This window comes from Peromyscus leucopus, chromosome 3 (assembly GCF_004664715.2).
Source record: "Peromyscus leucopus breed LL Stock chromosome 3, UCI_PerLeu_2.1, whole genome shotgun sequence".
NCBI classification, from domain to species: Eukaryota; Metazoa; Chordata; class Mammalia; order Rodentia; family Cricetidae; genus Peromyscus; species Peromyscus leucopus.
The window spans coordinates 18,097,574-18,383,001 of record NC_051065.1 but is presented as its reverse complement, the minus strand read 5'-3'; the positions used below and the strand labels follow the sequence as shown (position 1 = coordinate 18,383,001).

Below are 285,428 nucleotides of genomic sequence, written 5' to 3'. Positions count from 1 at the left end.
CTCGTGGGAGCTCTTGGACTATGGACCAACAGTTATGGAACCTCCATGGGACTGACCTAGGCCCTTTGCATGTATGTGACAGTTATGTAGCTTGGTCTCTTTGTAAGGCTCCTAGCAGTGAGATCAGGACCAGTCCCTGGCACTTAGCTGGCTTTGGGAACCTGTTCTCCATGCTGGTTTACCTTGCCCAGCCTTGCCGCAAGGGAGGAGCTCAGTCCTGTCTCAGCTTGATGTGCCATGCTTTGTTCAAGCCCATGCGAGGCAAAATGGAGAAGGAAGGGGAGTGGAAGGGAAGGCCACTGGGAGAAGAGGAGGGAGGGGAAACTGCAGTCTGTATGTAAAATAAATGAAAATAAAATAAATTTGTGATGCTAGTATTATCATTTTAAGTATTTATGTAAATACAGATTCACTCTTTTAAATTTTCCAGAAGTAGAACCTTTCAGTATTAAAAATAATACAAAACTCCTGAGTATATCTCTTTTCTAAAAGGAAGAGCCTTACCTTAAATATATATACTAATATATATTATATGTAATACATAGTTAAGAGACAGTGTAGACTATCCAATAGAAATTCTGTTAAGACCAAATGGATATTTAACAACTGAAGTTAAGTTCAGCAACTTTAGCATTCTCCAGATAAATCTGTACTAGTATCATGGAAGTATGTTTGCCAGCATTTTGAGTTATTTTTACTAATTAGTGAATTTTGTGCAAATGCTTAGAACTTTGGTCTTAAAACTATTTCTCTTGCCATTCTGTTACTGGTGGGGCTTGGGGGGTTTTATTGTCACATATTCTGCTTTTTTTCCATGACTGAAAATTTGTCTTTGGTACAACTGAACACATCTTCCACTGTAGTAAGAAAATTTCCCCCACCATTTTAAATGAAATTCAGCACTAGATGTTTAGTTGTGTTGAGTTTTCTAATGAATCCCTAGTTAAAGATTCACAGTACTTTGTCATTCATAAGTAAAGTGCCAGCAGTTTGGGCAAAATGCCCCAGTTTGGATTTTTGAAGGCTTCAACTGACTGTCACAGATACTATATTGCCTTTCCCCCTTGTAGTAACAGAATTAGACTTTGGATTGGGGTTCACTTTCCACCAATGTTGTTGTCCTTGTTACAATGTAAGAAGGTAGTGATAAAATCCAGAAGAAGGGATTTCAGCATTTCTACATTTCCTTTAGTTCTGTACAAAGTTGTCTTGTTTTTGTGTTGTTTAGTAAGATGTGTGTATGAGACAGTATTGTCTCAGTTACTTTTCTATTGCTGTGAAAAAAAAAAAAAAAAAAAAAAAAAAACCACGACCAAGGCAAAGTATAAAGAAAGCATGTCATTGGGCTTGTAGTTCCAGAAGGTTAGAGTCCGTGATGGTGGAACAAAGGCATGGTGGCAGGAACAGCTGAGCCCTCACATCTTAATCCAGAAGCAGGAAGCAGAGAGCACACTGGAAATGGTATACATTTTGTGAAACCTCAAAGCCCACCCCCAGTAGTACATCTCTTCCAACAAGACCACACCTCCTAGTCCTTCCCAGTTTCACTAACTAGGGACCAAATATTGAGACATGAACCATTGGGGGCCATTCTCATCAAATGACTACAGCTTGTTAGAGTCCATGGTGGCAAAGCAAAAGCATGGTGACAGGGACAGCTGGGAGCTCACATTTTAATCTCTGCGACAAGGCAGAGAGAGGGAGAGCTCTAGGAATCTTGCAGGAGTCTTGAAATCTCAGAATCACCCAATGACTCACCTCCTCCAACAAGGCCACACCTTCCTAATCCTTCCATAACAGTTCTACCAACTGGAGACCAAGTATTCAAACATGAGCTATGGGGACCATTATCATTCAAACCACTACAAGTATGGTTCTGGTTGTTTTAATAATTCCATTTCTCTTTAAAATATTAAAACTCTTGCCCCCTTTTCCCCTGAATTTAAACAGCTTTCTCAATGAGCTGAAATTATGCAGTTAGAATAATTGGCCAGAGATGACTTCTGGTTTATAAAGTAACTTTTAAAAACCTGCTTGCCCAGTTGAATTTCCCTGCCCTTTGCCTTTTGATTTCTGCTTCTTCAAACCTCACCCCCTATTCCCACCTCCACCAGCAACCCCCCATTGCCTTCTCATTGCTAACATTATAATTTGTTTCCATTTCTTATCAGCAGTAATATTTTGAAAAGTAGTTTGGAAATTATATCTTATTAGGTAGTTAAATGAGAAATACAATTAAGCAACTTTCCTATATGTCACTGAAAGATGACTGAGAATACATGCTAACATGAGCTACAGTTTTTTTCTTCCCTATGGAAATGTTTCTAAAACCTGCCTAGTGAACAAATGTGTACTTACATTCATACTACCCAGTGAGGTAAACTTAATTTAAAACTACAGTCGATACCATCTTCTTTGGCAAAATGGGCACTCGAGATTTTGACTGGCACTAATTAAAGGGAGCTCTCAGTAATGCAACCAGACATGCTTTCCCACTTGTTTGAAACAATGAGGCTGAATATTCTCTGGTTTGCCTGAGGTGACCTTCACACCACAGTGGAAAATAATGATTGGCATTCTGTAACAGCTGTGTCAGGAAGGTGACACTCCCTGTCACTGCCAGCAGTCTTTGGCATCCAAAACTTCTAGTCCTGTTAGTTTGAGAAGCAATTCTTTCCCAGCAGAAAGGAAGCATGGCTAGCTCCTTCAGACAGAGGGTGAGAAGGTAGCAAGAAGCCCAAGGTTGTCTCTTGGCTTTTACAAACGGCTTTGTACCTGATTTAATCCCAGGTGGGCTGAGGAATATAAAGGCGAGGCATGGGGAAGGGATGTGTACAATGACTGGAGAGAAGCAGATTTGAAATCTAATTCATCTTACAGTCTGTGGTCTCGAGGAGCTATGTATTACTGTCATTGGTTCAGATGCACATTGTCATCTTTCTGAAATGTCTGGACCTCTAACATCATGGAGCAAGTTAATCTTAAAGGTTTGAGGAAGTTGGCAAATAATAACCAGAAGAGGAGAGTATGTATTGCCCAGAGTGAACTATAAAGGACAAAAATATACATGCACTGTAATCTACCTCAGTTGGTAGAGCAACACCTTTGTAGACAAATGAGATTTCTGTCTTCAATATTAAAATAGTCCTCATTGCTGTATGACCTCTTTTTTTTTTTTTTTTTTTTTTGCCTAGACTACCTATAGTTCTGCTATTGAACTAGATCTCCAAACCATCTCTTCTTAAAATTTGAGGTGGGGGCTCTCTAAGTTGGCCAGGATATATATAAAATACTTGTGTCACCAGGCCCAGCTTCATCACCACCTCTTGAATCACAGTGTACTTTAAGATGCTGTGATTTCCCCCACGGCCTGATCCTATCATGTCATTTCCTTATTGTTTACTGATACTCGTTACTCAAATATTTAACTCTGCACACAAGTTCAGCTCCTAATCAAACATTTTAACTAATATTTGAGTGCCTACATCAAGTAAAGCACCAAACCGTATAATAGGCAAATGATTTGTTGTTGGTCTCAGAGAACTCACTTTCTATGAGGTATTAAAAAAAAATTAAAGCTAGTTAGATGCCCTAGGATTATACATCCAGGCAGTGAGTATGCTAGCCACTAAAGCTGTTTGTAGATGAAGTGATTTATCCAAGATTGTGTGGATGACAAGTAGCAGGACCAGCATTTCAACAAGTCAGTGAAATTGTTAATCACTACAGTATACTGTAAGGTTTAATAAAGGAACAAGAAAAAGATAACTCTTGGCCAGTTGAGTGTTTTGTTCTATTTTTTTTTTCCTGGTAAGTTCTATTCAATAACTCTGTCCACCTTTATTGTCTGGAATTTACTTAATGAACCTCATCTCTTCCATAAAGTCATCGTAGATCAACAGTCAGAAGTAATGTCTTCCTTCTGAGCCATATTTTATAGTACTGCTCTTCAGACAATCCAGTGGGGGACAAGAATATTTTTGTCCATTTTTATCTCATTGTACTATATGTATGTGCACATTTATGCTTACATATGTTTTGATATAATATTAGTACATTGGAAACTTAAGATATGCTGTGGATCTTATCTGATGGCCAGTGACCAGGCAGGAAGTATAGGTGGAACAAGGAGAGAGGAGAATTGGGGAAACAGGAAGGAGGGGGAGACACTGCCAGCCACCGCCAGGACAAGCAGCATGTAAAGATGCCGGTAAGCCACGAGCCACATGGCAAGGTATAGATTTATAGAAATGGGTTTATTTAAGATATAAGAACAGTTAGCAAGAAGCCTGCCATGGCCATACAGTTTATAAGTAATATAAGTGTCTGGGTGATTATTTTATACGTGGATTGTGGGACTGTGGGGCTTGGTGGAACCTGGAGAGAAGCTCTCCAGCAACAAAGATACATGATCAAAAACACTTTACTAATAAAATATCACATCAAAATTTCACTCTTGCCAAAACTAAAGTCATACCCTGGTACAGCATATGTTTGGTGAGTTATAGTTCTCAGAGAGGATCTGCTGGTCTTGATGCACTGACAGGGGCAGCCAATGCCTGTGTTAGTGTTCAGGGCAGACATGTGCCCTACTTTACACATTAGAGAATCAGTGCCTACTTAATTATATCCCAAATCCTTTAAAGATAAAAGAAATCCCATCTCAGTTCTGTGAAGTTTACTTGTGTTCTCAGTTTTGTCCCTCACAGATGATCTTACAGAGTAGTTTGTGACTCCTGCTGGGGTGACCTCTTTAACCTGGATTTCATATCCTGACATGCCCAAAATAAGGTCCTTTCTAGATGACCACCAAATGCAGAAGAGAAAGTTTGTACTAATAAATATTACAAACAACTGAGCAGAAGCCCACAAGCTTAAGCAACCCAAGAATGAGCAGGAAGGTGATTAGTCACAGAATATTTGGGTTCTTCATCCATTGAGAGTAGAACAGCTTGGAAATTCATTGAGAGACCAGAGCTTTTCAGTAGCAGGAGTTTTCTCTATTGGATGCCTCAGTTGGAAATGATGCTTAGTGAAGCATCTCAGGAACCAGAACTGAGTGTTTTCTTTACTAACCAGAAAGCACTTAAGAAGGGGGAACTGAAAGAATCAGATGCTGCACAGGAAAGACAAAACTAGTATAAGTAAGACTCTTTGAGCAGCATCCCCGAGTGCCCCTTTCCCACATCCAGACATAAAGTGAAGGCTCTGTGTGGAGGAGGACTCCAGGGGCCAGCCACCCAGCTACACAACAAGCCACACAGTAAGAGTAAGATTTATGGAAGTAAGAGAACGGGGAAAGCCCAGAGGCAAAAGATAGATGGGATAAGTTAGGATAAGGAAAGCTGGCAAGAAACTAAATCAAGCTAAGGCCAGGCATTCATAAGTAAGAATAAGCCCCCATGAGTCATTTATTAGGGAGCTGGGGCACAGGCTCCCCTAAAAAGGCAAAAAACCCCAAACACACTTCTCTACATAAACCCATCAGCCCATCCAAGCTGTCAAGACCAAGAAGTGATGTCTGTCTAAGAAATACTTCCTTTCAAAATATTTAAAATGCTTCCCTCCATTTTGTGTTAGTTTCCTCAAAACACAGACAAGTACAAATCAAGGAATTAGTCACCATCCAAAAGTAAATTGTGTTACCCTTTGCATATACCCTGGCAACTTTTTTTTTCAGGGGCCAGTAAATCCATTTAATAAGAAATGAGGTCAACTACTTAAAAAAAAAAAAAAAAAAAAAAAAAACTTAAGGTTCAAGGATTAAAATTCAAGCAACAGAACTCTAAATTCTACCATCTAAATCAGAATCTACTATGACTATATAATAATAGACCAGCAGCATATTGTATAGTTAACACTACTTTAATATTATACATATATTTAAAATGGATTTCTTGAGAATCTGTATATTGACCTAGATGAGGATGGCCCAGGATCCAAGCAGCAACAAAGTCGTCACTTCTGTGGAAGGAAGGGGTGGAAGGAGAAATAGCAGCCTGGCTTTAGCATTCTCCTTAACAACACTCAGTGCTAAGGCAAAAACCTACCACATTTTCATGGGGTCTGGGGAAAGCCAAACTACATCCTAAACTTACAGACAAGTGAGAAAAGTCAGGGAACATGGCTATGGAAAGTGGCTGGTGACATCCATTAAAACAAGAGGAGTAGACAGACCAGCAGGGTGTAGGCTGATTATCCATTATTTCAATACAAAATTAGGATAGGAGAACAAGGATAAACCTTGATCTCAAAAAATGACGAATGAGAAAACAGAAGGTGGAAAGAAAGGTCTTAATTCCTTTGAGCTTTCAAAAGTTAGAAATTTTCTGAAATGCATCCCTCAAGAAATAGGTACAGAATATGCCAAATGTGGTCATAAAATTGCCAAAATAACTAAAAATACAAGCCTGTTAACTATTAAAATGCAAATGTGAAGATAACACAGGCCATGAGCAAAAGAGAAAGAATTTAAAATGGAAAGAGGAACAGGATGAACGAACTGAGGCATGCAAATGTGCGTGTGTCCCCTCCCACATCCATAGGACGGCATTAGAATCGGAAGGGCATTCATTGTCACGTTAAGTTTTGAAATTTTTTCAAAAACTTTGTTTATGTCTTTGATAGCAGAGATGTCTAAGCGGGGAAAGGAGCCTGTATCCCTCAGTCCTGAGTGCTGTAGCTGCCCGAGGTGAAGAACAGCCACAGACACCCTTCAGCAGCATCTCAGGTACTCACTTGAAGAGCTGGCATAAATCCCTTGTTTGTTTTGCCATGGGGAATCTTCCCATAGAGAATGTAAGAATGACTGCTCGGTTAATGATAGTGGGTAGAGCAGAGAAGTGGCGCCATGGAGACAGCAATGGGCCATGGAGACAGCAATGGTCAAATCATTCAATGACCAGGAGCCTTCTCTTAGCAGTCTTGCTTCCATCCACTTTGAGGGCCAAGATACTTGGTAGCTACTGTTTATTCTCTATTGGAGTCATGAATTATTCTCATATCTTAAATCACATCTGTTCTGCCTTAGGTCTCCTTTGTCTTTCACTGAAATAGACAATGAGTGAGTCCTTCTCCATGTTACAAACAAACAAACAAACAAAAACCCTGCCATTATCTAGAGATTAAAGATATACAAGCTACTTCTTTTGAAAATGAAGAAACAGGCCCAGAGACACTAAACTTACCAAGATGGCATTAATTCCACATATGGCAACAGCTTATTCTGATGTCAGGTCTTTACACTGAATGGCATTTTCATTTTTCCTAAACAACTTGAGCTGTACATATAACTAATAGATAAAACCCAAATATATTTAGTCTGTATTTTCCTCCCATTTGCAAACATATTGCAGGTACCATAATAGTTTCCAAGCACTGTCATGGCTGAGTATTTAATTTTTTTTCCCTCTGTAATCATCAAAGTGTGTAGTGAAGTTGATTGTGGCCTTATTTGGGAATACTTTCACTGAGGTAATTAGGTAAGGATCTTGAGCTAATTCTGGTGTCCTTCAAGAGACAGGAGAAGGACAGTTGTCACACAGAGAGAAACAGAGAAGGTCATATGTGCAGAGAGTCAAGACTGAAGATAAGATCCCACAGGCTAAGGAATGCTAGGAGCCACCAGATGCCAAAAGAGACGGAGGTTCTCTCTAAAGCTTTTGGAGAGAATGTGGCCATGCCAACACATTAATTTCATGTCTTCAAATTCCAGAACTGTGAGCAAATAAGTTTCTGTTGTCTCAAGTCTCTAGAGTGTGCAGTAATTTTTTACAGCAGTCCAAAATAAACAGTGCTTATTGCAAAAGGTCTGGAAAGCAGCCCTTGAGGGTTCAGTTCGAGGTATCTGACTCCCAAGCCCTGGGGAATTACAGAGAATGTGCTGTGCGCTGGCTACCCTCCCTGCCTGACTCTGTTCGCCTAGAAACCCCACTTGCTGACTGTCAGACATGTGTCCTTTCAGAGCCAGTTCTCATCCAGAAGTTCTGTTCAACCGCCATGCGGCACACTGCACTGTGTCTACTGTGGACTTCCGTTGCCAGCACTTGGGGAAAAAAATGAAGTGACTGGTTTTTAAATTATATAGGGAGTTTGTTGTGCCCAGTGTGAGCAGGAGTTGGGTGTCTTATTTCCCATTTTGTATGATAGATAGTATGAATTATATATTTTTGAGCATAGAAATAAATGGTGAGAGACCCTGTCACTCTAAGGAAGTTTTGAGGCTGGTATATAGATAGCCTTACTTTATTCTCTCCCATATTTATGGAATTGTCTAGTCCAAACACTTTTCTTATGGATGCAATGACCCCTCAAACAGCTTTTCTGCTCCAGAAAATGTAGATTTGAACTTCCACATACCATACCACTAGGCAAAAAAGCCTTGCATTTATATTAAGAGAATGTAGTCCAGAGAAGGGAAAAAAGGTAAGACCCTGTATCTGAGGGTACCACACACTCTAGACACAAAGCTTGGAGGAATCAAGTTGGTACTGACCTGGAATTCTCCTTCCTGAGAAATAATTTCTACAGCACCAGAAGGTGCTATTCAAGCTGCCAAAGATAAAAAAACAAAACAAAACAAAACAATAGTCTTACCCAGCTTTTAAGCCTGTGATCCATAACAATGACCAGCCATATCCCCAATGGTGCTTATTTCTTGAGGGTAACCAACATCTGTCTAATGGGACTTAGAGCCATTCAATAAAAGGGAATTCATGCCTGATACTGTAAACTGAGCAAACTACCCATGGCTGGAGAACTCATGAACCCTAGAAGAGAAACTACCACCATTTTTCTAAATCAATATAACCTCTGACTGTATTATAAACACACCCATAGGTAAGTGTAGCCCACACCCCCTCATCAAAGAAGCTTCTTTTTGCAGCAAATGAAGGCTTCTACAGAGATCCACAGCTAATCAGAAAGCAAAGAATAAGTGGGCATAAGCTACCCATCCCCAGTTAGTAACCTGCTAAGTTACCCATCCCCAATTAGTACATCTATAATACATCCCCTACACCCAAGGCTCAGGGAAGATGGTGAAGGGGGTGGGGTGGGCAGAGAGATCGTAAGAACCAGAAGACCAGGAAGCCTACTGCAAGATAGTGTCTTCTAGACTCAACAGAGAAGTTGCACCCATGAATCTCAACAAGATGGCTGCCTAAATAAGACCTGAGCACTGATGATATCCATCAATGTACCAACAGGGATGGCAGAAGTTTCACAAGGCCTACCCCCAGATGAAGAACTATGGGCAGTCGGAGGATGCTAAGAAAGGAAGAATCAGTCTTCTCTAGAGAAGAATCCCTGATAGCTTTTTTTTTTTTTTTTTTGGTTTTTCGAGACAGGGTTTCTCTGTGTAGCTTTGTGCCTCTCCTGGAACTCACTTGGTAGCCCAGGCTGGCCTCGAACTCACAGAGATCCACCTGGCTCTGCCTCCCGAGTGCTGGGATTAAAGGTGTGTGCCACCACCGCCCGGCCCCTGATAGCTTTGCCAGTTTCAAGTGGTCAGCCCTAAACACGTATACATAGAAGCCACACAAAAAGGACTCAGTAGGTTGTATACATATGTAACAATAATCGTTAGAGGAAAAAGGGTCTCGAATCCTAGGGCAGTGGAAAAGGAAGGAGAGCAGGTGGAAATCATGTAACTTCAGTGTATTTATGCATGGAATTCCCCCAAAAATAATTCTCATCTTTTCCTCCATTACTCATAGGAATTTGATTTGTGTGTTTATGCTTCTCCCCCTCCTCTAAATTTATTTACTGACGTGGAGTAAAATAGGAAAAGGTTTTAGAAAATGGCTACTCAGCTCTCTCAAAAGACTTCACGACTCAGTTTTTCAAAATTTATTTTAAAACACTAATATGGTATATGACATTTATCTTTTAAGTATATATAGGAACTGCATTCTGTGGTTTCCCTGCCTATTCCATCAGTAGTACCACAGTGTTTTCAGACTCACAACCATTGTCAGAATAATTTTATAAGACAATATGCATGACTGTGCCACCCACCATGACATTCCCCTGAACTCTCTCTAGTATCAAAAGAAGCCATCCTTAAAGTGTTGATCTGAGAGAGTTCTGATGTCATTTGTACACAGACAGAGGTTGCCATCTCGCCTAGCTCCCAGGCTGTCCTTCCAGTACCAGCTCCACCGATGGCATGCCATCTTCTGCTGGTGACTCCGTCCTACAGCTTGCCTGGCTGTGGGGGAAGAAACCATCTTTGTCCCCTTCTACCTCAGCATGGTTACATTTTCCCAACAATGCCAGAGTGGAAGAAAGAGTCCCGAGACTCCCTTACGAGAGTCACCAAGCATCCTGCCCCAGGCTGGCTCCCAGCTTTCCTTAGCAGCTGTTTCTAGGGCACCAGAAGCAGCTTCACTGTCTCACTATGGAAATGGACCAGGTACTACATCTTCAGATCTTGGGCTAGTTGACCACCGAGAACACTGAAGATGTCCCCTCTCAGTCCAGCCTCAAGATAGCTACACCCTCATTCTCACTGAAGATCTAACCCCACCTCGGGCTGCCCACAGTGGAAACGTTTGCTATTTCAGAAAATTGGGGTCTGTAGTTTGGATTTCTGTTCCCCATGAGAAAAATCTCCAAATGAACCAACACTATTAAAATGCCATACAGCCCATGTTTCACTTAGGCAGCGGCAACAACCAAACCCAGGTGAGGCCATGCCAAGCTCTGCCCTGTTTCTGCTCTGCTTTCGCTGTGCTGAGAGTTAAACATCTTGGGATGAAAATTCTACTGTGTCACCCTCTTAGACCAGTTAGCCTTGATCTCACTTACATTCTGGTTTGGTTTGGTTTGGTTTTCAATAAGCTGCTTCTAAATTAGTCTCTGTCTTCTTTCAAATGTCAGACTTTTAGAGGCTAGCTTTTAGGAGATAACTCAGCCAGTCAAGATTTGTCTGACAAGTATAAGGAGTTGATTCTGACACTCGGAACTTACCTAAAAACACTGCATGTGCTGGTGAATGTAATTTTAGTGCTGACCAGGTAGCCAGGAGGATCCTAGCTTTGCTGGCCAGTCAGCCTACCTCTTGTTAGTGAGCTCCAAGCCAGCAAGAGACAGTGTTTCAAAGAGGCCGACAGTGTTCTTGAGAATGATACCTGGCTTCTTTATGTGCATGCTTCTATGTGGACATACACACACACACACACACACACACACACACACACACACACACACACACACTCACTAATTAAAAAGTGGAAGGGGAAAATCAGTTGCAAAGATGAGTGAAATAACCCTTTTAAAGTGAGCATAAGTAGACAGGAGAGCAGCAATTTCTGTGGTAAGTGGTGGTTATCTGTGTAGAAATCACCATCTTCACCAGATTAGCCCTTTAATCCATGTGTTTTACACTTAGACCCAGTCAGCCTGCTTGAACGAACCCTCCCACAGACCTGCCCCATAGAAAGATGGCATCCAGATGTTGATAGCATCCAGATGTTGAGTGCCTCAGTGAGAACAGTGATGCAGAACGAAGCAGAGACATTTAACCTGGGCTGAGAGTGAGCTTTTAAGACATCAAAATCCAGTCTTCTTAGTGTTAGAAAATATGTAAAGACAGGACAACACTAAAAACTACTTTGTGTTTTTAAATTTCAATGTACAATCACAAAAGACTTCACACATAGCCATTCAGCTCACAATAATGCAAACCAGTGGTTTAATATGTAAATTCTGCTCCCTGGTAAGCAGTAGAAATTGGTTTACTTGGATTCTCACCAATTCCATAGTCTACAACCCTCAGGCTTTCAGTGTTGTCTAAATTTGTTCTCTAGTTCCTCCAGGTCACTGCTTGGAATTGCTTGAAAATCACTTGCCAGTGATTTTACCCTTTTCTTTCTTTGCATTTAAAAGTTTTGTTGTGGCACTACTCAAATCCCCTGTTTCTACTGAAAGGAAGTGCAGGCAAGGAAAGAGGAGCCTGCAAAAAAACGTGAGCCATGACTTCCCAGCAGCACTGTTCTGGGTGTCCGTGAGGTCGACATTTTTAATGAGGTTTTTAAAAAAGTAGGCGCTTCCTCTGAAGTGATGCAGCTTTCCCCCAGACTCTGTATCCTGTGGCAGTATCATTTTCCTTTTAAAGAACTAAAGACTAACTTCCCCTGTGGTCTGGCATGTTCATGTCACAGGGCATTGTTGTTACTTTCTCTTTAGACTCTCAACAGGAATATGACCCAAGATTCACCCAAACTATCCAATACCACAGGTCAGCAACACATTTGCTTTATCTTGCCAGTTTTAATATAGGTCTAATGCACACCCATGAGGGTGGGGTGTGGAATATATGCATCAAACCCTCTAATACCTTAATAGCCAGTCTAGGTCGACACTATTTTTTTGTGGGAAGGACACGAGGATCAGCGTGATGAATTACAGTCACTTTAAGAGCTGACCGTGTGCATTGTTAACTCTTGTTTCCCCGATGTAATATTTTCATTAATTCTTTGGGAATTTCATACAGTGCACCTGATCACACTCATTTCCCATTCCTCCAAGGTCTTCCCTCCCACCCTTGTGGCCTCCCTCCTTCCCTCAAAAAGAAAAATACACCAAGGCTAATTTGTATTGTCCATATACTCATTGGATCATGGTCCAACTCCCAGGGGCCGGACCCTTAAAGAAAACTGAGTCTTCTCCACCCCCTCCCACTCCCACCCCACTGTCACCCCAGCTGCCAGATGCCATCAACTGTGAAGAGCTACACTTCAGCATCTTTATCACAATTTCAAGGACCCTCTTTGCTAGTTTCCTATCTAGACTGTTTGTTTGTGTGTATGTGGGGGGCCTGTTGTCACAGAAGTCTTCACTGTCTCATTCTCAGTCATGAGTTAAATCGGCAGTCATCAACATCACTGCAAAAGAAGCTTCCTTGTCAGTGGCAGCCACTGCAGCACAGGTCGTGGACTTCCACGTGGTTTTGGGTGGCAGCCCAAAACCCTTTCTCCTGCTGCATGCACCTCTCCATTCCACGATACCACTTTTTAAAAGTATCTTCCCATAAGACTTGCCTTTTTTAGGTTGTTCTGGAGCTATTGCATGCTCTGCAGGCTCATCCTCCTGTCTTCCCTGGAACCTCTGTGGGTCTCTCAGGCTCCAGATGGTTGTGCACTCTTAAAAACTTCGGACATTTCACAGCTGTCTTTCAGCCATGTGATTCTAAAGAAACAGGGTGAAAACCATTCCTCAAAGACCTCACTCTTCACTTAGGTCAACAGCTTGGATGAAGAATGGAGCTCTGTCACCAGGAAGCACCAGGTCAGTGCCCCATTTTCCACCTCATTCTGCTGCACATGGGGCTAGGCCAGCAACTTGACTCACTGTTCTCTTCTTTCCTTTGTTTCTGATTGTTACCCTGTTTTAGTATTCTAGCCTTGAATCAAGGTCAGGAAAGTGTAGCTTCTTTCAACTGTATGCGATGCCCAGTGTCCTCAGTAACATGAGGAGGGGCTCCCGGCGAGAAGGTAACTGACTACACAGATGATGATACTGAGAAGCAGACAGGAGAAACCTGTACCCTGGGGACAGGAAGGGACTTCTGAATGCTCCTCAGCTCACATATGCAAGGGTTGCTTCTTTGATGTCCTTGTCATCCATCAACTGTTTGCTCAGCTTTCCACTCTTCTTCATTTATAATTCTTACATTCATATAAATGACGGCTTCCCTTCCCTTGGGATTTTGCTCCTCCTGGGGTTGACTAGAGAAAGAGAGAAGGGTCTCAGGTACTCCTTGCCCAGTGATGCTTCCTCCAAGTCAAGGAGACAATTCAGATATGCCAAGCCAGCCTGAGCACTTAGAGCCAGGGTTTAGAAGTAAAGAGCAATTCAAAGATGAAAAATCCTTATTCCCCTAGGGGAGGCCATGCAGTGACTTGCCATGGCATTCTCCTGGCAAGGCTTGCCTACTGTTAAGACCTTTTTGAGTTACTGGTTTCGATTGTCAAATTTTGGAGCGTAGAAATACCATCTGGATACTTTCAAAAATATTTTCAGGTCTCTGCAGGTATTCCCCATCTTAATTTTTATTTCCTTAAAAAGGTTAAGCACAATCAGAGAATACATGTAAATGATATCACTATCTAGATCTTTTATTGTTCTGAGTCCATTGTCTGTTATTTCTTGATATTAATTTGTATTTTCCTATCTTATTTTGGGTTGAGTGCTATCTCTGGCAGGAACATCATACTTCTCAGAAGCCCTTTTACTAGAAAAAATAAACCAGTGACCTATCTTGGAGAGGCCATAATATGTACTTCCCAAAGTCTGTGGCCATGGTGCGATATGACTGATGGCCCGAGATTTGCACTGACTTCTGCTTACCAATTCTATAGTGAAATTACAGGAAATTCAGCAAAGAATTGCTCTCAGAGTAACAGATGAAGTGAAGCAAGGCCTTGCCTCTGATCCCTGCCACGTGGGGAACACTCACTTACCTTGGTTAGCATTCAACCCAGGAAAGTCTCTCTCACATTTTAGACAATTGAGGGTGAGCAGAACGCTATGGGAGGATAAGCTACCTAATCCCTTAGCAGCCATACTTCAGTGGACTCCAAAATTAACTTGAGAGCACCAGTGCTGAGGAAGGATAATGTCTTTCACGCTTCAGCATAGCTGTGTCCTACAGAGAGCTATAGCTACCCATTTACCTGACCCAAATTCATGGAAAACCACAGATGAGAGAAACAGCAACTCTGCACTTAGCTAGAAAGACAAAGAGTTGGACCCTGCATACTGCCTGATAGGTCCCAGTCAGTAAAGCCAGTCTCGACATGTGGACTAGACAGCAGACTCAGCTTGGATCTTAAGGTTGTGTAACAGAGAACCCCTTGAAACAGTTAATGTACCAGGACAACTTCATGTAAATAAATCAGCAGAGCATGGCATACTATGTGGAGCACAAGCACAAACATTGTAAATGTATTCGTTTCAATTTGTATATTAAAGGCACATGCCTGATGTGATTTCAGCTTTGATGTCAAAGTGGGCTATAACATTCCTGTTCACTGTCCAACATCCTGGTCTTAAGCTTAGAGCTTGGAAATGAATTTAAAACAAAAATAAAATTACTAGTTGAAATTTAATGAGCATTACACTAAATGACATCCAGAAGACAGTCTTCATGAAGAATAAAAACAGAGATCCAGCATGTCCCAGGACTAACACTCATCAAGACGGCCCTTTCAGGTCACAGTCCTATCCACCCTCACTGACCATATAGAGCATGTAGATGAATTTCAAACAACTAATTCCTGAATTATTGTTTTAAAGATGGTAGAACATTGCTAATTTTACTAATTTGAATTTTGAAATGGTTCCATTATTTTATAAATGCCATATCCTGTATCCCTACACATGACTGATAGCAAGACTCCCTCTCAACTTTACCTCAAACATGGTATGTCTAGTGCATCACTGAAAGAAATGGGTTGATATATTTACAGCCTCTGGGAAGTTTTTAACTTTACATCAATTCTTTTTAGATATCTCCTGGAAATGAAATTGAAGTACATAATGGGATTTTCAAATCTTCCCTCCTCAAATGTACGTTCTACATTTCAGATGGCTGGCTCATTCCTTCCCCCCTCCTTCTCAAGTTCAATAAAAAGCACACATGTGTCCTGAACACAGAAGCCCATCTACTGTGAAGGTATCTGTCATACAGTCTATCGTCAAGGTTGGTAAGGCTGTCAGGATCTGTTGCCAGCCAGAGAGGAATGACCAGGCTGGTTGTGGTTGGGACTCTGGGAATTAATGCCTCTAGAGAGATCAAGGGAGCAGGACTGGGCAGACAGACGGGTTGGATTGCGAAGAAGCCAAGGCCTGAGCTGCCACTCAAGGATGGGATGCAGAATGGACAGCTGTTTATTTTTGTTGTACTTGAGTCAAGGCTGTCTGTTCTTGCTCTAGCGTTTATCAGTCATTTGAAAGTGGTGGCCAGAAAGGCACCAAGATCTTGGGCAAAATGCCTCTTTTTGGCCAAGGCTAATTCCCTTATGAGTACTCAGCAAGAACCATCAGCTGCCAATACCTCCAACAGCTGACAAATAATGAGCATCTCAGGTTTGAGCAGAGACTGGGTTTTATACCATTGTAGAATCATAGTAAGAAAGTGGTTATGATGGCTGGAGATCCCAGGGAGAGAGTGCCTGCCTAGCATGTAGGAGGCCCTAGGTTCAGTTCCCAACACACACACACACACACACACACATACACACACACACACACACACACACACACACACACACACACACACACACACATCACATGCTATGAATGTTCACCTGTAACTTCTGCATCAATTTTTAAAAAATATTTATTTATTTATTCATTTATTTATTTATTTATTTATTTGGGTTGATGTGCATGGCATTTGTGGAAATCTGAGGACAACTTGCAGGACTCTGTTCTTCCCTTTTGTCACGAGGGTCCTAGAATCAAACTCATATGGTCAACAGGTTTGGCAAGAAGCACCTTTACTGTGCCATCTTGCTGACCCTGATTTGTTTTTGAATAGTATTACTCCAGATTCTCCTAGTACTACAAACATTCTTTGTGTTTTGATTCTAATACCTAAGCTGTTTTCCTGTGTGGTGATTAAAAATCAGACTAAAACAATGCCAGCCTGAAAAACTGCTCTGGACAACTCTAAGATATGTATGCTTTGCCATCATTCTTACCCGGGTATTTACTTACTATAGTACATAAATTGACATGGATCTGCAAAAAAAAAAAAAAAAAAAAAAGACATGGTGGGGGACTGGAGAGATGGCTCAGCATTTAAGAGCACTGACTGCTCTTCCAGAGGATCCAGGTTCTATTCCCATCACCCACATGGCAGCTCACAACTATCTGTAACTCCAGTTCCAGGGGACCCAACACCCATGGCAAAACAACAATGCACATTAAATAAAAATAAAAATAATTAAAAAAAAAAAAGCTGGGTGGTGCACCAAAACTACTCAGAGAAACCCTGTCTCAAAAAACAAAAACAAACAAACAACAACAACAACAATAAAAGACGTGGTAGGTATATGTGTCACTGAAGGACCATTGGGTCAATGAGAGCCACTGGGAATGGACACTCAACAGGAGAGAAGATGGGGAATTATAGCAGGCAGGAGATCTAAAATCATCTCACCAAATCTGGCCTCAGTACCTTGGATCAGGCGGTGGGGAACCAAGAAAGAATTCTCCATGTTCTTACTTTTTCTTTGCTTCAAAACCTGCTCGTTTCTGTCTGCTCTCCCTCTCTAAACTTCGGAAATGTCCTGTCTGTATGTTTGTTGTAACATGGGAGGGAGTCAGAGACGAGGAGGCCAGCTTCGTCTTGCTCAGCACACACTGGTTCTCCACTACAGTATCTGTTGATCTGTAAGATGTGTTCGAATCACTTGTCTGTGAGTGAATCTAATTCCAAATTTTAGAGTCTGATTCTGCCTGTGTTACTTTCCACGTGGACACATATGTGACCGTCTGGCTCCTGCAGCCTCCTGAACCCACGTGGACATCTCTCCTGCTTTCTCTCCTCTCCCAGCAGCCTAACCCACAGCTTAACCTAGCCTGCTGTATTCTCCACATGGCTCTGGCTCTTGTGGTCTGTTGAACCACGTGGATGCCTCCCTTCTCTTCTGCTCCTTCCTGGCTTTCGCTCACCTTGCAGCCAGCCTGCGGACCCACTGCGCTCTCTCTGTCTCCACCTGCAGTCTGCAGACCCACTGTGCTGTCTCTGTCTCCACCTGCAGTCTGCAGACCCACTGTGCTATCTCTGTCTCCACCTGCAGTCCTGCAGACCCACTGTGCTGTCTGTTTCCACCTGCAGTCTGCAGACCCACTGTGCTCTCTCTGTTTCCACCTGCAGTCTGCAGACCCACTGTGCTATCTCTGTCTCCACCTGCAGTCTGCAGACCCACTGTGCTGTCTCCACCTGCAGTCTGCAGAGCCCTGTGCTGTCTCTGTCTCCACCTGCAGTCTGCAGACCCACTGTGCTATCTCTGTCTCCACCTGCAGTCTGCAGACCCACTGTGCTGTCTCTGTCTCCACCTGCAGTCTGCAGAGCCCTGTGCTGTCTCTGTCTCCACCTGCAGCCTGCAGACCCACTGTGCTCTCTCTGTCTCCACCTGCAGTCTGCAGACCCACTGTGCTGTCTGTCTCCACCTGCAGCCTGCAGACCCACTGTGCTGTCTGTCTCCACCTGCAGTCTGCAGACCCACTGTGCTCTCTGTCTCCACCTGCAGTCTGCAGACCCACTGTGCTGTCTCTGTCTCCACCTGCAGTCCTGCAGACCCACTGTGCTATCTCTGTCTCCACCTGCAGTCTGCAGACCCACTGTGCTGTCTCCGTTTCCACCTGCAGTCTGCAGACCCACTGTGCTCTCTCTGTCTCCACCTGCAGTCTGCAGACCCACTGTGCTCTCTCTGTCTCCACCTGCAGTCTGCAAACCCACTGTGCTCTCTCTGTCTCCACCTGCAGTCTGCAGACCCACTGTGCTGTCTGTTTCCACCTGCAGTCTGCAGACCCACTGTGCTCTCTCTGTCTCCACCTGCAGTCTGCAGACCCACTGTGCTGTCTGTCTCCACCTGCAGTCTGCAGACCCACTGTGCTATCTCTGTCTCCACCTGCAGTCTGCAGACCCACTGTGCTCTCTCTGTTTCCACCTGCAGTCTGCAGACCCACTGTGCTATCTCTGTCTCCACCTGCAGTCTGCAGACCCACTGTGCTGTCTCCACCTGCAGTCTGCAGACCCACTGTGCTATCTCTGTCTCCACCTGCAGTCTGCAGACCCACTGTGCTGTCTCCACCTGCAGTCTGCAGAGCCCTGTGCTGTCTCTGTCTCCACCTGCAGTCTGCAGACCCACTGTGCTATCTCTGTCTCCACCTGCAGTCTGCAGACCCACTGTGCTGTCTCTGTCTCCACCTGCAGTCTGCAGAGCCCTGTGCTGTCTCTGTCTCCACCTGCAGTCTGCAGACCCACTGTGCTCTCTCTGTCTCCACCTGCAGTCTGCAGACCCACTGTGCTCTCTCTGTCTCCACCTGCAGTCCTGCAGACCCACTGTGCTCTCTCTGTCTCCACCTGCAGTCTGCAGACCGACTGTGCTGTCTGTCTCCACCTGCAGTCTGCAGACCCACTGTGCTGTCTGTCTCCACCTGCAGTCTGCAGACCCACTGTGCTCTCTCTGTCTCCACCTGCAGTCTGCAGACCCACTGTGCTATCTCTGTCTCCACCTGCAGTCTGCAGACCCACTGTGCTCTCTCTGTCTCCACCTGCAGTCTGCAGACCCACTGTGCTCTCTCTGTTTCCACCTGCAGTCTGCAGACCCACTGTGCTATCTCTGTCTCCACCTGCAGTCTGCAGACCCACTGTGCTGTCTCCACCTGCAGTCTGCAGAGCCCTGTGCTGTCTCTGTCTCCACCTGCAGTCTGCAGACCCACTGTGCTATCTCTGTCTCCACCTGCAGTCTGCAGACCCACTGTGCTGTCTCTGTCTCCACCTGCAGTCTGCAGAGCCCTGTGCTGTCTCTGTCTCCACCTGCAGCCTGCAGACCCACTGTGCTCTCTCTGTCTCCACCTGCAGTCTGCAGACCCACTGTGCTATCTCTGTCTCCACCTGCAGTCTGCAGACCCACTGTGCTGTCTCTGCCTGCAGTGTGCAGACCCACTGTGCTGTCTCCGTTTCCACCTGTAGTCCTGCAGCTCGCTTCCTCTCTCAACTTCCTGGAACGTACAAGAACACTCTCAGACAGTGCTCCACTTTGTGACCTTCTCTCTCTTCCTCCACAGACTTGGGTTTTATTACAACAGCCTGGCCTCAATACAAATCAATGGCCAAAATTCACAGACCTGATTTCCAAATTCTTACAAATCGCTAACAATTGCTACTGCCACAGACAAATGGTCTCCAAAGTCTTATACCTGAACTTGCTCTGCAACGTTTCCAAAGTCCCTTATCTCTAAGGCTCTGCTTCCTGGTAGCATGAATCTTAAAGAGTCTTATTAATAAAAACAAACCTGAAGCCAGGTAATGGGGTAAATGTTGGAAGATCAGAGAAGCAGAACAAGCCACAGCCACCTCACCTCGCCAGTTCCTCAGCTGATCCTGTTTCCTCACACTGGAAGCCTCTGAGTTCTTATCCAGAATGGATCTCAGCTGAACTGCTGCTAGAAGCCTAAAAGCTTAACCAGCTCTAGTTTCTCATCCACATGCCTTATATACCTTTCTGCCTCCTGCCATTACTTCCTGGGATTAAAGGCATGAGTCACCATGCTTGGCTGTTTCCAGTGTGGCCTTGAACTCACAGAGATCCAGGCGGATCTCTGCCTCTGGAATGCTAGAATTAAAGGCATGTGTTACCACTGCCTAAACCTATGTTTAATATTGTGGCTGTTCTGTTCTCTGACCCCAGATAAGTTTATTAAAATGCACAATATTTTGGGGAACACAATACCACCACACTTCCCCACTCCTAAAAATCTTTTATCTCAATGATTTCTTTGCATTCTGCTTTCACAAAAAATAAAACTATCTTAAGATTATACTGTAAACTCTTATCTCAGGATTTATAAATTGCTCATTAAGTATGGTTTAAAATCTGTATAATTTGTAACAAACTTTGACTTTAAATTTATAACTAAAGGTTTATAATTAAAATTCTATACATGAGTATATATGTGATTCAACTCCTGTTTAAGATGTATGTGTGTGTGTGTGTGCATGCACGTGCATATGTGACTTGGATTTAACTCTATATATGTGTGACTGTAACCTGTAACCTGGATTTAACTCTGCGTGTATATGTATATAACTTGGATTCAATTCTGCATACATGTGCATGTAACTTAGATTCAATTGTTGTTTAAGAAAATATGTTTTCAAGAGCAACCATGTATGTGGCTCTCTTCCATCTTGGCTGGTGACCTTATCAGGATATAGGCAGCCACATGCCTGGCAACCTCTTTACCAAGGCTAAAGAGTACATATCATGTGACATTTCTTAGTCCTAATGGGCTCACTGTTCATTGTATCTCCTTTTAGACTAAGGAAGCACCAAGTCTCAAATATTTTGGATTGGTATGGGCTTTTGTATGATGTCAGAAATGTAAGTCCTAGTCTTATGAAAGTTGATAACTTATTGTAGACTATTAAGGAACACAAGTTAACAGACAGTCATCTTATAAATGATCAAATTCTTTAATTGTAGTCATGCTAAGTACTAATATAATTAATTATAGGCATAAGCCTTACTTAGTCAGCTGTATATGTTTTCAAAATTAAGCCTAAAACAAGTAACTAGAAACAAGCAAAGTTTGTCAAATCAAATATATCTAATAGATAGATGGTCTCCAAATGCTTCAGAGATCTGCAGAATATGGCATTTAAAGTATTTAATTAAAAAAAAAAAGCCTTTCATGATAGAGAGATGTGCCAGTTCTTGGCAGCACCCCATCTCCTCCAAAGGAAATGGATGGATAAGGAAGAATTATTTCTACCTGGAGCTTCCTTTAAATGTAGCCAGACATCGAGCCAAAAAAAAAAAAAAAAAAAAAAAAAAAAAAAACCTGCCTTTCACCTCAACTGCTGCCAAGACTGTCCAGAATGTAGACAAGCAAGACCTGCTTTGCTTAGACAAGGTAGGTGCCGCCCCTCATGAGTTCCTACAGGAAAGTGTCAGATCTTCTGGGCCTGGCAGCTGAAGATCGATGCTGCTCTGAGACCTCTGTCTCCAACAACGGAGGAACCTGGGGTTGCTGTCTAGGGAGCCACTAAGTCTCTATCACTTTTAATAGATTCAGAAGCTGCTTGGTTTGCCCTTCAGCTTACTCAGGTGAAATTTATCCTTCGAAGACCTCTGATGGTGTTTGCCGACTAGGCTAATGATGGCTTTGTCAGTTTAACAGCAGCAACCAAGGCCTCAGCTGCCTCCTCAGTTCTCTTTGTGTGTAAAGTTCAGGCCCCGGGCCTCACTCTCCTAGAGCCACTGCCAGGTCTGGACACAGCTTACCTTGTTACCAGACTCAGAAAAAAGATAAACTCACAGAACAGATTTTAATGTAACTTTTTACTGCTCTACAATGACTGTCCTTAGTAATAAACCACCTGTGTCTCGTGGTGAATGATTAGATAAAAAAAGGTAAAGTTTAAAGTTTAAGATCTAAGGAAATGTTTTAGGGTCTAAGGTGTTTTAAAGTGTATAAATGTAAGTTATAAAGGTCTGAGAGTGTAAAAGCTTAAATAGTTTTAAGAAAATGACTTTAGGTATGTAAATGCAAGTTACAAAGGCCTGAGGATGAAAAGGTTTCAGTGATGATAAAAAAGAAAGTGATTTAAGGTATATAAAAATAATGAAAAATGTTTCAGATTTCTTTCTCTTGATATACTATTGTTGTAATCAGATTCCAAAAGTTGAGTCTTAACCTTAACCAATGGAGTTCTGATAAGCTATTAATCGAGCTCTGGCAGAATACCACTATTATTATCATAGCCACAAGCTCAAGATTTTAAATCCCTTTGGTTGTTTTCTTTTTTTTTTTTTTTGTTTTTGTTTTTGGAGACAGGGTTTCTCTGTGTAGCTTTGCGCCTTTCCTGGGACTCACTTGGTAGCCCAGGCTGGCCTCGAACTCACAGAGATCCGCCTGCCTCTGCCTCCCGAGTGCTGGGATTAAAGGCGTGCGCCACCACCGCCCGGCTGGTTGTTTTCTAAGTACAGACTTAAAAGTGTTTCTCACTGTGCTAAAAATATCTATCTAATCTATATACACTCTGTCTTCTGGATAGAGGAAAGAGTGTTCATGTTTTTAATCATTTTTGGGTCCCCTATGACACAAAGATGTAAGTCTACTGCCTTCTCTACAATGTGGATTTCAGTACAGATTACAAAAAGTGGGAATGCTAATGTGTCTAAAACTGATCTCTTTTTGTAAACTCAAAACATTCTTGTAAGCTCCAGGAAGTCGACTTGAATCTACCTCGCACAGGTCATCCAATAGACTCCAGGTAAGTACTGTCAACCAACAGCCTAAGTTTCCCCACCGACTGCCTCTTCCTGGGGGTAGGATCTCCCCCATCTTTCCCTGGTCTTGGACTCCCCTTCCTCAATTACCAGGACCTAAGAAAAAAATTCTCCCTAAACTTTTTAACTTTATCTTCTGCTCTGCCAGCATCCTGCCAGATCCCCTCAAAATCCGCATCGCAGACAGCATGAAAATACTACCCCCAAGTGGTCCCACCTCACAAACTGCTTCATCCAGGCCTGCACTCTCCTAGCACCTAATGGTCTCACAGAGCCCAGACAACAAGTCAAACAGCCAGCTCTCCTAGGACTTGGCTAGCATCCCAGCTTTCTCAGGTTCCCCAAAGATGCTGATGCCCCCAGGCAAAAGGAAGCAGTCTAGAGAACATGGTGCGCACATTCCGGCCTCACCTACTAACCCTTTCAATTTCTTCACCTTTTTCTAGTAAACAAAAGAGAATGATGTTAGTTTCCCCAGGGCAGCAGCCTGCCTCTGCCTCCAAAGCAGTTACGTCATCACCTGTCGCCAGGTGGCTTTCCACAGTCATCTGTGTGACACGTGCACCCCTTAGAAGTGCCCACCAGGCGCAGCTCGCTCTTTCTGCCTCTTCTTTCCTCCCTTGCCTCTTGCTCCCCTCTTCTTCCTCTTGTTTCTTCCCTGTCTCTCTGCCTGCCTTTCTCATGTCTCCACTCCCATACAGCCTTTCTCTCTCTCCCTCTCCCTCTTCCCCATCCCCAGCAAACCTCTTGCACTAACTCTGCTGCACATGGAGTGTTTGCTGGGGGGCATGAAAGGGAGTCAGAGAGAGTTATAGCTTCAACTGGACTTGGCACACTGTTGTGGCTTTGAAGGCAGAGGAGTCTGTGAGAGAAGCAATGGGAGAAGCTTATAGAACAGGGAAAGGATCCCAGGTTGTCTCCAACACAAGGAGCTGAAGCTGATCAAAAGCCTGAATCAACTCATGATTAGACTTTTTACTCAAGAGTCTAGCTAAAAGCCTAACTCAGCAGCCAACATTGATTCTAGCCCTGGGAGACTGAGCATAAAAATCAGCTTAGCTTGCCTAGACTGTAACCTAGAGAGCTGTGAGCTAATGTGTTTGTGCTTTAAGCTGCCAGATTTGTGGATGATTTGCTGCTACAGTAATAGAAAAGCAGTACTATCACCACTACAAACAAATACACTCACAGATTCAGTAGCAGCATAGCTTTGGAAGAACCAGAACTTCTTATGCCTGTAATCATCTGGCATACGAGAAAATGGATCAAGACTCAAAATGTTTTCACCTATTATGTGCTGTCTTGAGCTTCAACAATATATTCACACTTGTCCTTGGGAACAGTATTATAATCCTAATAACATCCCTGTGGGCTTCTAACAGGTGTTTGTAGCAGGAATCTTAAAAGTTCTTATTAATAAAATCAAACCCGAGGTTAGTTATTGGGGTCCATGCTGGTAGATCAGAGAGACAGAACAAGCCACAGCTATCTCACCTCGCCGGATCCTCAGCTGGTCTTGTTTCCTCAGACTGGAGGCTTGCCGAATGCTTAACCAGCCAAAAACTTCTAGTTTCTGGTCCTCACGCCTTATATATCTTTCTCCTTTCTACCACCACTCCCTGGGATTAAAGGCTGGCTTTCTGGGATTAAAGGTGTGTGTCACCACGCTTGGCTATTTCCAATGTGGCCTTGAACTCACAGAGATCCAGAGGGATTTCTATCTCTGGGATGCTAGGATTAAAGGTGTGAGTGCCACCATTTTCTAGCCTTTGTATCTAGTGGCTGTCTGTTCTCTGACCCCAGATAAATTTATTAGAGTACACAATATTTTGGGGAACACAATACCACCACAGGTGTTAAGATATATTGGTTGATTATAATTGTATAATGTGAGGACATGGCTGCTCCAAGGTATATGGTTGAGGAGAAGGTTCTTATTGTAGATATGAGGGAAAGTACAGCCAGCGGCATCTGGAAGAGTTCAGAGCAGGGAAAGAAAGTGATGCATGGAACCTGGCCAGTAGAATGAACTGGACCATGACAACAGTGGTGTTGGGTGAGGTAGGGAGGAAAACCAAGAGGAGGCAGGAGACCACATGGCCAAAATGGCATGGTTATATAGGAATGACAAGCTGGGGGAAAGGCAGCCCATGAGCTGGAGAAGTTTAGGGCAGGGGCCAGGGTGAAAAGAGCTGAGAGGAGCCGGGAGCCAGGATGCCAGCATGAATTCTGTAACAAGTGTGATAATAATAATTAATTAAAAATCCTTATGCTGAGCCTCAGCCTAAATCAATGATATCCTGGCATCTGGAACTTTTTAAAGACCCTTGGATGATTGTGTATAGCCAGATGATGTTCACGAGTATGGTCCATAAGCCTCTCCATCAGTGTCCCTCAGCACTGGCCCACGATCCATGTTATCGTCCTAGCCCTCCACCATCTGCTTCCTTACTCCTGCTGTGTAGTTATTTCCTTGGAACTGAAGAAGTATTCCCTCCTGGAGGGAAGGAAGGAAGCTCATGAAATTCACCAGAAAGTTACAGGTGCCATAAGGCCCCTCCCTGAGGTTACAGGAGCTTAATCTGTTTTTGAGTGGGGGAGGAGACTCTTCCGGGGAGCTGCCGGCAGCTACGGTGAGTCACCAACCATGACAGTTGGGCTTTTCAAGGACATAGCTGCCCAAGTCTCCCATGCTCAGAAGAAACTCACCGAATCATCATGCTTGACTTGAGTTATTGTCAGTGCCTGTCTAGGGTGAAAAACATTTGTGCATGGCTTCCCAGTTTAAAATGCAACAACTTAAAGAGGAGCCCCAGGTATGCTTGGGGAAGAATGTGCATTTGAATCAGCAACCTTAGTAAAGGAGATTGCCTTCCCTAACAAGGGTGCACTGCCTTCTAGGGCTGACTGAGTCGTAAAATCCGTGGAGAAAGCAAGAATTCCCCTGACTTCTTGCCTCCCATCTTCATCTCTTTTCATCTCTTCGGGCCCTTGGCCTTTGCTTCACACAGTTTGGCCCCTGGTTCTCAGGCCTTTGCATTAAATTACTGCAGCAGGTTTCTTGGGCCTCCAGCTCCTAGACTGCAGATTGCAGGACTTTGTAGCCTCTTCAAATGTATGATGAAATCCTCATCATAAATATTTGGGGGCTGAGGGCAGAGCTTGGTGGTAGTTTGCTTAGTCCTAGCGTCATGCACATATATATAAATCTCTCTCTCTCTCTCTAATATAAATATATGTGTGCATTTGTGTATATCTATGTGTATAAACATATATGTTGTAGAATATTGTTTTAAGATGTATTACATTTGTTTATGCTGTTGTTTAATGATGCAAAGAAGTGTTGCATTCTTTTATGTTGCATTTGTTTAACTCTCTGAATCTGTGTTACTTTGCCTGTCTAAAACATCTGGTTGGTCTAATAAAGAGCTGAGCAGTGAATAGCAAGGCAGGCGAAAGGATAGGTGGGGCTGGCATGCAGAGAGAATAAATAGAAGGAGAAAAAGAGAGATCAAGGAGCAGGATAAGGAGGAGGACCCCAGGGACCAGCCACCCAGCCACCCAGCCACCCAGCTACACAGCAGACACAGAATAAGGAGAGAAATGATATACAGAAATAGAGAAACGTAAAAGCCCAGAGGTAAAAAGGTAGATGGGATAATTTAAGTTAAGGAAAATTGGCTAGAAACAAGCCAAGCTAAGGCCGGGCATTCATAAGTAATAATAACATTCTGTGTGTGATTTATTTGGGAGCTGGGTGGCAGACCCCCCCAAAAGAACAAAGAGCAAAAAGCAAAAGAGTCAAAAGAGTAAAACATAACTAACAACACACACACACACACACACACACACACACACACACGTATACTTATTTATGCATATGTCCTCTGGTTTATAATGGGATTATACCTTGGTAAACTTCTGGAAACTGACATATCAAAAATGCACTGAAGAGCTGTCACAGTATCTTAGTGGGTAAAGCCCTTTCTGCCAAGCCTAGTGACCTAAGTTTGACTCCTCGAAAACATGTGAAGGAGAGAGCCATCACAAATGGTCTTCTGCTCGCCATACTAGCACTGTCACATATGTGTATGTGCATGCACACACACTAAGTTAATAATTTTATTAACTATCACTTAATTTTAATAGATGTGCAATAAAAAATTAACACACCCGACATAACAAATGTCACAGATAAGTCTAGTCTAATTTAAACATGATTTGGAATACTTATATTAGCTTATAGTTGACCAAAATTTTCTAACCCAAAGCCTATTTTATAGTGAAACACTGCATACCTCCTATCATTTTTATAATCTTGTACAGTTCATGAATAGCACATGACTTTGTGGTTACTCTCCATTAACACACACAGCTGCAGGTTCACTGGACCTAAAGAATGCTCAAAGCACTGAATTAGGTGTGAGTGCTAGATGAAGCTCAATGTGATGCAACATGCAGAATACTCACCTTCATGATCACATGACTGAGGCTGCAGCTCCTGGCTGCTGCTCAGCTTCACAAGAGAGCATCATACAGCATTCTCAACACTCCACTGGCTGAAAGATGAAGATTGGTTTCTACTGGGCCTGGCGAGATTGCTCAATGGGTTAAGATGCTTTCCACCAAGCCCGATGACCTGAGCTTAGGCTCAGAACCTACACATAGAACAGAACAGACTCCAACAAGGTATCTTTGCCTCAGCACACATGTGTGGGCACACAAACATAAATAAATAAATAGAATAATAATTAAAAATGATTTTACTGAATGCATACCATCTTTATGCTATCATTAAAGCCAAAGGAATTTTAAATTGGACATTATGAGCTGGACTGCTATGGATATTGCTCTATATAAATAAAACACTGATGGCCAGTGACCAGGCAGGAAGTAGGTTACCAGGCAGGAAGTAGGTGGGACAAGGAGAGAGGAGAATTCTGGGAAGTGGAAGGCTGAGGGGGGAGACACTGCAGCCACCGCCAGGACAAGCAGCATGTAAAGACTCTGGTAAGCCACCAGTCACGTGGCAAGGTATAGATTTATAGAAATGGGTTAATTTAAGATAAAAGAACAGTTAGCAAGAAGCTTGCCACAGCCATACAGTTTATAAGTGATATAAGCATCTGAGTGATTATTTTATACGTGGGATTGTGGGACTACGGGGTTTGGTGGAACCTGGAGAGAAGCTCTCCAGCAACACTGGACTGTTTCTATATAAACCTGTTTTACTTTCTCTGTCTCCCTGGAGAGTCCTTCCATTCTCCTTGAGGCTAGAGCCAACCACTAACACAGTTCTGGCCAAAACCATGTAAGGAGACTACCACAAGGAGGGAGTCTCTGGAAAAGATTCTCCATCATAGGAAGCAGGAAGTAGGACCAGAGAGGCTCAATGAGGGCTTGTTGCTTTTCCAACGTCCTGATTCAGTTCCTAGAACCCAAGTTAAAAAGCTCACAACCACCTGCAACTCTAGCTCTGTGGGATCTTATGTCCTCTTCTGGCCTCCATGCCCATGAGCACTCATATACCCATACCCACGCTTAGACACACACATATACACATAATTAAAAAATAAAATATATGCTTTTAAAAAGAAAATGTGGCCTCAAAGAAGGAGGTTGGTAATGTTTCCTCTGTGTCTAATGTGTGGAACAATTTAAAGAGTATTGGTATTAACTCTTCTTTGAAGATATGGTAGAATTCTGCGCTGAAACCATCTGGTCCTGGGCTTTTTTTTGGTTGGGAGACTTTTAATGACTGATTCTATTTCCTTAGGGGTTATTGGACTATTTAAATAGTTTATCTGGTCTTGATTTAACTTAAGTATGTGGTACCTATCTAGAAAATTATCCATTTCTTTTAGATTTTCCAGTTTTATGGAGTAGAGGTTTTTGAAGTATGACCTGATGATTTTCTGGATTTCCTCCGTTTTAGTTGCTATGTCTCCCTTTTCACTTCTGGTTTTGTTAATTTGGATGCCCTCTCTCTGCCTTTTGGTTAGTTTGGATAAGGGCTTGTCTATCTTGTTGATTTTCTCAAAGAACCAACTCTTTGTTTCATTAATTTTTTGTATTGTTCTCTTAGTTTCTATTTTATTGATTTCAGTCCTCAATTTGATTATTTCCTGGCATCTATTCCTCCTGAGTGAGTTTTCTTCTTCTTATTCTAGAACTTTCAGGTGTGCTGTTAAGTCACTAGTGTGTGATTTCTCCAACTTCTTTATGTGGGCATTTAGCACTGCTTTTATAGTGTCCCATAAGTTTGGGTATGTGATGTATTCATTTTCATTGATCTCTAGGAAGTCTTTAATTTCTTTATGTTCATAGCAGCATTATTTGTAATAGCCAGAACCTGGAAACAACCTAGATGCCCTTCAACTAAAGAATGGATAAATAAAATGTGGTACATATACACAATGGAGTACTATTCAGCAGAGAAAAACAATGACATCACGAGGTTTGCAGGCAAATGGATGGATCTAGAAAAAAATCATCCTGAGTGAGGTAACCCAGACTCAGAAAGACAAACATGGTATGTACTCACTCATAGGTGGATACTAGATGTAAAACAAAACATAACTAGACTGCTACTCACAACTCCAGGGAGGCTACCTAGTAAAGAGGACCATAAGAAAGACACAGGGATTGCCCAACGACAGAGAAATGGATGAGATCTACATGAGCAACATGGACGTGAGGGGGAGGGGGTAAATGAAGGGCAAGGGTTGAGGGAAAGAGAGAGCTTAGGGGAGTGGGAGATTCCAGCTGGATCAAGAACAGAGTGGGAGAACAAGGAAAGAGATACCATGATAAATGAAGACCCAAGGTAAATAGGAAAACGCAAAGTGCTAGAGAGGTCCCCAGAAATCCACAAAGATACCTCCACAATAGACTGTTGGCAATGGTCGAGAGAAAGCCCGAACTGACCTACTCTAGTGATCGAATGGCTGAACACCCTAACTGTCGTGGTAGAACTCTCATCCAATGACTGATGGAAGCGGGCGCAGAGATCCACGGCCAGGCCCCAGGTGGAGCTCCGCGAGTCCAGTCGGTGAGAAAGAGGAGGGTTTATATGAGCGAGAATTGTTGAGACCATGATTGGAAAAAGCACAGAGACAAATAGCCAAACTAGTGCAAACACATGAACTATGAACCAATAGCTGAGGAGCCACAACTGGATTAGGCCCTCTGGATAAGTGAAACAGTTGATTAGCTTGAACTGTTTGGGAGGCCCCCAGGCAGTGGGACCTGTCCTCAGCTGGCTGTTTGGAACCTGGGGCCTATGCAGGGACACTCCGCTCAGCCTGGGAGGAGGGGACTGGACCTGCCTGGACTGAATCTACCAGGCTGAGCTGAATCCCCAGGGGAGTCCTTGCCCTGGAGGAGATAGGAATGGGGGGTGGGCTGGGGGGAGTAGGAGGGAGGACGGGAATCCGTGGCTGATATGTAAAATTAAATTAAATTATAAAATAAAATTTAAAAATACAAAGGACATAGAAAAAAGCAGAAATCAAATTTAAATAAATAGTATGATATAGATGAAAAAAAAAAGAAAAGAAAATGAAAGATGCATAAGAGCACTGGCAGCTCCACTCCCAGGACGTGGCAGAGAGAGGATGTGCTGGGCAGCAGCCATCATCAGTGGTCATCGGGGAGACTTCTCTAGGGGAATATGCTAAAAAAGATAGGGCCACCTAGGGCTACCGTGCTATCATTGAGCTTCATTATCAGGAGATGTGTGACAAGTGATCGTGAAGTTCTTATTGGGTGTTTTGTTTCTTATGGCAGAAGAAATTTCTAATTGCGAAAGGGCTAAAATTCAAGTGAAAATAAGAATTTTTATTGGTGGAGCTAGGTTTCTTGACTTTCATCAACCACTCAGTTTTCTCTATGAAGTCTAAATACTGCTGTTATCAGCTCACCTAGTCCAGAAAATCAAGTCACTCCTACTCTATGGCACTGCAAACCAAATCAATGGAAAGACATCTGCAAGGGCAGTCCCTGTGGCAGTGATGGTATTAAATCTACCAGACTGTCATATGGAGAGAGTTTGGAGAAAACATGCCTATGAGCTTCTTGCTCAGAGAGGAAATTTTTTTTTCTCACATTTTTTACTCATATTTGTAAGGAAACTGAAGACTATGAGTACATGAGGAAGTATAAGAAAAGAAACAGACAAGACACCAATCATTCACTTTTCATATTAGTTGAAAAGGATTAGCTGATCATAGGAGAGAGGCTCTTGGGGTCTCATATTTATTCCACTTATCAGAACACGTTTTAGAAAGTTAGACATTCTAATAATAGCATCTCTTTGCCTAAAGTCCCCCAGATTTCCCACTTCAAGTAACTATTGTCACCCTAACCCCAGTGTCATCTCTGGTCATTCATTTGGAAGTGGCCCCATGTATAGAACGTCCTGTGAGCCTCATGAAGAGCACCGTGACACCTCCACTCACTGTCCTCCTCGTAGTCTTCAGCACTAGCTTTGGACACACAGTAGTCGATGACTGACATCATCTATAGGATCCCAGATCATCCATGCTGTCATCTACACCCTGGGAACCTGTTTTGTGGGAACCTGAATTATTTTTCTATCTCATTCCCTCACACTGAACCCAAACCACTGAATAGTCAAGTGCGTTTCTAAATGCCACATGGTTAAACAGTGATCCTTAAGCCTAACTCCATGCATGTTCTCATAGGTTCAGCTCCTAGGTGCCTGGTATATTCTTCTTCAAAATCTCCCTAAACACATCTACTCTGTGGAGTTTAAACAAGATGCACAATTATTTTACATCTGCTGCTATGTTTAAATACAGGACCTATGGGTTCTTTTATGGGTTCAGAATCCACGTTTCCAATGGCCAGTGTAAGACATCATTTACAGCACAGTCAGTATAGAGAGAGTAAGCCTGCATTTGCCATCATGAAAGCACATGTTTCATCAAAGCACACATTTTCTGACCGCTTTTTTGTCTTTTCTCCTCACCTTCAGATCCAAGTTTGATATTCTATAGCAAAAACTGGCAGCTCATTAAATATATAAAGAAATCAAACTCTATTTTTCTCTGACTCACCACAGTCGTGAATCTTACCTTTGGACAAGCCTTATCAACTGGAAACCAGCTAATAAACAGATCAGCTGACTGCACTTGCCTGGAACTGCTCCAATCTCACAAGGAGCTGACTTTTCACCTGGGAGGAAACGCATTGTCTTACAATGAACATAAATTTTCTTAAATCTGGGTTGTCCCCTACTCAACACTAAAAAGTGGCGCATTTCTCCTAATAGATCAAAACTGAAGTCGTATTTAGAAGAATGTGTGGGAACTTAATAACCCAATACTCCATTACTCCACTTCTGCACTTCTCTGTCTGGGTCTCAGGTCACTGAGGATGGTTGAAGTTGGGCCTTACTCATTATTCGATCTCTAACTTCCCAATAAGTCCTAGTTGCTAAAAGTGTAAGAGTAAAGCATTTGCTATGTGAATGAGCTTATTGATCATGGCCCGGTGCGCGTGGAGAACACATCATCAGAAAGTCTTCCTGGGAGTTGCTAAGGGTATAGTGAGTAAAGCACATATAAACAAAGAGTAATGTGAAATGAGATTCGGTAGCAGAATTAACAGGCTACCCTTCCTGTTTCTGTGTGTGGTCTGCAAGACATATTCTAACCAGGTCTAGATTAACATTGACAACAAGCTAGGAGGAAGGCCCCCAGGCACACACAGGACAGAATTATAGGGTAACTTGAGACTTTATAAGCCATGACTTGAGAAATACTATGAATAGAAAACTCATAGAATTCTAAGAGTTCTTGTAACAGTGGTGGTTGATTTTGATGGGCAGGTCTAAACATTTGTTTAAATATTAAGTAAAAATTTGTATTAGGGCAGGAACTATCTATTAAGCTTGACATTTTAACACTCAGCAAACCTTCCTCTTAGGTCTCTTCTATCAACTGGCACTTCTCAGATGGCTGTTGGTGTTTCTAGAGAAATTTATATGGTAACAATATTATTCTACACAAATACTTCACACACACACACATACACACACACACACACACACACACACACACACCCTCATTATGTGCCAAGTATATATTTTAAAACATAAATATAGGGGCTGGAGATTTAGCTCAGTGGTAGAGTGCTTGCCTAGCTCTCTACCTCAGCTTAAAAAAAAAAAACACCCATAAATATAACTGCAAAGGAACTTACCAACCCCATAATACCTATGCAAATATACTGTATTTTATAGCCTACCTTTTACTGAGCTTCATAGAGAGTATGTTTCTCACCAAACTAACCCTATGTCAAGCAAATCGACTATTGTCATTTCTCTAATAGCATGCACTATATTCACAGCACAGAATTTTTGTATCACATTTTGGTAATTCCCCAATATCTTTTAACTTTTAAGTCATGGGGGGAAATATCAGGCCCACTAATAGCCTCCAAGTGTACAAATGAAAGAAGAACCATACATCTCTCCCTTTAAACAAAAACCTATGCTTAACTAGGAAGGCATGAACCAAATAGCCAAGTTTTAAATATAAGGAAAGTATCTCAAGGAAATTAAAAGTGCTACTCCAGGGAACAGCCAAATGATAAAAAAACAAAACAGTTTTACTGCTGATATGAAAAATTTTAACAATCTGGATAGAAAAATTAAACCAGCTACAGCCTACTCCAGAGCAAAACGTTAACTCTTAGTTCTATGAAGACTGGGCAATGACAATGCTGCAGAGATACAATCTGAACCAAAAAGATTTCTTCATGAGGCAGAAGGGGGGAAAAGCTATTTGTGTTACATAATAATGCAGTTTGAAGCAGAAAATATGCTGGTGAGCAATCCAGGAGATGTAGCAGCTAAGGTCACAGATAAAGGTGGCTATGCAAACAACAGGTCTCCATTGTCCGTGAACAGCCTTGTGTTGGAAAAAGAAACCACGTTGGATTTTCATACCTAGAAAGATCCCAACCAAGCCTGGCACCAAAGCATCAAAAGAGCTAGACTCTCCCTAGAGGACAGTGCAACTGGTTCCCTTGGGCTGAAGCCAACGCTCATTTGTTATAGACAATACGAAGAATTACATTAGATCTGTTTCTTCTGTGCCTTCTAAAGCTCATCTGTTTAGAACATGGCTTGCTGAATATTTCAAGTGTGCTGTTGAAAACTTCGGCCCATAGAAAAATTGCCTTCAAAATATTATGTTCACTGATTACCCAAGAGCTTTGAAGGAGGGGTGTAGTAAGATCAGTGTGGTCTCCATATATACTACCACAAGATCCATTCTGCAGGTAAAGGAATGATTCCACATTTAAGAAACACTGTCTATAAGGCTGCCGTTACAACAGGGGGATCTTAGACAAGTGAAGTGAAAACCTAGAAAGGGTTTTCCATTCTAGAGACAATTAAAAATGTACAAATAGCTCAAAATATCAACATTAATAGAAATGTGGAAGGAGTAGATTCCAGTTGCCATGGATGACTTTGAGGAGATTGAGGTTTCAGTGGAAGAGATAGTAGAAATAACTTGAAAACTAGAATTACAAGCGGAGTCATGCCATGGCTGAATCCTGCAATCCTGTAGTAAACTTTAATAAAGAAGCGATTGCTTCATATAGATGAGTAGAAAGAATGGGTTCCGGGCATATAATCCAAGCCTGATGAAGACATGGTAAACGCCATTGAAATGACAGTGAGAGACTTAGATGGTCTACATACCTAGCCCGTAGGCAGCAGCTCAGGTTGAGAGATTTGGCTCCTGTTTTGAATGATGCTCCACTGTGGGAAAAATGCTTCCAGCAGCCTGTAAGTAACAAAGCAACTTGATGTGACATTCTGAAAACTCGTCTTATTTGTAGAGTAAGATGCCCCGGCCCACAGAAATCGCTGCTCTCATCCCTGAGCAGCCATCTACATGGACACAAGGTCTCCATCAGCTTCAAGAATTTGACTCACTGAAGTCTCAGATGATTATGAGCAGTTTTTAACAACACCATATTTGAAATGAAGATAAATATACATTGGGTTTAGACATGCATATTGTGTAGACTGTACACTTAACAAACAATAGTAAAGCATAAATAAACATAAATCTCACATGTGCGGGGAAACCCAAAAGAAATCCAAAAGTGACTCGCTTTACTCTGATAGTTGCTTCACAGATTGCAATGCTAAGTGTCTCCACAGGCTCATGTGTTTGAATGTCTGAGTTCAAACACAGGCGACGGTGTTTTGAGAGACTGTGGATCCTTTGAGACTATGGCTTAGCTAGCAAAAGTAGGTGGTTTGGGGTAGTTCTTAGAGGTGATATCTATTTTCCTGCTGCTCCCACTGCTCCCAACTGAGCTGTTGCACAGTGCCCTCCCACCATGATGAACCGACATCCCCCGAAACTGAAGCCAAAACAAGCGTTCCTCCCTGAACTTGATTCTCCTATACACTCTTTATTCAGTGAGGAGAAAAGTAGCTGGCACAATTGGAGTAGTCTGGAACAGAGCACTCGAAGTCTCAGGTCTACACTGATATTTCAGTTCAGAGATGGAATCTGGGTAATGAAATGTGACAGAGGTTTTATTGATAAGATGTGGTAGGCATTATATTCTAACATGCTCCTCTGAGATGAGTTTGCTAAATATATTTGTGGTGAGTTAATACGGATGTATGGTACAAAATAGGAAAGGAGGAGAGAACACGGTAAAGAAAACCTCATACCATGCTTACATGCTTTAAAACATGATACAGTATTGACAGATACAGGACAGTGCACACTGCTGCAGCTAAGCAGGAGAATAAAATACAACACAAGTACCAAACTATTACATGTGTTTCAACCCACAGCTGGGAAATCAATAAAATAGACAGAAACCATAACTCAGTCTTCAGAGAAAAGAAAAGTTTCTAACAGATTCTGCACACATCTCAGTGCTCAGGACTAGATAAATGCCAGGTATCAGACCTCAGTTTCTAGTGAATCCTCACAGTGCCTCTGTAGGGAAGGCCTCGCTATCCTACTTTACTCCTGAAAGGAAAACAGGGTGCTTTCTTCAGGGCGAATCGTAGCTCCAGGATTACCACCTGGGTAATCTTAAGTACATTTATTATGGTATTCATCTTCACTTCCCAAATCCACAAAACAGACACAAGTGATGCCTTGGTCATCATGTGTACCAGCCACTTCACACAGTGTCGGGGACATGCAGAGACTTAATTCTAAGGTGGTGGTGGTGGTTGTCCTTTTTCCCAGTCAGATTACCATATTAGGAAGGTGTCACACCCCGGGTTCTTATACTCTCATTGTGAAAGGTCTAAGTCTAGTAGTGAAGTCAATTCAGCTCTCATTCTGTGGCAAAGACTTAATTTCTCAGAAAGAAAAATGGGGCCCAAGAATCTCATTTTCTAATATAAGCCATTAACATTTTGCTTCATCTCAATGAACTCTGATCCAGTTACAAAGACATCTGTTTATATGAATTTTTAAAGGGGAGAAAAACTCAAGAGGCCACCTTTCCATTTCCTACCCGATGCTCTGTGTGGCTCAGTACTGCACAGCACCATGAAATATTACTGGTAAGAGTGTGCCCTGCTGTAGCGTGGTGCACAACATTTTCCATTCCATAAATGTCATTATTATGACAACGTAGATAGGTGGGGAAGAACTCTTTCTAGATGTTTTCAAAACTGAACTAAAGGAAGGTCAAGGAGGCAGGTGGCAAAGGCACCAGTCACAAGGACTGCCAAAGCATTTCTGAAAAGCACAAGATTAAGACAGATGTTCAGATCTCCCAGGGAGATCTATTATGTGTGTAAGGGATATTTGGACAGTGTCTGGGAGGTGAGAGTTAAGCCCTCCTGGGTAATAGTAAAGTTCACTGAGCTGTCAGGTGTTGGTTCAGTTTACTGAGCATTTGCCGTCTCGCTTTGGAGAGGATGGAGGCCCGAGAGGGCTTCTGCTATGCTTATAAAAGCAATGGAAAAAAATGAGGGTAAAATTTAATGAATGAGTACCCCGAGATGTAACTTCAGAAAATATTTCAGAATGTAACTTCAGATGGTACAACTAGGTTTCAGTTGCATCTATCTAGACTGTGGATATTACCTACAATCTTCTATATTATTTACTGAAGCTGATCCCTTCTCTGAGAGGGAGACATGCTGATTTCAGTATCAGTGAAAACAAATTTGAGGCTGAGGGTGTGATTACATGGTAGAGAACTTACCTGGCACATGCAAAATTTGAGTTCCCAGCATCATTAAAAAAATGGAAAAATGTACTGAGCACAGATCTAGTCATATGACAGGACTCTTAGGCCTCCTATCTTCCTAGCACCCAGTTCAGCAGGGTAAACTACTGAGTCAAGTGCTATTAATTTATATATGTGAATCAATGTGCAAACGCTAATTGCAGTGTGGCTGGTGGTGGTGGTGGCTGCCCTAGTGTGGCCGTGCTGGTCTTGCCATATGGGAAAGTAATTTTGTGATACATGTAGAGATGATAATATATTGATAGTCTGGATAGGTTTGCTTAATTATAGTTAGCCATTTACTGTTAATATGTTGATTTGTTCATTCTATAGTAAAATCCCATACCTTTGATTTTTTTGTTGTGCCATAAAGACACAAACCCAGAAATTTTGTTTAGATTCTTTTGTATACTAGGCAGAGATGGATCTTCCCAATAGCAAAGTAACCTGTGTGCCCTCTTATCTCAGATACTGAAACTTGAAGTTATTTTTTATATCCGAGTAGATATACTGGTTATGCACATAACAGGGAGTGACTTGATCATGACAAAACTCTGAAGGCATGCCTGGAGAGTCTCTGGATTTAAAAACAAAGTGACAAAATCATATGCCAAGGCAAAGAAGCCTCATTTGAAGGACAATGTGAAAGTATTGGAAACTCTTTTTAAAAGTTGTGTTGAAAAGTAAATGAACCAAAGAAGCTCCAGTGTGTCTCTTTATCTAATGATGAGATCTGTTTAAAGACTTATGTGAAAAGCCAGGATCTCTGGGAAGACATTAGCAAACATAACCCCATAGCCTCCTTAGAAGAGAACTCAGCCTGATGAGCCATGCCACATTAACGTCTGGAGTCAACTGTGGGAGGCAGTGCAGATGAATTCTTTGTGAACTGTTCCAGGTCGCTGTGAAAGGAACTGATGCATTCAGTCTTATCGTAGATTGCTTTGGAAATGCAAGGTAACACAGGCTATGTGTGGATCAGTTTGTACTAATGGTCCCCTGTTGTATTTGGTAAAGCATCAAGCTCCACTGCCTATATTCTTTTTAAAAAAAGGAGGAGCTATTTGTGTACTGCAGTCTACTGCAGATTCTACCAGGACTTTGTCTACACAAAATGCTTCTATGTTTTTAGAGAAAACAAAAATCCCAAGAAAATGAAATCTCTGCCTCCCTCTGTGATTTTTATAAAGGAATTGGCAACTACCTGAAATTCATCTTCACAAAGAGATGCAGGAACTTCCTGGAGCAATACATTTTGTAACAGTCATAAGCATTAGTAGAGTGCAACTCTTTTTTTTTTTTTTTTTGCCTATCTATTTCCCCTAGCTGTCCCTGATGCCTAACAGAAGGCAGAGGCTTACATTAGTATTTACAGTAAAAAAGCAAACCCAAACCGTATTATGTAACTCTAGCATATCAGACAGTGCTGTGCAGAAGGAAGAAAAGGACTTGAGCTCAAGCTATTTCACTGGGAGTGGAATTTCAGAATATTCTTCCCTGTCCTATTTACTGTATCACTCCCTCAGCTCACAGAGTCTCCCACAATCCAGAGAAGAAAGCTTTTGCTGCCTGATGCCAGCCAGGTTCCAAGGACTGCTGGAGTATGGTAGGAGGCACAATGTCCCCAAAAGAAAACTCATCTCCACTTCTACCAAGAGAAGGCAGGGTAAAGAAAGAGGACCAGAAAAGCCTGCTACCAAGCTACTGTCTGTCCACAGGCATTGCCCATCCTGCCGTCGACCCACCCCTAGGTTGGAATGCAGAAGCAGAGAGACATAAAGACTTTCTGTCCCTAAATATCCATTTGGAACTCTGGGAAGGCTCACCTGGAAGACTGTTCTGCACCAGCCTGAAAAGAAACCATGTCATAGGGTGGTGCAGAAGGCCAGCAGGAGGTTGTGTGTTCTTCAGTGGCCTCAGTTTCCCTGTGGTATGTACGGTGATCCTGTAGCCACTAGGCAGTGGTGGGAAGTGTCCCCATTGGGGTTGCTGACAGGGCAGGTCACCAGGCCACTGAATCAAGTGTCAAGAAACCACATGGAACCTGCTGCGCTAAATCAGTAAAGAAGAGACAAGATGACAGAATTTCCACAAAGTGCTTAGATGCTGTCACTACATGAACACTATAGAACAATGCTCAGTGCTTTAATTATTCCTATTACAGCAGAAAGGAAGGTCTAGAAAAACATGGAGGAAGTTAAACTTAGATACAGAACCAAGGAAGCCCCACGTACATGGGTTATACAATCCACAACAGCCATGGAATGGAGTCACAAGTACCAGCCACATAGACTGGGTCCTCTACTCCCAAAGGCCACTTGCCAAAGACCATCTCCCAAACCCAGCCACACAGTCTCTCCAACCCAGGAATCATGAAAACTACAGCAGTCTCCCATCACCAAAAAAGTCATCATAAGAAGAACCAAGGGGATGAATAGATGGCTCAGTGGCTAAGAGAATTTGCTGCTCTTACAGAGGACCCAGATTCTGTTCCCAGCACCCAGACAGAAGCTTACAACCATCTGTAACTCCAGTTCCAGGGGATCTGAAATTCTCTTCTGACCTCTGTGGGCACTGGGCACTCACATGGTACACAGACATACACGCAGACAAAACACTCATACACATAAAATAGAAATAAATTAATTAGAAAGAGTTTAAAGAAGAGTCTAGAAAAGGCCAAGACAGGAAATGCAGAAGGGGAGCTGGTGAGCTGGTCCAGCAGGTAAATGCACTCACCTCATAAGCCTCACAACTGAGTTAGACTCCCAGAGCCTAAGGCAGAAGGACAGGACCAGTTTCTGAAAGTTGTTCTCTGCCATACACACAAAGTGCATGTACGTACACACACACACACACACACACACACACACACACACACACACACCATGGCATGTACATGCCTGTGTATGCACACATATGTGTTCACACACCAATAATAAATTTTAAAAGAAATATGGAGCCAGGCATGGTGGCACATGCCTTTAATCATAGCACTCAGAAGGCAGAGGCAGGAGGATCTGTGTGAGTTTGAGGCCAGATTGATCAACCTAGTGAGTTCCAGAACAGCCAGGACTACATGGAGTGCGCCTCAAAGAAGGAGGAAGAGGAGAAGAAAAAGAAGGAATAGGAGGAGGGGGAGTAAGAGGAGGGAGAGGAGGAGGGGGAGGAGGAGGGGGGAGGAGGAGGAGGAGAAGGTGGAGGAGGATAACAAAAAAATATGAAAGATTTTTTTGTGTGCTGAACATTATCTGGAGGAATTGATTGTTTTATTATTTTAAATTAAGATTTTATCCAGACTGGGTGAAAAGTAAAGTGACTTTTTTTTTTTCTTTCCTACTACTAGACATCAGGGACAAAGCCAAAATGTTTATAGAATAGAATCTAAAGAAATATTTGCTGGTTATGATATGAGTATGGTTAACAACCCAGGTACAATGCTTTTAAAAGTCATGAGAAATACAAGTCTGCCTATTTATAATCAGAGTAATGTCAAGGTTGAGCTTGAAATGTAAAGTTTATTCTTTGCCTGTTCATGCTATGAAAATCAACATGGTTAATTGAAGGAATAATCTAAGAGATCATGGATGGCCAGAAAAAAGTTATTTGCTATTACAAGGACATTTTAGTTAGGATAGAACATACTGAAAGAATTTTCTTTCTCTTGGACACAACGGCTGGCTTCAGAACATGAAGCATACACTGAAACAACTCCCTTGTGGTCCTTGACCAGCCAGTCTAGACAATTAATGAGCTCTACATTTAGTAACAGACTCTGCTTGGAAAAACGAGGTCCAGAGTGATAGATGAAGATCCAAGATGTTGACCTTTACATATACATACATACACACAAACCTGCACACATGCATCTACACACACACACACACACACACACACACACACACACACACATTGATTAGTCAATTATAAGGACTGGATTAAAGTTATTTTTGCTTCCAAAGAAGTCTACTTCTCCAAAGAAGTGGGCTTCACAGTCACATTGCCAGCTCCGAAGGAGGACACTGGGCTGTGTGACCTGTTTCTTGAAAGCAGTGAAGCTGAGTTTCTTCTCCCAGACTGACCTAGCCACTGCAAGTGCCTCTGAAACTCTCCTCCAAGAATCTGATACAGTCACATTTCCAGGATGAACCTGGACAATCCTTGTGAAGCATATCAATGTCTCTGTCTTTAACCATCTATAGCAAGTGTTCAAAGCAGATTCAAAGGAATCTTAGTGAATACTGTCTTCAGACTTTCATCAGTAAATCAACAAAGCACAAAGCATGCTAATGGTGTAGAAACAATTTCCTTCTACAGTCCTTTTCAGATCTTTGTTCCACCTTGTCTTTTCCACAGTCTGAGAGACCCTGGATAGGCTCTGTTTTCAGCCACGACACTGCCACTTTGAGTGGTAATGTACCCTTGAGTCACCTGAGCTCATACACTTGAATCTATTACCAAAGACCTAATAAGCTAGACCAAAATTGAGAAAATAAATCTACAGATATGCAGTATTTGAGTAATGTCTATACTTAATGACATTTAGGAGAGGACAACATAAAATTTGTTCCGGGTATGTTTTTGCCTAATGAGAATGTAGGATTAGGAACACCTCCTGTCAATCATACTTAAAGAAAAAAAAATGAAGAAAGGAATGTGTGTGTGTGTGTGTGTGTGTGTGTGTGTGTGTGTGTGTGTTTAGGCAGAAGGAGACATAGCAAGTAAACACTAGATAATTGTCCAGTGAAATACAATTGTCCCTCTTTACCTTCAAGAGATTGATTCTAGGGCACCCAGGCAAGAATAGAAAATCTCCAGATGTTGGAATCCATGATGCAAAGAACCTGCATTTGGACTTTATATGCCTTCCTGCTACACTTTCTTCCATCATTTAGATTACTTATTTTGCCTAACACAGCATAAATATAAAAATAGGTAACTAATTGGTATACAGTATTATTTAGGGAGTAGTAACGAAAGGAAAGGCCTGCAATGTTCTGTATAGGTAGAATTATTTTCCTGAATGTTTTCCATCTGAAGGTGGTTGGATTCCATAGAAGCAAAAGAACTTGCAGAAGAAGATGGAGGCAACTTAGTGCCTAAGAACCAAAGCCTGTTGAGTATACAGATGGAGAAGGTACTGGAGTGCTGAGAAGCTGGAGGCCTACGAGGCAGAAGTCAGTGTCCTCAGTAACAATTCAAAAAGACATCTGGAGCAAATACAGCTAGCTGACTGTTGGATTCTGCTTTTCTATTGTTCTAAACTAACAAAATTCACATTTTTTCTCTAGGTTACACATATCAATAGTTCAAAAGTTGAACTTCCCAGACCAATTTCAGCTGGTGTGTGATATGCTATCACTGAGACATGGGCATGCATCTCAGAGGTGGTCCAGCCTTCCCACTGAGTGACAAAGTCTGAGAAGAGGAGGATGTTTTCCCCTGAGTATTCTCCTTCCTGCCTTGTGAGTGGTCCTGATGCTTATGATGCAACTGTCTTAGAACTGTGAAGAATAAAACAATGACTAAAAAGACTAGGATGGAAGGAACTGAAGGATGAAGATGTGGGAATCCTGATAGATGCTTGAGCCATGACATCTCTTGTTATTTGAAGCAGAGTACATTTCTAACAGATAGAATACAGTCCATCTTGATGACAAAAGATGCTACTGAAAATACATCCTAACAAGTCTTCCCCATTGCTTCTCAGCTTTTTGGCCAAGATAAGCAAAGCACACTTTCGTCAAAAAGTATTTCATTGGGTGATTTCAGGAATATTTCATTAGATGTTCTTGGGAAGGAAGTACTATGCTATAACCCTCTAGGACTGTGAACCTCATGTTACACGCATCCCAGCAAACATTCCTACAGGCACTGACTTCACTCTCCTTGAACTCTTAGGGTTCGGGTATGACCTTCTGGAAACCAAATTAACAGCTGGATGAAGGAGAAACTAATATCCCCAGTAATGTTGGCCACCATGCAGGCTCCTTAACAAACACTTTAATTCTAATGCTGCACCCAGGTTAAATGATAGAGACTTAATTACAGATTCCCAAGGAGGGGATGGCAGCTGAATGGTTCTGATCCCTGAATCATGCTGTTTCATAGATCTGAACTGCTTTACTTAAGTTCTGCCTTTATCATTGCCAATATGTTAAGTGTGAATACAAGACAGATTTCCAAATGATTCCTTTAGGAATCTTGGTGTACATTTGTTGACATCAATAGGTAATGAAGAGAATATTCTTTCTAAAATTCAAACAAGTAGAAAAAGGTAGTATTTCTATTTCTTAAATAAAAGGCAAATTCGTTTAAAGTACACAAACAATCCACATGTGAATAAGTAACAAAGACTTATCAGGAACAAGAACACCCAGTCCTGTTTCTAGTGTCTGTTTTAGCACTGAATCAGCTATTGTGTATAACATTATAAGATCAGGCTCTTTACTCAGGTAAACAATACAGGGGAGCTGTCAGTTCTTTTTTTCTTTTTTCTTTTTTTTTTCTTTCTTTCTTTCTTTTTTTTTTTTTGGTTTTTCCAGACAGGGTTTCTCTGTGTAGTTTTGGTGCCTGTCCTGGATCTCACTCAGTAGACCAGGCTGGCCTTGAACTCACAGAGACTCTGCCTCCTGACTGCTGGGATTAAAGGCTTGCGCCACCACTGCCCTGCGAGCTGTCAGTTCTTAAGGAAATTATTTCCATCCATTTTAATAGCTGAAATGTCAGGGGGAAAAATGGACCCAGTGGGGCTATGTCCACAAGCAGAGATGACCACGTTCCACATGGCAGTGTGGTTCCAAGGAGACTCGTGGGGGGGGGGCAGTCTTTACATTAAGGATTGGTTCAATACTTCATTACTGAGAAAACGTGTTTGACCAGGCAAGACCTTCCAATCCGAACTGCTTTGTGGTCACGGGAATGCTAATGACTGTCGACAGCTTGTCACAGACATTGGATTTGTCCTCAGAGTTTTTCTTCTTTTTGGAGGCTGTGACAATGAAGACTGCCAAGAGGCACCATTCTCATGATCTTGAGAGAAGTCTGATCCCAGCAAGCTTTCATCTCTGTATTATATCTCTATCTCTATTCCGGATATCTCTTAAAATTCACAGTCACACTAATAGAGTTTTAATTTGCATTCGTTTGTTATGTCACTGCATAAGATTGACTCCCTTTTCTACTTTATCAGTCTGTATCTGATCGCCCCAGGAGATGAAACTGCCTGAAGAATTTAAATCTCTCCAACATGGAGAAGTCCCCGAGAGACTGTCTGTGCCTTTGATTCGGTTCACAGCCCTTCAGGACACTGTCTCCACCCACACTCCCTTGCAGATGACCCCTGTGGTGATATTTTGAATATATTGAATCTACTCTGAAAAAAAAAAAGACATAGAAATGATAGAATAAAAGTAGATTATTGAATCGACTCTGAAAAGAAAAAAGGGAGAATATGGATATGTAAAAAAAAAAAGTAGATTATTGAATCTACTTTTAAAAAGCAACTACTTATTTTAAATATTTTACATTGGGTTGGATTTTTGTATATTATATACAAATTTTGTATATTGATACAAAGTTGAGATTATTTTTGTGGGAACATACTGTACATATATTTCTACTCTTGTTCAAGGTATTTTACCTATACAGTTTATTTAACAATGTAATGCAAATTGCTAGTCCTTGAGAGTTATTATTACAACTATGTAGGATAATAAAGAAATGTAGGTTAGTAGTTAGTCATCTGTTACAGTTGAACTTGTAGTCGGGTTAGGGATGTTTTTAAGGTCAAACAAAGATATATTTTAGATAGTCTTCAAACACTTCAGAGATCTGCAGAATATGGCATTTAAGATGTTTTAATAACATACATTTTTTTATGGCAATGAGACATCTCTGCTCCTGGCAGCACTAATCTACTTCAGAGAGAATATGATGGGCATCAAAGAAACTCTATATGAAGTTTACTTTCTTTGTGGCAAAAGTTTCTTGCCACTGGGCAAGAAAGTGCCCTTAAATTTACTGCTGACAGTATGCTGTCCAAATGGACAAGCAGTACACAAAAGAAAGGATTGCTGAAACTTGCCAAGACAAAGTAGGACAGCTCTTACAAAATCCTGCTTTACAGATAAGTCTGTCAGGTTGCTAGGCCTGTAGGACTAAGATGGATCTCCCAATGTTGCAGAGGAAACTTGGATGACTGTCCAGCCAGCCAGCTGTTTCTGTCATTTCTCACATTTTTTTGGAAGTCACTTGACTGCACTTCCTGCTTACTTAGTTAATATTATTTCCTTCTTGGGTCTTGGAAGGAGTTGAAGACTAGATAGTTATAGTTATAGTTTTCCTTGTTAACAAATTCAGAAAAGAAATTTACTAAAGAGCTGTAAAGTGTATAAGTTTGAAAGACATCAAAAGATAGTTTTGGCTTGGTAATACAAGTTAGGATAGAAAGTGAATTAGTTACAACATTTTGGACTCACCAAAACAGGATAAATAATGGAGTATTTTCTCTGAATTTGTCAATTGTTAATGGACTGGACATTTTTAATGTAATTATTGACTGTATATATTGTATATATTTATTGTACTTATTGTATATAGTTTTTCTTATATTAGTTGTAACTTTCATTTATTATTTTAGACAAAAAGGGGAAATGTGATGATATTTTGTTGTACTCTAATAAAATTTGCCTGAAGATCAAAGCCACTTTGCCAGCCACTAGATTAAACATAGAAGTCAAGCAGTGGTGGCACACACCTTTAATTCTAGCATTAGGGAGGCAGAGATCTGTCTGGATATCTGTGAGTTCAAGGCCACACTGGGCTACATGAGATTGATACAGTCTAGGAGAGAAACAGAGCCAGGTAGTGGTGGCACACACCTTTAACCCCAGTATTTGGGAAGAACACACACCCTTAATCTAGCCACTAGGAAGGTTGAGATAGAAAGTGAAATGGCTAGGTGGAGAAAGGCATATAAGGCGTGAGGAGAGTCTTTTGACTGAGGACTCAGAGGCATTCAGTCTGAGGATTCGTGGAGGAGTTGGCGAGGTGAGAAGTGGCTGTGGCTTGTTTCCACTGATCTTTCAGCATTTACCAGGTTTTTTATTATAAGACCATTTAGGATTCATGCAACAGACCCCCCTCCTCCAGTATCCTAAATTACTGAATGAGGAAGAGAAGGAAACTACTGCAGTCTAGGGCAAGTCACATGACCTGTTGCCAAGAGGAAAGGGAGCAAGCTGGGGAAGCTTCCCCTCCTGTTTTTTTTTTTTTAATTTAAATGACATATTTTTCATTTATTTTACAGTTTCCCCTCCCTCTTCTCCTCCCAGGACCCCTCCTGCCCCTCATGGGTCTTACCTCTTACATGACACGACACAAAGCTTCTCACCAATGACAATAACTTTTACTTTTCAGTAAATGATCTTTAAAGCAAAGAGTGATGGTTTTTATGATACTATATGATGCCAAAGCAGTGACCTCAACTAGCAATAGTAAATCGCAGATGATGAAAGAGTACTTCACCAGTGGCCCAGATCAGAGTTCAGTCTCAAGTTGGTTCTAACCAGACTGTGCACAGGCATAGGGGTCAGGACTTTGATTTCTGCTTTTCCATCCTTCCTATGTGACTATGCTCACACCTGTGTCAGAAAGCTCTGGTTATTCTGAGTTCTGAAAGGCAGGCTATCCACACGAGATTAAGCCCTGTAGGACTAAGGGATGTGTTTGTGGAGTATGATAGATGGACATCTTCCCTGATGGAGTTGACAGGCAAAGGATGGTCTGTGGGTACAGGATGAAAGGTGGACATTACTGCCTCTCTGCATGGGTACAAGTGGTAGATACTGGGATAGTGATGCACAACGAGTCCCCTCCTGGTTGGATGTGATACAGAGACGGGTCCACCAGTCAGTGCTGGGAAATGGCATGCCAAAGCAGAAGACTTGTAGCCAGCATTTGCAAAGCAGAGGCTATGGTTGATCTGAAAATAGAAAGTGTTGCAGAACCTCCAGCATCAGGCAGTAGATGAGACCTAAAAGCTTCCCATTGTTAGGCTTCTATTCCAGGCAAGAGGTGAGCCAGTGGGAACACCAGAGTAAGGACAGTGTGGCTGAGGCTGAGGTGTCTAGGGAGTTGAGAATTAGTGTCCTCTGTCATACACAGTGAAGGTAGCACATGTGGACCAGAGGGCAAAGACACACAGCCAAGTCCAGTATTAGATGTGTGAGTCAGGAGGCACAGGGACAAACGGGACTCTGCCACTGGACTGTCATCCATTGCCTTACCCCACGCCGGCACACGAGATGCTTTTCCACGGCCGCTCTTCCAGCTCTTTGCAAGCTTGCTGCCTAGCAGCAGGTAAATGATAAATCTTCCTTGAAAATGTGATTAATTAAACTGGCTAGGATTCCATCTCACTTTAATTATAGGGCAGATGAAGAGTCAGGCAACCTTTGAAAATCTATTCTGGGTTTAGAAGTAATCAAAAGCCATGTGTCCAGGTAAAAGAGACTTGGTTCTCTTCCGCATACCCAATATCATCATTCCCTTTCCTTGATGGGAAATAAATCTATTTCGTTTATATTGAGTAGCAACAGCAGTCTTCAAAGTGAGCCTCCCCCTACCCTCCTCTACTGGATAATATAGTTGGTTACTGCTCTGCTCTCCACACAGGGACTTGTCTTGGCCACTCCAATTGACCAAAATCTGCGAGAAGCGTTTTCTCCATCCAGATAAAGTCTATCTAATAAGGCAAAGGAGAGGTGGATGGAGACTTTCTGAGTTTTATCTCTTGCTACCCCATGAACCAGCCTTCCTGGTCTAATGCCTTGGTGGGCTGCATGATTCTATTCAGCAAAGCTCCCGAATGGCACAGAAAGGTTTTCTACAAGAATCCCACCTTTTCCCAGGGCAGACAGCCTTGCAATATTATCTAGACATTCGGGATTCTCTACTGCACTTTAGTCAGGTTTCCTTTTTTCAATTTAGATCTGGGACCCTTAGCTACTCCCCTTAAAACCTCTTTGAAGTTAAGTTATGATAAATAAGATTTCCCTTTAGATAGCTTTACCCAAAATAGTGAAAATTAGGAAATGCGGAGAATCAGAAGCACATGTAGTTTTTGTTTCTTGAGGTCTCTTTAGTCACATGGAATTCTTTAAAGATGTAGAAATGTTTTTTCAACATCATCATCAAGATCTTATTCAGTCACTAGCATCCACCAGATTATAATGTATCTCTCCCCAAGGCCCAGACTTCATCCTGAACCTAATATATGACTTGCTTACAGCCCCCAGTGGATGTTCATCAGATGAATGAAAGCACCCATCAGTCAATGAGGCAGGAGAAATTTGGACATAAGAATTCTTCTTCTTTTTTTTTTTTTTCAACAAAAGAGAAACAGGCAAATAAGCAAATGTGTAAGGTTGACAGGATCAGGGAATCCTCTTGACTCTTTTGGAAATCTGTTACCTCATTCCTTGTGTACAAGGAGAATGTTACGATTTAATATCGAATTGTATGCAGCAAAATGCTTTTGTATATCATATTCAACCAGTTTGATGTCTTTTTGTGTTTTTCCTCATAGTATCCATGGATCCTATTCACATAAAGAGATGTAAAGAAAGTAGAGAAACTAGGTTAGCTTGTGGGGAAGCTGTGGGGATGGGGAGAAAGGAGGGATTTCCTTCTGAATGCCTGTTTTTGATTTGTAATGTTGCTGTCTCCCACATGACTGTCTCCTCTATCTACTTCTGTGGCAAAAAGAACTCAGAACAAAGAATGACTGGACGATTCAGAAATGGCTGTAGCCTGTGGAAGAAAAGATACATATAGATGTTGCTTTGTCACTTTTTAATGAGGATCTGTTTCTTTGGTACTTCCACTTGGTAACATCCCACTATTTTTTAAAATTGTGGCTGAAAACTTGCCCCTAATTGCATGATCCTGGCTGTTGAAGCTGCTGTTTATGCCTGAACACCCACCCAGAATATCACTGTAATTACACATCTGCCACTCTGGGTTCTGCAGAGAGGAGCATGCCATAATTGGAGAATGTTACAAAAGTGCTTACTGCTAAAAGGAAAATGAGCTAAAATCTGCTGCCATTTCCTTATAGCCCTGCATTTTAAGGTGGTCTTTATTCTAATGGCAATACTTTGAATTAGTAAAGTTCTTAATCCTTATCATATATTCTTCCCTCCCCTGGGTATGTGATGTAGGATTGGCGGTTGCCGTTATACACAAGTTTCCGACGTTAAGAGATGATTTGCCCTGCTCTGTGTCTTCTTCTGTACTATGATCTGTGGGAACACTCACCTCACTGAGCCCTGATCTCTTCTATGTGGAGAGAAGACAGCAAATCATCATCTCTCCCCCGTGTAGAGCTTCAGTCCCACCTCTCCTCTTTGGCACTGTCCGTCATGATTCCTCACTTCCCTGAAATGATGAGGTGAGCACTGGACTCTACATCTTCACTCTGAACTTGTCCACTGTTTTGTCTGGTAGATGCCCTGCTACCTGGTCACTGAGACCAGAGTCCTGGCCTTCAGCCTTCCACTCCTATTTTCTCTAGTACCCTCCCTGTGTGGTTCCTCTTTCTCTTTCTGACACGGCACAGTCTGCCCCTTCTAACTGCTTCCATGCATGCACTGCTGAGACAATGTCTTGGTTGATCTTTCTGCTTCCAACCCAGGCTCATCTACCACATGTAGCCCATGGCAGTTTTTGTGACTATACATCTGAAATTATCACTCTGCTAATTAAAGATTTTAAAAAGCATCCCATGAATTTTCTCAGCTAGCTTGCATGGCCTGATGCTCTCCATCTTTGGAGCTCTCATTTCCCTACACTTTCCACCCTTTTTTATAGTTCACTGAAGGTGCAAATATGCTTGGATTCCTATCTAACATTTGTCCATAGCAAGATAGAAGCCATGTAACTCAGTTTATTTAATGTTCTTAAAATGACAAAGTTACAGAAATGGATAACAGGTTAGCTTTCCATGTAATGCTCCCAGGGTGAAGGAGGAACGGAGGCAGGTGGAAACGTGACAGCTATGATAAACAGAAGCTGGTCCCTGTGACTATGGATGTGGCTTGACCTTATTTGCATTGACATGGATCACTCGACTGTGACACTGTGTGATGGTTTGAAGCAAGACAAGGTCACAGTGGATGCTGGTGAGGGGAAGAGTACATGCAATCCCTCTCTTGTTATGATAGTTCTTGAGGTGTACTTCAGTCTGTAATTATCTCAAAGTGAAATATTTAATAAAAAACATCTGACAAAATTATTATACTAAACAAAAACTGGTTTGAGCAAACATGTCCATGATTATTTGCAGACTAAACCTCCATGTCTTCGCCTGGTCTTTTTGGTAAAACTCCATATCTGAGACAGAGTACTTTACAAACAAGATTGATTTTTCAGTTTTGGAGTTAAAAATTCAAAGTTGAGACACCGACAGGTTTAGTGTGTGGTGAGGTCCCCGTTTCCAAGGCAGCTTCCTGTTGTTGCTGGCATTAGAGGGATGCAATGTCTCCATGTAGCACAACAGAAAGAGTGCCTGCATGCTCCCTAGAGTCAGTCCTTTGATGAGCTCACTAATTTCAGTGTAAAGGCCCCATCTATTTTCTTCTTACATGCTGAATTGCTCTTTAGGATTTTTCACACATGCATGTAATACATTCTATCACACTCATCTTTTGGCTTTCTTTCCTCTTCCTCCCAAGTCTCCATCCTATGTTCATGTCTTAAGGCTGCTTTTGTTTTTTTTTTGTGAACCATTGGGTTTAACCAGGGCCACTCATATGAGCTTGGGTATAAAGCTATCTACTGGACCACGAGTAATCTACCTATAGCTACATTCCTGAACACACAATGACTTCCTCTCTTCCAACAGTTCCCAACTGCTTTAGTTCCCCTGGGTAGAGCAGGGTACCATGCGCTCCTTACCATCCATCAGTGGCTCCATCTTGTGATGGCAACCATAGATAGGTGTTGCAGCTTCATGAATGCTATGGCCATGTCACGCCATTAGACATCATTTCACAGCCCTCCTTCCTCCATTCAGCTCCTTCATTCCTTCTCCTCCCCTCTGCACAGGGCAATGGTTAATACAGAGACTCATATCCAATCTATGCTGAGGAAAAGTGCCTGATGAGCACACTCAGCTTTCAGCAGGACAGACATCTGTATCAGGCCCAAGGAACATCAAAGAAGAGAGAAGAAAGAATTTAAGAGTCAGAGGATGGGAAAGAATGTCACAAAATGCTGACATTCAAATATGACACTAACATTGCACTCATGAAAACCTCAAGAGTCACTGTTAGTAGGCTTTTCTTTTGGGATTAGAAGGATGCTAGAAGAGGAGGAGTCATTTTCTATAATAGTGAAACCACTGAGAGTTTAGGTAGGAAGAAAAAGGCTTAGAGGGGATAGAGGGGAGATACCAGAGAACAATGATGATAAATATTGTGCATATGTATGAAGCTGTCAAAAGAGCCTGGATGAGAATTACTTCTAGGGTTAAGGATGATCTCAGCCACAGCACTGGGAAGTCTCACCCCAGGATGTATGGTGACTTAGTCATAGCTGTATAGATAGAGTCCCCTCATTTAACATCCATGGTACTAGCACCTTTGAAGAATAGCATTCTACAGCATTGTGTTGTGTTAGAATTGTTTGGTTTTAAAAAGTGCTGTTTGGGATGCTGACTTGAGTTTTACTTTTATTTTTTAAAATCATCAAATGAATTTTGACTTGGGATTAAGATAGAATTTCTAATGTCTGAAATAGCCCCAAACATATTTCTGCTATTCTGTAATATGTATTAATGCAAAGTGGCTTTCTCAACATTGAGAGTTATAAAATCAAAATACAAATCAGCTCTCAGAATGCTGAAGATGTTCTATACCCTGCAGCATCAAACATTCAGCTGCAAGTTAGTTCTTTATGGAAAAACAAGCAAGCACATCTCATTAGTCTGTGAATTTGATTCCATCTTTAGTAAGTAGTAAAGTTATATGTACACTAAAAAATTGTTTTAAAAGGTATTTCTTTAAGTGTTATCACCAACAAATGTTTAATTTGTATACCTATGCCTATGCATAGACAAAATGGAGAACAGAAATTTTAGATGGAATTATAAGTGATTCTCAAATACAAAGCAGCCCTGAGAAAGAATAAAGCCAAGATAAACCACCTGTTTTCAAACCACACAGCAAAACCGTAGCAGTCAAAGCTGTGTGATGTTACCAGAACCGGACATGCAGCTCAGCAAATCAGAGAGCCGGAAGTAAATCCACACACGTGGTCAGTCAATGTTGACAATGGCCCCAAGAATTCACAGTGGAATCAGAAGAGTATTCTGGGTGAACTGTTACGCCCAGATCATGGGGACCCCCAAAAGACCACCAGGGAGACCTAATCCCACATGTAAAGGCAAAGAGCCTTTATCTTCAAGCTCTGAGCTTAGTCCTCTGTCTCACAGCAATGAGAGCAGAGAGCCCTGAGCCCAGGTGGGGTAGAGTTTTTATCATAACAGAGGCTGGGGTGAGGGGATTTAAGGGGTTCAGGACCCCGATTGGCTGACATTTTTAGGGGTATCTGTAAAACAAAAATAGGTGTGTGCTAGACTCAGGGACATCTGGCCACCTTATCTAATGGTTGGAATGTTTGGGATGTCAGGTACTTCCCTTTAGATGTACGCCCTCCCTGGGTGGGGTCAGTTTATGGCTTTTCCTGGATCTGGGTGTTGCCTGCCAGTAAGCCTGTCACGGAAGCTGTGTCTGGGCCTCTAAGCCTGTCTTGGCAGCTGTGTGGTCAAGCTGTTTGGGGGCTCCTCTACATAAACAATGCTGGAACATGAATATCACATGTGAGAGAAAGAATCTGGACACTGATCTTACACCACATGCAGAAATCAACTTGCAATGAGCTAAAAAGTCTTTAATGCAAGAACGTAGCTAAACAAAACACCCTGCACGGCCAAGAGGGTGCAAAGGTGAGCGCATGTGCAAACTAGTGTCTGATAGGAGGGGAAAATCCAAACCACAGGGACACGCAATGCAACAGCAAAGCCACCAAAGAGCCAAGCAAGGAATTGGGAAAGGACTTAAATCAACATTTTTCAAAGATACCATATAAACAGCCAACAACAAAAAGTCTTTATTTTCGTTAAATCCGCAGAGGAAGAGAAATTTTAAAAAATGGCATATCATCTCATACATACAAGCATGGTTACCTCAGATCAAGAAATAAATGCTGGCAAAGATGTAGAGAAAACAAATATGTACACTATTGGTGGAATTTAAAATTAGTACAGATATTAGGGAAAAAAAATAGTATGAAGTCCCTTTTTCCCCTAAAGTAACTGAAAGTCAAACTACCACACAATCCAAAACTCTTACTTCCACACAAACTGCAAAGGTCTGAAACCAGTTAATCAGAGACACCTGTGCTCCTAGGTTCTCTTGCAGCAATACTCACAGGAGGTAAATATGAAATGATCAGAATATCCGTCAATGGCTGGATGAGTCAAGACTGTGATAGACACTCACAGGAAGGAGTGTCTTTTATTTTTCCTATTGTTTTCCCCAGAAGGCGGGCATTTCTCATTCCCAACAGATTTAAGTAGAGGATGTTATTGAACTAAGATCAACCAAACAAAAGAACAGGCATGATCTTGTGGAACCAAAATAAGACCAAAATGCTCTCACCCCAAAACTAAAGGCCTAAGACTGCTTCTTTTAGCTACAGGCCATAAGTTACTGGAACAGGCCAGAAGTTACTGAGACCAGTCAGTTCAGATTCCAGAAACCAGGAAGTGTAAAAGTACAGAGCCACAAGATAGTCACGAGGTAATGCCTGCCAGACTATGGAATGTCCTCTCCCTGGTTTCCAGGGTAACTGATCACAGAAATGCCTCCACCTGAGGGCAGCCAATGAGAAATGGTGGCGGGCAACCACTCCCTTAGAAGTAATTTCTAGAAGTCCCTAGAAGCGAGCCAATCAGAATTGTACCCGTACTAGCACCCCTAAATGATGTAACCTTGTGACTTTTCCCTTTAAAAACTGAGCTTGCAGACAGGTGGGCGCTTCCTCCAGCCTCCACTGCGTTGGATGTATTGGACGAAGTCCCTGCCTAGGCTTGTATTGCTTTTGGATATCCAGAATTAAACCTTGCTTTTGCATTCCGGCATGCTCGTCTTTGGTGGTCTCTCTGGGGGTCACGATCTGGGCACAACAATCTCACTTAGATCAAAACCCAAAACCTTCCTAAAAAAGTTGAACTCAGAAACAGTACAGAACAGCAGTCGTGAGCTGTTGGGAGATACATGGCTATTGAGCAAACGGAAGGTGCTTTCGGATAGAATCCTGGAGAGCTAATGTGCAGAATGGTAACTGGAGTTTGTAATAATATATTTTACGTTTGAAATTTGCTCAGAGATCTTAAGAACTCTCACCATCCTCATCATCAACAACAACAACAAAAAAAAAACAAAGTAACTATATGTGGCCATAAGTATGTTAATTCGATGGACTATGGAAGTAATTTCATAACATGCTTATATTTAAAGCAAGTCGCAGATCTTAAATACAAAATGTTTACTTGCCAATCATACCTGAATAAAAATGAAGGAAAATACAGATATTTAATTTAAGAAAATATATTACATAGAATTCTGTAGGAAAATTATGTTCTTTCTGGTAAGCCTGAATTGCTTTAGCGTCTTTTAATTATTTAATTATTTATTTTATTTTCTGAGATTACAATATAATTACACCATTTCCCCCTTCCCTTTCCTCCCTATAAACCCTCCCATACACCCTTCCTTGCTCTCTTCCAAATTCATGACCTCTTTTTTCATTAATCATTGTTATATAATATGTGTATTTACACACATATTTCTAATTGTGTGAACACAGCCTGATGAGTCTCTATAATGTTACTTGTATGTGTATTGTCAGGGCTGACGATTTGGTATTGGGTAACCAACCGGTATGCTCTGAGTAAGACTCTTTCTCCTGTTCTCAGTGTTCCTTAGTTGTCTGTAGTTCTTTGTGTTGAAGCCTCCTGGTCTTTTCCCATCCACTTTGCCAATGTCTGTTGTCCTTGTTTGGCTCCTTTGAAATGATTGCTCTTTAAAGGATTGTTAAAAAGCACAGGGTGCTTAAGAACTCAGCTACTGAATTTTTTTATGCAGTAGGAAACGTTAAGTCCTTCAGCATGGACAGCGTGATATGTAGATGTGTGTTTATGTTCACTTTAGACTCAAGGAGAAGTTTAACACCTGAAGTATTGTAATCATACATTCACTCTTGACAGATGAGTGACATGTGAGACGTGCCACGTTCAGGATGGCATTTCTGCAAGACTTTCAAAAGCAGTCATCCAAATCTGTGATTTTGGAACTTTGAAGGGAGCGTTTTAAGGCCATTTTCAATAGTAAATGAAAGATGCGTTCCATTCCCAACTTTGATGAACCACACTATACCATGCCAAAAAAACACCGAGGCCCACTGCTCAGGAAGGAGCGCTATAACTCAGAACCTGTGCTCTGTGCTTCCCCTGCGAGTGTTCTCTTCTTTGTTCAATCACAAAATTAGCTGATTTTTCAATAATTTTTTTTCCTGAGAACTAGCCTGGCTGCCATGTTTGTCCACATCTTGGTGTAGGACATATCTATACGACAGGTTATGGGAAGGAAGAGCTCCACCTCTGTAACTCCACATCCTGGAGGGGTCCAGGTCACGTGATCATCTAGTCCTTTTTACTCCAAATAATGTACAAGTTTGGATGATAAACTATATGCTCACGAGACAGCTTCCATGTTGAGAGGGCACCCAAACATCCCTGAGGAGATACCACATGGCAAGAAACTAGTCTCTTGCCAACAGCCCGGGCCGCAGTCCTTTTTAGAAGCACCTCCCATTGCCAGCACTGTATCTTCAGAGACACAGCCTGACCAATGATTTCACTACAACCTACAAGAAGCCTCTAACTAGACCCACCAGCTAAGCTACTCCCTGTTTCTGGAGCGAGATCCACCAGCTGGTCCACTATCTCCTGTCTGACTATGTTACGGAGACCCATCTCAACGCAGCATAATGTGGATCATACTACCAACCATAGCTTTTATCAGGTTCTCATCTTTAGACTTTATTTTTATTAAGCACTGGAAAGATAACTGAGCAGTTAAGACCATATGTTGCTCTTGCAGAGGACTAGAGTTCAATTCTCAGCACCTATGTCACATGGCTCCTGCACTCACATGCATGCACACACACACACACACACACACACACACACACACGATTAAAAACAATGTTAATAGATTTTATTGATATTCACCAGAGATCTAAGTGAAAATGACCAAACTGCTTTCGGACTGATTGCTTGAACCCAAATCCTCTCAGTATGTTTGGATTCAGCATAGCACAGCAGAAGTCACACAGTAAATTACTGTTAATGGGAGTAAGTCTCCCCAGGCCTTCAGTCTCTATCAGAAAAGGACACCTTGTGGGACTGACTGTCTGGTGTACTCAGGGTTAATCTCTGTGGAAGGATGCTAGCCGGCTATGTGAAGCCAAAGAACCAGCCAGGCCCCACAGCCAGGCAGTGGAGGCAGCTCTCACCTCGGCCTGGCCACCTCCAGAGTCCATTCTCTACCAAACTTACAAGCACCCTCTGCCACTCCGCAAAAATGAGTCCAGGAAAAGATACCACAGAAATCTCAGCAAAAGGCCGTAGGCAAACCCAGAAGGACTGTGTCTGGAAGAGAAAGTAAGTATAAGGCTTCTTATGCTGTTCCTACATCATTTTTCTTTCAGAGTAGTTGATAGGTTCTCACAGCTCAAGAGACACAAAATGTATTTCTGTGAAATCTCTAATTGCTCTCCCCAACCACCTGGTGCCTCTTCCTGACATTTCCATATCTTTCTGGAGCTATTTTATTCATGCTCAAGGCCAAACACATCCGTGGCCTCTACCTCCACCATTTTCTTACGTGGCTGGCAGCATGGAGCACTGTGGGCAGCTACTTCCTTACCTCGTGATGGATTTGCACGTCAGCAGTCATCGCGTGACGACAGCTTTCTTTACACCTGCGCCACCTGCTAGTGAATTGTGTGGTGTTTTATGTAACAAGCACCCTGTGAAGAACTGGTTTACCTATTTTTTTAATCCTCTCTTACATAAGTAAAATGTTGCAGTGAATAACCATATCTACATCATTTCTAGATACAAGGACTGAGTGTGATCACCAACTCCATCTTTCTGATTTGCATTCTGAAACCTAGGGCACTCTGCACTACTTGTTATCATTAATTACTGGTTCGAAATCAGAATCTATGAGACTGTCCTATGATATTTATTTATTTTCTTTCCTCCTAAACGTCTGTCCAAGCTGTTGGCAGAAGGGACAAGTCTCTTCCTCCCACATGTGCCCTAGCTAACTCAGCGTCCGTCCCATGAGTGTAGGGTTTCTGTTTGCTTGACTGCTGGTGTCCCTAGACAAGTTCTGTAAACAGCATCCTCCCAGTATGGAAAAGAAAGGGTACCAAGGGCACATTTTCCTCCACTGGAACACAGACTGCACTCTACACATCCAGCAGGGCACCCTGCCCCCGTTACCCCTCTGTGAGGAGATAGAGAACAGAGATCTCTTGGTATCTCTCCCTTGACGGCCCAGTCCAGTGTTTTTTTCCTCTTCCTTTAATAAATCGTTTTTTCTAAACCTCTACTATAATATGTATAATTTGCCCTGACCCTAACATGATATAAATGGTAACCATAAAGACAACCATTTTGCATGACAGATGCCAGTCTCCCGATCCACCTCATCATGCAAGAACGTTTACTGAAGGATGGGCTTTGTGGGAAAATGGACTGATTGTCTGTCTGACTTCCCCCTCACACCTGCACTGGGGATTCATCCCAGACCAGCCTTGGAAGACATCTAAGACAAGGTCTGTAACCTTTCAGATCATTGTCACATAATAAACAGTCCAGCCTCGCTGACAGCTACAGAGCAAAGGAGACAGAGTCCCAGCCACAGCCATAACCCCACCTGTCTGGCCTCAAGGGGACCGACATGTGCACCTGCACCTTCAGACAAGGAGAAGATGGACCCCACTGCTCTACAGCATCATCCTCACAAAGCCCCAGTGGATACAGGATCCGAGGCAAGAAGCACTGCTCTGTGCTGGATAAAGCTGTGCCTCCCTGCAGATCTGGGCAATTCGAGGACCTAATCAAATCAGAAGGCGTTCCAGGCTGAGCGGCAGATGAGACTGCTTCGCTTTAAGAAGCATATCCACCCCAGCTTCTGAGGTGTACAAACGTGAGATGATGAAGCTGGATTCCTGCATGTGCCATAGGACATTTGGAATCAGCAAGGCTGGCGTGATACATCTGCTCCATATTTATAAACGTTTACCAAGGGAGAAAAAACGATGTTACTGACTGGCATGGCCAGGCACAGGTCACCAGAACAGCAACTCTTCCCACTTAGAGGTCACTTTGTATTTAGGCAGAGAAGCTGAGCTCCAAGTGAGCATAGTTGTTTCACGTGGGCCTTAGACATCAGAAAAGAATTTGCATCTTAAGATACCAATAAAACTTTTCTCAATATGAGTTCACAAATGAATGAGGAACCTAAGTCATTCGGAGAGATATTAAGCCTTTCCTTTGGCCTCATAGGACCTGCCAACACTTTCCGGAAGGGCTTCTGTCAACTAGAAGACTCTCTTAAAGAGGATCTTTAGGAAAGGTCTGCCGAGCATGACCCTCTGCCGCTTGACAGAAAGAAGAAAACATCCTCACCTTCCATATTGTTGATACAAAGCAACAGATGTGGCGAATAGGAATGAAAAGTATGACTGTGCTATTTATTCCTTATAGGAAATGTAGGACTTTCACCAGAGAAGACCGCTCACTCAGACATGGGTTTAAGCCAACAGAAATTCTTTATTTGCCAGCCTCTGCACTGGGTGTTTGGGATCCCGGCATAGCCCCAAGCCTTTCACAGGCTGAGCTTTTAAGCACAAAGACATGTTCTGGCTTGACATACTTCAGTGAACAGTTAGCCAGAAGCAGAACTTCAGAAGCCAAAAAACAAGATTAGTACATTTAGAGACTTTCCCAGACCTGTGGACTTTGATGGATTAGGTCTTTCTTTTAGTTTTGGCAGGTGCAGGCTACATACCGAGTTTTACAACCTGAACGGTACTTTCACCATGGGGTCAGTTATGCCAAGGTCTGGTGTAAGGATTCTGTATATATGCAGCTTGGGGGTCTTTTCTGGGGCCTTATTACATCATCAACGGGCGACTACGTCTCAGCCTAAAAGCCGGATGTGCACCCCAATGCTCTCTCTGTGTCTCTCTTGGCCTCTCTCTCTCTCTCTCTGGGCCCCTCTATCTGTGCTTACTATCCCTGGCTTCTCTCTCTCTCTCTCTCTCTCTCTCTCTCTCTCTCTCTCTCTCTCTCTCTCTCTCTCTCTCTCTCTCCTTCTCCTAATAAAGCTCTAAAAGGTAGCACTGGGTTCTGTTGTGACTGTGACCTTTCCATGTGGCAAGCAGTGCCAGCCACCAGCCCCATACACCCTTTCACTGGAGGCTTACTAAGATTTGGGCCTGTGACAGGAAGAACATGAAAAGTCCACTTTTAAAAATACGATTTCTTACAGGAAGTACATTAAAAGTCAACTCTTTTGCAGAATTAGCATATTCTTGTTTGGTTTGTTCCTGGACATAGAGAAAAGTACTGCCTAATAGGAACCCTGAATATTATAATTTTAGCCTAGCATCTAAAAATATCCCAGAGAGAAAAATAAGTGGCATTCTTTTGTTTTCAGTTTTCTCTAATCTGAAAACTGCAGTTAGATCACATCTACTGTAGAAGATTCAGAAGCAAGTATACCAGCTTCATTCCTTGGGATAGTCAAAAACCCACAGAAAGTAAACTGTTCACAAAGAATAAGGCTCCCTCTTCCACTTTTTGGCTTAAAGGAATACACAAGTACAGTGTAATTAGGTTTATAATGAAAGCATGTTCTTACATTTTTCTTACATTGTTTAGGTGCTAGAGTAAAATTCCCCACACTAAGTGCATAGCTGTTGTACAGGTTCTACGCAAACGCAATACTGGCCGTTACTCAGTTCAAAGTTCTAAGTATAAGGAATTACTTCCTGCTCCCTGTTGTTTGCACGGGGTTAACTTTTTTCTTTTTTTTTTTCCTTTTTATTTTTTTTTTTTCACAGTCCTTGGAAAGGAACCCAGCTCTGGGCTGGCTTTATCACTGACCTGTGTATCCTCAGCCTCAAAGTCTCTGTAAGCTATGCAGGCTGGCTTTGAACTCACTCTACAGTTCAGGCAGGCCTTGAACACATGATTCTCCCTCAGCAGCTGCCAGAGATTTTAACCCTGTTCCACTGGGCCCAGATGAGTTCTTTACAATTTTCACTGGACTTTTGCAGACAGATTTTAGTTCAATCACCATCGACTGTAGATGTGGCTGGTCAAAGCAACTCTGTACACATGAAGGTGTGTAGAACATCTATGCATCTTTTAGAGGAAGCTGCTGCCTGCAATGGCTAGAAAAGCGAGTTCACTGTATATGGGATCTCAAAATGATCGTATGGGGCCCTGAGTCCTTCTAACCCATTCTTTCCACTGTGTGCATGTGCATCCACCCACTGCACTTCTAATGGGTATATTTTTACATCACATAGACTCTTAATTAGTCTGTCTCCTTTAGGCTTATATATAGTATTGTATCTGCCGCCAACTCGTGTGTGTGTGTGTGTGTGTGTGTGTGTGTGTGTGTGTAAGTAGAGGCCGAAGGTTGATGCCAGGTGTCTTTCTCAATCATTCACCATCTTTTTTTCTTTCTTTGTTTCTTTCTTTCCTTCCTTCCTTCCTTTCTTTTTTTTTTTTTTTTTTTGAAGAATCTCTCATTGAACCTTGCACTCACCAGTTTAGGTAACCTGGTGGTCAGCTCCAGGGATCTTCTAGTCTCTGTTTTCCAGCACTGGTGTGACAGGTGTGTACCAATGTGTCTTTTTTTTTTTTTTTTTTTTAACTGAATACTAGGGACCTGTACTCAAGTCCTCACACTTTTGTGGCAAATGCTTCACCCACTGACCCATCCCCACAGGCCCACATCTGGGTGAGAAGCTCCATAACCCTACACCTCCTACATCCCGCATTACTATGAAAAAAGCACCTGTGGATGATACCAAGCCCTCGGGCCTGGTTTGTGCCATAGCTGCAGTGGCCTCTGATGCTCGGGCAGCTGACCTTGGGGAAACACTTCCCTGGGTGGACTTGTGAGAGCCACAGGGGCACTCTGACCTGCAAAAAGTCTCTCTAATTCCTGCAGTTTACCAAAGATACCTTCTTTACTGTGCAAATCCCTCAGCTTCCTTTTAATAGCACAAATCTCTCCGACAATAAAGTCCTCTGTGTCTGTTACTTTAAATGAGCCCCCTTTCTGGCCAAGTTACATATTTTTCACATATTCATACTCCATGTTTTACTCCAAATTCTCACTGTAAACCACCTAAAGGCTGCCAACAATAACCATCATACAGCCTACACTTTGTTAGGCTATCTTGAAATTTTCTCTGCCAAATTAATTAATCCATTACTTTAAAATTCAGCTTCACTCAAGTTTTCAGGACCTTGGCAAAATGTAGACAAATTCTTTGGCCAGATGTAACCTGAGTGCGACTAGTCTAAATCCTAGTGCAGTCTTTGCCCCATCTGAAACCTCATGGTCACAACTACATTGTCCACATCTCCATCACCACCCTGTTCTGAATTCCCACTGGACTCCTCCATTGAGTTCTGGTCCCAGCATTCCAGGGCTTCTCTAGTCCATATTGCAGACTTTCCAGAAGTCTCCCTGCAAACCAGTTCCAAAAGGAGAAGAACCACATGGTTGGTCACGTTGAGTCACAGCAACAATGCCACTTCTCTGATACCAATTTTCTGTATTGGTTATCTTGTGCCAGTGTCATCAAAATTCATGAAAGAAACAAGGGAGGAACCATTTTCAGCCCATGATGCTTACTGAAAGGCAGGGTGGCAGAAACTGTTCATTTTGTCGGGTAGACTAGGTAAATCTGCCCCTAGGAACAGACTCAACTACCTGGCTTAGCAGAGCAATAGAAACAGAGGCCTCTTCCCTGGCTTCCAAATGGCATTTCTTCTCTAACTTGCTATTTAAATTTAAACTAACATTGTTGCTGGAGGGCTTCTCTCCAGGTTCCCCAAGCCCCGCAGTCCCACAATCCACTTATAAAATAATCACTCAGACGCTTATATCACTTATAAACTGTATGGCCGTGGCAGGCTTCTCGCTAACTGTTCTTTTATCTTAAATTAACCCATTTTTATAAATCTATACCTTGCCATGTGGCTGGTGGCTTACCGGCGTCTCTACATGCTCTTCTCCTGGCGGTCGCTGCAGTGTCTCTCCCTCAGCCTTCCGCTTCCCAGAATTCTCCTCTCTCCTTGTCCCACCTACCTCCTGCCTGGTCATTGGCCATCAGTGTTTTATTTATATAGAACAATATCCACAGCACTTCCCCTTTTTTCTTTTTTTTAAAAAGGAAGGTTTTAACTTTAACATGGTAAAATTACATATAACAAAACAATTACCGAGCAAGAATTATAGTTACAATATTAAAGAAGATGTCCTATCTATCTTATATTTGTGAGTTTAAGGTTTTATATCTAACTTATCTTTTATCATAACTGAGGAAATTACAACTATCTAGTTTTCAACCACATCAAAGACCTGAGAAGGAACATAATGGTACCTGAGAAATGGTAGATGGATGCAAGAAACTTTCGGGAATCTTGCAAGAGTAGACTAAGACAGCTGGCAGCCTGGACAGTCACCTAATGTTTCTCAGCATTGTTGGTGCATTCAAATTGGCTACAGGCCTAGAGTATCTGACAGACCATTTTTAGAAGCAGGAATTTTAAGAGACCATCTTACCCTGTCTTGGCAGAGTACAGTGGTCGCTTTCCTTGTGTCCCGCTTGTCCAGAAAGGACAGCATTGCATTTGTACTGTCAGCCATCAAGGCAAGGGCAGTTCTTTGCCCAGTAGGCCATTTTGTGCCAAAAAGACAAACTTCCAAATGGAAATGTCTTAGAAGCCCAACATTCTCTCGGGATCAATTGGTGCAGCCAGGAGCAATTGTGTCTCACGTCAACAGAATTCTAAGTTATTTAAATGCCATATTCTCTAGGTCTATGAAGTGTTTGAAGATTACCTATCTATCTGAAATATATCTATGTATACCTAGAAGACTTAACTAACATGGCTACAGATATGATTATCATAGATGACTAATTATTAATCTATTTTTAATTATCCATTACAATTTTAAATGAGTTATATAAACATAATACCTCAAACAAGAATAGAAATATATATATATATATATACAGTATAACAAAATTAACTTCAAGTTTGTATCAATGAACTAAAATTTATACCAATGTAAAACATTTTAAACATAAACTAAAATCTATACCAATGTAAAACATTTTAAACAAGTTGTTCTTTAAAAGTAGGTTCATTAATCTACCCTTTTATCTTATCATCTCCATATCCTCCTATATATCATATCCCCTTTTCTTTTTTAGAAAGAGATCACATTTATAATCAACCTGTTTTAAATAAAAATATTGGTTTTTCTCTGTCCCACACCAGAGGGCTCTTCTGATTTGGGACACAAGAATCCCTTAACCATTTTTTTTTTTAAAGCAATATGTCTGGGTTTAGAGGGGGAGTGAGCCAATTCCACCTCTAAAGCCAGCTTGGTATATTTGGGAATTTGGGCGTAGCATCTCTTACTACTTCCTGCTGGAGGGGGGCGCTGTATCTTATGGGGACGCAAAGAAAATTTTAGACCTATGGGGTAGTCCGTGAGGCTGTATTGTGTGAACCAGTTGCCTTGAAACCGATCTGGATGTTGGATCATCTGGGCCATGGTGTCATCGGAGTCCTTTCAGGGGTCTTGGCTGGTGAAACCTGATGTATCTTAATCTGGAACAAGTCCACAGCCTCTGGCTTTCTGTGGAAACAAAAGCAGAACCTCTTTTCCAAAGTAACATATCCTTATATCCAAATTTTGAAGTCAAGGTACCTTTAAAATATACATTTTGGCATAACTCAACAGCTTTTACAATCAAATGTTTTTCTTCAGTTACAAATATCAAAGAGAACATAATCCAGATTCTCTGTGTGGTAGCCATCTTTATGTGGCTTATGTTTTATATTACCTTGAGCCTTGAGCCTATTGCTTTAAACTGTACCATTGTAAGCCTGAAACGGCGCTGTGGCTGCTGGCTCCGCCCACTTTAGCTTCCCAACATGGCAGTGGTACGTTTTCCGCCAGCTCTGGGAGTCATCAAGTCTCAGAAATAGTGGGTCTAAGCTTTTATCAAAGCAGCATGTAGCCCAGAAACCTCTTTTTTTTTTTTAAATACTAGTAAAGACTAAATCTACCACACAGCTTAATGTGCCGCTGGCAGATGCCTCATTTCCGCCATACTGCTGGTCAAACGCACCCGCCAGGAACCCGCCAGTGTCCAAACTTGCGTTTTGCCGCATCTAGCTGCCCGTATGAGACAAGAAGCAGGAACCTGGTTTTGGCTCTGTTTAGAATTGGTTATTAAATATTCTCAGGTTTAAGGTGGAAACTCGAGCCGTTGGGCGCCATTTGTTGCTGGAGGGCTTTTCTCCAGGTTCCCCAAGCCCCGCAGTCCCACAATCCACTTATAAAATAATCACTCAGACGCTTATATCACTTATAAACTGTATGGCCGTGGCAGGCTTCTCGCTAACTGTTCTTTTATCTTAAATTAACCCATTTTTATAAATCTATACCTTGCCACGTGGCTGGTGGCTTACCGGCGTCTCTACATGCTCTTCTCCTGGCGGTCGCTGCAGTGTCTCTCCCTCAGCCTTCCGCTTCCCAGAATTCTCCTCTCTCCTTGTCCCACCTACCTCCTGCCTGGTCATTGGCCATCAGTGTTTTATTTATATAGAACAATATCCACAGCATAACATGGATTTTTCAATCATTCAAGCTTTCACAGTTGAGAGTGTTATAAGAGAATTTTTAATAAGCACCTATTGTATTGGCCCTGGAATGGCAAACCATTTTCTGCTTGCTCAAAACTTCTCTTCAGAGGCAGAAAGTAGGGAACAGGAGGGAATGGAATATGAAGTGGGCCAAGAATAAAACCTTCTGTGCTCATTCAATCTCCCTGCCTCACTTCTGTTTAGGGCTCTATAATTGGATTTCTACTAGGAACAGGAAATTATTATAGTCTATTCTATACCCACTTGGGAGAGACCAGGTCAGAGGATCCAAGTGCAGTCTTTGCCTAAGTCATTCTGGCCGTTTCCAGGCCCAGGGTCATCTTCCCTTTCGACAGATTCAAAGCTGGCAGACTAAAGGGCAGTCAGCCAACCCTGTCCTGCCTGTCTACCTAAGACTTGGCCAGATTCCCTAAATCAGACTAACATGGCAGCTCTTCCACCCTCTGTGCCTCCTGGACAGAACTGGGCATGCTCCTGCTGGCCTGCGAGTCACAAGTGCACTTTCAGAGAGGCACTGACTGCAGGTGCCACTCAGGCTTTCTTCCAGATCCCAGAGGTCAAGGGGTTGTAACATACGCAATGGCCACACTAAGAGGCAGAACCTTGGGCCAGAACCACTGTAGCATCTCTCAGGGCCTGCATTTCTTCAACTCTAAAGACTCCTTCTGGACTCTTATTAAAGCAGTTACCTTTAAGAATGGAGCAGATTAATAATCAGAAGGATGTGGCAAGAAAGTTCAGGGCCATTTCCAGAACCATCCCCACTTCTTAGGAGGTTCCACTTCCTTCTCCTGCTGCTCTGGTCTGTCCCCTCCCTCCCTCAGCTTCCATCTTTTATGTAGCCCTGCTTGTACATGGCCTCATCACATCACTCTTCTGTGAACCCCCCTAACAACTCAGTGCCACATATGCTTCTCATTTGAATTCCAAAGAGAAAAACAGTGTTGGGGGTTGAACCGTGTCCCTCAAAAACACATGTTCAATTTCTAACCCTTGGGGATAGTGAGCCAGACATATCTGGAACTGGGATCTTTGTAGATGTAATTATATTAAGATGAGGTCATACTACATTAGCATTGGGCCCTAAATCTAATATGACCAGTGTCCTTAGAAGAAGAGATCACATTCTATCACAGGGAAAAAAAAAAAAGACACACCAGGAGGATGTCATGTGACATGAGAGGCAGTGACTGATATGCGGCATCCACAAGCTCAAGGGCATAAGGGATTTGGGGCCACTGCCAGAGGCTAAAAGAAACAAGGATCATTCCTAGTGTCTTTGGAGGTATCAAGCCCTGCCAGCACCTTAATCTTGGATTTCAGAATAAATTCTGGTTGTTCTAAATCACTCACCTTATGATACTCTGCTACAACTGCCCTGGAAAATTAATCTATACAGCTTATCTTATGATGCCAAGCCAGCCCATCTGGGAATGTAGGTAGCTGGACTCACTATTCCCCCTCCACCCAGTCAGACATGACAGAGTCGGGGCAATGTGATCCAGTTGCAGCCACTCAGGTAGTGAGGCTATATACAGAGCAATGTCCTTATAGGGAAGCAGGAGCTTGATACTCTCATCACTGATGAAGTGGTTTTAAATCCGCTTCCTTTCTAAAGACACACACTGCCTAGGGGCCTCTACCAAATTTGGCCATATTCCACTCCAAGCAATATTTTTGTTATTGTTTCGCTTGCCAAAGTATTGTTTTTATTGTAAGTGATTTTCTCATCCACAGTTTCCTAGAGGCTGTTCATTAAACACAAAGTATCTTGGTTACTATGCAGACATGCCCTTGTTGGCAGACAGATGCAGCGACAGTGATGCTCCAGCTGAGCAGCCCCATGAAGCAGAATGCATCTGGACTGACCTTGAAGGCACATTCACCTCACACAGTCAGAGGCAAAAGATCTTAAGGAGAACTAATGATCTCACACAGAAAGTTAAACAGAGCTAACATGCATGCCAAGTGAGGTAAAGAAAGATAGATGATGCATGGCCTGTGGCTCTGTAAACTGGATGGACACAGGTGGTAAAATAAGAAAGAATGTATGTAAAATCAAGACCATGAGTGATGAGTGAGCAAGAATCTCTCACTGTACCAATGGTGTGTGATTCTAGGTTGATGCAATTTTTTCACCATGTGATAGACAGCTTGTGACTCTACCCCATAGGGGTGTGTGTGTGTGTGTGTGTGTGTGTGTGTGTGTGTGTGTGTGAATTAACTTCTTTCTTACAATTTTTTATTTATTTTATTTGTGACACGTTGAAGTCAGAGAACAATTGATTCCCTACTTCTTTCCACTATGTGGGTCTTGGGGACTGAATTTAGGTTGTCAGTCTTGGTGGTAAGTGCCTTAACTTCCTGAGCCACATTGCCAGTCCAAATTAGCTTTTCTTAAGGAGGAAAGCACTTCTTGATATGTTAGAATTCTACATTATGATAACAGCAATGAATATTCATCCAAAGCCCTAACTATTAAGACAGGAACCGAACCAGGCACTGGAAGTTATTGACAGGCTTGCTGGAGTGAAACCTGACTCTTGTTGCTATGTAACCTCCCTTGTGCCTCTTAAAGCACTTGTTTCCATCTGTGTGATAGGGCACCCTCTTATTGTAGCAAGATAGGGAGGACTCTTGGAAGTTCATTTAGGGTCTGATGCCAATAATGGCTGAGGACTGGCTCTTTCAGTCAGATCCCTTGTAAGGATCTTAGGACCTTTTATTCATGTCCACTCCCAGCTCTAACCTGCTGTGGACATCTTTGCAGAGGAGGGTTGCTTACCTTGGCTCTTCTGCTTACACAGCGTTTTAGAGGATGGCAAACAATGCCCATGCACAGACTGCTAGACTCCCTGGCACTAAAGGAAGGATAGTTGGTGTACAGTCATCCTAGGAGGAAGGTGAGGGCAGGAAACATGAGTGTCAATCAGGGAGTAACTGAGAAACTGAAGAGTAGACTAAGAGAGTCCATTCCAAAAGGATTAGGCCTGACAGGGATGGGGGAGGGGTGCTGTCCTGGTGAGAGGGAGGACATAAGCAGAGGGAGGCATGAGGCAAAGAGAGGCACAGAAAACCTACAATGTGCTTCCAGTAACATTTAAAAGGAGAGAGAGCAAGGGTGGGAGAGAGAGAGACAGAGACACAGAGAGAGACAGAAAGAGAGAAAGAGAGAGGCAGGCAGACAGTAGTATGCATGGGCAGGATGATGGATGATCCCATGTTATGAGTGATGACAAAACCAACCTTAGTTCAATAGTATCAGAAAACTATAGCAACAAAATATCTATAAACCTATATCTGCTTTAATTCTAACAGAATATGAAAAAACCACATTATTGTAAGAAATTAATCAAGAGTGGAATAGTTGACAGTAAAAAGCTCAAGGAACTGGGTGATGATACAAAATTTTTTTTCATGTGTACATATTAGATAATTAGCAACTATGATAATATATCTTCCTTACTTCCATTACTATAAATTTCTTTTGATAGAGAGATAGATGCTTATCTAACATGGGTCGATGAATTTGGCAACATCTTTTAAATTAAATTGTTCCAAGTACCTTGGAAAACACTAGTCTAAGGTGTGATAATCCTCTCTTCATCTACATTGGGAAGAGGTGAAACGTACTTTTTCTGTAAAGATTACTTTTGTAATGTGTATATGTGTATGCCCAAATCTATGTATGTGTATCATGTGCATACGGATGTCCACAGAGGTCATGAAAGGGCATCAGATCCTTAGGAACTGGAAGTACAGTTGAAATTGCCATGGGAGTTCCGGGAACTGAACCTATGTTCTCTGTAAGAGCTGCAAGTGAGCTTAATTGCTGAGCCATCTCACCACGCCTGTCAAACATCTACTTCCTCAGAATAATTCTTTGGTTCATGACCTTGCTCTCTCGCCATCCTTGTGGCCCTCCTTTATTTTTATATGTGCCATCTCAAGTCATTTCTTTCGCTTCTGCTCCTTCTCTACACACTTAAGTTTTTCTTTTTTCTGGACCCTACTGTCCTATGGACTCACTCCATGGCAATTCACATCCTCTTCCCATCACTTATTGAAAGAACACTTCCCAGTTTCTGCATCTGTCTGCACAAAGCTTTTGTAATTCTTCTATCCGTACCTGTTTTCTCCCTTTTGTCCTGTTCCTCCTCGGGTCCTGTCTGTGTGAGTTGTTTTATTTACTCTTAAGGCAGCCCCAACCTCTCTTGGGAACACATTCTGAATGTAAGCCTTTCCACACACCCACTGGACCTCTCTTCCTTCATGATCTCAAGTTACAAAACAAATCTACCAGTGTGCTCCACAGCTAATGATTCCTGTCCTCCACACTCACTAAACTATTGTCCTTGCTCTTCCAGGATGGTTGTGGATATTGTGAGAGAATAAGCTCTACCTCCTTCCTATTGAGATACCACAGATCCTGTCTCTAAAAGTCTTCATTGCCTGCTTTGATACTCATGCCCTCAGGACTGTGAAACATGATCCTAATTAGTAGTAATCAATAAAAACCTGGAGTCAGATGTTGAGAGTGAAAGCTGAAAAATCGGAGAAGCAAGGCAGCAGGCACTAGAGAATTCTTACCTCTATAAAATCTCAGATTGAATGGGAGCGAGATCCTGTCACTATGAATTTTCAGACTGAATGGGGAATGAGATCCTGTCTCTGTCCGATTTATACTCCTGTCTCCACCTCCCTACTGATGAGATTAAAGGTGTGAGCCACCACCAACTGGCTCTCTTTCTCTTTTAGACTGGTTCAGTCTTGTGTAACCCAGGGTGGCCTTGAATTCCTGGTCTTCCTGTTTCTTCCTCCCAAGTGCTAGAATCAAAGGTGTGTGCCGCCACTGCCTGGCCTCTATGGTTAACTAGTGGCTAGCTTCACCCTCTGATGTCTAGGCAAGCTTTATTTGTCAGAACACAAACAAAATTCCATACAACAGGACTGAAAGGCTGTGGCTGATTTCTTTAAACCAGCAATCTTGCCTCTAATGTTTTCTCCTCCGTCACTCAGTTCTTCATGAAGAGGGCTGGAGAATAACACTGACCACACATGGGTGATTGTTTCTTCTACTAGATCAGAGAAGACCATACAGAATTCCCACAGAGCTACATCCCAAGGAAGAAACTAAAAAACAACCAGCCTACTAACCCTTTAATATTTAGTTCTCAGTGGTGCAAAATTAGCCAAAAGATTAGGATTTGAGGGAATCCACAGAAATAGGAGAAAAAGAAATGAAAATGAGAAGGGAAGATGGGGAAAGAGAGAAGCTAATCCAGCAGTCCAAGAGATCTCACAGGACACAAACAGAGCAGAGAAAGCAGGGGAGGAATATTTAAATGAGGTGCTAGTGGACCCCAGATATGCCACACTGATGCAGGATGTGGAAGCATTGCCAGCAGTAAGCCCAGAACAATGCTGGGCTTCATACACCGCCCATGTGGAATACACCTAGCCAATGGCTACTCGGGCAGATGTTAAGTGTATAGAATTAGCCCCATAATTCAGCCCCATTAAACCACGTATTCATCTACAAGCCTTGTTCTGCCCAGATTAGGACCCCCAAAGAGACCACCAGAGACCGAAGATGTCCAGAATGCAATAGCAAGGTTTAATTCAGCGCACGTGCAAAGTTCAAGCTAGCAGGGAACCCTTGTCCACCACACCCGACGCAGCAAGGCAGGGAGGAGAGTTCCTCTTTCTTGGGGAAGTTAGTTTTTATAGGCAAAAACCACAAAATTCCTTAGAGGGGAGGGGGTTAGTACAGGTCCATCCTTGATTGGTCCAGTTTTTCCCAGGCCTGGACTTTGTCTTATTTCATCTTATCTGTTTGCCCTGTCAGGAGTTTTACAACCCATCCTGGGGTCTGGTCTTGTTATCTCCAGAGAGGGGCATCTCGTGGTTAATCAGTCACCACCAGACATCCCGACTTTGTTCTTTTGAAAACACCTGACTTCACCCTCTCCAGGAAGGGGGAACTGACTCAGTTCTGTTTATTTTTAAGATATCTCTTCCCTCAGCTCTTTTGGGTTTCTGGGGGAACTGTGTCTGGGCCTTTGGTGGGGATCTTTCAGCCTCACTGTCTGAAATGAAGACAAAGTTCTGATCAAGCTTACTTAGACATGCCCAAGCAAGCCCTGATGATGTGCAGCTGCCTGCTAGGATCTGAGAGCAGCTGATTCCTACACCCTTGGAAAGCCCTTCATTAGGAAATAAGCTCCGAGCCAATGCAGCCTTGCTGGATAAGACCTTGCCGGTGACTCAGATGTATCAATGTGGTGACATAGTTTAGAATGTGACAATAGCCTGGCACACAGATTTAGGTTACACCAAACTCCACGTTCCAATGTGGTGATAGTTTCATAAAGTTTGTATAGTAGCAGAACAAAAAAATAAATAACAAATCAAAACACTTTTCCAAATATGTTGGTGTGTACACGGGGAGGGCAAGAATGCTATCTGGCTGTGTTCTTAACTTGTTGGAGCGTAGCCGAATTTCTAAGCGGTCTTATTAAATAAAAACATGGAGCAAAATATAGGGGTGAAAGCCTTAGAGATCAGGGAAATGGTGAGAGCCACCAACCAACCTTACCCGACCAGCTCTGCAGCTTCCCAGTGCCATGACTTCTTGTCTGCCCAGGCTTTTGTTGCCTTGCTGTTCTGCCCTCTCATTGGTTCTTAGCCCAGCTACCTGACTTCCTTGTTACTGTCTGTATATACCGACCTCCAGGTCTCTATGGTTGGTACTGGGATTAAAGACATGTGTCACCACGCTTGGCTCTGTTCCCTAGTTATGGCCTTGAACACAGAGCCCCTACCTGCCAAGTGACTGGATTACGGGCGTGTGCTGCCTGATTTTTGTGTTAACGTAAAATGGCTTGCTATTTCCTCTGATCTCCAGGCAAACTTTACTTATTAACATACAAATAAAATATCACCACTTTTCAGCACAAATGAAATATCACCACATTGGAGGAAGCTTCCAACAAGATTTACCTAACAGTCACAGGTTGTTAGGTCACACACAGAGGTATGGACTAAGTGACTAATTAAGGGGCTAAGATAGGCCGAGACACGTGGCTCTGCATCTGCAACATTCCCTCTCCACAGTGGCAGGGATTATCATGAGTTAATGGGCCTTGCTCCTGAAAGTGTGATTTATGCGCAGGAGGTTTAGTGTGCAGCAGAGGAGTTGAGGGGAGCCTCCTGTCTGTAGTAGTGAACTCAATCTGGCCAGTCATGCCACAGCAGCACGCACACAGTACAGAAAGTCAATGCATTTCTTCAGTTGTGCTGCCATTACAGTTGAGGTTTTCCATGTTTCCATCATCTAGAGAGTTCTCTCCTGCTCATTTGCAGCCAATCCACAGTCCCATCTGTTCTCTCTCTCTCCATCATCTTCCCTTTTCTAGAAAGTTTAGGCAAACAGGACCACTCACAATATGTAGTTGAAAAGTCTAGTGTCTTTTACTTAGCATATTGTTTTGGGATTGATCCATGTTATGGCAAGTATTAGTATTTTGTTCATTTTATTGTAGTTCGTTTCTCCATTTGCCTAATGGTGGGACGTTTGATTACCTCCAGTTCAGGGCTACTGTGAATGATGTCATGAACTTAGCTGTACATATCTAGTGAAGACATAGTTTAACTTCCCGTGACCCATTACCTAGGAGTGAATTGCAGATTCTATGCTAAATCTATGCTTCACTGTAAAGAAATTATTAGTGTGTTTTCCTGAAGTGGCTTTAACACTTTATATTCTAAAATTTGTTCCAATTCAGTCACATTCAGATCCAGTTTCTCCATATCCTCGCCAACAGCTGGTGTTGAAAGTCATTTTTACTACAGCAAATCCCATGAATATGAAGTCATTCCTTGGGATTCTGAATTGCACCTTCTGTTGGATAATGATATCAAGTATATTTTTATGTGATTATTACACAAGTAGATACTTTCTTTGATGAAATATATTTTTCTCACTTTTAAAACTATATTTTCTTCTGGTCTACATAAACACACCCAATTTTTATAAACTGACCTGCTATTCTACAATAATGATAAACTTCATAGTAATAGATTTTCTAAATTCCTTAGGCTGTTCTATCCCAACAATTATGACAGTCTTCCTAGTTCATTTCCCACCTCAGTCTTTACATTGCTTTTCTTCTTGTTTTGTGCCAGCTAATAGCTCCAGGACAGTGTTTAGTAAAGGCAGCTGCAGCCTTCTTCCCGCCCTCACACAGGAAACTCATCCAGGCTTTCACAGTCACTGAGCTATTACCCATAGCTTTTCAGTCAGTACTCTCTCTTAGAGTAAGGAGTCGCCTTCCATTCTTAGTGTGCTCACATTTAATCAAGAACAGAGTTCCAGTTTCATTCTGTGGTTATGAAGAAACACTTTGACCAAGAGTAACTTGGGGAGGAAAGGCTTTATTTTGCTTACACCTCCAGGTCACAGTCCTTCACTGAGGGAAGTCAGAGCAGGCAGCCAAGATGGGAATGAGGCTGGAGATAAGAACCTTGGAGGAACACTCCTTGCCCTCTGGATTGCTTAGCCAGCTGTTTACCCAGCCCAGGACCACCTGCCTAAAGGGTAGCGCCACTTGCAGTGGGCTGGGCCTTCCTGCACCAACTAACAATGAAGATAACCCCCACAGGCACCATCACAGGCCCATCTGATGTAGGCAATTTCCCAGTGGAAGATTTTCTCTCAGGTAACTCTGGGCTTTCTCAAGTTGACCAGTTAAAGAAAACTGGGACAAATGGTCCTTAGAGTTTTCCAGATGTTTTTCCTGCTTCTACTGGGATGGTAATTTTTTAATCTCCTTTACCCTTTTAATATAATGTATCCTGTTCATTGCCATGGTCTACCCTGTATTCTTGAATATGTTGTAATTGTTTAAGATGTATAATTGCTACTTTTTTCTATTTGTTTTTATGACATTTTATTAAAGATCTTTGTACCTATGTTTATGAACCTAGCTTTATATTCTTACAATGCTTGATCTGGTTAGGGGTCAGTATGATGCTGACCTCTTGAAAGGAATTGGGAAGGATTAGCCCCTTCTGTTTCTTCAAAGAGCTTTTTTTCTTAAAACTTGGCAAAGTTCACAAATACAGCCATTGGGGTCTAGTTTAACTACAAATTAAAATGTTTCTCGTTATGGGTCTACACTCATCTCTTCTTCATCTTCACCCCTTTTCTCTTCCTCCTCTTTTTCCTTGAGGCTCAGTTTCTCCATGTAAACTAAATTGACTGTAAACTCACAATTCCCCTGCTTCGGTTTCCTGGGTGCTCACCACCATGTCTGGCATAGGTTCCCGGGTGTGCACAACACCATGTCCAGCTTAGGTTCCCAGGTGCACACCACCATGTCCAGCCTGGGTTCCCGGGTGCACACCACCATGTCCATCCTAGGTTCCCGGGTGCACCACCATGTCCAGCTTAGGTTCCCGGGTGTGCTCTACCATGTCCATCCTAGGTTTCTGGGTGTACACCACCATGTTCCTGGGTGCACCACCATGTCCAGCTTAGGTTCCTGGGTGCACCACCATGTCCAGCTTAGGTTCCTGGGTGCACCACCATGTCCAGCTTAGGTTCCTGGGTGCACCACCATGTCCAGCATAGGTTTCCAGGTATACACCACCATGTCCAGCTTATTTCTTTGTGAGTCAGGCTGGGTAATTTATATCTTTCTGTAAGTTTGTGCATTCTACTGTAGAGAAGAGCTACTGGGCTGCTATGCACAATAATTTGGGAGAACCTCTTGAAAATGTCAGAGCTGAGTTGATGATTTTGTGTTGATGGCTTTGGCAACGGGAGAACATAGGGGATGGCCCTCTAGAAGAGGCTGCTGCTTTAACCCTGGGAAAGGCTGAGGAGAGAGATAGTCAGTAGCAACCTGCCTTCCAAAAGGGCGTGTGGTGTCACAGGTAGGAGCGGCTGCAGGGCAGGCCCAGCCTGGAGTTTCTGTTTGATTCCTTACCATTGTCCTCAAGCCTTCAGCCAGCCTTTGCAACCACTCTGGCCATTTCCTCGGGGTTTGGAGTGTGGGGAAAGGGCTCGTGTGTGGAACAAAGTAGGATTGTCTGTTGTTTTGCATGTTTAAGGCAACAACCTAGGGAAGCCAACCACTAGATGTCAAGAGTTGACGTCTGGGCCCTACCTCACCTACCCTTACCTCTGAAGATGACAGAAGTGACAGCTGAGGGGAGAAATGGCAGCCAAATAGAGATCCACAATAATTTTTAGAGGTTTCTCTGAGGAGCCATAAAACTCAGAGGAAAACCGACTCTAATCTAAGGAACAGAGATTGTGAGATGTTGAATTAGGAAAACAGACAAAAATGCAAAAGTAGCTTTACTTGACAGGCATTGGAACAACAGAACCAGGGGTCTTCTAGTCACATACTGTATGTCCAACAATCACTCTCCACATTCCATCGGTGTCAGTGGTGCCGGAGTATTAGCTGCTTCTTCCAAACTGAAACCATTCAGATCAAGTCATGTGCCCACGCGCACACGCGCACACACACACACACACACACACACACACACACACACACACAGAAAGAGAGAGACAGAGGAGAGAGAGAGATTCCTCTTCCCAAGGACGATACTTGCGTGTTAAGTGGATGTATCAGCTATCCCAGAGATGTCACTGGCTATAAAGGAATAGCTGTCAACTCTAGAATCCCTGATCACAAGGACAAACAAGTAGACAGAGATTGGGGGTTATTTGGTATAAAACCTTTGGACCACTTAGATCACACATACAGATTACACTGCAATGTGCTTGTCATACACAAAGTTTCATACGTAAACTTCATTGTTTTTTGTTTGTTTGTTGTTTGTCTGTTTGTTTGAGTCAGGGTCTCTTTATGGAACCCTGGCTGCCCTGGAACTCTGTGTAGACCAGGCTGGCCTCAAACTTATAGAGATCCACCTGCCTCTGCCTCCTGAGTGCTGGGATTAAAGACTTCCTCCACCACACTGGGCCATAAATCTCATTCTGAATCAAGTGGAGCAGCCATCCAGGCGAGCTAAGAGGAGTCTGTGAGAAGATCATTTAAACCTCATTAGCAGCCGCACTTAGGCAATCTCTGCATGTCCAATTACTTCCTATTAATGCATGTGCATCCATCCAGAGAAGACAGTTTTACTTACTGACCACAGAGAGTATTTGAAATAGGGATTTCTTATTTTTCACCATCCTGTATGGAGCCTTATTCATATGAACCAGACATAGAAGGTAACTGAAGGGAGCCAGTGACTTCCTAGGGAGTCTGCACTGCTGCCCCGTTAGGAGGGGACTCCCTCCACATCAGGTGTTCTTAAGACAAGTTTTTGGTATGCTGATTTTGCAATTCCTATTCTCTCCAGGTTTTCATTTGCCTCAGCTCTCCCCGCCCTGTCCTATCCCTACTCATGACATGCTCTGTGCTCAATTGTGGGGGTGTGGATGGATGGAAGACAGAGGAGTGTGGAAGTTCAGGGACTTGTGGATCTGAACATGCCAACTGGGCAGATTAGGGCTGAAGGGGGAAAGGTAGGGCCATTGTATGTGAGCGTGTGTGTGTGTGTGTGTGTGTGTGTGTGTGTGTGTGTGTGTGTGCTGGTGTGCTCACTCTTAGAGAGACTTAAAGGACTGAGATTAGAGAGAGAGCCCATGGCTTGAGGGTGAGAGACACAGATGGCCCAGGAGGAGCAAGACCATGGTTCTGCTTCAGGATAGAGGTCTACTGAAGTAAAGAGGCCTCAGAGACATACAGCTCAGGGCTAAATCTAGATGGCAGACATTGTAGTCCCTGGGATTCCAAGCCACTGCATCAAAAAGACGAATGTGGGTCTGGGGAGATGGTTCAGCCAGTGAAGGTGCTTGCCAGGCAGGTATGAGGACTTGGGTTGTATATAGAGGTGGAGACAGGAGGATCCCCTCAGCCCCCGCGTTTGCTGGTCCCCATGTTCCCAGGGAAAAGCGCCTTTTTAAAACATAAAACTGATGAACCAAAGTTTAAACAGCCTCCTTCACGCTAAGAAGTCAGCACTAGAAACTCGAGATCATTTGGGCCAGAGAACCCAGTGGTTCTCCAAAGGAGATGAGGCAGAATTTTCTGCCATATTAGCTTCAGGAGATCTCAGAACATAAATTAATACATTCGTGGCTAATAGGGATGAGAATTCTCAGTTGCTTGAGCTCAAGTCTGTGTTAATGTGCACATGTATGGGTCCCTAAACACACATAGAAAGCCTGAGGCCCTGGCAGTGCCAGGGTAGCTTCCCTGGAGAGACTTTGGACAGGGCCAAGGAAGGGAAACAAGTTACAAGCAGTGGACAGCCCTTACAATCTGCAGGTTTTCCTTGGAGTAGGTAGTTGTCCTGCTGCTGTCTGGAAGGGTGCATGGGACAGGGTTGTCCCCCTTTACATGCCTCCACCACCTCCTATCCTAAACCCTCAAGCTGCTGTTATGTTTGTTCTTGCTTTTAAGCAAGATGTAAGCTTCAAGTGGAAATCATTAAAAAGGTCTTAATCCCAGTAAATAGATTTTTAAACCTACTGAGAAAAGTTCCCCTGAAATATGAAAAGGAGGATGCACAAGTAAGTTGTTCATTAGGAAGGCCAGGGAAGGCTGAACTGAGGTGTAGGGAGTAGAGAGAAGGTAGCAGCTTGGTACGGATTCCCCAACAGGAGCTTCAGGCAAAAACAACCAGCACTGAGGCATGGCTTTGCCTACCTCGCCTATCTGTGGAAACCAAGGCCCAGCAGGGAGAAGGTGAGAGAGGGACAGATGGAGGGAGAGAGGGAAGGGGAGGGAGGGAGAGGGACAGAGGACAGAGAGGAGGGAAGAGGGAGGGAGAGGCAGAGAAAGGGAAAAGGGATAGTCTGGACTGGCTGAGGCATCGCTCCTGTATGGACCAGGGGAGACACCCTTACTCTATTCCCACCACCATTCGGCCTCTGCTGGAGAGACACTAGCGGGCAGAGAGTCTACTGAAGTTGTATGGGTGCTGGAAGTGGAGTGAGATTGTTTCAACAACTGAAAACTTGCAGAGATGGATCAGGAATGAGGGAGAGGCTGTTGCTTAGGACAGCAGAGTTTGTAGAGGCTTCAGGAAATAAAAATTATGTTTTAATTATGTGCCAAGGAATGAGCTTGTTTCCTCACAAAGATTATGTTGATGAGGAATTTCACTTCTTCTTTGCCCTTGATCCATTTTCTCCTGCCTTGTTATCTGTATCCACCAGTTAATTAAGAGTTTATATGCTAAACAAATACTCTCTCAGCTTGTCATTTGTGTGCCAGCCATTTGTCATTCATTTTTTTTTTTGGAGGGGGTGTTGTTCTTTTTTAACTGCAACATGTAATTTTATATAAATTAATTTATTATTTTCTCTGTAGACTCTAGTGTTTATAATCTTGCTAAGAATGTTTCTTACCCTGAAACAAAATGAAAATATTTTATTCCATTGACTTCTATACTTTCTTCCTACGTCTGAGAATCTGAGGAAAGCTTTAGAAACATGTCATGGTCTGTGGCTCTTGGGACCCCTTTCCATTTTTCCTTGTCGTCAATATCCAAAGCTGCCACAGATCACAGGCCTTCCAAAGTTTCCTTGGACCACTGCTACCGGGATAATTGCTCCTCTGTCTTTCTTTGCACCCTGGCATACTGACCCTTGATCTATGTATGTTTTTTTTTCCTTCCATTATGATTTCACCAGTTCATCCAAAAATTTCTGTTTGCAAATCTGCTCTGCAACACACACTGACCAGGTTCCTTTTGTGGCTCTGACAAAGTATCTGATGAAAGAAGGAAGATACAGTTTATTCTGGCTCCGAGTTTGAGGATACAGTCTTTCATCATGGGAAGGTGTGGTGGCAGGGGTGTGTGGTGGCTGGTCACATTGTACCCACAGTGGCAGGGAGAAATTAATGCTAGCCCCTCCCCGCTTGCTCACTTTGAAATGGTTTTCAGACCCCACTCCAATGGATGGTGTCGCCCACATAGAGGGGCATCTTTCTCTTCAGCTAATCCTTCCTAGGAACACCCTTCTAGATCCAATCAGAGTCCAGTTTCCATGGTGATTCTAAATCTTGTCAAATTAGTAAAGAAGATTAACCAACACAAGTGCTAAGAGTAAACTATTGAAAAATGCCCCAATTCTTGCTTTTATGGAGCAGACAAGCTCATGGAGACAGACTGATAGACAAAAACCAAATTATTCAATGTATACCATGATGGCAGATATTGTTACTATGAAAATAAGACAATGCAGACTAAGGGTGTGAGGAAAATGGCGATCACATTAGCAGGGAAGAGTTCTCCAAAGAAAGAACATGGTTGGAACAGAGACCAGAACCAAGGCCGGTTATGAATGAAGCACTCCAGGAATGGGGAACTTTGGAGCCAATGCTTTGGAGGAGACTCTTGTTAGTGTGTTTAGGGATGCTCAAACAGCCACATGTAGCTGCAAGAGTACACACAAGGGAAAGAGGAGAGACACAGTTACAGAGGTAGCAGAGCTCTTACCAGCCATCAGCCACATTCAAACGGTCTATTTTACATCAATGAGAGCAAAGGATGAATCCACAAAGCACACTCTCCCTTTCTCTTCCATGCTTAAAGAGTAGAAGAAGAAGAAGAATACATTTCATAGGGAATGGGCATAATGAATATAGGGAAACTTGCTGTGGGATGGTCTGTATGTCAAATTGCTCTGATTGGTCAATAAATAAAACACTGATTGGCCAGTGGCCAGGCAGGAAGTATAGGCGGGACTAACAGAGAGGAGAATTGAGAGAACAGGAAGGTGGGAAGAGACACTGCCAGCTGCCGCCATGACAAGAAGATGCTGGTAAGCCATGAGCCACGTGGCAAGGTATATAGATTTATAGAAATGGATTCATTTAAGATATAAGAACTAGATAGCTAGAAGCCTGAGCCATTAGGCCAAACAGTTTAAACAATATAAGTCTCTGTGTTTACTTGGTTGGGTCTGAGCGACTGTGGGACTGGTGGTAGACAGAGATTTGTCCTGACTGTGGGCCAGGCAGGAAAACTCTAGCTACAGAGACTGAGTTCCAGTTTCCGTTTAATCTAGGCGCAAGCTGGCCTCTGTAGGTGCAAAGTCAGCATTTTGAGGTATCTTTTTCTAGGAGACAGACTTGAGTGAGAAGGCTTGATCTATACAGGGGAGATCACAACAGCAAGCATGCCCCTGACATGAGGGAGTACCACAGCTGTCCATTGTTGCAAGAGAGGCTGTGAAGAGTAGCAGATGTCACCAGAGAGGAGCCTTGCCACAGTCCAGGTTATCCAAGGGTCTATCCAAATCTTAGGTCTAGATGTGACATATAGTCACAGTAACAGACCAGTAACTCATGAATGCAGTCTGAGAAGGCAGGTGAGCCTAGCACTCTCTTGGGAGGGGCATTACACTCCACATTCTTATTGTGAAGCATGCTCATCAACAAACTATGAAAGCTACATACAAAGAATACCTGATTTCTACTTTAAAAGGCTCGCTCTAGCTCCAACATGAAGAGTTGATGATAAGAAGAATGTTTCACAGAAGACTGCAGGACTGAATTAAAGGCTAGTATATACTCAGGAAACTGAGGCAGGAGAATCCTGAGTTCAAAGCCAGCTTGAGCTATACAGCAAGACCCCATCTCACAAAACATAAACCAAAAGGAGAACAAGAATTGGACACAGAGAGACTATCTGTGAGTTATGTCTACATAAAGTACTAGTGACTGACCAAGAACATAGTTCTGGACTTGGCAAAAGGTGGTGAGATCTTGATTCTTCATGAAGGTCTTGAACTGGGTGAGAGCAAGGCAGAAGCATTTGGTGTGAACCTGAGCTTTGGGTAGAAGCATGAATAGTAGCATTATCATGGAGACACTGAACTGGGAGGTAGGTATCAATTTTGAGGGTTGTTTTGATTTGATTATGTCCCTCTAAATTTATGTATAGATGTAGTTCTGAATGGTTTTGTTAAATAAGAAACACAGAGCCAAATGCAGAGTTAAAGGCCCCAGAGGTCAGAGAGCAGTAGCTAAGAGCTGAGACCAAGACCACCTTCTGACCTCTCACTGCCACTGCCTTCCTTCCCCTGAGAAAGAGACCTACTTCCTGTGTGTCTGTCTTTTTATTGACTTTCTGTTCTGCCTTCTCATTGGTTGGAAACCCAACCACATGACCTCCTCGTCACTGCCTGTCTATACAGACCTCCAGGTCTCTATGATTGGTATTGAGATTAAAGGCCTGTGTCTCCACGCTGGCTGTATCCTTGAACACATAGAGATCTGCCTGTTATGTGATCGGGATTAAGGGTGTGTGCTGCCACTGCCAGACTTCTGCTATGGCTTGCTACTAGCTCTGACCCCCCAGGCAACTTTATTTATTAACATACAAATAAAATCACATTTCAGCACAAATAAAATATCATTGTATTTATGTGTTAGAAATGGGATTCTTCAGAGGCAATTAATGCATTAGGAATTGATTAATGTATTTGTAATGGAAGTGGGTTCATGTAACTTGAACTGTTTTGATATAAAAGTAAGTTTTATACTCTCTCTCTCATACACACACACACACACACACACACACACACACACACAAAGTGTAATGCTCGCTTCCATGTTATAATTCATCAAGAAACTCCTCATTAGACTCTAGCCCTCGATATAAGATGTCCCAGGATCCAAAATAGTGAGAAATAAAATTCTTTTCTTTGCAAATTACCCATATGTGTTATTCTATTATAGACACATGAAGGGGGCAGAAAGGGATAAAAGATAAAGTCTGATTTTTAAACACATTGTATTGAGGAGCCTTTTAAACATGGGTGTGTTTTGGAGCAGACAGATACCTAAGACTAGAGGGCAGAGAAAAGACGAGTGATAAAAACCGATAAAAATCACATAAACAAATAAATGAAGTCCTAGACTCAATGAGACATGTGGAGAGGAAGGGAAGAGAGAAGCTCTCTGGGGCCTGAGGCTATAGCCTCTCTGGTGCCAGAGGTCAGGAGAGGAAGAGGATGCTGAAAGAAATGGTGAGTCCCAAAGGAGGAAGCCAGGAGATATTTCCTCAAAACTGGTGGGAAAATAAATACACACGAAAGTGGAGTTATCTGCTTACTAGGGACAGTGAAGCTGAGTCTCCGCATTACCTTAGGCTGCTCCCACATTTCTCCCCAGTTGATGGAACAGATGTATCCTCATGATCCTAGAGCCAGCGTTCCACAGTTTATTCTCTACACGTTGCTGTCTGAATACTGCTGCTTTCTTAAAGAACCCCATTTCATCCAGGATGACATGACTCTACCACCCATGAACTAGAATTGATCTTGTGACACAGATCCAGCCAGGAGCTTGAAAACAAAAGCCACACAATGCATATTCTGGAAAATTCTTTAAGAGACAAATTCAGCTGGCCTAAGTGCCCATTTCCCTCAGGCCCTCTCTTTCTTCCTGTCCCAAACATGTATGATCTGGTTAAAAATCCATCGGGACACCAGTCAGACTACAGACACTTGAAGAAAGTGTGTTGTGATGCTGGAAGGAGCCCAGACTGTCCAGCAACACTACTAATTTGCTCAAAACACTGGTACATTTGCTTTTTGGTGCTCAGTAGCTGTGCCTAATCCCGGATGACATACTAGCTGTACATTCCTTGTCCACAGTTCTTCCTGTGAAAGCAGCCCTGTCATCCCACACGATGGGAACAAGACGGGACAAACTGGCAGGCCTGCTCTATATACTAACATGCCTTTGGTCAAGTTGCTTGAGAATTCTTTGATGTTTACTTTGTCTATAAAATATGTGTCAGAAGATACAGCCTCTATCCTTCCTTTATAACTACATATTATTTTTCTTCACAGTTATCATTTTTCTTGGTTATCAGCAAACTCCAACTTCTCTGCCCATGCTGCTTGAAATAAATGTGAATGGAATGTCTCCCCAGGTCCAGATTAGATCAAGGATGTGAAGAAAAAATCCACAAGCTACAATAAAAATACGCTTTAAAAACTTGATATACTTCTATACTAAAATAGAAAATGTTGTACCTTTTTAATGGCCGCTCGGTAAAAGAAGAAAATACAAGAACAAAAATTTCAGTTGTGAACAGAGGCTCTACACATTTAAAGGCCTAGAAAAATAGGTCAAATGTCTGGGAGCTTTGTCTAAGTGCAGTTTGAAGAAAACTTTATTAATAACTGCTAGAGATGCTGGGACCCCACCAGTTCCAGAGAGTAGAGGGGATTATGTAGGTCAACTTTGCTGGGTGGAAACTGGCCTGGAGCCTGTTTCAGAACAATAGGGTTAACCATGGAGACGGATGTGCATATGAGAGAGCTCATGAGTGAATATGCAGGGCTGGAAGAAGGAAAGTAGAAATGAAAAGTCTAAGATTAAGGGAAGAAAAGATGTTAATCTCTCAAGGATAAAGACACTCAAGAGTCGTTTACACTAAAAGTCATATCTAAAACTGATTTCAGTGGCTGAGTCCATCCAGGATCATGTGACTGTCTTGTTGGAGGTCTTCCAAAGTAACCTGAGAGGCAGAGGAAGAGCCTCAGCCCAGGAAAGAACCGCCTAAGTCAACGTCAATGCTTGTTTTTGCCTAACCCGAGACAAGGATTGACCTTTATCTCAGCCCATCCTCATTAAGTACCTTGAGAGGCAGGTTAAACAGGTCCAGGGCTGCTATCTGAGGTGCAGCCAAGCACTCTTCTATTGAGGAGGAGCAGGCCTTTAAGAGAGGGGAGATGGAGCTGCACTCTTGCAGCTGGGCAGCAGCCCAGTGTTGACCCCCTGCTCATTGTCAAGGCCCCTCTGATCTAGAGGTGAGCTGCCTTCAGCTTTGCTACAGCCTGGGATAGACCCTATTCTCTACCTGCTTCTGTGGGAAATCAGCATGTGCCTCCCCCAAATATGAAGGAATACTGAGCTGCAGGTCATTTGGAAGAAACGGATATAGGAGAGTGCTCTGTCTTCTCTGTCTTTGTCTAACAGTAGGACTAACATTTATAAAGATGGACTTGGACCTTCCTTGCCCCCATCTCTAGCCAAAGAAACAAAGGTCAACCCTGGAGACAGCTTTGGACCTTCTGGGTCTGGCAGTGGTATCGGGGGAATTTACATCACCAGGTACTAACCAGCTTTTATCTTCTTTTACTTGCCTCGCCCCAAGCTGCTGCCATGACCTCATAACCTTTATCTTACTTCCTTATAAATGCCCTGTTCTTTTCTGATGATAGAATTTAAAGCCATCACCTTAAGGATTGCTCATTTCTGACTCAGAGTTATATGAAACACATGACATAATGTATTAATGAAGTTCTGTGGGGAGCCTGCCCCCACATTTTCCCTCAGAGTACTCTTGAGCAGGGAGAAGTGAGAAACATTTAGATAGAAACATAGAGGAGAGAGACAGAAACACAGGACAGCCTTGGGAGGGCCTGGGTCAAATCCCACAGCCCCTTCTGTCTCTGCTAAAGGGCTTTTATAAAAATGCCAAGGGGTGGAGCAAAAGACCTCCCCCTAGCACAGCCAAGTGCAGATCATCTCAGGCACATGGTGACCTGGTCAAGCCATCCCCTAATGCAGCCCTGCTGTGTATAGCAAGCTCAGATCTCACTAGGAAACCTCTGTGCGCCTCCACAAAGTCCTCTGATTCCTCCTGTTGAACTGTCTGTTGTAATTAGTTCTATTCCAACTTAGTAGAGTTTTGTTATTGTTTTATTTTGTTTGTTCCCTGATGTTCCAACATTTTGCTTTCTTTAAATGGTGTGTGTGTGTGTGTGTGTGTGTGTGTGTTCTTATGTGTGAGCACAGACCCACAATGCCATGACACTCAGATTAGGGACAACTTCTGATGCCAGTCCTTGCCTTCCTTCTTACTTGAGACATAGTCTCCTTTTTTCTGTTCAGTGCTGTGTACTTCCGGCTAGCTGGCCCACACGCTTCCAGGGATTCTCCTGTCTCCCGCTCCAGTCTCCCTGTAAGAGCGCTGGAATTAGTTACAGATGCGTGTTACTGAGTTCTGAGGCTTCAAACTCAGCTCCTCAGTCTTGGTCATGAGCATTTTATCCACTGGGCTCTTTCCCAGCCTCCTCTTGGGACTTCCTGTGTCTGTAAATGACAACTGCCTGGTTAGATTTCAGTCCTAAGCAGGATTATGGGGACTCTGGAACTGGGAAGCTCAAAGGCCTAGATTGTGCAGTTGATGGGATCTCGTGGCAACTTTTTGTAGCTCTTCATCCACAGCTGCTTACATTTGGAAAAGGAGATCCCAGGAGGTAATGTCTTAACTCAAAAGGATGATTGCACAGTTCCTTTAGATAAAGCAGTACACAGATATGATGGATGTTTCAAAGCCATAGAAGACTTCCCAAGCCTCTCACATTAAAGAACTCACAGAGTTCAGGACACAATACCTCAATACCTTATCTCAGCATTAAGAAAAGAGCAGAAGCAAGAAGGTCATTCCCTCATGCTTGTCAGGTCCAAAGGGCAGCACTCCAACATCTGAATGCACCTAAATCTGAAACATTTTTAACACTAACTTGCTATTACGGTGAAAAACCCCACACCTCAAAACCTTGTTACTTTCCAACTGTGTGTATAAGGTCTATACTAAATATAAATTAATGTCCTCTTTAGATTTATCTCCAAGGTATTTTACTATTTTACATTCATATACTCTACAACCAAAAAATAATCTAAACTCCAAAACACTTCTGATCCCAACCATTCTAGAAAACAAATACCCAACCCACATAAAATATATCCAGGTTTATCTGGGCAGGGGAGGGGTGTTCATTCCTGATGAGAGTTCCCATGGTGAGTACAACTTCTGTTAAACAAGCCTTTGCACTCTCTTCTTACTGCTTTGCCTCTGGTGACAGGAGCTGGAGCTGTGAACCTAGGATGCTCGCAGAAAGCGTCGTATCTGCCACAGAGCCTTAGAAGCTGCTTCGTCAATGCCTGAAATCCGCATGCACACGCAACTGCTGTCACGGACCTTGTTCATCATTAAAGTTATTAAAGGCAATAGAAATGAGGTGCTGCATGACCCAAGGACAGGAGAATGAGGAAGAAGCATTTCTGAATCATTTATATAAAACACAGGACTGTAGACTCTTCACTTTTTCCAACCTTTCACCCAGCTCCTAAGAGACTCCTTCACTCATTCTTACAATTCATACAAACTCACTTGGACACTTTTGTCCACATGGGATACTGCACTGGCTTCGGGGATATAGTGAGCAAGACATGCGTACAAGGCACTGGACCTTAGAAGAGGTAACCAAAAATAAACAAACAATGTGGGAAAGAGTCCCCGTGGGAAAGATGGCTTTAGATAGCATGGTCAGGGAAGACCACAACACTGAGAAGAGCAGACCAGCCATTCAAATTGCTGAGAAAGAGCCTCCTAGGCTGAGGAAGGAGAATGTGTAATTACCCAAGGCAGGGAGGGGCCTTGTTAGTGGAGTGTTAGAAATGATGAGAATAGGCATGGGGAATGGAGGGGAGAGGTAGCAACATCTGTGTCACACTGTGCCCCGTCTTGCATGTTTAATGAGAGGTCACTGGATGCGGTTAATTATCAGAGAATGGCTAGATATTTTAGATTGATAAAGACCATGGGGCAGCTGCAGAGGCTGGAGGAAAGGGAGTTGAGAATGATTAAGAAAGACTGAGGAATTCTCCCACAGCCTTGTCTGGTAACACTCGGCTGTCAAAGGCAGAATTACAGCTTTGAGAAACATGGTGTAATCCCTGTCTGGAACTCTTTGCCAAGTTTCCAAAGAACTTGATGGTGCTGACTTTTCTCCAGTGCTCCTTGGATCTGTTCTGCTAGGTGTATGTGGCCCAAAGCAGCACCTGCAGCCATCTGGATGCTCACATTACCCTTCCTCCCAGAGCTGTCCTCTGCTCTTCAGCTGATGTTATGAGTATCCAGGGGTAGGTCCAAGATTTTGGTATTCTGCTGCTGGTAATTCTGCCTGTGCTTCCTTGAGTGGCTCCAGTCAAGCTACCCACCGTCTATTTCAGCCTAACAACCAACAAGCCAGGTTTGCCTCAGCCACTCCATGTGCCCATCACATTTTCTCCTGCTCCCAGTCTGACCATCAGGATTCTCATGCTAGACTCTGCACCAGACGTTGCCCTCGCTCATCGACATTTGTGGATGGTGCTTCTGAGATGTTAACATGGATGTCTCCTGTCTTGGCTTGCTCCTCCACATCCCTTTCACTGTAGCACATATGGATGTGCCCAGCTGCCCCACTGGGCCTGGCTTTCCAGTTGGAAATGCTCTGGGACATCCCTGGGTGCACTCTCTGCCCACCCCTAGATATTTCACCATTTGACCCAAAGTTGCTTTTGTCCTTTCTCCCAAGAGTCAGAGAAAGTTCCCTTTCAAATTAGACTCCCATCTGCCTTGGTATTGGAGGGTTCCTAAAGCAGACAAGAACATGAGGTCTGGGCTGTGGCCTGTATTCAACATATGTAAAAATAATGTATGAGGACCCGTGTCTTGCAAAAGCATTCCCATTTCTTCATAATTACTCTTCAGATACCACTCATTGCTTTATACTTTCATCTTGAACATGAAACATTACTCAATTAACCACAGAAATGGACGCCGAGATTACATCACATTTGGGCCCGCCACACAACTTACGTATCTCAAAGGACAAGGTTTAGTTTAGGCTTTGCTCTTTCTTCCTCTGTGGACATCCTTGTCTTGGAAGTGTTGAGATTAGAGCAGATACTGGGCTGAGAAATAATTTCCTCACTACCTGCTCTCCCTGTGGATACCATCATCTGAAAAATTATCCCAGCATGCTTCTTCTTGCCAATCTAAAAGAGTTTAATAATATGATTCAAAGAACTAGATTCAGCAGAAATAAGAATGTCAGTCTTGCATTTTAAGAGGCCAAATGTTGGACAGGCTTCCTATGTGAAAGAGAATGGAAATGATCCCCCTAATATTAGGCCTCTTTTGTAGAAAGCAAGAGAAATCAGGCTTTCCAAGCACATGGTTTTCTGTTTATGTTTTAGAAGAGCTGAAGAAAACTGAGTTTACAGCAGTATAACTGGATAACTGGTGTGTGTGTGTGTGTGTGTGTGTGTGTGTGTGTGTGTGTGTGTGTGTATGTGTGTGTGTGTGAAGTAGGAATAGAAAATCAGATGAGAAGCATGAATGCATAAAATGAAAACAAACACCAGAGCATCAAAGAAGCCCTCGTGCCCTAAGACAAAGTGGACACCGTGTTTCCATGTGCTGCCCATGTATGATGTTGTTGTGCAAATGTCTGCATGTGTTGGGAGCCCTGTTCTCTCGGCTTCTGCAACACTGAGGAACTGCCTATGAGTGGCACCCTGCTGAATAAAGGCAGAGTGGGAAGAGCAGTGGGCAAGAAGACCTGGAATGGGTGCCATGTGAGGGCAAAGGGCAGCAGGCCTCTGTGCGAACTTTCCCCCAAGGGAATCTGTGGAGGTCCACAGAGGTGTCCTAGTGAGATCTGAGCTTGCTTTACCCAGCAGGGCTGCACAGGGGATGGCTTGACCACTCGAGTGGTTACCAGGTGTTTGGAAGGGTCTGCACTTGGCTGTGCAGTATTCTTTGATCTAGCAAGGGGGAGGTCTTTTGCCTCTCCCCTTGGCATTGTTATAAAATACCCTTATGAAGAGACAGAAGGGGCCAGTAGATACTGATCCAGGTCTTCCCGAAGTTCTCCTGTGTTTCTGTCTGTCTCAATCTCTGCTGTCTTTCTATCTACAAGTTTCTCATCTCTCTCTCCTCAAGAGTACCCTGGGTAAAAGAGGGAGCTGGCTCCCCACAGAAATCAAAGACCCAAGATCAAGTCAGTATTCTGACTGTGGATCAATCAACACAGTTAATACTAGGACTAATCTAAAATTTGAGCCCTGCTCCAAGTAGTGACAGTAATGATTTGCTTTTGATACCCACAGTTCTATACCTCATCACCCCCCCACTCACCCCACCCCCACCCCCGCCATGGCAAGCCCGTGTTTCTTCTAAGACAAGTCTTCTCACGAAGCATCTCACACAAAAGCAGGTTTCTGGTACAGCTTTGCATCCCAGGGGAAAGGACAAAATTCTTTGTAATTCAGAACAGAGGCATCTTTGATGGGGTCTTTGCCACCTAGAGCAGAAGGGGTCGGCTGGACACCAGCCATCTCTGGGCCTAAGGGAGGCTAGAGTTCAGGCATGCCTGAGAGTGGTCCCGACAGAGGAGCCTGACTGAAGGCAAATCCATGGTGATAGCTGCGCTGCGGCACCCCAGGGCTCAAGTGGCCAGGAGATTGGGGTTAAGTGAGAATGTTCTGTTCCTGGTACTTGTGCCAGCACCTGGAGAACACACATTAATATGTGAATAACCTACTAGGGTCCTTTGATTCCATTCTGTGAGATTTCATTTTCTTTCCCTAACATTGGAGTGCTACCCTCTAATCTAATTCTTAAGGGGTGTGAAATGACTGCTGAATTAGAAGGACATGTATTGTGAAAATTACAGATGAATTTCAGTGTTTTAATGTAAAGGGGGGACTGGTGGTTTACAAATAATAGTCAATGGTACTTGCAAAACAATTATGTGGAACATGATGCATAGAGATGTGTATAAATTTTAATAAAACCTGCCCTGGATCCCTCCTAAACTGCAGTCTCCATCCAGAGAACAGAAGATGGGAAGGGCCCATGTAAACAGTTGAAGCCAGTGTTTGGCACCCTGAGACTCTGCTAGTCTTGCACTACACACACACCCCTGACGAACAGTGCACTTAGCAACCTAAGATCCTTGTCTGCAGGTACAATTCACTTATACTCTCTGAACAATTCACCTAGTGCTTGCTAGCAACCTAAGGCCCCTACCTACTTTGAGCTATATAAAGACCTCACTCTGAACAACAGAGTAAGTCCCTCCTTCTATTAAGGACCATCAAACACAGACAAATTCTATTCTATTCCAATTCATCTGGGAATAATGTACAATAGGCCAGTGTGGCCTAAATTGGTTTTGAGTGGAAGCATAATAAAGAAAAGTGTCCTATAAGTGAAATGTTGGGGAGAACCTTCTATTTACCATCTTATGTAAAATTGGGTATGCATTATGATTAAAATCAGATGCACTATGGGAAGAGACATGGTCAATAAAAAATGATTATATAACTTAATGTATCAATCAAAATAGAAAAACACTCTCACTATGCCCCTTAGCAACCAAACTCCTCCTCTTGAACCCCACAAAGGGAAGTCCCAAACAATAATTGGAGGAACCTTTCAGTACTCTGCTCTCTTGCACACGCTATCTCACTTTGATTTGAGCAAATTTCCCCTGCTACTTTACAGATCTCAGAGTGTTTACTTCAATACTGTGAAAAATACATCAAGAACTGGAAACACCAGGCCCAGATGCTGACCACTTATAACACTTTGGCATTGTGGGAAAGGAAGTTAGAAGTTTGGTTATGTGTAGTATTTTAAAATCGTAAGATACTTGACTGGGCTACAGTCAAGGTCTAGGTAACACACTCAAGAAACTCATTAAACGCTCTGCTTCCAAACTAACACAGTATTGCAGGTAGCTTCTGCTCACTCACATGTAATGTCTTTCCCATATGGAAAGAAGCTGAGTATCTGTTCTAGTAATTGGGCTTTCTGGCGCCACAGTGCAGAGCTGAGTCATAGCTAGTCAACCCTTCCAGATACCTGTGACCCCGGCATGACCCAGACCTAGAAAAGCTAAGGATTCTTATTTCTTCACTCTGAGGCCTTAACAAATCGCAGAGTAAATGGCACCTGGGCCTGTGCCAGATCTGGACCAACCTTTGAGAGTGAGTTTGAGAAAGATTCTTGGCATGTCAGTTACCCTGTTTCCAGGGACTCTAGGCAATGGTGTGGGCAGTGAATGAAATTGCAATGTTCCTTGGTGTTTGAGTTGGTTTTGAGTAGTAACTCAACTAACTAACTAGTATGACCAGCTAAATTAACTAAAATGACTCTAAAAAAAAAAAATTCCACCTCCAGGAACTGAGTCGTGACATTTATAAAATAAAAGCTTTCTACTCAACACAAGCAGTAAATCATGAACTTCTATCAAGATTTATAATAGAGAACACAGATTTTATATAGTTTAGCATATAAATATTAAAACAGGAAGTCTAACTCTTGATTTTTCTAGAATTCCCAAACCATAATTTTCAAATCATCCCAATAAAACTGTCCTGTAGCTAAAAGATGCCTGGCTAACACAGCATCCTGGATTTCCTTAATAATAGGCAAACTACACTTCTTTAATATCTCTAATATTATTTAAACTAAAATGAAATTTCAATATTAGATAAGGCTTAGATTGTAAGAATGATTCTTTTAGACAGAACCTGACATCCCCTAAGAATGCTCATGCTATGAAATACTACAGCTGATTTTCTATCTCCATGTGGATTTAACCTTGGTCTTTTTTAGTATATAGCTTGAGTAGGGGTGTGATGTCTTTGTTTCCTTCTTCGTCCCAATAGAATGTAATTCATTACTCTAAATATAGTTAGCATTGAATAATTTTGCTATTGACTGAATTCAGGCAATCAGGCAGAAAAAGGGCATGTCACTTGTTTGATCTGGCCCCTCTGATTAAATGTCACTTCTGCCTTGCCAGATAATCAGTTAGTAAGCTAAGCTTTCGAGCACACCTGATGTTCCCCTGTAAAGAAAATCACTGCTGAAAATGAGACCGAGAGGGCACACATTTGGAAGATTCTTGTGTGCACCACCATGGGGACATTAAATCACCAGGTGCCTGCTGAGAGCTGCCCCAGAAGTCTTAGTGTTTCCAGAGTAGCCCCAACACCCCCCACCCCCACACTGCCAGTTCTCAACAGGAAGAAGAGGAAGACAAGGAGCGGGGGGGGGGGGGGGGGGGGGAGAGGTAAGGAGGAACACTGATTTTAAAGAATCAGTTCACACAGTGTACAACTGGAAAACCAGGCATCTGCAGAGCTGGAGACCCAGGGAAGAGTTAGCAAGCTATGGCTTTGAAGGCAGTCTAGAAAGGGATTCAATTATTTTTATTATGGCCAGCAGTCCTTTGGATGAAGCCCACTCACATCACAGAGGGTAATCTGTTTGACCCAAGGTCTACTCATTTAAATACTAATCGCATCTGTTCCCACAACAAGGCCAGACTGGTTTGGGGCCAGAATATCTGGGCACCAAAGCCTACTCAGACTGACACAGAGCACTCACCACATTGCATACTAAAACAGAAAACTTTTGACCTTCCTGGTTCTCTCCTGTGGTCTCTGGCTTCGTTTAAATATTCCTCAGATAACAAATAGGGTGTATGTGCTGATGGTTTTCCTAATTTTTAGAGGAGCAATCTTTTTCTGGCCCCTCATTGCCTCCTCCCTCTAAATCCTGCTTCAGGCTATGTTCATTTTTCCTGTAGCTATTATATGCTCCGTTCAGGAGACAGAAGAACGGGCAGTTTTCAAACCAAAGGCCCTTCAGTGTGAGAAAAGATGAGTGCATAAACCATCGCCACGTTACCTGTTGCGGCCCTGAGTTTCAGAAAAAACAGAGGAGGTAAGGTTTAATGAGGAAGCTGGCACAGGGTGGTACTCGCACACACAAGGGCTTCCCATACCTCCAACCCCTGTCCACTCCATATTCTCAATGCATAATGGTTAGAAACGGAATGTCCAGGAGCTGAGACTGAGGGTACTTGGCCAAGTGGCTAAACCCATCATCCCATGACCCGTATACAATCAGCTAACTAGATTCACTCTGCCAAATCTGTTGCCCAAAGGGGTAAAATCATTACCATGGCAGTTACTCTTCATTTTGACTTGCAACTTGACATTTATCTTTCAATTTTATGTTCCTCAAGCCCTGAATTTTAAAATAGAATTTATAACTACACCTGATGTGTCTGGGGATGGGCAGACAAGGGTACTAGCCCATATCACTGAGACTAAAATGAAATCTCCTTTCTTGTGTTATCAAAGAGACTGCATTACGTATCTCAAAGAGGTGTGGAACAAGCCCAGGGTTTTAACTAAGCCTTCTCCCTCCAGGAGCTGCTGGTAACCCAATAACAGCAGGAAGTGGATTCTAGGAACTGGGAAGCACACAAATAGGCCTCCTGGAATTTTGTGGCGTAGACAGCGGTCTAGTAGGCCTTCTCCGCCTAGCCCTAGTAGGAGGAAGGAAAAAGAGCTGTGGACAAGAGAAAGGGAGAGAGGGTCTTGGATGGAGACTGAGAACTTCCGGAGATCTTTGGTTCTAGATCTCAGAACCTTTTGCTTTCTGGCTGAGTACTAGACTCTGTCCAGGGAACAAAGAAAGCTATCACCTGCTGATCCAAGAGGGGACTGTCCTGTGCCAATCCAATACACTACAACCACTTTTCTTTGCTTTTCTTGGCTTCTGGGCACAAGCCCCATTCATTCCTTTAACAAGGATACAAAGGTTGAGAAATTCTTCAATCCACTCAAAATGTAAAAGGCTCTGAGTTTTAGATGGTGCTGGACATATCTATAATTGCTTTCTCAAGTATTGGGGAAAGCAAATAGACCTTCATTTCTCAATTATTTGCCTCATATGCTTAAAATTTCAGAGCACCATCGGATCCTAGAGTGTTTCAGAGCGAGAGTCCCTGAGAAAATAGGATTATTAAAAAGCAAAGCCGGAGGCACGTGCCACTTAATAAAGCTACAAAACAGCCTCAGGGTGGCAGAAAAATGGTTCATGTCAGGCCTATTCTCCTGCTTTTTAAGATTCACCCTCCTCATATATTCTGAAATGAAATGATTTTCTTCTAATTTAGATAACTTACGCATATTACCCAGTTCAGAGTGTGACTCTGGGGCAAGTTTCACACTTCTTCACCTATGTTGTGTTCTCCCAGCCATGCAGAAAAACTACATCAGCTCAAGTCTTTGAAAGAATCACCAACAGGAAAATTTTCAGCCTCTCCTATGGTTTAGTGGGCAAATAAAAAAATACCCAATCAGATCTCCTTTAGGGAGATGCCTCGGGGATCACAATCAGAAGGATGTTTCGAGATTCTAAATTGGAGCAGGAAGATTAAATGAGATAATGCAAACATCTGTCAGCATCAGGCTGTACGAGAGCTGATACATCTGTCTACAGCAGAGGTGACCAGATAGGGCTAGGGGGCTGGTGGGTCACTCACCTGCCAGGACAGGATGGGTGCCACTGTTTTCATTTGTAAGATAGATTTTTAATTACTTCATCTTGCAAATGCTTGAGAATTATAGAGTTCTCTTAGAATCAAGAAAAATTTGCAGAGCCATATCAAGCGATATTGGGTCCCTGTTACAAGCTTTTTACTCGTCCAGTGTCAGTTTATTTCCACAATTTTGCTTGAGGTTGATGCAGCTGCCATATCTCATTAGGACTGATGGAGATGCTGTCAGTGGTAGCATATACAGGATCCTTAAACCATGGGAGGAAGAGAAAAGGGAAGCGGCAGAAATTGAGATGCAGCAAAACGTAGAATTACCTTATCTCTTCGAATCAGAACCTATTGTCAGGAAACCCATGTATAATTTTCTTGAAGCATTTTTGTCAAGGAATTAGGATATAAATTTTGTTATTAAGTTTTCTATGCTGGACATGTGCTGGTTAGTTTTCATCAAACTAGAGTGCTTTGGGAAGAGGGGACTTCAAGTGGAATGGCTTCCTTCACATTGGCCTGTGAGAGTTTTCCTGATTGACTGTTGATATGGGCGGGTCCAGCCCACTCTGGATGGTGCCACCTCTGAGAAAGTGGTCCTGGATTATGTAATCCAGCATCTCTTCTTAATGGTCTCTGCTTCAGTTCCTGCCTTCAGGTTCTGGCCTTGGATTTCCCCAATGATGGACCGTAACCTATAAGCCAAGGAAACACTCTCCTCCCTGAGTTAACTTTAGTCAGTGTGTCACCACGTTAATAGAAGCCGCACTAACTAGGTCGCTCAGTTTGACGTGTGTGCTTTGACTTGCTTCTTGTCTAAGCTTCCTGTGTAGGCACTTTATCTTTTCATTTTGGAGAATTTACTTGCCTATATTGTCACTGAAAATTCACACTGCATCAAGATTCCCTCTAGTCAGAATAACAGTCATTAAGACAACAAATAAGGCCAGAAAACCAGATAGCCTGCCTACAGATCTTCTCTTCTCCCTCTGTACCCCCAGATCCAATTCCCCAATCTCATCCCCAGCTCTTCAGCAAAACACCAGTGGCAGCCCTCATCCCTGCACCCCTGCTCCCATCTCCTGTGGATCCCACAGATCTCTTGTAACCTCCCTCTCTCCACTCTGCTTTGTCCCAGGCCCCAGGCCCATCAGGCACCCCCTGATAACCCAAGGGCCACTCCTCCCAGGGCAACAATTATGCTGAAGGCAGATTCATACCTCTTCTTTTCCTCCTCCAGTTATAATCCCCCAGCCTCATTCCCAGATCTGTAGCAAAAAACAAAAAAAACAAAAAACAAAAACAAACAAACAAAAAAAACCTGCTGTCATCTCCCTTTCCTCTCTGACTGCATCCCCAACACAAAGACCTTCTCCAACCTTTCATCTTCCCATTCATCCCAGTATCCCAGCCTCCAACACCAACAGGTACTCTCTTTGAACACACCAGCTGAAGAGGTCAGGAAAACAGGCAACACACAACAATCCGGAGAAGAAACAGAAACCAATGAACAGAACACCCACCTAACAAAGACAAACCCAGATCAGCACCTAGACCTTTAATCATCCCAAACCTAGATGCCTAGATGCCAGTGTGAAAACATAATCAATGCCAGGGCAATGTTTCCACTAGAGCCCAGCTACACTACCACAGCAGGCCCTGAATATTCCAACACAGCTAAAACACAAGAGAAAGACCTTAAAGCCAGCTTTATGAAGATGATAGATGTCCTTAAAGAGGAAATGAATAAATCCCTTGAAGAAATACAGGAAAACACAAACAAATAATCAGAGGAAATGAATAAATCCCTAAAGGAAATCCAAAAGTTACCAACAGTGGAAGGCAATAAATAAAACTGTTCAAGACCTGAAAGTGGAATTAGTATCAATAAGGAAAACACAAATTGAGGGAATTCTGGAAATGAAATTTTTAGGAATTCAAACAGGGACCACAGAGGGAGCTTCACCAACAGAATGCAAGGGATGGAAGAGAGAATCTCAGGCATTGAAGATATGATAGAGGAAATGAATACATTGGTCAAAGAAAATATTAAGTCTAAAAAACTCCTGGCACAAAGCCTCCAGAAAATCTGGGAAATGATGAAAAGACCAAACCTAAAATTAATAGAAAAAGAAAGAGAAAAATTCCAGCTCAGAGACCCAAAATATTTTTAACAAAATCATAGAAGAAAACTTTCTTAACCTAAAAAAAAAAGAAATGCCTATAAAGGTATAAGAAGCCTACAGAACACCAAATAGATTGGAACAGAAAAGAAAGTTCTCTCAATACATAATCATCAAAACACTAAACATACAGAACAAAGAAAGAATATTAAAAGCTGCAAGAGAAAAAGACCAAGTAATATACAAAGGCAGACCTATTACAATTACACCTGACTTTTCAGTGGAGACCCTAAAATCAGAAGGGCCTGGACAGATGTCCTGCAGAATCTAAAAGATCATAGATGCCAGCTTAGACTATAATACTAAGCAAAACTTTCAAACACCATTGATGGAGAAAATAAGCTTTTACATGATAAAACCAAATTAAACAACTGTTTATTTACAAATCCAGCCCTACAAAAGGTACTAGAAAGAAAACTCCAACCTAAGGAAGTTAACTTAAATACACCCATGAAAATACAGGAAATAAATAATCTCACACCAGCAAAATCAAAAGAAGTGAAGCATGACCATACATGTACACACACACACACACACACACACACACACACACACACACTACCACCACCAAACAACAAAATAACAGGAATTGACAATCATTGGTCATTGATATCACTCAATATCAATGGACTCAGTTCTCTAATAAAAACACACAGGCTAAGAGAATGGATGAGAATACAAGATCCCTCCTTCTGCAGCATACGAAAAACATACCTCAACATCAATGATACACATTACTTCAGAGGAAAGTCTTGGAAAAAATTTTCCAAGTAAATGGACCGAAGAAGCAAGCTAGCATAGCTAGCCTAACATCTAACAAAATAGAATTCCAGCCAAAATTAATCAAAAGAGACAGGGGAAGACATTTCATACTCATCAAAGGAAAAATCCACCAAGATGACGTTTCAATTCTTAACATCAATGTCCCAAACACAAGAAAATCCACATTTGTAAAAGAAACATTACTAGAGCTTAAATCACACATTTAACCTTATATATTAATAATGGAAAATTTCAGTACCCTACTCTCACCAATTGACAGATCATTCAGACAAAAACAAAACAGAGAAATACTGGACTTAACATTTCACCCAAACACAAAAGAATATACCTTCTTCTCAGAAACTCATGGAACATTCTCCAAAATTAACCACATGCTCAATCACAAAGCCATTCTCAACAGACACAAGAAAATTGAAATAACCCCATGTATTTTATCAGATCACCACAGATTAAAACTGGATTTCAGCAACAATAGAAAGCCTAAAAACTCATGGAAACTGAACAACTCTCTAGTGAACGACTGCTGGGTCAAGACAAAAATAAAGAAGAAATTAAAGATTTCCTAGAATTCAATGAAAATGAATATACAACATACCCCAAATTATGAGACACAATAAAAGTGGTGCTAAGAGGAAAGTTCATAGCATTAAGTGCCTACACAAAGAATTTGGAGAGATCTCATACTAGTGACTTAACAGCACACCTAAAAGCTCTAGAACAAAAATAATCATACCCAAGAGTAGTAGATGGCAGGAAATAATCAAACTGAGGGCTGAAATCAATAAAGTAGAAACAAAGAGAAGAATACAAAGAATCAATGAAACAAAGAGTTGGTTCTTTGAGAAAATAAAAAAAAAAGATAGATAAACCCTTATCCAAACTAACTAAAAAGCAGAGAGAGAATATTCAAATTAATAAAATCAGAACTGAAAAGGGGGACATAATAACAGACACCAAGGAAATACAAGCAATCATTAGGTCATACCTGAAAAACCTGTACTTTACCTAATTGGAAAATATAAAAGACATGGATAATTTTCTCAAGAGGTAACACTTACCAAGTTAAATCAAGATCAGATAACCAATTTAAATAGACCTATAACCCCTAAGGAAATAGAAGCAGTTACTAAAAGTTTTCCAACCTAAAAAACCAAGGTCAAGATGGGTTTTTTTGTTTTTTGTTTTTTTGTTTTGTTTTGTTTTTGAGACAGGGTTTCTCTGTGTAGCTTTGGAGCCTGTCCTAGATCTCACTCTGTATCCCACGCTGGCCTCGAACTCACAGAGATACGCCTGCCTCTGCCTCCCGAGTGCTGGGATTAAAGGCGTGCGCCACCACTGCCCGGCCAGATGGTTTTAGTGCAGAATTCTACCAGACTTTCAAAGAAGAGCTAATACCAATACTCCTCAAATTATTCCACAAAATAGAAACAGAAAGAACATTGCTAAATTCTTTCTATGCGGCCACAATCACACTGATGCCAAAACCACACAAAGATTCAACAAAGAAAAGAATTACAGACCAATTTCCCTCATGAACATTGATGCAAAAATACTCAAAAAATGCTTGCGAACTGAATCCAAGAATATAACCAAAAGATCATCCACCATGATCAAGTAGGCTTCATCCTAGAGATGCAGGGATGGTTCAACATACTAGAATCTGTCAATGTAATCAAAACCACATGATTATCTCATTAGATGCTGAAAACGCCTTTGATAAAATTCAACACCTCTTTATGATAAAAGTCTTGGAGAGATCAGCGATACAAGGGACATACCTAAATATAATAAATGTAATTTACAGAAAGCCTACAGCCAACATCAAATTAAATGGAGAGAAGTGCAAAGCAATTCCACTAAAATTAGGAATAAGACAAGGCTGTCCACTCTCTCCATATTTATTCAATATAGTACTTGAACTAAGAATTGAGCAATAAGACAACTAAAAGAGATCAAGGGGATACAAACTAGAAAGGAAGAAGTCAAAGTATCGCTATTCTAAGATGATATGATACTATACGTAAGTTACCCAAAAAATTCTACCAAGGAACTCCTACAGCTGAAAAACACCTTGAGCAATGTGGCTGGATATAAGATTAACTTTAAAAATGTTAGTAGCATGTGGTGGTATTGTGTTCCCCAAAATATTGTGTACTCTAATAAATTTATCTGGGGTCAGAGAACAGACAGCCACTAGATACAAAGGCTAGAAAATGGTGGCACTCACACCTTTAATCCTAGCATTTCCAGAGATAGAAATCCCTCTGGATCTCTGTGAGTTCAAGGCCACATTGGAAATAGCCAAGCATGGTGACACACACCTTTAATCCCAGAAAGCCAGCCTTTAATCCCAGGGAGTGGTGGTAGAAAACAGAAAGATATATAAGGCGTGAGGACCAGAAACTAGAAGCATTTTGGCTGGTTAAGCATTTGGCTGGTTAAGCATTCAAGCTTTGAAGCAGCAGTTCAGCTGAAAGCCATTGGGATGAGGACACAGAAGCATCCAGTCTGAGGAAACAAGACCAGCTGAGGATCCGGCGAGGTGAGATAGCTGTGGCTTGTTCTTTCTCTCTGATCTACCAGCATGGACCCCAATAACTCGCCTCGGGTTTGATTTTATGAATAAGAACTTTTAAGATTCCTGCTACAGTAGCACTTCTACATACAAAGGACAAGTGGACAGAGAAAGAAATTAGGGAAATAACACCTTTCACAATAGCCACAAATAACATAAAATATCTTGGGGTAACTCTAACCAAGCAAGTGAAAGGCCTGATTGACAATATCTTCAAGTCTTTGAAGAAAAAAATTGAAGAAGATATCAGAAGATGGAAAGATTTCTCATGTTCATGATTCTGTAGGATTAACATAGAAAAAAAAATGGCCATCCTAACAAAGGCAATCTACAGATTCAATGCAATCCTCACTAAAATCCTAACACAATTCTTCACAGACCTCAAAAGAGTAATACTCAACTTCATATAAAAAAACAAAACAAAACAGAATAGCTAAAATAATCCTGTACAATAAAATAACTTCCTAAGGTATCACCATTTCTGATCTCAAGGTCTACTACAGAGGTATAGTAATAAAAATACATGGTATTGGCACAAAAACAGACAAGCTGGTCAATGGAATCTAATTGAAGACACAGACAAAAATCCACACGCCTATGGACACCTGATTTTTTTTATAAAGGTGCCAAAAATATACAATGGAAAAAAGAAAGCATCTTCAACAAATGGTGTTGGCACAACTGGATGTCAGCCTGTAGAAGAATGCAAATAGATCTATATCTATCACTCTGCACAAAACTCAAGTCCAAATGGATCAAATATAAAACCAGACCCACTGAACCTGATAGAAGAGAAAGCGGGGATTAGCCTTGAATGCACTGACACAGGAGACAACTTCCTGAACAGAACACCAATAGTACAGACCCTAAGATCAACACTTAATAAATGGGACCACATGGAACTGAAAAGCTTCTGTAAGACAAAAGACATCATCAGGAGGACAAAACAGCAGCCTACAGAATAGAAAGAGATCTTCACCTGTAGCAGTAACACCCAAGCTACCACCACCCATTCACCATGTCCAAACAAGGGGCTGTAAATCAAAAAACAGAGACAAGAGACAGCGGGTCATTCGCCTCAGCAGAATGCCATATGCCATTTATTGAACGAGGGAGGAAACCTTAAATACAGGCTTACAGCACAATGGGAGAACCCCGGAGGGCAGAAGTTTGCTACAGATGTTCTACATTCTTGCATCTAAGCTGTTTACGCCCAATATGCAGGATACACAAACAAGGAACCTCTGTTGAGCATCCAGGAAGAAGGAAACCAGTAGGGAATCAGCATAGGGAGGACATCTGGTCAAGGTCAGCAAGCAAGGCAACAGCTACCCAAAACAGGGGGCCAGGGCCCTACATTCACCAACTCCACATCTGATACAGGGCTAACCACCAAAACATATAAAGAACTCAAGAAATTAAGACATCAACAAACCAAAAAATCCAATTAAAAAATAGGGTGCAGATCTAAACAGAATTTTCAATAGAAGAATCACAAATGGCTCAGAAACAGTTAAAGAAATGTTCAACATCCCTAGCCATCAGGAAAATACAAAATTTCTTTGTGATTCCATCTTATACCTGTCAGAATGGCTAAGATCAAAAACACAAGTGACAGTTCATGCTGTCAAGGATGTGGAGCAAGAGCGTACTCCTCCATTGCTGGTGGGAGCGCAAATGTGTACAGGCCCTTTGGAAATCAATATGGCCATTTCTCAGAAAATTGGGAATTGATCTACCCCAAGACCCAGCTATACCACACCTGGGCATATACTCAAATGGTGGTCCATCCTATCACAAGAACACTTGCTCAACTATGTTCACAGTAGCTTTATCCATAATAGCCAGAAACTGGAAACAACCTAGAAGTCCCTCAATCAAGGAATAGATAAAGAAAATGTGATACATTTACACAATGGAGTATTACTCAGCTGTTAAAAAAATGACAGTATGACATTTGTAGGCAAATGGCTAGAACTAGAGAAAAATCACTCTGAGGGAAGTAACCCAGACCCAGAAAGATAAATGTAGTATGTATTCACTTATATTAGATATTAGCCATTAAGTAAATGGTAACCAAACTATAATCCATAGACTCTGAAAAGTTAGGTAGAGAGGAAGTGTCTAGTGTGGACACATGGATTTACTTTGGAGATAAAAATAGAATAGATTTGACAGGTGGACTGAGGGTGGGTGGGTGTTGTGGAATATTATTTTAATTATGTAAATATGTGTTGCATTTGTTTCACCTTGCCTGTCTAAGGCATCTGATTGGTCTAAAATAAAGAGCTGAATAGTCAATATCAAGGCAGTAGTGGGATAGGCAGGGCTGGCAGGCAGAGAGAATAAATAGCAAGGGGAATTTAGGCTCAGGCAACATGTAGATTAAAAGAAACAGGTTAATATAAGTTATAAGAGCTAGTGGAACAAGCCTAAACTAAGGCCAAGCATTCATAACTAATAAGAAGTCTCTGTGTCATGATTTGGGGGCTGACAGTCTGAGAAAGCCTGCTACAGGTGGGAACAAGAATGGAAAGATCAGGTGGGGAAGGGGAACTAGACAGGAGGAAGAGAATTCAGGGAGAGACAACTGAAATTGAGGATCATTTGAGGGATGATATAGAAATCTACTGCAGTGGGAACTTCCTAAAATATATGAAGATAACCTTAGTGAGGTCTCCTAATAATGGTGAATATGGAATCTCAACTGGCCATCTCTTGTTACCAAATGAGGTTTACAGTAGCATGACTGGGTTGCATTCATTGAGTTTTTGGCCAAGGGGGTCACATGAAAATCCCCCCAAACAACCCAGGCTGTCACTAAGACAATGGGATGCTCTGTGCAAACTGACAGTGGGGCCCATTGCTGAGAACAATACCCACATGACTCATTGCACATGGAGAAGTCCTGCTGGTGCCTACATGGAGCCCTTGCCCCATGTTCTAGTGTCTTTGATGCGGGAAGGTGCTCTATGGGCTACCAAAAGAGAAACATAAACATCAAACGAGCACAAAACCTTTTACCTACAATCTGCCCTGCCTGCAAGATATTCTATAGCACTGGTGCCACAGAACTTGCAGGAGTAGCCAACCAAACGTCTCATTTGATTTAAGGCCCACTCCAGGAGATGGAAGCCACACCTGACACAGCTTTGGTGAATAAGAACCAGAGAATTGATTGCCAAGAGACCTAGAGTAAAACCAAACACTACTGTGCTAGAAAGGAAGGAGGAGGAGAGGAGGAGGAGGAGAAGAGGAGGAGGAAGAAGGAGAAGGAGAAGAAGAAGAAGAAGAAGAAGAAGAAGAAGAAGAAGAAGAAAAGGATCAATAAAAATGACTCCTAATGATATTCTTCTATCATATCATAGATCTGAGCCTTATTCATTCATCATCATCAGAGAAGCTTCCTCCTTCAGTGAATGGGAACAGATGAAGAGACAACTTACACAGAGAGAGAGCCTAATGGAATCAAATCCCTCCACTCAGAGCTCAGAGGACCCCATGGAAGAGGAAGTGGAAAGAGTGTAAGAGCCAGAGGGGATGGAGGACATAAGGAGGGCAAGGCCGACTGAATCAACCAAACATGGCACATATGAATTCACAGAGGCTGAAGCAGCAAGCATAAGGCTACATGGGTCTACACCAGTTCCTCTGAGTATATATTATGGCTTTTAGCTTAGTATTTTTATGGGACTCCTGAGAATGAGTGGGTCTCTGACTCTTGTGCCTGCTCTTAGATTCTTTTCCTTCTGTTGGGTTGTCTTGTCCAGCCTCAAAGTGATTGTTTTTGCTTTATCATGCTGTATTTTATTTTGTCATGTTTGGCTGTTATCTCTTAGAAGCCTGTTCTTTTCTAATAAGAGGCAGAAAGGAAATGGATAATGGGAGGAACTGGGAGGTGTAGAGGGAGGGGAAACTATAATGAGGAAATATTGTATGAGAAGAGAATCTATTTTCAATAAGAGCAGAACAAAGACAACAAATAAAACAAATACTGGGAAGAACACCAAGAAAAGAGAACTCTTGCACATGGCAAGTTGGAAAGTAAACTTACTAAGGAAACTAGTATGGAAGTTTCTCAAAAGCCTGAAAACAGGTCTACCATATGACCCAGCTTTTCCACTGCTGAGCATCAAGTTAAAGGCTTCCAAATGAACATACCACAGATATGCTCGCCAGCAATGTTTTCTGCAGTACTGTTGATAGTAGCCAAGTATGGAACCAACTAAGTGTCTGTCGACAGAGGAATAGATAATGAAAATATGATATATACATATACACAATGGAAGTTTTTCAGCCATAAAATGGAATGAAATAAGGACATTTGCAAAATGGATTCTGGAAGCGTTGGAGCCGGGATGCAAAGATATTCTGGCATTTGGTTGCCAAGGAATATCAGTGTAGCAGCTTACAGCTCTGCTCTACCAAAAGGTTTCCCTAATGCTAGCGTAACAATTTTGCTCCGGGAGGGGAGGGTCCCAGCGAAGTTGTTACAGCTGCTCTGCCCTGGTCCCCTGGAGTGAAACAGCTCTGCTCCCCTAGGGAAAAGCTTCCCCCAGCAAAAGTGTTAACGGTTCTGCTCCGCTCCACTCTGCTCCGGCCCTGGGACCTCCTACCCGACCCCCGTGAAAATGTCACACTGCACAATAAACCTCTCAAGAGATATTGGGAAGGAAGAATCTAGGAGGGTGGCTGCCTTGGGTGAGAAAGAGCAGCAAACTGAACAGGGCACAGAGTTTATATAGGATTTCTTTGGGTGGGGGGTGGAGCTTTTCAGGGTGGCTTGGAATTGGTGAATATTGGTGGCCTGACTCTGAGGCAAGTTCAGAGATTGGTGGCATTTTGAGCTCAGGGACCTCAGGGATTGGTGGGATTCTGGGGCCTGACTCTGGGATAACCTCAGGGATTGGTGGGATTTCAAGCCCTGGTCCTGAGGTCAAGTCAGGGGCAGGGTATTTTTCTTTGGCCCTTTTCACCTTGATGCAAGCGAGGATAACCTTACCAGGGAATTACATTAGTCTCAGAAAGACAAATGCCATGTTCATTCTCATTTGTGAATCCTAGGTCATGTGGCCAGCAAGTTCCATTAATCCTCCTGTCTCCACCCCCAAATGCTGGGGTTACAGGAGAATGTAGCTACACCTGCTTTTGGGGGTGGGCTTGGTACTGGGGATCAAACTCACATCCTATACTTGTGCAGCAAATACTTGTATTCACTGAGCCATTTTTCCAGCCCTATCCTAAATTTTATATAGACATATAAAATCACATATGTATGATTTTTCATATACATTTTCACATAACTCATATGTATGATTCATAAGGACATTTTCTAATATGTATACACACACACACAAACACATGCACACATACAGTGCAATGAATATACACCAACTGAGATGTTACTAATAAAAAAGAGTAAGGTTTTAATGACATGAAGAGTGAACAGGCAATCCATAGAACAGACAGGGTTTCCAACACATGCATAATGGAAACAGATACAAAATACAGAATATCTAAAAGTTAACCTAAAAGGCAGATTGTTCGGAATATTAAATGACAACATGTCAAGAAAAAGATTTGGCACACAATTTGCAGTTGATGTGTTTTGAGTAGTGGTGATCTGAACAAAGTTTCAGGGCCTTCCTCTTCTCAATTTTTGTCTGTCTTTTTTCATCTAGTGTTCAGGTATTTAGTTTGGAAAGCATGGTAACCATAGTAACAAAACATCAGTAAGGTAAGCTTACAGAATTTAAAAAATCTATGACTTAACAACTGGAAAGAGAATACCCATTTTCCCAATCACTGAGTATTTGTTACTGCTTTCTGAGTTGTGTAATCTGAATTCAACACAAGCTGAAAAGTGAAAAGCATGAGGCCTTCTGCCTATTTCCCTGCCCCTCCCCGAACTGCCCCATCTCACAAGCTTCCTAGTCCTGGAAGACGTTCCAAACCCCCAGGTGTGGTGACATTTTATTTGTGCTGAAATGTGATATTTTATTTGTATGTTAATAAAGTTTGCCTGGAGATCACAGATCATAGCCAGCCATAAATAGAAGTCAGGCGGTGGTGGCACATGCCCTTAATCTGATCACATGGCAGGCAGAGTCTCTGTGTGTTCAAGGACACAGCCAAGCGTGGTGACACATGCCTTTAATCCCAGTACCAACCAGAGAGACCTGGAGGTTTGTATGGACAGGCAGTGACGAGGAAGTCATGTGGCTGGGCTTAGAGCCCATGAGTAGGCAGAACAGGAAGGCAACAAAGGCACAGGTTAGACCAGAAGAGTTCTCTAACCTGGGAAACTATGGCTGAGGGTAATTGGCAGCTTTCCCTATTTCCTTGATCTCTCTCAGGTTTTCACCCCTATATCTGGCTCTGTGTTTTTTATTTAATAAGACTGTTTAGAAATTCGTCTACACTCAGGGTCTGATAGGACATCTGAGCTTAGAGCCTTCCCCGAGCCCTACGGCACAACAACCTGAAGCTGATTCATTCAGGAGGAGGCAGTCACCCCGTCAACTTTACGTTTGCCCTTCCCCAAATCCTGTGTAAGAAAGACCCATCTCTGCAGCCTCACATTCATCAAAAGCCTTCAAGGCTCAGATCCTCTTGTGGTGGTACAGAGAGCATGTCCGTCATCAGCCCTGCCTTGGCCAAGTAACTCACAGAATGCAGTGAAATCCCTCCAGAATGTCGGCCTCGGGAGCTGTTGGCTTCTTTTCCTCTGCAGCTACACTCTCTCATGCCCTGCTTGGATTTTTACCATAATTAGAGAAGCAGTCATACCTCTGAAGTAATATGTTTATGTAGCAGACCGTTACCTACAAGCATCATACTTGCAATTTTCCTTTATCTGTTTCCATGACACTGGCTCTTTGGCTTAATAGAAGATGCAAGTTACTGAATCCTTTTGTTTCCCAGATATCACCAATTTTGGAATGATTGTCTCTCTAAATTTCTTATGTTAAAGTGTAGAACCCCAGTACCTCAGAATGTGGGTGTTTAGAAAAGAGACTTACCAAAGGTGAAGTAAGGTGAGGGCATATGTGGTCGAGACCAAGTCAATATGACTGATGTCCATTAAGAGAGAGCCTAGGAGTGAAGTGCTTGCCTTGGAAGAATGAGGACCTGAACTTGATCCCAAGAACCCACTCTTTTAAAGGCAGGTGTTGGTAGGGAAATAGAGAAGCAAGGACCCCAGCTTGCCTGCCAGCCTAGCCTACTTGACAAATTCCAGGCCAATTTTCAAGACAGGGTTTCAAAATTTAGCTGAGAATCAAGGAAAAGATTCTAGTAACTTAAAGGGAGCAAGGGATGCTTCAGTTAGCTATTGCCACGCAACAACCTCAAAACTCAAGACTGTAAAGCTAACACATAGGAGCTGGATGGTTTGTGACTCTGAGCCTTGCTGAACTCACTCACGCATCTGGGGTCTGGCTGAGGGCCAAGCATCTACAAGGACCCTACTCACAATTTTGAAAATCGATTTTCCATGGATTGAGTTGAACGAGCCAAGTTCCTGTCAACATCCCTCACACTAATTCATATGGCAATGCTAGGCATCTACAGCAGAGCAGAAGTCTGTGAGATCTCCCAAGGCCTTGTTTATCAGGAATTGGTATAGCATTCTGTCCTACAGGCAGCCAGGGTTCACTCTATTAGGAAAGAGATTGATGTAGGAATAGGAACTATAATTTTGACCATGTATACCAGCAGATACAACAAATGAGAGTCATGTTTTGCAATCATGAAACAAAAGTTGACTTTTTATTGTTTGAGAACTTCATACATTCATATAATGTGTTTTGATCAACTCCACCCCTCATTCTCTCCCTTATCCATCTTCCCCTATCCACCGCCATCACGTTCCCTCCCAACTTCATGTGATTTTTCTTTCAAAACTCACTGAAAACACTCAGTGCTGCCCACATGTGCACGTGAGGGTAGGACCGTCTGTTAGGCACGGGTAACCTCTTGGGGCCCACGTCCCTGAAGAAGACTGACTCTTCCTCCCACAGCAGCCATCAATTGCCAATAACATCTCAGATGGGGTGGGACTCCGTATGCCCTTTCCACATCCATGCTAGGAATTTGGTTGGCTTTTTGTTTTATATGTCTTGTGTGCACAGTCATAGCCACATACTGCTTCATGACAGATGTCCACTGCTCCTGATTTTTATGTTTTTTTCTGCCACCCTTTCATCTAAGATCCTTGAGTCCTGGGGGGAAGGAGTGTGATATAGATGTCCCGTTCAGAGCTAACTCTGTACAGTCCCTATTTGCCCACACATTAGCTAGTTGTGGGTATCTCTACTGATTGCTAACTACTGCAAAAAGAAGCTTCCCTCATGAGAGTTGATAAATTCACTGATCTGTGGGTACTGTATCAACTTGGGTAGCAGTTTATCACTGTGACCATTTATTTTGTTCTTAATGGGACAGACTGTTATGGGATATTTTAAATGCACTCCGGAGACTGCCAAAAAATTTAAACCTTGAATCAGGGAGCAGAGTCAGCAACTAGCTGACTGGAATTAGCTATAGCGAAGCCAGGAATTTGGATAGAGAAGACGTAAAGGAGAAAAGGGTGGGACTATAGTTTGATATGGATTTTTGTTTTTGTTTTTGTTTTTTTTTTGTTTTTTTTTTCGGTCAAGGAAGAGATGGATCTCTTGCTGTGTCTCTGACCAAAAAGCTATGCTTGTTGTTTGCTTCTTGGCTTCTCTTATCCAGCAGGTTTTCACCCTCACATCTGACTTCCGAGTCTTTGTTGGTAAATAAAATGATAGAGACTTAGTTTAAACCAACATATTGCAGCCGCAGGAGAGCCAGGGCTGGAGGAACAGAAGGTCCTCCAGGCTGCAGCCTTGGGCTGGTGGGGCTATAGTAATTAAAATATCAGGAGGTGCATTTGCAGCCTCTAGGCTGACAGAAAGACTACATTAGGCTTACTCGTATTCAAGTGACTGAGAAGGGAGTTTTGTGTAGGGAAGGCTGAAGATGAGGATAGACAGAATAGATGAGATCCCTGAAGGAAGGAAGTTCCTAAGGTGACTGGAGAATGTAAGCTACTCATCGGAAGGTGAAGGGTGAGCCAGCTTCCATTGTGGGAGGAGGAAGGGAGTGGAGAGCAGAGCGTGTACTGACTTGTGTGGGAAGTAGGCTAAGTTGTTGCCGGAGGGCTCTTTTTCTGTAAGGAGGGGGAAATGGATTTATCAAGAGTGAGGGGGCTGTGTGGTGCTTGGAGGTCTAGAGACCTAGTGAAGAAAGTACAAGTCCTGGCTGAGATATGGGGCAAGACTCTAATATTTCTTCAGATTGCATGCTTTTAAAATATTTCCCTGACACGTTCCATTGTTTAGAAGCAGACTTGTACAAGATCGACTGCGGTATTCACTAAGGTTCAAATTTTGCCAGGCCGATGAACTGAACTCAAAGAGTGAGGAGGCAGAGAAAGCAGTGACTCGTGGGATGTGGACCAGACAGAAAGCCCGATAAGCATGGAAGGCAGGTGCACTAGTTCCTATGTCTGCCGTGGAGCATGTTCTATGCAAACCAGTTTGCAGAAACAACAGAAGTATGTTTTCTTGCAATTCTAGAGCCTATGTGGAAAGTCAGTCTTTCTGCAGGCTTTGTTTCTTCTGAGGCTTCTCTCCTTGGCTTCCACAGTATGCACACATCATAATCTCCTCTTTGTTTTTTCCCCTGTGTGTGTAGGTGCGTAAGTGTGTGCAGTGTGTGTAGAAGCCAGACAGTAACCTCAGGTGGTCTTTTTACACGCTGTCCACCCATTTCTCTTCTATTTTTGAGACAGAATCAATCATATAGAAATCAGAGATCTCACAGACTTCTGCTCTGCTGTAGAGCCTAGAATTGTCACATGAATTAGGGTGAGGCATGACGAGAGAGACTTGGCCCGTTCAACCCAATGCATGGAAAATCAATTTTCAAAATTTTGAGTAGGGTCCTTGTAGATGCTTGGCCCTCAGCCAGTCCCCAGATGTGTGAGTGAACTCAGAGTCATAAACCATCCAGCTCACTCTTGGTATCTCAGTATCTTAGTATCTTAGCTTTCCAGTCCTGAGTTTTGGGGTTGTTACGTGGCATTAGCTAACTCATCCTCTTTAAGCTACTAGGTCCTTCCTTCTTAATTTTCAGCTAAATTTTGGGAAGAAACACCCTGTACTTGTTGTCTCTTCAGTCCTTCAGGCTCCTTGGTCCTGTAGAGGCCTTGACAGTCCTTTGAGAGTGTTTCTTGTCAAGATCTTCAGAACTGTTACCCTGTTCAGTCCAATGAATACTCTGTGTATGTGTGTGTGTGTGTGTGTGTGTGTGTGTGTGTGTGTGTGTTCACAGGCACTCATAGGTAGTTGCACATGTGTGAGATAAATAAATAGCTTCTTAGTGGGTAGTGGATACCAAACGACTATACACATATTCCACCATACCATGCTTACTGGCTTAAAAAAATCGCCATTGTTTTATGGCCTTTAGTCCTTCTTTAAAACTTCAGCTGATATCATGCCAAATTTCTCCCTCTTGTGTTCCATGCTTGATTTTCTTTCTTCGTATTTGCAATCTCCATTTCTGTTTTTTGAATGATCTTCCAGTTTCCTCTCCTCTTTTGTAGGTGATACGTCATCAATGTTATTTTGATAGCAAAGCACTGAGTATATTTACATGCAACTAAATGCACTTTATGAAGTACACAGTCTTATGAATTTTGACAAAATGGGATATAGATTATTATAATATACACAGCATAGCCATTTCCTCTGTAATACATGCTGTTTGCATAGTGTAACTCCTTGTCTTTTGTATTAATCTATTTCTTTCTCTGCATTTCAAATAATTTCCTCCATCTAGCAAGTCTTGCTTCTTTTGAGATCTAGTCTGAGATTTTTCTGCCTTGCAATTATATTATTTATACTTAGTACACTTATTTATGAGTTTGGATATATGACTGTTGCTTTGGTGTTTTTTTCTCATTATCTAACTCATTGAGGTTTTGTTGTATTTTTTTTCTTGCCTTATTTTTGTGTTATTCAAATACTTTTTAGTATTCCATAGATATCCTCTACTGAATTTTGTTCTATACTTGCATATTTTAGTAGGTCATTTTCTGACTATATCAACCCCCTATACTCAATATTAAGCTACTTTGGATAAAATATATAAATATTGGGCTGGAGGGGTGGCCCTGTGGTTAACAGCACCTACAGGTAAGTTCAGTTCCCAGCTCCCATGTCAGACTCCTTACACCTGCCTGTACCTCCAGCCACAGTGGCCCTGACAATCTCTTCTAGACTCCATGGGCACCTACACTTATGTACATATATCCCCAAACAGACACACACATGTGCACATAATTTAAAAGTAGTACAATAGATCTTTAAATATACATACACATATAAAATTCGCAACAATATAATTTCATTACCCCCCCCATCCATCTTTACCATTCTTTGTACTATTTGTCATATATATTATAACTATATAGGAAAAATTCCAAAATTACAGAGAAAGAATTTTTAAGCCATCATGTATTTTTAAATGCATTAAGAATAGCAATAGAATACATATATATGTTCTTCAAGATAATAATTTAGAGAATAAAAATATTCCATATTAAAACTCATAGGACATTTTTCTATTTAAAAAAAAAAGTAAAACTTCCTTGGATAAAAACTGAAAATAAAAACAAAAGGTGTAAAGTACTGGAAACCTGTTCATGACCCTAAATCATTTCTAATGTCTGTTATTTTTCCTTATAATTCAAACACCATCCACATGATTTTTCCATTAGGTAGAGAATTTCCTTTGCCACTTCTTATAATGCATAGATAACGAAAAGGAATTATTTCTAGGTTTCAACTTTCTGTGTCCTATTTAATCTTCATTTTAAATGGCAGTTTCACTGGGCACAGCATTCTATATTGACAACAATTTTCCTTTTCTTTTCTCTTTTCCAATTCCATTTATTTACATATTGTGTGTGTGAACACATCATGGCACGTGTGTGGAGTCAGGAACAACTCTCAGGAGCTGGTTCTCCTCTTTCATGGTGTGGATCTGTGGGACTGAACTCAAGACATCAAGTTTAGCACAGGTCACTTTGCCCATCAAGTCACCTCAGCAGCCCAGGCATCAAACTCACCGTGTAGAGAAACATGGCCTTGAACTTCTGATCCTGTAGCTTTCACTACCAAGGGCTGGAGGATCCAGGCAGGTGCCACCATGTTCAACTCATCCGGTGTGAGAGGTCAGACCTAAACACTCTACCAGCTGAACTACATACACTTGCAGTCCAGCTGTTTTCTGTTTAGCATTTTGAAAATGAGATATTGGTTTCTGACCTTCACATCTTTGATGAGAAGTCAGTAGTTAACCATGTTGTTGTCCTCTGCATGTGTTACGAATGTTTCCTTTAGTCCTTTTCTAGACTTTCCTGTGTGGCCAGGGGTTTTGATTATATGCTTTGGTTTGTACTCATTGTGTGTGAGGCTCACTAGTGTCTCAGGTCTGGGAGATCATCCTGTTTTTCAAGTATAGACTCTTCACAGCACTAGAAACTCCTTCGCCTCCTCTTGCCGTCACCATCCCTATAGCAGAGAGACTGCTTCAGCGCCTTGCCTCACGGGTCCTGTGCTTTAAGATTTGTTTTCATCTTGAGGAGTTACTAACCCAAAGCAGAGGACATTGTTTAGTCAAGTGTTTGGTGGCAGCTGGAGCCCCCGATGTCTGCTGATCGCTCTGGCTCCTCTCTTCCCCTCAGATTAACCTATAACCCTTCCCATCATTAGCTGTTACAAAGCTTGTTAACACTGAAAAGCTATTTTAAGAAATATATTCTGCTGATTCCAAGAAAATAGTTTTCATCATATACCAGGTAAAGTAGCCCTGCATATAGCAAGGTACAGAAGTATCTAATTTCAAATAAATTTAAAATATCTCCCTTCAGTTAATAAATAAGAGCCTAGATTAATTAAAGAGATCCTTCAAATGGACACATACTCTTTCTAAAGTGGTGAGAATCTAGAGCCAAGAACAGGCCTATTCAAAAACCATACAATGTTGTTCGGATTGGAAAGAGAACAAAGACTCCCATTATGGAAGTGCAAATTCAAGGAAATGCACAGAAAGGTCTGGAGAGGGACTTCAGGCTTTTAACACACTCATGCCAGTTTTATAGTTGACAGTTCGGGAAATCAAGTGACACCATCCGCTTCCACTGTAGAAATCGATTTGAGAGGCTTTCCTCGAAATGTAACAATGAAAACTCCATTTATTGTGGATGCCCATTTAAGTTTTCCGTAAAACAAACATGACTTGAGGGAGGAACAGTGTTCATATCTGGGAGTGCAAGAGAGCTAGCCTTGAATTTGAAAGTAACAGCTACAGGAGAAAGGTGGATAAGAAATACATCACCGTAAAAAACTTTCTACTTCTTTCTTACCAAGGAGTGTTTGCTGGAGCCTATGACAGTGAGGATATTAACATTATCTACAAGATTAAGGGCAAAAGCTTTAGAACCCTACTATGTTGAAATTTTGTTTTCTTTATCAAACAAACCAGGTAAGTCACTTGCAAACATTTTAGGAGATATGGAACCTACCTCCTCAACTACATGTTTATATCAGGTTGCTTTTTGCACACACTGACGGACTTTGACTCAAATGAGTATAATGTCCACACTAGCAAAAAGAATGAGTAAAACCCTTGGTAGGTCTTTAGACATGCTGGCCAGTGTAAGGAATTAACTGCTCCTCTTGTCTCTAATATAGAAGCTCCAATTTGAAAGGTGTGGTCTCCTTCTGAGTGCACTCTTTTCCTGTCACCAAGAGAGTTATTTCTTACCCAGGTGAGTTAATAATTGAAAATTCCTAAATATCCCAAGGCACAATTCTTTCCTCTTATGTCTATTATACAAAGTCCCTAACTTCTCCTTATACTTTGTTGCTGTATTTCTGAAATCGTTCCTAGCAGGAAGGAGACGACTGCAGCCTCCAGTCTGCAGGGATCAAGAGCCACCCTCTCCCTGATACCGCCTTTGGCACTAACATTTCCTTTCTCTAGCCCATTGCTGGGAACCCAAGTTCACTGCCCCGGGTTGCAGTTAGCTTGACTTGCGCCATTGGTAGTGCCTTCTGGAGAGCCACTCGGAGCATCCTTAGGCCTGTATCCTCAGGATCTACATAACATCTTGCTGACCCTGGGGGTGTACATCATCGAGCATCTCAAATACAATGGTCATTTATTTTCAAGTTGCTTCAGTGGAGGCTCCAATAAGTACTAATAATGACCTATTTCTTAAGCTAGGTGACAGATACACAAGTTTTTATGACATTAGTTAGTTATAAACCTACTTTCACATAATGGATATTCTTTTGTATATATCAAATATTCTGCACCATTAGAAATGAAAAAATTGGAATAATTACAACTAAAGGAAATTCCATCTTCACCCAGGAGATGGACAAAAGTTAAATGGGGAGAAGAGCAGGCATGCTCCTAAGTTAGGAATGTTGAATTGGTACATTGTCACCAGGACAAATGACATGTCTGTCAAAACCACAGCTCTTTGTCCTTAGCATTTCTCTTTATAAATATGCACAGGCAGATCTAGCAAAAGACCACAGACACTTGGTAAAGTTTTGGTAGTCACTGAAAGATACTGGAATATATTTTGACGCCCAGGGAAAGGAGGTGATAAAATAAGAGAAATAACTCTGAGGCACTTAAAAACAATAAGGTAGTTCTTAACCTATGGATAAGGGATGGATTCCATGATGTGAAAGGGGGGATAGGTCATGTCCTGAAAAGGGAAAGATGGAAGGAGGAAAGAAGAGACTGGAGTGTTGGGGAATACTGTTTTAAGGTATGTTACTTTGTTTATGTTGCACTTGTTTAACTCTGTGAGCTGTGTGACTGTGCCTGTCTAAAACACCTGGCAGGCAGAGAGAATATATAGAAAGAAAAATCTGGGAGAAAGAAAAAAGGAGTAGCTAGAGAAGGAGGAGGACCAAGGGGCCAGCCACCTAGCTACATAGCTACACAGCCAGACATGGAGTAAGAAGGAAAGAAAAGGTATAGAGGAATAAAGAGAAAAGCCCCAAGGCCAAAGATAGATGGAGTAATCTAAAGTTAAGAAAAGCTGGCTAGAAACAAGCCAAGCTAAGGCAGGACATTTATAATTAAGAATAAGCCTCCATGTGTGCTTTATCTGGGAGCTGTGTGGTGGGCCCCCTCAAAGAGCAAAAGCAACCAACAACACTGAAGAGTTGGAAGATACCAAAGGAGAACCACATGATACTCTTAAAAGGTAGCAACTAGTCAAACAGAACAAAAATGAAAAGTACATGTAAGGATACAGAGGGAGATGAACTGAACATATAAACAGTAGTGTGTGCTTGAAGAACTTTAAATACTATGCTAAAATGTTCATCCTACATTTTGAAGAAAATGGAGAGCCAGCAAAATGCTTTAAGGAGGAAAATGACTAGATTCAAGTCACTGTACCTGCACAGCACTTAGTGACTCCAGATTCCAAGTAGATGCTAAGATTGGAAGTGGGGAGGCCAAATCTGAAGTCAGGAGCAATGGTAGACCCAGGGTAGAGAGGAAGAGCTAAGCCAAACTAGATCTCTTGAGCAATGAGTTACGAGACATGAGGAACAAAGAATCTGGGATGTTTCTCAAGGACAAGATGAGGTCACTAGCCTAAGTACTGTGCCATTCACATAGGAATGGACTACTGAGGGATTTCTTGTTTGTCATTTCTGGGGATTGGGGCACAAAGCAAATGTAATAGGTTTTGTCCTAAGTTCTAACATGGGAAAAACAAGGATAGTATCCCAACATTTGGAGAAATACCATTTAAATTGATTTTTTGCATTTTTCAGTTTTTTATGATAGTAAAACAGTAATAAACAGCACCAGAAAGTCTATACTAATGCCAAATATTTATTTCTTATAAAGATGAGATGAAACAATTACATAACGGAGAGTTGGTTTTGTTTCCCTGTGCAGACATGTTCTGGCTTTTGTTATCTCTGCTTTTTAAATAGCTGAAGGCAACTCTGAGTGGTGATTTATTCATAATAGGATCAGCTTGAGAAAAATGCCAAGTTGCAGACACTGGCAAACCATAGAGCTCCTCATTAATATGCAAGAGAAGAAAATGGCCAAGTGATAAATTTAACATAGCACTAAACTAACAATATGTCAAGGAGGAAATAACTGGAGAATTACATTAGTATTTAAAACAGAATGTCAGGAAACTATGAATGTGGCACATAAGGCCAAATTTGAAGGATGATGAAAATAAAATGGAAGTCTCTGGTCCATTTTAGAGGGAACAGGAAAAGAAGACTTTGCAACCCACAATTCCCATTTAATCCTTCAGAGTTCCCTTCTAAGGCTGTGCTTGTGATTGCTTGGCATGAGCGAGCCCTGAGTTCAACACCCAGCACTGGAAAGCAAGCAAACAGAGAAAAAAAACAAAAAAACAAAAAACAAAACAAAACAAAAAAAACCAACCCTTTCTTATCATGGTGCAATCTCTGCGTTTGCTTATACAGTGGAGGGGAATTTTTCTGGTGGCCATTTGGGAGCCCAAAGGAACATATTTAGAACAAAGAACCTAACTTGCTCCTGTCCCATTCTAGGTACCCAGAAAATCTTCAGAAACTGAGGGCAAGCTCAGAATTACAGAAGAGAACTGGGGAAGAGCCATTGAGACAGGAGATGTGTCTGGCTTGACCAGAATGAAAGAGGGGATAGCTTGCCTGCCTTAAGATAATAACAAGATCACAGTGATGGTGCTACAGGTCAGAAGAGGAGTATGCGACAGTCGAATCCAGGGAGGCAGCAGGTCCAGTGGAATGTGAGGAGTGGGCTGCTTCAGAAGGACATGGTGTCCTATCAGAAACCTGATACCATCCGTTCTTCACAGTGTTTTGTCTAAAGCTTAGCACACTAGAGAGACATGGGATCGAAGGATTTTTGATTAATCTAAGAGCTCTTATTTCTGAACCTAATTTAAACAACGCTTAAACATTACTAATTTTTTGAGCCCAGGGTAATTTTAAATGAATTAATTTAAGGCGTTTCCCCCAGGATGACAAATCTATGTTAAATGATAAGAAATGATGAGTGCTTTTAAAATGCAAATTAGTCTAATATTTTTAAAAATTGAAAAATGAAATGCTAGGAACTTATGTGTGAAATAAGAGTTAGGACTGTTCTAGTTTTAACAGTCACACACATTTCTGGGCTATTCTGGGTATCTTATTTTAGTGACATTTCATTTAAAGATACCATAAGGAGGGGGAAAATCTTTACATTGCTGTTACTGAACATGCTGGATTAAAGATTTGTAAGGGAAAGGGCACAGTGAGTCAAACATCTAACATCCCAGGGCAACTGGACTCTCTCTTAAGAGCATCCGGGTGGTGGTTCTCAGCAAGGGTCCTCGGCAGGATCACCTGTGTCCTTCTGCTTCTTTACCAAGTTCCTGCCCTCCAGCTCCTTCTGAGACTCAATTCTGTGTCTTTCCTTATGTTTATCGTATTTGAATTCCTAGATTTCTTTTAAAATTGTTTATTTATAGGATCTCTGGGTTTTTCAGAGAGATGAAAAAAATCTGTTACAGTTGCAAATGTTTTTCCTTCATTCTCCCATATTACTTATTTCTGTGTTCAAGATAAAGAATGAAGTCAAGAAACCTAATTGTCATCTCATAAATTTAACATGAAATTTGTAACAAGTTTTTCTCTGTCTCACCACCCATCTCTCAAATAATGACAAGAAGACTTCTTATTAATTATGAAAGCTCAGCCTATAGCTTAGGCTTGTTGATAACTACTTCTTATAACTTAAATTAACCCATTTATATTAATCTTTCCTTCAGCACGTTCTGCTTCCTCCATGTCTGGCTGGCGACTCCACCTTTCTTCTTCCCAGAGTTCTCTCTCTGCCCAGAAGTCCCGCCTATACCTCCCACCTAGCTGTTGGCTGTTTATTATTTATTACACCAGTTACAGCAACACATTTTCATGCAGTGAACAAATATCCCAAAACAGGAATTCCCATACCTAAGGAGTGTTTTGTGTGGTTAGTGAAGCAGAAGTTTCCACTAAATAGCCAGCATGATAGAAATGATGGTGTAAGATGTTAGCTGATGAGAAATGCTCTCATCAAGTGTGTGGTGTTTGTGTGTGAAAATGAAGTGATGAACCATCACCCTCTTTTCCAGAATCAATTATCAGATCGTTTATTTTCTTTGATCCAAAAAATCTATCTAGACAACAAGCCCTGTGGCTTTTCCTTCAGTTGCTAATGATGGAGGGGGAGGCTTTTTACTGTCAAAATGGATCTGAGAAGGATAGTTTTCACATTGGTATATTCTCTGTTAAAAATCATCTGACTTTTTCATGATCTTTTTCTATTCCTCTCTCAATTATCATTTTTAAAAAGACTTTTATAAAAATGAATTTAATTTGCTTTTAAATTCACTGAATTCTTCTAGCTTGTAAGGAATGAAAGGCCCATGGAGGAATGGTGTACGATGCCCCTGCTCCTGAACAGCTCAGACAGTAGAGGAGAGAGGCAGTATGGCACAGAGCAGAATGGACTCAGACATGCCCACTCCTTTATCATTAGAACACCTGAATGCCATTTCATTTGGCAGAAGACACTTGGAAGATGTCCTTAGAGGGCATGTATGTCATTTCATTTGGCAGAAGAGACGGTAGATATGACCGAGGTGAAGGACCTTGTGGTAAGAAGATGACTTTGGATCATTCAAATGGACACTATCTGACTACAGACCTTCAAAAACAATTACTGGTTCTTAGTCAACTATCCAGAAAGATGGCAGCTTGGGAGAGAGATCACCGATGCTGCTGATTTTAAAAACAGAGGAAGGAGCCAGATGTGGTAGTACACAACTGTAATCCCAACACTGGGAAGGCTGAGGCAGGAGGATCACTATGAGTTTTAGGCTACCTTGGGCTATGTAGTAAGTCCCTATCTTGGCTGGAATCAAAACCCCACAAAGTAAAATGAAAAATGAAAAGAAAGGAAAACAGAGTAATGGAGTCTCATATGCATGCCTTCCATCCCACACTCAGAAGGGGAAGCCGGATAGCACAAAGGGTGGGCTACAGAGTATGATCTTGTCTTAATAAACAGAAGGGGGGAGGGGGAGAGAGGGAGAGAAGGAGGTAGACAGACAGACAGACAGACAGACAGAGACAGAGACACAATGGGACCCTTGCCAAGGAATGTAAGTGACCTTTCCATGTTGGAAAAGAGAAAAGGATTCTCCCTAAACACATTAAACATACTAGTTTTAGTCCACGAGACTTCCAATCCATGCAACCATACATTAACACATTTTTTTTTTTTTTGCTGTTATTTAAGCCACTAAACCTGTGGTCATTTGTTACAGTAGCAAGAAGCAGATGTGCCCCATAAGATGCCAAGTAGTTGAGCTTGTGGTCACTGTGGAAAAGGAGAAGACAGAAGGCAGGGGTGTGGGTCTTCAGTGCTGGGCAACAGTGACAGGATTGAGAAGACAGTGCTAAAGAGTGGTTTTTGGGGTGGTCCTTAAAGTCATAGGACTTAGTCCGGAAGTAGGGAAAGGAAGAAACCCAAGTCAACACACAACATGTTTGCATTTCAGCTTTCTGTGGGAGCAAAGTTATGAAAAACTTGAAAAGGGAATATAAATACTTTTGTTCCTGTCAAAATTGCAACGAGACACTCTGAAATCCTTCGACTTTTCCAGCAACATATGGTGACTAATAAACACTTTATAATGCATTGCTAGACTTTCAGAAGACAAGAAAATGCCCCAAGCCCTTAATTCCACCACAAATAAAAGAATAAAAATGTGATAGAGCTCAGACCTTCATTTAAGGCCAGCTAAAGAGGATGAAGGACGAAAACTGACGCTACTCTGAAACCGCCCAAGTGCTAGAGGAAGGTAAGGAATCAATCTCCAGGCACAGGGGTGGGAAAGTAGGTGCTGCCAGCACTTGATGATTTCTGGTCCTGGGAAGTCTTGCCCCCAGGAAAGATGGCTGAGAAGCTGAGCAGTGCAAATGTAGACTGGAAAACTTCACTGCATTAAAAATTAAAACAGAAGATGGGCAGTGGTGGTGCACGCCTCTAATCCCAGCACTCTGGAGGCAGAAGCAGACAGATCTCTGTGAATTCAAAGCCAGCCCAGTCTACAAGCACTAGTTCCAGGACAGCCAGGGCTATACAGAGAAACCTTATCTAAAAATGGAAAAAAAGAAAAAGAAAAAAAGAAATTAAAACAGAAAACAATGCCAAAAAAAAATGAAAGAGAGGAGGAAGAGGGAGAGGAAGACAGGGAGAAATGAGGGTGGGTTATAAACATGATAGCAATATAAACACCAAGCAAAATAGAACTCAAAATATATAAGGACTCCAAGAACTCAATAAAGAAAACAGTACAATTGAATAAAAAGTCTTATAAACAGGCATCTCACAGAGCAGGAACACAGATGGTAATGAAGCTGGCTAGGATGTTCCCAGAGAACTTCACATTAAAACAAGATACCACGTTACAGTCATCTGAGCAAAGGGAAGAAATCTGCTAACACTAAGTGTCAAATGACAGTGTATTTGACATGCAAACAACCCACAACTGGTGGGAACTTACAATAAACGGGTTCACTTTGGGGAGGAAATTGGCATGATGTATACTAGTTTTAAATATATACATCTCAGAAATTCCAGTTAGGGTATCTACCCCTTGAGAAACTGGAATTTGTGTTTCCAGGGTCACAAATATGAAAACATCCTCAGTAATGCTGGTAGAATAGTGAAAAAATAAAATAGAAACAGCTCAATTGATCATAGCCAAAGTGGTGATTAGATATTATATATTCCCACAAATATTACACAAGTATGACATTCATACAAATGTATGCATATGAATAACTGTCATCTAGCAAATCACAGAGAAGTACATATTTCAGTAAAAGTTGTCTAAGACTCCAACATTTAAGTAATAAATTATTTGGGAATATATTTATATAGATAAAATATGGCTTGATTATTCAGCTAAATTAAAATATTAAGTTGTAGAAGGCTAGAATAGAGCATCATTTTTAAACATCTATAATCTATGCAGGACTAACTATATGTTATTTAGGCATCCATAGAGATAAGAGTAGTTTTACATGTAAAATTACATAGAAAAGTCAACAGTGAAACAAGTTTGGAGTAGATGATCCCTGGCATAGAAAGGTAGAGCGTGAGGGGCATTGGAACTTCGACAGAGTCATGCTTTGGTCTAATCTGTAGGTGATATGGTTACTGCCTGACTCATCCTCTTTTAAAACTGACACACATGCGGTATGTGTTCTCTTTTAATAAAAATATTACATAATGCAATTTTAATTATACCACAAAACCCCCGGTAATGTTATCTTGATCAGGATGGCTATCCTTCCATTTCCTTAGTTTGGAGCTTTTTGGTGTCCAACTTGAAGGAGAGTGACAGGCTGAGAAGGAGAAAGCATGTTGTAGATGATGTGTTAAAATGCTGTCTCAGAACTCGCAGCCTTCCCACACGTGGTGTGACAAAATTATTACAAAATGGTGGAACGAATTCTCATTCCCTCACCATAAAATCAAGTCTCACTCATGTATTTTTTAAAGGAAAGTATAAAACCTGTTTCATTTTAATACATAGTTTAACCATGCAAAGGGCTTTGATACCAAGGAGGGATGAGAAGTGTCCATTTGTCTATAATTAGTGAATTTATTTCAGACTTATTTTTCTGTGCTATCACTTTGGGCTAATTTCTTCACTGCCCTCACCATCCTCTGCCACTCTCCCAGTGCTCACAGGCCAACATTCTTACTTTCAACTTTCCAACCAACTTTCAAACCAAAGTCCTTCCCATCACAGACAATTCTCCACTGACTGGCTCTTGAGAGTGGGGGGCACAGGCAGGGTGGGGTTTGATCTGACATCATATGTATAATAGAATGATCGGGAATCAGGGCCATACTGCAGGCTGTGAAGCAGATAAAGCCTGTGTTCTAAAGTCACCCAGCTGAGTCCAAATCCCTAGCACTTCCACCCTTCCGCTAGGTGACAGCTGACAAGCCACTGAAATCACGAGAGTCTTCGCTTTCTCACCAGGGTAGGCAGTTAGTAAAACTATGTCCTATATAATACGATGTAAGTGGTGGTTGTGAGGATTCCACACGTTTATGAACTATCAGTACTTAGAGTATGCTCTAATGTGGTGCACTGTTTGTGTTAGGCTCTTTCTGAACCTCCAATGGAAGCAGGTTAATTCATGGTTTAATGCAGGTTTCTCGGCATTCCTTTTCGCTGTGGAACCTGTTTCCTGAGCCGTTGCAGCCACTGAACCAAAAGCGAGCACAGGAGTTGACCTGTTTGTCATAATACCATCGAACTACATAGTCACCACAGTTTCCAGGTTTCAGAGCTTCCTCACATCTTGGATCTAGAGAGAAAAGGGGATGGAGGTTATTAGGAGTTTTTCTTTCTCTGAAGACATCAGGGAAAAAAACAAAAGCTTTATGAAGTAAAAACATAATTTTTTATGCATAGGAACAGACCAATTGAGAAAACATGATTTTAAGTTATTGAAAGGAGGGTTCTATATTACACTCACTACCTGAAACTCTACCATGGTGATCCATTCCTTCAACATAAAGTCTTTCATTTTTATGAAACCCCATTAAATTGCACATTTCCAAGAAGGCATAAGTGAGAATCCATTTACTAACACCTCTGGGGAATTTTCTGACAGGAAAAGATAGGATTATATTTTTGAAAAATTGTCTCACAAGGTAGCCCAGGCTGGCTTCGAACTTGTAATGTTCCACCCTCCACCTCCTGAGGACTGGTATTACAAGGATGTGCTACTGTGCCCAGCCCAGGACTTCTGTATTTAATTTAAATAAAACATAAGCACCCAAGGGCGGTTTTGATATTGCAGTTGTCTGTTTAAAGGACAACTGTTACAGGCCCCAAGAAGACAGGGCATGACCCTCTAATGTCAGTTACTGTGGACTTCAGAAGGGCACCCCTATAGGAAAGTCAAAACAATAAGGTCACATGCCGCTAATTTAATCAGAGCCTCCGACTCATTGACCAACAATGCAGAGTGCCTTGATTCTTATTTTCTACCTGAAAATAATCTTACCCAAGGTAAGAAAAGCCAGACAAACAGAAACCAGCTGCCCAAGACCATCTTGGAGATGCTTCCTGCATCACCAGCTTCGTCTCTATAGCAAAGTCAGTCTTCCCTTCGACTCCATTAATCATTCCCTCACGTTTGGAGCGTGTCTGGATTTGTTTGCCAAAACTGATCTCTAAATCTACTTCTGCTATGAAGACTCCTTAGGCCTAATATAAAAGAAGAGATTTACTCGACCCCCTACCTCAAGAACTAAATAACTTATATCGTGCAACCTGTTTTCAAGTTCTTCTAAGCTTCTGTTGGACTTGGGTATTGTTGCTTTTTTTGTATGTTGCAAAACATATGCAGTGACGCATATCTCCGTACATATACTAACTTGGAAAACATGTTGCTGGATCAGAATCTGAGTTATACAATCAAAAGGGTCAAAACTCCAAATATCTGCATTTGAGAAGAACACAGAGCCAGTGAGGCTATGGCAAACAGGAAAACAATCACCTCTGAAACATTCAGAATAAAACCTGTGCCATAACATTTCCAGACTGACATTTACTCTCTGGGCAGCTGCCCCTCAAGTTCCATAGGACTCAGCCAAAGCCAGCTTTGTCTCCCCGATTAAGTTATAGCACTTCCTCGGAGGAAATTCTAGAGACCACGCTGGTGTGATTCCCTCACAATGGGGATACAGCAGCTGTGTGACAGATGTCTCTTACCTCTGTGCAGTGATTTTTCTGACTGTAAAATCAAATTGGGATTTCGAGTTCTGGTTTCTGTTTCCTCAGGGCTGCTGAGCAATGGTTCAGGTGTACTGGTGGCCTCAGGCGGACTCAGGACAGCCAAGTGACCAGCCTCAGTCAACATGGTAGGTTCAATCTCTTCATTCTGGCCTCTAGAGACATTAACCTACACACACACACACACACACACACACACACACACACACACACGCACACATCACATATACACACCACATTCATATAACACACATATACAAACATCACATATACATATCACATTCATATAACACATACACATCACACATACCACAAAACACACACATATACCAAACACACACAAACATCATATATACATGCCACATTCATATAACACACACACACACACAAGAAAGAAGGAAAAAAACATAATTTTTTGTTTCTGATAATGTCAACTCAACAAGGCTAACCGATTTCTTGGAAAAATAAAGATTTTTTTTTTTTTTTTTTTTTTTTTTTTTTGTCTAATACTATTTCAAGTAAAGCTCACAAAATCGTGCCCCGGCCCTGACTAGAGAAAGATTGGCTTTCCTGCTACTTAGTGTGGGTTCTAGTGTGTACACACTCATTGTCTGTATCTGGGCTCAAACGGTCTTCTGCTGAGAACTTCCATGGAGAATTGCATGCAGGGCATGAAATATGTAAAATTGAAAAGAGATGGTCTTCACTCTTCTTTTGGTTGTTGCTATGAATAAAAAAATTCAACACTAATTTAGCATTATCTGGTCTTTTTTACTCCATTTCCTAACCCTAGAACTCTTACTGAGATATTCCAAAATATCTACCCATAACTCAATGAATCTTGAGTCAAAGACTTGGGACAAGAGAGGACAACACAATTTAAATGAAAGCTGCCCCCCCCCCACGTCCCATTTGATGATTGCTCAGTCCCAGCTGAAAATCCTGTGCCTTCTCCTGCTATTTATCGCCAGAGCCCAGCTGATGTCCAGTGCTGTAGGATGCTTAGCTTCTAAGGATTCTGAGAAGCACTTCATCTCTAAGACACCCAAGACCATAACTACAAAAGCAAATTGTTTACACCCAAACTTTCAAGTTTCATCTCAATTTATGATATATAATGAAATAGGGAAATTACTTTGCTTAAGAAAAAGTCAAAAGTCGTTTTCTTGACCATCATCAAGAGCTAGGCAAGTCACTTGTAGGAATAATTGTAAGTGGGTTTTTTTGTTTGTTTTTTGTTTTTGTTTTTCTTTCTTGGAACTTAGCTACATGGAATGGAATCAGTCACTCAAACTCAGTCCTAGCCCAGTGTGGTTCTTCTTACAAGGTGCCTCAATCTCCTCCTTTTTGTTGATTTCAGTAAGCAAATCTACGGACTAAATAAAGGAGTTTTTCTGATGATTTTTTAAACCAGGGATCCCAGCAGACAGTGAGCGGAACTAGCTGTCATTCGTAGATGTCCTCCGTTATCTACTGTTTTACAGCATTCGATTCTCTACACACATGCATGCAAACACACGCACACATACTCACATACCCTCTTCAGTGAGCCCACTTTAACCTGATTACTTATGTGTGTGTGTCTCTTAGTATCTTCAAATAGAACATTTTCAGGCTGGAAGGAAATGGTTCAGTCCCCTGTTCTCCAACAGGAAGGGAGAAAGGCTCTGACCCACAAAGAAACACTGTTCTCTTCCTTCCCATCGCCACTTTAAATGACACTGTACCAAAAGAAAAGCCTCTGGGAGCAGTCTACAATGGGAAACAGAGGGTCTCTGAGGGGAGTGTCCCGTGCTCTGGGCAGCAAGGATTCAACCTTCCTAATGCTGTGATCTTTTAATATAGTTCCTCATATTGTGGTGACCCCAAACATAAAATTATTTTCATTGCCTCATAACTGTTATTAATTGTAATGTAAATATCTGATCCACATGATATCTGATATTTGACCTCTAAAGGGGTCGTGACCCACAGGTTGAGAATAACTGCCTTAAAGGCATTCCTTCTGCTTTTGAATCTTTACAGAGCTCAAGTCCTGGAGCCTGAGAAGTTCCTCTTTTTCTCTATGTAGAAATGCCTATTTGCTTCCTAAATCACATGATCATTTCGGAATTTCCACAACTGTAACATTATACCATGTTTCAGAATAAACACAATTAACTTCCTTCTATAAATGAAAATAATTTCATCAATCTTCTGGCTCAGTCAAGTTGGAGACTATTAAACAAATGTGTAATTGTTGTTGTTGGCAATTTAAAATTTTTCTTCCTTCTTACAAAAGCAAACATGCTTGCTGAAAGGAATTTTAGGAAATAATGGACAAGCAAAAAGAACGAAATAGAAATCAGAAGCAATTCTACTCACAGATAATTACTGTTGATATAGTTTCCCTACTCTAATTTTTTTCCTATGTGAATATAGTTTTAACAACAAAAAATGCAGGCTGGGACTGGAACTTGATTTTTCATTTGTGTGTAACAGGACAGCCACTGTCTGAAAGTGAATTAGGAAGCTTAAACCTAATTCACCACAACCAGGTAGCTTAAGCCTACCCACCACTCTGTCCATTTCTGCTCTATCACACTGTTCAAAAGCAAGTGTAGAGCTGGAGACTTGGCTCAGTGGTTAAAAGCACTTGCAGAGGACCTGGGTTCAATTCCCAGCACCCACATGGCAGCTCACAGCCATCTACAACTCCAGTCACATGGAGATCCACTATCTTCTTCTGACCTCCAAGGGTTCCAGGCACTCAACTACCGGCAAAACACTCATACACATAAAACAATAAAATAAATAATTCTAAGTGGGTTTTTTTTGTTGTTGTTTTTAAAAAACAAGTACACTGACTGCTTTGTTCAGACTTAGCATTTCCCAGCATGGTAGGTCAATGGTAGGTGTTGGTAATACAGCCAATACCTTCAAAGGCGTCTGTCTGGCTTTACTGGATTCCTCCTAAATGAACTATCCCAGGTGGTAACTCTTCTTGGAGGTCCATTAGCAGTTACTACACAGTGAAAGTGATTCACATTCCAAGGTTTCTAGACTGCCTTGAGCTGCCCTTCCCTGGAATGACCAGGGCTTTCACAGATGTAGAATGCTAGACTAAAGTCTCCCACATTTTGATTGTCATTCATCAGGAAGTAACACAAGGAAACTTAGAAGTCTTTTTTTCCAAATAGGACATACATGAAATAGATACATCTCCATATTAGAAATAATAAAATGGAAAAAACATAGAATTTGGAGTTGAAGAAATAAAGTATATATCTTCAGCACTAAGAACACACACCAAGTGTTCTGACTCCGTGTCTGCAGTATTTCTTCTAGGTCAGTTCTCAGTATCCAGTTGCCTTGTTTTCTATTCTGGAGGACAGAACACCTCACACTCAAGGGGTAATAAGCCATCAGCAACAGTCAGTGCTTCCCCAGCAACTTCACAGTCTAATAATTCGCTGTTCCATAGGTTTTGCTGAGATTTGGACTTTCTTGCCACAATGAGAGGATTAATTTTATTTTATAAACAAGTAAATTGGGATTTGGCCAATGTAAGCACATCTGGCCGGCATCAGAGAAACTAAACAGCAATAAGCTTGGTCTGATGTCTCTTGACATTTTCAGTGCCCTTGATTATGGCCTTGGGATAGGGTACTTTGTCATAGTCACTATAATATGATTAAGAAGCCTATAAAATTTTACTTCTATAGAACATTCAAAGAAAATACAGGTACTGTCAAACATCTATGCTATTTCTCCTCCTCTGTCACTCAGCCTTAGCACCAAGTTAACATCGGCTGTCTATTATAAACAGGTTTCTAAGGAAATTCAGCCATAGTGAATTATATATGCAAGTGAAATAACTTGTATCTTTTTCTTTTCCTTCCTCCTTCCTTCCTTCCTTCCTTCCTTCCTTCCTTCCTTCCTTCCTTCCTTCCTTCCTTTCTCTCCCTCTCTCTCTCTCTCTCTCTCTCTCTCTTTCTTTCTTTCTTTCTTTTTGGTTTTTCAAGACAGGGTTTCTCTGTGTTGCTTTGGAGCCTATCCTGGAACTCACTCTGTAGCCCAGGCTGGCCTTGAACTCACAGAGATCCGCCTTCCTCTGCCTCCCGAGTGCTGGGATTAAAGGCATGTGCCACCACTGCCCAGCATAACTTGTATTTTTTTAAGAAGAAAAAAATGACATTGTCATTAGGTAATTAATAAGCTAGAGACTATTTAGGAAAGAGTTGAGATATAAATTATGACCATGTGGTGATATTATTATTATTATTATTATTATTATTATTATTATTGGGTTTTCCAAGACAGGTTTTCTCTGTGCAGTTTTGGTGCCTGTCCTGGACCTCACTCTGTAGACCAGGCTGGACTCAAACTCACAGTGATCCACCTGTCTCTGCCTTTTGAGTGCTGGGATTAAAGGCGTGCACCACCACCGCCCAGCTCACGTGGTGATATTATTAATATAAGCAAATGAAGAGTTATTTATTCTTGACATAATGACATAGTGAGAAGAGAAGTTGGTAGAATGGACAGAGGAATGTCAAGAACATTCTAGAGAAGACAAAGTGTGGGGAGTTATACTCTGGACGCATCAAAGGTTTCCTAAGAGATGACTGGCTGGTTGATGGGCTGCACCACCGAAGGGAAACATAAAAGAGAACCCAGTGAGTGGGGGTGGGGTGGGGGTGGCTAACCATCTGTGGAACAGTCAGAATAAGGTACACAGAGGTCATGAGAGGGTGACTGTGGGGTCCAAGTCAAAGGTCTGAATTGGGGACTTAGGTGTGGCAGTTGTCAGGATGTGTGTCCCTGGAACTCACAATGAGACTGTAGAAGACAAAAAGCAAGTTTAAAATAAATCTCAGAAGAGAAAGAAAGGGGGAGAACGAGCTGAGGGGGTGTCTATATGTAAGAGGCAGACAGAGAAAGAGAGAGGAACCCCTGAGGTAACTGAAAAAGTACTAGCAGAGGGGTGGAAATTCACTTCAGATGGTGGCTGTCATGTTATACACAAACGAGAGATCAAGTAAGGATTTGGCAATCAGCTGGTCCGTGGTGGCCATCTGCAGAGTGCTGTGGATGATTGATTGATAAATAAAACACTGATTGGCCAGTAGCCAGGCAGGAAGTATAGGTGGGACTAGCAAAGAGGAGAATTGGGAGAACAGGAAGGTAGAGTGGAAAGAGATGCAAGACTGCTGTCCAGGGAGCAGCATGTAAAGGCAGCAGGTAAAGCCACAGAACATATGGTGACATATAGATTAACAGAAAATGAGTTAATTTAAGATAGAAGAACTAGATAACAAGAAGCCTGCCACAGCCATACAGTTTGTAAGCAATATAAAAGTCTCTGTGTGTTTACTCGGTTGGGTCTGAGTGGCTGCAGGACTGGTGGGTGAGAGAGATTTGTCCTGACCATGGGCCAGGCAGGACTGGAGAAAACTTCAGCTACAGCAGAGGCACATTGGAGGCTACCCCCGGCTTCAGATGACAGTAAAGGGACTACAGAAAGATGAAAGAAGAATGAGGTACCAGAGAATGAGAGGAGAGTGAGGTGAGGAAGAAATGGGGGAAAGAGAGGGAGTGAAGGAGCAGAAGACACAGACACATGCAGAGAGAATAAAGAGCCGGAAAGCAAGAGAAAGATGGAACAGAAGACACTATCCTAAAAGTGGTAATGTTATTATGAGCAGATAGAAATAAATAGGATATTAGCAAAAGAGCAGAGTGAATTCAGAAAAGGCTGCTTTATTTTTTACAATAGGTTAATCTGAAACCTACTTGCTGAGCCTTGGGAGAATGTCTGGTGGGGAGGGAGAAGCCGAGTCCCAAGTTTAGTTAAATAGCATCACGTCAGAGCTGAGGCCAGAGGCCAGGCTCAGATTCTGGAGTGAAGCAATATATTCAATTCCAGCATCAAGTCTGAACCTGACCAGGGTAGCAGTTCTTTGAGAATGTTCCAGTAGAAAGTTGGCATGTTAGCTCCAGTCTGTAATCCCAGCACACAGGAGGCTGAAGCAGAAGGATTGCCATGGATTTGGGGCCAGCCTTGGTGCATAGTGAACTTCAGGTCAGCTCAGACTATAAAATAAGCCCCCATCTTTAAAAAAAATCCCAATGGAGCCCAGCTCAGAAATGGCTTGTTTGGGTGACCTTGAGATGGGATGATGGGTGCAGAGAGAGAACTGGAGACAGGGGCATCCAGGTAATGACACGATGGCACAGAAGTCAGCCCTGTGATGACCTGCAGTGTACACTGGGGCAGAGGATTCCTGTGCAGTGGAGACTGGCAGGAAGTGGGCAGCTTTGCATGCTCCCTCCACCACACCCCCTCTATCCAGTGACAAAGCTGCCCCTGGGGCTCATCCCACACTAGCTTGGCTGTCAGTCATCTGGTTGCTAGGGAACCAGTAAGTATAGAAACCCCACATCCTCCAGAAAAAAAGTGGTCTGGCTGTCAGTGATCTAAGTTATATGCAGTTGAGGAAGAATTTTTCATGACACGAAGAATTTTTTTTTCAAGAGTAGATAAGATTTCATTCCTTTCTACTTCTTCAAAATGAAAAAAAATATATAAAGAATTCTGTAAGAAACTAGTTCAAGTAGATTAATGTCCATGCACAGACAGTAATTATTAATTCATTTAGAATTGTGGAAGATAACTTCACACAGGAACTGGAGGTGCTTATGGAATTAATGGACCATTACTGGATATAATGATTGACCTGATAAGTTGATGTTTAATTGATTTCTCTGCCTTGCTTTCATTTATATCATGAAACTTTAACCCAACTGTCCAAACCAGGAAGAATAAATAAACACGAAGTGTTAAAGTTATTAATGCTATCATATATTTAGGAAGCATCTACAGTAGAAGGTTTTTGCCAACTTTTTTGAAGTCTTTAGTTATTTAATCTTCTCATTTTCCCTCTTCTAGCCTGTCCTCCCATCCCCCACTCCACTTAACCCTTCCTGTTGCATTATTCTATCTTAAACCTTTCTGTCATTGTGTTCTCTCTCCCCTGCTCTGGAGCCCTCCCTCATGGTCCCTCACTAATTTCCAGACCTCTGTGGGTTTTCCAAATTTGAAACAGACATGTGTCTGCAGATTCAAAACTAACATACACAAATGAGAAAATCTGATGTTTGTCTTTCTGAACTTGAGTTTCACCACTGAGAGTGACAGTGTCTAGCTCCATCCATTTACCTACAAACTTCATTTTTCTTAACAGCTGAATAATATCCCACTGTGTGAATGCACCGCATTTTTATCATCCTATTCATCGGCTAATGATAGAAACAAGTGATTTCCGTCTCCTGGCTCCTGTGAATAGGGCAGCAACGAACATGGATGTGCAAGCATCTCTACAGCAGGTTTGCTGGATAGTCATATGCCAGCTTCACACACAAACTAGAACTATCCGGAAGGAACCTTAATCAAGGAATTGCCTCCATAAGATCCGGCTGTAAGGCATTTTCTTAATTGATTGATGGGAAAGGGGCCAGCCCATTGTGGGTGTTTCCATCCCTGGGCTGGTGGTCCTGGGTTCTATAGAAACCAGGCTGAGCAAGCCAGGGAAAGCAAACCAGTAAGCAATATCCCGACATGGCCTCTGCATCAGCTCCTACTTACAGGACCCTTTCCTGTTTGAGTTCCTGTCCTGACGTCCTTCAATGGTGCACAGTGCTGTAGAAGTGTAAGCTAAATGAACCCTTTCCTCCCCAGCTCGTTTTTTGGTTATGGTGTTTTGTCACAGCAATAGAAACCCTAAGGCAGTAGGACACAGAGTTCTTTGTGTATACGCCGCGGAGGGGTAGAGTTGAATCACATGGTAGATCTAGTTCTGGGTTTTTGAGGGAAATCAACACCAGTTTGCACACTGGCCCACCAGTTTGCACTCACACCAGCAGTGAGTCCATCTTCCCCTTTCTGCACATCCTGTGCCAGCATTTGTCGTCATTTTTTTTTTTTTTAAACTTAGCTATTCTGACTAGGGTAAGATGAAATCCCAAAGTAGTTTTAATTTGTATTTTTCCTGATGGCTAAGCATTTTGAACATTTCTTAAATGTTTCTCAGCCATTTGTGTCTCATCTTTTGAGAACTCCATCTTTAAATTGAGTTTTTTGTTTTCTTGTTTTTTTGTGTGTGTGGGGGAACTTTGTATATTCTACACACTAACTCTTTAGCTCTTTGTAAGATGTATGGGTGGTAAAGGCATTTTAACCATTCTGTAGGCTGCCTCTTACTGAAATCAGAAGCTTTTTAGTTTCATAAATTCCCATTTATTAAAGGTCAAGTCAAGTATAGTGGTGCACATCTTAAGTCCCAGCACTCCAGAGGCAGAGGCAGGGGGATCTCTTTGGAGTTCAAGGGTAGCCTGGTATACATAAGAATTCCAGGACAGCAAGAGCTACATCGTGAGATCCTGTCTCAAAAAAAAAAAAACAAAACAAACAAAAAATTTGTTGGTCTTAATTCCTGTGCTACTGGGATCCTAGGATCTTTTTATGTTTATAATTTTATAACAGTGTAATTAGTATTTTTCATTGAAGAAAAGCTTCAGATTTTTTCTTTTAGGCCAATAGCTAATATAACATTTATTTCATCAATAAGTATGGCTTGAATGTCTACTAGATGTAAAACAAAACATAATTTTAAGTCAAGTAATTAAACAAGGTTTAATTAGATGCAGATTGTGTCCTCAAGGGATTTCAATCAATTAGAAAATTAAGGTACATACACACATAATTATTAATAATATACAGTGTAATAAATTATAGAAGAAAGCATAAATTACCCTTAAGAAGAGGGGCAGAGTATGATGGATAATCACAGATAGCTCCCCTTGACTGTTCTACAAGAAAAACAGCAGAGTCTTCCCAGCTATGAACCAGGAGATACTTCTGCTATCCTTATTTCTCAACATTACTGTTCTCAGATATTTAAGAGGACAGCTCAGTCAGGATCAAGTCTCCTTCTATAGTTAAATGGAATGCTTAAAAGGTTAGATTTTCTTTGCAGTAGACACCACCAACTTAAATTTCAGACTAAAGTGTAAATAATTCATACCAAATTTTTCCCTAAGAACAGATTTTTTTCAGAAAGATAAGGAAGAGGAATGACAGACGTATCTGAACGAAGTGATAAAAAGGACAGCAAAGAAAGGAATAAGGCACACACAAAAGAAAGAGAAATAGACTTCTAGCCATTTGCATACTTTGCAACATGGCTTAGAATAGACGGGAACAATTTGAGAACCTGAAGGTTTTAATTGATTCATTTTATTTCAGATACTTGGATGTTATAGCAATACAGTTAGATACTCATGCACAGAATATGACTGGGTGTTTTGAATGAGAATGCCTTCCATAGGCTCATATGTTTAAATGCTTGGGCCTCAGTAGTAGTAGAACTGTGTGGGAAGGATTAGCAGGTGTGGCCTTGTAGAGGCAGTGTGTCACTGGGAGTTGGCTTTGAGGTTTCAAAAGCCCATCCCAGGCTCAATATCAGTTTCTCTTTCTCTTTGTCTGTGTGTCTCTGTCTGTCTCTCTGTGTGTCTCTGTCTCTCTCTGTCACTCTCTCTGTCTCTGTCTGTCTGTCTGTCTCTGCTTGATGCCTATGAATCAGGATGTAAAGCTCTCAGCTACTGCTTGAGTACCTGTCTGTTTCCCACCATGATGGTCATGGATTAATCCTCTAAAACTGTAAGCAAGCCCCAATTAAATGGTTTCTTCTGTAAGAATTGCCATGGTCATGGTATCTCTTCACAGCAATAGAACAATGTGACTAAGACAAATAACCATTTATTTTTTTTTTTTTTTTTTTTTTTTCTTTTTTCGAGACAGGGTTTCTCTGTGTAGCTTTGCGCCTTTCCTGGAGCTCACTTGGTAGCCCAGGCTGGCCTCGAACTCACAGAGATCCACCTGCCTCTGCCTCCCAAGTGCTGGGATTAAACAAATAACCATTTATATACACACATAGTTATAATAACATTTCATTTCTGTGCATGTACATCTACCTTTATTTGATGAGATTTCTCAGGTATCTCAAAGGTTTAAGCTGAGGTGAATGTACGTTTGTCTGCTCAGACTAAATCATTATTGGGAAACTGGTTGCTTACAAATTCTTCTACTAAGAGAACCCATTGACTTGGGAGTATTCCAAGAAATTCAGAGAATTCTCAAAAGAAGAATCACAAATGGCTGAAAGACATTTAAAGAAATGCTCAACATCCTTAATCATCAAGGAAATGCAAATCAAAATGACTCTGAGATACCACCTTACACCTGTCAGAATGGCAATGATCAAAAACACTAATGACAGTCTATGTTGGAGAGGATGTGGAGCAAAGGGAACACTCCTCCACTGTTGGTGGGAATGCAAACTTGTACAACCACTGTAGAAATCAGTATGGTGGTTTCTCAGAAAATTGGGAATAGATCTACCCCAAGACCCAGCCATACCACTATTGGGCATATACCCAAGGAACGCTCAATCATACCACAAAGATACATGCTCAACTATGTTCATAGCAGCACTATTTGTAATAGCCAGAACCTGGAAACAACCTAGATGCCTGTCAACTGAAGAATGAATTAAGAAAATGTGGTACATATACACAATGGAGTATTACTCAGCAGAGAAAAACAATGACAGAATGAAATTTGCAGACAAATGAATGGAACTAGAAAATATCATCCTGAGTGAGGTAACCCAAACCCAGAAGGACAAACATGGAATGTACTCACTCATAAGTGGATACAAGATATAAAGCAAAGGACAATCAGACTGCAACCCACAGAACCAGGGAGGCTGTATAGCAGGGGGGACCCTAGGATGACTGTGGCTTATAATAAGTTTTTGTTTTACTCAAAATAAATAAATAAATAAATAAATAAATAAATAAATAAATAAATAAATAAAAAACAAAACAAAACAACAACAACAAAAAAAAGAAATTCAGATTATCTCACCCTCCCCATCCTCATCTGGAGTGCTTCACTTCTCACCATCTATTAAAGTCACTTGCCTCTCAGGGCGATCAGAATTCCTAGGATACCATTCCAAAGGCACATGGTCTTCTTGTTCCTCATTCCTATATTAACTTATCCTTGGATGCTACTAAGGGCTTTAACATGGTGCAAACAAACTTCATTATCTTCTTTTTAAGAAGTAGCCCCCCCCCACCATGTAGTCTTCATTGTCATCTATGGTATTTCACTCTATCTTATCTCTAAGCTGGTATTCCCATGGTCACATCAAGACCCACCTTTGCTCCAACTGCCAACTCACCAAATCCTGCTAATTCTACCTAGAAAAAGCTCTTCAATCTACACCTTCCTCTTATTTCTACTGCCCCTGCTTAGCTTATTTACAACCTTATAATCTCTCAACCAAGACTCTTACACATCTCATATCCCAGCAAGGCAGGAGAAAGGACAGGCAGGGCTGGCAGGCAGAGAGAATATATAGAAGGAGAAAGAAAAAAAAAAAGGAGTTGCCACAGAAGGAGAGGACCCAGAGGCCAGCCACCCAGCTACACAGCAAGTCACAGAGTAAGAAACAAAGAAAGGTATATGGGAATAGAAAAGGAAAAGCCCAGAGCCAACAGGTAGATGGGTTAATTTTAAGTTAAGAAAAGCTGGCTAGAAACAATCCAAGCTAAGGCCGGACATTTACAATTAAGAATAAGCCTTCATGTGTGATTTATTTGGAAGCTGCGTGCAGGCCCCTCAAAAGAGTAAAAACAAACAAACAAACAAACAACAAGAGACTCTCTAGTTTTCTCCGGATCTGATTGGTTTAAGTCAGTTTCCAGAAGCTTGCTAAGAGGACAGTTATGTTTGTCTCTGTCTCCAGGAGGAAGCTATCCTCACTAGGAAGCTGAGCACCAGTCCTGAGCACCCACCTGTACCCACCTTGTACCATGGTCATGTACAGCCCCCCCTCCCATTCCATGAACAGAAGCAGAAAGCCTGAAGGATAAGAATGTGATATGGAGTTGGGAGATTGACACTTGGACACATGTGTAAACTTTGGGAAAACCTGAGAGGCTACAAGGCAGCTGTACCAATGAATGAATGTGGGAAATCTGTAGCTTAGTAGAAAATGATATGCAAAGCATAACAAGGGGGTAAATTTAAATAACATAGTATTAATCTGTCCCAGGGCGCATGTCTACTATGATGGTAACAGTATAATATAAATGTATTATTTGTGATGCTCAATAAATTATATCAAAAATGGAAAAAAATTAATCCATCTTCATGTTATAAGTTCCAGGGCTATTTCAAGACTGGAGATCTACCATCGAGATGGTAACACTTGGAACCAAGGACCTAAAATTATATGTAGCTCAGCTGATCCTGAGCAGGCAGGGCAGGGACAATGCCTTCAATATCAGACAGACACCATTTCGGTGCAAGGAGTAAGCCAACAGCTACTTACTGACCGAGAGCTACTTCCCAACTCTCAGCTACTTCCCAGCTCACAGCTACTTACCGACTCAGACATTTCTTTTGTGGGCTTTGGAGTAGATGTGCCGAGATCTCGCCCTGACATCCCAAATCCAGGTTGAAGGGATGATGATCCAAACACTTGAATGAGATAGGAATCAAAATCCTCACAAATTTTTTTGGACAATTTTTGCTTCAGAGTATCTTTTTAAACAGGAGCAGAAAAGGGGATTAGTGGAGCAGTGAAACTTTACTCAATCCTACTTCAAGAGATCAGCACTGTCCTTAAACAAGCTTTTCCCATCATTTGAACTAAACTGCTAAGCTAACTATGGTAGGAAACATGTCATTATCTGTAAACGATTGTGCCAAATCTCTTTATTTAATAGCACACAGTAGCACAGAAGGCATAAGTATCATCAATGCTCATTTATCCAAAGTGCCAGCTCACTGAGTTATTCTGGAGACAGGGCTAGCCTCCTAATACTAAGTAAAATAGGTAGTTGCATCTGGTTTTAGGGTTAACAAAAGGCCAATTAATCCAAAAATATATTCTTTATTACTGTAACAAATTAAAAACTCTCTCAGATAAGATGATAAAACCCTAATTCAATTGGTAAAATATAACTCTTTTCTCAAATGTGTGATACTTTTGGTCATTCTATCATATGAACAGCCCAGTGAAACTGAATACATCAGATGAATCTACCAGTCAGCCAGCAGAACATTGAGGAAATGGAGACCCAGATCAGCAAACCTCGTGAGCATGGTAAGTTACCCCTATGGCTGGTGGTTTTGGTACTTGGTATAGGAAGAGCCTGAGGTGGTGAAGTAGTACTCAGCTGCATACTAGTTTTCCCATTGGTAAGTATCAGTAAATACAAAAAGATATTTAGTTTAAGAATGCCCATCAGGTTAGCATAGTGACATACTTCCAAAGGTTACTATTTAAGATAAATTACCAAGTATAAATTTTATAATTGTAAATATTATAATTTGAAATTATAAAAATAAAATTTAATAATATAATAAAAATATTATAATAATTAATATAAAATATAATAAAAATTATAAATTTATAAATTGTAAGTATAAAGCGAGCAACTCGAGCATGACCTCCAAGCCCTGTTGCTTGCATTTCTCATCACTTTAGACTTCCATAACTTTATCATCAAGTTTTTTAAATTTCTTTTCAATTCCAGTTTTTTGTTTGTTTGTTTTGGGTTTTTTTTTGTTGTTGTTGTTGTTTTCTGCTTTGCTTTTTGGTCAAGACACCCCTTCTTATAGTTAGGAAACTTGTGAACAGTTACCAATAGTCCCAACATCGAAAGTCCCGTTCTTTCCCTTCATCCCTGTCCATTGCCATGGAAACTCCAGTTGAGCTCCACAACTGAACACTCACACATGAATAAATACAGGATTGTGTCCTCTACACTCAATGTCACAACACTTAGTCTTTAACCTTGGGTCGTTTACAGGCTACAATGTAATGTTGACATAATCCTCTTTAACTTCCTGGTTTCTGGCTGTGCGGGGCAGCTACCCACCAACCCCACAGCTCTTCAGAGTTTTCTTGAGTGAGAGTAGCAGAAAATATTAGATAGAAGGATTTAGATTGTGGAGATAAACAGATAGAAAATAAAGGATAGCCTCAAGAGGGCCTGGAACCTTTTCCAACGGGGCCTGACTGTCTCTGCCCTAGGTATTTATAGAAACAACAAGAGATGGAGCAAAAGACGTCCCCGCTTCACAGACAAGTACAGACCATCTCAGACACCTGCAGTCAGGCCCGTGGTCTAATCATCCTCTCTATGCAGATCTGCTGGGTAAAGCCACAAGGAACCTGAAAACGGGCTCCCACATGGCTGTTGCCAAGATAATCTCGTGGTGATACTGCAAAGAACACCATAAATCTGCAAATACTGCAAAATACCCAGAATACCATAAATCCCTTGGTACTGGGGCAGACATCCTTACCTTGTAGGGTAAAGAAATCATCAAACTGATAAACGTGTTCTGGGTCAGTAGCAATGACATTCATTTCTTGGTGAAAAATTTCGAAGTTGGGATCATCTTTCTTCACCACCCCAATCACAAATATTTCCACATTGGAGTCATTGGCATCCTTCACCACGTCTGCCAGTTTCTTTTTATCTCGGGAATCTGTCTGTCCATCAGTGATCACCAAGGCCACCTTCTTTACACCTGGCCTTGCTTCCTTGAACATGTCATTGGCTGCTTGAAGAGCAGTGGCTGTATAGGTGCCCTCTCCCAGATACTGCATGTTGTCCACCACCAGCTTGAAATCATCCTTGCTGGAGAACTGCTTCAGGCTAGCCACTTTCTCTACCTTGTGGCTATAGTTGATTATGCCTATCCGGGCTGTGGCAAGGTCCAGGGCTACCCGGTCAGCCAGAGTCTTCACAAAATTTTGGATGATCTGAAAGTTCTCTGGTCCCACACTTTCTGAACTGTCAATCACAAACACCAACTCCAGTGGCATCTCTTTGCATTTGGGCCCACAACCTAAGGATGAATATAGACATAGAAATGTTACAGAAATGAAAAAAACATTACAGATTAATATCACCACCATGGGAAAGTGGCAAGATGGGTGGCAATGAACCAAAGGACTCAGCTGTGGTCTTCTTTTCCTATTGCAGTAGGAGCAGCTTATAACTCTCTCCTCTTTGGACTCCACACTTTATTCAAAAAAATATGTATGGGGGGCTGTTTTGTAGAAATTTCCTCCAAACTGAAATATTCTAACCTGGACAGAAGTTGCTTAAGATGAAGGAAGTTCTAGAAGGAGGAAATCAACAACTCACAAGTCTTAGAAAGTCGCTGAAATTTACCAGATTCATATAGAAGCAGAAAGGACTGCCTACCAGTCACATAGAGAGTTCTGGATTAAGATTCTAGTTTTGTTTTTGCTTTTTGTTTTTTTTAAGCAGGCACAATGCTTGGGATGTCTTCTGGTAATGCTGGTGCCTTTTAGTCATTTATGTTCTTGTAAGTAACCCCTCCCACAGATTCCTGAGAGTCACTCCAATAAACTCATTGGCTCACCAAATCGGACTTTGGTAACATTGTGACTTTGATCTGTCATCCATTTCCTATCTGGGGTAAACAGACATTTTTCTGTCTCCCCACTAATAGTGTCATACCACAGAAGAGTGGAACTGTAGTACAGCAGATAATAAACACCTGTATGTCTTATATTAAACTGTAAAAGCCTTTTGAAAACTTAGCATGTTCTGTGTAAGCCTCCTTGCTTCCATCCCTCTCTCAGAGGCGACTGCTGTTCTGAATTTGCTTTCCTCATTCTACAGTTTGTATTTAAACTACAGCCCAAAGCTGCTTATTTTAACCTTCAACCATATCTTTAAGTGGAACTGGAGATTTGCTCACTGGTATGCCGGATGGATAAAGTGAAGGGATGAAAATGTTTAATTAGGGGGTAGATTAGGGCCCTGGAGCCTACAGGGAGTGTCTCCAGTCCCCCACTGGGAGGATTATTACAGCTCCCAAGCTGTCAAGGAAGCCAGCAGTCCATCTGCACCTGAACCCTGTGATAAGAGGGATTCCAGAAAAAACTGGTTGATAAGCAACCATTCAGAGCCGGGGTCCCAAAGATCTAATCCAGAAGCCATGTCTAAACTGTCCTATTACCAGAGGTCTCAGCTCTCAGGAGACAAAGTGCTGGGATTTAGTACTATTCTTGCCTCTGTCTCCTTCAAACACAGAAGTCATCCTCATCCCATCCATCTTCTCCTTCCGCTAATCTTTTTCATTATTCTCTCTCTCTGGTAACTCTGACTCTAAAGTTCTTGGCCATGAGGGAATTTAGATTTCCTTGTGAAACAAGGTGGACCCCTGAATGTCTTCCTGCCTGTGAGCTAGAACACAGTGTCAGAAATCACACTGAAACTCCCTTTGGAGAGACATCCCAGCTGAGGGAAAAGCCTGTGGCTGTCCTTAGCTAGTCTCCGGTGTGTGTTGGGCTTTTGCAACCAAATTTCCATCCTGTCGGGTTTCTTCCCAGGCTCAGGGAAGTCACTGACTATGGATGAGCACAGCACTTATAAAGGCCCTGCTACCCACACCCTGGGGCCTCCCACTCTCCAGACAGCCTTAAGAAAATAAGAAAACAACAGCCTCCCCCCTGTCACCTCTCCATGTCCCTCTGACTCTTCAGGTGAGCCTCCCATTTCCCCACCATGGACATGTGTCTCCTGAACGATCACATTAGCTCTGCCACACAGCACACAGTAGGGCTTATACTGTACAGGACATTTCACTTTCTTGATAATTAAATCTTACCACATATTTCGATAATAAGTTTGATAATTTCTTCTTTCTGGGGAAAAAGGAAAAGGTGTCAACATTAAGTTTATGATTACAGTATGTTTCCTATAATCCTGAGAGATTTGTCTTATACTCGGCATTGGACCATCTGATTTACTCCTTCACTGGAGAAAATTAAACAAATAGCACAAAAGTTGGAAGTTGGATATAATATATATATTTATATATACATATCTTTATATATATGTAAAGTTGAGCAATATATATATATATATATGTGTATATATATATATATATAAAGTTGTGTTATACCCAAAATGAGGTTGAATAGTGAAACTTAATAGCTCAGACTTTTAGACCTTAAATCGAAGCTCCAGTACATGTCAGCTGTGGGGCCATGGCTATTAGAGGACATAACAGTGGGACCCAGGCTATCAGACGACATAAAGTGGGACCCGGGCTGTCAGACAATGTAAGAGTTTCTGGGTCTTGGGGCAATGACACAGATTATATGAGGTGAATGTGCACAGGTCTGAGCTCACAAAGTCCCACCTCCTCTGGCATGGTGCCAATCAGCCAACGATTTAGACAGTGTGCTGAGTCACTAAGGCAAGTGCTGAGACCTAGAGGTACCTACCCATTCTTGATCCTTTTTCTGTTCCAATACTCATTTCTTAAAGTCCCCTCCTCGTGTCCTGCTTTGCTTCTTGATTCCTTATGAAATGCTCTCGTATTTCTAAAAGCCCCTTCCTGTCCTGCCTGTCTGCTCTGCCCTATCGACAGGCACAGAAGTTGTCTGTCTGTTCTAATGGCAGGTTCCCGAAGTCGGTCTACCAACACTGTGCATTGCTTGTTGCTTGTTTACAAGGGACTGGATGGACTAACAGAGGCCAGAGTCTGTGTTTGCTAAAGACATGGGGCTGAGAATAACGTTTAACAGGACCCTGGATCTCAACAGGAATGAACAGCAGTCAATGTGCCAAGATCAAGCTAACAGATACAGAACATGAAACTTTAGAGAACAAAGCCATGATGACAGAATTGGGGTAAAGACAATATGTAACCGGTGACACAGCTTACTTAAATTAGCAGCATGATGGAGACTATTGGGGCCATTTTAATCTAACAATAGCTTTATGACAAACAATAAAAACAATGATTCCTCTCATATGATACTGAGCTGTACTAATCAAATTATCTAAGAGGAAGGTGTCAACAGTGCCTCTGTTGTGGGATATTTGCACTGTGTGAAGGTGTATTGCTATGGATGGTGTAATAAAAAGCTGAACGGTCAGTAGCTAGAAAGAGGTTAGGCAGGATTTCTGGGGACAGAGAGGACTCTGGGAAGAAGAAGGGTAGAGTCATCAGCCACACAGAGAGGACACAAGAGGTGAAAGATGGAAGAGATGCAATGCCACATGATAGAATGTACTATAAATGGATTAATTTAAGTTATAAGAGCTAGTCAGGAACAAGCCTAAGCTGTAGGCCAATCTTTTATAATTAATCATAAGTCTCCATGTTATTATTTGTGAATTGGCAGCCCCCCAAAAAATTTACTACAGGTCTCTCTTCTTCAGGCATTGCCATACTTTTCCACATTCTGAGAGACAGTTGATAATTCTGAACCAGAGGGCATGCTGAAAGGGAAACTTTATGTATTTATGTAAGATATCTCTAGAAGGAAGAAATGTATGTCACCTGGTTTATTTGAAACAAGGCCTCACTATGTAGCCCAGGTTTGCTTGGAATTTTGTTTTTTTGTTTTTTGTTTTTCGAGACAGGGTTTCTCTGTGTAGTTTTGGTGCCTGTCCTGGATCTTGCTCTGTAGAGCAAGCAGGCCTCAAGCTCATAGAGATCTATCTGCCTGTCTCTGCCTCCCAAGTGCTGGGATTAAAGGCGTGCACCACCACCACCACCACCACCACCACCACCACCACCCAGCCCTTGCTTGGAATTTTTAATCCTCCTGCCTCAGCCTTCTGGCTGTTGAGATTTTAGGTGTGTACCACCACACACAGCTTTTTATTTAACTTTTCACATGTGGGAAAAATATCTACACCAAGCTTTATGAGTATATTTTTTCACTTAACTTTCTATCATAATTGGGTTTTCATATTATTACTTATCCTGAAAAACTTGATCAAAGGCATGGTCATCTTTAAGGTTCTTTGATGAGCAGCACAATGCTCACAGCTATGTTTTAGAGATGTTGTGAGAACTGATGCCTCCAACAGTAGTATAGAAGGAAGTCCATTTGATTTCAGACGCAACACTGGTTATTGTTACTACATAGTCATATTCTAGATGGTGAAAAAATGGGGTTGACAAGTAACTAAGAGAAGAGGGTGGAGATAGAAAGAGTTTAAGAGGGAGCAGATGATCATGGGCTTGCTCTGGACTATGGAGGCATGAAGAGAGGCAGATAGAATCTGGGTGACCGAGCCCCAGTGAGTCTGGTGCATTCTGGGACATCCACCTGAAGATCTCAGATGGCTGTAGAATGTAAGCTCTGATGATCCAAACTGCAGACAGATTCAAGAAATGTTGTGGTACATGTGACTACTTAAACAAGGACCACAAGTCAGTTTGCCCGAAGCAAGGATGCTCAGCCTTTTGATTCTTCTAAATTCATTTATTATTATTTTTACTTTTTTGTTTGTATGTATTTGAAAGAGAGAGAGAGAGGGAGACAGTGGGTGGGGAGAGGTGGCAAATGGCACCTGCTTCAATATATATGTGAAGTCTTTTGTGGATTGCAGGCATCAAATTCAGGTCATCAGGCTTACATGAATGGGAACAAACACCATTATCCCCTGAGACATCTCAGTGGCCATCTCTTTAGTTTCTTTAGAAGCCAGTGTAGCTACCACAGTCTGAAAGATTTTTTTCTATATTCATAGCAAAAACAAATATTTTCATTTGCCCTTTGATTTACTATGATATTCAATTGGCCTTTCAAACTACAAACCCTCGTGCCTTAACAGTTAACCTTCCCTGTTGAGTCTGAGGACAGGAAGCCTGAGTTCAGACACTGGGAAATACCAACACTGACAGGGAGCCGCTGAAGGAACTGAACCTTTAAAAAAACTAATTGTGATTAATGCAGAGGCCCATAACTGGCTGCGATGCTAACAATAATAATGGTGGAGTGCTCAGGACTAAAAGGGACATTTACATCATTTCACTCAAGGCTCAGGCATCATAGCAGGAGAAAAAGTAGAGAAAACATAATAGCTGAAGGGGTTATTTTCATCAGAAATATCTGAAAAGCAGTCCATGCTTCATAAATAACCTCCCATCCATGCTCATGCAAACAATCCTAGTTAAATTCTGTCACACACACACACACACACACACACACACACACACACACACACTCATGCGCATGCACGCGCACATACACACACGCACAACATGAAAGTTTGAGGGGCATCTTCTTGGGAAAAGGGGATTCAGCTGAACGAGCAGGGGATAAGAGAGGGTAAAAGCGGTGGAAATTACTGAAATCCACTATAGATTTTACAGAGCAGCCAAGGCTGAATGAATTCACAACAGCAAAGACAAACCCTTGCCCTGAATACTACCACATATCATTTTGTCTCCTCTGGACTACCACATTCCCCTCAATCTTCTTTTAGCAAAATATTGATCACATGGTAGATGAACTCTTTTTGTCTCTTTCTCCCAAATTCAGGCTCATAATCTCTTATTTCCACAGACTCCTATTTTCATAGTGCATATCCATAAGTCTGACCACAGTAAATACCCAAGGAATGTTGGAGAAATGAATATGCAAATGTCTAGATGAAGGAAAATAGTTCTGTCCCACCCCCATGTCAGAACAACAAGGCAGAGATCAAGCCATGAGAAATGCTCCCTCCACCATTTACACAGAATCCCGTCTTTGCTACTGTTGGCAGGTAACTGCTGCACGAATGTAGGCATCTTTGGGGGTCTGATTGGTGGTGGGGGACAAGAGAAAGAAGCTGTTGTCATGACCAGACAGACTCCCTTCCCTTCCCTTTCCGATTTTCCTGCCGCTATATGTAGGATCAGCATTCCCAGCTGATAATTGGACAAAAAAGAAGAAAGAAAAAGAACTAAATGTCCCCTTCTCTAATCTCCAGGAGAGGAAGTGCTTTCTAATCAGAAAGGAAGAGTCTGAATTTGCTATGAAAATTCTAGAACCTTTCCACCCATTAGAATTTAAAGAATCATCTTCTTGTTGTTTTTAATAGAGTGGAAAAGAGTAGAAAAAGTTTGTAGACATTCAACAAATCTGTAAATTTGGCCATATGTATAATCCCAGCTTTGAGATAACTAGCCTATGGCACTTCCTTAAGGAACTAGCTCAAGAAAAAAGAGCCCCTACCCTGAAGTGAGAAAAGCCACAGGAAATAAAAGCTCATTGGCCTGTGGACTTCTGCTAAGCAGATCACTCCCTTACTACCAATAATAGCAACCTGATCATTTCTACCAGAAGCCAAAAGGGAGCATTCCTATGCCTTCACATGGAGCTGTGCACGGCTCCCTAGTGTGATTTCTCCCCTCATCCAGACTAAATTACCTCCTGCGCCACGTCAACACTGGCCTGGCAGCAAACACTATCATTTAAACAGAACAAACCAACATCCAAAACATTCATAATTCTAGAGCTACAACATGAATGTAATAGTTCCATAAGCATGGACCCCTCAACTTCCCTCCAGGATAGATACTCACCGTAAGTCCCAGGTCTCCTTTTGGTCCTTGTAAGCCCTACTTAGGGGAAAAAAGAGTAACATTCAGAATAGGCTAGACCAGCTGATAATATAAAGCTGGAGCGAGGCTTGAAAAACCACATCTTGCCTGTTCTCCTGGAGATCCGGGCTCTCCAATTTCCCCCTTTTCACCTTTCTTCCCCACATCGCCCCGTTCTCCATGGTCTCCCTGTATAAAATATGGTTAAAAGATAAACTCACATCATGAGCATTAAAGCCAAATAAGGAAAAAAAAATCCTACCATTTGATTTGTTGCAACTAAACCCCCCTTACAGACTTAGAGTTCTTATTGACATAAATACACATAGGGAGAAAAATCATTTACACTTAAGAGGAAATGAGACACCTTCTGATCAGCTCCTTGCCTTCAGGAAACTCAACTGTTGTATAATTTACCAGGTTCCCGAGGTTTCTGTGTCTCCTACATGTCTCATAAAGATTTATTCTTTTATTGGCTGCCTTTGAAGAATGGGGGAAAATACATGGTAAGTAGAAAAGCTGCGGCATTTGGATTCTGTGGCAGATGACTTTTTTAGTGTGGTGAGAGGGGCAGGAAGCATGAGATCTCTGTCAAAATCAAGGCTAAGCAATTGAGACCATGTGCCTAAGCATTTCCATCAAATTCTGATTCACTTACCTTCTGGCCAGGGAGGCCATGGCCCACTGTGCCCTTTGAGCCTGGAAAACCTTGAGGTCCTTGCTCCCCCTATGTGAGAAATAAGAAAGAGGTGTTCTTATTAATTCCCCAGAATAACTCAGAATGTTTAGGGAGTTAGAAACTAACTTGCAGCTTCTGAACCACATCACAGCATTACCCAATTTTGAGGGATGATATAAAAATAAATATAGATACAGATATATATAGATAGATTTCTTGGTTTGCTAGCATTCCTGTGGTATAGACACCTGTCTTGACTGATCTAAAGCTATGGGTGTTAGGATTCTGCCACTCCAGGTATATGACCACACATGCGCAGAGAGGGGTCTTACGTCTTACGTCATCAGTGCGCTGCGGTGATTGTGCAAATGCGCAAAGCACAGTCATGCAACCAGCGCATGCGTGGTATAGCTCTGTAAGTCCACCTGCACATGTACAGGGGAATCCTTAAAAAGCAGACACAGACTCCTCCCTCCTCTTCTCCCCCCCCCCACCCCTGCACTTGTCTCTGCCCTAGGCCTGGCCACACTCTCTTATGTCCCCCCACCCCCTTCCTCCTAACAAAGCTCTGATACTGGGTTTTGTTGTGCCTCTGACCTTTCCTCTTACGGCAACCAGTGCCACATATTTTTTAAAATTAACAATGGACACATGTGCTTGTTCACAAATAGCTAATGTTTCACTTTATCTTTGTATTTTCCTATATTTATAATATGCTAAAAGCACTTATTAATAATGGGGAGAAAAAGAAAACATTTTCCTCCAATCAAGGATAAGGATCGATCTGTTTATATAATTACTATAACCTGTTAGTTCCATCTTTGGTTGTTTATAGCAACAGGCAGGGCTTGATTTTGGCTCTCCCCCGCACGTCTTAATTCCCTCTCTTGCACAAAACACAACGAGGGCAAAAACAACATCATGGTATAGAATATGAAACAGCAATAATCACTAATAAATCACAAAGTCACAGTAACTGTGCTGCTAAGAAATCTATCCCAAATCCTTACTGAAGTCTGGAGCAGGAGATTTGTCTGTGGCAAAGTACGAAAGATACTGGAGTGGCAGAGCTGACTTCCCTTCATCATACACTCAGAAGTTCCCTAGCCAACCCCAGAACGCCAGTGGGTACAATAAAAATTCTAACCCTAGTCCCAACCTCACACTAGCTTCAAGAGAATCATGGGTGAAGGGAGAGATAAATGTCTGTTCTGCCATGAGTCAATTTCTCACAGCACAGTGTGACTGAACTCTAGGAGTTCCTTTGTATCTGAATAGATTGCAAGCATTGGCTCCTAAATTCAAGACACAAAGCAAGTTCCTTAGAATGGCCAAATTTGAGAAGTTGTTCCGTAAATGTCTTTTCATCTTGGTGTCCTTGAGCCAAGTCTAATGTTCTGACATAGCAAGCCTAGCAGGAAGGACTGTAAACTCCAGACACATCTACGAGATGACTCACCCTCAAGAAGCTGTTGTCCACTTTCGGCTTGGTAGAAGTTACTGATATTGTTTATTCAGTTTGAAATCAAAAGTGATTCTCTTTTCCCACTAGGAAATCTGGAAATACTGAGAGGCCCAGAACTCTGCATGGAAACTGGTGCCAGCTAAATAACACATGTGTCATGATAAAGAGTAGGCAGAAATGTAAAGAAAACAGAACAACCTCACACTTACCAGAAAACAGGCTCCAGTAGGCATGGATCCCAGCCTTATCTAGAGTTTAGAAGGGTCTGCCTCACTACAGACTGGGTGGCCAGTCCATAGAGAGGTATGAAGGATCCTGAGGAAACAACTGCCTGAAATTCTACTACCCTTTATTTTAGTTAAAAAGTAAACAATCCACATATTACATGTATAGTCTTAAGAAAGATGTCTCAGGGAAGGTCACGGTGTAAATTTGCTTCCTCTGATATTTTGTGGAAGTGAATGAGGGCATCTTCATTCAATGAGATATTTGGTAAAAAAGGAAGCTTTGGATTGAGGCAATGCCTCAGACTACTGGTGCTGAGTACTTGTGCTGAGGAGTCCAGAAGGACTCTTGGTCATGTACAAGGGAGACAAAAAGTTCATGGCAGAACTTTCAAAGGAATCCAATGGTTAGCTTTGTCCCTATCCCAAAGGAGGATGGATAGTAAAAAACACAGTGATACCATGATGTAATGGAGAATTACCACTGAGAAGTCCACATTTAGAGTGGCTTGGGAGGATCTCCATACCTGTTTATCAATTATGCAGAATATTTGTTTCTTAGGCAATATTTCAGATCTCTACAGCACATATTACAAAAATATCCAATAAAGGTTTATGACTAGCTGCCTTTAAGAAGTGATGCAATTTCCCAACAAAGTGAAAAGCCATATCCTGAGGAAAATCACTGAGAAGGCATCTTTCAAGAGGTAACTGGATGTCCAGGAGCCTACACCAAAATGCTTTCTAATGTAAACATTCTATTTATAGTTGTTAATGAAGGAAGCTGGGCCTCTGTAACATAAAGGATTTTCTTCCTTTGTAACCATTAGCTTTCCTTCAAAACACTTGAGGGTTTCCTAAAACTTTCAGAGTAGATCAGCTGGCTAAAAGCCTTTATTAGGTAAGCCCATGCTTAGTTTAGCAGAGGTGAATGTTCCTTAATCAGGTTTCCTTCTATGGCTCAGCAAAGTGGTAAAGAATGATTTCACTCTAGATTAGAAAGAATGTCAGAAAGGTTGTATCTATTGGAAAATATAATTAAATACACCTTTCAAACTGAACTTCTCAACCACTGTACCCTATACTCCATTTCTAAGTATGGCCTGCTAAAAGTGGGATAGATTTAGCTTTCAATAATTGATTATTTTATAGAAAAGAAATTTACAAGAGTAATGTGCAACAATCTGAATCTTTTAATTGTTCGTATTACTAGTAAGAAAGAAAATAATTGCTATTCTTTCTAAATGTTTTATTGGGCATAGGGAGAACAAATCAAATTCATAGATGCTCAAAAAAGTGTAAAATGGACTTCTGGCTTTTACTCAGAGTATAGAACATGAAAAATAAATCATTCTTAAAGCAACAAGATGTTTACATTATGAAACATTTCAGGGTAGGCTCCTGGACATCCAGTGACCAAGGTAGTAATTGACTTCTCAGTGATTTTCCCTCAGGATATGGCTTTTCACTTTGCTGGGAAATTGAGTAACTCTTAAAGGCAGTTAGTCATAAGCCTTTATTGGACATCTTTTGTAATATCTGCTGTAGAAATATGAAATATTGCCTAAGAAACAATTAGTCTACATAATTGTTAGAAAGGTATGGAACTCCTCAAAGACCTCTTTGTATAAGTGAAGTCACAACTCTTTTGTAGACTGTTATGGGCCTGTAGTTGTGGGACAACCACTGCTCAACATCTTAGGAAACACTGGATCCCTAAGAAGCGCCAGGACCTCAGCACACCCTCCCCTGATGGAAATACCAGATGCTATGTATAATCTGGCAAGTAGGACTCAGATAAAATTCTGAACCTGTTCCTAACAGCCAATGTGGCTGCTGTGAGATGATGGGACGCTGGGGCTACAGGCAGAAGGGGAGATCACCCCTACCCCCAGGCTGCTCTGCTGGGACCCACCAGAGCTCAGAAGAAAGACATGCAAGCAGGAAGGCTGGGCAGGAGTGACAGGCGGGAGGCTGGGGACAGCTCCCTGTGGTACAGGCCTGGAAGTAAAGCCCCCTCCTACTGCCTCATTCTGTCCAAGATGCTGCAACAAAACACTGGGGTGTTGGGGAATATTATTTGAAGGTCTGTTACTTTTGTTTATGTTGCATTTGTTTAACTCTGTGAAGCTGTGTTACTGTGCCCGTCTAAAACACCTGATGGTCTAATAAAGAACTGAACCGCCAATAGCAAGGCAGGAGAAAGGATAGGTGTGGCTGATAGGCAGAGAGAATATATAGGAGAAGAAATCTGGGAAGAGGGGAGATAAAGTAATCAGAGACAGAGGAGGACTCCAGGGGCCAGCCACCCAGCTACACAGCAAGCCACAGGGTAAAGGTAAGATTTACAGAAGTAAGAAAAAGGAAAAGCCCAGAGGCAAAAGGTAGTCAGGGTAATTTAAAGTTAAGAAAAACTGGCTAGAAGCAAGCCAAGCTAAGGCTGAGCATTCATAAATAAGAAAAAGGTTTTGTGTATTTATTTGGTAGCTGGGTGGCAGGCCCTTGCCAAGAAGAGCCAAAACAACCAAAAACTGGGGGATAGCAGGCCCACACACGGAACTACCCATTTCTTACTGTTCTGGATGTTTAGAAGCCCAAGATTCGGACAGGGGAGGAGGCATTGTCTATGAGGACCATTGTCTGGTTCACAGATGGTATCTTCTGGCTGCATCTTCACATGTGGAAGGGACAAAGCAGCTCTCTGGACCTATTCTGAGGACACGAGTTCATTTGTGAGAGCCCCACCCTCTTGACTTAATCACATCCCCAAGGCTGTGCCTCCCAATAACATCACCTTGAGAGTGAGGCTCTCAGCATAGGGATTGTGAGTGGACAGAAATGTGCAAACCCTATCTATCACCCAGGGAAAGGCATAGCACTCCCTATGGGGAAAGGTCATCTAAGGAAAGGACAACCAACATCCTTACCTCTTAGGCAAAGGTGATGACTCATTATGGTGATATTTTATTTGTGCTGAAATGTGATTTTATTTGTATGTTAATAAATAAAGTTGCCTGGGGATCAGAGCTAAAAGCAAGCCATTTAGCAGAAGTCTGGTGGTGGTGGCACAGGCCCTTAATCCGATCACATGGCAGGCAGAGTCTATGCGTAGTCAAGGACACAGTCAAGCAGTGACCCTAACCTTTAATCCCAGTTCAAACCATAGAGACCTGGAGGTCTGTATAGACAGTCAGTGACAAGGAAATCATGTGGTTGGGTTTAGAGCCAATGAGAAGGTAGAACAGAAAGGCAATAAAAAGACAGGTCACACAGGAGAAGGTCTCTCTCGGGGGAAGGATGGCAGCAGGTGGTAAGCTAAAGGCTATTGGCTAGTGCTCTGATCTCTTGGGCTTTTAACTCTGTATTTGGCTTTGTGTTTCTTATTTAATAAGAACGTTTAGAATTTCATCTACAGCTCATAGCAGTTGGAGGAAGGAAACAGACTAAAACCCACAGCAAGGAATCTTAGGAGCAGGCATTAAAGCTGCCCTATCGCTTGGGGCCAGGAACGCATGCTCAGCCCAGGATGGCAGGAGCCACCTGTGCAGAGAACTGGTATGAATTTTGATGCGTATAAATAATTTCCCACTAAATAATGAAAGTAAAAGTCCTTTAAAACTGGAAAGAATTGGAGTCAGAGAGCTGGTTCAGTGGTTAAAGCAGTGGTGGCTCTTGCAGAGGACCTGGGTTTGATTCCCAGCACCTCCATGGTGGCTCACAGCCATCTGTCACTCCCGTTCCAGGGATCCATCGCCCTCTTCTCTGCAGGCACCAGACACACACACACACACGGTATGCATGCCACAAAACATCCATAAACACAATTTTTTAATTAAAAAGAATGGAACATTTGACAAAATTTTAATTATGTATGTAGGTTAAACTGTGTGATACCAACAATAATTTTCCGATATTTACCATTGTGCTATATTGCATAAGAGAATGTGCTTGTTTGTAACAAAAAATACTGAAGTATTTAAGAGAAAAAGTAAAAATACCATATCTTCAATATACTATCAAATGTTTCATTAAAAAATAACGTGACTCTGTATACACACATGCACATATACTTTGACTTTTCAAATTTGGTGATATTAACATTTAGCAGCTCCAGATAAAGGGCCTATAGGAAGTCTTTATGCTATACTTGCAATTTGCTTAAATGTGCAATGATTTCAAAATAAAGATTAGAGATCAGTGTATGAAAGGAATAAATGAGAGAATAAACAAACACACAATGGTGTCATCTGTCCTCATTGGAGCAGCTGAGCCCACAGGCTACCTGGAGTCTGAGAACTCACATGTTAAGTAAACACCAGAAGCTACAACAGAGTCCAACATGTGGATTCCATGTGTTATGTGTGTGCACAGATGAGTGTGCATGTGAGTACACCTGGTATGGAAACCAGAGTGCCATTCCTCAGGTGCGCTATGCATGCTTTTTGTCCAAATCTCTCTTTAGCCTGGTGGTAGACAATGAGGCCAGGCTAGCTGGCCAGGGAGTCCCAGGGAGCCTTTGTCTCTGCCTCTCGGCACTGGGAGTCAAACCCAGGTCATGGTGCTCACAGGCAAACATTTTGTCCACTCATCCACCTCTCTAGCCTGCAGTATGAACTACTTCAGGGTAGTTCTGCTCTTTGAACTGTGGAGGCTTTGACCATTGCTAAACCCTTTTAGAGCGCCCAGGATTCACATTTACATAACCTTCGGTTCAGCGTTTGAAACAAGCACTAGCATTGTCCCAGGTGAACACAATCAGTTTATACAGCAGTGTGGTTACCACCCACCAGATTAGGACTTCCACCTCAGCAACATGTAAACGTTAACAGAAGCGGGACACCAGGCTACGATTCACCACAGGGGCTCTCTGACTACCACTGCCCCTTCCTGCTGGAGTTCATGCCTCCCGAGTTTTCTCTGTTACCTCGTAGGGAACAACAATGTTAATTTATAGAACAGAGATTTTTATTTCTGAGAAGAGATATGAGTTTCATATTTAGAAACAGTAACTAAGAAGCCCATGATTAAAGGGAAAATGTACTAAGCCGTTCTGAAATGTTGGCTCCGGCCTGCTGCCTCACTGAAGTTGAAAGGCAAGAGAAAAAACAACCTGCACACAGGCTCTATTCGGTGGAAGCATGAACCATCTCGGTTTTATTTTTATCTTTACATCCTTGTCATTTTACTGTAGAGCTCTCCTCCGAGGCATTTTCTATCACTTGCTAAAGGAGAGAGGGCTAAAATCAATAAGGCAAACCAGAGCCAGAAATTCTAGTTCAAACAAAAACTTCTCTGACAAGAGGGTAGCCTTGTCTGAGCACCCCAGAGACCTGGTTACACGGTGCAAACAGATGGAGGACTGAGCTAACATTCAGCTGTGGGTCAACCGGGACCTTTGCAGCTCTCGGCCTATGCAATTGTGCAACCATATGAAGCAGTGTAAACCTCAATATTTTGTAATGGTCCTACAGTATCTCAGGATTTCTTTTGTAAATGTCATTCTGCACTGTGTCTCTGTTCTACATTGCCTCTCCCTTTTCTGATCACACTATTACTAATAAGAACTTGGCAGAGGCACTTGAAAGTCTTGAAAGTGGAGAATGAAAACTTTCTGCCAGCTGGAATAAAGAAGGTGGTATTGTGTTAAGATGTTGACTTAGTGGGTGAACGGTACAGTTAATCAGACCAATGACCAGCCTGAACAGTCTGCCAGTGTTTTGCCCGCAAGCCAGAAACCGCTTTGTACTTCTTTGTGGGCACAGCTAGATCACAAGAAGGAAAATTTCCATTTTTATTGACCTCTGTCGTACATTAAATTGTACATGTCAATAGAAGGTGCTTGTCTAGGGGCTTCTCGAAACCAGATTGGTCTGCTATTTGGGCATTGATTTCCTGAGAGTCCTGATCATAACACTCTGCTGCCGTATGTAGCAACTGCAATTTATTGTTTCCCTATGAGCAAAGAGCAAATTTACGTTTCTGTGTAATTTCTTAATAGTCCTGTGAGCAAATACATAGGTGATAAAAGTCAGGCTCTAACAATTCTCTCAAGCGACCATGGATTATGTCTGATTTTGCAATAGTTTCAACAGTAATTCTGTTTCCCAAATTCAAGCTGACAGCCCCTCCAAACAAAGGCTCCACTGCTTTCACTCCTCTGTTCCAGCTTGGCACCGAGTAGAAGCCCGGGCAATTCTTCCCTCTCTTACCTGATAATCAACTGCTTCCAGTTCCTTAAAATCCCATCCCCGGTGGCACTGCATTCCTCTAACTGAATGTCCCATTTTGATATGTTAACACTCTTTAATGGGGACCCAGACAGCCTAATGCTTGTTTGATAAAGTAGTCCATTTGCTTAGGAGGAGAATCAATGAGTAAGTTACATGCTATCAGGCAAGCATTTGTTGGAGCAGAGCCCCAGAGCTTCTGGTACTGGGCCAGATTATATTATCCCAATAGGCTGAATGGAACAAAAACATGGCTTCATTATATTTGATTTCCATTCAAATGGTGATCTAGTTGCAATTGTGTTTAGTGAGAGACAAGAAAATCATTCACAGATTCAATGGTTGACAATCCAACACCTTTACTATGTGTATTTATTTCTTTATTCTTCATGATCCCAGTGTACAGCCAAGAAATGTCAGCCACATACAGCGTGAGTTTTCAGAACAGCTCCCATGGAAACTTCCAAGTGCTGGACCATGAGACTGCAGACATTAATACTGATGGCTGTATCTTTTCCTAGGGCTGCCATAATGAATTACCACAAATGTAGAGGATTAAAACACTACCCATCTATTATCTCACTATTCCAGGAGTGAGAAATCTAAAACCAGTTTCCAAGGTGTAGACAGAACAAGTTTTCTCTAGAGGCTATGAGGATAAAATATGCTGCATTTATTCTTTCAACTTCTAGTGCCTTCCTCCTTCTACGGGTTTCTCCATTCCCCTCTACTCCAGGCTATTTCTAGCAACACATCCCTTCTACCACGGTCTGTCTCCTTCTGCCTGCCTCTTGCTTGAGACTTCCTCTGGGGTCCACCCAGATTAACTTGGAACAACTCCTCTCCCCCCATTCCTAGTTTCCTTCTGCCATAAAGTAATAAATCCACATTCCACAGATGAGGAACGGACATCTGCATGATTCAGGGTTCAGCCTACCATAGTGACTTGTATCTTATTGCTATAAAACCAATGGAATATGGTTACCATGTTATCTGTAATTAACCTTACTATATTTCCCTTTGGTTAATATCACTAGTATGTGAATATGCAAGTTAACTCAGTTTACACTTTAGGATGTGGAGTTAAAAATTTTATATAACACTTAAAATATCTAATCGTGTGCTGTATAATGACATTTTGTTCAACAAGCAGCCATGTGTATCCAGCTGTGGTCCCAGGAGATTGTAAGAGAGATGAAAAACTCCCTTTGCTTCCTGCCGTCCTGGTGACATGTGCAGCCTGATCACCACTCATACCTCTGTGGTGATGCAAACGTGACACAGCCAGTCATCTAAAAGTAGAGAGCATCCAAAAGGAGAGGAGAGAGAGTGCGAGGTGGGTTGGATCAAAAGAGAGAACATGCATGCATGCATGAAATTCTCAAAAATAAAAATTTTCAGAATCAAAAGTAGAGCACACTCTGGGTCTGAATGGACATCTCAGTCAACAAGACGCCTGCTGTGGCAAGCGTAAGATCTGGGTTTGGATTCTCAGCACCCACATTTGAAAAGTCAGGCATAATAGTGTGTGTCTATAACTCTAACACTAAGGGTTAGAATGTGTGGAGATATGTGGACCCTTGAAGCCCAGTGGCCAGTTAATCTGATCAAAACAACGAGCTTCTGGTTTGGCAAGAGGCCCTATCTCCTAAAGTTAGAGAACAATCAAGGAAAGACATGTGACATCATTGTCATGCTTACACACACACACACACACACACACACACACACATACATACACACCATACCACACTGTGCATACACACAAACTATAGCACATGCAGCTAGGTATGGTGCCATGCTTGATGATAAATATATGATGCTTTCTTACATACTAATGGTCCTATATTCAATCATTGCATTAGAGCATGCTCCAACATGACTGTAACATGACTATGAAATAGTACCGTATGCTGTTTGGGTAGGAAACTCACAGATGTATGTTTTCTACATCTCTTGATCGCATCAAGAGGCCATGACAAATGGTGGACCTATACCATCTGGATTTGTGCAAGGACACTCCACAATGCACACACAAGGATGAGATCACCTCACGGCATCTCTTAGAACAGATCCTCCTTGTTAGGTAAAGCATGACTACATCGTAGCTCATAATCCACACTTGAAGACATGTGTTTCAACTAGTACCACATGGATTTGCTCCAGAGGGATATCAAAAATGCACTTTACCCTAGGACAGGGCAAGGTGTACTGACTGGAATGCTGTATAGGTACATGTCTCTCACTTCAAAGGAACATGAGAGTCAGGTGATTAAGATACAAAATTGGAACTCTGACTAGTCTTTCACTGCATGTGTTTTTGTTCTTACTTTTTAATAAAGAGCTAGACTTCACAGTAGGATTCTATCTGAAACCTTCTTTCACTGAAGCATGCCTTGAGATGGCAGACTTATCCAGGAAGAAGCACATCATGTCTATGAACCTCTAAATATCAGAAACCAATAGACAGTCAACGAAAAGAATGAACTATTATAACTATATAAACTGGCATCACAAAACTTACAATACACATAGACAAATATCCTCACCTCGATGACACTGCGCTCCACTAGTCATTTGGCTGAAGCTTTGGTCTTGACTTCCAGTTTCTAAGTATAACCACCAGCAGATGAGGAAGGGGTTGAGGAAGCAGCAGACGAGCATTTGTAAAGAATCCCAGAACAGTCAGGACACTTAGCTTGGCTGGTTGATTGCTTCCTGGACCCACACTCACTGTCATGGGTTTCTATTTGATTGGCAGAATTTAGTCTCATTTTCTAATAATAAAGTTGTTCTTAGTTTAAATCCTAGCACTAAATATATTGGCAGGTCATAGTAAAAAAGCACCATAGCTTTGAAGGGTTTTGCCAGCTGGTCTCGGTTGCATACATCAATTTGTCTTGCCCTTCTGTCTAGATCTCTCTATATAAACCTGCCAAATTTCATGACTATCTTAGCTAACATTCAAATATAATTGTACCAAAATGATAAACACAAAGAGACGAGTGGGCTTAATAGGAGTTGGCTATGCTGGGGCAAGAATATCTGCCACAGCCCCTTTGCTGGCCATCTATAGTTTCTTGGTTCCCTGCCCTGAGTCTCTAGAAGATCACATATTTTGCTGTTTGGTTCCTTTTAAAGATTTCTTTTAATTATGTGCATGCATGTGTATGCAGGTGGCCATGGAGGCTAGAGGCAGGCATTGGATCTCCTAGAGCTGGAGTTACCAGTAGCTGTGAACCTGCTGCCAGGGTTTCTGGGAAGCAAACTCAGATCCTCTGCAGAAACATTGCATACTCTTAACTACTGAGCTGGCTACCTCGCCAACCCTGGTCGTGTGGTTTAGATGACTCCATCATTTCCTCTGGTGTCCCTTGTGTTCTCAGGATAGACGTGTACCAGGTTCCTTTCTTATTATTATCCCGAGAATCTTGTCTACATCTGTGACTTTACTAGTGACCCTATAAAGCCAAGCTCCAGTTCTCTAGTCTCTATAATCATTATTATCTCAAACTCCTGGCTTAACTTCCTGTCTACTTTCAAGAGTTTTCCATAAGATAGCCACTGAAGAACCAAATCTATCAAAAACAGAAAGCCTACTCTGTCATGTTTTCTGTCCCTCATAAACTCACCCCTTAGACTCTCAGGATTGCTGATTCTCTGTGTCATGACCTCTGTTCTTTCTGGTCATCCTTACCCAACATTTGCGTAAAGACTAGCTCTCCTAAGACATCCAAGTGGTCTTCTCCCATCTGTCCTCACTCCAGCCATAACTAGCATCATTCATATCAACCTCTTTCACACCACGTATGTTATAACAGCTTTGGATGCTGATATCTTATCCATCCTATCTACTATAAATTTCCAAAGTAGAAACTATTCATCTTGCCTTTTAAAAAACAATTTAACTTTATTTTATGTGCATTGGTATGAAGGTATCAGATCCCCTGCAACTGGAGTTACAGACAGTTGTGAGCTGCCATGTGGGTGCTAGGAATTGAACCTGGCTCCTCTGGAAGAACAGCCAGTGCTCTTAATGATTGAGCCATCTCTCCAGCCCCATCCGGCGTTATTTTTTACCTTCTGAAGTACATATTTCTGATCCCTATATATCATATTGAGCTATAAAGAGTGTATATGGAGGCTGACCTCCTTTTTATAAAAGCTGACTAAGGACCATATACTCTAAATTCCATCTTATTTAACCTTATAACCCGCAAGTATCTAGGTGCCTCTTAGGATGATTTAAAAAAATTTCTTGATAAAAATTTGCAACTCAAACTGATCATAGAGTATCCAGCCCCAATGGATACATCTACAACACAACTATTGCAACCCAGTGCTCAGGGAACATTAAGTAAGTAAGACTGTAAGAGCCAGGGTCCAAAAATCTCTGCTGTGTTTCCTAGAAATGACAGAGAAGCTTCACCCAAGGTACCTCAATAATATAATTCCTAAACTAGACCTGAACAAGGACAACACCAACAGACATGCTGATGTGGAAGGGGACTGTCATGTGACTCCACCCCTAGAAGAAGAATGACAGCTAAGTCCAGGGATGCTGAGCTCAAGGAAATAGTTTTCCCCAGGGAGGAACTCCCTAATCGGTTATCCCAAACCAAGTAGTGTTCCCTGAAATCTTGTACATGCAAGCTACACTGAACACACTCAGCAGGTTGTATTTATATATTTAAGAATATGTAACAATAACAACTAAAGCAGAGGAGACCAGGAATTTGAGAGAAAGCAAGGTAGAGGTCATGGGTGGAGTTGAAGGAAGGGGAATAGAGGAAAATTATATATATAATTATATTTTAATTTTAAATATTGGGGGTTCAATATAGAAAAGAGATGTTAAAATAAGGATGTATGGGAAAGTTCCACAGATTTTTATTGGTGAATCAGCTGAAGAAGATATTTATAACTAGGTTCTCTGGGCCAGGAATGTGGAGTTGGGTCCAGGGTCAATTGTGAATATCTCCTATAGCATTGGCTTCTGAGACAGCTGAATAAAATCTGTAAAGAGGTGTTCATGTGCAAGAAAACCCACTGTGGCTCACTTGAGATGACTTCTGCTGACTCACAGACCACTTCAGCAGGAGTGTGGAGAGAGCAGGAAATGCTGACCTGGACAGCCACAGCCACTACCTGAGCAGCAGAAAGTGGGGCCTCTTAGCATAATATTCAGTCCCTCTACATAAGTTTGCTGAACAAACAGATTCTATGACCTGTTGTGTGCTTTTCAAATTACTCTTCTTTCCCCCCTCCCTCAAGGATCAGTTCATTTACAGACAAAAATGGAAACAAAAGCAGTTGAAAGATCTAAGCTGTTTCATAATGAACTGAACCGTGACCTAGAAAGACATGAGTCCTGGGTTACTAAAGTTTTCTCTTGCTGTAACAGAAAGCCTGAGATATGAATTTACAGGAGGGAAGAGTTATTTTGGCTCACGGTTGCCAAGGTTGCAGCACATTATTTGCTTAGCAGCATCTTTGGGTGCCTAAGGCAACACTGAACATTTTGATGGAGAATGATCAGTGGAGCAAACGTCTCACCTTGTGGCAGATAGGTAGCAGAAGAAGAGTCAGGAATAAGATATACTTCCTCAAAGGCATACCCTCCCATGGCCCACTTTCTTCAATTTGGCACGTTCATCTGGAAACTCATCAAGGAATTTAAGCCACTGAGGTGGTTAGCACCGTAGTGATCCAATCACTTCCCAACAGGACCACCATGCCTTCAATACATGACCCTTTCAGGACTATTTTATACCTGGGCCATAATAAGCCTAACATCTGGAACAACTGAATGTTCTCTTACATGAAAAGGGGGTCTTTCCAGCTGTGACTAAGTTCAAGTTCTTCACACAGGGAAATTATTTTTTATTATCTGGGTGGGTCCTAAGTGTAATCATGAGTCTCCTTCAAAAGGAAGCAGAAGGAAGTATGCCAGAAGAGCAGGTGGCCTGTGGTAGAAACAGAATCAATGAGAAAAGGTAGAGCTCATTGGCTTTATAGATGGAGAAAGGTGTTATGTCAAGGTACACTAGGAATGTGGATCTACAATCTAGAAAAGACTAGCAAATGGACTCTTCCTCTTCGAAGCTCGCTTAGTGTTTTCTGCACTAAGGTTCATTTAATATTCAAAGGTTTCCAGAACTATAAGGAACTGCAGATGAGTTGTATTCAAGCTGACTTCATGCCAATCTGTTACAGCAACCACAGGAAAGCAACCCAGAGACTAAGGCCATTCCTCTAGCTCTTGGCAAAGCAGGCTGTAACTAGAGCATTTTGTGTTAAATCATCAAAAGTAAGTTGACTCATAAGTATTACTTCAAGTGTCATGAAGCTAAGAAGAGGAAGCCATGAACAGAGCATTTTTGCAGGCCACCATTCCAAGCAAGGACAGTTCTTTGGAGAATACTATTCATCTATGGCATTTCACTCTTGAGGAGACAAAGGAATGCTGGGAAAGACACTCTCACTCCAAGGGAAAGGGATGACTATTCCATGTGTTAGCCCTTGCAATATGGCTAGAGACTGTTGGAAAGCCATGCTTCAGCATGAGTGACAGTTTGATTATCATATGCATCCTTTAACTTACTTAGTTTCTAACATCACCTGTGCTCTATATTGTTAGAGTTGTTTCTTAATCCTATATTTAAAGATGGAGCTCAATTCCATTTCCAGAGCCCCTCTAAGGTGAAGTAGAAGCTTCCTTCTCTTCTTCTCCATGCTTCAAAGGACCCTCAGAGTCTGAAGCAGTCAGATATCCCACTAAGCAACCTGGGAATACCCACGCACTACAAGAGTCGTAGGCTGCTGTTGCCATGAAAAACACTATGACCAAAAGGTTTTCTGTGACTGCTGTAACAAATCGACATGAATTCACTAGTTGAATATGACTCACAGTCTTTCACAGTTCTGGGCCCCTTAAGTCTGAAATAAATCTTAATGGAGATAACACTATGGTTTATTTCATTCTACAGCATGTAGTTCATCATCCAGGGAAGTCAGGCAGGAACTCAAAACAGGAACTTGGGGCAGAAGCTGATGCAGAGGCCATGGAGGAGTGCTGTTTACTGGCTTGCTCCTCATGGCTTGCTCGGGGGTGGCACTGCCCATGATGAGTTGGACCCTTCCACATAATCATCAGTCAAGAAAAATGCCTCCCAGACTTGCACACAAGCCGATCTTAGGGAGGCATTTCCTCAATTGAGCTCCCCTCCTCTCAGATGACTCTAACTTGTGTCAAGGTAACAAAAGGATGAGCCAGCACAAAGAGAGTGACTGTGAGTGTGTACACCGAGGACAGGAATGGTAGGGAAGCAGAAAATGAGAAGAAAGCCTAACTGTAATAGACTCTAATATTAAACTGACCAAGTCACTCTGTCCAGAGTAAATATCCAAGTGAAATTAAAATATATATATACAGCTGGACATGGTGGCACATGCCTTAATCCTAGCACTTGGGAAGCCATCCAGAGCTACATAGAGAGATCCTGTCTCAAAACACCAAATAAGCAACAAGAACAAAATGCATATATGTGTGTGTATATGTATATATATATATGTATATGTATATATATGTAATTAGCTTATGTATGTCCATAGCAGTGTTATATATAAAAATCAAAAATAGAGACACACTAATATGTATATCAGTGGAAAAATGGATAAACAGAAGGTAATATACTTACACAATGTATTATTATTTGATTTAAAAAGAAAGGTCTGATACATCATGAACAGTCTTTGAAAACTTTATGTTCTGTTATAAAAGCTGGTCAGAAAAGTGCACATATCATAATTTGGTTTATGTAAGACACTCAGAATAGGGAGATCTATGAAGATGAAAAGATTAGCGGTTGCCAGGGCTGATAGTTCAACAGGAGGTAATGGGCAGTGGCTGCCAAGGGCCATGTGCTTTATTCGGGGGATTATGAAAACATTCAAAATTAGGTGGTAATGACAATTGTGCTGTTATGTGAGCATGCTAAAAGAATTAAGCACCCAAGAATACATTAAAGGAGTAGATTGTGTAGTATGTGACTGAATTTCAATAAAACTTTAAAATAAAACAAATCCTTTTAGGGCTCTGTATCTTTAGAGCAGTAATTCCCATACTGTGGTTACATAAGAAATATCTGTCCATCTTTATGACAATAGGAATTACTGGGCTCCAGCATCTGAGTCACTTCTCAGAAGATGTCTTTCAACGTTCATTTTTTTTATATGCTCTGGGGATTAAAGTCCTATGTATTCTTTAAATAAAGTATGGGCGAGCCTTATGACAAACACTTCCTGCAGGCAATCCTCCAGCTCGTTCATCTATATGCAGTTTTCTCTCTCACTGAGTTCAGAACAGCCAAACTTACTCACAAAAGGAAACTTCTCTCTTGAGTGTCTCAGCAAAACTCTGCTAGATTTTCTTTATTAACTACTCAGTGACAACTGATTCGCTAACCCGGAAGCTTAGATGTACAGACAGCATCTGAGGTCAAGCAAAACAGTAAAGCCACGAAAAGATTCATGGAGTCACAGTCTCTTACTAAAACAAATCCTAAAAGAAAACTCATTTGTTAACTTAGGGTTTTGCTGCACTGTGCCTGCTTCAAGGGTAAACCATCAACTCCTATGAAAGCTTAACAGGAAAAGTGACAAATATATGGATGATGGACTTGCATTCCCCCAGATTTTTATAAGCCTACACTCATGTACAAAGTGAAGTAAAAAACCACATCAAAGAATTAACAGCAATAGAAAAATGCCACGGCAGGCAGAGGGCCATCCCAGGCAAGGGCAGCGTCAGCTCTAAGAATGTACCTTACATAACAGGGTGGAGGGCAAATCTTCAAACAAGAATGAGAAAACGTGAGAAGCTCTCTCTAACACTGTTTAAGGTGGGCAAGGGTACATAAAACTTTACATCCATCTATGGACTACTATACAATAAAATATACATTGATTTCAAGAGTGTCTCTGTTACATTAAGCAAGAGAAGAAAATCAAGCTGGGAGCACAGGACAGAATGATTTTAAAAGAGTCCACTCACCTATGTGTGACTATGCACATCTAATGGAAAGAAAGGCACAGAGACTGCACCACGCTATGAGCAGTGATAACGTCCATGGGGCAGGACGGAAGAGGGAGGGGAGTTTTACGAGGCTGAATGGTATGAGGTGTACCAGTGTAAAAAGGGGTATGCCTTGTTACCTTATTTAAAGTAAGAAAGTCTCCTGAATTTGTTATAGTCATTGAAAAACATACAACAACAGAAGAAAGCTTCTGTTCCCAAGAATGCCCCAAACAGATTGTCATTAAGAATGCTGTAGAATTGATTCTTGAGTTGGGTGGTGGCAGGGTGAAGGGGGTGGGTAGAAGAAATCATTACTGATCTGAACGTTTAAGATATGGGGAGGGGGCTGGAGATATGGCTCAGCCGTTAAAGGCTAGGCTCACAACCAAAAATATAAGATATAGGGAGGGACTCCATTCTCGTTGGCATCACAGACTTTTGTTTTCAAGGCTATTCCCATCACTACACAGCACACTATGATGTCTCGCACCTTTAAAAAAAAAAATACCTTCCTTAATCACACACACGATTCCCCATTACTCTGGTTCTATGTCCTATTTCCCAAATGTTGCCTGTAAATTCTGTCTTCACTTCCTTTCTTATCACTCTCAATTTTTAAACATTTTAAAATGCTTTTAAATTCATGGGGAAAGAATAAAGATAATACAAATATTCTCCACAGTCCCTGGATCCAGATTCATCAGTTAGGCCCCCGTCCCCATGTGTACGTGAACAGTGTTTGTCAGGGTCACCAGTGACTTCCACATTTTCAGTTCTCCTGGTTGTGTCCCAGTTCTCATCTAAACAGCACCACCGACACAACCGTCCTCCAAACTTATCTCCACTTGGCTTCCGGGTGCCACGGGATTTCTTTCCACACCACTGCTACTTCATCTCAACCACCGGCCTTCTCTGGATCTTCTCCCTCCTCCTGTCACCCTCCAAATGCTTAGAGGTGCTGTGCTTTGTTCCCCTTGTAGGTCTTACCTAGCTCAAGAATTTAATTGTCATCTGTATTGTGAGACACGAGTTGTATGTCCTGCCCTGACCCGCCCTGTCCCCTCCCCTGAAACTGAGATTCCTCTCCCCAGTTCCTCCTGAGCAGCTCCAGGGGAAGTTTATCTTTAGAGACCCAGAGTTAAACCTCCAAGTCCTGCTCTCCTTCTCACACCCATTCTCCCTTCTGTCTCTCACCTCAGAAGATGGCAACTCCACCCTTTCATTCATCCAGGCTCTCGATCTTAATATCCCTCCATTCTTTTCTTTGTACTATATCCTACATCCAATGCAGACCCCAGCCACCTGTTAGCACCCCACTCTGGCACCCTGGGCTAAGCTGTTCACACCTCTCACCTCTCCTAGCCTCAAGGTTTGATGCACTCTAGTCAAACCATTATTGACAATCCTTGAATGTGCCAGCCATGGATTCTGTCCCCAAACTGTAACTGAAGACTCCTCCAATTCCTTCTGCCTACTGCCTGGGTTTCCACTGACATACATACAGCACTGAGTGCCAAGGACCACTTGGGGAAAATGATAATGAACATTGTTAATATGGGAGCATTTTGACAACATGAGCAAAACAACTAATGTAAAAAATCTTTCAATGAGAGTCTCTTCCCTATATTTTTTGTTTTAAAAATCTCCCAATGTCATTGTAATGACACCTTTAATCCCAGCACCAAGGAAGCAGAGCTAGGTGGATCTCTGTGAGTTTGAGGCCAGGCTGGTCTATATAGCATGTTCCAGGCCAGTCAAGGCTACAATGCTACACACTAAGACCTTGTCTAAAAAAAGAAAAAAAAAATTGATTGAGTAACCATTAATCCAGCTAGTTACCCTGGTAAACCATTTATTTTGCACAGTGGATGACATGATTAAGATTAGTTCCAGTTCACAATCTCATCAGTGAAGTACCAAGGTTAAACGTCAACATTGTTTCCTCTTAATGAGGCTGGCTGCAACGCTGGCCCCATTTTTAATGAGAAATGATAAATTATAAACATGTGCTCTGACTCTGAAGGAATATACTCTCTTTAGTGCATGGTTTAGACTCCTTTTAGAACATGAATTCAGTATTATTAATTCTCAACCCTACATTACATACCAACCTTTGAAACAAACATAGCCCATCACCATATTAGCCTATGAGAGCATGAGTGTGGCAGACATCTTGTATTTAAAGAAAAATGCTTTTAACTGAAGTTTAGAGAATTAGACCATATGAACTTGTAATTTTCACCATGAGGTAAAAATGCTGGAACCAACTCTACCAGGTTTTAAATAAGTATCAGGTCAAATGCCTAATAATGTAATAATGTTGCCTTGTTTGGTATCTTTCTAAGATAAAGGCAAGAAATCCAGTTCTACAGGTCAGCTCCCTTTCTTTTTCTCTTCTGCTATGTAATTTTTTGCATTTATTTATTTATTTATTGTGTGTGTGGTAACATGTGTATGCGTGTGTGGTGACATGTATGAATGTATGTGGAGATCAGAGGACAACTTGTGGAGGTCACTACCTGAGTCCTTGGGATCAAATTTAGGTTGCCAGTCTTAGTGGCAAGCACCTTTACCATTCTTTTTTATTAAATGAAAATATCAAAACATACAGTGGGTTAGGATATTTTCATTTAATAAAAAAGAATGGGTTTTGGTGTCATAGACATGTCTACTTCCTGCACCTAGATCAGTACCCAGCACATAATATGCTCATTAATATTTTCTCTGAAAGACGAGCAGAATTAAAGATATTGGGGAAAAGTATGGTGAGGACATTCTCTTTTTGTATTGAACAGTACTTGCTCTGTACCAGGTGTATATCAGGTGGTCCAGATCTAACTATAAACCAAGGTATCTGCTATCTCAGCATCTGGTGTTTAGGTAGAAAACGAACAATAAGAGCATGGGAAGAGCTATGCTGGGATGACTTAAGTTCCACGGAACCCAAACAGAACTCAGGCTTAAGGAAACAGAGGCTTTCAGAGGAGGTACTGTATACCACGAGCCCTGACAACTGACCAGAGTTTACCTGGTGAAATAGGATGCTAAGGGAATCTCCCCCAAAAAAGGGATCAGCTGACACACAGCACTGGGACCAGGGAACCAAGATGTCACAGGGAACATAAAGGTACTCAGTATGACCTGATCTTCAAGAGCTGAGGGACTGAGAAGACTCAAGAATGGATGCCCATGTCATATGTGCTTGCTGAATTTTGAAGCTGGTCTCTATCAGTGTACATTGAAAACCTTCTTAAAAATAAAACACTTATTTTCTTGATGAATAAACACACAAATGGTTTTTAAATCATAAACTGAACTTGGGATAATATATTCACACCCACATTTACTATGGATGAAGTTTATTAAGAAGTACACACCTAATTGCACTACATAAGGCAAGTTCTTTCCAATACAGTTTCAGTAAATTATAACAAGAAGGATACAGGAAATATGAAGAGGAAAATGGGAAAGACAAGGGGAAGCTTTAAATGGGGAGGAGAGAGGGCGAACAACACAGGGGGAGAGAAAGGAGTAGGGATAACACTAGGATACTTGAAAAGTCATAGGGAGTTATGTTTATCTAAAATTAGATAGATGATAGATAGATAGATAGATAGATAGATAGATAGATAGATAAAAAGATAGATAAAGGATGGATAGATAGATAGCCAGATAGATAGATAGATAGATAGCCAGATAGATAGATGATAGATAGATAGATAGATAGATAGATAGATAGATAGATAGATAGATAGATGGATGGATGGATGGAATTCAAAGGCACACCACCTGGGATGAAATTATTCTTCCAAGAGCCATAAATATTATCTAACAAAAATCCGAGTACCAGGCATGAGATACCTCCTTTAGGTTGTAGGTCAGGTGAATCCCAAAGTCTCCCCAAACAATACAGGCTACTTCTGTTGCTCTTGCTTGCCTCACAGAAACTGAAGGTAAATCCTGTTGCTGAAAATACCATGTGCTTCAGACACAGGACTCAGGATTTGAACTAGATCTGACATGAAAGTTTCCTTCCTGAAAACTAGCTTTCATAATACTAAAAGGTGCTATGCAAGCTGCCAAGGGAGGGAAGCAACAAATAATTCTACCCAACTGTGACACCTATGAACCACAACAGTGACCATCATAGTAAGATATTCCTAACAGTACAATAGTGGCATTCATATCCTAGAGGTAACCAACAGCTCTCTGATTGGACTTAAGGTTCACATAATGGAGGAAACCATACCTGGTACTAGAGACCTAACCAACTACTCATGGCTAGTGAGGCCACAGATCCTAGATGAGACCTTACTGCTGCCATTTTCCTAAACAATCAAAATTCTTAACTGCATTCTAACTGCTTATCCTTATTCCCACAGGTAAGTGTGGTTCTCACTGCTCATCAACAAAAGCTCTTTGTGCAGCATCAGGAGATGGTTACAGAATGCCACAAGTGATCAAAATGCAGAGAACAACTGGCCATGGAATGCCCAGCCCCAACTGATACACCCATATCACAACCCCTACACCTAAAGTTCAGGGAACATCACAGAAAAAGGAACAGAGAGATTGTAAGAACCAGGAAGTTTGCTTTCAGGTTGTGTCTTTTGATATAACAGGGAAACTAGACCCATGAAATCTCATCAATATGGCTGATAAAACAAGGCCAGAACAAAACAATACCAACTCACATGCCTTGTGGATAGGGAAAATTTCATGAGATCCACCACTAAATGAAGGGCTACAGGCAATTAAGTTCCCCAGAGTGGGAGAATTTGTCTTCCTCAGAGGTGAGTCCCTCTAATTGGTTACCTAGTACTATGTGATCAGCCCTAAAAACATATATACAAGCAACATTAAATGAACTTAGCAGGTTGTATTTATATATGTATTCATATATGTCTATAACAATAAGAACGAAGGAATAAGTTCATGAACTTGAAAAGGAGCATGGTAGGGGGCATGGTGGGGCTGGAGGGAAGGAAATTGTGTAATTATATTTTAATTAAAAATAAAATAAACTTTAAGCGGGAGTGGTGACGTACATCTTTAATCTGAGAACTGCAATGCAGAGGCAGGTCTGGTTTACAGAGTGAGTTCCAGGACAGATAGGGCTACACAGCGAAACTCTGTCTCAAAAAACCAAAAGTAAGCAAGTAAATAAATAAATAAATAAAATGAACTTTAAAATATGAAATGCACTTTAAAGTGTTTGTTGATAAGCAATAGAAGATAAATACCTCTTCATTGAGCTTTGACAGGGAAGTCAAATATGGCAGACAGACCTTCTGTTAGCTGTGCCCTACATCTGGGAATCTTACTGATAACAGCTTAGTAGCTGATGATCATAAACAGAGCAGAGGGGGAAATCGATGGATTCCAGTCATGTTCTCGATAGCTGCATATTCAGATACACACCCAGGTTAGGAGCTTTGCTTTGTGGTAGTCCCTGTAGAAACGTGTCCTAGTGCAGCTCAGTAGCTGAAAACCCAGTGGTTCATTTTATTTTTAATTGAAATATAATTGCATATTTTCCTTCCTCCAGCCCCTACCATGTCCCCTGGATTCCTTTGCTAGTCTGCAGTCCTGGCCGAGGGACAGTCGATCTTCAGCAGAGAATCGCAGGTCTTCCACACCGAGAGTAAGACTGCACCTCAACTCTGTCCAAACCCAGCAAGTGCTTCCTTCCCAACTTCACTGTTGAGGAAAGCCAAGGATTCCACAAGCCTGAAGGGTTACACATCCTTCCCCAACCCACTGCTATTACTTCCTGGATGGCATTTCCAGCCAGGCTATCCTTCTGCTCTTCTTTGCACACTCCACGTACCCTCCTACCTCTAGAAACTTTGCAGAACTCTTCCTTCATCCTGGCCATTCCCAGATCCACAAGGCAATCCACTTAAAATGTCTTCACACTCTTCTCCTCCTCCTCCACATTCTCCTCCTTCTCCCCCCTCTCTCTTTTTGTCATATTCATCTGCAAACATGCTCTGTAACTTCCTGACTTATTGTATTTATTGCCAGCAAGATGCAGTTCCCATAGGTCCTGAACCTTTACCACTTTTGTTATGATATATCAAGTACCTAAAATGGAGCCTGGAATGTTATATACGTTCAAAAACCTTTATTGAATGAACTGCTGAAATAAAGCTTTGTGCAACTAGCCAGAATTAGCCAGTGGGGTCAGCATCCTTTATTTTAAGCAGGAAGGAGAGCTGACTTTATAATTATATGCAAACTGATTTTTTCTGATATGCAAAATGGAAGCAAGTTCCATTTTGAAAAGCATATTAACATGATTGGTCTTGCCACTCTGGCAAAGAGTGTAAGTATATTATTATCTAAATACATGCATGGCAGAAAAGCACAACAAATATAATGGTTGACCTTACAAAGTCACTCCAGTAAGGTAATTTAGGAAGGGAAGAGAGATGGAGGTCTATGGAAGATTAATTTCTTTGTAAAACTAGCATAAAATCAGAAAGGGAACTATTAGCTCAACTAATTACATTTTTCAAAATCAACAGAAGCCAGTTGGGGAACTTTGAACAGAGACTAGTACTCTAGTAGATGAAAACCCTATTTTCTGCTTTGAAGGCATAGCTTACGGAAGCCAAAGCAGCATTATCAAAGCTCCTCTCTGTGCCAGCACAGCGGACTGTAATGAATGTGTTAGTACTGCTCTTTAAATGTCATCTCTACAAATAGGAATTTGCCCCTTCCCTAAACTTCCCTAAGAAGCAGCTAGCGCTCAGTGTCTCATTTCCTTCTAATTTACTAACCTAGAATGGCCATGGAATGTATAACATTAGCAGTGATTGAAAGATCTAGTGACAGGCCACTGCGCTGTCATCTATCAATGATAGGTAAAACATTGGTCATAGAAATCTGTATGAGAAGCCGGGCAGTGGTGGCACACGCCTTTAATCCCAGCACTCGGGAGGCAGAGGCAGGTGGATCCCTGTGAGTTCAAGGCCAGCGTGGGCTACAGAGTGAGATCCAGGACAGGCTCCAAAGCTACACAGAGAAACCCTGTCTCGAAAAACCAAAAAAAAGAAAGAAAGAAATCTGTATGAGTAGGCTCAATCAAGAATTTACTGAATGTATGCCCTATGATCACTGAGCAGAACCTCACTGAACAGACAGATCCAATGCCCTCAGATTTTTTCATAGCAAACAAAGACATTTTTAGTATATTTGCTGTGATCCTATTGTAATAGTAATAGATACTGTGACCACAACCATACAGTCAAAAAAGCTAAATCTTTCTTCCAAGAAAATGTCCTCCAATAGGCCAAGTGTATCTACCCAGAAAAGCGAAGTAATTACACAACTAAACACTAGGATACAGAAAAAAAGTCATTTCACAAGTTTAAAGCCCCACTAATGGCAGAATTCTGTAATTGTTGAGTTATAGTATATATGAATGACTTGTTTTTGAAGGTCACATAGTATAGTTCAGGAGAAACTCTATTATCACATAGCACGTAACTTTTCTCCATATGTTTACTCAAGTATTACTTCATTTATTCAAGTAAATATTGATTGGCCACTGTATACTGGACACTGATTTAGGTGCTAGGGGATGTGAGCACAAATCAAAGTAACAAAATCTTTACTCTCCTAGATCTCCTTTTCCTAAAAGAAGACAGATAATAAATCAAATGAAACAAGTAAATATTTTCAGAGGCCGATCATGTCATTAAAAACAATAAAGCAGGATAATAGAATGACCCTGAATTCCATAACGAGAAGGGAGTGTGGTCAGGGATGGTGTTGCTATGGAGATCATTCTTCAGCTAAGGCTCACATGAGAAGGAGCCTGTCGTGTCAAATGCCAAGGGAGAAGAGACAACAGAGCACAGTCCAAGAGAAGGAGTGAGTGCATTTTCAGAAACAAGAGGAGAAACATGATGCCCTCATCATATTGTGTAGAGAGGCAGAGAGATGCAGAGTCACATAGGAAACAGCATCCACTCAGAGCAGCTTACATTATTATCATTGTTTACTATTTATTTTTAGAAATGTTCCAAGGAGACAATGGAAGTGTTTTAATTGAGGAGAGTAAATTCTTTCCCAAAACAGATTTGATGCAGCTTAAAAAAAAAAAAAAAGACTTTCCAGGGAACTGGAAAGCAGACTAGAACATATTAGTCATAGCTCAGAAAGATGAGACAGAAAATATGAAAAGGCCAAAAGATTTAACTAACTGAAGTTCCAGAGGGGCTAGTAAAGGGGGTCAAGGAGAAGGAAAACTGGGCCCAAAGTATGTCTGAAGATAGAGAATCTTCTAGAAATAATAAAAGATATAGTCTAAAAATCAAGAATTATATCAAATCTGCATCTATTAAACACACACTCTACAGCTAAACCCCAAATGAAAGAGAAAGAAAACCCTCCAAATCAGAGGAAGTACAAATTACCATGGAAGAAGCAGACTGATGGCTTCTTCAGATCAGTAATGAGTATCACATGTCGGAGAAAACCCTTTGCACTGAGAGAAAAATCTATATACCTAGCTTCTACACAGGGGAAAATGTATTTGGGGAAGATACTACAGAGGAAAGATCTTTTCGAATAAGGCAAGCAGGCAGTCATTCGGACAGACCTGTTTGTAAAGAAAGCTCTTGGTTGTGGTTGAGGTAGAAGGAGAGTGATTCCAATCCTGAGATATAAAAATGGACTCAAGAGAATGATAAATGCATGGATCAATCTAAATAAACCGTGAGGATTGTTTTAAGAAATAAAATCTTGTCTTGAGCAGAAAAAATTAAGATGTGAAATAACAGTATCAGAGTAGGGTAAGGAATTAACACTTCCCTTATCATTGTTGGTAAAAGTAACTTTAGAGTTTCATACGGATGTCAATATCTTGTTTATTTGTTTGGGTTTTTTGTTTTTTTGTTTATTTTTTGGAGATAGGGTTTCTCTGTGTAGCAGTCTTGGCTGTCCTGTAACTCTCTCTGTAGACAGGCTGGCCCCAAACTCACAGAGGTCCACCTGCCTCTACCTCCTAAGTGTTGGGATTAAAGGCGTGTAGCACCAACACTGGACTGGATGTCAATATCTTAATCAAAAGTAAATATTAGAAAAGGAGGAGGACATATTGTGTAATTTCCAAGCTAATAATGTGAAAAGTACGGATGTCAACAATTAATCTCTTTTCTTTCTTTTTCTTCCTTGTTCCTGCTCTGAGTCTCAAAGAGGCACTAGGTTTGAGTGCCCTCGTTTCTCCCTGTTGTAAAGCCTGGGGCAGAGAGACACTGGTTCCTGTGTGGTGACTCATGGTTCCCACCCCAAGAACATTAACTACATTGAGAGAATTCTTCACAAGATGAAGGAAAGAGTACTCTGAAGTTATCTTTATGGTCGGCCAGCTTTAACTATGAGTTCTCATTAAGAATTACAACTGTCCCTTTGCTGTGGATTCTAATGACCTTGACCTAGAACTTAATTTCCTCCCTCTTATATTTATATTTCAAATGAGAAGCCATATATAAAAGTTGCTAATACTAAAAAAAAACAACTACTGTAACCTTCTTAAGATAAACTCCAAAAACAGTAAAAGTTAGCATAGCTTGTGGGCTTCTCATCAACTGCGCAGAGACGTTTGTAGTGTAATAAAGTCTATCCAGCCTTCAGCAAACTAACCCCAATGAGTTGATAAGCCTGTTGATGTGTACATGCAGGTGTACAGCCTCTCCCAAGGCCAGCCTCTCCCAAGGCCAGCCTCAGGCACCAGCTGGACCCTGCTGTAATTTCTAAGAAATCTCTAACACTCTTCTCAAAGGTCACTCACTGCACTTGGGGGAAACAACTGCTATTTATACTCTTGTCTCTTCCAGTGGTGGATTAGCAGGGAGAGAAGTCCCTCAAGCACCCCAGTCAAGGATTAACAAGAACATGCAAATTCAATTTTGAGTGGTCCAGGAACGTGTGTAAGAGCAGCCCAGGGTGATCCTGGGAATGGTTTAGTGTCCTAACTCCTGGGACAGCGACACTTGAATACAAAGGTACATGGCCCCAGCTCTCACTAGGAGCTCTAAGCTCTGAGCAGTAAAGTACCTCTTACCTTGCTAAAAGGTGAGGGGGAAATACACACTAATAAATGACTACCAGGCAATGATGATAGAAGAAAGGTTTTTGTAAATTTTTAATAGTAAAACTCTTGGGCTATAAAGACAGTAACAGCAGCTAAAAGAAGTGCATCCATGCTGCTACTAAACTTGGGTTTGTAGGGATGCTATCTGTTACAAAAATGAAGGGGAGATAGATAGGTAGATAGATAGATAGATAGATAGATAGATAGATAGATAGATAGATAGATAGATAGAGAGAGATAGATAGTACAGTTTCTTGACACATTAGACAGATATCGGTGGGTGGGTAGGAGGACAGTGGATAGGAAGGAGAGATGAGGGAGGAGAGGGAAAGAAGTATTTCCCACTGGCTTACTGTCATTATAAATTATACACTATTATAGTGTGGTAGAGCTTTTAAATATATACCAGCTCAAATGAAATGTCTTACATAATTTTCTAGCTTTTGACATTATTTGAAATCGTTTTTTTTTTTTTTTCCAGCATTTGGTATAAGCACACTCATTGTACAGTTGCTCATCTCCAGAACCAAGCTAACAGCTGTTTTGACTTTTTTTTTTCCTTTTGGAATTGGGAAATGTTGTGAAACTGTGGAGTAGGGTGCCATATTAACTTTGACAAAAGCACTTCGGAGTTTGATTTTTCTTTAAGTTCCCTGCAGTGTAGAGTGTGGTCGTAGGGAAGCAAACTGGTGATGGTCACAGATCATTGCCCAGAGCCTTGTTTACAGGATATGGACAAAAAACAAAAACAAACCAACAAAAACTGACGAGCTGACAGTAATGACTCCGGCTCCACTCATGTGAGAGCTCCATCCGGCTTTTCATCCCAGCTTTGATCTGGAGAACTGGCCACTGCAAAGGAGACCAGAGACCGTGTGGAGCCTGGTGCTTCAGGCCTGTACTTCAGCACTTGGGAGGGGAAGACAGGAGGATTCAAAATGTAAGGCTGTCCTTGGCGGCACTGGGAGCTCAAGGTCCACCTAGACTATATAAGACACTGCCTTAAGTTTTAGAAAAGGAAAAATGGAAAATGAAGTTGGGAGAAAAAAATCACCTAGTAATAGCCTCAGATTTAGAGGAGCAGGGAGGGGAAGGGAGGGAGGAGAGGGGAAGGGGGATAAGGTGGGGCAGAGTCATCCTTATTCCTCACTGGCTGGACAGAATAAAAAGGATTTGGCCCCAAAGAGCATGCAAGTGTGAACTAGCAAGTGGAAACCACAAACGGTTCAGTGCCAATCGCACTGAACACCAGCACTCCGGATGTCAGCAACCCGACCAAATGCTCTACAGTTGGTGCTGGCTTATTGTCCATATGACTAGCTTCTGTTTGGTTTAGGAAGCAATTGTACCCCTATGAAGATGTGGGAATGCCTTCCACGTGAAAATGAGCCATGTGAACTTGGATTGCCAGGATCAATTTTTAGCTCCTACCTCCCTTGCCAGTTTTGTTGTTGTTGTTGCTGGTTTTTTGTTTTTGTTTGTTTGTTTGTTTGTTTTGCAGGTATAACCCCAAACTGTAGCAACATTTTACCTTCAGCTGTTTTTCATTTGACATGATTTCACTAGTTCACGGAGGTTGTCCTCAAACTTAGTTCACCCGTCCCAGTCTCTCCGTGCTGTGATTACAGGCATATACCAATATGCAGGGGCTCTGTGGTTTCTACTTCTCTTTCTTTCTGTGTAGGGGAATTAGAGTGTGAATTCAAAAATAACAATGGGGGGAGGTGCTGGAGAGATGGCTCAGCAGTTAAGAGCACTGACTGCCATTCCAGAGGACCTGGTTCAATTCCCAGCACCTAATGGCAGCTCACAAGAGTCTGTAATTCCAGTTCCAGAGGATCCAACACCCTTACACAGATGCACCAAGGCAAATAAATAAATCATTTAAAAAATAACAATAAGGTTAAGCATCCAAGATTAATCCAAAGACAAGTCACGTGCTTGTGCACGCACACACATACACACACAGGTGTGCACACACCTACACCATGCTGTTAACTGTATCATTTATTTTTTCTATTTAATTTCTGAAATGAATGAAAATTGAATGGAATGACAGTACCATCCCAGCTGGGTGTAACTTTCTACTTTTTATACTGCTGTTTATTTACTTACAGAAGTGGAAAGAAAACTTTTAAGTTCAAACACCAGGAAATTTGTAGCACCAAAGTCCAAGTGACTCCCAAAATGATGTAGACTATGGCTGTTGCGGTTGTTGCCTCTCGGAGCTTGAAGGTAAGTCCCTATTGTTGAAGACACTGTACACTTAGGACACAGGACTCAGCTTATCCATGCTGGATCGAACCTGAAAGCCTCCTTCCTGCAGTCTAGCTTCCATAGTACCAGAAAATACTATACCAGCTGTTGGGAGGTAAGCAGTTAATAGTCCTACCCAGATGTGAGGCCGATGAAGCACAAAGGCCAGCATGGTAAGACCTCCGTCCCAGAGAGTGCAGTAAGTGACTCTCGTAGTTGGAATGTAATGGCCCCCATAAGCTCATTGGGTTGGGAGTAGCACTATTAGGAGGGTGGAGTGGGTGTGGCCTTATTGGAGGAAGTGTGTCACTGTGGGGGCGGGCTTCGAGGTCTCATATATGCTTAAGCCACACCCAGCATCTGAGACTACTTCCTGTTGCCTGTGCAAGATGTAGGGCTCTCAGCTACCTCTCCAGCACCACATCTGCCTGCATTCCGCCATGTCTCATCATGAGGATAATGGACTGAACCTCTGAACTGCAGGCCACCCAATGAAATGTTTTCCTTTATAAGAGCTGCCTCGGTCATGGTGTCTCTTCACAGCAATAGAAACCCTAACTAATACAGTGGCACTCACATGTCAGTGGTAACCAACAGCTGTCTAATTGGACTTAAGGCCCTTCTACAGGAGGGAAGTCATGCCTGGTACTAGAAATCTAGCCAGCCTCCTAGGGCTAGTCAGGTCGTCATGGACTTTAGAAGAGAATCTACTACTATCACTTTGCTAACAGCATAATTCCTAAGTACATTCTAAATCTTATCCCCACAGATGAGTGTGGCTACCACCCCCACGTAAGAAACCTTCTTTTATGGCAAATTGAGACTATTACGGAAAACCAGAACTGTATACACTGCAGAGATCAGTGGATCATGGAGGACCCAGCTGTGTACATCCACAGCATAACTCTTTCATCTACAGCTCAGGGACACTGCAGCAGACCGGGCAGAGAGACTGGAAGAGTCAAACACCAGGAAGTCTGCTATGAAACAGCCTCTCATAGAAATGACCAACTACACAGACTGGAGCAATACCAGTATCAACAGACACACTAACATAGAAGGGGGGAAATCGCACGGGGGTCCCACATCTTCACAAGGAGCTACGGGCAAGCAATGCCTGCCAAGAGAGGAAGAATTAGCCTCCCAGGTCCAAGCCCCCTAACTGGTTACCCAGTGCAAAGTAGTCAGCCCTGAAACTATATCTATATACGTACAAACAACAAAAATGGACTCAGCAGGTTATATTTATATATTTGTACATATTTAAACACACACACACACTGGAAGGAGGAAAGGGAAAGGAGAAACTGATGCGTAGTAGAATAATTTTTTAAGGTGTGTTACTTTTGCTTATGTTACATTTGTTTAACTCTATGAAGCTGTGTTACTGTGCCTGTCTAAAACACCTGATGGTTTAATAAAGAACTGGCCAATAGCAAGGTAGGAGAAAGGATAGGTGAGGTGGGCAGGCAGAGAGTTTATATAAGAAGGAGAAAACTGGGAGGAGAGAGCTAACATCTGGGAGCAGCCAGAGAAGGAGCCAGAAGCCAGCCTTCCAGCTACACAGCAAGGCATGGATTAAGAGTAAGATTTACAGAAGTAAGGGAATGAAAAAAGCCCAGAGACAAAAAGGTAGTTGGAATAAATTAAGGAAAGCTGGCAAGAAACTAAGCCAAGCTAAGGCCATGCATTCATAAGTAAGAATAAGCCTCCACATGTGAATTTATTTGGTAGCTTGGTGGCAGCCCCCCCCAAAAGAGTAAAACCCCCCTACAGCACTGATGTAATTATATTTTAATTAAAATGTATAAAAATAAAAACAATAAGACACACAAAAATACCAAAACAAAAAAATGTATAAAAAATCAAGAATAAATACCCTAAAAAAACCCCAGAAATTTTGAGGTTATATGAATAGTTATTGCAACATAATTGATGCAAAACAACAGAAATGTGCCTAGGAAATGGCGTGAAGTTTAAACACAGAATCCAGATGTTTAGAGTCCTGTGTTCTAACCTGAGTTCCTGGGTCAGAGATGTCAAGCAGGAGTAGCCTTTCATTTTCTGGGTACTGCTGCACTAGGCCCCATAAGCTAGGCTGACCTGTCCATTAGCACAGCCATGCCAGCCTCAAGAAGGCTGCTGGTCTTACAAGTAATTCAAGACTCCAACCTTCCCTGACTTCCCACATGGGCCTAACTGCTGGCTCCTCTTTATCTCCTCCCATGAGGCTTTTTGTACAAGCTCTATCCTTCCCCTTAGCATCAGCTCTCGACACCCTCCAACAGCTTCCTGCTTCGATTCCTGGCTCCTCTGTAGATACAGGTGAGCATCTTCTCTCTTCTCCTAGTCCTACACTCCCCACCACAAGCTTCCTCCAGCTGTTGACTCCTCAGAAAATCCCTAAGTCAGTCTCATCATCCTGCTCAAAACAAACACGATTATCAAGACTCCAATTTGTCTTTTGTGAGATGAACGAAAGGATGCTGCTAAACTCAGTACCTATAAGTCTTAGTACTATACTTCACAGTATTAGGGATATCTGGGTATCCTTTATGTTGCCATAGAGACTACCCATGTTTTCTGTTTTCTTCTGAAAGCATCAGCATACTTCAGAGTAACAAATACCTTTAACTTTCTCATCTTCCCTAGAAAAGGGCTACATTATGATTGATGGTCACCATCAATACTTCACCAAACCTTTGGTTATTTTAATTTCTTGGATACACAATCAAGCTACCTATCCCTGCCTCTGTTTCAAGTAATACAGTCATATAACAACAATATCAGCAACAGAACTGTGCAAAGAGATAATATGTGTCACATTCTAGCCAGAATGCTTAGGAAGCAAGTGTGCCCTTTCCTCACGCTCTCTTTGTATCTGTGAGGAGTTAGTGATAGAGGGCACCAGCCAACACCAATGGGGAAACCGGAAGCAGAAGACATCCTTCTTGGAGGAAAATTGCCCGCTAACCATTGTTATGTGAGTTATTACACGTTTGGGGTCAAGCAAACACTAGAGCCTGATGTAAACTAGTACTACTAATATATTATATTTGAATGTTAGAGCCTAAGACTTTTCTCCTAGAAAATGCCATGCACTTGGCAGAGAGGGAAGAGAGGCAGGAATTATTAGCTGCAAATCCATACCACACCTACAAACAAGTGCATCATCCTTCCTGTGGCGTTCCATTTCAATTACGCCTCACAGAAAGTTTAGGAGGCAATACTATTATCATCCACATTATTCAGATAAGGAAATTAAGGTGTGTATGCAATACTCAGGGACTAGAAAAGCCAAATTCAAAGTTCGATATTTCATTGCTCATGTTGGTTGAGTATCCACCACTGTTGACTAGTCCCCTTCATTTGCAGTCCCTAGATGTCCTTGTAGTGTCTATTAGCCTAGTGACCGTGTGAGCATTGCGATAATTACTATTTGTCATCTCTGAAAACACTGGGGCCTCTGTCAGACAGTATTCACCTAATTTCCCAGCAAGTCACAAAGGTAATGTTTCAACACTGATAATAAACTTGCCAGTCCTGAAACCTAGGCCACACACATTATGTGGGAAGTCCACCAGCTGGATCGGATTAGTCCCGCCCAAGCCAGTGGCCGAGAGGTGCATTGCCTCCATGAACAAATGATATGTGTATAGGAAAAGTCACAGCAGAACTCAGTGCACAAACCTACTTCAGAAATGCTCTTAAGTATGGAAGGACTTTAAAGACCTCCTGATCCTCTGAGAAACGGTGCTAAGAGAATGTCTGGCTGATCAGGCCCTGAGACAGATTGAACAAGGAAGGCCAACTCCTGAGTTGAATGAAGAGTTTGGGAGGGCCACCTCTGCTCTTTGCTTGCTTTCCCAATTGGAATGTCCTACCACCTCATGACTAAGGAAGGAGGCAACATTCCAGCACCACAGTGAGGCTGAAGCAGAACTCTTCTGTGGTCACAGCCTTGGTCCCATCTTCCTTGTGGATGAGAAGTTACAGGAGAGCAGGATGCAGTTCAAGACCCAGTGTTGACTGAGTTCTCATCAAGGCCTTTGGGCAGGTGTAACAAAAGGTGCAAGCTTCATTGACCCAAATATTCTTAGAAAGTGAGAGAACTATGTCAAGGAATGGTCCTAAAAACTAAAACATCATTTATTATGTACTCTTCAAACGCCAACTCTATCTTTGAGTTCTCTCCCTTTTGTGGGTCTGTGGGTCGGGACAATGAGGAAGGCATGCTGAGGAAAGGATTCATGCCCAGCTGCTAGCTGGAAGCCAGGCAAAACAACATGTCTAAGGAGGCTTTGCGACTCAGCCTTGCAAGCAGCATCAGGTCACGGACCTAAGTGGAGGACCAGCACCTCATCTCATTGCTGATAGGATTTTATATGGAATGTGGTGGTTTGGGTTTGGAGTTTAAACCATGTCATGCCAGGTACTGTGACCTAATTCCACTCAGGGTAGATGTGAACATGGCACATAACCTGAAGGGCATAGGAAAGGGCCCAAAGCCAGATGAGTCATGGTTGGCGAGAAGAATTAACTGAATGCAACCTAAGTTTCTCCAGTGTGAATACAGGAAGTAAATCCCAGGAAATAGAAGGAAGAAAATTGACACCGGATTTAGAAGTGGAGGTGATAGGCTTAGAGGACATGGAAACTGAGCTCATGTTGGTGACAAGGAGTCTCACATGTATTTCTTTCTCTTTTCTCATCTTTAAATCATTTTTATTTTATGTATATGGGTGTTCTGCCTGCATGTCTGCACATCCTGTGTGCAGTGCCCACAAGGACAGCTGGATCCCTGGGAACTGGAGTTACAGACAGTTGTGAGCTGCCATGTGGGTGCTGGGAATCAAGTCCAGGTCCTCTGGAAGAGAAGCCACAGCTCTTAACTGCTGAGCTCTCTCTCCAGCCCCATATTTCTTAAGAAAATTCTTACAAAAACTTCCACAGGACACTACCATCTTTCAACCACAGAATTTAAGGATGGGGTTTATGAATAAGTGGAGTGATGTAGTTTATGAATAAGTGGAGTTCCACGGTTTTCCTGTGCCTGTATGTTATCAACAGTATGCTAGCCTGTCTTTGCTTAGAAATTCAGCCTGGCAGGTGAGTAACTGTTACTTAAAGGACTTTAGTTATTGTGTTTGGATTGGAAGATTAACACCAGTTCAGTGATTTTTGCTCTTGACTTAGCTCACTCTCTATAGAAGTATGTGGTTTAAATCTAACATAGGACTTTCCTATTTATTTTAGGTGCCTTTTGTCTCTTGTTTACTAAGTTATGCTATTTTGAGAGTTTGTTTTAAATCAGCGGTTCTCAACCTGTGGGTGGCAGCTCCCTTGTGGTCAAAGGACCCTTTCCTTTCACAGGAGTCGCCTAAAGCCATCGGAAAACACAGATGTTTACATTATGATTCATAACAGTAGTAAAATTATAGTTATGAAGTAGCAACAAAAATAATTTTATGGCCGTGAGTCACCACAATTTGAAGAACTGTATCAAAGGGTTGCAGCATTAGGAAGGTTGAGAACAGCTGTTTTAAATGTTTCCCCATTTAGAATGAAGTTTGACTATCTGTAGTTATGGATTAGCAATTACGATTTTTCACAAAGTGATAAATAATTGCTGATTTGTTGCACAAAGAAGGATAGATAGGTGAAGAGGTACAGTTTACAGATGAACTCGACATATTAGAAACAGAAAAAGGGAACGTTTACATAGTAATTAGTATGTCATTACTGAAGCTTTTCTACTTAGATACAGGGAAACCCTGAGAATTCCACCTCATTAGATAAACTCAGTGCTCCTGAGCAAACACAAAGTAGAAGGCACCTGGCTGTGAATTCCAGCAACAAAGACCCGGGGCCCAGAGCAGTAATAGCCACTCTGGCTGCTTAGGAGAACCACCTGGAGGGTTTAGAAAGTTCTCAAACTCCACTGCAGAGTTTATATTTCCATCCTTCATGCTAGGGTACCAATAGTACCCCAGAGGCTCCTAAGGCTTCTATTGCAAGCTAGAACTAGCAGGCTCTACCAATCCACCCCCCTAGCCACTCCCTGTGCCTTCCTGCCCCACCACTGGCCCACTCTAATGCCCCACCTCTCCCATGTTCTCCCCCTCGGGCTGTAAAGAGAGCCCTCAGCTGAAAAAGGTGAGAGAGCTTCAAGGGAGATAGAGAGCATCCTGTTGGGAGAGATTCCAAAGATTCTCAAACCACTGAACCATCCGCTGCTTCACCAAGCAATGTGTGTCATGGTTAGTGTTGACAAAAAGACTGCACTTGTACCATTTCCACACTTCTGGATGCTGTCTCTAAATCCTGGATGCATTTTAACTGTGACACTCTCACTAAATCTGTGTTTTGTAATGAAGCCACATGTTCTTCTCATTGCCCTACTGACTTGAGAGATGATTCCAGTACAATCAGATTCACTTACTTTAATTCCTTGTGATCCATAACCAGGGGGACCAGGCGGGCCAGGCAGGCCTTTTTGCCCAATATCACCCTGTGAAGAGAGAGACAGAAATTGACAACAAACTTTAGAAAGGAAAGGAGAGGAAGAAATGGACATATCACTGCTCTTGGCTTCATTCTTACTTAAGCTGATTAGGATCCTCTTGCCATAAAATAGTTCCTATTTCATTTAAAGCTATGTTGTTCTAAACATTCTTAGGCTATTTGAATTGTTTATAAACTTTTACATATAACCCAAATGTAGGTAAAGAGGCAAGGAAGAGCAGCTTGAAGGAAGCAGGAGGAGGGGCCAGGGACTTCTGCTTGGCAAATCTAGATGCCCCCACTCCAGGCTGCCCACACCAAATTCAAAGACTACAATGCCAGATTCTATGAAGACTAGAACATGCTGCTCCCTTTTAATATGGAATGCCAGTTCACTGAGAATACCATTAGAGTCAGTGGAAGGGCTGGCAAACGGCTCAGTTCATAAAGTGCTTGCCATTGTAAGCAAGAGCACCCGAGTTTGATTCCCAGCACCCGCCATGAAAAAGCAAGGCATGGTACTTGTAATCTCAGAACTGGGGATGCAGAAGCAGGACAATCGCTGGGACTCAACAGCTGGCAAAAATCTGTGAGTTCATGTTACAGGAATCCTGTCACCAGTCAGTTAACCAATCGAAAGGAGTGTTTTGGTCCAAGAGGCGGAGTTTTCATTGGGAGACTTGACCCAAAGATAAGACGGGCCCTGTTGGAAAGAGGAAGCAGCTGGCCACCTAGCTCAGAGTCCCATCCCTTATTGTGATACCTGTATACAAATTTTACTCATAGTAAACAGTAATCATTTGACCTCTTTTATGATCTGGCACTGAACATGAAGCCTTGTGTCCAGCCAAGCACCGCCACTCTGCTGCCCTCCCAAACTGGTTCCTCTCGGCTTGCACTGGCATTGCCTTTCTGGGCAGCCCATGGGCACTAAAGCAGGTTTCGGTCCCACTGCCTTTCACATTTGCCCTGTGTGTCGCTACCCTCCCAAGCCCAGTGCAGGTGAGCGCTAGAGTAAAATCTCGTGCAGCATACAGCTGTCCTCTCAAACCAATTTTGTTCATTGGGGAACAAGGGCAAGAATACGAGGCCCACTTTCCCAATAGGTGGGGTGGATGGTTTTTCTTTCTCAGGGTTATGAATGTTTGCCATCACGTAGGGGGATTGGTTACAAGTTGTTATAGCATGGGGGGCTGAACAAAAGAGGTTCGATTCAGGGATCAGAAAAGAAAAAGGGAGGATAGATATGATAGGATGGAAAAGTATCAGTTTTAAACAACTTACATTGGTATGGATTCTTGTATATTGACACAAATTCAAGGTTATTTTTGCTATACTGTATATACGTTTCTACTTCCATTTAAGATATTTTTCTAAATTGACACAATGAAGAAAAAATGGATCCAACCCCCCCCAATGGTAACTTTGTCATCTTAGGGGAGTCTTCATGCATGTACAGTGACCCATGATTTTTCTAAACTAGCCTTCTTCCAGATGAAACTCTAGGAAGAAAAAGGAATAAACTAAGACTCCTGGTGAGGCTGGGATCCTCAACCAAACTCTTGGATCAAGAATTCTTTCCTCCCTCCTCTCTAATGACGGGGTTTAAATTCTCATGATGTTTGGGTGTGACTAGACCTGTTTAAAACCTGGACTCGTGGTGTGTGGCTCACTGACACTGGTTTAGCCACGAACATGTTGTAAACTTCCTCGCTTCACTGTTTGAACAAATAAAAAATACATTTCTCAAATAAATGTATGAACAATATGAAGAGTGTCTCAAACTCGGCACTACTGACATTTTGGTCAAGATAACTATGGGGAAGTCGTCCTGTTCATCGGGGTTGTTTAACAGCACTCCTGAACTCTATCCAGTAAACGACAGTATCATCTTCAGTTGAGACAGTTCAAAATGTCTCCAGTTGTGATCTTGTTTAAGTGCCCCTACTAGCAACTCTCACCTTCTCACCTCAGTGAGAAACATTGGATTAAAAGAATTAAAGAATTGGTAAGTATCAAGCTAGAGGAGATGAGTGAGTGATACATAGAAATAAAGAAAACAGACACTGAAAGAAGCTGCTCTCAACCTTCTATGGGGAGCATGAAGGTTGATCTTTGCACCAAGTTCTGACGCAGTGGCTGGAGATATGCTATACAGTGAATACATTAGCCAGTGACTTGTTAAAAGGCAACCCAAAAACGTCTGGCCAAACAAAGATGCAATTTTTTTTCTTGTCTATATGTATCTCAGGATGGACTCAAGTTTGATATGTAGCACATGTAGACCTTGAATTTGCAATCATCCTACCTCTACCTCCCAAGTGCTAGGACTAGAGAGAGGTGTATAGCACCATGTCCAGTTAGTGTTTGCTTCTTGATAAGATAACACAGCTTCTGGAAAACCTGGAAATATTTAGAACACTTTGCAACTATAGTTCTCTCAACGATGTTGAGAGAAGTTGTGCTGTGGGATATCTTTCTGTACTTTGTGAGATATCCTTCTTTATGCTGTGAATGTGTGTTGCTCTGATCAGTTGATAAATAAAGCTGTTTGGCCAACGGTGAGGCAGAATAAGGTTAGGCGGTACATTCGAACTGGAGAGAGAGGAGGAGAAAGGAGAGTCGGAGAGACACATGAGCCAGCTGTCCAAGGAGCAACAAGATGCCAGCAGACCAGTAATGCCATGGCCATGTGGCAAAACAGATGAATAGAAATGGGTTAATTTCAGATGAAAGAGCTAGCTAGCAAGAAGCTATCTAGCAAGAAGCCAAGTCTGCCATAGGCCATACAGTTGGTAATTAATATAAGCCTCTGAGTGATTATTATATAAGTGGCTGTGGGACCTGAGGGCTGGGTGGGACACAGGAAAACTTCCAGCTACAAAGTTGCCCTTCTGATTTTGTAAGGGAGGCAAATGTTTTAAAGATACCACAGGTCACATGACATGAACAAAGAAGATTTCATCAATAATCCAGAAAAAAACTAAGACAACAACAAAATTAAGACTTCTTCATATGAAGGAGCTGTGCAGTGGGCTGGTGTTAAAGCTTGGTTGTCCCATCTCAGAAATGCTTGTGGTGACAAGTGTTTCAGAACTGATTTTTACACCATTTGGAATAATGTTTGTGTATAATGATAAAATCCATATCTAAACACAAAATGTTTCACAGACACCTTCTACAGAAGCCTGAAGGCAGCAGGATTTTGATGGTCACTCATTACATGGAGTCAGCTATGGACTCGACATTTGTAGTCAAGCTGTGCTCAAAAGTTTCTGAATTTGGAGCATTTTTTAGTCAGGATTTTCCAACTAGGGATGTTCCAACTGGCACCTGATGCTCACACACATCAGAAACCTGAGGACTTACCTTCGGTCCTTGAGTTCCAATGCCCCGAGGCCCAGAAGGGCCTGGAGGACCTCTGACCCCTGGCTCTCCCTGAAAAGATATAATTAATGACATGTTACCAATTTAAAAAAAAACTTACATAACTTCTCATGTTGAATATATATTTTTAATGTCCTTTGAATTTTCCTAAGAAATTCACTGAGCCCATTTCACCTAAAAGAGTTTGTTGGTTTGACATTGTGTGCTCTCTTGACTTTTTTTTTTTTTTTTTTTTTTTTTTTTTTTTTTTTTTGGTTTTTCGAGACAGGGTTTCTCTGTGTAGCTTTGTGCCTCTCCTGGAACTCACTTGGTAGCCCAGGCTGGCCTCGAACTCACAGAGATCCGCCTGGCTCTGCCTCCCAAGTGCTGGGATTAAAGGCGTGCGCCACCACCGCCCGGCTAGCTCTCTTGACTTTCTTCTCGTCACTTATATACTCTTTCCTGATAAAGGGTTCCATTGCAAATCAATCAGTTAATTAACTTCTTGGCAGCATTAACGTGTGCTTCTTTCAGAACTTGCTTCTCTAGAATTTGGAAAAGTAATTACTACTTTTTTTTAACAGAGGAGGAAAGAAAATTGAAGGATAAAAAGTGGCCACAAAGAGCTAACCACATCCTGAATGAGCTGCCCCTATCATTTCCTCAACTAAAATAATGCTATTTGACTTGAGGGTTGACTCTGTAGTGCTTGGACCACAAGAGTGATTATGAGTACAGGCTACATTCTATAAAGATCTTGCTGTTTCTACAAGGTGTGACACTTTAAGATCTTCCTGAGATGGCATTGTTAAGAAGACACAAATAAAACCCTCTGTAGCAGGAATCTTAAAAGTACTTATTAATAAAATCAAGCCCGAGTCGAGTTATTTGGGTCCATGCTGGTAGATCAGAGAGACAGAACAAGCCACAGCTATCTCACCTTGCCGGATCCTCAGCTGGTCTTGTCTCCTCAGACTGGAGGCCTCTGAGTCCTCATCCAGAATGGGTCTCAGCTGAATTACTGCTCAAAAGCCTGAATGCTTAACCAGCCCAAAACTTCTAGTCTCTGGTCCTCACGCCTTATATATCTTTTTGCTTTCTACCACCACTCCCTGGGATTAAAGGTTGGCTTTCTGGGATTAAAGGCGTGTCACCATGCTTGGCTGTTTCCAATGTGGCCTTGAACTCACAGAGATCCAGAGGGATTTCTATCTCTGGAATGCTAGGATTAAAGGTGTGAGTGCCACCATTTTCTAGCCTTTGTATCTAGTGGCTGTCTGTTCTCTGACCCCAGATAAATTTATTAAGGTACACAATATTTTGGAGAACACAATGCTACCACAACCCTCTTTATTCTTCAATTTCTCTATGCTAAGATAATGTAAGGAATGTTCAGGGTTGACATCATTTAATGCTCAAACAATCCTCTATTACCATGCTGACTCCTTTACCTAATTCTTCTGAACTTCAGTAAATTCACCAGATATGTGGAAAATAATATCTACACTTGATAAGGATGGAGGGAATGAGAGAGTGATTCAGAAGGCCTAGCACAGAATAAATGTCACTTGGTAAATGTCAGTTCACTACACACCTGCTTTAATTAAAGAGGACACAACTAAAGCTCTGCAAGTCTGCCCAGGGACTGGCACAAGAGGCTGGGCAGAAGTGGAGAAGCAGTAACCCTCTGACCAGCTATTATAGCCTCTTGGGCAAACAGCTTGGCACTTTCTCTAAAACCCCAACATATATGTACCACCCGCACCAGTGATTGCATTGCTAAGCATATATTCAAGGAAAATAAGAGCACATTACACCCAAAGTCCCACAAACATGAGTCCTTAGAAGAATTATTCATTATATCTCAAAACCAGAAAGAACACAATGTCCATCATCTGGGGAAAGAGTAGACAAAATCCTGCAAGAAACTGCATTCATGCTATAATATGAGCACACCTCAAAAAACATTGCTCTTAATGACAGATACTGGCATACTGTAGGATTCCAATTATTGAATATCCAGAAGAAAATAAATCTACAGAAACAGAAATATACAAGTATTTGCTTGAGATCAGGATTAAAAACATGAATTGATCATAAATAAGCATGAGGGATCCTATGGGGTAAGGAAATGTTCTAAAACTGATCTGTGAAGACAGCTGTAAACTAAACTTTACTGCAAAAAAAAAAAATCACTGGAGTGTGCCCCCGAGTGGAGGACTCCTGTGAAGAGACATGCTTCTGTGAAGTCATGAACAAGAAAAGAGGAGGGGCCAGAGAGATGTTTCAGCAGTTAAGAGCACAAGTTAGTCTTCCAGAGGTCCCAGATTTTGTTCCCAGCACCCACATGGTAGTTCACAACTGTCTGCAACTTCTGTTCCAGGGCATCTGACAGCCTCTACTGGCGTCTGGAAGCACCAGACAGACATATGGTGCACAAGCTTACATGCAGGCAAAATATCCTATGTATAAAATTTAACTGTTTTAAGTTTTTGTTTTAAAGAAGATTCAGAATCAGGCTTTGACCTATATGTCCCCAGATGTTTGTCTTTCTACAATGTTTCAAGATATAATTAAAATAATCTGGGTAACTCTACAGCTCACTTTTTTACCGGCTCGTTTCTCACCATCTTTCCAAAGGATTTACAGGCAGTCCATGCCATAGCGGCTGAGAGAAAGATATTTTTTTTCTTCAGTGGTGTAGTCATCCACAAGTTGCCCAAGCTCGTGTAAATAACTCTTAATTCACAATTCTGAAAGTTTGATCCCTATTAAATTCATTGGTGCTCCAAGCTGCACTTGAGTGGAATAATTTCTTTATTTCTGTCATCATGCTGTTGCTGGGATGATTAGACATTTGTTAAGTTTCCTCAGAAAAAGTCCACACGACACAGTTCCATCTCTGCCATCTAGTACTAGTGTGCCTTTGAGGCTCTCAGTACTAATTATCTCTTCAATACCTCTCTCTACTGACTGCCAGCCCTGAGTGACTTCAAATTCCTCCCAGCTCTAAGGATCAGTCTCTCACAAAGGGCTTGAAGCAGGGAACATGAATACTCTGTGTCCGACACATTTCTGTAATCTCTCCTTTCTTGAGAACCTCTGAAACACCTGTAAAGCAAGTGTCTGTATCATGTGAGGGCCTCCAGCTATACCTGACTAATCTACCTCTCTGCTGCTTCTTAAGAGAGATGAAGTTCATATCTGTCAGGGTTTTAATACTCTCCAACAAAAGAGAGCGCCAGCAAATATTGCTATACAGGTTTTACTTGGAATCACTAAATACGTTGTCAAACAGATGTGATTGATGACTTCCTTTCCTGGGTTGCTGAGCATCTCTATCGTCCCAGGCTATGGTAGACAGATTAATCATGATGTAGCTGGACATGATGTGCCTCTTCTGTGGAACGCACCACCTGAACTGTGAATGACGTGGCTGAGAAAAATTGAACCTGGCTCCAGTTTGAATAGGTGGCTAGGTCTGCCTGTTTATAAAAACAGGAAGGAAAACACATGAACCACCACCCTGAGGATAAAGGATAGCATGAGCAAAAGCCTCAAGAACAAACAACATACTTCTGAAGGAAGTACAAGGACACACTGCCGGCGTGGGTTGGGGGTGGGGATTGAGGAATAAACTGATTTCAAGAGAGGTGAGAGGTCCCTCAATCAAATGCAGTGTGTGGTGCTGGTTGTTTTTGCTGTTTTCTGGGGGAGCCGCCACCCAGCTCCTAAATAAATCACACATGAAGTCTTATTCTTAATTATAATGTCCAGCCTTAGCTTGGCTTAGTTTCTAGCCACTTTTTCTTAACTTAAATCATCCCATCTACCTTTAGCCTCTGGGATTTTCCTGTTCTCTTCTGTAAATCTTACTCTTACTCCGTGGCTTGCTGTGTAGCTGGGTGGCTGGCCCCTGGAGTCCTCCTCCTTCCCTGGCTCCTAGATCTTCAATCCCTTTTCCCAGATTGCTCCTTCTATTTATTCTCTCTGCCTGCCAGCTCCACCTACCCTTTCTCCTGCCTTGCTATTGGCCATTCAGCTCTTTATTAGACCATCAGGTGTTTTAGACAGGCACAGTGACACAGCTTCACAGAGTTAAACAAATGCGACATAAACAAAAGTAACACGCCTTCAAATAACACTCTACAACAGTGTGGGCATCATTCAGACCCAACTTACTTGAACAAAACAATAATAAAAAATTCATGAGGCAAACTGGAAAATTTGAACACTAGATATTTGCTATAGTAAGAAATTGTTGCTGTGGTTAGGTTTTACAGTAGTTTGGCAGCTATGTTTTGAAAGGAACGTCTTTTATTTGAGAGATAAATATCAAATCTTTATGTGGATGCTGTCTGGGGATTCTTTCAGAGAAAGGCAGTGGAGAGAGAAGTAGGAATGCAGCGGAAACAAGACAGACTGCGTGCTGGGAACTGAAGTGTAATCAGTATGTTGAACGCTTGTGTCATGTGACTTCCTTAATGTTTACACTAAATGGTTTCAATAACATTTGCTTAAATTCGTGAACAATATCCAATAAAAATCTCACCATTGACAATGAGTCGGTATTGTCGTAGTGTTGTAGGAAAAGAATACATAATTTAAATGATGTTTTTTAAGAAACTGGGCAAAGGGGAGAGGTACATGGATAGATAATGAGCATCACAAATAAAATTTGCATATTTCATGCATTCTTGATATGTACCAAATGTCATATAATTTTTTTAAAAAGGGGGCTGTAAATGAAGCCATAGGTTTTTTTTCTTAATCTCATTCTTTGAAGAAAAAAATTGACACGCCACTACAGAACTCATGGTATTTTCCCTTGTGGTTTTGGTTAAAAGTGTTTTCTCAACTAGTACAGATCATATTAAAACATGTACATGTGAGCACACACGTGTGTGCAATATGCTTTCTATAGACAACAACATCAGAAATTTGATGAGCTATAAATAGAGAGAAATAGCATCTCACCATGATGACAGAGAAAATACATCATCAATGTGTTATGTCTCTTGTCCCTTGGGCCGAGTCCCTGTTAAGCCTTGACAGCTGGGGCATGGAAGACAGAGGACTGATTGAGTCTCGTGTCACACTCAACACCACTCACTGAGTCTGCCACAACGCAGAAGACGCTAAGAACCAGTGTGCTTGTCTATGGCATTTTCTGTTATGAGGGCTCATTGTCAGTAGAGTGAGTGCCGTTCTCTAATAATGGATTTAGCTGGCCATGTAACATTGGAGGGTGTTAGAGCCTGCAGAGGGAGCCCTTGTACTAGGAGACAATGAGCAAAACAGCAAATTCTCGAGTTTCTATTTGTACCCATGTCACTCACTCTGTAACCCCACAGCCCAAACTCTACAATCATCTGCTTTTACTCCCTCAAGGAAAGAGCTGTTGAGAAGACCTCCTGCTTCTCAGTGCCCACAAAGGGACTCGAGATGGGAGATGCCTCTTTCCTTTTCACTGGAAATAGCTGGTTTAGGACTGACTACACACTTGGTCCAGAGAATGAATGATCTACACACGTGTTCCTGTGAATGGATGATCTAGCAAGGGTTTTAGCTACCATAACCTTACAGAGCAGTTAATTTTGACTCCTTTAAAAACAGGCAAGTTCTTAAAAATGATGGTAGTAAGCATACACTAAGACTCCTATTTTTTCACAAAAGAAAGGACTAGAGAATTGCCAGCTACTTTCACATGCAAGTTTTCCTCATATCAGCAAATTTTTGCTGTAGCTTATAACAGAAATCTTATTATGAGTAATAATAAACACTTATGAAGTTTATTATGCAGCAAATAATTTCAGTCACTATCTTAGCAATCTTATGAACATCAACTTATTCCATTTGATAAATAAGGAAACTGAGGCTTCAGGGGACAAATGGCATGTCCACACCTATGGAGCTTGGTGAAATCCAAAGCCAGGTGTAACTCCCAGAGCCCATTTTCCCATTTTATGTCTCCTAAAACCAGCTATAAAAGGGCAGCCGTCCCAGAATCTTTCTTTCAGCTGCTATTTAATGCAGAGACCACAGCTCTGTGGCTGTGAAAGTCTTTTTCCTACACCAGGTCAGTCATATTTCTGAGAAAAAAAATATCCTGAGTTATAAAAAGTCTTCGTGGGTAATAAAATACCCTCGCCACCTGCACGAGTGCCCAGCTGGCTAAGGCTTCCTGTTCTATCGCCTGCCCCCCTTCATTGCCGTTCCTTGATTCTGGGGTTACTCCAAACTTTGCAGTGATCTAGTCCAGATCACCTATCTAGACAAGTCCTTTGTATCTTTTCATCCAGCCTACAGTGTACCTGATTTCGTGGAGTGATACATGTTATGGAGGCTGCTAATTAGAATGCTGTTGGGTTAAACGCCTTATGTCCATCACTTCATGCATCTATCAGAGAGGGACCCTGGGAAGCAGATGTCATACAAAGCACAGATGAGGAGGCCACCTCTCGGGGGTCATGGAACTGACAAATGGCAAAGGTTCTGGGACAGCAATAATGATGAAAAAATGGCAGATTGTGGTGCTTCCTATATTTTGTAAGACTTAGATAAAATACTTCAGACAATAATTAACCTACTAGACTGACTTGCACATGCACATATAGTAATAATGCTTTACTTCTCTTCTCTTCTTTTGTTTACGCCAATGAAGGCCCTGACATTCTTTGAGAGGATGATAAAACCAACTTACAGTTGTTCATCCAGTGGTTTCATGCTTTTCTAGTTTGGAGATATCAAAAACTAAATTGAATTCACTGTGGAAAACATCAGTCTTAAGAATTATTCAAGGAATGATACTCTAAAGATTCACTAAATGATGAAGCAAAAAAAGGTTGAATTTTAAAAATAAGGGGGAAGTCAAAGAAATTAAAGCCATTAAATGTTTCTCTCTTTCCAGGTTCTGAATAAAATTAAACTGTGACTACAATGTCTTCAGCTTCCACCAACATAAGCACTGTGAATGATGTCGTCAGATGCCGTGGGTTAATAACTCATGAGTACCACACTCACATGTTGTCCGAGTGTCAGTGGAAATTTTAGAGGCCTTATACAGACACCTGGATAAGGGTCATGAACGATTGGCTGACTAATGCTTGTCCTATCCATCTGTCACTCCTCACTGATGGCCATGTGTAACCAGGGAAACAATGACAGTTACCAGCAGGATCACTATGGGAATACAGGAACAGTTGGGAAGGCTCTAGGAAGGACAGCTTCTCAAGCTGCCGTCACGCTTCCTTTCCGGTGTCTTCCCAGCTTCAAATTTCAACTCCTCTACCACTGCTATCCGCCCTCAAACATTTGCATCTTCGTTTCTGCTAACTTTAATGCTTGCTAAAGAACTTTGAGGCTTGTTGGCAATTTCTTTTCTTTTTTTTTTCTCAAAATCAGCTCATTGAAACTGAGCATATGATGGCCTGGTGCTAAGAATCTCACTGGAAAGGGAAAGTCTTTCTTAGTCAGAGTTCAAAATCATGCAAGTAAGGACATCGATGTTGCCCCTAATAAGAGAAGAGGCTCTCTGCTATCTATATTCACCATGCCTCTTCGTCAGAGGAAGTTTCTACAGTCTGCATTGCTAAAAACACAAAATGTGGAGATGGCAATGTGGGTAGTGAATGCTCAGGGTTTAGTGTCTTCAGGGTTACGGTGATGTGTACACTCCAGGAAAGAGGAATGTAGCCCCTGAAAACAGCAGACAGAGAACAAAGCAGTATTTAAAGTAGTGGGCAGCCTGGAGTCAGCTCAGCTTTCAAGGACTCAAGGAATTGCCTTGAAAAGTTACCTTATCAGATTTCCCAGGTCCTGAATTTGACATTTTCAGAAACCTACAGGTCAAACTCCCTACCCTTCAAACTTCACGATTCTGGCTTTAATTATTCCTGCTTTGAGCTTATGGCCCATTCCTTAGCATTTTAAAATATAATTTTATTAATTCTTTGAAAATTTCATGAGCATGTATTTTGATCATATGCAGCCTCCAACCCCTCCCAGACTCATCCCCACTTCCCTGCCTCCTCCAAATTTGGGGACTACTAGGGAGAAGTGGGTTTCTAGTCCACTTTGGAATCATGAATCTTTAATATCATTATCCCAAATCCTGCATCCTTGACTGGCCCTTCTTGTCTGGCCTGTTCAAAATGGAGTTCCTTGTCCAGTCCACATCTGCTGATGGAAGCCCCAGATTCCTAATGCATCTCTGTGTGAATTGGTCCTCTATTCTGCCAAGACTTGGTGGTAGCATGCACATATGTGAACCATTGCAGAGAACAGAGAAGCAATTCAGACTCTGGGAACATTTTTAGAATAATGATACTCAGTGGAATTTCACATAGACTTGCATTTTAATTTATTACTATGGGCCACTTTTGTCAAATAAAGGATGTATTTACAATACTCAATATTTAAGGCTTGGGGAAAACGTTTAACTCTTTTTGGTTTGTGTTTCTCTTTACAGTTTACACAATCTAGGTTTTGATAATGGAAAAGTTAGGATAGAAAGAAGAGCAATCCAACTGCACGCAAAACGGCACAAGGTGATTAGGAAAAGGACAGCAGTGGAGACTGAGCACGGGGTGGGGGGAGCCCTTCTGTCTTTTCTAACTTAGTCCTCCTCTCAGTCTGTCACTCATCAGATTCACAGTTTCCCTCTTAACACACAACATACATGCTCTGCTATGTTTACATTGCCAAGAGGCAAGTTGTTCAACCTCTGCTCATCAATTTCCTCAAATTCTGTAAAAATAGGGAAAATGTTTAAAACACGATATTCTAGAAATATTTAGGTAATAAATACTAATTATAATCATTATCATAATTCGAAGAACAATAACAACCCAATAATCCTTCTGTCCACATGTTATTTCAACCACTTGGTAGCTTTTTGAATGCCCTTTGAATGCCCCCAAATCCAGGTTAGCTTGGAGGATCTGTCTATATGAAACCATTCCACAGGTTTGGGTGAGACTTTGGCTTTAACAGAACAAAGAGGACCTGGCAAGATGAATTTGTCCTTGAGGGGCTTGGAGGGCCACCCCAGTATTCTGTTTCACCAAGGCCAGAAACAAACTCCGGGACTGGGTCTTATCTGAGGGTCAGCTCTCTCTCAGCTGCACGCCCCTTTGGGGCTTTTCAGGTAAAGTCTGAAGAGCGGTGACTTAGCTGCAGCCCCTAAAAGGAAGCTGAAAGTGTCTCAAAGTTGTCTTCAAATCATAAGGATCCCCTTTATTCTCAGGGCTCCAGTGGAGGGACACGGGCAGGGGTGGTCAGGGTCTCTGAGGATGACTTCCACCCTTGTGAGTGTAGACATCAGGACACAGCAGGAGCTCTTTGTACTCAGCAAGAGGCCAAACGCTCCCGTCCTTTCCCAGCATGTTTTCCAGGTGGACTTTCAAACCTACATCGACTGTTGTCCTTGAAAATTTTTATAGGAATTTTTTGAAATAGCTCAGAAATTCTTGCCAAAATTTGATGGTCTATAAACATTTTCCGCTAGGGGAAACCAGAGTTCCACAAGGTGCTAGATGCCAGGCATTGCTTTTTATATGTTTTAAAACATAGAAGCTTTGATTCTAATGTTTGTGTCATATGCTAAACATATGTGACCTTAACTAAATATCACATAAACCATCATAAATTAATCATCAGCCTTAATAGTTTCCTCATTTCAAAACACATTTGTTTTGCAAGTTCATGCCTTAAGGCCAACGTTTTAAGGTGACTACACAGAGTTTAAATGAAAAACATACCAGGATATAAATGTGGACACACACACACACACACACAAACACACCCCTCTAGATACTTACAGTTTCTCTGGCATTTTAACTCACAGTAACAGAAAGATTTATAACATATTTGGGTACTAGGCTTTTGATGTCTGTCATTGACAATTTTGCTGATTTGATCTCTACTTTATGGGAAGGATAAAGTTAACTGTAAGTCAGCTTTTTCAAAATATTTCCCTTACTTTCTTCATTTATGTCTGTGTACATGTTTGTGCATACGTGTGCTTCCATAGTCTTCTTCAGAAGGGAAGACCAGATGGATACTTAGGGTCTCTATTCAAAAGGAGAGATGGTTTCGAAAGTTATTTAAAAGCTAGTGTTTGCTTCCGGAATTTTCTTTATTTTCAAAGCCATGGTTGAAAACTTTCTTTGAGTCTAAGACTAGCTCGTGCTCCTAATATCTCCTTTGGAGCTGGAGTTCTTATGGCAAACACACGCTGCACAGGAAGAAACAGAAGACAACATAGAGAGGGCAAAGACAGGGCAGCGGGAGGCAGATGAACAGAAGCAGGTAGATCCTGGCTCGGCCCTCCCCCCCCCCCCCCCCCCCCCCCCCCCCCCCCCCCCCCCCCCCCCCCCCCCGCTCCTGCTGGAAGCGAGTTGGAGGCCAAGATGAGTTCACTCACAGTATGCCTTCTAGAAACACACGTGTTACTTTTAAAATCAAAAAGGTAAGATAAAATTTTGCACGTAAGAATACTTTCCTTGGTATTTTTGCCAAAAATAATGAAAAATGTGAAAGTACAGGGGATTTTTGCAGGAATGTGACACACAAAATCATCCAGAAAATACCTTAGTCTGCATATTAAATAATCTGACAGAGAAGAATACTCACAAGGATTAAATTTTAGGTGTTCTTCATCTGTGTTGTTATTAATACAAAATATGAAGCAGTAACATAATAACTTAATATAATAATACTTATATAAATATTCATAACTAGCTACTCTTTGAAAATATAAATGGCCATATGCTTCCATTGCAACACAAACACAGCCAAGTATATATTTAACATATTTTATTTCATATCTTATTTTAAACAGAAATAAGCTTCTGCTTCCTGTAGGGAAATATTTAGTATAATAACAAAAGGGTTTACTAATGTTTCACTTGGAGCAGGAAGTAATGATACTTAATACTGAATCTTTCTAGTTTATTGAATTTTAATGTTTTGATAGATGCTATATGTTAAAGAAAAGTGACCTACTGTCTGAATACAGTATGGTTTGTTGACAACGTTCAGACTCCTTCAAGGATCTGAGTCAAACCCACCTGAACTTGTCAGAGAATCTCAAGTTCTACATATGACATTTATGTGTCACTTTCAGCTGGGATTCTCACAGTTATCCCAAGAATGACAACTGGGGCAGAGGTGGAAATCCCTCTTATAGACCATTGCTATTGCCATGGGTCTTTAATCATTTTTTCTCCTTGGGTGAGGCAGGAGAAAAGAGGATCCACTGCCCCGTAGGAGAGTGGTACACAGGCATTCTCACTGCTCACTACTGTAGCAGAAACAACAACAAAAAGGTAACAGTTAGCATTAAACACATGTATCATCTTTCTGCAATGACCTAGAAGCATGAGAGATCCAAGTGAATAGTTGAGTAGTTAAAAACGAACTTCTCTCCATAAAAACCCTGATTATTCACTCGCTTCCAATTCATTCAGTAGATTTTAGAGCTGGGTGATAACACTTCTGGAGTCAAGAGCTTAGCAGAGACTACAAGAACCTGTTCCCAAGAACCGTTACATCTCATGGAACCCATAGAGCACCATCGATAATAAATAAGCATAATGATCCCAGAGAGTGATACAGTCTGCACATGAAACACATGCCAAAGGGCAGCGGTGATGTTTTGTAAGGGAAATCTGGAGGAAAACTTTAGCTGAGGTCTTAACATCTGGCCATCCTTTCAGATCCATGACCCTGAAAGCATGAAAGAGCTGAAGGGATAGCAGCCTGGGGTGACCGGATGTCAGGGCAAGGGAAAACAGGCAGAAGCCATGTCATGGCCCAAGGGCCTCAAAGACTGGGGAAAGGTTGTCGAGTTTCCTTCCAAGGCTAGAGAAGTCACCGGAGTACTTCTAAGCAGGAATGGAATCTTGTCTGATTTACAGTTTTAAAAGGTCAACTAACCTGATAAGTTGTAAGAGGGTGGATTTGGAAGCGGGGAAGCTCAGTGAAGAGGCCATCTAGGTACCCAGTCATGGTGGTGGTTTGCCTAAAGGAAGCTGCAGAAGAAAATGATCCAGACTGCAGGTGCATTCTGAACATAAAACTGTCAGAACGAGGCCAAGGATAGAACTTAGAGGAAAACAATGGACAGGAAAGGACTGAGGATGGCTAAGTTCTTGAGCTGCACAGCACTGCCTTTTACAACAACACAGGGTAAGAATTAAGGGGACTGGTTTGAATATTAGGTTAAAGATGTCTATAAGAAATTAAATGAAGGTATGTGTAAGAAATTAGATACGTGAGAAAAAGCTGAAGGAAGAAAGGCTAAAGACTTGGACACCATCATCATGAAGATAGGGCATAAAGCTTCAGGAAAGGATGAGAGAAGCTAAGGAAAGAGCAGGATGAAAAGGAGAGAAGAGGGCTCTGAACAGAACCCAGACCTTGGTACAGAAGAGGAAGAAGCAAAGAAATGTGAGGCTTGCTACCAAAGGGTCTGTTCAAGAACCATGAAGTCATTCAACACATTCATGGGCATGTTTCCCAGGGAATCCTGGGTAAGGGTGAATAACTCATCAATTACTTCATACATCACTATTCTTCTAGTGTGTCAGATGAAAATGAATCACATTTACCAAGGTTCCCTGTACATACTTTTTTAGAAACTAGTATTGTTGCCTACTTTAAAAATCTTACCTTTGCTCCAGTGTCTCCCACACCACGTAAGCCCATTGGTCCAGGGGGTCCTGGCATTCCTCGAGGTCCCTAAGGTGACGAAGTATGAAAGAGAATAAGCATCCTTGTAGTATGTAATGCTCAGAAGAGTGGAGGGAAGGAGGAAGGGAAGGAAGGTTTCATTATTGCTACAGCTGACTGTATAGCTTATAGGGAACTATAAGAGTTCAAAGGTTCCCAACACGATGGAATTATAAATGTTTAAAGAAACAAAAATGCTAATTAAGCCAAATGTGATCATTACATTGTATAACTGTATCAAATTATCATACTATAGCCCAAATATGTATATTTAGTATGCATAAACTTAAAATGATTTATATGAAAAAGAAGACACAGCCTCACTTACAGCCACACCAGGATAGCCATCACCTTTGAGTCCTGGAGCACCCACTGGTCCTCGAGGACCCTGGACACCCTGCAAAAGTCCCAATACCAAGTCATGGTACTACAGTAAGAAACATCCAGCAGATCTTAGGCTAAACACTGCATCAAGAAAACAAAGATGGAGTTGATAAGGCAAAGGAAACTTTAGCAGGATACCTGCCACATTTAGCAGTCCCTTATCTTCTCAAAAGTCCCATTCATTCGAGTTCACTGGATGTGTGGTGTGAAAGGAAGGGATATATGAACCATTACAAAGTTTTCTATAGGCCACATGGGTCATGGGGATCAGAAAACAGCTGTTGCTGGTATTTTAATTTAAAAAATGTACAAACGCTTAGTGTACCACAAATCAGGGAGAAATACAAACATGAGAAAATTTAGGAAGCTCTGTGTAGGGGGAGTAAAAAAAAGAAGAAGTAATCAATTTGACTCAAATACAAAGAGCCCACCACACTGGGTTATGTCTACTGTGTTCTTCTGTGTGTTGAAATTACAGAGTATTGAATCACCCAAATGGAGATTCAAACAGGTGAAGTTCCAGAGTGATGGGCCCCTGACTATTGCTGCTAACCTCGGGCACTGTGGCTTTAACTAGCAGCCATCCACTTCCTATACCGAGGCCAGACGTGGATGGTTACTGTCCTTTTGACAGCAGCAAGCTATTAAAATAAAAATCCACGAAATTTCTGAGCAGAGTAAACTGGGAGCAGAGGACAGAAAAGAACTTGAAGAATCTTTTAGAAGATGTATTAATTTCACAGTCTTACTAAACACACATTTAAAACGGTGTTTTTGCAACACACCACACCGTTTTGTTACTGTGATGGCTAACAGCCTTTGTCTGTACACATCACTTGCTTTGATAAAGAGATGTTTGTGCTTTAGACTGATTATTTATTATTATTTTGTATTAGGTGGGAACTCTTGTAACAGCCCAACTTCTGTTTTCCAAGAATAGAAATGCAAATGGTACTTTCACATGTTCCCTTTACACGCAAGCAAATTCTGAGGTCAAATGGTGATTATCCCAACCCAAAATGTTGCCCTCAATCCAGCTCTCCATTGATACTAATTCCTGCCAATGAATGACTGAGGAAGGATAAAAGCTACAGGCCGTTTAAGCCCCAAGAAAGTTCCATTTAGTTTGAGAGCCATGAATACAGTAGCTGCCTTTCCTTGTCAATCCCAAGAGTCTGGTTTTATGTGGTTAGCCTCAAAAAGGATCACCATTAGAGACTATTTGGCCACTTACAAAAACAGAGTACACTATTTGTCACCAGCACAAACTCAAGGTGATCTTTTAACGCTGGAGTGTAAAAGGGAGCAAGATGAAGGTGAGGGGAATTTTGGTACATCCCTAACCAGAAACTGGTCACTAACAGAATCAGCTTGCTCATCCATTCCGGCTCCAGTTGACATAACTCTGGCCATTCCTGTATGAGACTTTTTCCCAAATAAGACTCCATCTCTGACCATGCTATAATACAAGGAGAAAGCCAACAAAACAAACAAATCAATAAAACAGTAACTGCCCCCTGGTTATGCTTAAAAGAAAAAGAATCCAATTTTACCTTGGGTTTTTATTTCTGTGCTCTAAGCCAATGCTATATTACCAACAGCTGAAAGCAATTAGCCACTGGTACTCAGCACAGAGGAGGGAGTCCAGAACACACATTATATACATTTTCTCCCTACAGGTCTTTGTCTGCTCTCCTGTGGAAGCTGCAGTAACTTTGTTACTTCCAACCTAACTGTAAGTGTGATAGGTACCCCTCATTGCCAATTTGACGAGATTTGGAATTACCTGGGAGATAGGCTTATGCATTTGTCTTTGAGGGAGTTTCCAAAGAGTTTGCCTAAGGAGGAATGATCCATTCTGCATGTGGATCGGCACTATCTCATCGACTGGGGTCTGGACTTAATAAAAAGGGGGACAGGAAAAGGCTACATGACCACCAGCATTCTCCTTTCTCTACTTCCTGATGGGACAAGATATGAGCAAATTCCTGCCACCGTGATTTCCCCACCATGATGGACTCTGCCTCCTTCACCCTGAACCAAACTGAACCCTCCCTACCTTAAATTGCTTCTTCTCAGATATTTGGTCACAGCAAGGCAATGAATCGGGAAGTGTCTTGGGTCAGGACTAGGGACAGATTTTTTTTTTTTTTCTTTTTGGTTTTTCAAGACAGGGTTTCTCTATGTAGTTTTGCGCCATTCCTGGAACTCACTTGGTAGCCCAGGCTGGCCTCGAACTCACAGAGATCTGCCTGCCTCTGCCTCCCAAGTGCTGGGATTAAAGGTATGCGCCACCACCGCCCGGCTCTAGGGACAGATTTTTATTTAGGACATTTTACAATACTTTTATAAATAGAATTTTGCCATTTTTGCCTTTCTCCATTTGATTCAAGAAAATGTTGTTCAGAGCAATTCATTTTGACCTATCTCTCATTCAACAGAAATCAGCACAAAAATTGAAGTGTGGTATTTTGAAATGGGTATTAGGGCATGGCAAGAGTTCTCCTGAAGTAGCATGTAAAATTGAACTAATGTGCCAACCTTCTATCAGACATTTAAAAGAGTGTATGACCCTGAGAAATGTGAAAATGACCGTATTGGAATGAATGGGCATTAAGAACACCATGAGAGCCCAAAAGGGGAGAAAGTGGCTGAAGAGGCAAGTATCTCTAAGTACCATCATCTGTGATGCCCAATAATCTTCAGCAGATAGCAAGTGAGGCAAGAGTGAGGACAGATACACAGCACAAAGCATGAAGTACGAACAACCAGTTACCAAAGCAACATGAAACACCCCCCACCCCCCGCGCGCGCCCACATAACTAAACAAGTTAACATCTACAGTTTCTTTTTTTTTTTAAGAGCTGAGGACCAAACCCAGAGCTAGGCAAGTGCTCTACCACTGAGCTAAATCCCATCTATAGATTCACGTGGGAAATTTGACATTCTTCCTTGAGTCAGCTACATAGCCAGGGTCCTAGGAGCAGGATGAACAACCTGGCTGAGGTTGTTTTTTAAAAAACTTATTCCTGAAAGCTTTATATGACAGGAACCCTCAGTCTTGGGCAAACCAGAGCAGTTGTGACTCTGGTGACATGAAAAGAGCATTTTCTAACAATGACTAAGTCAACTAACACTCAACCATGAGAGCTAGTGTTCCCTAAATATGTGGAAAGTAAAACTGTTGCTTATTCCTTTTCTTTTCCCCCCAAAGGACATGGCCTCTTTACATTTATTTCATCAATAGAGAGACTTTACAAGTAAATGACCAGCTTCTTAAACGGGATAGTTTGGATCTTGAACATCCCCCAAAGGTCTATGTGTTCAAAGGTTGGTCCTCAGCCTGTGGCCCTACTAGAAAATGGTAGAACCCTTAGGGGTTCAGGTCTAGTTGGCAGAAATTAGGTCATGGGGAGCATTTCCTTGAAAAGGATATTGGGACCACATTCCTTTCCTATTTCTTTTAGCTCACTGACTGCCATGAGCTGAGCAGGAATCTTCTATCACATATTCCCACCTTGATGTACTGAGATGCTACAGACCTCAAGCAAAATGAACAGATGTCCACAAACTGAAAACCATGGGCCAAAATAAACTTACAAATTGATGTTACATATATTTCATCATGGTGGCAGAAAGCTAGCTAGCATATTAGTGATCAAGTCCTCTTCTTGCTGCTCCTCCTCCCCTTTCTTCCATTCTTCTTCTCCCTCCTCCTCCTCTTTTTCCTCATACCCCCTTGCTGCTCTATTTCTTTTCTTTTGCAGTGCAGGGATCAAACAAAGGACCTTGTGCATGCTAAGCAAGTACTCAGTCGCCTAGTTACATACCCCCCATAAGTCTACCTTCTCACACACAGAAAGGGAGCATAAAAAACAAACAGACAGACAGACAAAAAATGCATACCTTTGGTCCTCGAACAGAAAGTCCAGGTTCTCCTTTCAGACCAGGCATCCCAGGTCCTCCTCGATCTCCCTGTCCATTTCAAATAACATTGGCAAGGCTCTAGGTTATATGAGGAACCATAGACGTGCATTGTGAAAATATATTGCCCATGTGTAAAGAGCTTAATCTATCCATCTCATCCTTTGGAAAAATTTGAAAAACTCAAATGAAGAGTTAATAAACTGGTCAGTAAAGATTTCTATAGGTATCTGGGACAATCCACTAAAATAATATGTGACAATTAGACTCAAATATTTAGATGTAAGAATGCCTAGGAATTCTTTTAAAACTGAGTGCATCTTTTCTTCCAGACTTTACAATTGTAGATTTTAGTAAATCTGTTGTTGTAAATGCAACAACATTCTTATTTGTGTTGAGGCTTGGTGTAGACGAATTTCTAAGCGGTCTAATTAAATAAAAAACACAGAGCCAAATATAGGGTTGAAAGTCTTAGAGATCAGGGAAATAGGAGTAGCTGCCAGCTAAACTTATCTCACCACGCCACAGCTTCCAAAGTGAACTACTTCCTGTCTACCCATGCCTTTATTGCCTTGCTGTTCTGCCCTCTCATTGGCTCTTAGCCCAGCTACCTCACTTTCTTGTCACTGCCTTTCTGTACAGACCTCCAGGGCTCTATGGTTGGTACTGGGATTAAAGGCTCATGTCACCATCCTTGGCTCTGTTTCTTAGTATGGCCTTGAAGACTCAGAGCCCCTGCCTGCCAAGTGATTGGATTAAGGGTGTGTGCTACCACTGCCTGACTTTTGTGTTTACTTAAAATGACTTGCTATTTCCTCTGATCTCGAGGCAAAATTTATTTATTTATATACAAATAAAATATCACCACATTTCAGCACAAATAAAATCTCACCACAGCTTAGGGGTTGACAGAGGGAGCACAGAAAAACATGGCAAGCTTAGCTATCAGGGTGAGAAGTCTGGCTTTTAGTCTGTTTATCTATGTGTTACTTGGGGATCAAACTAAACTTCTAGTTCACTAGAACCATCATCACTGACATAAAAACATGTATGTATTTTCCCTCCAACTTTAAAGAGTCACAAGAATGTATACCTTTGGTCCAGCTGGTCCAGGAATTGATGCTCCAGGCATTCCAAAAGGGCCCATAATGCCTGGCTCTCCCTGAGAAAACAAAAATAGCTGTTATATTTCAAGCCGAGAAAACATATGCAGTAATTATAGTAAGAAAAGAAAACAAATGTCTGTATATTTCAGAATATTCAAACCCCTGTCTCTGTAAGTGTGAATATGAAAATGATTGGAACATCCTTTGCAAACCACTGCTGAAGTTATTACCCTGTAAGTTCTCAGTGCCTTTAAATAAATGTGTTCAATTAAGTCCTGAATAGTAGGAATGTTTTATCTCTTGTGTAGCTTTTTACTGGCCAATAAAGATGAAGCAATCCGTGGTGCCTGTGTTTTATATTGCACGCCAAGAAGCTCAGAGAAAAATCTTGTATTCAATTGTAGAAATAGTCTTCAGCATAAGTTCTACAGTACTCGGCTAATTTATAATCCTTTTTCCTTTGTTGCTTTTATTGTCATGGCCCATGTTGTGTCAGTATTCCATTGTACAAACCTTTTTTCTGAAACAGATTTTATATATTTTATTTCAAAATTGAAAAGGAAAATTAAAACATCTTTCTCTCTCTTGCTCTTTTCTGACTTCCTGCCTCTGCTCTATCTCTTCTTCTGCCTCCATTTTATTTAATATTAAGTCCCAAAGATTTGAGGAACAATCGGTAATCCCTGTGTCTCCTCTGAATCTAGACCAGTGTTCCTCAAAGGCTACTGCACAGATAGAGTTTGGCAAAGATGCAGTGCTCAGTTCCAAGCCCATAAATCCAGACTCCATAGATCTGAAGGATGGGGCCCAGGAGTGTGAATTTTTATAAACAGCTCCAAGGATTCTAACACCGTGTTATTAACACAGTTTGAAAGACCCTGTTCACAAATACTTGTCATTGCACATTGCAAGGTTTAAAATGATTGATTCCCTGAGACAGAAAAAAAAATATATCATAACTTTATATATTGTGGTGGTTTGAAAGAAAATGGACCCAAAGGAAGTGATACTATTAGGAGGTGTGGCTTTGTTGAATTAGGTGTGGCTCTGTTGGAGGAAGCGTGTCACTGTGGAGACGAGTGTTGAGGTTTCTTTCGCTCAAGCTTTGCTCAGTGTGACACTCAGTCCACTTACTGTTGCCTTCTGATCAAAATGTAGCCAGCACCATGTCTGCCTGCATGCCACCATGCATCCCACCATGATGATAATGGACTGAACCTTTGAACTATAAGCTGCCACCTCAATTTAATATTTTCCTTAATATAAATATTATAAGAGTTGCCATAGTCTGGTATGTAAAATGAAAAAAAATTTAAATAAACAAGTAAACCTTAAAAAAAAAAGCTGCCATGGTCATGGTGTCACTTCATAGCAATAGAAACTCCAACTAAGATATATTTTCATTTTCATACATAAATGTATAATATTTTTACATCTTTATATAAAGTTCCAAACATATATTGCAAAATAGTTCATACATTAAAAATTATAACAAAAAATGAACAAATTATTTGGAATGTGATCAAAATTTTACTGGCAGGTGTTTGTAATCAGAGACATTTAGAAATTACTGTTCTAGATAGAGGACAGGGAAATGGCAACCTCTGGATCAAAGCCAGCTGGCCCCGGGTTTTGAACGGCCTTGGGCAAAGACTAGTTTTTGTATTTTCAAGTAGTTGTAATATAAGTGCCTACACAACAGTCTCAATTTTGCTTCTTGGCAGACAAAGCTGAACTATGTTTTACCTGGCCCTTTAAAGGAAAAAAAAAAAAAAAAAAAAAAAAGAGGGAGGCCTGACTCAGAGATTGAACTATTTCTATGTTAAATTTCAATTGGCTTCTAGGATCTTAGTTCAATGACTAATTCCTCCTTTGCCCAATGTAGGTGTTCTTAAAACTCAATAGCATGAACTGTGCACTGGACTATCCAATTCTTCCAGGAGGAACACTATTAAAGCATCCACTGATGAGGGGCCGTGTTCATCTTCCCAGCTGAGGCCTCTGCTATGGGGATTCTCCACAGTACAGCCTACTAACTGAGCACACAGCCTGCTGGAACCTGCTTATGTCACAGTATGTGGGTGCTCATCCTTAAATCCAAACCTATGGGTGATGGCATATGACACATGAGTCATGATCTGGCAACAGATAAACCCACATCCAATCCTCTGACAAAGGAACAAAACATTAGTCAGTTAAAATTTTTCACAAAGACAAGTAACTGACTCAGCAGGTAAAGACATTGGCTACCATGCTTGACGATCTGAAATCAGTCTCTGTAATCCACATGATGAAGGAGACAACTAACTCCAACAAGTTGTCCTCTGACTTGTGCACACACACACACACACACACACTCACTCACACACACACACATACTCACACACACACATACTCACTCACACACACACATACTCGCACACACACACTCACTCACACACACATACTCACACACACACTCACACACACACATACTCACACACACACATACTCACTCACACACACACACATACTCACACACACACATACTCACTCACACACACACACATACTCACACACACACATACCCACTCACACACACACACATACTCACACACACACATACTCACACACACACACACACATACTCACACACATACTCACACACACACACATACTCACTCACACACACACACACACATACTCACACACACAAACACCATGGCACATGCATACACACAAATACATAAATAAATAAAATTTCACTAAAACCAGGGTTAGGACAAAAATTATGTTTCTAGATTTATTACTTCTAAAATATGGCAATTTTTCTTCACCTTAAAAAAAATTCTCTATTAAAACACCAGGTTTACTTTAAATAAGATTAGCTAAAACATAAAAAGTAATACCTTATTGTTAATGTTTATAAAATACATTACTTTCATAGTGACAATTTCTTATAATGTGTTTCCTGAACTACCTGCAGCCCTTGAAGAAATATGGGTCCTTGGGTCTGTCCCCAAGAATTTACTAAATCTAGATCTCAGAGACTCTGGAGGCAAGACCAAGAAACCTGGATTTCTAACAATTTCCTCCACAATACTGAGAGGTACTAATCTTAGACCCCTTTGTACAGTTTCTCATGTTGTGGTGACCCCCAATTGTAAAATTGTTTCATTGCTACTTCAAAACTGTAATTTTGCTACTGTTATGAATGATAATATCTAAAGTGCAGGATATATGATATGCAACCCCAAAGGGGTTGTGACCCACAGGTCCTAAGGGCTATGGCCAGTCACAGCTCTACAGGCAACCCTCTTTTGTAGCGCTCACATCTTGTCAACACCAGTTTTTAGAACTTGCTTTCTTGAGACTAGAAAGATGGAACTGCAGTTAAGAGCACTTGTAGCTCTTGCCAAAGGCCTGGGTTCTATTTCCAGCATTCACTTGATGGTTGACAACTATCCCTAACTCCATTTCCAAGTGATCAGGTTCACTTGTCTGACCTCCAAGGGCACCAGTCATGTACATGGTACATATTCATACATGCAGGCAAAATGCAAACACCTAAAATAAAATGAATAGATCTAATTTAAAAACTTTAAAATAAACTTGCTTTCTTATCAAGGGATCATTAAATATTCTTACCTCTTTTCTGATAGTTTGAATGTAATTGACCCTCATAAGCTTATAGGGAGTGGCACTATTAGAAATGTAACGTTGCTAAAGTAGGTGTGGCCTTGTTAGAGGAAGTGTGCCATTTTTGGGGTGGGCTTTGAGGTCTCATACATGCTCAAGCCATGCCCAGGATCTCAGACCACTTCCTGTTGCCTACAGGTAAAGATATAGGACTCTCAGCTCCTGCTCCAGCATCATGTCTGCCTGAACACCACCATGTTGCGCCATGATGATAATGGTAACCTCTGGAACTGTAAGCCACCCCAATGAAATGTTTTTCCTTTATAAGAGTTGCTGTGGTCATGGTGTCTCTTCACAGCAACAGAAACCCTAACTAAGACAACCTCTGTCTCCCTGGAGACATGAACTCTCAGGATTGTTGCAGTAGTGTTCTGACATCAACTGCAGCAAGCTTTTACTAAGTCAGGATACTACTTCTTCTTCTTGCCTCACACTCCACTTCCCCCTTAGCACCCTGCTCTGGACAATTCAGGTCACAGACTCTTATTTTCCACATCACAGGATTGATTTTTTTTCCTCTTTCTGAATAACTCCTGCGTCAAGCGTTTACTGAGTGCCGAAGACTGTGCTGAGTGTCATCTCTTAAACTCTCTATTGTCATGATTGCTCTGTGAAATAGATCACATTCTCCAACTATATGAGTGATTGGCTCAGATGGCTCAAAGCAGAGCAGGATGGGACCGGCTTTGGAAGCCACTCTTCAGCGTCAGCGTCATGGAGGCTACCTGTCAATCAATGATGGACTCATTGTAGCTTAGTAAAAGAAGATGCTAGGAGCAGGATGTGCTATGTCCCTACCTTTACGTAATTACTAGAGATGACTGGCAGTCAGATTCTCCCCAAGAAGCACAAATGATTATATACTTTGTGAGAGCTCTTTATTCCATTCTATTATGGTCTGGAAAGAGAAAGTTTTCCAAAGACATTTTCCTTTGGGGGTTTTTGTAGTGTATTTGTTGGGAAGGAAACAAGTAATCAAATTTGAAGTGGAAATTTAATACTCTATTAAAACCAGACACAGTTGCAATCTCCTCAAAGCACATATGAAAACATAAGAAACATACCTTTGGCCCCTCGGGTCCTGGAAAGCCCCTCTGTCCTTGATTTCCTTTGCTCCCTTTCTTTCCTTCATCACCCTGACAGAATAATTGCAAAGATGTAGAGGTTGTGTTAGCACATGATCTTACAGCCACACAGCCCCCACATCAGAGCCAGGCTCTCAGCAAACACCGGCTCTCAGGTGATCCCACCTGAACACAACCTAGCCATCCAAGGTTTGGCAAGGCTCTTCAGAATCCTGCCCAGTCTTTGTCATTTACTCAAAATGTTTTGATATTTTTAACTTCTGAATGGCAGAGAACTTTTGTTTGAATTTACAAGTCTTCTGTACCACCAGTCTGTGCACAGATGGTTCTGATACATTCGATATTTCAATGTTCATGCTATTTCAGTTTCAAAACATTAAAAGAGACATTTTTCAAATCAAGGCTCCATTTCTTCCTCAGTGGGGAGTCTAGTTCATTCTACATAAGAAGGCCAATAATTTTGTTGGTAAGAAGATACTCAAGCAGTAACCTGGAGCAGAGCCGGAAACCGCCTCCCACAGCTCCTCGGCATGGCTCTACTCAGCAGTGTTCCTACAACCAGAAAGAATTGTGCTACCTTCCACTGAAGCTCTCAGCATTAGGCACTCTCTCTCAATGAGGCTCTACTGTGAGGCATTATATCCAGATGTTGGTCCACGTCAGTGAAGGACTCTCTCCTTGGGTTTGTGGCTGAGGTCACTGGCACATTGCTGGTAAACTCTCTAGAGCACATTGCTGGTACACCCAGTGGGGCACATTGCTGGTACATCTGGTGGAGCCACAGTCTTCAAACAAGCATCATCATCACCCAGAGTGCTTGGGAGAGCACAGATTTCTAGATCTCATGTCCAGAGAGTTTCTGATTTAGTCAGTCTCCACAAGGACCTAATAATTTCCATGTCAGATATTCCTTGGTGATGCAGACCCAACTGATCTAGAGACTACACCTTGAAAACCAATGAATCATGTACCAAGACATCAACAAAAGGATGCTCTACTGAAAAGACAGAGCCTCCAACTGAAACCACAATGGTGCAATTAACCCTGTAGAGTACACAGGGATAGAGAGCAGTGACGCAAGTAATGGACACACTCAAACGGCACTTCTCCATCATGATTGATGCAGGGAAGAAAGGCACAGCCACAGCTACTTAATTTCTTTCATTTACCACCAACTTCAACTTACTGACCTAATCGCCTCAGAACACAACAACAGGTGCACAGCTGCTGTGGGACGCTCTGTATGCCGTGAATATGCGTTGCTCTGATTGGTTGATAAATAGAATGATGAATGGCCAGTAGCCAGGCAGAGTATAGGTGGGATAAGCAGGCAAGGAGAATTCTGGGAAGAGGAAGACTGAGTTAGAAGATGCCAGCCTGCCGCCCAGGGAGCAGCATGCAATGACACTCAGGTAAAGCACAGAACATGTGGCGACGTATAGATTAACAAAAATGGGCTGAATTTAAATGTAAGAGCTAGTCAGTTGTAGGCCTGAGCTAATGGCCAAGAAGTTTTAATTACTATAAGCTTCTGAGTGATTATTTTATAAGGGGCTGCAGGGTCCGCAGGGCTGGGCAGGACCAGAGAAAACATAGCCACATGTCATGAAGCACCAGTGCTGCCCAGGGATAGCCTGGGCTGCATCCTATGTTCCAGCTATTATTTGTGCTGGGTTCTCCTTGGTGGTCATGTGTTTTGGTACCTTTGGCCCTGCTTTGACGGCCATTCTTTTCGGTTTCCCACATTCACTATTCATGTGCTCTCGCTGTTCTAGGGACCTTCTCCATCCATCTCATAACCTAAACTTCAGATCCTTCTCAGAGACACTACCCTTCGTCATAGCCTCACTTCTGATTGTTAATAAGCCAGTATTTCTAAACATATATTTTACATGATGTTTTAAAAAAATGTTTGTGTCTCTTTGTTTGAAGAAAAGTGGATAGGTTCAAGTGATTGAAATTGTACAAATATATTTAAATTTCAGTTTTTCACATTAAGACTAAGGGTTTGATTTTAGTTAATACTTTTATAAGGCTGATTAATTTGAATATCAGTATTTCAATAGAATTATAAATGGAATACTAATATGTATGCAGTGTGATTGACAACTCTGCATAAAAGCTATAGGAATTCTGGTCCCTTAGAGATGGGATTTTATTTTGCTAAAGGTCTCATTCTATGGGTGAATTTATTTATTTATTTATTTATTTATTTATTTATTTTATTTTATTTTTTTTTTTTTGGTTTTTCAAGACAGGGTTTCTCTGTGTAGCTTTGCGCCTTTCCTGGGACTCACTTGGTAGTCCAGGCTGGCCTCGAACTCACAGAGATCCGCCTGCCTCTGCCTCCCGAGTGCTGGGATTAAAGGCGTGCGCCACCACAGCCCGGCATATGGGTGAATTTATATCTTCTCATCTGTGGAACATTTGTTTAATGATGCAAAGACATGCTGCATTCTTTTATGTTGCATTTGTTAACTCTGGGAAACTGTGTTACTTTGCCTGTCTAAAACATCTGATTGGTTTAAAAAAGAGCTGAACAGCCAATAGCAAGGCAGGAGAAAGGGTAAGTGGGGCACCAGGCAAAGAGAATAAATATGAGGAGAAATCTAGGAAGAGAGATCTAGGACTAAGAAAAGGAGGAGGACATCAGGGTCCAGCTACCCAGCCACCCAGCCAGACACAGAATAAAAAGCAAGGAAAAAATATACAGAAATCCAGAAAGGTAAAAGCCCAGAGACAAAAAGTAGATGGGATACTTTAAGTTAAGAAAAGCTGGCTAGAAATAAGCCAAGCTAAGGCCTGGCATTTATAAGTAAGAATAAGTCTCCACGTGTATTTATTTGGGAGATGGATGGTGGTCCCCGCAAAGGGTAAAGAGTAAAAACAACCAACTACAAAGAAACTCTGTCTCAAATTAAAAAAAAAAAAAAGACCCATGTTATGCAAGTGGTATTTCTAGACGGAGTAAAGTGAAATGGCCATTTTATTTACTTACTAAGAATCTAACCCATAGCTTTGTCTATGCTAAGCACATTCTCTTACTAAGCTACAAACCCCATCCCCTAAATTGACAATGAGGTGACATGCCTTACTATTATGTGAAAGCCTATAAATTTTTGGATAAACTTTATGTACTTTCTAATTCTAACATTGTATCTTGAGAATTCTTTTCCTTCCCATGTTTTCTTTAAATATCAGTTAACCGTTTATTGAGAAAACATGTGTTGAATTCTTTTCTATGCTAGGTCTTAAGATGGATGTGGGAAAATAAAGACACATAATATACACTTGCCTTCTTCTAAAAGCTCACAAGACAGTGTCCATAATTTTAAGCAAGATGTAAACATGTTTGGCATAGCAAGAATGAAAGGCAGATGCTCCTAAATTGGCTCTGCAGACTGGGGACTGGAGCACACAGCTGCTTCCTGCAGAGGAGGCGTCATTTGCATACCTTGGGGCCAGGCTGTCCTCTCCCAGGCATTCCTTCTGGTCCTCTTGTTCCTGGAAGCCCAGCTTCTCCCTGGAGGAAAGGACACAAATGCCTCAGCTGGTTCCTGGAGCACAGGACGCAGAACCCACCCACAAAACACGCCAGACCTTCGTTATGGTCTCAAAATTAAAGTGGAAGCTTATCAATGACTAAATTAACATTAAACTCCCCTTTAACCAGAGCAGCTGAAATACCACAAAGAGCTCCGGTCTCCCAATTTCCAAAGCCCTAAGCTCGCTTTCCTAGGCTCTTCACTCACGTTGAGTAGGTTTTTTGGGCTTGTTTTTTGTTTGTTTTCAACAAGAAAGACATTCCACCTCGCCATCTGCTATTTTTCAGTAGTTTTGTTGAAAACCGAGTGCTTCAAAGGTCAACAGAAAATAGTTCAGTGCATCTTTACAACAGCCTAACTTCCTAGATGCATCTACAGACTCTCTCTTTTGGAGGAAGAGAGGTGTTTTTGTTTGAGATTAAACTGATGTGGTTTCTAGAACTCTTTGAAGAAAGCCAAAGTGCCAAGGCCAAAATACCAGCCATGACAAAGAGTGTGTGGGGCACCACGACAGCCATGGAACCAGGCTCTTTCTGGGGTCAATGAAAAGAACGTTTGTTCTCAAAGATGCTGTCTGCCCTGGGTAGTTTAACCCTGGATCCTGGAAGACCGAGCTGCTCCTCTGGTCCCACCGTTTAGACACTGACACTATGAAAACAATAAGATCACCTTCTTTCCAGAGGCTCCATCTTCCCCGGGTACTCCAGGCTGTCCGGGGAGCCCCACTGCACCTGGCTCCCCCTGGTGGATAAACAGATATTTTATTTCAGTGACATGTCCTTACTGTGAACCTCCATTTTGTGGTATTTGGCCATATCTTACAATACTGAGAAAAGCCTCTGGGCAAAGGAATATGATTAGCAACTAAACTTCACAACTTTGGGCAAGTAACCTGATCTCTCTACTTTTCATTCTTTTGCCATGGGTTGAGTGAGCTTAGTTGGAAATAGGGCCTTTATAGAAATAACCAAGTTAAGACGAGGTTATTAAGGTGAGTCCTAATTCAGTGTGACTGGAGTCATGATAAAAGAGAGGATAAGGCCCTGTGAAAACAAGCAGCAACCCCTGAGACAACAGAGGCAAACACAGAAGAGGAGCGTGCAACCACAGGCAAGGAGTGCCGAGGACTGACGGGCACGGTGGCAGCTAGGCCAGGAAGGATTCTTCCCTGTAGAGTTTGTTGAAAGCACGGCTGTAGATATCTTGATTTCATACTTAGAGCTTCCAGAATTATGAGATTTCTGGTTTTCCAGGACTCAGTGTATGGCATTGTCACACCAGCTCTATGAAACTGCTACAAAAGGGAACTGCAAAGCGTGGTTCTGACCTCATCCAGCTCTAATGCAGTAATTCCCTTGCTTTCCAGGTGATTTGTGATGAGCAGTAACTCCTTTAAGCCATTCACTAAAGCACACACACTGCTTTCAAATGCTATGGTAGTATTCTTACTGCAAAAAAAAGTGTTGACCTAATTCAAAGTCAACCAACCTGCAAAGCTAGTGAGGGGAAGAAATCACAGTAAACCTAAGACTGACTAGAAGTACATGACAAAAATGAGAAACAGAAAAAACTCAAACACAAATCAGGCCCACTCATAACATTAAAAGGGGATATTTCTAAAATTAATGATAAATGAGTAGCAGGAATGATTAGTATGTTAAAAGAAATGATGCCATGAGTAATATTAGAAAGGGAAGTTGATATGAACTAGTACACAGTACAGAGTTTTGAAAAGCATTTAAAATCCAGTGAAAATTTCAAACAAGGACACTGCAACTCCTCTATACGCATGTTGCACATGTACATACACACACACACACACACACACACACACACACACACATAAATAAGAACCTTTTCTAGGAAAAGAAAAGCATTAACAAATGCATAATTTTCAAGAACTTTATTAAAAGGTCGAGCTTAGTAAAGCAATGCTGTTAGCAGAGGGATCTAGTGATTTAAAGCCTCTGGATCAGTGGTTCTCAACTTGAGGGTCGTGACCCCACAGGGGTTGTATATCAGATATTCTGCATATTAGATATTTGCATTACGATCCATAACAGTAGCAAAATTACAGTTATAAGGTAGCAAGGAAATTTTAAGGTTGGGGTCAGCACAGTATGAGGAACTGTACTAAAGGGTCCCAGCATCAGGAAGGCTGGGAACCACTGCTCTGGATTCTTCACTTCCTAAGACAGCGAAGCTCTGTTGACTTCCTAGCCAAGCCAACACTAAACTTTCAAATCTTTGAAGAACAGGGTCTCTGTCTTACAAAAGATTTCAAAACAAAACAGAAACAGAAGAGGCAAAAACCACCCATTTTGATTTAAATTAGCCAGTTCACTCCTAGACATTGACTCAAGAAAAGGGAAAACAGGTGTCCAAAGACACCTCAATAAATGTCTCTAATTTGTAACATCAAAAGCATGGAAACAGCCAACATCACCACCAGGAAAAGGGATAAGTAAATTGTATTATCCCTGTACAATGGGAGGCTTTTCGGCAACAGAAACAACTATTCACACATTCTGCAAAGTGCGTATCTAGATAAATTCTTCTGTGTGGGCAGAAAAAGCAATCCGTGGTGGAGCAGGTCGTTGGAAACACATCAGTATGTAGAAGTTAGCGGGACAGAAGGACAGTTTTGCAGAGGATGCATGGTGGCCCTAATGAGCAATGGATGCCTGTATTATCTTGGTTGTGAGAGGGTTTCAAGACCATTTATATGCCAAAATTTATCAAAGTGTATTTACTAAGCATGTTTATTTATTACATGCTAACAACACTATGAATAATAAAATAATATTATTTTAAAAGGCCACGACATCCTCGATAAAAGATTAATCAATTGAATCATCCTTAAAAAGTAAATACCAGCCAGGCGGTGGTGGCGCACGCCTTTAATCCCAGCACTCGGGAGGCAGAGCCAGGTGGATCTCTGTGAGTTCGAGGCCAGCCTGGGCTACCAAGTGAGCTCCAGGAAAGGCGCAAAGCTACACAGAGAAACCCTGTCTCAAAAAACCAAAAAAAAAAAAAAAAAGTAAATACCATGAGAAGTTGAGAAGTTGAGTTTACCTAAAAAAAGTAAAATACAAGAATGATTCAACATTAAAATCCACAATGTCCTCAATAAAATATTAAGCAACTGAAGCATCCTTAAAAAGTAAATGCCATGAGAAGTTGAGTTTACCTAAAAAAAAATAAAATGTAAGAATGGTTCAACATTAATATCAGATAAACAGAGTAACAACTATTTCAGTAGCAATAGAACTTCACTAAAACTCATTACTTATTTATAACAAATAAGGCAAAACTGGTAAAAATTGAAATACAAGAGAATATCATTGACCTAAGAGAGTACTTCAAAAACTAACAACAAGTATCATATAATTGTGTTTCTTTTCAGACAGTATGACTTCATATAAAAGAGTATGAAGCACTTCCATGGGAAATAGTAAGTGATTTCACAGGGTGACTATGGGTAAAAGTCAGCATACCAAAGTGGAAACAGAGCAAGTGATTCACCAATAGGCCCGCAGTAGCCAATCAGAAGTTGTTGGAAAGAGAACAATTCATACTGACAAATTTTCTTTGGGGAGCCTGAAAATGACCTTAAGCAAAAGTATGAGATAGAAGATCTTTATAGAAAAAAAATGAAAATATTTTCCTGAAAAGTTAGAAAGCCTTACTCTGTGGTTGGAAGAACTCAATAGCTAATCTGTAGATTCAACGAGATAGTTTATTAAATTTGATAATTCTAAAATGTGTTAGAATCACCAAAAAGCAAGAAAGATAATAAGAATATTTTTCTTGTCACATGATGGGATGTTTTTTCCCTTTGAGGAAGGCTCTTATGTATCCCAGGTTGGCCTCTAACTTGCTGCATAGCCTCAGGGATGACCTTGAACATCTGATTCTCTTGCCTCTACCTCTTGAGTGCTGGGATTGCTGATGTGCACTACTACACAAACTTATACAGTTCTGGGAACTGGATCTAGGGCTTTGCACATGTGTTAAACCCACAGGGTGAAAATAAAATCACTACCATGATTTTGAGTCAAATTTGAACCCAGTTTTAATTAAATACTGGCCAGGATGATGAACTCTGGCCAGATCCATTCCTGGGTTCCCAGAAAATGGCAAGTTACATTTTGCAGACACTTAAAAAGGCAACCCCATAAGGCCACCATATTTCCCATCAGGTCCAATCAGGAACAAGTATATATATCCTGACATACTTCCTACCTGCTTACCTCCCACCTGTATTCATCCAATCAGGGGCAAGTATACATCTAGACATATTTCCTGCCCACCTACCTCTGCTTCCCACATACATGTGATCAAGCACATCAAGTGTAATAGGGTTAAACAAATTTGTTTATGGGAGTGAAAACATGTAACTTGCTATCTCCCATAAACAATAGCTTCCAGCATCTCAGGAAGTACCTGTCCTTGGACAAGTGGCTTGCAGATTAGAGACATTTTTGTTTCATGGATCTCTTAAGCACAACAATTAGAACTTAAAACATAACTTTGGTTCTCACACATGCAAGGCAAGCACTCTACCAACAGAGCTATATCCCCAGTGACATGATGTATTTTAGATCTGGATGAATCAAGACGGGAAGGTAATAGTGCAGAGAAATATGAACAGATATGGGGACAGAATAGAGATCTAAGTGCTGATTCCTTTGGATATATGCATGTAAACTGAATCAAGGCATGGGTTGCATTGCAAACCAGTATGGCAAAATGATGTTCTCAACAGCTCGAACAGTCACATTAACAATATGGGAGGGGGCTAGATTCCTCATACTGATGCCCCACACAAAGCTAAAGTGCACGTGGATAAGAAGATTACTTTAAAGTAAAGCAAAGCAGCCGGGTAGTGGTGGTGCACGCCTTTAATCCCAGCACTCGGGAGGCAGAGCCAGGCAGATCTCTGTGAGTTCAAGGCCAGCCTGGACTACCAAGTGAGTTCCAGGAGAGGCGCAAAGCTACACAGAGAAACCCTGTCTCGAAAAACAAAACAAAAAAAAACAAAAAAAAAAAAGTAAAGCAAAACATAAAATTTTCAGAAAATGACATGAGAATATTTTCATGACTTTAAGATGTTTTAAAATAAGATTTTAAAAGTACAAGGCATAAAATGTGAGAAACACACCAAAATGCCAAAGGATAAATACTGGTTGCAACCTAGGAGAAGAAACTGGTAACTCAGCCAACCAAAGCTTGACATCCAGATGTATGAAGGACTCTAACAATAACAACCTAACAGAAAGTACTGAGCATCCTTAGGAACCTACAAAGAGAAAAGATGAAGGTCCACTGAATGCATGAAAATGATGTTTTAGTTTGCAGAGAATTAGAATTAAAAGGATGAAGCATATTTTTTCATATTTCCTATTGTTCCAGTTAAGACAAGGCTACAGTGTGAGCAAAAAGTGAAATGGCAGTCCTGGTGAGACAGGGCCCCTGCAGCACCCAAACTGTGTGCTCTGTGACCTCACAGTGCCACCTCCACCTCTGTCTGCTTCCTACAAGTCAGGCAAACTTGTAGTCCGGCATTTACAAAAGGAAATGTGACATGTTATGGCAGGAACATGGGCAAAAGTCAGACAAGAGAAAAAGCACTTCATTTATTTATTTATTTATTTATTTATTTATTTATTTATTTATTTATTTATTTTGGTTTTTCAAGATAGGGTTTCTCTGTGTAGCTTTGCGCCTTTCCTGGGACTCACTTGGTAGTCTAGGCTGGCCTCGAACTCACAGAGATCCGCCTGCCTCTGCCTCCCGAGTGCTGGGATTAAAGGCGTGCACCACCACCGCCCAAGAAGAAGCACTTTAAATACCAGAACAAGAAGGGGAGTAAACACAGAATGAGATACTCTCATACAGTGAAGCATTTTACTTTTACGTGAGAGAAACTTCAGATTAACTGGAAAAACTGGGATTTAAACCTTGACAGTCTAACTGATGATCCTTAACATACTATGGACTGTCTTTCTAAATTGACATGTAAATTTTACTTTACATGAGTATACTTGTATACTGTATATCTATATGTGTGCATACATATATGCATCATATTTAGCACTTAGCATAGTATGTATTATATCAAAGCTATGCATGAATGACAGTTCTATCACTTTATTAATATACCATTATATTTTGTGGTATATGTATATTCTTGTTAAGCTTACATCTGACGTATTTATTCTTCTAGTACCCAAATGTTGACAAGAACCTTGGCAGTGACAGCCAAATAATGGTGAAGTGTAAAACTCAGCGTGGCTCACTAAGGTCTGCATACCTTCAGGGTGAGCAACAGAACCTAGGACAGTTAGAGCAAGTATTAATTTATCCCTTCAGCAATATTTAAAAGCCCACCATGTTGTCAAAACTGGATCCAATAACAAATGAGGTGAACAAGGTCCCTTGCCCCCAGGGAAGTATGAGTTTTATAGCAACCCTGTCCAATAGAAACACCAAGAAAACTAAGAAATAATAATTACAGTTTTCCTCTTAGCACATTTTAAAGTTAACAGAAACAAGCTATGTATACGGCATATGCATGCTTTTTCTTGCACTTGGAGGTGAAAGAAACCTTACATTGTGTTGTGTAAATTGCCTAGTTGCATCCTAGCAGTTAACTCAACTCACCTTTGGTCCCTGTATTCCAATTCCCATTGGTCCTCTAGGGCCTGTGGGTCCCATCTGGCCTACTTCTCCCTGGGAAGGAAAGAATGTTTGAATATTAAAGCACAACAAAAGTTATACATTTTCGTCTTTGATCTCCTCAGAGCTTTTGTATATCAACAAAGTGAGATGACTTTATGTACCTAATTCACACCACACACACACACACACACACACACACACACACACACACACACACACACAGTAGTAGTTACATATGAAACCCCTTCCGTTACGTGGAGTTTTATTGTAAGTTTGACTTAAACTATAGGCCATGTGGTGTACACCTTGAAAAGATAGACAAGTTACCTTGTATAACAGTTAAACAGACACATAGAAAGCCCCACTGATCTCTGACCAAGAGCAACAACAAAATCAGAGAATAACCCAAACTCTCAGTGATACACCCCAAATAATACAGGGGCCCATAGGAGCACACACGTGTAATCTCAATACTAGGGAGGCAGAGGCAGGGGGATCCTAAGTTAGAGACTCACCTGGTCTATACAGAAAGAGCTTGTCTTCCCCACACCCCAAAAGACAAATAAGTGAATAAACAAACAAACAAGCAAATAAGGGTAGAACTGATGTTTTTCTTCTTGTATGTGTGCTCCAAGGTGAGCAAGGATTTTTTGAGAAGTATCTTATTTGTTCATTTACAACAATGAATAGTAATCCTTGAAGCAGTGTGGAAGGCAGCTGATTATGTAATAACTGCCTCTCCCGAAGCTGTCTCCATCTTTTTAGATGCTGGAAGTTGAAGATGCTGTGGGAACACTCATGAGACTGCAAGCTCACCAACCCAGAGAGGCTTGACTGTATTGATGCCGACCTGCACTGCTAAAATAGGGTCTCCATAATTAACAATAAAAACAAGATATAAAAAAGATTATGCAAGTAAAAGCATTTTAAACCAAGAAGAATATGTATTATACCTTCTAAGTCATTAATAAAATCAGTATCACTTAGCATTAGAATGTTCTGATTTTTAAGTTAATTCCATCTCTTCTCTTGCAAAGTCATTAAACTTCAATCTAAACAACAATTATACCATAAATGTATTAAACTTCTCTGTCATTCAGAAAGTTACCTTGGAACCAGGTGAGCCTTGTCCTGGCGGTCCTTGTGGACCAGGTGGACCAATTGGACCTTGAATCCCCTTTAGAATAAAAGTTTTAAATGTTATTAGTGAAATTGAAATGTTTGGAGGACAGCCTTGTATCTTCTGAAGTGAACATATAGCTCCTCATTACAAATTGCTGACACCACACCACCTATTGACGGGACCACTGGAAGCATCCACTCAAACCCCATTGTTTAAATTCCAATGCATCCACTCAAACCCCATTGTTTAAATTCCAATGCATATCCTTTCCTTCTATGATAATAAGAGAAATTTCAGTTGGCCCACATAAATACCTAGAATAAATCTCATGCTTCCAGCGAACACCTTTAATTCCAGCATGTACTTGGGAGGCAACAAGAAGCCAATCTCTAAGAGTTTGAGGACAGCCTGGTCTATATAGTGAATTCCAGACCAACCAATGCTATATAGCAAAACTCATGCTTCCTCATCCCTAGTAGAGTCAGGTGTAAGTATGTGGACTAGATTCTGGCTATTAGAATGTGGATAGAGTGAGGTATGTAAATTCTCATTCAGTCTAGAGCAGTGGTTCTCACCCTTCCTAATGCTGTAGCTCTAATACAGTTCCTCATGTTGCGGTGACCCCCAGCCATAAAATTATTTTCATTGCTTCTTCATAACTGTAATTTTGCTGCATACATCATAATGTAATGTGATCATAATGTAAACATTTGTGTTTTCCTATGGTCTAAGGCGACCCCTGTGAAAGGGTCATTCAACTCCCAAAGGGGTCACCATCCACAGGTTGAAAACCTGTTGTGAAGGAAGAACTACTCTGGGTCTTTTCTTCTTCCTGTGGACAAGCCATGTAGTAGTCTTATACCATGTGGATGAAGAAAGTTCCCAGGCTAACAAGAATGGAGACACCTGGCCCCTTGACGACGCTGATGAACACAGCCTCTGCCCAGCTTGCAATTTTCAAGGTCAAAAGGAAAATTCCATAGTGCTAAACCAATCCACATCTCTTGTCATGTGCACAGAAACGTATTTCCTAGTTGGATGCAGGGACATGTTAAAGATGTGACCTGGACTCTAAAAGGCCAGCTGACATACATCAAAATGAAACATGTTTAAATACATAATTCCTTGTTGCACTGTAGGTAAAATGAGGTAGAGGAACAGAGGACTCACAAACTACTTTTCTGGAGAAAGTTATCTAGATTAGAAGGAGTTTTCTTTGTAGGAAACCAGAAGGGGCTTGGTTGAGACTTTCTTTACTCTGACCTAGAAGGAGGATTTCAGAGAAGCCACTTTGATTTTTCTTTGGGGGACACAGGGCACTGGTTTCTGACTCATGCCTGAGTAATCTAAATGGCCTGTGGTAGCCCAAAGGGGCCAGACGGGGACTATCCTGTGTACCCAGAGTTTGTCAGAGCAAAGTTGCGTGAGAGCTTCCTGTCAGTAAAATCATGCCAAGTAGGGGGCAAGGGTGGCCTGGCACGATTCTGAATCTTGCCCAAGAGACTGGGAGGGGCACTAGGGCTGCAGCCGGAAGAATGGCGTCCTGAAAGACGCGACTGAGAGAGATGCAGCCGGGGATCCTCGCAGGACTGAGCAAAGGGATCGACCAGAGGTCAGCGCACGTCTCCCAAACCCTGACGCCCGAAGCCATGCATCACAGAACCAATCAAGAAAGAACGTTCATGTTCTTCTGCCCAGTCTCTCTCTGTCCAGGAGAAAAGAGAGCCCCTCCGCCCCTCCAGTGTGTCCCAGATAATGAAGATTAAGAGAAAGTTAATAGTAACCAGAGAAGTTTTATTTGTTTGATACAAAATGAAACCCAGTATTTGCAACATGCAGCGGCCCTACAACTTTAGCTGTCTAAAGGAGATCCAAAGTCTGTGCTAGGCTGGAAATTTCAGTCAGTGGCAGGAAAGAGAAGATGTGGTCCCCACTGGGGTATCAAGATAAAAACATTAAAATCATGCTTGTTTGCATCCCATAAACTGTAACCGTAGAAATGTTTATATGATACATTATTAATTTATACTTATATAATGCAAAAAAAGACATCTCTTTTGCTAGTTAGATAATACAGCTGCTTGTTTATTTTTAAAATATAAATATTGGGGCTAGAGAGTAGGTTCAGTGACCAAAAGAGTAGGTTCAGTGACCAAAAGCACTTGCTACTCTTACAGAATATTGAAGTTCACAGTACCCACATGGCAGCCACAATTAACTGTAACTCCAGTTCTAGGGAATCTGATGCCCTCTTCCAGCCTCCACAAGTAATAGGCATGCACATAGTGCACATACATACATGAAGGCAGATGCTTGTACATATAAAATAAAAATAAATACATTTTAAAATAAAATACAAATATTCTTTTTTCTCTGGTTGATGAGACTGAGCAGTCCACACAATTTAGGGGAGCCACAATGGTTCTAAGAAGGAACTTCTCTAACATTATAGCTGTCCACAGTACCATTGAATGGACAAGGAACAAAATACCACAGCATGTACATAGTGCATGTGCGCCTCCATATCCTTGTTGAGTTGCTAATATTCCATTTTACTCTGTGAAATATTTACTCTGTGACCATATGAGGTAGTCGAGTCTATAAATTGAAATCTGCAGATCATTTGAAGGACATTGTATACAGGTTGTTGAGAAACAGATTTTCCTTAGAAGTATATGAGAGGAGAAATACATTTCTATCAGGAATCAACACAGGAAGAAGTGATGAGCACGAGAACATGCCAGATGGAAGTGAAGAACAGAATTTAATGATTGCATTAAGCAGAGAGTAAGTGTAAGTAGCACTTATGCTATTTCTCACAAAAGAATAAATAAATTAATTCTTTGCACAGAAAATTTACAAACATTTCCACTCATTCTCTTGTGCATTAAGGGTCAGCCCTGTAAAGACATTTTACCTTTAAGTTTTTGTTTTTCTTTTGTAACAAAGAAAGGGCATATAAAATCCAAAGAAATTGTTTTAAAAAAATTAACTAAAAAAATAACAATCTCCTTTAAGAACCAGCATTAAAGGGAACAGGAAGCCAGGAAGCCACAGGTGGGAGGTGCAGAATCCACAGACCATCTGGACAGACTGGTCTGTCTTTGAACCTCATTGTCAGTCCCAGATTAGTATCTCAGCCCCAACAAACCACAAAACCCAGGATGTGACAGAGCTGCCAGGATCCTGGGACCAGAAGGCAGCCCTGCAGGACCCAGCAGACAAACCATGGGTCTTGAGAGTCAACCTGGGATCATCAGTAGTCAGAATACCCAGCTCTGATTATTACCTCCACACCTATTTACAGATCGACCTTGATGTTTTCTGCACCTTAATCCTTCTAACATATTAGACTGGGAACTCTGCCAAGGGTGAGGAAGTGGGAAAAGGAATATTAATCAACCTTACTATTGCTTGGGATAACAAATATGTACTAATAATGATAAAAAGCATTCTTAGGAATGAACTCAGCATTTCAGGCCAGCAATGAGATTTGGAATTACCTCACTTTCAAACCTTTTTCTTCCATCATCACTCTAGGTCAAGGAAGTACTATTCATTCTCCAGGCAACATAATAATTCAAACTGTAGCCATCAATTTTAATCAGCTGAGCTAGTCACTTTCTAACCAGGGCAATGAATCTGTGTTTGCTGGTGGCTTTGATTAAATGAGACCATACGGCTAAAGGCAGAGAGTGAACAATAGTAGATAGTGCTGTTCGGACCATTTATATTGGATGGTTTTCTAGCTTCCCTGAGTATCAGAAGATTTTAAAAGCAGTTCCAGCTCTGAGCATATAGACATCCTTCCTTTCTTCTGACCACAAGAGACCCCATGTCCTTTACAAACAAATCCCATCATGTTCTGCTTCTTTTGGGGAAGGATGCCTTTAAGTTAACTAGTCAGCCCTGATTCCAGTAATTAAGTCCCAATGCTATGCTTAAATAGGAGAATGGTAAGGGGATGTGAAACACTCCTCTGATGGTACTGGAGCTGAAAATACAGTTACTTCAAAGAGGAAAATACATATAAGCCAGCAGGTAAGAAAATACTTCTCTCCCAAGGAGGACTACACATATAAAATATTATACCAGAATACCTACCTATTAATAATGTGTTAATATAGGAATTGAAAGCCCTAAAATTATAATCTCCTCATGACACAATTTTATCCTTTCCTGCATTATTCTGAACTAACGCTCCACTGGAATTCAATTGCCAAATGAGCACAGACATGCTCGCAGGCCTGATCCTCCCTGAACACAAGGACTGGGATGAAATGTCTGTATCAAGAAAGAGGAAGCAAGAACCACTTACCTGCTCACCTTGACTTCCGATGCCAGGAATACCCACTGGTCCCTGGGGTCCTACAGGTCCCAAATCCCCCTGTCAAAATATGAGTAGACAAAACATGATTCACCCATGCCTTGCTAATTTGGAATTGACCTAGATTAAAATCTATCTTTATACTTTTAACACATTCAACATGAAAAATCAAATCCTCTATTTCCTTTCAATAATTTATAGTCCAATGTACCAAAATAATTAGTGGTGCATCCACTGTTTTATCTAAAGTAGTTATCATTAATGAAATTTTTACTATTTATTTTAGTTTTGGAGATTATAACATAATTACATCATTTCCCCCTCCACCCTGCCCAGCAACCCCCCATATAACTGCCCTCTTTGCTCTTTTTTAAATTCATGACCTCTGTTTTCATTAATTGTTATTATACACAAATATGTGTATATATAAATATTCCTAAATATATAAGAATGACCTAGAATTTGTACCAGTTTACATTTAGCAGCTACTTTTCTCAAAACTCAAGCTATATAGTTATTATAAAGACACAAACATTTCCTTACGGAGCACAGCTATTAATTAAAAGTATAAAATTAATAAAGTATGAGAAAAAAAATCAGAGAAAAGTATTTCTAAATTTTTCAGATAACATGTCAAAAATTAAGACATGCAGCCGGGCGGTGGTGGCGCACGCCTTTAATCCCAGCACTCGGGAGGCAGAGACAGGCGGATCTCTGTGAGTTCGAGGCCAGCCTGGGCTACCAAGTGAGTTCCAGGAAAGGCGCAAAGCTACACAGAGAAACCCTGTCTCGAAAAACCAAAAAAAAAAAAAAAAAAAAAAAAAAAAATTAAGACATGCAAGGAAACAAAAGGAAAGAACCCAAACTTCTCCAAGAAAACAACGTAGAAATTACCAGTGAGGGCAGATGTGGTGGTGTGCCCTCACTAGTAACTTCTGCTTTAATCCTACCACTCAGGAAGCTGAGGCAGGTGGATCTCTGTGAGTCAGATATCAGTTAAGTCTACATAGCAAGTTCTTAGCCAGACAGGGCTACATACTGAGACCCTGTCTCAAAAAAAAAAAAAAAAAAAAAAAAGGGATGTTCATGAGATGTTCATGAGAGAGCACTTGGGTCCTAGGTTGCTTATGAAGTAGGGCTAACAGAATTTGCTGCTGATTGGGAAGCACCCAGGAATTCTCCATGGTTTTTGAAGGAAGAGAGTTACCACTTACTGAGAAAGAGAAGCTACAGAAACAAGGCTGGAGGTGGAGGGATACCTGGAGCTCTGTACCAAACTTGTTCAATTTGAGAAGCCTAAAACTGACATTTAAGTGAAGACACTAAGTGGGAGAGAGCGGGACTAGGGATTTCAGTTTGAGGGCCCTCAAAGTAATTACAGTAGTTAATGCCATGCCTGGGTAACTTTACCAAAAAACTGAGGTCAGAGGCAAGTCCTTCTAGAACTCCAGTCTTTAGAGGTTAGAGAAATGGAACAGCAAGGTGGAATAAGAGTATCCAGAGAGGCCAAGAAAAGAGATGGCTTCAAAGGAGGAGGGGTCAGTAAATACCACAGTTAGGTCAAATGCACCTATTGAGAAATGTGCCACTGAGCAGCATGGACAAATATCCCTTTTGTTTGTTTTAATGGCAATTATATTTAGACTACACCAGAGAGAGCCAATGTTTTCTGACAGAGTACTTGAGATTGGATTTAAGGCCTGATTCATGTGAGGCAAGCTCTTTATTATTGAGACAGACACCCAACTTTCTTTTTACCTTTTATTTTGATATAAGAGCTCTTGATGCTGTTTTTGACCTTGAACTTACTCTGTGGTCCAGTCTTGAATCTGTGATTCCCCTACCTAAGCCTCCAGAGTAGCTGTAATTACAGGCCTCTACCTCTAGACCCAGTTAACAAACCTTTTCTCAAAAGGTTGAATAATGAATTTTTTGACTTGACAGCCAATGTAAGGTCTGCTTTGTAACTTAAGGTGCTGCTTTAGAAGTGTGTAAACAGCCTCAGGGGAAAATGACCAGGTGTGCCTGTGTGCCAGTGACATTTGGTTCAAAAAGATAGGTAGGCAACTGTAGTGGGTAGCCATTCCAGCTTGGATCTGGAAGTCTGGGTCTCGGGTCTCCAGACGCCTCCCTTGGCCCCGCCTCGTAGGCATGACAGTTGCCAGAGTCTCAATGGGGGTTGGAACTTCCAGATCAAAGCTGGAATGGTTACCCACTACATCTCCCCCTTTTTTGTCTAAATAAGAAGACTAGATAGTTGTAATTTCCCAAGTTATGATAAAAGATAAGTTAGATATAAAACCTTAAACTCACAAATATAAGATAGATAGGACATCTTCTTTAATATTGTAACCGTAATTCTTGCTTGATAATTGTTTTGTTATATGTAATTTTACTATGTTAAAGTTAAAACCTTCCTTTAAAAAAAAAAAAAGAAGAAAAGGGAAAGTGCTGTAGATATCACTCTATATAAATAAAACACTGATGGCCAGTGACCAGGCAGGAAGTATAGGCGGGACAAGGAGAGAGGAAAATTGGGAAAACAGGAAGAAGGGGGAGAGACACTACAGCCACCTCCAGGACAAGCAACATGTAAAGATGCCGGTAAGCCACCAGCCACATGGCAAGGTATAGATTTATAGAAATGGGTTAATTTAAGATAAAAGAACAATTAGCAAGAAGCCTGCCATGGCCATACAGTTTATAAGTAATATAAGCGTCTGAGTGATTATTTTATAAGTGGATTGTGGGACTGTGGGGCTTGGTGGAACCTGGAGAGAAGCCCTCCAGCAACAGGCAACTTGGATGGAATCGTTATTTATGAACAAAATCACATAATTGGATTAGATTTTATATAAATTAAAATATGTTAAACTTGTGTCAAGACATGCCCTAGAATAAAAATGTGTCCAGTTTTGATTCAGAGATAGACTATCCTGACTCAGAACTTGATCCCTTAGCCTCCAGGGGCTCTGTACTCAGTGGGTGTCATGCCTTGTCTAGTTCAATCATCTTTAAAACTCCTTTCTGTGTCTCCACTTCCCAGATGACCTTCAAAACTGGCAAGATGACAGTAGTTAGTATCAATTCTGCTGATTCCAGAATCCAATTCAAAACCAATAATCTGCAGGTAGTAAAGAAAGCAAAGATCCACGCTTCATGCAGAGTTTACAATTAAATGTTTACGCTGTCATTAGTGTTTGGTCTAGCACTATCCATAATAGCTAAATTAGGAAACCAATTTAGATGTTAAACAACACAGAAATGGGTAAAGAAAATGTGGTATACACACGTAATTGAACTCTTTTGGCCATAAGGAATGAAGTTATATCATTTGCAAAAAAAAAAAAAAAAAAAAAAAAAATTGTTGTGAGCCTACCATTTAAGAGTTGAGTCAGCCGGGCGGTGGTGGCGCACGCCTTTAATCCCAGCACTCGGGAGGCAGAACCAGGCGGATCTCTGTGAGTTCGAGGCCAGCCTGGTCTCCAAAGCGAGTTCCAGGAAAGGCGCAAAGCTACACAGAGAAACCCTGTCTCGAAAAACCAAAAAAAAAAAAAAAAAAAAAAAAAGAGTTGAGTCATCTCTCCAGCCCCCAATTTTTTAAAAATGGAAGCAGCTAGGCCAGCAAGATGGCTCAGTGGCTAAAGGTGGTGGGCACACAAGCCTGGCGATCTGAGTTTGATTCCTGGAACCTGTGTAAAGGTGGAAGGAGAAGACCAACTCCACAAAGGTATCCTCTGACCACCATATGAAGTAACTCATAAATAAATGTTTTTAAATGGATACAACGGGAGAGAATGAGATAAAGAGAATTAAGATAATCTTCAAGAGACAAACATATGTTTTCTCTTGTTCATTTTCCTAGACAATCCTGTATGCACATATGACTTCAAAGTAGAAGCACAACTATCTGTGGGAACTCCTGGATGGGAGAGAGGAGGATTATGGGAAGGGAAATATGCCCAACATATAATATATACTTGTATGAAAATGTCTTTATATTACACAGTACCACATATACAATTAATAATTTTATTAAAGAAAATAAATCAATAAATATCTGTGTCATAAGTATTTTGTATTTTTTAACCAATTACATATTTGTGCATTTTAAGATAGGAATACTAACTACATTGTCACTTGAATCACACACCAAAGTTTCTAAACTTTGTATTTTGCTTAAAATAATAGGAAACGAAAAATAGACCAGTAAGGGAAGAGCAGACAGGGTTGGTTTTGTAAGAGAACGGCAAATAAAAGATTTTCTACGTGACAGTGTCCAGTCAAAGTTTTCTTTGCATGAACTCCAGATGTGAGAGCACATGTACTATGTCATACTAACACTTGGAAGCTTAATGTACTGAGGTCACAACAACCACCATGGTCTCACAACTCCAAAAGAAGAAAGAAGTATTTTACATCTGTAGTTACACTTAGAGCTGAGCTATTTGAATTAAGAATTATATTAGATCTAAACTTTACATGACTCCCTGTTTATCATTGCTTTTGCTAATGACAGTCAGAAGAGAATATATCACTCATGACTGAAACTCAAAGCTTGAGATGATCTTATCAGTTGCTATTCTAATATAAATAATATAATGATATGCTTAGAGCTTGACAGATAACTCATGATTGACATGAGGTCTCTAGTTTTTGCATACATCTCTTTTTACATCTATTTTATTATTCCCTGCAAGTTCAGACATGAATGTTGTATTTACATAATTTCTCTCCCACCTTCTCTTCCCCAACGGCTCATGTGCCCTCTACCACTTCTAAAATTCATGACCTTTTAATTATGTATGTGTGTGCGCATGTATGTGTGTATGGCAACTTTCACTCCCCACTGCTCTTTATGTTCTGATCAACTTCTAGTAACTTCTATCACCAACTTCAGTGCCACTCCTAATCACCAAGACCTTTAAAGTAAACAAATTACTAGTGAGGAGTAAGGCAGCTTCTGCTAGCTAGAACCTGGCAGTGAGGCTACAGGGCTGAACAGGAGTTCACAGACCACAAACACCAGACAGTGTTATGGGCCATAGAGAAGTAAGAGTACTCTGTCATCATGTCTGAACACAGACAAACTAATAATAATAAAAAATGTTCAAATCTCAACAAATGGTTAGACATCTCATATATTGCCTAAATTTGGGTGCTTCTACTATTTATTTAAATTTGACCAGTTACAACTCATCCACAACCATTTTCCCACAACTTCTAGAGAAGAGTAATAAAATACTCAATCATAAGATTCTCTCCCCTCCCTAGAGCATCCAATCCAAAGCCAGCTTGTGTTTTTGTGAATGTGCCTCAAACCACCTAACACAAGCTCAAATCCTATGAAAAACTTAGTCTTGTACCCTTGTCCTGAGTTGGTACTGGTTTCCACCAGCATGGGTCTTCCTCACTGCTAATATTAGGCAAACTCTGAAGGTCTCTGCTTTTAAGGGACAGCAAAGCTAGTTTTTTGGTTTTTTTTTTTTTTTAGAATAAAGTTTGCTTGTTTATTTTTTTACTTGGTGTGACCTTTACAATTTTAGGTATCTTTCATTCAAGTATAGTCTTAAACATTTCTTTTTTTTTCATATTTTTTTTATTTTACAATACTATTCAGTTCTACATAATAGCCACAGATTCCCTTGTTCTCTCCCTTCCTGGCCCCCTCCCCTTCCCCCCAGCACACTCCCCATTCCCACCTCCTCCAGATCAAGGTCTCCCCCGAGGACTGGGATCGACCTGACAGACTCAGTCCAGTCCCTTCCTCCCAGATTGAGCCAAGCGTCCCTGCATAAGTCCCAGGTTTCAAACAGCTAACTCATGCAATGAGCCCAGGACCTGGCACCACTGCCTAGATGCCTCCAAAACAGATCAAGCCAATCAACTGCCTCACCTATTCAGAGGGCCTGATCCAGTTGGGGGCCCCTCAGCCTTTGGTTCATAGTTCATGTGTTTCCATTCATTTGGCTATTTGTCCCTGTGCTTTATCCAACCTTGGTTTCAACAATTCTCACTCATATACACCCTCCTCTTTCTCACTAATTAGACTCCCAGCGTTCCACCAAAGGCCTAGCCGTGGATGTCTGCATCCAGATTCCTCAGTCCTTGGATGGGGTTTATGGCACAACTATTAGGGTGTTTGGCCATCCCATCACCAGAGTAGTGAGATGGCTCAGCAGTTAAGAGTAGTTTTCTTAAACAAGTTCCCTTACTCTAGCTTCATTTTTAGGATAATAATTTTGAGTGAGAGCCCAAGGATGTAAGGATAGATTCATAGGTGCATAGATACATATTCATGTAATATATTATAGTCAATGTTTTTTTTAATTTTTGAGATCATAATATAATTGCATTGTTTCTCCTTCCATCAATACACGCACTCCATCAATATACTTTCAACAATTGTGTTCTTTATCAAGAAATATCTTTTGCTAATGTCTGGTTTCAAAGATGTATTGCTGATAAAAGAATGCACTGAAAGTTAGAACTCAATAAGTGAGGAATTATTTGAAATATAAATGTGAATTTTCACATCATAATTCATCCTGCATAGTAAAATACCTCAAACTTACTAGTTTATAGTTACTAGATACCTGTGTGGGATGGTTGTCTTATATGCAACCCAAATTGTACATGAATAAGGAGCAATGTCAAAAATAATTTTACTTTATGATGGCTTCCATCATATACTTCATATGCAATACCTTATCCCCTTTGATTGACAGGCCTTGTGATCCTTGTGGGCCAATTGGTCCTTCAGAACCCTTTTCACCCTAAAAGCAAATTGGAAAGGTATCAGTATACAAAGAAAACTAAGACTTTTAAAAGAGTTTATATTATAGTTTCTTCAAATCAAGCGTCCAAACTCACTGCTTATTCAAAATTAATAAATCTAACTTTGAGATTTGCAACTCAAAAAAAAAATGGGTTGTTTTTAACATTTAAACAGGAATGAGTCTGTCCAAGAAAGCACGTACACCGCATCACTCAAGCTAAAAAAGAGCTAAATTCCAATCCCATCAGAGAACCAATCAATCAATGACAACAAGCCTCTTTTCCTTACTAATGATGAAAATGGATCCATGGTGATAAGGAAAATTTGTCTCTCCTGTGAACTAATGCTTGCTGGAGTTCGATTACTGAATCAATGTTTGAATTTACAAAAATTCACTAAAAATGTAAGGTTATAAGGATTCATGGAAAATCTTGAATAAGCTATGAGAATCACTTGTTCTGCCCTGATATTAATATCTATAAAGTCTTAGTACCCTCTGCCTTTATGAGGAAATGAAGACACATGAATCAGTCAGAAGTGAAATTCAGTTAATCCATTCCTTAGAACCAAGAGTAAAAACTAAGACTGTTTTCTAAATAATAGGGAAATACAACTGCATTCCTCTCCATAGTCATATGTGTTGGTTAGCTTTAATTCTCAACTTGACACAATGTAAAATCACCCAGGAAAAGTCTCAATGAAAGATTGTCTACATTGGAATGTCTTGTTGGCATGTCTGGGGCGGGGGGGCGGGGGGGGTTGTCTTGAGTCAGTTAATCAACATGGGAAGACACAGCCCTCTGCAAGTGGCACCAGTCCCTGAGGAGTGAACTGCGGATGAGTGGAGAAACAGAACTGAACATGCGCAGGTAAGCAAGTGACTGTGTGTGCATCCATTCTCTCCTTGTTCTTGATTGAGGGTGGGGTGGGACCAGCTCTCTCAAGCTCCTGCTGCTGTGACTTCCTTATTATAATGGACCCTAAACTAAGCTAAAGTAAGCTTCATCCTATAAGTTGCTCTTTATCAAGTTATTTTATCACAGAAACAGAAATAAAACTGAAACATCATTTAACTACTTATTTCCTATACCATTGCAAATTAGCTATCTATTGACATTCCTATTAGTCTGCCCAGTGGGAAAATAAAGTATTCTGACTAAGTTTTGCCCAGAATGCAACCTTGTATACTTGATCCTAAAGCATCACTGAGGATACTAGGTCCTTTCCTTGATAAGTCAGAAGCCAATACAGTGCCCTGGGTTATTATTACTATTCCAGAATGTAGCATATGTATGGGCAATGATTTGCCTGCATGTAAGTCTGTGCAGCACATGTATTCCTGATGCCACCAGAGACCAGAAGAGGGCATCAGATCCCCTGGAACTGGAGTTACATGTGGTCATGAATCCTCATGCAAGTGCTAGGAATCAAACCTGGGTCCTCTGGAAGGGCAGCTAGTACTCTTAATTACTATGCAATCTCTCAAGCACCCCATTGCATCACTTTTATACAGTATAAAATATGTTTGGCATGCCATTAAGGAATGCCCTGGAATATTGTACTTTCTAGTATCTTCTTAGACACTTGGGGAGCAGCATATGGTTCTCAGGATTGTGTGTAACCTCAACATGTATGTTTCAGAGAGAGACTTTAGAAATGAAGAAAGATTTCAAACATGTCTCTGAGTCTGAAATTTTGTGGATAGAGCCCAAAGTACCTTCGAAAATTGTTTTCTATGTGGCTGCTGGCAGATATGCTGTAGACTGAAGACCAAGGGTTAGCCAACCACAGACCACTAATCAGACCCCACTGCCTACTTCTGTTAACATGGTTTTATTAGTCAGCCACATGCCATTATTTATACATTGTTTTGGCTATTTTCAGACTACCATAGAGCTGAGTCATTGCAACAGTTTTCAGGGACTCATAAAGCTTGAAGTACCTGCCATTTTGGACCTCTACAGAAAGAATGGCCAACATACAGGGTAGAGGAAAACAGTAGGAAACCTGTTTTCCCAACTCCAGGTCAGCAGTGGGTCTTTCAGAATGTCTTGTTCTTTCTTTGTGATAAAGTTACTCTTCTTATGATGTTGACAGCAATACTATTAAAACCGAGGTGTTAGACTCTCTTTCTTATCTAGGTTAGTAAAACAAAGCTGTGAGACAAGAGTTGCCATAGCTACACTCAGAAACTTAACTTCTGGACCCAAAAGAAATGCATGTAGCTTTAGTGCCTATAAACTAAGATAATTTTCTAATTAATATACAGTAATTACACAAAATGCAAGTCTGCTGATTACTTACTTTATAATTATAAATTTCATGCTTATGTGCTTTCATGTTATAGGGAAATTTGCATATTCTTTTACTTAGTAGGGTGAAAATGGCCAGGAGAACACTTGGCTTGTAATAGTTTGTAATTCATGGCTGTGTAAAACAAGGTACTTTTTCCACTGGTTCAGAAGCTTTTGTTACCTTTGGTCCTGGAAATCCTTCTCCTGGTGGGCCCCTCTCTCCTTGTGCTCCCTCAGGACCACGGGGACCCTGGTTAGGGTAGGAGAGGGTGAGGGAAGAGAACAGGGATGAGGATGGGAGGTGATAAAATGAGGGGGGAAACACCAGAAGAGAATGGTCAGTTTCAGTTCTTACAGACATAGTGATGATGTAGCCCCACTCCATTTTTAGTAAGAATCCTTCTAGTGCAATCCATACTGATCAGCTGTAAGGGCCTGTGAGTAACAGGATCCTCACTGCATTCAATATTCCTTTTCTCTGAAAGGCATAAGAGCCTCTAGCTGTCTTCAAATTAGAAGAAAATGGAAACAAACAATACTTCAGTGTTGTTGGTTGTTTTTTCTCTTTCTCTTTTGGCTCTTTACTCTTTGGCGAGGCCACCACCCAGCTCCCAAATAAATCACACATGAAAGCTTATTCTTAATTATAAATGCCCAGCCTTAGCTTGGCTTGTTTCTTACCAGCTTTTCTTAACTTTAAAGTATCCCATCTACCTTTTGTCTCTGGGCTTTTTCCTTTTCTTCTGTATATGTTACTTTTATTCTTACTCCATGGCTGGCTGGATAGCTGGATGACTGGCCCTTAGCATCCTCCTCTCCTTGATCTCTTGCTCTTTCTTCTTTTCCTCATATATTTCTCCTTCTATTTATTCTCTCTGCCTGTCAGCCTCCCTATCCTTACTCCTGCCTCACTATTGACCATTCAGCTCTTTATTAGACCATCAGGTGTTTTAGATAGGCAAAGTAACACAACTTCACAAAGTTAAACAAATGCAACATAAAAGAATGCAACACATCTTTGCATCATTAAACTAATGTTCCCCAGTGCAAACAAATGCAACACATCTTACAATAATAGTCTACAACACCTCAGAATATAGGTAAGAAAACACATCCCATGAGACAAGAAATCCAGGACTGTGTGGTCAGGAGAAGGATACAAAGAGACTTACTTGCTTGAGTAAACATTGGGAGAGCCTGGGAAAAGCCTGTGGAGACAGGCCCATGAGAAGCATGACTACTGTTTCCAATTTCTGACCTGACAAACTTCAGTTATTTTTGGAGCTGGGTGAACTCACAGACAATTTTGTGCATAAATTCTATATCTTCCTAAGATCACTAATGGGGGGACATGGTGTTTAGTCTCGATGGTTTTAAGAAGTCCTCATAGCTTCTCTCAGAAAGGCACTGGGAGCGGTGAGGGCTTCTCCCACAGTAAGGAAGGAAACAGTGCAGTGTAAAGTAGGCTGCCAAAAAAACTCACTCACTGAAAACTGAAAGAAAAAACAGCTTTGCATCAACACTAGGCATTTTATTTTAATGTGTGTGTATGTGTATGGGGGAGGGTGTCCCCTGGAGCTGGAATTACAGGCAGTTGTGACAGCATCTGACATGGGTGCTAAGAATTGAACTTGAGTCCCCACAAGAGCAATACATGCTCTTAATTGCTGAGCCATCTCTTCAGCTCTCCCCCTTACTTTCTGAGGCATGTTCTCTCACTGAACCTGGGGTTGATTGTTTCTGTCTACACTGGCTAGCCAGTGAGCCTCAGGATCTACCTGTCTCCACCCCAACAGAACAGAGGTTACAGACGTGCATCACCGTGGTGCAGTGTGCTGGCTTTAGAGCTTGTGGACAATTCAGTGGACTGCTATCTCAGGCCAACTCCCTTGGCAAGGGAACTCTATCAATCCATCTATTAGAGGAAATAGCTTAAATTGTGTTCCAAAATTTTCTCCTTTTCTATTCATTCCCTTACCCCCGAAGAGGAGGGAAACTTTCTGACCTTTGAAAATTCCTATTTTGGAAACTGAGAGATGGTCTTAGGTCAAGAGAACTGGCTTCTCTTCCAAAAGACCTGGTTTGATTCCCACCATCCACATGATGTCTCACAACTGTCTGTAATTCCAGTTTCAAGAAATCCAGCACTTTTCTTCTGGTCTCCTTGGACATCATCACATGGTACATAGACATACATGCAGCCAATATAGCTAAAAATAAATAAAAATTAAAATATTTCTAGTTTTGGACACTGAGGAGATGACCAGAGGGTAAACTCATTGCTGGACAATCACGAGCTCAGATCTCCAGCACACATGCCAAAAGCTTTAGAGACGTTTTCTGCACAAGAATGGCAGCAGGACAGGACTCAGCATGATGTGCCTCACTCATTCTAATGTTAGAAAACAATTAACAAGCTGTGTAACAGTGCATGCCCTTAACCCCAGCACGTGGGAGACTGGGGCAGGTGTAACTCTGTAAGTTCAAAACCAGCCTGGTCTATATAGCTAGGATTACATAGAAAAACCCTGTCTCAAAAACAAACAGACAAAACAAATATAAACCTGATTTTATCCCAGTCTTAAACACATTTTTGCTTTTTCTTAATATTGCGTATTTTAAAAGTTGGTCTTTATTATTTATGCATAGCCTACTTAGTAAAGACTTAATTAAAAGAAAAAGCTAACATGGAATTTAATTTAAATTGCAATGCTTATGGGAAAACTAGCTTTTAACTCCAAAACCTTAATCAAAAGTCTACTATGTATGACAGTTTGCTCTAATGGTCGAGCAATTAATTAGAGAAAAAGTTAAAATGAGCATAAAAACTAGATTGTAAACTAAACTGAGAAGTGCCAAGCTAATATTACACAATTTAACAAAAGTATTAACAATTTACTCCCCACTAATGATACAACAAACAAAAACACCCCAAAATTACATTAAATAAGAGGAATGTGTGTATTGATTTCACTTATTCATTCAACAAACATTGACCAAATTTAATAGTTTGTTTCTCTATTGGTGTGATAAAACACCATTTCCAAAAGCATCTTGGAGAGGAAAGGGTTTATTTGGTTTGCAAATTACAGTCCATCATCCAGGAAAGCTGTGGTGTCAGCTCAAGGAGAAACTGGAAGGCAGAAATGGAAGCAGAAGTCCTGGTGCTTACTGGCTCATCTCCTCTGCCTTTCTTAAGTATCTTAGACCCCCCCTGTGTAGGGATGGCACCACCCATGGTGGTCTGGGTGCTCCCACATCAATTAGCAATGGAGAAAATGCCCCCACAGGCCAGTCTAATGGAAAAAGTCCCTCAATTGAGGTTCCCTTTTCCTAGATGACTCTAGTTTGTGTCAAATTGACAATAATTAAGCAACACAACTGACTCTTGTCAACTCTACACACAGACACATCACTATTAAATCATAACCTTCCCTTTGTTCTCAAGAACTCATGTTAATAACACACCATAAGCCGGGAAGTAGTGGCGCACGCCTTTAATCCCAGCACTCGGGAGGCAGAACCAGGCGGATCTCTGTGAGTTCGAGGCCAGCCTGGGCTACCAAGTGAGTTCCAGGAAAGGCGCAAAGCTACACAGAGAAACCCTGTCTCGAAAAAAAAAAAAAAAAAAAAAAAAAAAAACACCATAAAACAGTCTCAAAGTTTACAATTCCTAGTCTTTATAATTTTCAACACTTTCAAAGTCCAAGTTCTCTTTAGAATTTTAAAATCTTTTATCTGTGGGATCCTCTAAAAATCTAAAATAAGTTACATACTTTTTATTACTATTCTAAGAAGGACTAGAGCACAGTAACAATCAGATCACAGCAAAACCCAAGTTCAGCAGTGGAGTTCAAGTCCTGGAGATCAGTGTGTGGCATCTGTAACTCACTCATGATCTTCTGAACGCCAAAGGACTTGGGCAGTGCCGCGTCTGTAGCGCTACCATCCACAGCACACACAGATGATCTATTAGGCTCAGGGCAGCTCCACTCTACATCTGCCACTGTCCTCGGCGGTCATCCCACTGCCCTACCATCTCCAATATGCGAGGGTCTGCACTGTAACTGAGGCTTCACCTTCACCAATGGCCTCTCCAGACTTCTTCAGAGCTCCAGTTCTGCCAACCAGTACCACAGCTCAGCTTCTTCCAGGACCCGACCCTTCAATCCTGGGGCTTCCACAGCAATCAAGGTTGTACTTCAACCAATAACCTCCTAACCTCAGGAACTCCAACCCTGCCACATGGTGCCAGGCCTCCGGCTCTCTCCATGACCCCTTCACTTCTTAGGTCTCTGCTACAGAGCTTTGTAGTCAAGTTGACAAGGGGTTAACTGTGCTAGTGTGAGACCAAAATGAGCCATCTTAGAAATAAGACCAAAATGCTTTCACCCTAAAATTAAGGCCTAAGATTTCTCCTTTTGGGAATAGGCCATTAGTTTCTGAAACCAGTCAGTTCAGATTCCAGAAACCAGGAAGTGTAAAAGTACAGAGTCACAAGATAGTCACAAGGTAATGCCTGCCGGACTATGGAATGTCCTCTCCCTGGTTTCCAGGGTAACTGACCACAGAAATGCCCCCACCTGAGGGCAGCCAATGAGAAATGGTGGCGGGCAACCACTCCCTTAGAAGTAATTTCTAGAAGTCCCTAGAAGCGAGCCAATCAGAATTGTATCCATACTAGCACCCCTAAATGATGTAACCTTGTGACTTTTCCCTTTAAAAACTGAGTTTGCAGACAGGTGGGCACTTCCTCCAGCCTCCACTGCGTTGGATGTATTGGACGAAGTCCCTGCCTAGGCTTGTATTGCTTTTGGATATCCAGAATTAAACCTTGCTTTTGCATTCTGGCATGCTCGTCTTTGGTGGTCTCTCTGGGGGTCACGATCTGGGCACAACATTAGTTAATTCTTGTCAACTTGATACAAACTAGAGTCACTTATGAAGAGAAACTTCAACTGGGGATTGCCTCCATCAGATTGGACTGTGGGCATATCTTCAGGGTGGTTTTTATTTATTATTATTAGTTGTTGATATGAGTGGGCCCTGTCCACTGTGGATGGTACCACCACTGGGCAGGTGGTCCTAAGCTGTATAAGAAAGCATTCTGAGCAAGACATGGAGAGCAAGCCAGTAGGCAGCTTTCCCTCCATGGACTCTGCTTCAGTTCCTGTTACCAGGTTTCTGTTTGAACTTACACCATGGGTGGCTTCTCTCAAAGATGAACTATAACCTGTAAGCTGAAATACTCCCACCACCACCTCTACCAAGTTTCTCCGGGAATAGTATTTTATCACAGCAACTCCAGAATAGCATTTTATCACAACAGCAGAATGCTAACTAATAATCAAATATCCAGTTGGTAAAATGAACTGTGCTGGGGTCCAGGAATAACAGACAGACCCACTCCTGGTCTTGGGGAGTAAAAAGTCTTTTATGATAGTTAAAAGCTGATTTCAGGGACTTTTAGATTGAGGTACAACAGTAAGTTGTTGTACTACATGTTAACAATGTGAGCTCAAATAAGTAGTTTAGTCTTTCTAATGCTAAACTTAGTACTTAATGCTAAGTACTAATCACCTAATACATACTTTCTAGGGTTGACTAAAAGAGGGGGATTTGAGTCCCACAACTACTGCATCTGTCCTTTGCTGGAAGTCTGCCCATAATCCAGTCTCTGGGGGATTGGCTTACATTGAACAGTGTGGAGAAAGGAACATTGACCACAACCAACATCAGTCCCCTTTCCTTCCTCTCTGCATTTCTAGAACATGTCAGCTGAGGTGAAAGCAAGCATATTGGCACTCTAAGTAACTCTTGATTCCAAGCCCTGAGGACAGAGCGAATCCTCATGGGCACAGAGTTAGGTGATTTCCAAACCAGTGAACCAAGGATTAATCAGCACAAGCTGAAGTGATAGTCTAGACTGTTGGTACACTCTTAGGTCCTTGAGCTAAGCGGAAATGAAGGAAGGTGGTTATTAACCAGAGGAGAGAAATTACAGGTGCTTGGACTAGAAGAATGATGCTTTCGACTTATTAGGCAGTGCAAACTACCATTTTACAAAACGCTTATTTGCAAATGGTTATGCATCATTTTTATTTTTATATTTTAGTATAAATTGTTATTGATTTTTTGGAAATTTCACATAATGCACCCCATCACATTCACTTCCCAGTCCTCCCAGGTCCACCCCTACCCTTGTGACCTCCCCGAAAACAAATAGAGGAGTTCATTTTTATTATATAATTTTAATTTGTGTGTGTGTTTGTTTAGATAAGATCTCATGTGGCCCAGACCCACTTTGAAACCCTGGAGCCGAGGATGACCCTGAACTCCTGAACTTCCTGCCTTAAGCCCCTTAGTGCTGAGATACAGTCTGAACCACCACAGTGTAGTGCTGGGAATTGAACCCAGAGCCTTCTGCATGCCAGGTAAGCATTCTGTCAACTGAGCCACTACAGCCTCAGACCTGTGTATCATCCTTGAAAGATACAAAGGCTTCCACAAATAATTTCACTGTCTTTTGTAAAAGCCATGCAGCAATTGCAACCATGACAGACTTATTTGGCTTTTACCAAATATATGTATAATACAGGAACATAATTAGTACAGTATCATCAGTGAAAAGCTTTATGGACACATTAACAATGGAATAAAAAATGATGGTTCATTATATTTATAATATAACTTCCCTTAATAAAATCAAGCATTAGTGTGCTAACGCATAGTAAAAATTGGCCATTATCTTCCAACAGTGTCATCTATTTTATTTTTAACTTCAAAGTAATTGGAGTTCTACTTCAGAGTATACTTTTTAGTGAAAGTACTCTGAATAACCTTGCACATACACGGAGAAATTACCTGGAGACTCTTGGCCAATTTACTTTTTATGAATTAGTTATAGTTACTGGATAAGCACCACACTAGTGTAATTACATGGAGACTGGGGCTGACAGTTCAGAGCTAGGTATCGGAGCTCAAATGCTACCTCAGCTATCAGCACACTTGTGTCACTGGGACACCAAGAGTCCCACTAACTGCAAGGTCACTCGAAATGATCAGACAAAGAGGCAAAAACAAAGCAACTTCCACAGAATCCTTCCCAATCTTCTTGCTACTTCTAAATAACTACAAAACTCACATGGTTGGTTTTTTATTATTATCATCATTATGGCATAACATTTTTGTACTGGGCTTTTCCTCACATTCGTTATGATCCTCCTTTCCAGCTACAAACCATCAGAGTGTCAGTATAATCTGCATAACTGTAGCTTGGAAAACAAGAGTGGCATGTTCTGATAGCACCGTGACAGTGTTCTGACGACAAACAGAAGGACAAGGAATATAACGTTTCCTCTTAAGTGAATCATAAAGACATAACTGAGCCCAGAAAAGAGCAATGATCTCAGGGCTCAAAAATAAGAGGTGCACTCTATAGAAGCCAGGAAGCTGCTGTTGTGGCCACAAAAACAGGAGAAGAGAACTCCCCTGTCCCTGAGGCATTGGATAAGTGTTAGGCACTGTGAAAGCTGATAAATCGCTATTAGAGTTAATGAGAACTTCTTTAAGTTCTTAAGCACTCCTGATGTTCATTTCCTTTAAATGAGCAAATCACTTTAGGGATGCCCAGGCTTCCCAGAACAAAGGGACTGCCAATCAAACAGCCAACCTCACTACCCTTATGTCACCACAGCCATCACTTAAGGACATCTTGAGAGAATTGCACAGTGATTCCCGCCCCGGCTCCTGAGGGCGCAGCCTTGGCCAGGACCATTTGAAAGTTTGTGTCAGCCTCCATGGACCTAGATGACCCTGTAGCCGTTTCTCCCTAGGTCACAAGGGGAGAGCAGACGGACTTCTGTGACTTGTGCTAAAGAAGCATAAGTGTGATTGATGCAAGAAGCACAAGCCTTCATTTGCATTCAGCGTATGACATCACTGGATAAGGGATAAATTATTAAGAAATTGTAAACATATTGCAAACATTTCAAAGTGCACAGTTGTTGGTGGTAGAAAGTGGAATTAAAATGTAATGCAGGTTTCCATCACTGTTAAGAAGATAAGGGCCAGTGGGCAGTGGTGGTGGATGTTTTTAATCCCAGCACTTGGGAGGCAGGCAAATCTCTATGAGTTCGAGGCCAGCCTGATCTACAGAGCGAATTCCAGGACAGCCAGGGCTACACAGAGAAACCCTGTCTCAAAACCCACCCACCCACCCAGAAAAAGAAGAATATAAGGGCCAGAGAGAAGGCTTAGTACATAAAGAGGATTACTGCCAAGTCATTTGAGTTCAATTCCCCAGAACCCATGATGAAAGTAGAAAACTAACCCTTATGTGTGCCACGGCACATGAGTGTCCCCCCAACATGCATGCCTGCATACACACAAATAACAAATAAAATAAAAGTTTGAAATGGAAAACAAAATAATGTAATTGGAAATTAATACTGTAATAGAAAATAAAAATATGTAAGCCGAAGACTAAGCTTACTGCTAATATACTTTCACTCAAAACAGCTACTAAAAATGCACTTCCTAAAAAAAAGAAAGAACTCAGGCAAGGGGAAATGGTGAAAGTCTGGGGATATAGCTCAGCTAGTGGAGTTCTTGCCTAGTACCCATGAAGCCCAGGGCTCAACACTCAGCACCACAAAAAAGGAAGGTGGGATGGATGTTTCAGTCCAGCACTCCAGAGGTAGAGACAGGAAAATCAGAAATTCAAGGTCATCCTTGGCTATGTAAAAAGCTTGAGGCAAGCCTGGACTACATGAGACCCTGTCTAAAATATAAGAGTTAAAAAAGAAAGGAGAGAGAGAGAGAGAGAGAGAGAGAGAGAGAGAGAGAGAGAGAGAGAGAGAAAACAAAAGAGAGAAGCTATCGTAAACGAGACTGTTAAAGATATGGGTAACACCAAATAAATGTTAATGGAAAAAATACTGTAACAAAAATAATTTAGGTAGAATGAAATGATGTAGAACAATGCTAATAAGGGATAAATATCTAGACTCTATTAAGAAGTCAAATTGGAGAACTAGAGACATGACTGCAGTTAGAGATCTTTCTACTCTAGCAGAAAACCCCAATTCAGGTCCCAACACCCACATTGGGGCAGCTCACAACCACCTGCAACTCCAGCTCCAGGGGATCCAATGCCCTCCTCAGGCTCCTTGAGCCCTGAAATAATATGCAACACACACACACACACACACACACACACACACACACACACACACACACAGAGTTATATAAAACAAAACCTCAGACAATATACTGCTGTTTCGTTCACAGGTACTGCAAAGAAACATGTTTCTGTTAGTGATTATATGAGGTCATATGTACTACAAAACCACACAGGGAGGCCACCGCTGCGGCTGGCTGCTTTAGCTTCTGCCTCAGTGAGTCAGTGACAGTTCTTTGCTGAGAATAAAGATTACTTGAGAAGTTAACAAAGATCCTCATAACAGAAGAGTCATGTTTTATTCATTTCCTCTGCAGATCTCTCTTGACAGAACCCTTTTTTCCCTTTCCAACAATAGCAAACTTCAAAGCTACAGAAGGTGGAAGCTGTGAATAAAATAGGCTTGATCTTGGTCCCACCACCAATCCTAACTTTAGAGCCTTCTCAAGGATTACGTAATGAGAAGATCCTCAGCCTCATTCCAGCCCCATTGTTCTCAGGGCTACAGTGATGTCAACCACCATGTATAGACAGTAGGCCTAATCCAGATCTGTCACCTCCTAGGAAACTCTGACACATGAGTACTCTTTTTCCTTTGCCAAGCTGATTAATCTTACAAAAGATTACAGTGAGAGAAGACCACTTGAAAAGATCACACATACGTATTATATGTCTTAGTTAGGGTTCCTATTGCTGTGAAAAGACACCATGACCACAGCAACTTTTATAAAGTAAAACATTTAATTGGGGCTGGCTCCCTCACAGTTTCAGAGGTTCAGCCCATTATCATCATGATGGGGAGCATGATGGTGTGCAGGCAGATGTGGTGCTGGAAAGGCAGGTGAGAGTCCTTCATTTTGCAGGCAACAGGAAATCGACTGAAACACTGGGCAGAATCCTGAGCATAGGAAACTTCAAAGCCTGCCCCTACAGTGACACACACTTCCTCCAACAAGGCCACACCCACTCCAACAAAGCTACACCTTCTAATAGTGCCACTCCCTATGAGATTATGGGGACCAATTACATTCAAACTACCATACCATGTATATAGCCTTATTTCATGGATGAACAGTAATGTGGATCTGGTTCTTACATACTTCTGTTATTAAAGTATCTTTTAACACAAAAACATACAAAACAGAGTCACTTGGCCATTTATTTTTACCAGAATGGACACATAAAGATTATATTTTCAACTTTTTTTTGTACTTACTGGCTGTCCAGGTTCACCAACTCCAATCGGTCCTGGGGCTCCTGTTCTTCCTTCCTGGCCCCTTTCTCCCTGAGACAGGAAGAGCAGAGTTACATGGTGAGTTTTTAAATAAGTAATAAGATGTTAGAAAATGTGCTGGCAATTTCAACAGGGAGAAATAGCAAAAGAGCCAAACTTTTCATGTTCAAGAGCAACAACATACTCAGAGGAGGCGAATGGGCTTGAACATGAATCGAAACAAACAAATTGCCCTAAAATGTTCACCAGCCCTTGTCTAAGTTCAACCCAGTGTCTCCAGCACTTACAAATGATAGTGTAGCAACGGGGGAGAGGAACTGCAGTTGTTTCTGAGATGGTCAAGGTAAGATGTGAGCTATTCCCTGCCACTCTCCTAAAATGCCGCTCCTTCCTTGTTCCCACACCCACTACCCATTTCCCTCTCCTTAAGCTCTGTTTCAGACTTGGTCTCCTTTGGAAGAATCTTCCTCCAGGAATTTGCCATATAAGCTCCACCTACCCTGGAGTCTTTATGTTGTTACTGCTGAAATGCTGTGTACGGCAGCACTTGACTACCTTCTAAGCATACTGAATAGAACTGCACCCTTTTGGTTCTGATTTAAAGCCTTATTGTCTAGACCATAAAGTCCATGTAAAATCAGTATGTCCCTCTGCTCTCTCATATGTTCTGTGTGACACAGAGCACCCCAGGATGCTCCCTACCTTCGCAGTTCCTTACGAATTTCCCTGCCAGCATTTATTTACTCAGTGTGTTGGGCCTCTAGGCTCTGCTCAAGTAACGTGAGCAGGTGGTAGTTTACATATTCAGATGCTACACTTCCCAATAGTATATTTGCATATTAGTGTTTAAAGCCCAAGAAACCATGTGTGCATTATGAGAGCTGAGTGTTTGGACAAGCAAAGTTTTCATTCCAACCAAAGCGAAATGTGTCTTGGTTATTCTTATGGTAACTGTCCGAGACCATGATGCTGCAGTGTCCAAAGGCCCAAAATGTACATCACTGCTGCAGAAAATGACTGAACAGGGTTTACACTTCACTTTCCCGGCCCAGTAATAAGTTCAATAGTCATCTATAGACAATGAAGCAAGTATCATTACCTTCGCACCTTGCTGTCCAATGCCGGGGACTCCTGGGGGACCATAAGGACCAGGAGGACCTGGTTCACCCTAAAGTGAAGCAGAGAGGAATGTTCAGCTCAGTGGTATTTGTTGAGCAGCTCTTTGGTGTACAAGGTTGCAATGGCAGCTTTGTGAACAACAGCAGAGCCTACAACATGGACCCTGTCCTCAGTTACCTATAGTTTTTAAATAACATTTAAAAATATTGCAAATCATAATAAAAATAAACATTATATTCCCTGACCCCTCTGGCTCCTACAATCCTTCCTCCCTCTCTTCAGCAGGGTTCCCTGAGCTCAGCCTAATGTTTGACTGAGGATCTCTGTATCTGTGTCCATCAGTCACTGGATGAAGGCTCTCTGAGGACAACTGAGATGGCCAGTTCGGGTTACATATCCACTATTGCTAGGAATCTTAGCTAGGGTCATCCTTGTAGATTTGTGGGAGTTCCCCTTGCCTTCCCTCCCCTTCTACCTGATCCTGAAAAGTGCCCTCCCCACCACCACCCATGCCTCCAGTCATCTAAGGACTGTAGGAGCCAGAGAGGTCAAAGATCAAGAAAACTCACAGAAACAACTAACCTAGCTCATAAGAACTCACAGAGTCTGAACCAACAACCAGGGAGCCTGCATGGGACTGACCTAAGCCTTCTACATACATATGACAGTTGTGTACCTTGGTCTCTCTGAGAGACTCCTAACAATGGGAGTAGGAGCTGTCCTTAATGCTTTGTCTGGCTCTTGGAAATCTATTCCTTATACTAGATTGCTTTGCCCTGCCTAAATATATGGGGAGGTGCTTAATCCTACTGAAACTTGTATCTTAAAACATACATATAAATTTTTTTTTGGGGGGGGGGTTTCGAGACAGGGTTTCTCTGTGTAGCTTTGTGCCTTTCCTGGGACTCACTTGGTAGTCCAGGCTGGCCTCGAACTCACAGAGGTCCACCTGGCTCTGCCTCCCGAATGCTGGGATTAAAGGCGTGCACCACCACCGCCCGGCACATATAAAATTTTTAAATTAATTACCTATTACTTTGATTAATATTGGTATGTTTTCAAGTTTTTATACACACACATGACCCTTTAATTTATGCTAAGGAATATTTCTACCCACTCTCATGTTTAAGGTCAGGCTTTAGCCATATTAAAGATTTCTCTTCTTGTTTGCAAGAGGTAAAGTTAGACATACACTGAGACCAGACTTTACTCAAGTTAAGGAAAATTTTACTAGTTTTGATTTTCCCCCCAGAGACCTATGACTTTGGAGGGGACAGACAGAAACCAAAGGAATGTTATGCTGGTGTGGAAGAACATGGCTTTAGAGAAGTCTGTTGACTTTGACCAACTGGAAAAAGAAAAAGAACAAGAAAAGTCAACTTCCCAAAACATATGCCCAGATGCAAAATTAATTAAAACACAGGAAATCTGTATAAATATCAGGGTCAGAGTTCATGACACTTTGGCATTTGGGTGATGGCATTCGCAGCTGGCTGCTGTGCGTGCTGTGGAGAAAACCCAGTCTGGCAGGTCAATCAAGTGAATTTCTTCATTTTAAAGTTTTACAGTTACTCCCGCATTCTCCAAATGTTCTGCAACAGGCAGCTAAAGGCCATTCTTATTTTACACATTCTTGTCCATGCAATTTCTCTCTCTTTCTCTTCATATCAGACATAGAAGTTCATACCAAATTTGAATCTGTTTTCTTAACCTCAAAATATAAGCCGTGGCTAGAAAAGACTCAGCCTCTTGGAGATGCAAATCTCCTCTCTCTGAAGAGCATTCTCTTGCAGTTTCTTTCACTTTCCACCCAGGTCGGAATGCCCATGTGTGTTATACGAGCCCCATATGGGTAGCTGGTCCCATCAGTCCATAAAGGGACACCATATACTTGCCTTGTGGAGGACCATGAAGTAAACACAGAGAAGTTTAAGACACAGTTCTTGTTTATTTTTTAAATCTAACAGGGGCATTTTCTCTGAAGAAGGCAAACGTTTGACTCCCTCCCACCCCCACCCCAAGTCAGCACCTAGGAAAAATACTAAACACAAGGCTGGGTGTGTACTTGGTTGTTTTGGTTTTGTTGAATGTTTTATTACATTTGTTTATTATTTGTTTACTTATTTATTTTACTGGGAGTGTATATGTGGGTTCCCATGCCATGGTACACAGATGGAGGTCAGAAGACAACATTCAAGAGTTGGTTCTTACCTTCCACCATGTGAGTCCCTGGGGTTGAACTTAGATTACAAGTATTAACAGCCAGCACCTCGACCACTCAGCCCTCTTGCTCTTCTGTTTTACTTTATTTTATTTATTACTTATTTTGAGAAGGTTAAAAAAAAGATGCACGGAGATATCTGGAATGAAGCTATTTTAAAATCATAACAATAGTAGAATATTGACCACTTTTTATTTTCTGCTACATTTCAATAATTAACAAGTCCTACCAAATAGCAAAGATATTCACTTAAAATGCACATAGCTAGTTTTTCCAAGATAAAGTCTTTCTATTAATATTGGTGTAAGGTAACCTACTCTATTAAAAAATACCAGCTATCAAGAAAAAGGTTAATCACTCCATGAGAAAACATGTTAAAAATTTTAAAGCAGCCTTAATATTTTAAACGTATTATTTATTGGGATTTTTTTTTTAAGCTAAATGCCTTATTTTGGAAGATAATTTAAGAAGCTAATGTGTTAATGGTGTCCTCAGGTTACCGTTTTGTTTTGTTTTGTTTTGTTTTGTTTTGTTTTGTTTTGGGAGACAGGGCTTCTCTCTGTAACAGCTCTGGCTGTCCTGGAACTTGTTTTGTTGACCAGGCTGGCCTCAAACTTACAGAGATCCACCTGCCTCTGCCTCCTAAGTGCTAGGATTAAAGGAGTGTGCCACCACTGGCTCTCAAGTCAATTTTTTTTTTTTGATTTATCAAGACAGGGTTTCTCTGTGTAGCTTTGCGCCTTCCCTGGAGCTCACTCTGTAGACCAGGCTGGCCTCGAACTTACAAAGATCCACCTGCCTCTGCCTCCCAAATGCTGGGATTAAAGGCGTACGCTACCACCGCCCGGCTAATTTTTATAATTTTTTAGAAATTAAGGTGTTATTTAGCTAATCTTTTTTAAAAACATGTTTTCCTTTAAGTTTTGCTTCTTTAAATTTAAAATACCAATTTTAGGAAAATATTAAAATGCAATAATAACATGAAACCTTAAGCTCACTTGCTCTATCTTGTTCCTTTTAAATACAGCTTTGTTTCATAACAGGTCAGAAGCCACTTGCACTAACCATTTGGGAGAAATTTGAGTTGCCGTTAGTGTGGAAGCTTTGCCCTACTCAGTGTTTATCTATAAGTTTGATATTGGAAACAAACCACTGCCCAGGTTTTCAAGAAAGTTTCTTCTAACTACCGACAACTGGTTTGGTGGTTACCATGAAAAGCATGACCCAAGAACATCAAGAAGAGAAGAAGCCATTCCTGCTGTGGGATGTCTTTCTGTATGCTGTGAATATGTGATTGCTCTGATTGGTTGATAAATAGAGCTGCATTGGCCTATGGCAGGGCAGGATAAGGTTAGGCCGTACATTTCAACTGGAGAGAAAGGAGAAGAAAGGAGAGTGGGGAGATGCTATGGCTACAAGCTGCTGTCAGAAGAAGCAAGATGTGAAAATACTGTAAGTCATAGGTCACATGACAATGCATGGACTAATAGAAATGGGCAGAGTTAAGTTGTAAGAACTAGCTATCAAGAAGCCTGAGCCATTAGGCCATACACTTTGTAAGTAATGTAAGCCTCTGTGTGTTTACTTTGGGTCCCACCAGCTGCGGGACCAGGCGAAACACAGGAAAACTTCCAACTACAATCCTATCTCTAAGCCCAAGGCGTCCCTTAGCCTAGTTGGTACCACGGAGATTTCTTCATGCTGCTTTTTCAAGAGAACTATAGGAGTATGAAGACCGTGGGAGGATTGCTTTCCCTTCCTGGAACACGGCCCACGAGTAACACATCTTCACATGCTACTAACTTAAACTTTATTTCCAGGAGATTGGTGTCACAACATAGGACCCATAAATGAGCACTAACATAGGGTTAATGTTAATTCCCTTTGCATTTTCCCTACCATGCCCATGGTGGCAAAGAAAGTGATACTCATTGTGAGACACGCTGCCTCAGCAAGACAGGGCATGCAGAGGAATCCACACTCAGAAATTCTCTCTGGGAATTCAGCAGGACAGCACAGACAGGGAAGAGTCCAGACTTGATCCTTTTATCTTTGTTATTCCTGCCAGCCCTAATCAGCACACATGTATGTGCACATGCATGCATGGATCATGTACCTGCAACACTAACTGCACTTGCTATTTCCCTGTTTCGCTTTCCTTGACCACCAGAAGCACTTACCACAAGAAAGCATTAAAAGAGAACTGGTTTAAGATGCATCACCCCGTAGAGGTGTAATGGTTTGTTTATTATAGCCTCCTTGTGAATGGGTGTATGCATGAGTTGGTCAGGGAGACCATTTAGGTCCTTCGCAGAAGTTACAAATGTCTCTGTTGCTCTGGGCCTCAAGAGGAGAATAAGCCAATGTGAAATGAAACCTACTGTTTATAAGCATTGCCCTGATACTTCACACGCATTATTTCATTTGATCTCCAAACAATCCTAGGAAATAGGGTTTCCTCCCATTTCAGAAATATAATTGGCATTTAAGTCCACTTTTCATTATGCATAGAATCACATGAAAAATAAAACATGGCCTTGGAGCCATTTAGTCCAATGGATTAGTTCTTTCATTTGCAATATTAGATCTTTTATGAGATTCCAAAATGCAAAACAAGGATGATTGCATGTACCTTACAAGGATGCTAAGAAGATTTAAAATGTTGTCTGCAAAATTTCCAAGTTATATCCAAGCATATACTGTAGCTATTTATTATGTAAGCATTCAATTGTTATTCACTGGGGCTTTATTGACCAACCTCCTACAAGGTCTGGTGCTCAACAACTATCTGGTGAACAGCAACCTATGTCTGTAATCGAGCATCAGTTGATATAATTAGAATCATGATTCACATTTCATCCATCCATACTATGCAGATGCTTATAGTCTGCCCAGATAGACAAACAAATAAGAAAGTAAACACAAGCATGTGGATTAGCCAGAATAGAGATGTTAACAGAACATGTGCATCTCTTAGGAAGGAGTGTTTAATACTGCCTTAACGAGTTCTGAAAATTTATTACAATAGGGGAGATATTTGAAATAAACAAAGTGGTAGGAATTTTATTTACTCTGCTACAAAAGAAAAACAGCAAGAATTGAAGAAGAGGGAAGAATGACATGAGCTGTTCTTTGGACAGCAGGAAGTTTGGTAGGCTCAAGGAGCTAAGAATAGGGTGACAAATAGGGTCCCTGTCAAGAGCAGCAGTGCCCAGTGGAAATTACTCAACAAGTCCCAAACATAATTTTAAATTTTCTAGTTGCTACACTAAGGAGGTAAATAGAAATAGATGAATTATAATTAATAACCGGTTTACTTATTACCTGAAATATTATTTCAATGTTATCAATATTTTAAGGTATTAGTGATTACTTTCTTCATTATTTAAGTGCCATCTTTGAAGCTCACATGTACCTTAGGCTTGAAGAAATTCCAACTATATAAAACACATTCCAAGTGCTCAAGAATATGGCTATGGGTTTTGGAAAGATTTAAAAGGCCAGAGACTTGGTTCAGAACCATGGACAGTACCAACAATTAACTGTGTCCCAGAAACCTACAAAAACCACCTCAGGGAAGTCTGGGAAATGAATAATTGCAAAAGGGACTAGCCATTTCTAAATACAGACTAAAGTCATTTTTCTCCTAGACCTGGTTATCGTCTAGTATTCTCCATCTATGTGATATCTCCACAGTCCATTCCTCTTACGTCAAACCAGAACGCAGGAGGCATCCACGTAAAATGTATATAGACACCTGTAGGCATGCCTCTGAAATCTCTCCTGAATTCATCCATCTCTATAATATACACAAGGTTTAACTTTTGTTCAAACCACAGCAGGGTCCTTAATAGGCAACCTACAACTCCAGCACCCTCCAATCTGCTTCCTCCATTGCTACCAGAGAAATCTTTCCTTTTTATTTTAACCTGAAAAAACAAACAAACAAACAAAAACTCCTTTGAGGCATTTCCCTTTGCTAGCACAAGAAAACAGCTCATGCAAGGTGCTCCATAGCATGGCACTGCAGCCTCTGTAGCCCTGTCAGAATTTCCTCTTTGCTTAGTAGCAATGGCCAGTCCCTTGTGCATGACCTGTTCATTTCTGCCCTGAGATCTTAGATCTTAGAACATGCCACTCCCTCTACCTTGGGTGTTCTTATGACCTCTTTGTTATTATCTACCCTCAGATCATATTTTACGCACCGTGCTTAAAGGAGAATTCTCTGATGAGACGAAACTCACTGCAATAATAAGAGCACTGTTTTTCTGAAACTCTGTATTTGTGGTACCAAGCCCCCACTACCATTCTGAGAAGATGATAAGTGAGGGTTTTGCTCCCCTTTGGTATGTCAATACTTAGCTAATTAGAGTTATCCGTGCAAACCCCTAAGCATTGGATGTTTACTGAGCATCAGCGAGAGAGCAGGAACTATGGATACTTGGTCAGCTCTGGGAGAAACTATAGGTCTGGAAATTCTCCTTTGGAGTTACCTAAGTTTTCAATAAAGGCAACTGGTTTAGGTATATAAATTATTAATGCATGATGATGCCAAGTGACTATTCCACAATTTTTCCTTCAAACTCACCTAGACACAATTAGCAGTTCTTATAGCTAAAAGAATAATGAGATCACAATAAAGCTTACGTTCTCAGGAAAGTTCAGCCAAAGAAAACCCAAGGCTTGTGTGCCCATTACTGACTCTAACCAAAGAAAACGCTTCCTTTCTCTAAAATAATGAACAGTGGAAGTCAGTGGCTCTCAAGCTGTGGGCCACGGACCCTTTGGAGTCAAATGACCCATCCACAGGTGTCACCAAAAACCTTCAGAAAACACAGATATTTACACTACAATTCATAGCCATAGCAAAATTACAGTTATGAAGTAGCAATGAAAATAATTTTATGGTTGTGGGTCACCACAACCGAAGAACTGTATTAAAGGGTTGCAGCATTGGGAAGGTCGAGAACCACTTATGTAAGAGCTGCCCAATTCATTGAAACCTAGCACAATTATGAACAGTTTAATCATCCCTTGGGCCCCTTTCACCCTTGAAAAGATGTTTTGACAACTTCTTGGAGTCATTTCTGAGATACAATTGTCCTTTACAATTTTAATAAAATGCCTTATCATTAGAATGAACAACTTCCCCCTGCAAAATTGCTATTGTAATGTACTTGAATTAATGACAGTGACATAATTATAAAAACCATGGCATTCTTCTGAGCACATGGCTGGGTCTATTCTATCTAGTATCCAATCTAACTAGACATATGAGTTACACACAGAAATGTCCTGGCAAATGTTGGCAACTTTTTTGGTATTTTTGGCTCATGAGAGCTTCTGTGTTGGCAGGCTCTAACTGCATACACACACACATGCACATGCATGTACACAGTCTACCTCAGCTGCTGAAGCCATAGGGGTCAGAGATTCAGGCATGAAAATCATCAGCCTTGAAGTCATTGGCTGACATCCCACGTGTTCTGGGAACTCTTTCATGTGTCACTATCAGTTGTCTCATGTCAGATGAATTAATAAGCTTGCTTAAATTCCTGGTGAGCAGATGTTCATGCAAGTCAAAGCTCTTTCCACATCAGGAATTGCTGAATTACTAACAATCCTTTCCCTTTAATTAGTTTTGGAACAAAAATAATATTTAGACTTCAGCATCTCTGAAAGCAGAAGGGTCTCAAAGTCTGGCCAATATTATTCATTTGACAAATATTATAATAAAAATTATAAAGAGCCCCTCCCTATGCACTGATTCATCATAATCTTGTTTAGAACTGCCTGCCCCAACTAGGAGAACCAGGGAGCACAATATTTAAGCTGTTTGAAACTGCTTTCCACGCCCAAAATACAACCAATGTGCTTAGAGAATTGTGTTTGAAAACTCTCTTGATTAATTATTTTTTCTAGGAATTGCAGACACTTCATAAGCTTTCTCTGACTTACATCACATGAAGTTATAAGAGATTCCATATCATGTTACAAACCATAGTTGGTAGGTAGTTGAAAGCAGCAAGTTGTTTGATACCTTAAAATAAGTGTATACATGATTCTTGTTTGAGGAGATATTTAAAATTCTTTCAGTTTTTCTTATTATGGCATTTAACTATTTCCAAACTACAACTGGAAATATTAGTCATATTTAGTAGGTTAACCTCCTAGAGCAGAGATTCTCAATCTTCCTAATGCTGCAACCCTTTAATATAGTTCCTCATGTTGTGGTGACCCCCAACCATAAAATTATTTAAATTATTTTTGTTGCTACATCATAACTGCAATTTTGCTACTGTTATGAATATTAACTATAAACATTTTTGGAGGTAGAGGGTTGCCAAGGGGGGTGCAACTCAGAGGCTGAGAACCACTGTCCTAGAGCCACTATGTTAACTTTGAGTCAAATGAAGTATTTTAAGACTAGCCAAAAGTAATGTATTTTAAAACTACTGTGTCTTCAGTAGTGATATTTCTATCTCAGTAAAATGTTAACATTATAGAAATCATGAGACTCTAAGTCATACATGAATCACATCCTCTTACCACTTTGAGGAGAACATGAAAGCATGAAGAATGTTTTAATTTGTGCATAGGAAGCTATTGATGGGTGAACCCTACACCATTCTGCCCAATCTATAATGTTAGAAGAATAATTGGCTGTTCCAAACAGTCATGCATTTCCCTGTACTACCCACTGGCTCTGCCTGATTTCTCTGAGTTTTTTCAGTATCTCTGAAGCTAAACTGAACATAAATACTAAGTCTCCTACATAAGAGTACTTAGTGTTTCTTATACATGAACCCAAAGAGGAAGGAGAAAATCCTTTTGGAAATATTGTGGATATCCTAGAATGATGCCAGGTGGAACATGGAAGACAGCTGCCTCTGAAGATAAGTTCATGTGATATAGTATTAATAGCACCAATACAATAGTTTGAGGTACATATGGTGTCGGTCACCTGTGCTTGTCGGGCCCTGATCACCAGTCTCTACTGTAGGGCACCTTCAAATGTTATAGGCAGCTTCACACATGCTATAACACAGTCCTTCCCCTCAGAAAGAGCAGATTTGCATGAGATTTGAGAAAGAAATATGCCTTAAAAAGAACCTCAGAAAGGTCTCAAGATCTGGCAAGAACAACTGAAGTCTTGTAACCCCTCACTGTGCTTGTTTGTTCGGAATTATTTACAAATTTGAAAGTCCTCCCCATCTTGACCCATTCTAGCTAGCTAGCAGAGGGCCATGTTGATTACAGCCTGGGCCAACCACAGTGGCCTTGGGAAAGTTGGCAGTGCTGACCATCGGGCTCCAGTCTCTCCTGAGTTACAAGTTCAGCTTGGTCCCAGGGCTAAGGCTTTTCATCAAATACTTCCATAACTATACTTCTAATGATTTCAAAGACTGTTGGGATGCTCTTCTGAGTGCTATCACATGATCCTTGTGAGTGGGAGAGCCTGAGGGCCTCTGAACCAAGGCTTATTTCTAAGAAACATCTATATTTTGTTGCTATGGCAACAAGGGCATTCAGGGCAGAATAGGAGTTAATTTCCATGTGGAAAGTATTAATGGCAGAAATGATGGGTGAAACTGGGCCAGAGGCACATTTTTCCTGATTTAGCACATGCTATTTTTTTCTTTTTGTTCTTTGGCCACCTTTTCTGGGTTCAGAAGACCTTTGATGAAGAAAATCCAACCCCAGAACAACAAACAGTGATTGTAGTTCATGAGAGACACCATTCATAAATTCAAAGCCATAGGCAGGCCCCATCTAGAAACTCTCACGGAATCTTTGTGAATGTTGTAAGTGTACAGTGTCTGTTTTGGTCTCTTAGAGACACAGTGCTTGAAAATTCAGCTTGAACAGTTTCTTTTCTCCAGGCAGTTTCCTTCCTTTGTTTCTGGAATTTCATGTGAGCTTATAAACAAGCAGAAATGCCTTTTCAACAAACTGTTTCTCACACTTAGAATGAACTGTGAGATGAGATAGGTATAATTTCCATGTCTAATGTAAGAAACACATTGGTCTTGGGTAAAATATTCAGAAATTCAGCATTTCTTTTCCTGAAGGAGGGTAAATAGCACATCATGGGTAAAAACAGACTTTATCCTCAGGTGCTGAGGTTTTCCAGCTCTAAGGGCCTGAAAGCATTACTTACATTCTTGGAACCTCAGAAGCTTAATTTGTCTAATGGTGATAAGAATAAATCATGCCTCAGGAGGCAATATTGGCAACAGCATATTAAGAACTGTACATGTCACATAAGAAATGTACAATAAATGTTAGCAATGATTGTAGAGGTATGAGGATAAATAATTTTGCCCATGCCCATTAAAAAACACAGACTGCTTGAAATTTAGAGTTTTGGCATAAATTTCAAATGCAACTTCTTAAAAATATTTTCTAACAAAATAATATATGAGAAGAAAGAATCAATATAATATTCAATATAACATGATTTTCAGACTGAAGAACAAAACAGTTTATTATATATTCACAATTTAGAAGCATATCCCAAGAGGCAAGATGGGATTGTTCTCCCAAACCTTATTCTTAAGACAATATACTTACAAATGTATAAGATGAAAAAAAAAACATTAGCCAATGATTAATGTGACCCTGACTAACAGGCCCAAAAATATTAAAAATTACAAGAAAGTATTAATAATTTCAAAACAAAGATTAAGAGACCAGGCAGTTAAGAGTACTTACTACTCTACCAGAGGATACTAGTTCAGTTCCCAGCATCCACATGGTATCTCACCACTGCCTTTAAGTGCAGTTCCAAGGGATTTTATATTCTCTTCTGGCCTCTGCAGACATAAGGCATGTACATAGTGGACATACATACATAGAGGCAAATAGTCAAAACATGAAATAAATAGAAAGGGATCAGAAGTACAAGGAAGAGGAAGAAAAGGAAGAGGAGGAGGAAGACAAAGAGACCAATAAATTTATTACCTGAAATGAGAACTATAACTAAAGATAGACAGGGAAACTCGTTTCTACCTCACAGCTTCCAAATAATACCTAACACATTCTCTAGCATTGCCCAAGCTTGTGTGCGTGTGTGTGTGTGTGTGTGTGTGTGTGTGTGTGTGTGTGTGTGTGTGTGTGTGTACTGCTAGGGATTTAAAGCAGAGCCTTACATACTAAGGAAGTACTCTACCACAGAACTATAGCCGAATTCTCTCACTTTCCTTTTATTTTATTTATTTATTACAATTTTGAGACAAAGTCTTACTAAGTCACCCAAGTTGGCCTTGTGATCTTCCTGTCTCATCCATTGGAGCAGCTAGAATTGAGTCTGGCTGAAATTGGCATCTTTTAATTGGCTGTGAACTTTGTGGTAGGGGCAGAAAGATCCGAGTTCAGGGGCAATCTGGGCTTCAGAGCAAGACCCTGTCAATAATAATAATAATAATAATAATAATAATAATAATAATAATAATAATATAGCAGCGAGGGAGAGGAAAAAGGAATGGGGAGAAGACGGAAGAGTAGAAACATACAGTGAGGGAGAAAAAGGAGAGAGAGAAGATGGAAGAAAAGAAATTCTAAGTAATTTTGTCATGTATAATTTATCACAACTAAATTTTAATTGGAATTTTTTAAATTTATAGATTTTATATAAATTTATATATTTAAATTTATATATTTTTTAAATTTATATATTTTTTAAATTGATATATTTTTTAAATTGATATATTTTTTAAATTGATATATTTTTTAAATTGATATATATATATATGAAGGGCATGGTGGTACACATCTCTAGTTCCAGAATTTGGCAAGCAGAGGCATATCTGTGAGTTCAAGTCCTCTGCAGTCTATACAGTGAGTTCCAGGTCAACCAAGGTTGTGTAAGGTCCTGTCTCAAAAACAATGTCTATATATAAAAAAAATCCAAACAAATAAGAAATAAAAATGCTTAAAGAAATATTCTTGAGATGAAATCATCCATTATTTTTGGGAAGATGACTCCCTTCTTGAACATGCCATGAAAATCAAGCACAGAACTATTCTGTCTATTATAACCATTCCTCCATTTAAAGAAGTCTCATTTATTAAAAATCAGTGCATTGCTAGAATTAAAATCTAAAGTTGATGAAATGGTTTATTTCTTAAAAACAAACAAACAAACAAACATAAGCCTAAGTAGAGAGTCTATTAGGCACAAAGAAAAGTGAGGGGTCAGGCAGTAGTGGCCCATATCTTAATAATAACAACCCTTTAAGGGCCTGTCTCCATACACCCTCGCTGCCATAGCCATCACCGCCACCACCCAGTACTGTTTCCTCCTCCTCAGTCCCTTGTGAAGGTGACAGCCCCACCTCTGCCCCTGCCTCTCCCTCACCCCGCCTCCACCTCAGATGCAGTTTAGGCCCTATTTCTCCTTTCCAAAATGACTACATGAGGCCAGCACACACAATCTCTCACATCCTTTATGGCTCTAATTCATCTGTTTTTCTGTCACTGTTACAATCTTCTGCCCTGATACCCTAGTTTAAGCCTCTGTTTTACAAATATAAAAATCAGCATCTTGCTTGACCAATGATTCCTAAAAATATGTATGTACTGTCAAGACGTGTATGGTTTTTCTTTTGGCAGGATTTTACCTACAGCTGAAGCAATTTTATGAAAACCACTCAGTATTCAGCAGAGCCATTTCTGTCCCCCAGAGAGAATTAATCATAGGCAAGGACTGGAAAAGACATTTCCCTAGATGAAGCTCAAGCCTGCTCCTGCTGAGAGGCCCATTCTATTTTAATTTGCCAATTAAAAGTGGCCTGGGAAATCTCAGACTGTCATTATCTCATTAAAAATACACACTTGTCACTCCCTTTCACCCTCTGGAGAATTAACGCTCAAGTAGCCCAACTGTTCCCTATAACTTAAAGCTAACATCATCTTCAAAAGATGACCTTTATTGGAGGTCAATGGAGGATGGCATCGTCTGCAGCTAATAGTTGTCCAAAATTCTACACACCTCCCTTCACTACCTCTGTGGATATGTTACGGGATATTGATCACATCTATGAAGTTTACCAGTCATTGAGAAGAGCTGGGAAAAAAAAGAGGAGCATTGTTTCTAGGTCATAAGTGGCCAGACACATAGGAAAAGAAAGTCTTATAACCAGGTACTTCAACACCCACCCCTTTAGAGAATCTTGGGATGCTATTTGGCTCTTATTCTACCCCTCCCCTCTGTCATACTGGATTATCTATGGGATATTGTCACAAACATGGTACTGATGGTTGAGAATGCTGGTTTCTGTTTTTATACCAGTCATAAATCCTGTCTTCTAATAAACTGTATGTGGGTTGGTTACTAGGAGAAAAAGGGAATGGCTGGAGTCTCATTGCAGGGTACTGCTTTTCAGTTCCCAGTGAACCATAAATACTAGACATCGAGAGTAAGACAGAAGCCTATCAACAATGCCAGATGATTCCTCATAGTTAATAACGCCCAAATAATAAAGTAATAAATAATAAAAGGATACCACTGCCTCACCTGTATACGTGAGCTTGATTCTGCGCATATACCTGCAGGTTACTAAGTATTTCCAGAGGCACTTTTCAAAGAATTGACTGATTCTTGTCTAATAAAACTCACAGCATCATGGTGCACTAGTGAAAGACACTATGCCCATCTCCGAATTAGGAAAAACTTACCTTATTTCCTTGAAATCCCTTTGGGCCTGGATCCCCTGGAGGTCCACCAATGCCCTGCTCCAAGATGAAAACCATGAATTAGTTTATGTCCCAAACTAGAAGACCAACCAAAAACACGCAAGCCATGTCCTAGGGTTCCTGGGCATCCTGGTATCAGTAGCCTGACTGTGAGGCTCTGACCTACTTTGGGATCACATTCAAATGAGAACCTGCACAGCATAAACCCCTTGAATCAAATTAAAAGCTTCTAAAACAATATACACTAAAAACAAATATTTTTTGAATAGGATCTTTGCTTTCGAAGCCTGTGTTTTTCATCTTCTTCCTGTGTTGGATTCCACTTTTTAAAAAGACTTTTGCCTATCAAACAACTTTTAGCTATTTCTAAGCAGATCATCGAAAGCTGTCCCTTTGCAACAAGCCTGCAATGGCAGTCAGCACCTTGCTCTGGCCAATCCAGGTCAAAATGAAGAAGCTGGTTAACTAGATACAGCCTAAGAATTCTGGGGTTAAAAACATAACTTTCAGCCTATCTGGAGAGCTGGGTTTTGTTGGCTTGGTTTTGTCCTTGCTTTGTTTTGCTTTGTCTTGTTTTTGTGGTGCCAAGGATTGAGGCCAGGGCTTCATGCTTGTGTGATAACCGCTGAGCTGTACCTCCAGACCTTCAGGAGAGTTTTTGCAATGCTATAATTATGTTTCATGCTCATCTACATCCATTGTTATCTTAGAAGAGACAAGTCACTTCACTGGAAGAATTGATCTGAATTATTTTCTGGGGTCCACAGTATATAACTAAGTTATAGACTCATTTCATATCTTCAAGAATTAACTACTTAAATTGAAGGGAATAATATAAATATTTAGATAAATAAATTTAGAAAAAATGTACAACTCTTATAACTATATTATAGAATCAATAGCTACTTCCTTCTCATATCTGCCTTTCCCCATATATTTCTATTCCCTTAGCTATTCATCAGTTGAAGTTATCAAGTGTACTGATGAGGTTCCAATTGGTGCCTATCTTCAGAGAGCTGAGTTAATCAAAACATTAGTAAAGTGGTTTCTAAACTTGGTTACAAACTGGAATCATCCAGGAGCTTTTAAAAATTACTGATGCCTGGCTGCAATTTCTAGACACTCTGGTTTAATTAAAGGTGGTTCAAATGGGCCAAGGGGGTTGTTGTTGTTGTTGTTGTTGTTGCTTATTGTTTTACTGTTATTCAAAGCTCACAAGTTGAGTCTAGTTCAAATTTAGATTTTCTATTTGCCTCCTTACCTGAATCCCTCTGGGTCCCTTTGGTCCATATGGCCCTGGAGGTCCCTGTGGAGTAAAATTAATGGTAAGTCTCTCTAATTATCCATCTCCATAAAGCATAGATTTTAGATTAAAAATTTGTTCTGGGTAGCATTCACTTTTTCCTGGTTATTCAGACATCGAAGAGAAGGAATCAAAATGATCCTAATGATCCTAATTAACAAGAGACCCCAGAGTCAAACTTTGCTTCAATAAATAAACTCCAAGAAAATCCAACTTACGATATCAGTATTTAGCCTATGTGTTGATATTTGGTTCAAAGTAAGGGACTTGCTCCACAACGGTCCTTAGGACATTTAATTAAGTATAGAAACTCCTGTAGTTAGTGGAATATTATTTCTTTCCAATGTTGTTCAATCAGTGATAAGTCTGCTTGACAACTGGATTGCTCTTGTCCTTAACTTGGAATTTGACAAAACACTGTTTATATACTCAATGTATAATAATTGAGTATAAAATGTATACTCAATGATCTTCCAAAATATTTCAGTATGCTCCATATCTCAAAATACATTTACGATTTATTTTGTGTTAGTATGATACAGTGCATAGATTACCTTTTCTAAGCTTTCTACCTTTTTTCCCAAGTTATTTGATAAAAATCAGGCCCTACCATAATTTGTTACTCATTCCCTAGTTTGGACATTGAAGTGCTTCTGATGAGTGCTGTTTTAAATAACCTTAGAACTATGTGTGTGTTTACATCTCTGTCCTATTCTGATTCATCACTAAGGATTCTAGAAGATGACTACTAAAGCCGAGGCCACGGAGGGTCTGTCACTCCTTTATCTATCATGTATATAAGGAAAGGAAGAAACTTTATAAATAAAATTTGTTGGCCATGGTCATTACTTGAATACAAAAATATATATTATATATATATATATATATATATATATTAATTGTATGGGATGTAAATCAAGAACAAGTATCATTTGTTGCCTTTCTGTTTGCTAATTTGGTAAAATTATGGAAATGTCTTAATTTCACTTCTCTGATTGCAGGCATATTTGGATATTTTCCTTATTTATGTTTCTTTCTGTCTCTTAATGTTTTCACATATTTTTCTTATAAATTTGTGTGAAAGAATGTTTCATATCAAGGGTGCCATATTTTATGGACCCTATACATACATACATATTCATATTTTTATATATTAACATTGAGATACACTTGAAATGAATCACATCCTATAAATTGGCAGTATTTTTCTTTTTGGCACAGAAAACTATGCCGCATTTTACAACATCTAGCATCTTAGTCAATGAAATATATTAATTATTTGTCAGTCATTTTAATCTCATAATATGTGCCTGCGTATTTGGTTTTCATCTCTTTTCTATTCTGTGGATTCATTCTTCTGTACTTACAAATTTCCGTGTCCTTCTCCCACTTGAATGTACTCATTGTCTCACTTTGATTTACCCAGAAATAATCACCAGGCTGCATACTGCAGCCTGTCTATAACCCTACAGTAGTTTATCAGCTTCCAGGAAAGATCAAGCTATTTAAAGAATTCGATGCAACATGCCAGTTTCGTTATTTTATTTTCTTCCTCAACCTCTGCTTATCGTACCTTGTCACTCCCATCCATCCATATAACACAGACATTTTATATTTCCTTATCTTGATAGCCTTCATAGTCAATAGTTCTTTACTGGAATGACAACTATTTTATTCTATGCCTTTTTGGCATCATTTATAATTATATTTTTGGATACACAGTCTGTGTAGTTTGGATCTATTAAGAATTAAGAAAGATCAAGAAAGTCTTTGGCATGCTAAGTTGAATATGTCTCTAGCTTAAGTTCCTCACCTATATTTATAGTGAACTAGGCTAAACAGTTATAATATTGTTTATTCTCTACTCTAGTTCCGCCACCTGCTTCCTATCATCGCACTAACTTCATGGCGTTTTTAGTCTTCTGTGTGAAGCTGCACCCGATGGCCATTCCATTGCACCCAACACACCTTGCACTGACTTGCTAGCCCTTCTTTCCACCATAATGTTCGGTAGGACTGACCCCAAAGACTGGGATGTCACAAAATGGCCCTAATGGTCTGGGGGGGGGGGGTTAGGGAGAGACTTCATTATCTAAGTTATGTATTCTCTGGTTTCTTATTTCATGTTTTACATGTTTACTTCATGTTTACATGTTTCAGATGTGAAAACTGAACTCCAGCTCTTCTCAAAATTTTTTCTTAAGGAAACTCAGGCCAAAAGGGATGACAGCTGCTAACACTGAAAACCATGCTCCTTACTTTGTCACCTTTCATTCCTGGTTTACCGCATTCTCCTCGTTCACCCTGCAAATAAATACATACACACATAAACAAACAAACAAATAAGCAACACAATGGCAGTCTTCAATACTCCAAGTTTTAGAAAAAGAATCTTAGCATAATTACATAAGGTGAGCACTCCACATCATTTCATCTTCAATACTGAGGGGGGACGTGAAGTTTGAATTTTTTTGTCCATGAGTTATCCTAATTTATTCTAAAGCTATTCAAATCAGTGGTACCACCTAATGATGGCTTGTCATTTTTGACAGAGAAATGGAATTTGAAGGAAAATAACTCATCATCTACCATGTTTCACTCTCTTTGTATAGTGATCTGATTCCAAAAGATGCATCAATGAAATTAGCTTTATAATTCTGTTCTTACAATCAGGAAAAATGTAAGCTCTTTGAGGTATTGTCCTCAGTCATATAGCTTGTATATAATAGGATATATAGTATATATAATCACATAGCAAGTATAGAATAGAACCAGGATCTGAATCCAGCTCTCTTTTAATTGAAAGTCCCTATATTTTTCACAATGCCATGTCCAATCTGAATACTGACCTTGATCAGTTAGTAGCATTAGCATAGAAAACCAATAGAAAGTTCCTAAGACTAGACAGTGTTATATCTGGAGAAGGCAGTCATGGGGAGTTAGCAAGATCCTTCAGAGAAAAAAAGGGTCCACTGTTGAGCATGCTGCCCAGCTTTCATTATTACACTCACTGTATTATCTGCCTGCATGGGACCAGACTAGGCCCTCTGCATACAGGAGACAGTTGTGTAGCTTGGTCTGTTTGAGGGACCCCTGGCAGTGGGATCAGTATTCCTGGTGCACGAGCTGGATTTTTGGAGCCCATTACCTATAGTGGGACACTTTGCATAGCCTTGATGCAGGGGGAGGGGCTTGTACCTGCCTCAACTGAATGTACCAGGCTTTGCTGACTCCCCATGGGAGGCCTTACCTTTTTAGAGGAGGGGATGGGGAGTGGGTTGCTGGGGAAAACTGAGAAGGAGAGTGAGGAGGGGTGAGAGAGGGATCTGTGGTTGGTATGCAAAATGAATAAAAAAAATTCTTAGTAAAGAAAAAATTAAATTAAAAAACTAACATTAAAATTATGCTTCCGAGTTTAGAGTAGTATTTTGCTGATATTACCTGACATTTACTGCTTTAGATAAATGTCAGTTTAACGTTATAGACTGAGCATTTGTGTTTCAAACAAGGTAAGGAAATACCATACACACACATATTTATAGAGAGACAGACAGGAAGAGAGAGAGATATGATGGAATACCACTCCTTTTTCTGACAACACGGATTAACCTAGGACATACATTAAATGAAATAAACCAATGCAAAGACAAACACTCCCATGATCGCCCTTATATGTGGAATCTAAAAAAAAACTAGAAGCAGAGAGAAGAATGGCGGTTATCAGGGACAACACATGGAGGTTTAGTGAGACCGGTCAAAGGACACAAGATTTTAGTTAGATGAGAGCAATCAGTTCAAAAGGTCTATTTAATGATATAGACAAAAGATGTATTGTGTAAGGTGGCTATTGTTACCTAAAGGATGGTCTCTTATAGTTGGGGTACGCAATATATCACCACAGGCTACAGCTAACAATGATATTACTCTTGATCATTAAAAAATAAGTTTTAAGTATTGTCACTGTAAGAAATGATAAGTGTGGTGACAGGCAATTCATTGAGGTCAATGTGAACATTTTACAATGTATACAAATGTAAAGTATAATATTATACAAAACATATAATTTTCACAATTAAAATATTAAGAATAATACTGTTTGTTTGTTTGTTTGTTTGTTTTTACAAGTTTTACAGTTGTGCAAGTGGACTGAGAGCCTCTGAATAGTTACCCATTTTCTCAGACTTTTCAAACTTCTGGTAGTTAGAACTGAAAAGCACCAGGCAATTAGACAGAAAAGACTCAAGTTTCCTCAAAATGTTAACATCTGTTGTTAATAAGACTCTTTAGCACCTAAAAATGATTCCATGTGTATCTTTATTCTGAGCCTCGAAACAATTCTTACTGCTAAAGCAAGGAAACTGGACTGAAGGGATTAGTGGTCTGCTTGCATGCCGACTGAGTCTTACTAGTCCAGAGCCCTTCGACCTCTGCTTCTGCTATATTTGCTGTATTATCTGTGTGCTGCTCTAGCACACGTTACTCACTGAGCCACTGCACAGAGACATGAGAAAACTACACTAGAATGTAATTCACTACATTGCTCCTCTCCGAGGGAAGTCAAACTATGAGAACAAGCAGTTGTAATCCCAGGTCTTAGTGATACAGAATGCTGCATTGTACTAAATACAGCAGAAGCCCTGGACTTAGTAACACAATGGATTCATATTCTTGTGCAAGCTTTATCTCGTTGCATATTATCAACTAACCTGACTGCCACGCTGCGTGACACACACTGAGTAGCACTGCTGTAAGGAAATGGCTTTGTAATCACCAGTCATGAGCACAAAGTTTGTCCCTGAGCCTTTCCATGGTTGCATATCTTCACAACATATATGTGTCAGTATTTACATACATATCCCAGTCATCTGAAGGGAATGCAAGGCTCAGAGACACTACATTGCCATGACTACAAACCTGACCCTGTTAGACTTTCAAGTCCATGTTATTAATCGCCCATAGCTCAACAAGGCACACTGCCATGGGCCATAAGTTACTTTCCATTCCCATAACCCTCGGCATAGGACACTGCCCAGCTCCTGCTTGCGTCTGGGCAGAAGTGGGAAGATGCCGCTCTCACAGGCAGCTGTGCTCTGCTCAAAAGTGATCTATTCTCACCACAGCCTGTGAGGCAAACTGACCCAGGAAAAAGTGAGTTTCCACTGAGAACAAGTTGAACATTTATTCAGAATATAAGTGGAAAAATCGCTCTTGAACTCTCAATTGGAGTGCAATTAATTTCCTAATGTTGGATAGGAACAAAATGACCAAAATATCAAACAGAAAACTACCATAAATACATTCAAAATTCCTTTGGCCAGCATTCACATTCCATTTGTCCCCAGACAGATTTGCTAGCAACAGGGTCCTGAGGAGCAGCATTTGTTTTGTGGGCAAATTTCTATCAATGAAAATATTGTCTCCATTTTATTTGCCTCAGCAAAGGCAGTTCCTTTTTTTTTTTTTTTTTTTTTTTTTTTTTTTTTTTTTTTTTGTGGTGGGCTCGTGAACGCCTGTAGAATGAATGACCACAATCACATAATTCTAGTGAGCAAGTGCTTCAGGGAGCTTTGAGCAGATCTGCCCTGTCTGTCCCAGCCTCGAGTTCCTAATGCTGTCCCTCTTGATTGAGTCTTGAATCTTGGTCTGAGTGTCAAGTGATCTGAGCCACTTTTCTCTGAGAGTTTGTATGTTCCAAGTGAGAAAGGACTCTTCCAGTAAGTCTACAATTCCCCAGGAGGTTAACTGAATCTTCACACACACACACACACACACACACACACACGGTTCATCCATGAGCTTTCCTCAACTGTATATAAGATAACCTTATATTTATTGATTTTTTTTTAATTTCCACAAATACCAATTTTATTAAAATCTTTCTTTTTCCTTTTTATTTTTTTCTCTTTCCTTTTTATAACAACACTTTACATTTATGTACCAGCAAACAGCTTACAATACGTTGTCACACCCATTATCCCATCTGATTATCCACTAACTATGTAAATCACCCAGGCCGGTATTAATTCAGTTCTGTGTAGAGGAAGAAACAGTTACTCTGGTATCTTGAGGTACTCGTGTTTTTCTAGATGCTGAGTTAGAAAACAGAGGCTGTCTTAACCCTCCCTCTTTTGGGCATACCAATGCTGGAACTATACTTACAGGCCTGTGCTTAGATTCTCCCCTGCTATTTGTGGGGCCCAGATCCAAAGAGTACAGGCAGAAGCCCATATGTTATGTTTCTAGACAGCTGCACATTATAAATCCAACACTCAAACTAATGTTCTGACTCCCTAATTGAAAAATGTACTTATAAAAAAATAAAAAGGGCTGGGATGCAGATCAGTTGTCAGGGTGCTTGCCCAGCATGCTTGGAGTTCTGGGTCCCATCCCCAACACCAGATGACCTGGAAGTGTCAGAACACACGTGTAACCCCAGCATAGGAAGGCAAGGAAGGCAGAACAGAAGTTCAAGGTCATCCTCCACTACATAGCAAGTTGAAGGCCAGCCTGGGATAGGTGAGAATCTGGCTTGGAAAAAATCAAACAAAGAACAACACATAGATAGTTTAAATATCCATGTACCCCTAGTCCCAAACTCAAAGCCCTGAATTTCCTATAACCTGCTCCTTCCACAAGAGGAGAAGCTGTAAGTCTTGAAGTTCAATGGGTACAACAGTGCATTCTATATGATTCCCACTCCTGCTAAAGGCAGCCCACACCTTGGTTCCCTCTCAGACTCAGGAAGTACTTGATTGGAAAGAGGTTTGTGTAAGACCTAGCAGGATTCAGCCATTTCACAGGAGCTCCTGGGCTTGTGTCTATCAAATAGAAAGATGGCACAAGATTCACATACTGTAAAAGTGCTGACTTCTTGGGAAATGGGGAGACCAAGAATACCTATAATAGAACCCACTAAAACTGCAAGTCCACTGCCCAGGTCTGTGGCCTATATGCTCTGGTGGATAGAATGGATGATAGGAACATGTTCTGACTTCAACCAGAAAATCTGCGCATACAGAACTCTGGGATAGATGTATCAATAAACCACTGAGCACTCTCAGAGATTTCCATACCCGGTGCAACTTCTTAGTTTCTTTTGATGCATTTTAATTTTCTAGTTTGTAATTTGCAAATAATCATGAAATTATCTACCAAGTTGTACCTTGCTTTTTCCATGTCAAACCTACTCCCTCTGCAAGTTGTTAGCTCACTGAGATCAACAGTCCTGTATTGCTTACCCACGATCAACTCTCTTTCCCCAGGAGATGGTCAGAATCTGGATTCTCTTAGAACATAAGCAACAACACAGCCGCTTCCTCTAAGCATTAGCATTGCTGCATTTGTTTGCATGGAGAAACTTTTTTATCAGACAACCTATGTTGCTTTTTTTTTTGTCAAATCAGTTTCTCTAATGAAAAAATCATGTTTGCAGAGTTGGAGAGATACTGGAATCTTAGGGGTGACTCCACCCTCTACAGCACATATCCCCATCTTACATTTCACTAGTAGTTGACACTAACTGACTTAAGAATGTGCTTGGAAATGAGGAAGGACAATAATAGTACATAAGCATACTATGTTTATGATTTTATTCTAAAATTCTGGTCAACTGATTGTTACCAACTTACCTTGTCACCCTTGTAGCCAGGAATCCCCTAGTTTAAAAGAGAAATCAAAGGGTAAAGGAAGATATTATAAAACAGCATTAGAGGGAGCACCAGACATTTTTCACATAAAAGGTGCAACAAATCTCATCAGCAAGTCTTGAAAGTAAGTCCACATAAGTGCGAGCTACTTTCTGTCACCCCGAGCTTAGAAATATGCGGTTACTAAGGAGAAGAATGAACCTATGTTTCCCTGTTACATTCTATTCTCAGTTCCAGATTTCTGTGTTTCAAATTCATTTTTTTACCCTTTGGCCCAAAACCAAAGGAGAGAATGTACACTGAAAGTCATTGTGAACGTGATGACCAATAACAGTGTTTTCAAACTGTTATATTGACTTTAAAATTATCAAACTATTGCAGCTGAATGTTTGTCAGGGTCAGTTAGAGAGACTGGCTTTGAAATGAGCTGAGACGATGCCCTTTAGAATATTTGTAAGTGTCTGTATCCATCATGGTCCTCCCTTCACATCCAGTCTAAAATATACAACATCAGGGAAATGAATGGTTCCTCTATCAGCCTTAATGAGTCAGTGAGCTTTGAGTTATTGGTTTTTATCTCACGCTAAGTGAGATGCCAGCACCTTGGCTGTCTTCTGAGTCACTCGTGGGAATCCTGAGGAGGCTTTTCCACCATGTCATTCCCATAAGCCCTCTAAGAGACACAATTCTGGGTATTAAATGGGCTGGGAAATTGCCAACTCCAAGAAGCAGCAAGTCCTTTCCATCATTATCCTACAACTATATTTTCAAGGATGAAAATAGAATTGTAAGATGTATTTAACACAAGCTGGAGAAACTGATGGCGTAAATGAGGTAATACTGCAATTACACATGAATCCTACAAAAATTTCATTTCATCTCATGTGTAACATTTCCAAATAGAATTTCAGAGAGGAAATAATACTTCTTTCTAAATTAATGGGTGTTTAGTAATAGAAGCTGAAAGTAGAGTTGGCCAGAGAGAGTGACAGCATAATTTAACCCAGTGTAGAAATATTTGTTCACATAAATTGTTCAATTTCTAAGACGGTGCTTAAAATTAAAGACCATGTTATACTCAGTTAATTTGGTATTTCCTGCAAAAATCATCCACATTTATTATGTCAAGAATAGGTAAGCTTCTGTTCACAGAATTCTTGGAATATCCTCTACTCATTACAATACACAACCATTTAAAATGTTTGTTACTACTTTATGGTGAAAGAGGGAAGAATGGATTTTGGACAGATCCAATAGAGCTCTGCAGACACAAAGGAGTTTTACTTTGTTCACGGTATATTCTTGTTTTCTTCTGAATTCCTGGTCACTTTATCAATTGGTCACCTCTTCAGGGGTTTGTTCGTTTGTTTGCTTTTCCCATTCAAGGCCTATTAATCACTGGCTTTAAAATAACTCCAATTTAAAATATCCAAAATTGCATTACTAGTCTGCCAAGTTTGTTTCTGATTTTCTCATTTCTAGGCATAAAATTTTATGATTTCTAGTACCATCATATCTCAAGTTACAGGGTCAAATTTTTATAATCATCTTAGTTTTCTCTCCTCTTTGTCCCCACCCCAAGCTCCTTTTTCAGTTAATTTTCTTCACTTACAGCCCTTGAGTTCTTCCCCTCACCTCAAGTTCAGGAGTTTCCCATCACCTAGAGAAACCCAGCACTGAGAATCTACAAGACAACTAAGAAGTACTTCCTGAATAGGTAGCAAAAGTTCTGACCAAACTCCTGTCCATGGGATCGAACTTTCTGTCAGATGTTTCCAGGAGGTTAATTAAAAACTCCGAGAGACCAGCATCTTAAAATTCCGGTTCTGATTCTGTGCCTGACTGTTTACAGTGGCCAAGGGGATAGACAAACAGGGGAGACACACCCCAAGCCCTGTTTGTCACTCTGATGCTACCATTTGCTATCCTTACCGCCATAGCTTAGAAGACGTGAAATTAAAAGTGTGTTAACATACCATGATTACTTCCCAAGCAATCTCCAGAAACCAAACAGAACAATCAAGTTATTTTTGTTAAGAGAACTGAATTGGTAAAGGCATAGTTTAGACAATATAATTCTTACACTTTTAACATTCTAGCTTATTTTTTTATCATTACAAAAAAAAAATACCCACAAGCAGTAAGGCGAAGTGCCTTTGTCACTTGAGTCTTTCATAAATAGTTCAGCTGGGTATTGGGCAATGTCACAGGTCCTATCACCACTCTCTTGATGAGAGTATTTTCTCCCCATAGTTCCACTTCTGAGATCATAGCTGTCTGCCTGCCTGCCTGAGCCCCCAAGAGCATAGGTACATAGGAATCAATTTTGCAATTGCTCTGCAGGGTCAAGCCAGTCAGTCACAGAATCCCAGGGTCACTTTTCAGAAAAGCATTCCAGTTTTGCACATACCCCAGGACCTCTTTCTCCAATTTCTCCTTTCTGAGCATCCCCCTGCAATAAACAACAAACACAGTCAAAATTCTTCAGCAAGTGATGGATTGCTCAATAAAATGTGCTCTTCCTAGATAATGGGTAAGCCAATTAGAGAAGAATCTTAAGCTCTGACCATTGACATTTTCACCATGCAATCTAAAAGGAAAATGGCAGTTCAGATAAGGTTTGGCCTTTTGGAGTAAAGCCAGATGGTCGGGGTGCATAACGCAGATAGATTTTCACAACTTCAGCCACATTCCAGTTTACAACATGGTGTTTTTTCTCAAACACAGCATTGTGTTTTTCTGGAACAGGACACTCTGGCTTTTCTCCAAGGGGCTTTGAATATTTTCTAAAATGTTCCTCAAGAGAGATGGCCTGATTTCAGCAAGACTTAAGAAAATCAAGTATGGGGCACAAAACTACAAACCAAACTAATGAAATGTGAATATTGACTTACAGCCTAGTTTTTAATATAATAAAAGAAGGTGTGGTGGCATCAGTTAGGCCCTGGTAGAGTAAGTCAACATGAGATGGTTTTGTAGCGTGGCCCAAGAATGCCACACATTAGTTCTCCTTGGCAAGCAGGCAAGTGCCAAGAATACCCTCATGTATACAATGTCATATGGATTATCTTCTTAATAATATTCTTAGAAATAGGATTAAATTAAAGTGTGAGTGTTTTAATGCCTCTTATGTATTTCCTGTTTTCTCCCCCAAAATGTGTGTGCCAAGTTGTCCTTGCAGCAGAGAGCAAAGGCCTCACACACCAGGACTAGTTACTATTATTTAAAGTTGAGGCTTCCATTATTATGAAGAAAAAAGAGAGAAAGAAATATGTCTTGAAACTCAAAACACCAAAAAAAAAAAAAAACAAGGCTGCATGAACTAGAAAATTGTTTCTTTTTTTAAAAAAAGTAAAAAATCATGTGGGATTCAAACTTTGCAAAAATATAAATAGTTATTATTAAAGAGGACCCTTTGCTTAGTCAATTTCTTTTATTCACTTAATGAAAAATCTCCATTTCCTTCTTTATTAATTTTATGTCCTTTCTTTAAAATGCTTTGCATCATTTGCCTCTTTAATTATTAGACACCTGATAATTCCTTATCAGCTGTGTAAACTTTTCATATACTACAAAAATTGACTCAATTAGTTGAATGTGGTGGCTCATGCCTCTAATCCCAGCACACAGGAGTCTGCGCCTGGGCTATAGAGTGAGTTCCTGGTTAATCAAGAGTGATTTAATTTTTATAGTTCCTATTGCTGTTACAAAAAAAAAAAAAAAAAAAAAAAACTCTATGACCTAAAGCAATTTGGGAAGGGAAGGTTTATTTCAATTCACAACTCTCTGGTCACACTCCATCCCAGAAGGAAGTCAGGGCAGGAATTCAAGGCAGGAACATGGAGGCAGGAACTGAAGCAGAAGCCACGGAGAAAAGCCATTTACTGGCTTGCTCCTCGTAGTTTGCTCAGACTACTTTCTTATATAACTCAGGACCACCTGCCCAGGGGTGGCACCTGCTGTGGGACTGGCCCACCCACTTCAATCATAAATAAAGAAAATGCATTACAGACTTGCCTTTAGGCAATCTGATGGAGGCATTTTTTTTTTCAATAGAGGATTCACATCCCAAATAATTCTAGGTTGTGTCAAGTTGACAGAAACAAAAGAAACCTACCAAGACACTCTCTAAATAAATATACAAGATGTATCAGCTTCAAAGAAAACTGTTTATTCACTTACCGGGTTTCCTTTTGGTCCTCGCTCACCTTTGATACCAGGATTCCCATGGGTACCCTGAAAGTAAATGGAGAAAAGCTTATTTTTATTAAGTACTCTATCAGTTGTCTATGTTTTTGAATAATTTCTGACCAGCTGTATCAAAAACTTTGCAGCTGTAACCAAGCAAGCTGATATTCAACTCTGTTACCCCCTTACTGTATTAGGAACACTGCAAATCTTCCATATGCTCAGAAGAGGATAATGTCTGTCTTCCCAACCGAATTCTTCTTCAGTCACTTCTCATCCATTTTTCCAAACAAAATTAACTCATACAAAGGTTTTTAAGTCTGATTTAATAGACATGGGATGGGTGGTTTCTGGCCTGGGCTACTGTGGACCTCTACTGAGCCAGCTTGCATGCCTGTGATCAAGAGTTTTATTTAGATCTAGGGGACCAGCTCCAGATACAGGAAGAGGGAACTCTTCCATCCTGTACCAAATACCACCAAAAAGCTTCCTTTCCTGAGACCTGGTTTTGAGGGCACTAAATAAACAAGAAATGAATGATTTACTCCTATGAAGCTGTGACAGTACTGTGAAGTACTATGAAGCTGTGATGAGAATTGTCAGTTAGTTCCCAAGAATGAGTTTTCCTGTCCACTGTTCACAGTAATCTCTTAATGTAATAAGTTAAACAACAGCTTTAGAGGAAAAGAAGATTAAATCTTCACTTTAGTGAACTCAGCATCTATTGATTGGCATATTATCATATAATAGATCTAACTTTGTATTTTGTGAGAAATAAATTCCCACACTCCAATGCCTTGGTTGGTAGAGTTACTTGAAAAAACTTTGAAGTCTGGATCCAAGTTTCAGGATAAAATACATCACATTCACTCACACATATGTGTTTTTACCACCACCTTCAAATACAAGCTCCAGGTCACAAATGTGACCATTGTCCATTCACTTTGTAAAACCTATTCTCCAGGTTTCCAAACTCTTAGGACTCTAAGATTGAAAATCACATAGATAAGTGAACGAGCAGTGTGGATGCTTTCTGACACTATTGGTCAGAGATAAATAATTATGGTGAATCCCACCACTGTGTTTCAGTTGCTAAGTGACTGCTTTCATTGAACAGAATGTACCTAATTCCCCAAGCATCCTCTTCCCCATGCGGTGACTGACTTCTTCCCCATGTGGCGACAAGGTGTTGCTGCTGCATCCCTGGTGAGATAGATCATCACCTGAACCACCAATATCTTCTATTAACTCTCTCTATGTTTTTTTTTTCTCATCACTGAGAAATTCTGGCTCCAATTATCAAATAAGAAACGACACTGAAAAGCCCTTTCTGAAAATAGTCTCATCACTGTCTTCATCAACCCCAAGTACAAAAAAGACGTCTACTCACGGGAGGCCCTGGGTCGCCTGGATCTCCCTTCTCACATTCACAGATCTTGTGTTCACACTGAATCAGCAAGAAACACAACATTAATACACAGTGGAATACAGTGTGTGCTAGCATGCCAAATCTTAGTCATTATATAACTAACTGAAACTCTCTTGAAGAAAGTTTCTCTCTCTTTCTACTAAATTATTCAAGGCAAACTCAGGATGGGTAAGAGCCAGCTACTGAAGTATTACTAAGTTTTGTTTTTGTTAAATAAAACAAATGTTCAACCAAATATTTATTAATGCACTTCTAGAAAGAGATTGTTTCAAATAGAAAAATAAGCATTTTTTTTTTTTTTTTTTTTGGTTTTTTTGAGACAGGATTTCTCTGTGTAGCTTTGCACCTTTTCCTGGAACTCACTTGGTAGCCCAGGCTGGCCTCAAACTCACAGAGATCCGCCTGCCTCTGCCTCCCGAGTGCTGGGATTAAAGGCGTGCGCCACCACCGCCCGGCGAAAAATAAGCATTTTCTGTGGAATTTTGGAATTTCTAATCATTCTCTTCTATATAACACATCACAGCTCAGTCATATATAAATATTACTTTCTCCCTACTCAACAAAAGAAAAACATGATTTAAACCATATTTTATCAGTTCCAAGATGCACATTTGTTTTTATTTTAACGTCTCTGAAAACAGAATGAGTTTTATGATAGCTGCCTAGCAGACTCAACCATGACGATGTGTTGTTTTCTCTGCGTGTCTTCAAAAGTTACAGACCACATTTAACAGATGCTGCCATATCACCTGTGCTTTTCATGGTGCAGAGAATCCAGTTCAGGAGTCCTGGGCATGCTCATAACCACCTTTTTTAAAACCTGTGTCCTTTTGTACTATGCCCTTTCCAATAGACAGCTACTAGCTAGCTTGCTTTGCAATGTGCTCTGACTGGTTGCTGTTATCTAGCTCAGTTCTCTTCAAAATAGAGAAGTGAATAAGCTTCAAGTCCAACCAGCAAACAGCAGTAACTGAGCACTAGATTGGTGCTGGCCAATAGCAGGAGTACCTTCCAAATCAGAGGACCCCCGCAACCAGTTAGTGTCTGACCCATGCTTAGAATAAAACAATCATGTCAGAAGACAAATTTTGTCACTTGGTAGCATCAATCTCTAAAACAATCTCTCAAATCCCACTAAATGTTTTCTACTTTTTCTAAATTTTTCTAACCTACAGTTGAAATACAGAGGCATAAAAATAAAATCATGTGGTTTCCTCAAAGTGAAGTAGTTGATTTTAAAAAGTATTACACATTTTCATTTAATCACACCTGATGGGAATCACATTCACTTGCTAATCCAGGTTTTCAGAGTAATTCATAGTAATAAAGCATGTGGTGCCTACCTTGCTTTCAAATAAGACATCCTAGAAGGGGGGGAAAAAGAATGAAACATTAACTCGATTAATAGTTCTGCTTCCATCTTCTTATTAGTCTTAATTATTCTCTATGGGATATGCAATTTCCAAGAAGAATAGCAATTTAGCCTTTTTAACCTTGTAAAAGCAATAAAACCAGCCAGCCAACCACCCAGGGAGTGCCCTCAGCCATGTAATAATAGGAGCCATGAGGGGCACTAACATTCAAAATTACTCTTTATTTCCTAAGAACGTTATCCTACTGTACCCTATACTATAGCTTTTCTTTCTTTGATGAGTTCTATTATTTCTTTTGTTTCTTTGATCAGTTCTAATTATCTCTATAATTTAGCTCTAACCTTAATTGATTGTAATGAGAAACTTCTCACTTTTGCTTACAAAGACTTAAGCAAATACATAATTACATCTTTTCTTGTTCCCAGCTCTGTACATATGTGCATTTATTTTTCTTGGCACTAAAACACTGATTTGGGAATCATCTTTTTATGAAATTATTATTAGGTCTTATAAAATTGGATTAAAACTCAAAAACAGAACATCACAAAGGCTGATGGCATTTTTCAAGATGATCTGAAACATGGGATGCCACAACCTCATTATTGTGATTACCTAGGAGAAAAGATTTTTCACTCAAACTTTTAAGAGACCTGAATATATATTTTATTTATAAAAGCCCAAATGTAAGGAAAAGAGGTGTATCCTTTACATCTTAGCAGTATTAAAAATAATATTTTGTGAAACATTTGAATAGTTCATAACAATATGCATTGTTCATATAAAAGAAAACTACATTTATAACTTCCTATGTAGAAGGAATTAAATGATAAAAAACAATATATGTGCCATGACAAAAAGTATTATTATAAATATGATTCTATGTAGAAATAACAATGCATGTTTCTCAGCATAACAATCCCGACTGTCCTGGAACTCACTTTGTAGACCAGGCTGACCTCGAACTCGCAGGGATCCATCTCCCTCTGTTTCCCAAGTGCTGGGATTAAGGATGTGCACCACCACCACCGCCTGGCTCATTTTGCGGCCTTTTTTTTTTTTTTTCTTTATTTGAAAGTGTCTTACTATGTAGCCCAAGCTGGCTAGAACTCCTTGTGAGGTCCAGAGTGATCTCAGAGTCATGACAATCCTTCCTTAACAACCCAAGAGCTGGGATTACAGTCATGAGCCATCACACTTGGCTCCTTACCTTACTGGTTTTTAAATTCATGCTTTTAGCATAGTTGTGCCTTTTTTCAGCTCTCCCTTTGAAAACTCAATTTTGCTTCACTGTATTTCTCCTTAGCACCCTAACAACATAACTATTTTTGTAGTTGATTTGTTTTCACATTCTCTGGAATTTATATTTTTATAGAAACAGAAATGAACCCGACACTCATAATAGATAAGATTGTTTCAAACAAAGAACAAAGCTTCATCCCTAAGGGCACTTACAATCAGAAACCTCTGACTGAGGACAACACACAGAAAGCAGCGTAGGAAGTCTTAAGCAGGAGAGTGGGGGAGGAACAGTTTCTCGGAATAGGTCGGGCTTCTGGATGAGTCTGAAGGAAGGAATGCAATGGACCAACTAACACTCCAATGGTATGCTGCTCTAATCGTCAAAGTTTGTGGGGGAAAGAGTCATGGAGACTAGTGTGGGCAATAAGACAAGGGCAACAGTGAGGACAGATAGTCAAAGGGTCCAGTGGACAGAGCCGGCTGCACTGGGAAGTGGGTTTCCATCCTTGGTGAAGAGGTTGGCTTTGAGAATGACCGGGGAAGTACACACGGTCACAGCTGGGGTGAAGGGCATCTTTAAAGGCGTCTACAGATTTCAGTTTGAGTTATGGCTTGTAAGTTCTGTTGAAACTCGAGTTTCAATGACAAGAATAAATAGAGAAATGTCCTCACCAAAATAAAAGAAGTACATTCTGTCAATGAGTTCAGATTTGAATAATGGGATAGTGGTCAAAATAGAAGGCTGGAAGGGAAGGGCCAATCGAGTACAAGGCCAATGCTATAAAGGGTGATGGAGGAAATGTGAAGAATTGACAAAGTTATTAATATCATAAAAAATGGGATGGGAGCAAAGGCCAGCAAATTCTGCAACAACAAAAGCCTTTGAAATTTAACTTAGGACCAAAATTGCTACTATAAACTCTGAAACAGACAGAAATGAACCTCTAGTTAAATTAGTCAATATGTGGTAAAAGAGAGAGAGACAGAGACAGAGACAGAGAGACAGAGACAGAGGCAGATCACAAAGAAATTTGAGTAGGCATTTTTATGTGATGGTAATTTCTGCATTCTAATAGTGTTGGTGATTGTATGAATATGTGTACTTTTCAAAATTGATGGAATTGTGCATTTAAGAAATGCATTTTTTGTTCTTAAATTATGACTAAATTGTTTTAAAAACCTAACCACATAAGAATTTCAAAATAAAAAGTGAAAATGTCAACTAATGGTATAATAATCATATATTAAATGAGGAATTCACCAATGATGTGGTGAAAAATCAGGTCCTGCTTTATAGATAGGGGCGATGTAAACACTGAATGTTGGTGTGTCCTTCTTTCCAAAGCCGAATAACAATTCTGGACCTGGGAAACATTCGGGAAGCAGTATCCCTTTGTCAGGAGAGGTTTATTCACAGAACTAACATCTGAACAAACAAGCTGAAGTCACAGGATGCTGAGGAAGCAGAGTCTCGATGGTCATTTTCTGTTTTCCCCAGAAACAAACAGTCCTAGCTCCAGTCCGCTGCCAATAGTTCTTGTCCGTGGTTGGGCAGGAATCTCAGCAAGGGTGTGTTTAGAGGGGGTCGCAACATCCCGAGTCCGAACATCTGGCCAAACAAGGAGCTGCCTGCTCGGTACCTTCTGGAGTCAGCCCTTCTCACACCACAGATGAAGAGAGGGAAGCAACAACAGGCCACTAAATGTCCACCTTCCCAGGATTCTACTCCATACGAAACATCTTGCATTCAGCTGAGTGGTGAGGACTCCTCGAACCACCGGCACAGGCAGGCCTAAGTATTGTTCTCATTCCCTCTCCTGTGGAGTATCTGCTCCCAGCCAGACTCATCTGGGAACCATGGGTCATAGTCTCTGACTCCAGTCTAGATGGGCTCAATCCACGGAGACAAAAGGCAAGAAACAATAGTGACTGTAGGAGAGTCATGTTGCTAGTTTGGAAGACAGTTCTGATTGAGCAAATTTTCAAAATTCATTGTGATTTCCTTTTTAAATATGCGTTTTCAGGGCTAAACATACATACTCTACTGTCTTGGTATACCTTAAATTTCCATTCAGCTCTTTTGCAATAAAATAGGGTGATTGCAGTGGATATCGCTCTGTATGCTGTAAATATGTTGCTCTGATGGGTTGATAAATAAAACACTGATTGGCCAGTAGCCAGTAGCCAGGCAGGAAGTATAGGTGGGATAAGCAGACAAGGACAATTCGGAGAAGAGGAAGGCTGAGTCAGGAGAAACCAGTGAGCTGCCCAAGGAGCAACATGTAATGGGACGCAGGTAAAGCCACAGAACATGTGGTGATACATAGATTAATAGTTATGGGCTAATTTAAGGTATAGAGCTAGCTAGTAAAAGCTTGAGCCATTGCCATGTAATTATAATTAATATAAGCCTCTGTGTGTTTACTTGGGGGACACAGGTGAGAGAGAGTTGTCCTGACAGCTGGCAGGCCAGGACACAGGAAATCTTCCAATTACAGGTGATAATAATCATCTTACATTGTGATTAATGTACAACGTAAGACTGTGATAGAATAAAGAAAAATAAACCATAGAGGGGATAGCGAGATTGTTTAATAGTTAAAGCACTTGTTCTTGCGGAGGACCCAGGTTTGGTTCCTGGTTCACAACCACCTGTAATTCCAGTTTCAGAGGATCCATTGCTCTCTTCTGACCTTCAAGGACATGTGCACATATACATACATGCAGGAAGAACACATATACATGTGGAATAAATTTCACAGAGATTATATAAAACAGGAGTGCTTGGTGGAGCGCCAGATACATGGAAAGCTGGACAGCACCCCACACATGACATTAATCGCTAGGAAAAACGAGTTTCATGTGTTGGCTTTCAATTGATATTAAAAGTTAAATCTTAGCCTGGCAGTGGTGGCGCACGCCTTTAATCCCAGCACTCGGGAGGCAGAGGCAGGTGGATCTCTGTGAATTCAAGGCCAGCCTGGGCTACAGAGTAAGTTCCAGGAAAGGTGCAAAGCTACACAGCGAAACCCTGTCTCAAAAAAAAGTTAAATCTTGAGAAAGGGTGAGGAGAGGACAAATGGATCAAAAAAATAAAAAATCTTTGGAATAAGTTTGCATTTTCTTTGCAACATTTAGAAAATATTCATGAGAAATGATCAGTGCCTAAAGGACACCTCTGCCTTGCTGCCATCTCAAGAAAAGTTAAGCTTTTGAAATTCAATACATAATCACACCCTTCTACCCTTTCCTTTTCCGTTCTCCAATACTTCCTATATACTCCCCACCTCATCTCAGCTTTACTCTCTCACAGACTTCTTTACGTGTTGTTGTTGTTGTTGTTGTGTATGTGTGTATGCTCTTACTACATAAATGCAATCTGCTTAGGAAAAACTTTTAATTAGTATTTTTTAGAAAATCAGTATTAAACACTTAACAAATCAACTAACTTCTATCTGAGAGTTTTCTCTTTGATAAATGTAAAAAGAGATTTCATTTTGATTGTTTTGCCTAGTTTCCCAAAACAGCAAGGGAAAGCTCTTACACATAGATGGGTAGTCAATACAGAAAGGCACTTCCATTGCTAAGGACACAAAGAGAAGGATTCCCTGGTCTCATGGGAAAATCATTGATTGACTACGGGTGATTTGAAAGTGGATTGTGTGATGGTTAATGTTGACTGTCAACTTGACAGGACCTAGAATTGCCTAGGAGACAAACCTCTGGGCTTGTCTATGAAGGAGTTTCTAGACTGGGTTGACTAAAGCAGGAAGACCTACCCTAACAGTGGACAGCAGCATTCCATGGACTGGAGTCCTGGCCTGAATATAAGAGACCCTGAGCTAACGGATGCATTCATCTCTTTATGTTTTGTGATTATGGATACTATATGACCAGGTGCCTTATGCTTCTGCCACCAGGCTTTCACACCATGACAGGATACCCCCTCAATTTGTGAGCCAAAATAATTTCTTCCTTCCCTACATTGCTTTTTCAGGCAATAGGAAAAGTAATATAGACAGGCTTGTAACAAATAAGAAATAAAAAGAAAAAATTTAAATATGTTTAAGTAGTAAACATGGAAATAGATAAGGCAGTCAAAGGTGATTCTGCAAGTGGGAAATGAGAAAGTACAAAGTTAAAACAAATAAGGCAGACCACAAATTGATATCAAAATGAGTATGAGTCAACAATGTACATGATCTTAGATGAATGAACAGGAGAGTATGGTATATGCTTTAAAAGTAATCTTTCTAAAGCCTCAGCCTGTGACAAACTTGACACATTCCCAGTAAATTGTCAAGGTAGTGGAAAGAGGCTCCAGAAAGTTTCAGGTTCTGTGCCCAATGAGAATCCTACTTTGTCAACATTTCTTATCTACTCTTAATAGCTTAAGTCTAACATATCAAAATACATGAGACATCTATGCTGAACCCTCTAGGTACCTACCAGGCGTTCCTGGATTTTGTCTACAAGGGTTGGCTCACTCAGTAGGAGAACAGGTTCACTGGATGAATCCCCAGATATCAGCCGAAGTTTGGCTTCATTGACCACAGTGGAAAGTCCCACCGTGATAAAAGATACTCCTGAAATTCTAGCATCTTCAGAAATACTTTGGACATCTGGACTCTTGGGGTGATCGATGCCATCAGTCATCAGCAAAGCCACTTTCACACCGTCTTTACGCCCTTCTCTCTTAAGTAGCCTTGTGGCATTGGAGATGGCATAATAAGAGAAGGTACCTTGCCCAATTAAATTCAGTGACTTGACTCGCTGCTTAAATGTCCGTAGATCCTTCCAAGAAGAAAAGGATGGGTCAATCTGGACAGAGCTGCTAAACTGAAGGGCTGCCAGCTTGATGTCATATTTCAGTGAACGCCCAGGAGTCAACTGGAAAATCTTCTCACTCAAGCTGTCCACAAAATCTTTCTGATTATCAAAGAGGACAATTTTAGAGCTTTCAGAGCTATCCAAGATAAAGACAATATCTATGAAGCAAATGGAGTCTGAAAGAGAACACAAAGGGTGTGTAACATAATTGTCCCCCCTCAACATGCAATATCACATAATTAGAACCCCCAAGGTGATATGCTGTTTGTTTTGTTTCTAAAAGAGTAGTAACTATGAGAGACACTTTGAAGGATGACAGATTGCCTTCAAGGTCATATTAGGACCTTGAAATCAAATTAGAAAATGTCTACACTCATCGTAGGAATAACAACAGAAAAACAAAGTTAATTTGAAAATAGAGTTGAATGTGAATCTTAGATCAGTTTCTTAATAGCTAATTTGCTTATGGCCTTGAATGTGCCATTTAAGCTCTCTGTACCTGTTTACCTATAATGTGAAAGTGACTGTCTCTGTCCTTCCTATTTTACAAGCAGAGTTCAAATAAAATAATATATGCACAGTGCTCTAAAATCTCTGAGGTGATCTAAATATATAGGGCTTATTACTACCATGATATAACTTTATGAAGTAGAATATCACATATATACGTACATATGAGTTTCTACTTATATCAAACACTGTTTTAAAATTTTATATTAGTGCTTTCACAGGCTCAAACTAAAACTTTTTTAAACACTCTATTTTTTACCCCGGAAGTCATTTTTCCTGGCCAGTGTGTTTGGCTTTGGTCCTTTCTTTCTTTGTGCACGCACTGCTTGAGTCATAAACGCTGGTAAAAGCAGGAGACAGAAGGCAGCATCTCTTTTTCTCATGATGGGAGATGGTGAAAATTCATATGCCTGGTAACACCTTGAAATGGAAAATCCAGTTATAAATACTTCCACAAAAGGTAACTTTACCATTTTTTCTTTTATTGAAAATAGATTTTTTTCTCATATCCTGATTATGGTTTCTCCTCTCTCTACCCTTTCCAGTTCCTCTGCATCTCCCCTCCCATTCAGATTGATCCCCTTCCCATCTCTCATTAGAAAACAAGCAGACTTCTAAAGGACTATGATATGATATGATATGATATGATATGATATGATGTGATAGGATATGATAAAACAAAAACTAACACATTGGAATTTGACAAATCAACAAAGAAACAGACAGAAGAGTCCAAGAGAAAGCACAGGAAACAGAGACCTACTCATTCACACACTCAGGAATTCCATAAAAACAATAAACTGAAAGCCATAATAGAAAGGGGGGAGAATAAATAAATAAACAAATTCGAGCTTGTAGAGTTAAAAATTGGCATATGGGTCAACAACATGGTTCAGTGGGTTAAGGCACTTGCCACCAAGAAAGATGACCTGAGTTTATCTCCAGGACCCATGTAGTGTAAGGAGAGAACTAACCTCAACATGGTGTCCTCTGCTGACACACACACACACACACACACACACACACACACACCTTTACATTTCAAATAAAATAATCACACTGAGACTTTCAAAGTTTCTAACCTAAGCAAGTCATGATACCATGACCAAACATGTCTTAGTAAATATTCACTTATATTCAATAGCTATGTTTAAGCAGCACTAATTTCTCATTATGGAGAGCAGGAAGTAAGGAGGGCCATTTGTCAATGTCTCAGTCCCACACTATTTGGGAACTATGGTTCCATCCCAGTACCTGCTTTACCATTTGCAGAGTTCTCAGAGTGAATTCAGAATGCTTGCTCCATTCATTTTCATTATAACCGATTCTTAGCAAGTGCGCGTCTTCCTTGGACCATACAAAACCACTACCTTTTCAGTGTCACTATTATTCATACAACATCAATGAGTTCAAAACTCAAGTCAGAATTGAATTATTCCTCAGCTTCCCATAACTCCTTTCTCTTTTCTACTCTTGCTTGGGAAAGTTTGTCTTCATCAGGTTCAAAGTAGAACTGCATATCTAATGAATCGAAAGAATGTGAGAACAAAAGGCAATAGATTTGCTTAAAAGCAGCTTCCAAACAGTAAATGGGAAAAGACTTGAAGTAAGGAGTCCGACTCTTCAAACAACCCAGTGAAACTATTTTTCTAGGTAGATAAACAATAAAAATTCTAAATCTATATCAAAATTCTCAGTCATCTGTGTCAGTCTAATATGCCCAGCTGTACACAATGTGATGTTTAAATCCCCAGAATTCCCTGACAAAAGAAGACTGATATGTATGTTGCTAGCTCAGGATGCCCAAGGCTATGGGAACAAAAAGTTTATTTAGAACAAACAATCTGCATGGTTTTGAGTGCTTGCCTCGTCTGGCTCTATTAACTCCAGGAGGCCTGGAAAAGGAACCACAGCTTCCTCCTTTGGCACCTTGCCTCCAGAGAATGTGAACTGGAAATTCATGACCATGATTTTCCAGATGCTCAGTAGAGGGTGGAAATACATGCAAAGGCGGTGATGAGTCGGAGACTGACTTCTTTCATACATGCCAGATGGATAAACCAACCCACAAAGAAGCAAGACTGTTAGGTCGGCGACAAAGCAATGGCTGGCTTCAGGGCACTAGTCTCTTCTTCAAATAGCATGCAGCAGGACGTTTACTAAGAGAACACTGCTTCTGTATGAACAAGCACCTGGGCTGGCCCATGTACCAAGTATACTTGGCTACATGTCAACCAAGCTTCAGACCAGGTATGACAAGGGGAAAGAAATCATGAGTGCTACACAGGTGTTTTCTCTTTGCTTGAATCCATACCATGAGGAACATCTCAGAAGTTCTGGGAGGGAGACACTGAGAGGATGAGAGCACTTTGGAACCATTGGCTTCCAATAATGACTTATCCTCCCTTGAAACGAAGCACTCGAACATGTAGTTTTCTTGGCTTAGCGTTCTGAATTTATAGCTAAGCCCTCACGTGTGTGACAGTCACTGACACAACTCAGTCCCTGCAACAGTCATAACACCTTTTGTTATGACTTCTCCTGAGGGCTCTTTGCTAGCCACCTGAAGCAAAGCTTTTTGCTTCCCTGGGTTCTCTTCTGCCTTTCTAGTTTTCTTTCTCTAGCTTTTCCAGTCTATCACCTTCCTGAACTCTTTGACTTTATTGGCTTGGCATTTTGAGGGCCCACCCGCTTCTAATCACCTTCAGTGTGTTCTATTGCTCTCATGTCTAATAGTTCTTATCTTTTAGAAAGATGTACAAATGCATGGAAAGGATGGAAAATGAGTTAGTTAAATGAAAGCAATATAAACCTCTGTTAATATAGGCTAAATGTTATAAATGCAGATCTTTTAGCAAATACTGCATTTTGAAATTTTGCCTAAAATTTATTTCAGGTGAATATTAGGGTCAATGTATTCAAGAGACTTTATATTTTATAATTCTTCAGAAGCAAAATAATTTTTTTCTGTAAATTTTATGAATTTTGCTCAGTTTTTGCATTTTACTGTTTTCTATATGAAGATAAGATGATTGGATATTCTTTATTCAAATTTTTAAACTAGTCAAATGTTAAAAATATTCTATAATTAATCCTCAATTGTAGGAATTCATTTCAAATCTTTAAAAAGTTTCCCAAAGATATTAACATTATTGTAGTACAGTTTAGTAGCCTGTAAATTTAGAATAAAATTTGTAAAAAAAAAATTCAATACCTTAATAACTTGTCTTAGTTTAGTTTAGCAATTATTCATGTTTATCTAACAGTTGGTTGCAAGTAACAGCAGAGGGCAAGTTTTCAATAAGCTCCCTTCACATGGCCAGAACATCGGCCATTTATCCTTGCAGGGTTCCTGGATGGTCCTGAGTTAAAGAATGAAAAGCAAGCAGCTGTGTCTTACCTTAGGCAGTCTGTCAAGCAGGAAAGAGAGACCAGTGCAGTAGATGCCCAGAGCAAGGACGTTATTAGGGATGCAGTTAGCTACTTGATACTCTTCTGTTCTCTGGGAAATAATTGTCTTTGCTTTTGAATTTTCTGCAATCTCTTATTCTTGTTTACTAGAGTGGTTAGGCATTTGGCCAAGGTGCAAGATCTGGGTGGGATCAGTAAGCAACTTAAAGGAACAGTGTCCCTTCAGAATAAGTCTGTGTTTTCCAGACTACTGTTCTGAAAAAGAAAAAAACCTGAGAAAATTTTCTACCCTTCAGACATTGATTGGTAACCTGCCTTTGTTTCTCACACTATATCCTCCTTTTGATTTCTGTTTTTCTCTTTGCCTGGGCTTTGCTCTCTGAGACACTGGTTAGAATAGCACTGTGAGGCATATACATGATATCAGACTCCGATTCAAAATTGTTTTTTGAAGAAAATGAGATTAATAATTCTCAAAGTTGAATGATGAGCATGTAGCAACTCATTATTCCAGTCTTTCTACTTCTGATTCTTGGAAATTCTTTGTAATAGAAAGTTTAAGTAATATATAGTCTTAGTTGAGTTCTAGGTCTGCCCCTAACTTCTATGAGGGCCTTGCTCTCCCATCTAGAAAGCAAGGCAGAGAGTCATCTGTCAAGATGTTTTTCTAACTATAACTGTAACTTGGGGGAAACCTGAATAAGTCCTCCAGCTCTGCTTGCTTTTAGCTGAGTTTAAATCACCTCCGCTAACTTTGGAGGTGACAGAGCTGAACAATGTGATATTTATT

The 285,428-nt window shown here is 41.1% G+C and overlaps 1 protein-coding gene and 1 non-coding gene across 2 annotated transcripts; one reads left to right on the top strand and one right to left on the bottom strand.

Moving 5' to 3' along the window:
* The first annotated feature begins 4,458 nt into the window (after nt 1–4,458).
* LOC114693501 lies at nt 4,459–4,588 on the top strand. Its single transcript, XR_003734562.1, has one exon. It is a non-coding gene; the product is annotated as a small nucleolar RNA SNORA3/SNORA45 family (small nucleolar RNA).
* Nucleotides 4,589–120,619: 116,031 nt separating this feature from the next.
* On the bottom strand, nt 120,620–284,759 carry Col28a1 (collagen type XXVIII alpha 1 chain). Its single transcript, XM_028869847.2, has 35 exons — nt 284,628–284,759; nt 281,487–281,647; nt 280,337–280,893; nt 274,619–274,639; nt 273,237–273,293; nt 271,841–271,894; nt 270,069–270,110; nt 267,641–267,667; nt 262,272–262,316; nt 259,971–260,015; nt 258,692–258,745; nt 244,772–244,840; nt 243,655–243,723; nt 233,439–233,507; nt 230,893–230,961; nt 224,177–224,245; nt 219,844–219,912; nt 218,718–218,786; nt 212,721–212,792; nt 211,961–212,029; nt 208,486–208,557; nt 203,731–203,799; nt 202,620–202,688; nt 198,658–198,726; nt 198,270–198,338; nt 185,598–185,666; nt 182,167–182,235; nt 146,348–146,416; nt 145,798–145,878; nt 145,672–145,707; nt 140,962–140,998; nt 138,616–139,164; nt 136,685–136,842; nt 124,167–124,356; nt 120,620–122,751 (listed from the first exon to the last, which is right to left on the bottom strand). The coding sequence occupies exons 2-35, from the start codon at nt 281,608–281,610 to the stop codon at nt 122,579–122,581; spliced, it is 3,429 nt and encodes a 1,142-aa protein (XP_028725680.1). The 5' UTR covers nt 281,611–281,647; nt 284,628–284,759; the 3' UTR covers nt 120,620–122,578.
* Between the last annotated feature and the right edge of the window lie 669 nt (nt 284,760–285,428).

Excerpts from the sequence above, each read along its gene's own strand:
- Col28a1 (XM_028869847.2), bottom strand. The coding sequence starts at position 281,610 with ATGAGAAAAAGAGATGCTGCCTTCTGTCTCCTGCTTTTACCAGCGTTT. Across the intron at positions 260,016-262,271 it reads CAGGAATGAAAGGTGACAAA|GGACCTCCAGGGCCATATGG; the intron begins GTAAGGAGCATG and ends TTTACTCCACAG. Across the intron at positions 146,417-182,166 it reads ATGGATCACAAGGAATTAAA|GGGGAGCAAGGACCTCAAGG; the intron begins GTAAGTGAATCT and ends TTTCTCACATAG.